At 43.6% G+C, this 288,358-nt stretch overlaps 2 protein-coding genes across 11 annotated transcripts; one reads left to right on the top strand and one right to left on the bottom strand.

The window, feature by feature from the left end:
- Positions 1-48,792: 48,792 nt before the first annotated feature.
- Positions 48,793-136,048, bottom strand: BLVRA (biliverdin reductase A). 6 transcript variants are annotated; one of them, XM_029589554.1, is made up of 9 exons: positions 136,032-136,048; positions 123,029-123,120; positions 112,213-112,391; positions 99,918-100,045; positions 85,399-85,518; positions 84,065-84,162; positions 64,850-64,957; positions 54,426-54,597; positions 48,793-50,737 (listed from the first exon to the last, which is right to left on the bottom strand). In XM_029589554.1, exons 4-9 carry the CDS (start codon positions 100,034-100,036, stop codon positions 50,482-50,484), a joined length of 873 nt encoding a protein of 290 aa, XP_029445414.1. In that variant the 5' UTR covers positions 100,037-100,045; positions 112,213-112,391; positions 123,029-123,120; positions 136,032-136,048; the 3' UTR covers positions 48,793-50,481. The 6 variants fall into 6 exon arrangements, with proteins under 6 accessions (XP_029445414.1, XP_029445412.1, XP_029445415.1 ...); XM_029589552.1 differs by lacking the exon at positions 136,032-136,048 and adding an exon at positions 124,170-124,341 and having other exon boundaries at positions 123,029-123,159; XM_029589555.1 differs by lacking the exon at positions 136,032-136,048 and adding an exon at positions 124,170-124,341.
- Positions 130,394-287,693, top strand: LOC115084556 (cytochrome c oxidase assembly factor 1 homolog). Of its 5 annotated transcripts, XM_029589558.1 has the most exons (8): positions 130,394-130,715; positions 153,011-153,061; positions 153,204-153,822; positions 266,322-266,378; positions 268,502-268,606; positions 275,043-275,194; positions 277,905-277,981; positions 287,457-287,693. In XM_029589558.1, the coding sequence occupies exons 5-8, from the start codon at positions 268,513-268,515 to the stop codon at positions 287,551-287,553; spliced, it is 420 nt and encodes a 139-aa protein (XP_029445418.1). In that variant the 5' UTR covers positions 130,394-130,715; positions 153,011-153,061; positions 153,204-153,822; positions 266,322-266,378; positions 268,502-268,512; the 3' UTR covers positions 287,554-287,693. The 5 variants fall into 5 exon arrangements, with proteins under 5 accessions (XP_029445418.1, XP_029445420.1, XP_029445417.1 ...); XM_029589560.1 differs by lacking the exon at positions 153,204-153,822; XM_029589557.1 differs by lacking the exons at positions 153,011-153,061; positions 153,204-153,822 and having other exon boundaries at positions 130,395-130,715.
- The last annotated feature ends 665 nt before the right edge of the window (positions 287,694-288,358 follow it).

Raw genomic sequence — 288,358 nt, 5'->3', positions numbered from 1 at the left:
TGGCTCCAGGAGCTAGGGGTTCCTCCTGACACACTATCTTCATACAGGAAGGTCTGTAGATGTGACAGAACAGTAACTGGTTTTGGCAGGTGACTTTACAAGGGAGCAGGAGAAAAGGGGAGAGTTGACTTGGAATTCCAAACAGGTGATAGCGACTAGAGCTGGGAGATAAAGGTAGGAGGTAATCAGATTAACCATATCCAGGCAGGCCCTGACAAATTTAACCAGCTGTGACTGCAAGGAAGGGGGCACTGGAGGGTGCAACTTCATGAAAATACAACTCTCCAATTGAGAGGTGGGGTGAAAAACATGAGGGAGTTAAAAAAAACCAAAAAACCAAAACCAAAACTCCTGATGGTAGCAGTTCAATAATAAAGTATACAAATGGACTAATCTGTGACTCTGATAGTGAGAACCATGCAGTTGGTTGTGTTTGGGTGCAGCATATCACATATGGGGTACACAGATTCCAGGGTAGAACTGCCATCGGCTGCCACTAATCAAAATGGCGCCGATGGTCCTTTGCCCTTACCATGTGACAGGGTATCCGTACCATTGCCCGGCCCCTGTCACATGGTAGGAGCACTGGATGGCTCCTACCATGTGACAGGGTAAGGGCAAAGGGCCTTGGTGCCATTTTGATTAGTGGCAGCCAATGGCCCAAGAGCGGGAGATCGCTCCCGGGACCCCCACTGGACCACCAGGTACTTTTAAAACATTTTGGGGGGGGGGTCAGGAGGGTGGGAGAAGCTAAAGGATGTGTTTTAAAGGGTCGGGGTGGGTTTAGGGGTTGTTTTTGTGTGCCATTTTCCCCGCCCTCCCCCAAAACGATAAGAGAACCCCACGAACAATTTTGTGGGGTTTTCCTTTCGGTTTCGGGGAGCCCCCGATTTCTGACGAGTTTGAAAATATCGTACGATATTTTCAATCATCAGAAGCACGATTCACATCCCTAATATATATCACCCACTAAAAAATGAGCATATCCATGGGATTTTCATATCCTAGAAAAGCATCTAGATCTAGATATATATAGCGATCTGGATATCTATATCAGATTCTTCTCCCTACTATAACCCCACCTTTTTTGGGAAAAGCTTTTCTAGGATATGAAAATCCCATGAATATGCTAATTTTTTAGTGGGTGAATGGAAGAAGGTAGGAGGAAGGAGAAGAGCTTTGAAGAGTCTTGGTCTCATCCGTGGGGGTCCAGAGGTTTGAAGGGTTGCTATTGTATTTGAGAATATTTTTGGAGGAAGATTGATCAGTCCAGAGGAAAGGGTTTTCCGCCAGTATCCCAAAAGGCTGTATCAAAGAATCTTTTTGCCCAGGCTACCGTTAACAGCTTAGGTGAGAAAAAGTTGTGGTTTAAGAAGAGAATCAAGAAACCTGAGGACACTTCTGAATACTAGTATTACATCTGGACCTTTTTTTTTTTTTAAACTTTATATTTATTAGATTTTTCTAAATAATACAAAGAAACATCTTTGCACAGAAAACTTATGAGAATCAATAAATATAAAAGAACATAAAGTAACATCACAAAAAGAAACTAAATCTTTAATATAGACCACAAAGAAAAGGGGGAGAAGATAATAAAAGGAGATAAGGAAATAAAACAGAAACAGCAATTTAGCATGAGTTAATCCTGCTGCTATTTACGAATCAGATCTATATTTGCTCCAACTGGTTCGCTGAGGGACCAAAAGGCTGCCTAGAGTCTAGAAAGGTACATAATTGTTCTGGGGAAAAAAAAATAAAGCAATCTTAATACATTTTCATGGATACCTTAGAAGGAAGGAGCCCCACTTCCTGGCGAAGTGCCAGAAAGCCTTTCCTTCATTCTTGGGTACTCCTTGATAAGTCAGGAAAAACTCTATCTGACCATGAAAAGAAACATTCATAGTTTTAAAGTAAAATTGCATTATGGAACTTAGATCTTGTTCATAAATAAAGGAAACCATTAAAGTTGCCCTTTCAATGACTTCTGGAGTAGAATTTTCTAATATAGCAGACAGATTACCAAATTCTATGGAAGACTGAGAGACCCCCCTTTCTGCCTATTAACTGCACGGAAAGGCAGAAAGAATAATTTATTAAATGCTGGGACCTTATCTAATGGAACATGCAAAACATCAAGCAAGTATTTCCTCAATGTTACACAAGGTTGTTCTCCCTCTAGTCGAGGAAAATTTAAAAACCTCAAATTTAAATGTCTCACATTATTTTCAATGATTATTTTCATCTTCTTGATAAAGTCTGTTGTCTCATAGCTGCATTTACTGATCTTAGGTGTCAACATCTTCTTTATGAAAATTTGTTACAATTTCAGCAGCTATGCAGCCTCACTGTACCCTGACAAGGACACCTCCCTACCAGTAGAGGTCTCGGGTGAGCCTCGCTCTGAACTGTTCTCACTATCTCTCCCCTATTTATTTATTTATTTATTTTCTGGTTTTTCTAGACCGATGTTGGTATGAACCTTCACACCGGTTTACAATGTTTCTTTACAATAAATTCAACATAACATACAATAATTCATAAAAACACAGAAAACAATCATAAAATCCTAACTCTAACTTAAAACTACATACACATCAAAATTCTAATTAAGAACTAAACTTTATGCATAATTAATAAAATAACATCTTAAAAATTTAAAATAAAGTAAAATGTTAAATATAATTAATAAGATAACATGATAAATTTCTAGCTGGCTTCCACTTGAAATGCTTGTGCAAATAGCCAGGTTTTCAATGCTTTCTTAAACTCTTTCATATTACTCTGGAGTCTTAATTCAGTAGGTAATGCATTCCAAAGACCTGGGCCTGCCAATGAGACAGCCCTTTCCCTGACGGAAGTAAGTCTGGCCGTTGAGATAGATTAAGCCTCAGCCTGTCTTGCAGCCTCTGCCTCATCAGGGGATCTCAACAAGCATACTCTCCAGACTGGCCAAGCTCTTCCCTCCTGCCTGCACTACATCCAGACTCCAGCCCTACATTACTGTGTCTGTCCCTTGCCTCAATGCTTCTGCATCAAGGCTCTATTGGCTCCTTGACCTAGCCACTCTTGCCTTGTCTTTGGGTCTTCTGACCTCAGCCTTTCCTTGTCTTGCATTGTGGCCTTTGGGTCTTCTGACCTCAGCTTTTCCTTGCTTTGCCTTGTGGCCATCTGGCCTTCAACTCTGAGCCCTGCCTTGTGACCTTAGGACCTCTGGCTCTTTCCTTGGTTTGCAGCCTATCTTGGCCTACTCCTGACCTCTGGCCTATCCAGGTCTTGCTTACCTCTGTGGACTCTCTAGGCCTCTCCCTGTCTTACCTCTCGAGGACATCCCGTATTGTTGCCTTTGGGTTTCATGTGCCATGTTCTGTGTTGTTTTTTTTCCTTGCTTTGTCTTGTCCTGTCTTAGCCTGTTCCAGTCCAGCCTGAGTTCCAGCCTTGCCTGCACACCATCCCTGAGTTCCAGTCTTATCTCCACGTGTCCCAGTCTACACCCTGGTTCCAGCATTGCCTGACAGTCCAATCCTTGCTCCAGCCTTACTGGACTGCACTAGCTTTACTTCAGCCTTGTCATGCTGTCCCGCGCCACTCTGGAGCTGGTGTCCCCTTTGCTCCATTTGAACCGGAGCCACAACAACATTGATCTCTTGCAAATGATGTTGATACTGTCTAAAAATCTCCCATTATAAAAATCTCCATTCTAGAGGAATTATAGTCATCTTTAGTAGAGCAAAAATCAAAGGAAGTGGCAAGATTAGCCATCAAGTCCCAGATGACAACAAGTGTTACAACTGCCAGTTTAGTTGGCAGAACAAAAGAGCCGAGCAGCGACCAGTTCCGTCGAAACAAAAGAGGCCACCGATGGCACAAAGGCAAGTAGCTCAAAAATACTCACTAAACAAGGATCCCACTGCAAGACACAGCTGAAAAAGCTGAACCAAGGTGCTCTCCTGTAGATGATGTCAGCATTTCAAAGCCTTCTCCCACAAGGACTCCTCCCTCTGACACAGACACCCCAACAATGACATCATCATCCAGCACTGAAGTCCCTGCGGCTGGGGAGCTCAAAGAACTGGCGGTAACCATCCTGGGGGCTGGGGTGACGCCTGCACCCCAGGTGAATAGGACACTCTGCCACCAGGATCTCCAACGAGGACCTCCACAGCCCCAGACACAGCAGGAACCGCTGCCCGGGTAGGATCGAGGACTCAGAGGGGAAAACTTTCATCTTCCTTTTCTTTTTCGGAGGCATCTAACACAGGCAACAGGCACAATTAGCAGAAACCTAGGAGGGCAACAGAGTTCACAGCGTTCTCATGCTGCCATCTTCTGGAGTTTTTCTTTTGACTTGTTGGAACCCTGTGTGAGATTTTTGGACTTGGGGATATTTCTTCAGTTTTGACTGGCTTATGCTGGAGCTTCTCTCTAGTTATCTTACCCTGTGAGGGGAGGATATTTTTGCTATGGATGAAGGTGCAAAAGAAGGGAGAGTGTGAAGATTTAAAATAGAAAAGGAAATCATTGCTTCCATTGTACTAATATTTTTTATGTTAATTCTGATCTTTGTGGGTTATTTTGAACATCACGTTGGACTCTGCTTGGGTTTTTTCTTTCTTTTGCTAATGCACTGGTTGAATGGATAGACACGGGTGTGATTTTTTTTTTTAACCCATTATGCTGATTTTGGCTTCCTTGCTGTTACAGTGGACACTCTTGCACATGGTGGTGATCATGGAGCTGGAGTGTGAGCATTTGACTGCAGTAGTACTTGGCTGTGCCAGGGGCACAGGAGAATAACTTCCTCCCCATCTGGACTTGGACCCCGGATCCATATCACCCTTGGTTGCTGCTAATCATCCCAATAGGGGATTAGCTACATCAGGTTGATGAATTGCATTAGAATAGGTGGGAGGCCCATATGAAAAGACTGGGGCAACAAGTGAGACTGCTACAGTTGCATTTTTATTCTTTTATTTAGATGATTATTAGTTGCCTGGTGCCAGGCTCTAGGTGGCATGCAATGATTTCACATTCATAATAAACATAAAAATGAGAAAACAAAACAAACTGTTAAAAATAAATAAAAGTTTCAGCATGGAAATCCTCAAAGCAGAGACAGATGCAATGCAGACTCAGAGAAATCCATCATCATTGTAAAAATGCTTGCTGATAGAGGTATATCTTAAGCAAGAATTTAAACACCTTAGTACATAATGTAAGGGGGAGACTCTCAGGAGCAGAATTCCAAAAGACTAGTGTAGCAACAGAGAATGCACACTGGTGGTTTCTGCCAGGCGCACCATAGGGACAGAGAAAATATCTAAAAGGCCTCTCTGAAATGAGCGCATGGCGGGTGGAGGATTATATATCCACAGCATAGAATTGGCTCAGGGTAGAGTCTAAGATGGTAACTTTCAAGCGGGTACGTGGGAGCACATATACATGTATGCATTGGCCTGCACCCAGATATGCAGCCATTTTATAACGCATGCACATGAATGCCTATGTTATAAAATCGCCCCGATGTGCGTTATCTGTGCACCCAATTTTGCAAATGGACATGCACAGCCGTGTAAAGTCAGGTTTGATCAGCGTTTGTGGGAGACTTTCATAACAGGTGTGAGTCCATGCCATGAGCAGTTTCACTAGTGTGTCCACCAGTTTGCCCAGTGTACAGCTAGGCCCTCCAACCCCCCCCCTCCCCCGGTTCATTAACCTGCATCCCCCTCCAGTTGACCCAGACCCTTCAAACTCTTGAGAGATGCCTACAGTTTTATTTAGACTTGCACCTCCTCATTACAGAAGTAAGGTTTCGTGGCCCTAGGCTTGGGCTCATGCCCAGGCACATACCTACTTATGCGCACATCTCTTGGCCCTGCCCCAGAACACCCACACCATACCCCTTTTTTGTCCGATGTGAGATATTGGTGCATTGGCATTTGCGCGCATATGTGGGTGTCTTTTAAAATTGGGTGGACATGTGCATGTACTACATGTGTGCATACCTCTTGATTTTTGGCATGCGTGTGCCTTTTAAAATTCACCTTTTAACTTAAAATCTTATGTACCAATAGTGCCATTTTGTACTTAACCTGCCAAACAACTGGAAACCAATGCAAATCTGTGAGGACCAGAGTAATATTATCCCAAATAGCATGTCCAGAAATTAATCGGGCGTCAGCATTTTGTAACATCTGCTATGCTTACAGGGGACATAATGGTGAACTAATGTACACAGAGCTGCAATAGTCGAGCATTGCAGGATAAATTCCTGAACATAGATCGAAACTCAGCAGAACCCAACAGGGGCATAAGAGCATGTAACGTGCATAGCTTAAAAAATATAGTTGTCATTATGGATTTATTATGATGTTGAAAGGACAAATTTGCAACCACAATGACTTTGACTCTTCACATGAGATGCTACCACTAATGTGGTGTTAATAGCTATTGTCAAGGGAAATGAGTTAGAGGCTGTACAGGTCAGATAGCAGTAGCACTTGCAAGATTTAAGACCAGATGGTTATGTGCAAGCCACTGTTTTTTATTGCAGAGATACAGAATGATGCAGAATCAAGTCTTGCCCCAGGATGTTTTATTATGAATAAAGAACTGGATATCATCTGCATCAATTTGCATTATGCACATAATGTAGATGGCAGCCTGCAAAGAGAGGCCATATGTATGTATATATATATATATATATATTAAGAGGGGTGAAAGAGCCAATCCCTGAGGTATTTCTGAGGAGATGTGGTGCAACTGAGAACAATCATTGACAATTCTGACCTGTTTGAACCTCCCACTTGATAACTGTTCTGGAGATTCCACATTCTCTCAAGTGATAAATGAAGACCTGATGGTTGAGTGTATCGAACACTGCAGTGATGTTCAGTAGTATCAAAACATATTGATGCACACCATCAAGCCACCTTATAGATGGTATTTAAGCTTGAGAGGAGAAGAGTCTTCATACTCGGTGACTTGCTGAAACCAAACTGGAATTGGTCTAACACCTCATTGGACTCCACAAAACCATTCAACTGTTGTAATGTGAGAGTTTCCAACACTTCTTCTATAAACAAAGATGAGATTGGGTGATAACGGGCCAAGTCCAAAGGATTTAAACCCATTTTTTCAAAAGTGACCTAAAAGATGCATGCTTGAAAGAATCAGGCAGATGTCTCTCTTGGAAGGACAAATTTATCAACTTAACAACAAAGAGGTCCATATTGAGCTGTTATGTGGCTCCTCTAGTTAACCAGATAAAATTATCCAGCTAACTTATTCCACATATTCAGCAGTGTGGACGCTGAATATATCTGGCTATCTTTAAAGTTTATCCTGCTAACTTTAGGACAGGTGAGTAGGCCAACCAGAGTTAGCCTACTCACCTGCCCTAACACAGCTCCTCCCCATTATGCCTATTCTCCTCCCATCTCTTAGCCAGATAAATATTTATTTGGCTAAGTGGCGGCCACTCACTGTGGCCAAATATTTAAACTGTGCTACTTAGCTGGATAAATTGGAACTTATCCGACTAAGTGGTGCTTAATATTGTCCTCAAAGGGTACAATAGTATTTCTTACAGCCTTCCGAGGTGGAACACTACAGATATTCATAAAGCAAAATGAAGAATTTATAGAGATGATAGATTTAGCAGCCTCTGTATGGCTGACTTCTTCAAAGGTGGACCATTTCCGTAGAACAGAATCTGGTAACGAGTCTACCCATGGGGCTGCCCAAGAAAAAGATGCAGAATCTTAGCAACCTTGTTACAGAAATAATCCAAAAACTCATTACTGCTAGGACTTCCATCAGAGGTATTATGACCCCTCAGGGAGTTATGAGGTGCCTTAGTGAGATTTTATGTTATTTTAAAAAGCATATGGAGATTATGATCTGCATTCTGCAGTTGACTGTCAATGACTGATTTTTCTTGGCTGCATCAATTAAATCTCTGTAAGCTGCTAGTTTAGCCTTATAACTTATTAAGGATTCAGAGTTTCAAGACTGATGTCAAACATGTTCTAGTTTTCATAGGGCACCCCTGGAGAAGCCCAATACTTATATGCAGGATGGTGGTTTCCTAGGCTTCAGAGGAGCAACTTCATCCATAACATTTGAGACTGTCATGCTCCAAACATTTATGGCATCATCAACATTAGATGGTTGAATTCCCTCTAAAGCACTACTCAATGAGGCATCTAGTAACTCTATATCAATGTAGCCTCTGTAAAGTCATGGTAACGGGGTCATCAACTGTGACTTCAACCACAGCACCCATGAAGTTAAAAGATATTAAAGCGTGATCACAAATTTAATGTGCATATCAAGAGAGCCAAGAGAGAGAAAAGAAGAGTTCACAAATACGTCTAGGGTGTGGCCTAGTTTGTGTGTTGGACTATTTACAATTTGTTCCCAGTTGGGATCAACAATCTCAAGAATCTCTTCACAAGCATTAGATAAAGGATGTACCTCAACAGGCAAATTAAAGTCTCCTATAATTATTGTGTTTAAATCAGCCTTTGATCAAAGCAATTGTTCAAACATAGGAAAAAGGTTTGTTTGAAGTATACTAGAAGGACAATAAATTAAGTAAATGCTAAAGCTTTTAGAATAAAGTGTTAACTTTTCATAGGGGAAATTCTCCCCCAGATTTCTGCAGAACTGATAACTAGGGATCACATGGATGACAAGGGGGAGACGACAGGAAAAAAGAGCAGGAAGGGAGTTGAAAATAAAGATTTTGTCATTAACAAGGCAATAAATGGCAATATAATACTATCACAGTTATATCCAATAATACTGAGCACAAATTTTATATGCAAATGCAGGAAGCATGACAAAATATTGGAGAATATGATGGGGTAGAAGATAGCCATAGTTACAGACTTATTGAAGCAGTGTAATCCAGCAGGAGAAAGGTTGGGATGGAGGCTCTATGGTGGCTAGGTAACAGATTGCCTAAGAACCAACGCACCTAAAATCATGGAAGCCTGAAAACTCTAGCTGAGAGAGGAAGCCGAAGATTGCTGAGGCAATACTGTTTTTGAGAGCATGAAACTCTAGTAACATCCGACCTCCTGTGTAAGCTTTCAGATTTACTTGCTTATCTACTAGGGATGTGAATCATTTTTCAACGATTAAAATTATCGTCCGATAATGTTAATATCGTCTTAAATCGTTATAGAACACGATACAATAGAAATTCTAACGATTTATCGTTAAAAATCGTTAAATCGTGTTAGTGCGCACTAAATCGAGTTAGTGCGCACTAACTCCCCGTTAGTGCGCACTAACTCGATTTAGTGTGCACTAACTGAAAATGATACAAATAAACACTTTCCAGGTCACTGAAGGTCAGTTAGGAATGAATATGTGTTCCTATTGGCTGGCTGCCCTCTTATCTATTGATGTTACCAAGGTTACCACTGAGGTGATGGTTGGGGGGATGGGAAATGGAACTGGAAACTAACGAACACCAACAGAAAATGAAACAAAGTGTTCACACTTCCCAGGTCAGTAAAGGTCACTTAGGAATGAATATGTATGTATGTATTCCTATTGGCTGGCTGTGCTCTTATCTATTGATGTTACCAAGGCTAACACTGAGGTAATGGTTGGGGGGATGTGAAATGGAAACAGTTGGAAGCTTGACAAAAAAAGTAATGTAATGATCAGCACTCACGTGACTAGAACTTGTTTGTTTATTATTTTTGTTAGCAGGCACCTGAAATGCTAGTGCATGTTGAATTTGCCAATCACTGTGCATTTTAGAAAGGTGGTCCTGGCTGGAACTGTACACAGTTCAAATATATGTAATTGATTGTTGGTAAGTGTATTTTTTAAGTAGCCACACTGGCACAAGTATGTTTACTTTTCCTCCTACTTAACTCACTAGCTCAGCTTTGTAAGAAGGGCTTCTCTGCTTGTGTGTTGTTTTTGTTTGGTGTGAGGAGAGCAGAAACATCAGATCTTTATTCAATCTACTACAGTCATCTCTTACAGTGCCCTATCCCTATTAATACCAGGAGTGTTGTGATCTTCCTGCACACAGTGCCCTAACCCTGATACCAGTCTGAGACAGCTCCCTCCCTGCATTACTAGTGAGAGGCTGGCTTCACAGACAGGGGGGAGCTGCCTGACCCTCACTCCTGACTTCCCCCATGTCCCAGCTGGTGAATGGTGTGTGGGTGAGGGGGGGGGGGGAGGAGGATGGTGAAGTCTGAGACAGCTCCCTCCCTGCATTACTAGTGAGAGGCTGGCTTCACAGACAGGGGGGAGCTGCCTGACCCTCACTCCTGACTTCCCCCATGTCCCAGCTAGTGAATGGTGTGTGGGTGAGGGGGGGGGGAGGATGGTGAAGTCTGAGACAGCTCCCTCCCTGCATTACTAGTGAGAGGCTGGCTTCACAGACAGGGGGGAGCTGCCTGACCCTCACTCAAGCAGAGAAGCCCTTCTTACAAAGCTGAGCTAGTGAGTTAAGTAGGAGGAAAAGTAAACATACTTGTGCCAGTGTGGCTACTTAAAAAATACACTTACCAACAATCAATTACATATATTTGAACTGTGTACAGTTCCAGCCAGGACCACCTTTCTAAAATGCACAGTGATTGGCAAATTCAACATGCACTAGCATTTCAGGTGCCTGCTAACAAAAATAATAAACAAAGAAGTTCTAGTCACGTGAGTGCTGATCATCACATGTCAAGCTTCCAACTGTTTCCATTTCACATCCCCCCAACCATTACCTCAGTGGTAACCTTGGTAACATCAATAGATAAGAGCACAGCCAGCCAATAGGAATACATATTCATTCCTAAGTGACCTTTACTGACCTGGGAAGTGTGAACACTTTGTTTCATTTTCTGTTGGTGTTCATGAGTTTCCAGTTCCATTTCCCATCCCCCCAACCATCACCTCAGTGGTAACCTTGGTAACATCAATAGATAAGAGGGCTGCCAGCCAATAGGAACACATATTCATTCCTAACTGACCTTCAGTGACCTGGAAAGTGTCTATTTGTATCATTTTGAGTTAGTGCGCACTAATCGGAAAAAACGATTTTTAACGATTTTTCAACGAAATAATCGTGCCAAACACGATTTTCTTCTCCTGCCACACGATTTCTATCGTTAAGACGATATGGAAAACGATTCACATCTCTATTATCTACTGCTAAATAAGCTTATTCTGCTGCCAATAAGCTTTTTCTGCTGAGAAGAAGCTGTTTGTATTCAATTTATGTTTTTTCCTGTTGCCAAGCTGTTCTGGACATTCCCAGAGACTGTATGGTTTCTTGCCTTTAAAATAAAAGTTTATGAACTGTGCTCTGTGGCAGAGTCTGACTCTTCTGCACGCATCTCCAGTCTCATTCACTTTCAGAAAGTTAAAAGTGACTGTAGCCAGGAATGGATCTGGAATTAATGAAATCTCTGAGGCTTGGTGGAAAGTCTCATAACTGGATAATAAATAAGGCAAATTACATCTTAATCAGAAAAGACTGAATAATTTTTTTTTTTTTTTATGCAAAAGTTTTAATCCTTTTTCTTTTTTGGCAATGGCCGTTACATCATTGTGTGCCCAATGGGGCTGGGTGGTAGGATATTAATCCCCATAGTGTACAGGTTCTCAATCTCAGCTAAAAGGCCAAGAAGGACTCTAACTTGGCTCACAGCTCTGACCCTGCACTTGACTCTTATCCATTAAGAGGATGAGAGAGATATTTCAATGTATTCAGTCTGAAGAGTGATACTCTAGTTTATTCAGTCTAAAATGAAAGATTGAATGCATAAGAAAAGGGGAGTAGGACTGCATTTATACCAGGTCTGGGATTCTATTAGCAGAAGATGTTAGCAAAAAGAATGAGACACAAATAGTTTGGTATGTTCCATTTATTTATGTATTATTTGGATTTCTTACCTGCCTTCATAAATACTAAACTCACCCAAAGTGGGGTACAACCTAATAGAATAACAGCAGACAATGAGATGTCATTAGCAGCGTGACAATATAAAGGTACACCTCGGGACTAAAGTTTAAATAAATCAACAGTAATAGCTGAGCTCTGACAGAAGCACAGCAGAGCACTAACAAGGTGTTGTTTATTTTTTAGTTATTTCTCAAAACAATAGGTTGTGGCAGCATGCTTCAAGGCACTTGAGATGATTTTATTTATTTAATATACAAACATTTGATCTCAATCAAGATATCACACCGGTTTACATTCAGGTACTGTAGGTATTTTCTATCCCCAGAGGGCTTACAATCTAAGTTTTTGTACCTGAGGCAATGGAGGGTAAAGCGACTTACCCAAGGTCACAAGGAAGGTCTCGAACGCTGGTCTCCTGGTTCATAGTCCACTGCTCTAACCACTAGGCTATTCCTCCTGCGGACAGATTCCCGCAGTCAGTTCAGCAGCTTTCCAGAGATGAGGGAATTAGGGTTGGGCATTAAAGGCCTGATAGACAAGCTTCCTGAAATGGGATTAGGTGTGTGGATGGAGCTCTTTGGGAGGAAGTTCCACAGGGCAGGTGCTGCTTCCATGAAGGTATCAGTTCTTTTGTGGGTATCACACCCTTTGCGGTAGGGCATTGTCACAGGCGATAAGGCCACATTGCAGCTTGATGAATGACCTGGTAAGACAAGTGACTGTCAAGTTCCTTTTACTGATGGATTTGCTATGAAGGATCCAAGTGAGGATTTCAGTGGTCTGGAGGACTTGTGGTCTGGGGATGTGCATTTGTTTGAAACAAAATAGGAAATTTTGTTGATATTTCCTATCTTGTTAATTTTGTTTTCAAAATGGAACAAAATAAAAACCAATGAAATTTTGTTTTCCCTTTTCTTTTGTTTTGGAAAAATTGCCACAATAAAAAAAAGAAAAACTATGTTGCTGGTACAGTCATCTCAGGGCCTCCCTGAGTTCTCCCTGGGCTTCTCCAAGGATCCCTGGACCCCTCAAAATGAGGGGTCTAGAGATCTAATCTCTGTAACCAGAACAAAATTAGATCGGTGTTAGGAAATACTTTAATTGAAGGGCATTGGTTTTTACCTTTAATTAAAGTATTTCCTGACACCGATCTAATTTTGTTCTGGTTGCCTTGCTGCTACATTGGATTGGCTTCTGTGTTGTTTTCTAGGACCACCCCTCAAAATATCTTCCAGAGAGGGGAAGTGATATTAAATCTGCAATAGACTAAGTCATCAGAAAGCTTAATGATGTTTCTGAAATGTATTCTCAATGAGGAATATTCCTGATGCAGCCAAGGCAATGAAATGTGTGACATGTTGGATCACTATTTCATTCCTGTACTAAGCAAACACAGTACATGCTTAGAGGACGTCTGTATCATGAGTTAAGTTGCTTTTTTCATCTTAGTTTTCCGTTTAATCACAAGTGAATTTGGAAACACTTTTTGCAATTGTTAAAATTAATTAAAGAAATCAATTTAAGGAGGTTTTTCAGACTAATGATTATAATTTCAACATCATTAGTGTGTTTACACACACACTGGGTTATATAAAGTATTTCCCCTCATTTTTACCTTTGTTGGGATTATCTATAAATCTATTACAAGGTATTTTTATGAGTATTTGTCATTGGGATTAATATACCTTGTTGCCTCATTTATATTTTTGGTTTGTTTCCTAAAATTATATAAGACATTACAAATTATGATACCAATATGATTTCAGTATTAGGACAAAGTTGTTGACAGCTGAAAGAAAATAACATATAGAGATAATCCTCTCTCATCCCAGGGGTGGTTTTATATCTAGTCCTTCAAACGTGGGAGTGGAATGTGGAGAACGCAGAGGTCATATAGCATGTGGTAAAAACAGTAATCACAACACCAGGTCATTTCAGATAAGGAGAGAAGCAGAAAAAGCAAGAGCAAATTCAAGATATAAAAGGGGCAACCTTTATGGTAAGAAAAACAGGTTCCAGATGCATGGGGCAGAGAGTAAAAGAACAGAAGCCAGAAAATGAGGTGGGGATGGGGGAGTAACAGTGGCCATATGCTGGAGAAGAGGGGGGGTAATAGGATCCAGATCGTGCTGGATTCTGATGAAAGGGGAGGAACTGGGACCAGATACTGGGGTAGGGGAGAGAAACAGGTGCCAGGTGAGAAGAACAGGAGCCAGATGGGGGCAGGAGAAGGGGGAAAATACCAGATGCTGGGGGAGGAGAAACAGGAGCCAGATGCTGGTGAAGGTAGAGGGGAGATGGGGGAAGAGCAGAGATAGAGGGCAGGGTTGCTAGGGGTGCGGCAGAGTTGCCAACTTCCAACAAATATAGAAACAGACTGTCGGCAATTCTCTGTCAAACCCCCTTGAAACCCTGCCCCCTCTTCCCCAGCATTTCAAATAAAGAAGGGATGCCTGCTGCCTCCTAAGCAAACTCTCTGAGATTCCTCTTGGAAACTGGAAATCTTTAATATGGTCCTTCTCATCAAAGGTTTGGGGATTAGGTGGGTATTTGGGAATGGAGTAAAGCAAGAACTCAGAGATTAGGCGGGAAAACAGAAGAGCATGGACTCAGATTGGATCAGGATTGAAAGGGAGAGGTGGGGGTTACAAGGAAGCATGGGTGGGGACTCAGGAATTGAGTGGGGGAGAGCTGGGATTCAGTGATTGGTAGGAGAGTAGGGAATAAGATTGAACAGAGACTTAGTGATTGGGTGGGGGGTGCAAGAGTGAATGTGTAAGTTGGGCTGGGGTATGAGAGGATGCAGAAGATTGGGGAGGGGTTAAGAGGCAGTAAAATACTGTGGAGATGTGAGAAAAGGTAGATATGGGGGTATTGGGCAGGAGGTGAAAGGAGGAATGGGAGGCTGAGTAGGTGGTAAGACATAGAAGAAAGGGGCTGGAAGCCAGGAGAGAGATGAGTGACAGGGAAGGAGATGAGGCTGGTGAGGCACAAGAGATAGAGGAATATAGTTGAGGGTGGAGGAGGGTTGAGTACAGAGGGTTGAAACTAGGGAGTGGGTGAATGACAGAGAGGAAATAGGAAGCTGGAAAGGAGTGAGAAACAGAGGAGGAATGGGAGTCAGAGTGGATAACTAGTAGGTAGGTGTAAGGTGGAAAACAGGGAGACAAGACTGGAAGGTGGGAGTCGGAGAAGAAGTGAAAACTAGCTATGAGTCGCTAGAGAGCCAGGGAAGAGAGACATTGAGAAAACAGATGAAAGGGAAAGATCAATATCAGACAGATGTAAGGAAAAAGACAGGAGAAAAGAAATGGGAGGGAGATACTGGAAAATGACTTAGGAGGAGACCAACAAATAAAAAGTAGAAAAAAAGACTGGGACTAAACCAATTCTAAAAATAAAATATCTAGTATTTTTAGTTTTAGTGATTGAAATATGTCAGCTCTGGGAATGTGCATTTCTTATATCTTTGTATTTTGCTTAGCATAGGAGGAAATGCAAGTGTTGTGCTGCATGCAGAGTCTGGCTTTTTGGAGTTTTCATTTCATTTTTTGTCTGTATGTTTCTGTTTCTAATTAATGTTCTCTTATTAGGTGAGGGTCAGACTGTGTTCTGTGTGTGTGAAAGACGTGTAAGGGACGCCAGATCCTTACACATTGTGAACAGGTTAAAAAATTATTATGAAATAAAAGTTACCTGGGAGTTGCAGAAGCAGGGCTGAGAAGAGCCAGCATGCTGCTCTTTTCCCTGGTACCAGCAGTTAAAGAGGAGAGAGAGGCTGCTCCTGCCCCGTTCACTAGCAATCCAGCAATGATGATGTCATAGCCTGGACTCTTAAAGGAGCCAAGTTATATCAGCACTGCAGGGGCAGGCACAAAAGTAAAATAAAAGAAATCAAAGTAAAACAAAGCTAAGAGAGTAAAATGAAGGCAAGGGGGAAGGGACAACCTGCAGAGGGCACTTTCCAAGCTCCTGCAGTAGTGACAAGCTACCACAGCCCCTCTGTGACAAGCTACAACCCCCCATCCTTGGGAGAGATAGAGGCACATTGGAGCATATAGTATAGCAGGGAGAGCAGCAAGGGATGCTGGGATAGCCTCTGCTGCTTGGCTGTATAATTGAAGGTCCTAGAGAGAAAAATGAATCCCAGTAAGCAAGTCCAGGTAGCTCCTGGGAAAAATAGTTTAAATGTTTGAACCAGATTGTTGGGATGACTAGTGCTAGCCCCATCACTAGTACAAGGCTGGTTTGTGTTAGAGGTGTTTGTGATAGAGGTGTTTAAAATCATGAGAGGTCTAGAATGGGTAGATGCGAATCGGTTATTTACTCTTTCAGATAATAGAAGGACTAGGGGGCACTCCATGAAGTTAGCATGTGGCACATTTAAAACTAATCAGAGAAAGTTCTTTTTCACTCAACGCACAATTAAACTCTGGAATTTGTTGCCAGAGGATGTTGTTAGTGCAGTTAGTATAGCTGTGTTTAAAAGGATTGGATAAGTTCTTGGAGGAGAAGTCCATTACCTGCTATTAATTAAATTAACTTAAAAAATAGACACTGCTATTACTAGCAACAATAATATGGAATAGACTTAGTTTTTGGGTACTTGCCAGGTTCTTATGGCCTGGATTGGCCACTGTTGGAAACAGGATGCTGGGCTTGATGGACCCTTGGTCTGACCCAGTATGGCATGTTCTTATGTGTTTGTGTGGTCAGGGAAAACCCCTGTGCTGGGACTTCAGTCTAAGCAAGAATCCAGCTCAGGATTTCACTGTGACTTTCTTGCTGAGATTCAGGCTTGGCAGTTCGCCAAGTAATTAGAAATTCTACAAGGTGTTTTCCAAGTGAGAAAATCCAGTAAAGAGACCAGTGGAAGGATACCCTATTTCCTGCAGTGCTTCAGTTTAATTAAGACAACTGAAAGTTATTGCAACTATCTTTCCTGCTGGCTAATGTAAGCAGGGGAAAAAAGGAAAGTTTTTGTAATGGTAAATATTAACCCCAAGGACCTCTGGCTACTATTTTATCTGTAACTATCACCCCAGGTGATAGTTACAGATAAAATAGTGAGAAAAAAGGTGAGAAAAAATAGTGAGAAAAAAGGTGAGAAAAAAGACTGGCTACTTGTGCTTTGGTCAGAAAAAGAAGGTAACATCTAAGAAGCAAGGCATCAGCTGGAACAGGCTGGAGAAAGAAAGCCACAGTTGAAAATGAAAGTAATAGAATGAAAGAAACAGCATCAAAAAGTGAAAGAAAGCAAAGAAGTAAAAACAGCTGCAACAGGATAGAGGCAAAAGCATTGCTCCTGCCATTCTACAGGACCTGATCCGGTGCCCCAAAGAAGATACTACAAACAATATGTATATTTGGTTTATTGCTTTTGCTGACTACAGTGGATAAAAATCAAGAGTTAGTTAATGATAATTACCCAGCTGAAGATGTGAGTGTTTTTTTCAAATTCAGCTTAAGACAGGACTGTATAATCTTTATTGTTGAAGAGTTTGAAAGAGAACATTTCTTTGATACCACCTGATCTGTTGAGAGATCCACGTTTATTTGTGAGAATCCTTTACAGACAGAACTCAGTATTGTTGATTCTCCAGCGCAATTTAAGAATTTATCTCTGAGACTGTGTGAAATTGAGTCAGTGTTAAAGTCTGTAGTAACTTGAAACCTCCATAGTCTATTAAACTTCACCCACGACAACAGTAGCATTTGCTAATCCTTAACAAAGGAAATCCAAGTTAACTGGAGAGCCAGCAAAGCTACCTTTGTTTCACAGTGATTGTGCAAGGGAAGGAAACTGCTGCAGACGCACACTTCGTGAAGTCAGTGCAACTACTGTAAAAGACACTAACCATCTTTTATTCTCTCCATACACAAAGAATAGGAAAAAAATTGCTTATCCTTTTATTTTTCCCTTTAGCTAGAAATACAGTACCTACAAGTCTTCAGGATCACACTGAGTTAACACTGTTTTAAAGTATATCTTTGGAAGATTTTCATGGAGAGTGTAGTGAGGCCCTTCCCATTTTGGTAAGATATTGAAGAAATCTAAAAATCACTGATCCAGCAGTTACATCAATTTGCAGGACCTGGAGAGAGCTAAAATACAGGATCAAGGTACAAAAACCAGCTATAAAGAAACCTAGCTACAGGCTTTGAGCTAAGTATACTTGTACCACAGCCTGCAGTCTAGCAAGACCAACTTACAGGGAAGATACGGGCTCAAAGAGTATACACCTACACAGACAAAGAAAGAGACAGCTACAAGACAACACTGAATAGACAAGGTTTAACAAAGAAAAAAACCCCCAAATAACAACAGTCTTAAAGCAACAGTCTTAAAGTAAAAGATACCTACCATTTTGCTATTGCCTGGCTGCAGGAACAGGGACACCTTCAAAAGGACAGGGAATACAAAGCATTACATTCTTGAAGTTACTGTTCATATTGAGGTAGATTTTTAAAAATTATGCGCGTGCGTCCACGTGTGCGCACACAGGGACGCAATTTTATAACATGCACGCACTAGCGCGCGTGTGTTATAAAATCCTGGACAGCACATGCAAGGGGGGGGGGTAGAAATTGGCTAATTCGTGTGGCGACGAGATCAGGGCTCCCCCAGTTCCTCCTAGTCTGCTCCAATTAAGGAGTGGACTGGGAGGGAACTTCCCTACCCTAACCTCCCTTCCCCTTCCCCTCTCCTAGGTACCCCCAATCCCTATCCTATGTACCCCCAATTCTTTAAAATTACCTTTTGCTCCTCCAAAGGAGCAGTAGCAGGTTGCATGAGCCACCGGCACAGTGGCAAATTGCCGCTGAACTGGCGCCTCCAGTGCCTCCCCTTTGCCGAGGCCTCGCTCTTGTGCACATAACAGGGGTTATGCACGCAGCTGGACCTCTTTTAAAATGCGCACGGCGCATGCAAGGCCTGGCCACGCACGTATCCTCTGTTTTTTACGTGGGCGGGCCATTTAAAATTGGGCCAATTTTAGGTAATACTTAACACCTTAAAGTACTAATAGAATACTTAGCTGACAGTTTTATTCTTGAACAGTCATTCTTGATTGAAGGACAGTGAACATATTGTCATCTCAAGAATAGTTGCATATTTAGTGTATATTAAAAAAAACCTTGTACATAAATTTTCAGTATTGTTATCAACATTGTTTATGGTTCTTTGCATTTTATTGCTGTTCTTGCTAATAAATCTTGTTTAGTATACAGCAGAAGAAATCCAGTCATTCAGTACTCTTTTCCCTTTCCCTTTTTTACTCCTGCTTTCCCTCCCTATCTGTGGGAGATGATATTGGGTGGGGTCCAGTATCCTCACTTGCAACACCCAGTTGGAGAGAGAGGGCTTCTGCGAGTGTCCCCTGCCAGCTCCATCGTAAGTCTCTGCCTCGTATTCCCTTGGCCCACATACAGACTCCATAGCAGAGGAGGCTTCCCCTGGCAGGGCAGCTTATATAATGGTGATGTTATGTTTAAAGTATTTATTGGGTGTTGCGGTCTCCACCGCTTCCCTCCACCTACGGCTCAAACCTGCCTACCTCCGCCTTAGGAATCGCCGCATTCCGCCCGCTCTGGACCCCGGGGGCTTCTCTCACTCCACGTGGCGGCCGCCATTACGTGCCTGCTTCTCGTCAGTCGCGCACGTGAGGACGCCCGTCTTGAGCGCTCAACTCCCGGAAGCCTGGCCCTGCCCATGCTGCTGACGTCACGCCCAAGCCCCGATATAACCGGTGCTCAAACTCTCTCTCATCGCCTTGCAACGAGGTTCACAACTCCATAGTTGTTCTTAGTTGCGTTCCTGGTGATCTCCTCGTTTCCTGCTTTTGACTCCGGTCTGCTTCCGACTCCGCTTCAGCCTGCTGCCTGCCTCTGACTCCGGTTTGCCTCTGACTCCGCTTCAGCCTGCTGCCTGCCTTTGACTCCGGTTTGCCTCTGACTCCGCTTCAGCCTGCTGCCTGCCTTTGACTCCGGTTTGCCTCTGACTCAGCTTCAGCCTGCTGCCTGCCTCTGTCTCCGGTTTGCTTCTTACTCCACTTCTGCCTGCTGCCTGCCTCCGACTCCGGTTTGCCTCAGTCTCCGCTTCAGTCTGCAGCCAGCCTCTGACCCCGGCCTGCTTCCGCTTCAGCCTACAGCCTGCTTCAGCCTCTGGTTTGCTACCGACCCCGCTTCAGCCTACAGCCTGCTTCAGCCTCCGGTTTGCTACCGACTCCGCTTCAGTCTACAGCCTGCTTCAGCCTCCAGTTTGCTACAGACTCCGCTGCCGCCCGCTGCCCGGTCTTCAGCCGGCCCTCGGCCCTGTACAGCCGGTCCCCTGCTTCCCGGGTACCTTGGACTTCCATTCCCCCCTGCTTGCTCTGGTCCCGGTCTAGCCTTTCTCAGTCCCTGGACTTTCTGCCTGTATTTCCAAGTCCCGAGGTCCCAGGGCCCTACGGGCTCCTCCCGGGGGGCTCCTGGTTCCCGGGTGAACACCTCCTGCCTGTGGCTCCGCCTCCCGGCCTACCCTATCACTCTAGGTAGGCCGGCCCAAGGGTCCACTATCTCGCCAGCAGTGTCCGACTGCAACATTGGGTGTGTAAAGTCTATTTACAAATGGGAGGAGTTTTTTTGGAATCTATAAGAAAGGAGCTATAGAAAGAGTAATAGCAGAATTATTGAAGTAAAGTTTGAAGAGACAACATGGATGCAGGTCTGCTTCTTAGAGATGCTCTCCAACTTTTCCCTTTTTCCAGTGGGAAGGCCACTTGTTTTTCCACACAAACATACTGGGCCTATTCTTGTGTTTTTCTAATACTTTTGTAGATGGGAAAGTTTCCCCTTTTTTCTCAAAAAGGGAAGAAAGCTCAACCCTCCACAAATCTTTCTGATGAATAATGACCTCTTGTTGCATATTAGAAATCCACAGCTATGTCTGTAATCTATTTTTGTGAAGAAGAAATTAATGACTGCAACCTTTGAAAGGTGCCCTTCTCAGGAAGAAGAGATGCCCCACTTATTCATGCAAGAGGGAGCCTGTAATAATAACAGAAGAGTCCGCTTTGATTCGTAGAAAGTCTTAGAGGCAAGGAAGACCAAAGGGACTTTTAAAATGTTCACTGCTGATTTGTATTGCGTATTTTAAGAGACTGTAATTCTGGAAGAGGACTTGTTTCCTGGCTTTGCCCAGCCTAGACAGTGGGAGGGATTTTATTTTAAACCTCCCTTTGATTTATCCCCACCATTTTTTGTGGGAAGCAGCTGGGGGACTATAAAAATCTCCCAGAGCATGGGATTTGGGTCTTTGCTATCCCCCAGATGACTAACCAGGAGGAAAGATGTTTTCTCTGCTGTAAATGGAGTTGACCTAAAAAGCAGATATTTTAGAGGTTTGAGGGTTTTAATACTTTTGGATTTTGAGTGGAACCAGTTCCCACAGAAGAAGTTTTCCCCTGGAATCTGGAAGGTCCGACTTTGATTCTTTTTGCTTTTGCTAAGGGAATGAAGCAAGGGGTGAAGAGAGAGTTGGGATTTTTGGACATGCCAGCAGGGGTTGCGGGATCTGTTTTTGATTCTGAAGGACTAGTTTGTGGACCGAGGGGATTTTTCCACTTTCTTCTAGCAGTTTGGTTGCTGGAATTGCGATGGAGATATCCTACCCTTTGAGGGCAAGGATTGTTGGATATGGATGCTGGTGCAGGGAACAGCAGAGCTGCAAGGCAGAGAGGCATGGAAAAGGAGACCGTGGCTTTACTTACATTGATTTTTCTCATGTTGTTTTTGATTTTCACAATTCTTGCTTGGATTTAGATTTTCAAACTAAAGTATATTTTTTGTTGAATACCACTTTGGCATTAGAGATTCATTTTTCTGTTTGGATAATTAACAGTGAATGGAGAGTGTATTTGTACTTTCTTTTACTTTTCCATGGTCTCTCTTTTGGCCCCTCCTGAAGATCCCCTGGCACAGCAAAGAAGAGCAAAAGTTGGTGACTGGATTGAGGAATCCAGGACATGTCCCCGCTAAGGGACCAGGAAGTTAAGCTCCACCTCCCCCCCCTCTTGACAGATGAACCCCAGCATTATAGCTCCCTGAATGCAGCACACTGCACAAACAGGGGGGGGTCCTGCCACATATTATTTCCTCTCACTTTACATTTTGTTTCAGTAAACCTTTTTTTATAACCTCCCCCCAACCCCCCTTCTGACAATCCACTGGACAGGGGGTACCATTTGATACTGGGCTGAGTCCTGACTTACCACTCGCTATCTGTTAGGGTTTGCCAGTGGGGGTGAAGGATTTACTTTCAGGGCCCAAGACACTATCTTAGCTTTCTTATTCCAATAAAGAGCCTCCATACAGTTTTGGAGATCCACAAGTTCTGAAATGGGTCCAACGAAAACAACTTGGCATATGGCACAGTTTCTCCAAGTAGTACTTACAAAAGTCAGTTTTAAAATAAAATGGGGTTGCAGATCCTTATCTGCCACTCTCCTGTGTGTCCCTCTTTTTCCTTCTTGATTTTGGGTTCTCTTTAGAGTGGTGGTGGTAGGTTTCGTCTCCCTGTTGTACTGTAGTTCCAATGCTTAAACATTGCTGCTCCTGTTGTTGACAAAGTACCAGATGGGTTGCTTTCTCCTCTCCTCTCTGGCTATGTGGCACCTTGATACTTGGGTATCACTGGACTAGTTGACAGTCTACCTCTTTACCTTTTCCTGATCACACCTCCAACACTGCAAATATCATGGACAGCCAAGTGTACCACCACAGAGTACACACATTCTCTGTGGTCACACGCAGCCCCCTCTGTGAGCTCAGAAACAGTAGGATTTCTTCTCCAAATTCCAACTCCCTAAAAACTTCTCTGGGTTTCTATATTCAACCCTGAACTTTACCTCTTAAGCTGCTCCTATGGAGAGGTCCCAAGATGGTTCACTCCACTCATTACCCTCACAATCTCAACATGTCCTCTTGTGGGAGATCCTACTGTTTAAAATCTCAAAGATTGGTTGTCAAATAATAAACTTCTTTTAAATATATCTAAAACAGAAATTCTATATTTGGGAAGATACCCTGATAGGATGGTACTGAAATCTTTGATTTTGGATGGGGTTCAAATTCCAATAGTGGCCCGAGGCAAAGAATCTCAGTTTCATTATGGATTCCACCTTATCACCAAAGCCTCAAATTTCAAGAGTTGTGAAAGGTGTTTTTTTAAACTTCATATGCTTCGTAGATTACAGCCATTCTTAAGCGAGTCAATAGAGAAAAGAATAGAATTCAAAGTTCTCTCAATACTTCACAAAGCAATCTATAAAGCCGACTACACTGCCTTTGATGACATTATACATATACATTGCTCTCAACGCACAACAAGAACAACTAGTAAACTTCAACTTGTGATTCCCTCACTTCCACATGCCAAACTATCCTCCACCAGAAACAGAGCCTTCTCCATCATTGGCCCAAAGTTATGGAATTCGTTACCTCATTTCCTTACCGCTCAAGAAAACATAAATTCCTTCAAAAAAGACCTAAAAGCCTGGCTACTCAGCCAAACTCTTAAGGACAGCACTCAACGATCTTAAATTATAATCCCATAGCCTGCTAACATTCAATCTCCCCCTTTGGACAATCTCTCCTGCTTCAAGCTACAGATGCCTCCTTTTATGATTTGAACTCAGATATTTCTGTTTACCTATTCAGTGTACCTACCCTGTGTATATCTTGTTCTGTTCATACTACTATTATATGCCATTTCTCATTCTATTGTTAAATTTAAATTTTAAAATCTTTTAATGTAACAAGTTGTTATAAATGTAAACCGGAGTGAAGGCAACTCTGCTATACCTCGGTATATAAAAAAATGCTAAATAAAAAAAATAAAAAAATAAGATCTAAGAACTGTTACCCATTCTCTTTCCCTTTCTTCTTTTGACTATTGTAATGCCTTATACTTGGGTCTTCCCCAAAAATCCCTTAAGGCATTGCAGTATGTTCAAAAGAATGCTGCTAGGATAATTACTGGGATGCTAATGCGTGAGCATATCTCACCTATTCTGAAGAGTTTACGTTGGCCCCCTGTTAAATGGAGGATTTCTTTTAAGATACTGATGCTAGTTTTTAAAGGTTTGAAATGTACTGTTCCCCTGAGTTTAAATGTGGCTCTGTAATTATACTGTCTATCTTCTAGCCAAATGGTTTTGAATGTTCCTTCTCCTAGGTTCGTTCATCTTGATGAATCTCTGGAGAGACATTTTAATGTCCAAGGATAAGGTATTTTATTTTTTAAAATGTCTTGTCTGTCTTTTATTATTTATGTTTTTATGAATGTTTTTCTTGTAAACTATTTAGTAATTTTGATTTGCGTTACTATTTATTTATTTAAAAATTTATGTATGGTAGTCTGTACACTTTACTGACTGGAACAACAATTCTGTGTGCAGAATGATGTAAAATTGATCTGTTGGGCATGGAAGCAAGTTTACTGAATTTCTCTATATCTGAAGAACCCTTGGGATTGCTCTGAGTCTTCCAGGATTTGCAGTGCTCGAAGGTGTGTCTTTTCCTGAAAGAAGAGCATATTAAGTCATTACAGAAATGATGTATTTTATTACTGTTTAGTTTATATAGAGATCTATATCAGTCTGGCTTCTTCTGTATTTTTTCCTAATAGGAGGTATACTGGTTTTATAGGGACTGGTGTAATATTTCCAGTGCTATCTTTCCATTGTAAGGCTTGTTGCTGTTTGAGTCCAGGAATTTGGTGATGTTATAGTATGGCAGGTTTGCTACTATAGGTTCTTAGTGATTTGTTTTGCAGTGATTTGTGTCACAGGAAGTTTGAGTTACTCTTACCAAGGTGGCAGCAGAATTTGAATATATATATATTTTTTTGTATGGAGAGTTGTTGTAAGGGAAAACATCCTTGCTCATCTCAGCACCCAAACTTTGGGTGAATTTTGGTAGATGTATAATGTATGTGAAAGAGTTGGAGGTATACAGTTTATAACTGAAAATAAATAACTATTGAGGTTCTCTCCCATCCAGTGTAGACTAGATTGCACTCTCGTAAAGAGGAATTGGTTGCATGGTGCTATTGAATAATTTAATGGTAGTTTTACTGAATAGTTGAAATTGGCCAGGAGTTTCTGTATTGCATATTCAGAGCCCTGCTGGGCCTCTCCTAAGAAGTTTATTCCATCAGCATAGGTCCAGGGAAGCGCACCACGTGGTTCTCAGCTCCCCCATGTGGGTTGCTGCAGTGGTTTCTGCCTTCTTCTGTTAAAGGCCGAGCCCCCTGTAGTGGTTGTACATTTTTAGTTAAGTTGTCGAGGAGGCAGGAGTGTTTTGTTTGAGTTCCTGTTTCTTTTCCCCTTTTTTCTTTAAATTTGGGAAAGTACCTTAAAGCCTATTTTTTTTTTTGGGACCTGGGTTTAGAAAAGAGTAGAGAAGTGTTCCTTTTCCCTTTTGGTAAGGAAGATTAATTCCTAATTTGGGGTTCTTTTTTAGGAAGTTCCAATTCACCCCTTCCTCCCATTTGTCTGAATGTTTGGAGTACTGGTCCCCCCCCCCTTCTGAGGAATTCGGCTCCATTGCTGAGGAAACCTGGGACACTCATCCAATGTTCCCGAGGAAGAAGGGAGAAGAAGTCTGGCACCCATCTGGTCTACATCTGTTTAAAATATCATCACAGGTATTCTGGTGAGGAGCTGGGGGGGGGGGGGGAGGGGGGGGAGCCATCCAGTTACCAAGAGGAAAGAAAGATTGGAATTGCAACAAAAAGTATAAGCAAGGCATCTTGGGCCCAATATTGAAAAATGGCATTGTAAGTAACTTTGCTATACACTTTGCATGAATAATGCCCATGATAAGGAAAAGGGGCATGGCTAGGGTAATTTTTGAGCATTTTATTGCACCCAGACAGGCATTTACTTATTTTTGGGCTGCTCCTGGAGACAGAGATTCTTTATAAGGCTCGCATATATTGAGGGCTAGTAACTCGAGGTGAGGTTTTGGTGGTGGTCTAGGGTTTTGGGGCCAGTCTTACATGCACAGGCAGACGTACGAACAGCACAGTATACATCAGTGAACATTTGACGTGATTTGGAGTGAGGAAAGGTACACAAAGATGAGATTTCTACAATGTTCTCTCGCCCATTCCAAATCACGTCAAATAATCTTCACTGATGTGTACTGTGCTGTTTGCATGTCTGCCTGTGCATGTAAGACTGGCCCCAAAACCCTAGACCAGCACCAAAACCTCACCTCATGTTACTAGCTGGCTCTCCTATAGTGATACAAATAGTTGACTTACGGTATATGAGAGCCTTATAAAGTCAGTCTCTCTCTCTCCCCCCCCCCCCCTGATAGCATGTATAACACATGCGATGTGCTATTGCACACAGCACAGCATTACTACATTTCATTTTCTTTTAATCAGCCCACCTGAATAAAATTTGTATACGCAGCACGCGCTGCCATGAATAACACGTGATATAGCTTTTTAACGGGCATTAGGGCCCTAATGAGATTTGATGAATGACCCTGTTAGCCGGATGCCACTGAATATCCTCAGACAAGCTGCTACTTAGCCGTATACGTTATACCCAGCTAAGTTAAACCAGCTCATTGGCAGGTATAACTTACCCACATAACTTATCTGGCTAAGGCTAAATATTGCTACTTAGCTGGATAAGTTATCTGGTTAAGTAGTGCCGCCCACTATCACACCGGATAATCCCTACTTGTCCGGCTATCGAGTACTGACACGCTTTCAATATCAGGCCCTTTAATTATGATATGACAAATTTCGGAACTGAAGTGTGTCATCTGGCCCACCAAGTATCACATCTGAATTTAGGAGGAAGCTTCAAAACTGCCTCTGAAATTGCAGCGGGATTTGGATGGGAAAAATACTCTATAACTTCTTTGGAGTCACACATTTATCTATATATAGTAACTTTGTTTTAAGGAATGTGTGAAGATTGGACTTGTAACACCATTTTATATTTCATTTTTAGTAAACAATAGTTATGTTGGAACCTTATTATGGCTTCCAGCATGACTTTTGCTAAACTATTCAGACTTTGAAATAACACCCAAGGGAAGTCTTGCCTAACAAATCTGCTTCATTTTTTTGAAGGGGTTAATAAACATGTGGATAAAGATGAACCGGTAGTCTGCAGTAACAAATTTGATTAAGATAACAATGGACTCTAATTCTCGATTTAAGAATATTGAAGTGTCTATGTCTAAATCTGAAGTTTGGATTCAAAAAACTGAGAAGCGACTTGAAAATTTAGAAACATGGCAACAAAATTTCACCAGAGCAGAGATAATCTATGATAAGAAACTAGAAGCTTTGGAAAATTCATTTAAGTATCTAAATCTTAGAATTATACATTTTCCAAAATTAGATTTGATCTCCCCATATGATATGCTTAAAGAGTACTTACTGGAAATTTTAAAAATTCCCCAATCAGCTTTGCCTACTATTTCGAAGATCTATTATGTTAATCCGAGAGGAACTCCTGAATTAGTAAATAATGATGGACAAAACTCATTGAATTTAACAGGGGTAATTGAATCAACAATAGATACTGTGATTACAAATAGATAAGTATTACATGTATCTTTTTCTTTTGCCATGGATAGAGATCTTGTTTTTAGATCCTATATGAGAAATAGGATGGTTTCCTTCCATGGCGGTAGAATATGGATGTATCCTGACCTTTCACAAGACAGTCACAAGATAGGAGGAAAACATTTTTAGGGTTAAGACCAGAGGTAGAAGCAAAGGGAGGGAAAATGATTTTAAAATTTCCTTGTAGATGCAAAGTCGTATTCTTGCAAAATAAATTTATATTCTTTGAAGTGTCACAGTTAAGGGTTTTCTTAGATTCATACCCCCAAGAGAGTGAGGCTGTAGAGATAGAGGCTAAATAGAGAGTGCCTGTCTGTAAACTCACTTTTCAATTGTACATATGGTAGAATATAATCTCCCATAATTGTCCTCAAATATTGCTCTGTTTCATATTACTTCATGAGGTTATTTACTTCTTAAATTTAATTCAAGAAATGAATGCTAGATAAAATATTATTGCCAAGATATAATACTGTTATCTTTTATACAATCTGTATTCATTTTCAAGATTGTTTGTCTAAATTGGAAATGCATAAATAAAAAAATAAAAACATAAAAAAGATGAACCGGTAGATGTAGTGTATTTGGATTTTCAGAAGGCGTTTGACAAAGTCCCTCATGAGAGGCTTCTACGAAAACTAAAAAGTCATGGGATAAGAGGCGATGTCCTTTCGTGGATTACAAACTGGTTAAAAGACAGGAAACAGAGAGTAGGATTAAATGCTCTGTTTTCTCAGTGGAAAAGGGTAAACAGTGGAGTACCTCAGGGTTCTGTACTTGGACCGGTGCTTTTCAATATATATATATAAATGATCTGGAAAGGAATACGACGAGTGAGGTTATCAAATTTGCGGATAATACAAAATTATTCAGAGTAGTTAAATCACAAGCGGATTGTGATACATTACAGGAGGACCTTGCAAGACTGGAAGATTGGGCATCCAAATGGCAGATGAAATTTAATGTGGACAAGTGCAAGGTGTTGCATATAGGGAAAAATAACCCTTGCTGTAGTTACACGATGTTAGGTTCCATATTAGGAGCTACCACCCAGGAAAAAGATCTGGGCATCATAGTGGATAATACTTTAAAATTGTCGGTTCATGTGCTGCGGCAGTGAAAAAGGCAAACAGAATGTTAGGAATTATTAGGAAGGAATGGTTAATAAAACGGAAAATGTCATAATGCCTCTATATCGCTCCATGGTGAGACCGCACCTTGAATACTGTGTACAATTCTGGTCGCCGCATCTCAAAAAAGATATAATTGCAATGGAGAAGGTACAGAGAAGGGCAACCAAAATGATAAAGGGGATGGAACAGCTCCCCTATGAGGAAAGGCTGAAGAGGTTAGGGCTGTTCAGCTTAGAGAAGAGACGGCTGAGGGGGGATATGATAGAGGTCTTTAAGATCATGAGAGGTCTTGAACGAGTAGATGTGACTCGATTATTTACATTTTCGAATAATAGAAGGACTGGGGGGCATTCCATGATGTTAGGAAGTAGCACATTAAAGACTAATCGGAGAAAATTCTTTTTCACTCAACGCACAATAAAGCTCTGGAATTTGTTGCCAGAGGATGTGGTAAGTGCAGTTAGTGTAGCTGGGTTCAAAAAATGTTTGGATAAGTTCTTGGAAGAGAAGTCCATTACTTAGGGAATAGCCACTGCTATTAATTGCATCAATAGCATGGGATCTTCTTAGTGTTTGGGTAATTGCCAGGTTCTTGTGGCCTGGTTTGGCCTCTGTTGGAAACAGGATGCTGGGCTTGATGGACCCTTGGTCTGACCCAGCATGGCAATTTCTTATGTTCTTATGTTCTTTGAAGAGTATTCTCCTCCTCCCCCTTCAGGGAATCTGGAGGAATTTGGAGCTTATGAGAAGATAATGGGATCTGAAGACAGATTAAGCCCCAGTAAATGTGCACCCTTATGCTCCTCGTTTAGGGTCCTAGCCTGGGGGTTACACAGACACTTGGGATTTTTGTTCTAGTTTCTTTTATGGCCAATATAAAGGTAGGGAGACATGCTGTCACGGATAGGCATGATGTGTGGAAATATCACTTGCCTGCCATCTTGTTGCTCATACCATGCTTGCCCCCTTGCGGCTCCCCCAAATACTTCTGTGTAAAGATGTCACTGGTCAGCAGGCCTGAAGGGTAGCACAATTGGCCCCTTCTCTCTCTTGTCTTCTGAACTCCAGGCCAGCTAGGGGAGACAGAGAGAGAGGCCCACTGAACTGCTGCTTCTGCCATGCCTCCTGTGGCTGATTGGCTCACAGGAACCAATCAGCTGTGGGAGACAGGAGAAAGCCTCCTGCTCCACAGCCGGGACAGCTCAAGGCAATCTACTGCCTGAGACGAAGGATGAGAGGGCACTCCCCCTTCCCCCCCCATAAGCTCCTTCTCTCTGCACTCACATAAAAGCACCCGCGCAATGCTCTTTCCCCCCCCAAGCACCCTCACAATGCTCTTTCCCCCTCCCCAAGCACCCTCTCACATGCTCTCTCACCCTCTGCTAGGCTCACAATCTCTCTCTCTCTCACACACACACGCACACGCGCACAAGCAAACTGCCTCTCAAGCACACACACACATAAGCAAGCTGCCTCTCACCCAAGCACACACACAAGCAAACTGCCTCACATATGCGTGCACACACACAAGCAAGCTGCCTCTCACCCAAGCACACACACACACAAGCAAGCTGCCTCTTAACCAAGCACACACACACACATACACACACAAGCAAGCTGCCTCACACACATGCGTGCACACACACAAGCAAGCTGCCTCTCACCCAAGCACACACACACACAAGCAAGCTGCCTCTTAACCAAGCACACACACACACAAGCAAGCTGCCTCACACACATGCGTGCACACACACAAGAAAGCTGCCTCTCACCCAAGCACACACACACAAGCAAGCTGCCTCTCACACATGCGTGCACACACACAAGCAAGCTGCCTCTCACCCAAACACACACACACAAGCAAGCTGCCTCACACACATGGGCACACACACAAGCTGCCTCTCACCCAAGCACACATACACTAGCAAGCTGCCTCTCTCTCACATGGGGCCTCTCTCCGTTCTTCAGCTACTGCCGGCCTGAGCTCTGGTGTCGGTCCCAGCCTCTCTCTGTTCTTCTTCAGCCGCCACTGGCCTGAGCTGAGGCAGCCAGGGCAGGGGCAAGCTGGGTGAGGCGGACGCCACAGCAGCATTCTGAGAGGGACATTTTTTGCCGCCTCAAAATTCTGCTGCCTTAAGCGGCCGCCTCACCCTGCCTCATTATAGAACCGCCCCTGTTCCATAGGATTTATTCTCTCTCCTGGTGTATGAGTCTGCAGCAAGGTAAAAGCAAGTAGGAAGAGAAGTGCGAATGTGGGTGAGGAGACAGAGAGCTGATAGCACTGGGCAGTGATGAAGGGGGGGGGGGGGGAAGGGGGCAATGGGCATGTGTGGGTTTGTGTTCAAAATAAAAACCTGCACCAAGGCCCAAGTGATCATTGCTCTACCACTGCTTGTTGTCCATATGTTTTTACAGTGTTATAATCTATCTGAAGTGCTGTGTATTTTTCAGCAGGATATGCAGTGCCCTCTGGTGGAGAAAAGCGAGATCATGTAATCACTTAAAAGTAATCAAGTTTATTACAAGGAAAATGAAGACGTTACCTTGACGATTGGTGTCAGTGCTCACATGTTTCAAACTTGTGCTAATTCAACCCATTTTTGTGTCTTACTTTTTAAAGTCTTTATCTTCTAATCTCTCTCTCTTTTTTTTTTTTTAACGCTACCTGTATGACCCTCTTAGGTCATGCTGTCTTTGTCTAATCCCATTTCAAACAATGATCTGTGAAAAATCGTCAAAACCCCAAAGGAATACCATAATGAATCACAAATTCTGCTTCAAATTTTCTGATAGGCCAAAACTATAAATTACCACGGTGGGGAGCTGAATATTAATTACTACTTTTCAAATAAAAAAAAAGAGAAAACAATCTGTATGAAGCCATTATCACCGATTTTACAAATATCCATCAATTTTTCCATATGCATACATACTTGATCCCTTTCATAGCTATCCTTAATTGGAAATCCCACCTATAATAATCAACGCTAGCAGCCATCACTCTGACCCACTTGTCCGTCGACTCTATCTCCTTGTACCTTAAATGTACCTTATATCACAATCATTCATTCACTTGAATAAGATGGACTACACAAACTGATGTTGGTAGAATAAAGCCGCAGCTTTTATTTAACACATCATGTCTAAAACTTCCCTGGGTACCCGGGCCAGTAAGCTGTGTCCATCGCTGCCCGCCGTAGGGACCAAGAAAGGCAGCATTACTCCATGGCCCCCCTGCCTTGTCCCTCCAGCAAGGGGGCCCCGACCATCGGCGCCTTCCACACCGCATTTGTGCTTCCCCCAGTGCTAATTGGCTACCCAGCCGTCCTGTGATGCCACCGGCACCACTTGCCATATGCCCAACCGGCCTGGGTCACCGCCAAGGCATGAGGTAGGGAGGACCCTTGCCTCGTGTCCCCCCCAACTAAATAATAAGCTGCAGCCCTTGTTGTCTATGTCTGTCATGCTATGTCTCCATGGCATCCTGTATCACATTATTAAAAATGTCATAACCCACATCAGACAGGTGTACTCTGTCCTGTCTGAAAAGGCCTGGACACGGAACATCGGCCCACTGATGTCTTATCTGTTGGCCACCTCTCTCTTGTGTCCATAGCCCGATCTGACGATTCACTTTCTTTCTGCCCCGAGTCCATAACTTAGAATCCTTCCACTTGATACGTGGGATGTCTGACCAGAATATTGCGGTTTTCGGGTATAAGTCGGCTATCCTGGCCAGGTTGCTTTTTGCTTTTTCCCCCCAGATGTATTACTATTACCTCTGGAGCAGCCCTCGAATCCCTCAGGTGACGTAGTAGGAGCAATAACTGTTCCCATAAGAACATAAGAAAATGCCATACTGGGTCAGACCAAGGGTCCATCAAGCCCAGCATCCTGTTTCCAACAGTGGCCAATCCAGGCCATAAGAACCTGGCAAGTACCCAAAAACTAAGTCTATTCCATGTTACCATTGCTAATGTCAGTGGCTATTCTCTAAGTGAACTTAATAGCAGGTAATGGACTTCTCCTCCAAGAACTTATCCAATCCTTTTTTAAACACAGCTATACTAACTGAACTAACCACATCCTCTGGCAACAAATTCCAGAGTTTAATTGTGCGTTGAGCAAAAAAGAACTTTCTCCGATTAGTTTTCTCTGCTCTGCAAGCCAGGATCCAGGGCTTGGATTGAGCTGTTTCCTGCACCCAGCCCTCCATTGGACCCTCTCCTCCTCCTCCTCCACCTCGTGGCTGTTGACCCCTCCCCCAGCTGGAAGACTGCCCTGCTTCTAACGAATGTGCTTTTAAATCTCCGTACAGGTACTTGCCTTTCTTTTCTCTGCTCTGCAAGCCAGGATCCAGGGCTTGGATTGAGCTGTTTCCTGCACCCAGCCCTCCATTGGACCCTCTCCTCCTCCTCCTCCACCTCGTGGCTGTTGACCCCTCCCCCAGCTGGAAGACTGCCCTGCTTCTAACGAATGTGCTTTTAAATCTCCGTACAGGTACTTGCCTTTCTTTTCTCTGCTCTGCAAGCCAGGATCCAGGGCTTGGATTGAGCTGTTTCCTGCACCCAGCCCTCCATTGGACCCTCTCCTCCTCCTCCTCCACCTCGTGGCTGTTGACCCCTCCCCCAGCTGGAAGACTGCCCTGCTTCTAACGAATGTGCTTTTAAATCTCCGTACAGGTACTTGCCTTTCTTTTCTCTGCTCTGCAAGCCAGGATCCAGGGCTTGGATTGAGCTGTTTCCTGCACCCAGCCCTCCATTGGACCCTCTCCTCCTCCTCCTCCACCTCGTGGCTGTTGACCCCTCCCCCAGCTGGAAGACTGCCCTGCTTCTAACGAATGTGCTTTTAAATCTCCGTACAGGTACTTGCCTTTCTTTTCTCTGCTCTGCAAGCCAGGATCCAGGGCTTGGATTGAGCTGTTTCCTGCACCCAGCCCTCCATTGGACCCTCTCCTCCTCCTCCTCCTCCACCTCGTGGCTGTTGACCCCTCCCCCAGCTGGAAGACTGCCCTGCTTCTAACGACTCCGCTTTTAAATCTCTGTGCTGGATGCTAAGACCCATATTGATGACATCACTTTTGAGCGACACAAAAAAGAGTCATCTATAAAAATCTAACCTGGTCAAGCGTCACGCGCCGAAGGAGCGCGACAAAGGGGCCTGCCCCTTTGAGCGCCCCTTCGAGCAGCCCCTGAGAGCCCCTGAATCCTCGTCCACTAACTGAAGCCGGCTGAACACCTGCTAAAATCCACCAAGATTTCCAAACATATCAGAACCAGGTCCGTCTACACATTCAAGGTCAGCCATCTAACGCTCAAACGCTCTCCCTCCCAAACAACAATTCAGGACGACATATACAGAGGCAAACAGCAGTACCGGTGAAACACACGGACAACTCTGCAGGACTCCAGCAGCCTCTGAACAACGCTAAACAAAGACAATCAAACCTCACAAACGACTACACACTCCAACAACCACCCAGGAACCCAGCACTCACCCAGCAGCCACGCCAGGACTCCAGCATCCACTCAACAACTCCACTCAAACAAACACAGCATCTTCTATAACAACACCCACAATTAAAATGGACCTAGCCTCTAAAATGCATCCAACATTTGCAATCCCAATCACACCTCACTATTTCTCACAGAAAAGAAATCCAACTAGACAAGCAAACCTTCGCAACCTTAAAACACTCACACCAATCCTAATAGCTCCGATAACCCAACTACTAGGCCTCTCCCTATTCACCCTATCGCTATTCAATGCGCAATCTATAACCAAAAAATCACTAATCCTCAACGACTACCTCACTGACGATAAACCAGATATTTGCGCAATAACTGAAACATGGTTGAAACCCTCAGATACTGCAATATTAAACCAACTACCGACGCTAACCTACGACATCTTCTCCCTGCCTAGACTGAAAAAGAGGGGAGGAGGAATCCTACTTGCAACTAAAAAAGACCTCAAATTCTCACAACATCCGATCCACTCCGATACCAAACTTGAAATTGGATTCTTCACATCACACCAACTTCAAATACTTCTCATCTATGCCCCCCCAGGACTCTTAGAAGCCGACGTCTCACCCATCATCAAAATAACCACAACCTTCCTAAACCTGGACGCCCCAGCAATAATACTAGGAGATTTCAATCTCCACATGGATAACTCAGCTCTCTCAACTAGCTGCCAAACTCTCCTAGCATTCTCAGCGATGGGCTTTACCCAAATAGTCAATAACCCGACACATAAAGCAGGACATACGTTGGACCTGATCTTTATCAACAAAGGCATAAAATCGTCTTCCCCACCAAAAAATACGAAGATACCCTGGTCGGATCACTCCCTGATTTCTACCTCATTCGCATTGGAAAAATCTACTGCTCCTCATCCACCTACTCCCTCCTTTAATTACAGGAAACCTTGTCACCCCGCCGACCTCACCAATCAGCTGACCAAACACCTTCCCGCTATTGTTCTCACCGATCCCAATACGGCCTTACGATCATGGAACTCCATCACAGAATCCATAGCCAATAAGCTCTGCCCTCTAACAACAAAAAAATCCCACCCAGACGCCTCCAAAAAACAACCATGGTTCACCGACGATCTTAGAAGGCTAAAACAAAAATTAAGACAAATGGAATCCAACTGGCGGAAAAGTCCTACTGCTAGCACACTCTCAGCCTACAAACGCTCGCTACAACAATACAAGGCCAGCACCTCCAAATCAAAAAGAGACTTTTTTGCCTCCAAAATCCACAACTTAGTCTTTGATGCGAAAGCTCTATTCTCCTATGTTTCCTCCCTAACCCAAGTACCCTCACCAGAATGCCCTAGTAACCAAGCTCAAGCTAAAGCAGATGAACTCGCCATCTTCTTTCAAAACAAAATCACAAATCTTCTTACTCAACTTCCCTCCAATATCATCCCTCTAACTCCAGCCCTAATGCCTCACATCAAAAACATTCATCTTGAAATGTTTGAACCCACTTCGTCTTCCGAAATCCAAACCATCCTTAAAAGAATGAAACCATCTTCGCACCCAGCGGACCATATTCCCTCAAAACTTCTCCTCTCAATACCAGACACCATATCCAAAACATTAGCAGACATCATCAACTGCTCGCTATCCCAAGGTTCCTTCCCAGAAGACCTCAAACAAGCCTCACTCAAACCTCTTTTAAAAAAACCCAACCTGGACCTAAAAGACCCCAACAACTACCGTCCAATAGCTAATCTCCCTATCATAGCTAAGATTATGGAAAGGCTTGTGAACGCCCAACTATCGGACTTCATCGAAGACAACAAAATTCTATCCGCCTCACAGCATGGATTCCGCAAAAATAGGGGCACAGAATCCCTACTTACCTCCCTAACAGACCTACTCATCTTAGGTACAGACAAAGGTCAATCCTTTCTATTGATCCTTTTGGACCTCTCAGCAGCTTTCGATACCGTAAATCACGCTATCCTCATCAAACTGCTAGCTGCGATAGGAATCTCTGGTTTAGCGCTCTCCTGGTTCAAATCGTTCCTAACCAACAGAGGCTACAAGGTAAAAATCCAGAATAAAGAATCATCACGCCACGACTCGACCATCGGAGTCCCACAAGGTTCCTCTTTATCCCCTACACTCTTTAATATTTACCTCCTACCACTATGTCAACTCCTCATCAACCTCAAGTTAATACACTTTCTCTATGCAGATGACATCCAGATCCTGATCCCCATCAAAGAATCATACTCAAAAACCCTTGAATACTGGGAATCCTGTCACCTAGAAATCAAAAACCTCCTCAACAGCCTCAATCTGGTACTAAACTCCGCCAAAACTGAAGTATTACTCATAACTCCTGATAACAATCTCACAACCTCTCTGCCAAACAACCTACAAACCACTCATGTAAGAGATCTAGGTGTGCTAATCGACAATAAACTAAACTTCAAAGCCCACATCAATAAAACCACCAAAGACTGTTTCTATAAACTGCAAGTTTTAAAAAGGATAAGACCACTCTTCCATGCCAAAGACTTCAGAACCATCCTCCAAGCCCTCATTTTCTCAAAATTGGACTACTGCTGCTCCACTTTACTTGGCCTCCCCTCCTCATACACAAAACCGCTCCAAATGGTCCAAAACGCAGCAGCCCGTCTACTGACAAACACTAAGAAAAGAGACCATATCTCCCCAGTGCTACAAGACCTCCACTGGTTACCAATTCATTTCAGAGTCATTTATAAATCCATCACCTTGATATACAAAATCATTCACCAACATACCACAATCGATCTACAAATTCCTCCCCGCTTCCACAAATCCACAAGACCGACCAGGGAAGCCTACAGAGGATGCCTCATTGTTCCACCCACGAAAACCACTAATCACAGCACCTTAAGAGACCGAGCCCTTTCCACCGCAGGCCCACAGTTATGGAACTCCATCCCTCCAGAACTCAGAAACGAACCATGTCTCCTAACCTTTAGGAAAAGACTCAAGACATGGCTTTTCCGGCAAGCCTTCTCGAACTCTACCTAAGATGCACCATAAACAAACTCTCTACTCAGAGACTGTACATATGAGACACCATATTTATATTGAACTTTTGTATATAATTATTCTCCTCTATCTCTTTCTATTTCTTACATTCCCAGTTCATTAGCCCTTGTTAATTGTAACTGCTTCTCTTCATCACGTTATTTATGTTTTTTGGTTGTATTATCCGCACCCCTGTTTTCTGTAAACCGACATGATGTGAACGAGTTCATGAATGCCGGTATAAAAAAAACCTTAAATAAATAAATAAATAAATAAATAAATGTGCCCCATGCTAACTTCATGGAGTGCCCCCTAGTCTTTCTACTATCCGAAAGAGTAAATAACCGATTCACATCTACCCGTTCTAGACCTCTCATGATTTTAAACACCTCTATCATATCCCCCCTCAGTCGTCTCTTCTCCAAGCTGGAAAGTCCTAACCTCTTTAGTCTTTCCTCATAGGGGAGTTGTTCCATTCCCCTTATCATTTTGGTAGCCCTTCCCCTTCCCATCGCATGCCCGGCTTTCCTATCCATGATATGGTCCATCCTTGTGATGCCAGTCCTAGGTGTTGTCCATATGGTCGTTCCTTTGCTCTCTTAGCGGCCCAACGTACATGAGTGACCAATGTTCCAAGCTGAGCACTGCACCCCTTGCTGATCTGTAAGATACAGTAAAGACTTTTGGTTATCTGTGGTCACTTTGTCCAGACGGATATATGTATTAACCTCATTGGAATGCCACCGTCCAATTCTCTTTATTGTGGATGTTTGAAGCCCGGCTTGCACTGTACTTGTTGCTACCCCAATTCTGAAGGAATGCATGGTGAATTTTTTTGTGTCCAAATTCATTTTATTAATTGATGCTTTCAATACTGCTGCAAATTGATATCTGGTTAACGGTGCACCATCCGCATGTATTAGTAAGTGTACTCCCCTATCTGGCCGCCGGTCCAAATACTTCCTTGCATTATTTATTGGACAAGTATTGCACCCTGCCACCCATTTCAACAGCGTGGCTCCTCTTCCGTCTTGATCCATTTTTGACTTATGTATTGTGATAGTTAATGTCTCTGGCGTTCATCTCACATTCTTCCAAAGTAATCCGCTCTGTCTGGAGTCCTCTTTGTTGGTGGCTGTCAATTCGCTCACCTGCAATGCTCCAAAGAATGCTAGAGAGAAGGCCAGACGAAATCCGATGAACAGATTGATGATCAGATTGTGCAGAGGGACCTCAACATGTCATGTGTAATGGGATGTCCTATGTCACTTGTAGGACCGACTTTTCTTGCCCATTCTGTCATCATTTTCTTCAAATTGAAGGATTTAGTAGGGTCACCCCACCCCCTCACCTTAAAGAAGAATGACAGTCCAGCCAAGTGTTTTATTACGGCATTCCTTGATACACAGTTTTCTTTTGATGTGGTGACATATTTGATCAATTCGTCGCTAACTGAGCTTTGTCTCCATTCATTCTCTGAGGAAGTTAGTCACATAATCGTAGCCTCGGCAGTATGACCTCCATGTAGATGGTGCGACAGATATGCGTACTAGCTCCAAGATGGTTTCGGACCAATTTTCCATAAGCTTGCTGGCATTGCTGTCCCTGCTTCCTCCGCTGCTGGTACCTACTTATGAAACAAATGCCATTTAGCATGAGAAAGCATCCGCCACGCCATTGCATATCCCCGGCACATGCCTAGCTCGCAGCGTTGTGTTTTGCAATGACGCTAACACTATCTCCCTGAGAAGATTGACAATTTTTGGGCACTTGGCCAATTGTGAGTTCAATACCTGTACCACCACTTTGTTGTCACACCAGAAAATTACCTGCTTATTCCTGAGCCTGTTGCTCCATAATACCAGCGTAACCAATATAGGGAAGAGCTCCAAAAAGGTTATGTTCTTTGTGAGCCCATTTGCAATCCATTCCGCTGGCCATGGTTCTGCACACCATGCTTCTTGGCAAATGGCCCTGAAACTCCAACCTCCTGATGCATCTGTGTGAATGTTCAGATCCTGGTTGGAAAGCGGTGCCCCTTGTATCACAGATACGCCATTGAAGTCATCAAGGAACTCCTTCCATATCTTTAAATCCGCTCATATCTCCTTTGAGACCCTTAGGAAATGGTGAGGTCATCTTATCCCTGCTGTTTCCGCTGCAAGTCTTCACATGAATGCCCTTCCCATGGGAATGACCCTACATGCAAAGTTCAATGTTCCAAAAATGGATTGTGCCACCCGCAGGGTTATTTTCTTTGCTGATGCCGTTTGTTGTATCATTTTGCGGAGTTTTTCCATTTTTTTCTTCTGGAAGTTTGTCTAACATTCTGTTGGAATACAACTCAATGCCCAGGAATGATATTATTGTCAGACCTTTGCTTTTTTCGTGTGCCAAAGGTTCTCCAAATTCCCTCGCAATCTTCTGGAATTCTGTTAGCAAGTTGTAGCATGTGCTTGAGACTCTTGGACCCACGAATAGGAAGTTGTCCAAGTAATGTGTAATGTTGTCCGAAGCTGTCTTTGCTGTAACCCAATGTATGAATGAGCTGAATAGCTCGAAGTAAGCACAAGAAACTGAACATCCCATTGGCATACATTTATCAAAGAAAAATTTGTTTTTGAATGCTAACCCCAGTAACAGAAAACTCTGTAGCACCGGGAGAAGCCTGAAAGCCGATTTCTATATCCGCCTTTGCCATCAACGCCCCTGCGTGGCATGTTCTGAGCAGCTCTATTGCCGAATCGAAGGATGCGTATTGCACCGTGCATTCTTCTTGCGGCAATTGATTATTTACTGACTCTCCCGGGGGGTATGACAAATTTTGAATGAGGCGGTATTTTCCTTTTTTGGGAATGACTGCCAATGGAGAAAGATACATGTTCTTAAACGGTTGTTTTTGGAAAGGACCAGCCATTTGGCCGAGTGCCAATTTGGTCCCCAATTTCTATTGCACGATGTCCGCATGCCGTGTTGCTGATTGTGCATTAAATCACAAAAGGTATCGCCACAAAAATATCTCTATTTCAAGGTTTTTCACCATCCATAAATCTTGTAAAGTGTGTATATGTTAATAAAACAACGGGATCGCATCAGCAAGCCTCTTGACGATGTGCTCGGTGCAACCAAGCCGTCCGGTCTTATCTATCACTTGCGACCCGTTGCTGGAAATTGTTTGTATAGTATTTGCCTTTGAGACTTGGTTCCCGTAGAATCTATATTTTACATGGATGACTCCTGATGAAGCAGCCACACAGCTGCGAAACATGGCCGCTGTCGGGTCATATTTACTGATTCTATACACAAGAAGGATAAGGGCTATGTGAGCGAATAATATTACATTCATAGACAAATATTTTTGTTGAGATCGTCGGAAGGCAAATACGATACAAACAATTTCCAGCAATGGGTCGCAAGTGATAGATAAGACAAACACAAAGAGCAGCACTGCTCTTTGTGTTTGTGGGCTGATTGTGCATTGCCATTCTTTGTACTCTTTATCCGGCCTTGAACTGGGATAATGAATCCTTTGCGAAAACCTTGTGTTAACTTCCATGCTTTGTGTCGGCTTGGGTATAATTCCAGCCATGGTTTCATTTTTTCTAGGTTGATGGGTGAGAATGCTTTCTTCAAGTACCCCATTTGCTTGGCCTTATTTGGTTTTATAGGGCATCTTGTCAGTGGATGAGGAGCTGCACATGCTGAACACGTGCTTAAATTTGCAGTCTTGAATGTGCATGTTGCTCTGTTATATCGCCAATATGTGTTATCCTGAGACTGGGCCTGCCTTGCTGAAAACCTACTGGGTGATGACCTTCTCATGATTCTTGGGCGTATTCCTTGCTCCGTTGTTTTTCGTGTCATGTGTTGTATCCATAGGCTGACATATTGGGTTCCCCATGCCATGAACCTGTTTTCCTCCATTTTATCCCGGAATTTTTCATCATAATTGAGCCAGGCCCAACTTTCATGTTCTTGGTATGCTTGCAAAATGTTGACTGCATAGCTCAACATGGGTCCGTATTGTGATGGGTCTCGATGTACCACTACACTTGTCAAGAGTAGGTAAGCCTTTATCCAATTAACAATGTTCTTTGGAATTCTTGGCTCTTTTTCCGATGCTGCCGGCCAGTCCTTTGATTTTTTTCTGATCATCCGATCTGCATCGCCCATGTAGGATGCTAATTATGTCTATATATTTTCTTTTTCGGATTTTCTTTCGCATTTGTTTGGGCACTCCCTCCCATAGTTCAGATAGTGTGGTGAGCGCGGGTGGACCCCTGGTCTCCTTGTCCGCTGTCCTGGTTGCTGCTTGCATTTCACTGCCGCTGTCTGAGTCAGAAGATGATGTGGAAGAGGTGCTATCCGAGCTGGAACTTGACCTGCACTTGTGCTTCGCCTTGCGTCTTCTTTCCACTGACCCCGAGCTGGTTTCTGCACCTGTCAAAGGCATCTTCTGCCCACTCCCCCCGACCTTATCCCACACTCACCAGCATTGCTGTCTCCCATCTGTTGTGGTTGTTCAACTTGGCTAGTGTTTATTCTTTCTTCTGTGTTTTGTTTCTCTTGCCATCCTCCTTTGTTGTTCTGGGCCTCCGTGCCAGCCGCTCCTTCCCCGGCTGATGATGTTGCACTAGTATGAGTTTCAACCACACCTCTTTCCTCACCTCCTTCTCATGGTCTTGTTCCATTTTCGTTGTTATATACTGGTGCTTGCTGAGCCTGCCCTCCTTCTTGATTGGTGTATGGCCCTTGTGGCTGTGCTGGCCAGGTCCACCAAGGCGGCTGGAAAAAGGATTGGCTACCCATTCCTCCATACGGCCCACACTCCCTTGGTCTCTCTTGTTGGTTCCATGCTGGGAATGGGCCTTGCACACTGGGAACCCATGGAGGTCTTGAGTACCAATTAGCGCTGTCTGGGTTCTGCCAAGCGGGGTACATTTGGTTACTTGCATCCAGCTGGCTTGTGGCTGTGGGCCTCCAAGAGGGCTCTGGTGTGAAGTGTATTGTGCCCTTGCCCTCTCGAAGGTGTGCTGCTGCGGCCCTGACATCGTGGCCTCTTCTGTCTCAGTGTTCCTGCTGACTGCTGTCGTCGCCTCACATGCTTGCGTATCCACGTTGTGTTGCTGTCCTTCGCGGCTCTTTCTTCCACTGCTCTTCGCTCTTGTCCTTTTTCGGCCCTGGACACTCTACTGTCCCGCTGTCGGCATGACTTCGTTGTTCTATACGGCCCCTGGGAAATCCTTGATCGTGGTTGTCGACTAGTCCTCTTTGTGACTGTTGCTGAGCTGTTGCTATCGGGGCCCGTTGACATATTGCTTATTTTTAAGATAGCCTGCGAACAAGATGGAAATTAATACAACAACAAAAAAATTATTTTATTTTTTTTTTGTATTTGCCTGGCTGAATGCTTATACTGAATGTAAAAGTCTCCCGCTTTACCATTTTGATCTACTCAGGCTTAGTACCTGTGACTTATAGGTTGCGCCCTCTTATCCCTGAGCCCTGGTGGGTCCTCACCAGGGCCCTTTTATTAACTTCGACCCAAGGCACCGATGACCTGGGGGGCTATGAACCTACTGCCTAATCGTTACTAACCCAGCTCTCAATCCTTGGGCCAGCGAGACTATCCCTCCTTTTTTTTTTTTTTTTAATATATCCTCTTCTATGGTCATACTTCCTCCTCCTGGGTGCCTGCTGCCCTCGCTAACAGGTTATTCCCAGCATTTTTTTAAAATTACTAAGTGGTAATTGAACCCTGCCTTCCCTGGTGAGTAGCCCCGCTGCTTGGACCCTGGTCTGCTGCTTTTTATGCCGGTTAGGACCCTGGGCCGAGGCCTGGGAGATTAGAAGGGGGGCAGTCTGCCTAATGGAGGTAGAGGCTCATCCCAGCTGTAGTCGGATCTGCCGCCCAGTCCCACCCACTCCTCCCCCGCCATGGCTGGAGGGATCCAGAGTGGCTAAGCTGGGAGCAAGGTAGGGGTATGGGGGCACGCCTGCCATACAGACCAAGTTAAAGGGGGATTAAAATTAAAAACACTTTAAAAAAATTTTTTTTAATTAGTACTTGCGATTGTTTTGTCCTGTAGTTTTGTTCTGTTCCCAGCAGTGGGTACATGTTGGCATCTGTATATACATTGCAGTTTAACTGTGTCTAGTGCAGTCCTTACTTTGTAACCCATGATAAAAGCCTGTGAACCTTGCCTTTAAGGGGAACCTTGCCCTTAAGAGAAGTTCCCTCCCCCTTTGCCTTCTCAGTCTGGGAAGAGCTTGTATGCCCTCTCACTCTAACTTGAGTCTTCTTAAGTGCCTTATTGCCTCAAGGGACTGCCCTTCATGCTCCCCCCTGTGTCACATGGATCCTAGGCTTGCTACCATTGGATCTCGCCCTCTAGCCCCAGCTTGTGGGAACAGTTCCTGTAATCACTCTCCAAGACTGTTAGTCAGTCTCAACCATGCTGCTTCAAAGCTAGAAGTGCCTGCAACCTCTGTAATACAATTAGCTTTTTTACATTTCTTTTTACCACTTTAATTCTAAAGATTAATCAGCTTCAGAACCCTTTGTCTTCTCACCCTGAATCCCAAGAAACTCCATCTCCCTTCTCCTGCCTATCTCCAGCTACAAAGATCTCTGCCTGGGACATATACTTTGGAATGCGACAATTGTAAGTAATGGAAAATTATCTGTACAATAAATAATTTCAAACTTAAAGATCTTTTCCTGAAGACTGATTGGGAAGAAAAGTTAGCTGTGTGGAAGAGGGAAACCCAGGTGTTTCTTACTGAGCCAGCACAAGTTTTTATAGCCGAGAGACTTCTGCTTCCACTGCCGCGTGATAGTCTCTGCAGGGGCTCCCCTGGGAGAGGTTTCTCCCGGTGCGCCCGCTGCCAGTATCTTCAGCCGCGTGCAGCTTTCTGCGTACTCTCTGCTCCACTTGGTGCTCGCTGCAGGTCTCCCCGAGTCCGTGCTTGTTGCAGGTCTCCTGGCCACGGGAGACTGACCACGTGGTGGCCGCCGGTCTCCGTGTGCTGGCGGCCGATCTACTCGAGCCACGTGGAGCTGACCGGGTGCTGGATGGTGCAGGCGGGTAGGGGCCACGGAAACGGCACAGGAGTGCTGCCTGGACCCTCACAGCCTGATCTCCCATTCCTTCTCTCCGATCGCAGCCTGATCTCACCATTCCTTCTCTCCGATCGGGCCACGTGGGGTTGATTGACTGGGATATTCATCGCGATCCTTCCTTTTCTTTGGGAGGGATCCAAAAGGGATTGCCTCCCGACTGTCACAGCCTTTTAAAGGGCCTGAGACGTCACTTGGACGCGCCGGGCAGGGCTATGATGCAATCACATCCCTTTTCCCCATTCGCAGGGAGAAGGGGAAAGGAGGGAGCGCACGCCGGCGCTCCCCCTCCACCACTGTCGTTTCTCACCCCCTCTTCCCCATCCATCGAGGGGAGGGGGCCGTCGCTGAGGTTGAGAGTGGGCTCTGGCGATTATGTCAGGCCCATCTATGAATTGATATGATGAGACTAAAAAAGGAAATATAAAGGTAAATAATTGGATAGACAGTTTTCTAATTCCTTTTGAAACCTTCAGACTAATAGAGAGAGATTTTTCTTTCTAATTCACTTTCAGCTGAAATAGTTTAAGAATTTGGAGTAACTATTTTGATTATTTGTTTCTTCCCATGAGTCTTGCCTTTCATTTCAAAAAAGGGAACATTATTTCCTAATGGAATGCCCTTGCATAATGCTACAATTTGTTTCCCAATACGCTCTCATTTTCTGAATGAAGCAGTTTGTGTACAGTCACCATTAGTTTAAAGTGTGGAACTGATGGTTCCCTGGGCAGCAGCTGTGTCGGAAAGACGTCTAGACGCTCTAGCAGGGGCACCAAGAGAGACGACATGGGCTCTGGCATCAGCATGTGGATTGGTGCCGGCAGCTCTATACCCTGCAGGGCTTGGACCTGCTGAACCCTGCGGTCCAACTCCTCCTTAAAGTCCACTGTAGTTAGGCTGGAAGAAGGAGGAGGAGGCATCACCAGAGCCTCCTCAGAGTCCGGCACCACAATCTGTGGGGAATGCCTTGGACTCCTGGGTCTGATAGAGAACGGTGCCTCTTCCCCATGGGGTCACTTTGGTGGCAGTACGGTGGTCGCCGATGCACCAGTCCCAGAGCCATGTGCCAACGGTGATTGATGACCAGTGTTTGCAGGACTTCCCTTGATGTTAGGCCCGGTCTTTCCCTGGAGCCGAGGAAGGTGAAGATCCTGACATCCTCGAGTGTGACAACACCGGATACAGCCTATCTCTGGCTCCTTTCTCATGAGAGGGACCCGCCAGAGGGGTAGAGAGGGACGGCATATCTAACTGTTCCCCCTGGTCTCTAGGTGTCAACGCCCCCAATGCCAGAGTAGATGGATCAGACTTTCTGGCAAAAAGCTTTACCATCTTATCCAGCCGGACATGACAGCCTTTACTGGTCATCTGGTCACACAGACAGCATCCTCGGACGTCATGTGACACCTCCAGGTAGAAGATACAGACCTCATGCGGATCAGTAATCGACATAGTCCGCGGGCACTGGGGAATCGGTGAAAACCAGACGATGCCATAAAAAATAGCCAGCGAGCAGTTGATGGCTGTTAGCCACTGAGAGGTGGCTCGTCAGAATTGCACAAAGGGAAAATTTTCAAGCACCGACCGAAGAAGAGGGACCCGGCACCGGGAACATCGCAAAACGACCTGGAAAAAATGGTTTGGAAAAATAAACTCAGAGCAGAGCTCCACTACCACGAGGCAACTACTTCACGGAAAAAAGAGATTGAAGAGGGATCCCCCGCATGGACAATGGCATGCTGAGCATGCTCAGTGTGCCAGTCAAAGTTCTAGAAACTTTGACAAAAGTTTTCCGTTCCGGGCTCCATCTGATGTTGTCACCCATCTGTGAGGACTAACATCCTGCTTGTCCTAGGAGAATGCATTTTTTTGCACCACTCTTATCATGCATAGTTTAGCAACGTGTTTGTGGCTATGAGCTGCTTTGCATAAAAGTGCATCATTGTAGTGCATTAGCATGGGTGTAGGTGCTTAAATGTGCAAAAGATAAAGGGCATGCAGTAAAAAAAAAACTGTTTCGCGAGAAAGCTATAATGTGTGCCACAAGTAAAAATAGTGCATGTACTAAGCACTGTTTAGTACATTGTCCCCATGGTTTCACAATTATTCATATTCAGATATTTCCAGAATTGTTTTAATATATGATAAATTGGGAACATCTCTCTTTTTTTATGACCTGCACTCAGATGGTCACTTAAGAGAAACAAGTTCAAGGATTCCATATATAATAACTTCACAGTAAAAGAGGAGTTATATGTAGGGTGAGTACTGTTAATTGGCAAGCATTCCTTTAGATTATTCTACTGTTAACAGTAGACAGTTTTCTTTAAAAGCTGGCAGACATAATCAGCTCAATTTACCCAAATTCAGGACTTAGAAAAAGTTCTGGTAGAGAGATATTTATCAGATTTGTTGAATAAAAATAAATGGATCATGCCAAACCTATGGCTGAGGCTGCAGCTCTGTGTGCTGCAGGCAGGGGACCCAGGTTTGCATCTCCCATCCCTTAGGGGCAGATGGGAGCTGGGCACGATGCAGATGTGACACACTCGGGGCCAGGAGGAGGGAAGGCAGTGGCTACCTCTACCAGCTTGGGTCTCTGTGGTACGCTAGCTGGCTGGAAGGAGAGAGAAGGATTTGGGAGAGAAAAGACAACAAGATAAATAATAAGAGGGCTTGCATGGTGTAGAAATGTAGCATAAATCCTCTTTATATGACATTTTTGGCTGGTTCCTGTGCTAAATAGTGCAGTATGTTATTGACCTGATTTTAATATGAATAATCCTTATTCTTTTGTGCAATATGATTCTTCCCTTAATGATGATGTTAATGTCTGGAATAGGGGCCAGAGCTCCTTGGAGCTCTTCTGGAACAGCGGTCTAGAAACTTAATAAATTATATTAAATAAAGTTGAGTTAGGAATACACTGAGTTAGAACACACTGATGTAAACTATAGGGCAAGACAAAGCCAAAAATACTTGCTTATATTCGAAGCCTACACATTCTCTACAGATAAAATTGTAAACCATTTTCAGCTGTGCCACTTCACAGGCATCAGTAGAAAAACAGACATGCTCACAGCTCAAATACACATCCCTTTAAAAACAGCAGTAACTATATTAAGGTCTGAGTGTTCCAGGAGGTAAATATATGTCGTGTTATGTACTTGAGTGACTCCATTCTGAGAAGCAGATCCATGGGAGAAGCATTAATGGTCCCACCTCAAGCAAGGCACAAATTTCTTTCTTTTAAGTCATGGTGAATATTTTTACTATTTTCAGCTCAAATTTCTTGATATTAGGAGAAATCTGAATCTCTGCCATTATTCTCTCTCTCTAGGTCAAAAAATAGTTTGGATGAAGCAAGCCCATATTCATATGTGGACCCTAAACACCAAGAGGGATAACTTTCATACCGGTGCATGGGTGTACATGTACACGCGTACGCGGCATCGCACAAATGGACATGGCTATTTTATATCATAGGCGCGTTTATACGCACATGTTATAAAACTGGCTGCACGCGAAAACAAGTGCGCACAATTTTATATGGACGAGTGTGTGCGCACAAATGCCAGCTGTACCTCGCAAGTGGGGGGGATTTTAAAAACAACGCGCGCCAACTCAGTAGACCTTTTTCCTAGTTTACAGATCAGACTTCCTAAACCCCTCCCCCCCGTTATTTAGACTTCCTTTTACTCTTTTACCCTGACCCTTAAAACCCCGTTGACACGCGTACTATTTTTTTTTTATACTTACACATCATCCACATCTGAAGTAAAGTTAAGTGGTAGGGGACACCGGCGCGCTCTTGTGCACATTTCAAGGTAACTTCCCATGATGCTCATGCCCTGCCCATGCTCCACCAGTCTACACCCATGCCACACCCCTTTTAAAACCTTTTTGATTTGTGCACGTACCAGAAGATACACGCATGCTTCTTAAAATCCGCACAGCACATGCCTGCCCAAGATACTCATGTATCGCCCAGATTTGGCGAATGTAGGGCTTTTAAAATTCACCTGCAAGTTTTCCTTGTTCTGAGACCAAGGCCATTATTGTGGTATAATCTTCATCTCAGTGCTTGATGACCATTTATAAAGCTTCAGGTTTTCTTGCATTATGCTTTTATCGAACCATAACCCTGTTCTATTGGTATGAGCTATGCAACATCGGTTTCATAATTCTGTGGATCAGAAGAGGGCTATGGATTGGCCACAGTGGTTCCTTCATCTGCACTACAACAATAAGGAAAAGAAAACTGAGACAGAACCTGAACCTAAAGGCCAGGTACTGTTGCCATCTTCTTACAAATACTGCATGCAAGATTTCATTTAGAAATATGGAGCTGTGTAACATACATGGTTATGTGAGATTTCCAAAAGATGCATAAATTAATCCCAGAAAACGGTATTTATTTATTTTGTTTATTTAAAATTACTTTTAGCTTGGCAATCACAGCACTAGCCATTCTAGACAGGTTACAGAATGCATACATTCTATTCATAAAAAACAACAAACTTAAAACACATAAATTAAACAAACAGCAATGTAATAAAATTGTAATCAAGTGCTTGAGTATAAAGGTAATGCTTTAGTCCCATGTGATAGAAAATTTTATATATCATCTGATGGGTTACACATAACTGGTCAACAGTGTAGAAAAGTGAAGTTGGGGAACTATAAATCCAGGTTGAAATCCTGCCATCACGTATCCTGAGAATTTAAGCAAATCCTATAATCACTCTGTCTGGTTTCTTAAAGTACTCTCCCACTTGCTCTCCTGTGTTTTGCACATAAACAATTGCCTCCTATTTTCAGATCACACTACAGTCTGAATCCACATTTGCAAAGCATTTTAAGACACAAGACTTTATGAAGAATTCTCCTTTTCTGTGCCTCTATGTAAAACCCTAAATAAATTAGGCCTATAGTTTAGATGAAAGGCACCATAATAAAACCAACACAATTTTTGTTCTATATGACTACATTACAAAAATAGGGTGTTACTATTTTCTGTACTAATGCAACACAGGGAAACACATCAAAAAGAAGAAATTTCCCATAACCACCAGATCAAGACTTCATTTGTAAAGCACTATATATATTATTAGCTCTATACAAAGTACACAGAAGACCTTTCAGTGTACAGATGACTAGGAGTGTCGAATGAGTTATACAGTACTTCTCTGTTATTGGAGATGACTGTATTCTTCAGCAACAGATTCAATTCTCTCCCATTCCAAAATAGTTCATCAGATGCCCTTAAAAGTACAGGCAAATGCTCTTGAGAGTGCTTGAAGATACTGTGTGTTTCATCTTCTCTAATTCAGTCTGCGATGTATCTCATTAAAAGTAGCATTACATTTTACACACGTAGCTGTGGAGTATTTCTGCCTTACCCCAAACTGGAAGACATCTTGATCCACTTTTCAGAGTGATAGAAAGAAAGTAGGTTACAATATATTTTCTTAAGCTAACATTGTTTAAATCTCCAGTCTCAAGCTTTCAAGAGATCCTTTTTCTCTAGACATAAAGTGCAAGCATGTAATAGGCTGGATACCAAATCTCACATACCTCTTCAATTCAATTTATCACATACCCTGAGACTTGTCTAGGAATATGGGGAACTATGTCTTAAAAAAATAAAATTATAGTACACCGAGGAAAATCAGGTCACTACACCAGCTTGGAGAGGCATGGCTCTAATGCAAGGCAAGCAGTCACAAAACATGGCTGAAGAGGGTCACGCATGAACCTAGTGGACATCTGACATGAAATGTGAGCATTAGACTATTTGACAGTAGATGTATAATCAGCAAATACATTATTCTCCTGGCTGCAGAATGCTCAAGAATGTTTAGTACTGCATATACACTATCTATACTGTATATACATGCAAATGTAGATTAAGTACTAGTAGCAGACAAACGTAAAACACATAACAGGTAGCAACATTAAAAACAGGTTCTCCAGTTTATGCTGCTTGACAAAACAGATTAACAGCAGCAGCAAAACAAACTTTTAGTTTAAGTCACTAGAAAGAACAAAGCAACTGACAACTATATTATCCCTCAGAGGACATACCATTTCCTCACGACAGGTCACTCAGTGTCCACACAGTTGTTTTATTTCCTCTGCAAGTTCCAGGCATCGCAAAATGCGCTTCTTCTCCGCCGCCAGCTCCTCTTGGGAAACCTGTCCCAGTAGCTTCCTGGCAAAGAGGTTCTGATCCTGCATGAACGGGCCCACGCTTGCTCTTGGAGCACTGGGCAGACTGTCCAGAGTGCCTGATCTGAAATGGAAGTTGATCCGCTTTGTACGTTTCATCGCTGGAGCTCTCTCTTCAATCCAAATCAGAGGGCTAAGAAAATATGGAGAGAAAGGAATGGAAAGCTCATTTGTATAAGTAAAAGGCACATTTTTTATTTGTTGGTGCATCGGTACCCTTATGTTTGAAAATTAGTTGGATTTGTGTGGGCTGAAAGGTAGGCGTGTAGAGTGCCAGTTAGATGCCAGCGGAGACTCGTGTAAAACAGCTAAATGGATGATGATAAAAAAAATTCAATTGTCTTACATAACATTTTAGAAAGTATTGTTTTTGAATAAAATGGACACATCTGGTAGCCCTGCTCTTGGAAAGATCACCGACATGTGACAGAGTAGCTCTGCATCCATGTCTGTTTAGCACTTGGTCTCACTATGAAGACCCCTGTCCTGTGGGGCAGGGATTGAGATCACCTCTGAGTTACTAACAAATCTCTTTTGAAGGTGCAGCTCAACTGTTTGGCCCAAACTGGTATAATTTTACTACTATTTGGTTTCCATAAATTATTTTACCTAAATGTATATGGAGGTACAATAAAAAATAGCAAACCTCATTAGATTTGATGGAAGACTATAATTTTGTGACGAGAAAATGTGCTGGCAGGGGTGGGTTGCTAGAAAGTGGATTGGTAAATCACAAAAGGGGATTGCTTGTTTCTGGTTTGTGATAGAATCCTATATGAAAACTATGTAGTCCCTTGGAATTTTGGCTTCCCAGATGCTCATCCCAATCTCTCTTGCCATTTTAAAATAGCAGTCAGCGGGGAAGGTTGAGATGAACAGTAATTTGGATGGAGTGGGAGCACAAAGAGCTAACAATAGGTAGAAAGTGGAGTCAGAAAAGGGGCACGTGAGAAAACTGTTGGAGAAACACCAAGACCAGCTTCTTCATAATCATTTTGTCAGATTTTATTTTTTTTTGGCTTTTTCAAAAACATGAAAGGGGGGCTCCAATTTTTTATTTTTTATTTCTTTCATATGGGGATGTATATAGGCAAATTTTCAAACGGAAACTGCATGTGTTGTCCTTGTTTGAAAATTAGCTTCTGAAGGTGGGGTGGCAATAATTTGAGTTGCTTCAAAAGTCAGAATGTCAGGCATAGATAGAAAGTCTTTGAAAACTGAGAGGCAGTTCTACTATAGATAATGGAGTCGATTTTAAGACCTGTGCGCGGTTCCTTGGGCCTGGACATGGCCGCACCGATTTTATAGCATGCGTGTGTCACGGCGTGCATGTTATAAAATACTATATCCGCATGCACATGCGTGCAGCAGGTGGGGATTTTAAAAAGCAATGCATAGCAACATGAATAGGGCTTCCCCAGTTCCCTATACTCCTATCTAACCTTCCTACCTTTTTCCCTCTCCTCTCCTCTCCTCTCCTCTCCTCCCCAACCACTACCTATTTAGAATTTTTTTTATTTTGTTCTTTACTTCTTCTTTGGGGCAGCAGTAGACTCTGTGCGCCAGCTGGCTGCCGGCGTGCACTTCCCCGGGACAGCAGATAGGGGCAGGCCGGGATAGTGCCATTTTCTTTGAGCCCGGCACTTTGGCACGTAACTAGGGTTACGCGCGTAGCCAAGCCCTTTGTAAAATGCGCGGGGTGCGCACAGGGCCCGGCCATGTGCGTAACCCTCGTTTTTTACGCACGTGGGCCTTTTAAAATCGGGCTGATACTTTTGATATATAATCCTGCCAACGTTTCCCATCCCTCTTTAACTGAAACTTCTGAACTAAGTACTGACTGCATGTTACAATTTAATCACGTTCCATGTCTGGATGATTTTAATGTCCACGCTAACAATCCCATAAGACCAGCTGACATTACATTTTTAAAAACAATGCATGACTTTGGTATTTGACCAAAAAGTATTAATTGAGATGCGCAAAGCTCATCATATACTAAATTGTTACAGTTTTTGTATTTTTTTACTGAGATTTTTTTTTATTATTGTAAACTGTTTTGCTTTGCTTTAAAAGGCAATACAATAAGAGTAAACTAAAGTATGTGCATGAAGCGTAGCTGTGTACTTTTGCATCTGCTATTCCTGTAGGCAGTGCGGGAACACAATAGTGCAGATGCATTTGAAAATGCTGTGTACTTGCACTGTTTTCCTCCTCCAATCTCAACATGCTGATGAGAGCATACACTGTGGAAAACCTACATTTACTTTCAGCTGCTCTGAGGAGCGTAACTTTCAGTCAATCTATTTTATCTGGATAAATTGCTATTTATCTCTCTAAATGGGTTTGAAAATTGCCCTCTATATCTATTTTATTTATCTTAAAGGACCTGACTTAGTTTAGTTGTTTTTGCTTGTCGAAGAGGGCCTAACTCTTGAAAGCATATATTTCCCCAAATTCTTGTGGAATGCTCAATGCAAATCAAAACAAATCACTACCCAAAAATTAGCAGGAAAAACAGAACTCAACACTAAATTATAAATTCTGCTATAACATAGAGCTTATATCCAAACATCAAAGGATGTATATAGCGATCATCATATAGCGCCACTGGCTGCTTGCGGCTTATAAGCGAAGCCCTTGGAGCGCTAGGGCTTTCTAATCATCGATCGCATATACAAAGGATAATTCTGTGTGGAAAGTGGAGAAAAGCCCTTTAAAAATGCATTGCGGCTTTAAACTTAAAATATGGCTTGTGACTTGGAATGGAGCACTTACTGAATTGCATGAGTGCGGTCGGTCTGAGAGCGGGTTAAGATAACTGTACGTGCTGAAACATAAGCCATTAAGTAAGTCTAAAGGAGTATGGGAAGTGTTCACCAGCACACCTGATATTGTACTTACATGCTCGGTGCTGTGAGCTACCTGCTAGAGTAGCTCCCCGTGCCACATCAAACATAATAAAATGAATCACAAATCATTAGGGCTGGGATTTTCAGATCACGAATCATGAACTTGGGATTGATCCTTCCCTAATGAAGTGCACTTCAATGGAAACTAAAAAGGCCCCCTTGTGATGGGAGCTGTAGTGCTGTGTGCAGCAGGGACTGGCAGCAGGTTTGGATCTGGGCTGGCAGGGAAGGAGAGCAATGGCTGGTATCAGGAGTGGTATTACTGAGTGGCTCGGTGTCATAGGAGAATTCCCCTTCAGCCATCCCCTGTTGAAAGCTTCTAAGCAGCAGTGTACATGAGCCATGCATAAACAATAGAGATGGTTAAAAAATAAATGCACAGCATTTTTTGACTATTTATAAATCCTAAAACAGTCAGCAGTTCTTAAAATATTAAAAATTAACACCTCAGGGAAGTCGATACAGTTCTCTCTCTTAAGTACCTTTAAAATGTATGCATATCTATTAACTCAACACACCTTTTTTTTTTTTTTTACAATACAAAACTGTAGGCTACAGTAGGGCACAGAGCTGCCAAGTTTGAAGATCCAGTGCTTAAATCATCAAGGATGCTACCTAGAGGCACAGGCCATAAGCATATTGGATGACCAAAAATAATATTCTGCTTTTCCTTCCCAGTAGTATGTGCTTCACTTTCCCACATCGCTTTCCTCAATCATTCAATGGATTGTGCTATGCTGCACCAATAGTTAACATATATGCAGTACTTTTGTTTGAGTCCTTATAAATGCACAAATAAAGACAAAACCAAGGAAACAAATGCTGATTATTCTTTTAAACAACTTATTAAAAGGACAAAGTACTATTTTTGGTGTTCTTCCACTTCTGGGCCTCAGTTACATTACTAACCTCTTGCTTTTGGTTTCAAAATGTACAGTCATTTTGGAATAATTCTTCTCTTTCTGCTCCTCTCTGGTGGCAGAGGTGACGTTGAGGTCCCCGAAAAGGTCAACCAACCAGGTTAGGCGTGCAATTCCAGAGAAAGAGGGGAACCCAAAACGTTGCTCATCCAGAGAGCCTCCTGCAGGAAGAAAAACATCTTGAAGCAGGAAGTGGGGGGGGAAAAAGCCTCCATTTTCCAGAGCTAGGCACTGAGACGATGGTGTGTAAAACCATTTTGCATACTAAGAGCACTTCAGCATTAATTGATCTGGTATATGTTAGCTTTAAAAACAATGTCATTTTGCCTTAAAAGTCAGATATTTTCAAGAGAAGGAAATTTAATTTTTGTAACCAATGCAAAAAATCTAAGGGTACAGCAAAAAGCAATGTATCTCAGCACAACACGTTCCATTGCAGAATACCGTATCTTCCATCCCCGTAACATAGACAATATTCTATGTTTTCTGGCAGAGGCCAGCAATGGCAGTCACTAGCTCTTTCAGTCACAGTTGCCTTGGGAACTTTACCCTGCAAGTTAACCCTGCCAGAGTTCTTCTATGCCCATACTATCTTCTGATGCATAAGGATTCTCGTCGACAGTTGCTGAGGGTTTTTGTTTTTTTTTTTAATGCTTTTTATGTTTTCCTGTCATCTGTCCATGACACTGACTTCACAGATGGAGAGCAGCAACAGGCAAGCCAACAAAGCAAAAACAGCAGCATTAGTAGAATAGAGCCCTCAGCTAGAGCAGTGAGGTTCCCTAGGCCCTGCCAGCTGAAGAAAAGAAGGAGCCAACAGCAAAGCGGAGGACTGGCAGGGTTCCTGAGGAAAGAAAGAGCAGTCTATGCGGCCTGGAAAATCATCAGAGGATGAATTAGGGTCATTCACACCCTCGCCCCCACACATACCTATCTCCAACCCCATACTACTTCACCCCTACCCACACGCTCCTCCTACATCCCCTCTACCACTCGTGCACACCCCACTCTCCCATGCACATCCAACCCACCTCACTCCATTCAACCAGCCCTGCCCCACCCTCCACCATCCCTCACACCCCCATCATCTCCTCCTCTTTATCCACCTTTCCCTTTGAGTTGCCAACTGTTCTCTTTTTTTTTTTTTTTTTTTTCCGGACTGCTATTTTTGGAGTTCTATACAGACAAAAGAAGGGAAAGCTAAAATGTTTGGAAATGTCCTGATTTTTAGCTCTCCAGCTGCCACTTAGCATCTGATCCCTCTTTGCAATTATACAATACAGTGCGTGCTTTGGTAATTACTCTATAATCACTATGGGTTGGATGCATTTATTTTATGTTACTTAGATAAACTTCAGTCCATGTTTTAATCAGAGATCTAAATTTTTTTTTACAAAACAGTAGATTAGCCCATGGGCTGGTAAAAACAAATCTTTAGGGCACAAAGAAGTTCTAGAACTAGTAGTCATGATATGAGGCTCCAAAGGGATAGAGTCAGGAGTAAGAGAAAATATTTCTTCACAGGAAGGATAGCAGATAAATGCATCAGTCTCCCTGTGGAAGTGGTAGAGGCATAAATAATAATTCAAGAATGCCTGGAACAAGCACAGAAGATCCATCAATTGTGAAAAAGCTGTTCAGGGAATGCTAGGAGAGCAGTCCCATTTAAGGGGATTGTGTGTCCTGGGCCTCGGCACGACCCCAGAAGACTCCAGAGCAGCACCGAGGTAGGCGAGGCATGTCCAAGCATGGGTGAAGACTAAAGGTCTGACCCTCTACCGAACCTGCATACTTCTGGAAGGCCAACAACGCAATGTTGGATATTGAACAATCCTCCGACTGTTCCCAGCCCTTTCGGACCTGCCGCTAGGTATCGGCAAGAAGCAGCAGGTTGGACTGAGGATGAGGGCAGACGGAGGCCTTGTGACATAGAAGACTCTAGACGAGACGAAGAGCTTGGAAGACTCTGGATGAGATGAGGAGCTTGGAAGGTTCAAACATTGGCACTGACTCTCAGGGCGCCCTACACAGCCCAATGACACGGGCAGACCCAATGGGCTGGTCATGGACCACCCTGTCCCACTGCGTGCCCTACACAACATGGAGAGGCTGGTCACGGACCACATGGAGAGCGGGACAAGTGCAGGAAGGGAATCCAGCCAAGACAAAACTCCAATGACGAGAACAGGAACCAACGAGACGGATTTACCCCAACAAGGTGTCATCTGGAGAACCAAAGGAGCTGGAGGGTCAAGAGGGCTTGGAACAAGCGAAAGAGGAACGGAACCTCGGAACATCAGGAAATGGAAAATCAGGAAGTGGAACATCAGGGAGCCTGGACTAGGAACCTCGGAACATGAAGACATAGAACATCAGGAAGCCACGAAGACTCAGGAAGCAACGAAGACTCAGGACATGGAGCTCCAACGAAGAACAAGGAATGAAGACCTGACGGAGCGCTGGAAGACGGGACTTCCAGGAGCAGGAAACTCCAATGCAAGGTCAAGCAGGATTGATGGAGAAGCCCTATTATAGGGCTACCAAGGAGACACCCAGGATGATGTCATCAGGTGGGGCCCAGGGCATATCCGGCCGTGGGCCCTTTAAATGTAGTAAAGAAGCAGCACCACGGACAGCGGCGGCCTGCCGCACAGGAAGGAAACAAGGAGCAGGCCTCTGCGCAGGCCCCGACGGGAGGAGGCGGCTTCCCTGCCGCATGAAGAGGATCCAGGGCGGCTCCATGCCGCGAGGGGACCGGCAGGGGCAGCACTAGGCCACAGTACAGGGCCTCAGTGATGGCAGCTCCCTGCTGCTAAAGACAGCCGACTCACGGCTTCCCCTGCTATAAACAAAGCCGGGAGCGGCCTCCTGGCCACCTAGGGAGTTGAAGGTGTGGCGGTTCGGGCTGCGGAAGCACGGCAGCGGCAGCAGCCTGAAGAAGGTGAGAGGCCTGCTCGCGGGGAGTAGCTCCACGGGCAGGAATCATAACAAAAGCAAAGGGAAAGCCAAAGATGAACTGGGGCTATGGCTCTGTAGTAGGAATTTATTGGGGTACACTAAATGGCTTTATATCTATTCTATGAGGATAACTTTCAAATAACTATACATGGCGGTGGCAACACATATACATAGAAACATAGAAATGTCGGCAGAAGAAGACCAAATGGCCCATCAAGTCTGCCCAGCAAGCTACGCACTTTATCCATTTTTTTCCCCTTTTTCTCTCTCCCACCTGTTACTATTGGCTGCCAGTACCCTCCAGCCCTAATTCCCCACCACTCCACCACCAATTTAGAGAGCAGCTCCGTATCTGCATCCAAGTGACATCCAGCTCAATTAGGGGTAGCAACCGCTGTAACAAGCAGGCCACCCCCTTGCCCCATACTCTTACCCACCCCTGTTTTTATTTTTTTTTGTTTGTTTTTTATTTATTTTATTTATTTGTTTATTTTTTTTTGGAGATAGCAGCCCTCCATCCTTCCGCTCCGTGAAGGTGGAACACTAACTACTGGCCACTGGCATCCCGCTCTGTGAATCCCTCTGTGGCTACTGCCACTCCGTGCAGTGTTTTGCTGCCTCCACTTTATTCACGCCCTCTAGACTTGATGGATCCACAGTGTTTATCCCACGCCCCTTTGAAGTCGTTCACAGTTTTAGACTTCACCACTTCCTCCGGAAGGGCATTCCAGGCATCCACCACCCTTTCCGTGAAGAAATACTTCCTGACATTGGTTCTTAGTCTTCCTCCCTGGAGCCTCAGCTCGTGACCTCTGGTTCTGCTGATTTTTTTCTGACAGAAAAGGTTTGTCGTTGTCTTTGGATCATTAAAGTTTTTTCAAGTATCTGAAAGTCTGAATCATATCACCCCTGCTCCTCCTTTCCTCCAGGGAGTACATATTTAGATTCTTCAATCTCTCCTCGTACGTCATCCGATGAAGACCCTCCACCTTCCTGGTCGCCCTTCTCTGTACCGCTTCCATCTTGTCCTTGTCTCTTTGTAGATACGGTCTCCAGAACTGAACACAGTACTCCAGGTGAGGCCTCACCAAGGACCTGTACAAGGGGATAATCACTTCCCTTTTCTTACTCGATATTCCTCTCTCTATGCATCCCAGCATTCTTCTGGCTTTTGCTATCGCCTTGTCACATTGTTTCGCAGACTTCATATCATTAGACACTATCACCCCAAGGTCTCTCTCCTGCTCCGTGCACATCAGCCTTTCCCCCCCCCCATCGAATACAGTTCATTCGGATTTCCACTTCCCATATGCATGACTTTGCACTTCTTGGCATTGAATCTCAGCTGCCATATCTTCGACCACTCTTCCAGTTTCCTTAAATCCCGTCTCATTCTCTCCACTCCTTCCGGCGTGTCCACTCTGTTGCAGATCTTTGTGTCATCCGCAAAAAGACAAACCTTACCTTCTATCCCGTCTGCAATGTCGCTCACAAAGATATTGAACAGGACTGGTCCCAACACCGATCCTTGCGGTACACCACTTATAACCGCTCTCTCTTCAGAGAAAGTTCCATTTACCAACACGCATTGTCTTCTGTCCGTCAACCAGTTTTCAATCCAGGTCACCACCTCGGCACTCACTCCTAAGCTTTTCGTTTTATTCACCAGTCTCCTGTGCGGAACCGTATCAAAAGCTTTGCTGAAATCCAAGTAGATGACATCGAGCGCTCTTCCTCGATCCAATTCCTTGGTTACCCAGTCAAAAAAGTCAATCAGATTTGTCTGACAGGATCTTCCTCTGGTGAATCCATGCTGCCTCTGGTCCAACAATTCTCCGGACTGTAGATAGTTCACTATTCTCTCTTTCAACAGTGACTCCATTACTTTTCCCACCACCAAAGTGAGGCTAACCGGTCTGTAGTTACCAGCCTCCTCTCTGTTCCTACTCTTGTGAAGCGGGACCACCACCACTCTTCTCCAATCACTCGGCACCACTCCCGTTTCTAGGGATCTATTGAACAGGTCGCACAGCGGACCCGCCAGCACATCTCTGAGTTATATGTGCGTATGTGGCCATGCACAATTTTAACCAGTATGTGTGTGTCATCAATTTTAAATGGTAGAGGTGTCCAGGAAAATGGTAGAGGTGTCCAGGAAAAAAAATGGCAGAGGTGTCCAGGAAAAAAAATGTATTTTCATTTTTCGGTTCGTTTTCCGGAGACTTTTCCCACAAATTTTGGTTCGTGGAATGTTTGAGTCATTTCAATCATGTGAAAAAAAAATGAATCAAACATAAAAAAATACTAATCTCAAAATGGACAAAAAAAACAATAACTGGGCGGCTCAAGGCAATCTGCTGCCTGAGGCGAAGGATGATGAAATGGCTCCCCCGCCCACCCATGGCCTGGTGCAGGTGAAATCACCAAGGGCCGGGGCAGGGGGAAGGCAATGGAGGGTGAAGTGACTTGCCCAAGGTCACAAGGAATGGCAATAGGATTTGAACCCTGGCTTCCCTTGTTTGCAGCCCACTGCACTAACCTCTCAGTTTTTGGGCCTGTTATTTTTTTGTTCTCAGTCTTCAGTCTGCAGTAGGGGAGCCAGAGAAATGGAGAAAGGCTGCCCCCACCCCCTGGGTCTAGAAATAGGACTTCTCCATTCCCTATTGCCTGCCTCCCACCCTTCTCCAGGATCTGCCCCCTGGGGGTTGTGAGAGGTTGGTGAATGGTGGGAATCTGGTGTATGGCACACTCTCACTTAGGGCTGATATAAAGGTATTAGATGCCCTAGACAAACCTTACAGCCTCCCCTCCTCAACATAATTAAAACGTATGCATTCTTTTCCATTTTAAAATGTATTAACTTCCCTAACCTAAAAAGGCAGATTGCATATGGAAAATAGACATCCAAAGTACAATCTTCTGAAGTAAAAATATCACTTACAACAAAAATATATTATATAGGCATACACTGCAAAAATATATTATATAGGCCTACACTGCAAAAAAAACCACACTTTCAATAACAATAGTTTAATAGACTTAATAAACTACTTTTCTCATATTAATCAAGGCAGTTTATTGGATCCCATATGGTATCAGGCCTATGGTAAAGTGCACTGGGTGTGGACTTGGCCCACAGAAAGCCAGGAATAAACTGAACTACAATCACAATAAGTAAGCCTTCCATATCATAGAAAAACCTAAGAAACCTAAGAAAAGCCATATTGCAAATATTACATCAGACCCTAAATACCAACACACCTCTTATTAGCTCCTCGTCTCGTCTGCTTCTTGCCATGTCTTCGTCGCCTGAGGTCCTCGTCCAGGACTCCTGATGTCTTGTTGTCTGATGTTCCAGGTTCCTTTGTGTCCTTCTCCAGTGCTTTTGAACCTTCTGTTCTGCCGGCCGTGGATCTCCGGGTGACGCTTCTCCGTCTTGGGAGATGCCGGCAGTGAACTTGTGTCCTGTGCTCCTGAGCCGTCCTGTTCTGCCAGCCTTTGTGGTGCTCCGGATGACACTGGCTCCGTCGTCAAAGTTCCACCTCGGTTGGATTCCTCCCTGCACTCGTTCCGCTCTCCTCGTGGTCCGTGACCAGCCTCCTTGGGCTGTGTATGGCGCATAGTGGGACAGGGTGGTCGTGACCAGCCTATTGGTTCTGCCCGTGAAGGTGGGCTGAGTAGGGTGCCATGAGAGACAGTGTCAATGTCTACCTTCCCAGCTTCTCGTCTCGTCTGGACTTTGTCAAGTTCCTCGTCTCGTCTCTGATGCCGTTGCATCAGCCTTGGTGTCATGTCTTCATATCAGTCTTGGTGTCATGTCTTCGCATCAGCCTTGGTGTCATGTCTTCGCATTAGTCTTAGTCTCCTGTCTTTGTGTCAAGGCCTCTGTCTGCCCTCATCCTCAGGCTGGCCTGCTGCTCCATGCCGATTCTAAGCGGCAGGTCCGAAAGGGCTTGGAACGGTCGGGGGACTGTTCACCTTCCAACAACATCTTGTTGGCCTTGGGAGCTTGTAGGCCTGGCAGAGGGTAAGACCGTGTCTCTGCCATGCTGGGACATGTCGCCAACCCTCGGTTTGGTCCTGGGTCCGTCTGGGGTCGGACCGAGGCCCAAGGGCACACGAAACCCGTAACAACATGCAGCAATTTTCAAAAGTCATTTACCCGCTTAAAGTGCATTTACACATGTATAATCTATGGACAATTCAATGGCATATATTGTGGCAATTTTCAAAAGCCCATTTACAGGTGTAAAGTGAACTCCCAGTATTAAGCGTGTAAATCCTTTTCAAAATTACCCACAAAATGTATAAATGACTTTTCCCCAAAGCTTCAAAAAAGGGTTAGATTTGCTATATCACAGAATCAGCAGTAAAGCAATCAAATGCATACAGAATACACCCCCCCTGAAAAAAAAATGTCGTACTTTGGTACCCCAGTATTAGAAAACACCCATACAAACAATGATTGTTAGAATTTCTTGTTAGTGCTGGCATTACACTTGTATGAGGAAAAAGTGATTACACTATAAAAACTAAGTTGACTGTGGTTCTTATTTATTTATTTTAAAATATTTGTTACACATTCTTCCATAGTTCAGGGCAGAGTATCATAAAAACATTCACAAAAGTCATAGACAAAATACAAAAGTCACATAAATATAAATGAATCTTACTAAGCTGTGAGCGTTATGTAGGACAAGTTGATTGGATTAGCTGCTTGCCATTGGAAACAAGTGCATTTCTAGGGCCTTCTGGAAGAACCTTGGGTTTGAGATCGTCCTTATCTCTATTGGGAAGCAGTTTCATAAGATAGTGCCGGCCGTAGAGAAAGCACATTCCCTTTTCTCGTCCAAATGCGCAAGTTTTGCAACAGAATAGTCCAGTAATGCTTGACTTGAGGATCTCAATGCCCTGGACAGGGTATACAATTTTAATGTGGCTGTGTTCCATGATGAAGAGATAGTAATGAGTAGATTGTGGATTGTCATGGCAAGTTTATATTGAGCTCTACAGATGTTAAGTAACCAATGAAATGATTGTAAAACTGGGGTGATATGGTCACATAAAGGTGCATCTGTCAAGAGATGTGCAGCAGAGTTCTGTATTATTCGAAAGGGGCGAGTGGCATAAGCAGGAAGACCAGTGAAAAGAGAATTGCAATAGTCTAATCCTGAAAATAGAAGAGATTGAAATTCAGGAGGGCCCAATAAAGGTTTCAGATGCCACAGTAATCGAAGTTTGAAGAATGAAGATTGTGTCAAAGCTTTGATGTGAGCATGCATGGATAGAGAAGGATCTATAGATTATGAATGGAGTTTGAGATATTAATATCCTATACAAACTATTTTGTCAGAATATTGTTAGAGGAAAAATGTTCAAGGATAACATTTAATGCAAGTTTATTGTGTTTTAGTCAATCTTGAATGGATAACAAACAGACTGAAATGAATTGTTCAGTTAGGGCCCATGTGGATTGCTTAAGGAAAAAGAATTGAATGTCATCGACATACAATTTATAGTGTACCCCAAGGCTAGAAAGAAGACAACGTAGAAGGGTCAGATAGATGCTAAAGAGAGTTGCTGACAGAAACAAGCCTTAGGGTACACCTGAGGAGAAGGTGGTCCAGCAGGAAACATCAGAACCTATTCTGACGTGCTGAGAGTGATTTTGTCAAGGAAGCCGTGAACCAAGAGGAAAACAACACCAGTGGTACCCAATGAAGCAAGACGAGAAAGAAGAATAGCGTGATCAGCAATGTCAAAAGCAGAAGTGATATCTAGAAGAATAAGAACAAATTAAAATCCCTTGTCAAATCCCTGGGGGACAGTGTTGAAGCTGGAAAGGAGGAGCATTCAGTATTATGATTTTTCAAAATCCAGATTATTGATCAAGAATTGAGTGTGAGTCAAGGAATGTCATGAGTTGCTGTATCACGATGGTTTCTAGTATTTTAGGTAGGTAAGAGAGGGATGAGTTGGGATGGTAGCTTGAAAGAGCTGTTGGGTTGGCTGAAGGTTTTTTTCAAATTTGGCAGACTGATGCTTTCTTCAGGGATGCTGGAAATGTACCAGAAAAAGAGTAGAACTGACAAATCTGGTGATGAACCTGGCTGTGTCAGTTTTCAATAACTTCATAAGGGCAGCTGAACAAGAGTTTAATGGACTGGTAGAGGAATTTAAATTATTGATTGTGTGAATAACTTCAGATTCCAATATAGTATCAAAACAGTCGCATCTCACTCCATCTGACAGAAAGCTAATGACTGATTGGTCAGAGACATTTTGAAAAGTCATTCTAAGAAAAGCAATTTTATCCATAAAGTAAGTTGCAAATGTGTCTGCTAAGTTCATGGCAGGTAAGGGAATTGAGGAAGGACTAATGATTTGTTTAATTGAATTAAAAAGCTCTGTGGGGTTTACAGAATGATATAGATAATTTTGAATAGATTTAGGCTTTTTTGATAGCAGTAATCGAAGATTGGTAATTCACTAACAGAGAGCAGTAAATAGAATGATTTAATTCTGTGGGAGAGTGGTGCCACTTTATTGCGGCCCTTCTCACTGACCTTTATTTTTTGCTGTAGGCCTTTAGTAAACCAAGGGATTGTTTTAGATCTCCTTTGGGTAAAGAGTTTCTTGGGTGCCAATTTGTCTAAAGCCTATTTTAAAGAAGTGTCCCATAGCATTAATAGTTCTTTGGAGGAGTCATTACAAAAATGTGTCTAATAAGAGATAAGCTTACGACGGAGGTCTTCAGGTTCTACGAAACCACGTTCAGAGTCAAGGGAAGGGATCTTTGAACTTTCAGAGTTACGGTTTAGTGAGGAAGGAGATCAGGAGATGGTCTGTCCAGGGGGCTTCTTTTGCAAAGACATTTGTGCTTGGAATTGAGAATATAGCAGGATTTATGAAAACCAAATCAAAGAATGCCCAGCTTTGTGAGTAGAAACAGAGATAATTTGTTGAAACCCACATGCTGACAATGCATCAAGAAAAGTGATGGGAGCATGGGAGAGAATGGGAGCATTAATGTGAAGGTTAAAATGACCTAGAATAATAGTTCTAGCGAGATCAGTGTTTACATTTTTGGACAGTTGTACTTTAATACTGTTATGAGTTGCATAAGAGCACATATAACAAAGGAAACAAAGGACCTATGAAAATCTAAGTGGAGGCTCATGTGATTAGATATTGGGGCTTTTGTTTTGATGGTTCTACAAACTTATATTAAAGTGTAAAGATTTTCACTACAGGATCTATTTGTGTGATCATATAATTTTCCTGGGTATGATAAAAGCATTGGAGCTAACTATTTAATATACTTAAAATATGTAGCATAGACAAGATTTTAGTACTTAAAAGCACTGAAGTTCAATATGAAAAGAAAGTGCATGATTTTTTTTCAGTAGACCAGGTAAAGTTTTAAGCAAGCAATCAGTTTCCTTGGCAACTGACCTTGGAAATGCAATGTTCCTTCCACAAATTCCTTCCCGTCCACTTCTTTTCTCAGTTGCTTGTATTCTTCAGTCAAAAGTTCAATGTGCTCCTCATGCAGGATTTTACCTATTGTTTAAAACAGGTGGATCACAAGTTATTTTTAGTTCTTGGTAGGAACCCAAATGAACAAATGATAACTTCACTGAGTGTTGTGGAGGTGGGGGGTAGGGAGTCTGAGACAAGACGTTTTAGTAGAAGCACATGTTAGACACTTACTTTATGAGGTTTCTGGACTCAATACAAGGCATGTAACGTACTGGAGGAAAATATGAATGGGGCTTGGGATGGAGAAGAATGGTATGCATCCTCCACCCACCTCGCTATGCAAAATTGAATTTTATTTAATAAAATGTATATACTACATAATTAGCAAATGCTATAAAAACATTTTACAAAATAAAACATACATAAAAATAACATTAATAGCAAACCAGCAATAAGACAATCAAAACTAAATAAGAACAAAGACATTAAGTCTAATAAAAAAAACAAAGGCTGTGATCAAAATTAAAACACAACACCCACATTATTCTAGCCCATCAAACTCTTATGATGACCCACCAGGAACAATTATGTCTTAAGTGACTTACAGAACTTCATGAAATTTAGCTCAGATCTTATAGCCACTGGTAGACTGTTCTGTAACTACGAGCTACAATTGGAAAATCCGATTACAGCATCACTTAAGGTGAAACTTCTAATCAGAAAACTATTAATAACGAATACCCCTGGGAGGATATCAATGTACAACCAGGAGTATACCTTACTATTTTCTCACACAAATATCTAGGTTCATTACTTCTCATAGCTAGAACAGACATCAGAAGTAATTTAAACTTGTCTTTCTTTACAATGGTTAACCAATGCAGAGACTGCAGCAGTGAAGTTGCCCCCAAAACCAAACACGCAGCAGTGTTTTGCTATAGATATAACCTCTGAGTGCGCTTTTTCGATAAATCAACAGACAGAACATTGCAATAATCTAATACTAGCAATCATCAGGATATAAACAGCTGTTTTTAATGCAGACTGGTCCATAAAAGGTGGCGTTGATGAATGATCCTAAGCTGAAGATAACCTCGTCTTGCAATAGCTCCCACATGTAGTTCCATAGAAAATGCAGGATCCAAAAACACCCCCAAACTTTTTACTTTAGAGGAGATTGTACTAATATGGCCTTCAATTTGATAAAAAAAATCACCAAACAAGAATTTTAAAAAGTCAACAGCCTTATTTCTATCTTAGATGAGAATCAGAAACTGAATATCATCAGCATAAATATGGCTGTTGGCTGATGACATCCAGTATATGGAACATTTTCCCCAATGGGCACATAAAAATATTAAAAAACAAAGGAGAGTCCTTGGAGCCCTGAGAGATCCCATAGCTCTACATCCATGGAGTAGAGTAGAAATTTCTAAATTTTAATCATCTGAGACTGCTCATCCAGAAAAGAAATAATCCAATTCAATGCATTAGCCCTAATTCCCAAATCCTGACATCTTTCAATCTGCAATCGATGATCAACCAAGTCAAAAGCATTTGAAAGACCAATCAGAACCAGAAAAACAGAATCAGCCCTATCCATTAAATCTGCAAGGGGCCGATGCAATACAGTGCGCTCAGCTGAGCGCACTGTATACCCCGCACTCGGATTAAATAGGCGCTAATCCACCCCCTAATGCAATAGGGGGATTAGCACCTATTTAACGTGCGTCCGATGCGGAGTGAATGAGTTAGCGCTCATCACATGCAAATGCATGTGAACGAGGCTATTACTCACTCACTCCGCATTCAAAAAAAAAGTGTGCGTCTCAGACGCACATTTAGCTCTCAGATATTAACACCTGCCTGGAGCAGGCGTTAATAGCTGAGCTCATGTAAAAGAAGTAAGAAAAGCAGAAAAACCCCAGCTTTTCTGTACTTTTTAAGTTTAAGGAAAAAAAAAACCCTTGGCAGACCGCCGAGTGATGGAAACCGATGCCGAGTTTACCGACCCTAGCGCCTCCTTGCTAGCGTGACCTTCTAATTTGCTTATAGCATGGCGCCCCCCTGCGGGCGCATTGAGTGCATTAAGAAAGTGGGCACTGACTTTTCAGCACCTGCTTTCCGCGCTGTTTTTTGTATTGGCCTGTAAGGGAGGCCATTACTAACTCAGGGGCCGATGCTATAATAATCGCGGAAAGTGGGCGCTGACTTTTCTGCACCTGCTTTCTTAATGCGCGCATTTCACCTGCAATGGGGGGCGCCATGCTATAAACAAATTAGGGGGTCGCGCTAGGATAGCGCCTCCTTGCTATCCCAACCCTGCGGTTACCGGTGGTCTGCCAGTTATGAAAACCGATGTCGAGCATATCGGCATCGGTCTTCAATGTGGCCGGATGAGGGTTTTTTTTTTTACTTTTAAAGAAGTACAGAAAAGCATTTTTTTCTGCTTTTCTGTACTGTTTTTCAATGCACTCAGCTATTAATGCCTGCTCCAGGCAAGTGCTAATAGTTGAGCGATAAATGTGTGTCTGAGACGCACATTTATTTTTTTGCATTGGAGTGAATGAGTAATAGCCTCATTCATATGCATTTGCATGTAATGAGCTCTATCTCATTCACTACGCGTCGACAAGCGTTAAAGAGGCGCTAATCCCTCTATTGCATTAGGGGTGGATTAGCGCCTATTTAACCCGCGTCCGACTGCGGGTTATACAGTGCGCTTGGCTGAGCGCACTGTATTGTATCGGCCCCAGTATTTTGACCAGCTTGAAAACCTGATTAAATATTATCAAACCTTCCTTTTGATTACAAAAACAAAAAAAGTTGATCAAGTTCTTCCTTTTCAACTTTAACAAGGAAAGGTAGGTTTGAAATTGGTCTGTATAGCTTTTATACTTGGTCACATCTAAAAAACATTTTTTAAAATTGCCTTTACAGCGGATCTCTTAAGACAGTTTGGCAAAACAACCATCTAAAAAGGGAAATATTAATAATCATAAATACCCATTCCAAACCTTCATCTGATGAAGATTTGATAAGTTTAGGGGCATATGAATTAAATGGCCTACTCACAGACAGCTTTCCTAACAATATATTTAAATAAAGTCAGATACCTGTGAAAAATGTTCAAACTCTGAAGTGAGAGAAGTAGAATGTGTTTCCCCCAACGTCAGAGCTATATCAGACTGAATATTTTCAGACTTCTCAACTTAAGTATCATGGCAGGGGGAATGAAGAAAATATGTTTTATATTCAGACATTTACCAACAAGGACTGAATTACATAGTCTGGGTAAAACAAATAAGCATGGGTGTAGCTTGCTTGTTACGGCGGTTACTACCCCAAATCAAGCCTGATACTTCACTTAGAATATATATCCAGCACAGCTCACTGCTTCAATGGCAGGGGGAATAAAGAAAATAGGATTTATATTCAAACAACCAACAAGGACTGAATTGCACAGGCTGGGTAAACAAGCGTGGGAGTAGCTTGCTTATTACGGCGGTTACTACCCTAAACCAATTAGCTGGATACTTCACTTAGATGCAGCTCCAGCACTGCTATCTACGATGGCGGGGGTGGAAGGGAAATAGAACCAAAAAAATTATTTAAAGGGACAAGAGTAACAGAAAAGTATGAAATAAAAAAGTGTAAAACCTTGCTGGGCAGACTGGATGGACCGTTTGGTGGTCTTCTGCCATCATTTCTATGTTTCTCTGTTTCATGTTTCCTTTTGAAGACAAAATGGAAGTCTGAGAAGTGTTCTCTAACTTCTCTTGTAGCATAAATATTTTTCCTTAAACTGAGCAAAAGTTGAATAGTCTGTCATTAATCCATTAAAATCCCCTCCTTTGGACTGACCCAATAACAGTCAAACCACCTTAACGAACCATTTGTTGTGTCCAGAGTGTATATTGGTGAAACAATTCCCTAACATTCTCTGCTTGAACTGTCTGAATGTAGCAATCTGAAATTTAAATAGTTTTATTTGTCTCATTATGATGTCTTTTGATTTTTTATGCATGTCATTTTGTTGCCTGCCCTGAACTTTGGAGTATGTGGGCTACAAAAAAATGTAAATAAATAAATTTATAGTCAGACTAAAACTCTTTTCTTGGCCATGATCAGTTTCCTATACATATTAGCCAATTTTCTCCATCTATTTCGATCAAGTAATAAGTAATTGTTTTCCGCTCTCAAAGCCCTGCGATGCCCCACCTTTCACATGAGTTTCAGTAGTGACAGGAAGCTCATCTGGATGGAGGGAGTGGGGCACTGCAGGGCCTTGACAGCACATGAGACTGTAGGTTCCTCGCTACCTTTGCTTTTTAAAATGTTGCTGTTACAACAGGAGCTGGACTGAAGGAGTGCCGCGGCTCAGGGATAAGGGAGAGGACTGTTGTGGTGGGGGACTGGCATTCATGACCCATCCGCCTGGTGCTTATGGGTGTCAAATATATAAAGCCAGCCTTGATTTAAAGGATTGAACTTTAGGACACCAAAAAAGAAAAGAGAAGTGTAATATGAAAGTCACAATAATGATATAATAATAAAATAACAAGAAGAATTGGATAAAAATGAATATCAAGTAGAAATCAATAAAATAAAGTAAATGGGTACACAGGATTGGCTAGAGTGGAAGAGATCGGACGTGGCCATGTTTTGGCATTCATGCCTGCATCAGATGTATAAACTTTTATTCAAATTTAATTTCCTTACTAATCTGTGAATCGCAATTTACTTTCAAATGAATTATGGAAATTCATAGGAAACAAAGGAAAGGCCATTATCGAGGACCGTAAAGATGATAAATTAACTACTGCTGATGAATCTTGAGCACATGGAACTGCGCATGGAATTAAATGTGAATATATTTTCATCAAAGAGCTTCTAATCTTCAAGATATAGCCATTGTTAAACCGAGATCTAAGTGGAATCCCCGGTGTCCTATTAACTCCCATATCCGTACATTTTCCAGCTTGTATTAAAGATATATAGGGACATGGAGGGTAAAAGACATGTTGGTTATCACAATTTGTTGAAACAACAAAGACAATCATTAACAACTCTTTCGAGTAATTAATAAGCTGATAATAAAACCCGCTGATAAAGGGGGAGCCATGGTTCTGCATGATTGGGTTAAGTATAAACAGGCAATGATGGAACACTTGACCAATGAAGGCTATTACAGCCCATTACTTGTAAGTGGCGGCAGCATCGGGGGAGACGTTTGCAGCCCGATGCCCGTCGGTCCCGCCCGTCGGCGAGGCCCTCTGTGGTGGATGTTGGGCTGGAAGCCGTCCCTGATCCCTCCTTGTGGTGTCGGGTGGCTTCCCCTGCGGGCCGAGAATCCAAGATGGCCGCCGCCACTTAGGCGAAAGGCCGCGCCTCCTTTCTGAATTTAAAGGGACCTCGTCCCTTTAAGGCCTGCACTTGTTTCTAATGAGCCAGAGCAGAGGAAGTATATAAGGAGACTTCCTCTGCTCATTCCTTGACTTGGCAACGTCCTTCGTCATTCAAGTCTGCTTGCTTCGGTGAGTCTTCTTGTGCTTTGGATCCTTGCTTCTTGGTTCCTGTCTCGTCTTAGTGATTCCTGGTTCCTGACTTCGGATTGGCAAGCGGTGATTCCTGGTGTGTGACTTCGGACTGGCAAGCGGTGATTCCTGGTGTGTGACCTCGGACTGGTAAGCGACGATCCTCTGGTACTTGACCTCGGACATCTTCTGGACCTAAGTCCCAGTGGCCCGGACTTCTTCTGGACCTAAGTCCCAGCGGCCCGGGTCCCTACGGGCTCCTCCCGGGGGGACTGCGGGCTTCCAGTGGCGAAGACACAGTTCCTATCCTTGACGTCACGACTCTTCGCCTGCCTCCACAGTCACCTCAGTCTCCAGTGCCAAGGGTCAGCCAGTCGCATCTTCTGTTCCACCTCGCCACCCATCGGGAGAACCTACGGATCCACCTCCTAAGGTATACCATCCTCCCATCGGTCCATGGGTTCAGAAGCCGGAGCATAACAGAAAATATAGAGTAGTGATGACAACTGGGAGTTGGAAAGAGGTAGAGAAAGAGATCAAGAGAAGGGATGTGGAAGGCCGATTGGTGGGGAAAAGATCAATTGAGGAAGGTGAAAGACATAGGTAGGGAAAAAGATATGGAGGCCAGGGAGGGAGGTGTGGGCATGTGTGTGTATAGTCAGACTATTGCTGACTACTGCCATGACGAGATTCACAACATTAGTCTGAGTTCTTATCCAGGTCACCTCTACCTACCTCTCTCCCATTTCTTTCCTCTACACTTCCTCTGGCTTCTGAAGTCACAGTGGAGAAAACTGCCCATCTTCTCTCCTTCTCCAAACTCACTACTTGTTCCTCTGACCCCATTTCTACACAGTAACTCAGTTTTATCTCAACTGCAGCCATCCCTTCCATCTGTCATATCCTCAATCTATCCCTTTCCACCGCTACTGTTCCTGCTGCCTTCAAACATGCTGTGATCACACCACTCCTCAAAAAACCCTCATTGGGTTCTACCTATCCTGTTAATTATCATCCCATCTTCCTCCTCCCTTTTGCTTCCAAACTTTTTTGAATGTGCTTTTCACCACCACTGTCTTGACTTTCTTTCATCTCAACCCATTCTTGATCCATTCCAGACTGGTTTCTGGCCTGCACAATCCACAGAACACACCCCTTTTAATGGCTAAAATTAAAGGCCTTTTCTCAGGAGTTACCCTCCTTGAACGATCTCCAATTCCAATTATAACTTGATGAATTGCATTTCTTATAATAAATCAAAACGATGTACATAATATTGATAAAAAATTACACAATAAAATACAAACAGTATAAAATAGCTATAAAAGCAGATTTTAAAAAACAAATCATACACAAAATAAAACTGTTAAAATGAACTAGAAAATATGAAAGAACAGACTAAATAAAATTTTAAAAAACCCAAAATACTTCATGATAGACTAAGAAAAACCAATGAAATGGATTTGATATATAAACAAGTTCAATAAAATGACAGTAACTGTAAAAATAGTCATTAGAACATTGAAAGAAGTCAGAGAAGGCCCTGACAAAAAGCTTTTAGGGACTTCCAAAGGCTAAGTGCCAACCAAGAAAAGCAAATCTTCCGAATAAAGTGTACCCTAATTTGTCTAGGGCAGGGATGGGTGAACTCTAGTCCTTGAATGGCCACAAATAGGCCAGGTTTTCAGGATATCTACAAATGATATATATGGAGAAAGATTTGCATGCACTGCCTCCATTATATGCAAATCTCTCTCAAGCATATTCAATGTGGATATCCTGAAAACCTGGCCTGTTTGTGGCACTTGAAGCCTGGAGTTCGCCATACCTGGTCTAGGGGATGGGAGAATCAGTTCATGCTGTGAAGATCGAAGTGAATGTGATGGACACTGAGGTACTATTAAACGAGCTAAACAGGGAGGGCTTCCAGATCGAAAGGCCTTAAAAGTCAAATCCCTTCTTTGGAACTGTACACAGAAAGAAAGAAATAGGAAGCCAATAAAGGTTATACAAAAGAGGGGGGTAACATCATCAAAATTTTCTTTTATTGAAGATTATGTTGGCGGCTGTGTTCGGAACAGTTTGTAATTGCCTGATCTAATAAGAGGTTAGTCTATAAAATAGACATTGTTGATGACAACTACTCTTTGTCTTCACGGATTTTGGGACTCGTCCTGTCTTGGCTCTCTTCTTACCTCTCCCATTGCACTTTTCAAGGTGAATTTTAAAAGCCCAGCATTCACATAAATTAGGGTATGCATGCACAAGTCGGGCTTATGTGAGCTAACCAAATTTTAAAAGTCGCCCAGGATGCACGCATATCTCCTGCGGCATGCACTTGATTTCAAAAAGGGAAGTGGTCTGGGTGCTGTTTCAGGGCGTGGCCAACAGATGTTGCATAAATATTTACGCACCCTTGCACATACCTAGGTCTACTACCATGCAAGCAGGGCTGGTGTAAGGGGATTGGGCGCCCCTAGGCACCTTCAGCCTTGTGCCGCCGCTTTCCCCCCCCCCCCTTGTCATGCTGCCCCCAGCCCCCGCCCCTGGTCGCAGCTCCGACTCCAGGGGCAGGGAACACACGCCTCCTCTCCCCCACCCAAAAAAAACCCCTTCACAAAACACCTGGTCCAGCGGGGAGCCCAGGAGCGATCTGCCGCTCCCGGGTCATCAGCTGCCACTAATTAAAATGGCGCCTGTGGCCTTCAACCCCTACCATGTGACAGGAGCTACCGGTGCCATTGGTTGGCCCCTGTCACATGGTCACCGACGCCATTTTGGTTAATGGCAGCCGAGGCCCCGGGAGCAGCAGATTGCTCCCGGGGCCTTCGCTGGACCACCAGGGGGGCATCGGGAGGGTGGCACGACAGAGGGGGGGGAGGCAGGGTGAAGCAGGGTCTGGGCAGAATTTTGAAGGGGCACTTTTTGCCCTTTCAAAATTCTGCCACCTGAAGTGGCCGCAAGCAGCGGCGGCACCCCCTAAATCTCGGCGCCCTAGGCACAGGCCTAGCTCGCCTAGTGGTTCTGCCGGCCCTGTGTGCAAGTTTACTTCTGCTAGGGAGTTTATAAAAATTTTAAAACCAGCCATCTCTGCCAGGTTTTAAGGGTCTGGGTAACTGGGGAGAGTGCAGGCTATCAAACCAGGGGGGACTTGGAGGATCTAGCTCTTAACTGGTTGAACTGGTAGATGAACTGTTGAAACTGCCAATGGCATGGACATGCACCCGTCATAATATACCCTGACTTATGCGGCAGAATTGGGATTTGTGCGCCTAGGAGCACACCCACTTAAAATTGGGTGCCCATATGTATGCAGCCAGGCTATTTTATAATGTGCGCACATATCTGGGCATGCACCAACACACATGCGCCAAAGTGTGTCTGCACACCGGTTTGAAAGTTACCATCCCTGTGTTTCCTCTGATGGATCCTCCTCTACTGCCATCAACTGGGTTCTGTCCCAGGCCCTCTTCTTTTCTCTCTGAATACTAATTTCCTTGGTGCACTGACTTCCTCACTCATGGCTTTCAATACCATCTTTATGCTGATGAATACCAGATTTACTTGTCTACATCAGAAATTTCATCAGGAATCTGGCCCCAGATCTATGTCTGCTTGACTGACATTGCTGCCGGGATGTCCCACTGCCACCTTAAACTCAGCATAGCCCAGAGCTCCTTACCTTTTCCCCCAAGCCCACTTTTCCTCCTTTCCTATGTCTGTGGATAACACGGCAAACCTCCTAGTCCCCTCAGACCATAACTTTGGAGTCATCTTTGATTCTTCTCTCACCTTCTCTAAACATATCCAAAACCCTGCTAAAATGTGCCATTTCTATCTCTATAACATCACCAAAATTCCTTCCTTCCTTTCTGAACACGCTACCAGAACTCTTATCCATTCTCTTATCACCTCTCACTTAGACTACTGCAACCTGCTCTGCTCAAGTCTCCCAGTGAGCCATTTCTCTCAACTATAATCTATCCGCAATTCAACTGCATGACTTATCTTTCGTCAAAGTTGCTACACCCATATAACCCTTTTTTCAAGTCACTACATTGGCTTCCTATCTATTCCTACATACAGTTCAAGCTCCACTTACTCATCTGCAAGAGCCTTCACTCAGCAGCTCCTTGCTTATCTCTCTTTACACTCCTCTTCATGCACTCTGCTCATCAAGCAAATCACTCTCTACGCCCTTTTCCTCTACCGTGGATTCCTGCCTCCGTGCTTTCAGCCTGACTGCACCATAGGCTGGGAATAGTCTTCCTGAGCTGGTGCGTCATACTCCATCCCATCTAAAAACAGGAGGCTGCTTTTAAATCGTAACCCCTTATCGTCCTGCTTAAAGCCTCATTAATTTTTAACCACTGTCTTAATAAATAAAATTCTCCAAGTCTCTTTTGCCCTGAATGTTTGTCTTAGACTGCAAGCTCTACTGAGCAGGGAATTGTCTCTTATATGTTTTTTGTACAGCACTGTGTAAGTCAAATGTTAAGTAGTAGTAGTGGGGAGGGGGATTAGGAGAAGCCAGAGAGAGGGACATGGAGGGCTGGAGTGGTTTAGCTGATCATTTACTTTTGGAGGAAGAGCTAAGGTTTATTAGAGAAGAGAGGACCTTGTGGAGATTTGTGTGGATCTGCAGGGTAATTATACTGTGAAGGGAGGAGGATGGGAGTGAAGAAAAATATTCAGCTGACATTACACCACAGCATGTTAACACAATTTTATTTCATACACAGCTACACTGAAAAGATACCTCAGCCAGGTTGTACTTATGGCTCTGAATGAATCCGACACTTCTCTGCCTTCTTTGAGGTCAGAAAACACATTGACTACATGAGAGGGGAAGAGGAGGTGGTGATGGTGTTGATGATCAAGTCATGAACTGAAAGATAGATTGCTACAACTGCTGCTAATAATATGGCCACTGCATTACTACAGTAACTATTAATTCTGTCACAGCATGATATGTACCTCCCCCCACCCAGGCAGAAACTACAGGCAAGGGAGAGGGATTTTGCATACTTTCATTCAGCCCCAGCACTCTCTGTGCCAGCCGAAAGAGAGAGAAGGTGCTGCTAAACTGATAATTGCATTGCACTTGAGGAAAAAAGAGTTTTATGATCTCGTCTTAAGATTTTTAAAAACAGAAGAGAAGGAACTACAAAAGGAGATCCTGGCACAACCGGTGGTGAAGAAGATAGTGAGGAATTTCTACATGTAGAGGCAGGGAAGTAAGCTGATGCCGCAGCAGTCAGTCCAAGTGACTGGGCCGCAGGCAGAGGCAGGGCAGCTGCAGACTGATATTAAGGGCAGCTAGATGTGGAAGACCTACCAATTAGGAAGCTTTTGTGTTCTTCCCCTGGTCAAATAAGAACCCGATAATTAACCACAAAAAAAAGCAAATATAAATATTTTAATGTGTTATTATAGGACCATCATGCCCCTGGGACCCAGGCACTTAAATAAACAGTGAGGATCAGAGCTGTTGTAATCATTGGTCCAATACTTTTAAGTTTGGCACATTGAAGCAGGTCCAGTGCTAGCTTTTTGCTGCAGTGTTGTACCCGCCATCCCAATTCATTCAGTCTCTGTCCCGGGCCTGTTAATAAAAAAGAAAAAAAAGCCCAAATCCTTCCAGCAATCTATATTTTCAAAAGTGACATCCACGTCTTCCCGATGGAACCCATGGACAAGGGAAAGGTCCTTGGTACACTAGGCAAAGTTTACAACCTTACTCCCACACACACGCTCACGTCCCCACTCTCTACAGACACACACAATTAAATTATGCATTTATAACAGATTTTACATTAAAAAGAACATTCAAAAGTACAGTCTTCTGAGGCAAAAATATCACTTACAACATGCATGTTATATTTACATGCACTGCTGTGGTGCCAACCAGGAAACTCTGCAAAAAGACATTTGGAACTCCTACGGAATTAGACTTTGTTTTGTGTGTTGGGTGTGGGCATGGTCCTCAGAAAGCCATGAATAAACAGAAATACCATTATAATATAATAAACCTCCCATACCAAAACAACCCTAACTGCCAAACAGTAACAACCTTATCTATGAAAAGGGAACACTGCACATATTACACCAGGCCCTAGAACACCAATAAAACTCTTATTAGGAAACCAGGCTGTTATAGATCCCTACACAGAAATTACATGCCAGCAAATACCTCATCTCGGTCACATATGCAAAACACAGACAGATCCTGACCAAATACAGAATAAAGAAACCAGAAAGTATAATAGAAATGTGCTGAGAAGAACAAGCCAGCCAGTTCTATATGCAAAGCAACAATGGAAAAACAGAAACAGTGCCATTCTTCATAAAACATTAAACAATACAATCAAGAAATACAGAACATCAATCATAATAGTAAAATATTCATAAAAAAATATTTCAAACCAGTTAATGAATAGAATATCCAAAATTTACCAAACACCAATAAAATATTTCAAACATCTGAATAATAAAAATCCAATAATTAATATTTCCAAAAAAACCCAATAAAATATTTAAAATTGCAGAAACATCAAATTACACCCAATAATTAAAACTAATAAGGGTTAAAAAAAATCTCCTGCTTGCCATACTTGAGATGTTTTAATTTCCAGACACCCTGATAATGTTGTGGATTGGGGGAGGTAGGGCCATACAAAATGTATCTTCTCTCTCTCTCACACACACACATCTATATATATATATATATATATATATATATATATATATATATATATATATATACATACACACACACACACACTAATACATTCATTCTCTCACACAGTCCCTCTCACATACACAGGCTCTCTCTCTTTCACAGACACATTATATGTCTATATGTGATGCATAGGCTCCCACAGGCACACACACATGTACACAGGCTCTCTCACAGACCCACACAATTACATATAGGCAAGGTTCACACACAGACACACATGCATAAGGCTTTCACACAAACACACACAAGGATTTCACACAGCCACACACACACACATGCGCACAGGCTCTCACACAAACATATACACACACACAAGTTTTCACACAGCCACACACACACACTCTCACATAGCTACAGATGCATACACACATGGCCTCTTCTTCTCTTTGAGCTGTAGTGGAATGAGCTCCACCATGGTCCGCTGGCCTCCTGTTATCTTCAGACCGTGGTGGATGAATTCTTCTGCAGCCCACCAGCCTTCCTGAATTGGGAGGTAAGGAAGAGCGGAAGCTGTGCACGCCTATGGGAAAAGTGCACGGTCGCACATGCACATTAGAGGGAACACCGGGCCTCCTCTTATTTTCGGCCGCTAGAGTTGAATTCTGCCAACAGCCTGTGGCCTGTCATCTTCTCCTTCAACTGCCAGTGGTTTGGGCTCCACCAGTGGAACCGCAGCCTCTCCTGCTGCCGCTGCCCCTTCCCCCCTTTAAAGTATTGGACCAATGATTACAACAGCTCTGATCCTCATACAGTTTATTTAAGTGCCTGGGTCTAGGGACATGTTGGTCCCATAATAACATATATTAAAATATTTAAGTTTGGTTTAGTTGTTGATAATTATTCTTTGGTTCCAGACATTAAAATCTTGGGTTATTTGTATCAATGCAAATAAGAACGGAGCCATTTCAGGCTAGGGAAGACTTTGATTTTAACTTTTCAGAAGAAATAAGCCTTCTTGGTGCCCTTCCCTGGTTCAGCATTAATCTGTTATTTAATTAATGTTAGAAAAAACTGGAAAAACAAGGTAGATCTGGCTGACTCGCAAGGAAGGAACAGCTATTTATGTTTCAGAGAACTCATGGTTTTCTGTTCTATTATTTTTTGTTAAATTTGGAAAACAAAGTTGGTGCACAAAAAGAGAAAGACAAGAAATAAGTGAAAGGGAGAGGTAAAGAGAAGGTACAGAGAAGGGCGACCAAAATGATAAAGGGGATGGAACAGCTCCCCTATGAGGAAAGGCTTAAGAGGTTAGGGCTGTTCAGCTTGGAGAAGAGACAGCTGAGAGGGGATATGATAGAGGTGTTTTAAAATCATGAGAGGTCTAGAACGAGTAGATGTGAATCGGTTATTTATACTTTCGGATAATAGAAGGACTAGGGGGCATTCCATGAAGTTAGCATGTGGCACATTTAAAACTAATCAGAGAAAGGCTATCTGCCTGATCAAAAAATATGGAACCTTGATGGAGCAGATGAGAGTGGTGACTGAACCGTATCGGACTGTCCACGGCCAAGTTGATGAGATCCGCAAATCACGGACGATGTGGCCACTCTATTCTGCGCAAAACCTTGCCCACCAGAGGCCACGAAAAAAACACGTAAAGTAGAACTCCCTGAGGACAAGGAATCACTAGAGTGTCGACTCCCTCAGCTCCGTAGTCTCGTCTGCGGCTGAAAAATCGTAGGACTTTTGCATTGTGGTGAGATGCCATGAGATCTACATGTGGACAACTCTACTTCTCGTGAATGACAGTTCCCATTTGCCTGGATCTAGAAGACTGTAACTTAGAAAATTTGCTTGGACATTCTCGTTGCCCGCAATATGAGAGGCCGCTATCTGGGTCAAGTGTGCCTCTGCCCAAGTCATTAACTCCTGAGCCTCTTGAGCTACCATCTGGCTCTTGGTACCGCCTTTCGATTGATATAAGCCCCCCAACCAGACAGACTGGCATCAGTAGTAATAATGGTCCAATCCGGTACCTCTAGAGTGACCCCCCAAAGAATGTAAGACGTTTGGAGCCACCAAGAGAGGCTCTCCCTTGTAGGAACATCCAGTGATACCGGCTGATGAAAAAGCTCCGACAGCAGATTCCATTGTGCCAACAGAGTTTTCTGTAATGGTCTCAATGCGCAAACATCCAGGGAACCAACTCGAGGGTGGAAGCCATGGATCCCAGAACCTGCAAAAAAACCCAAGCTCTGAACACCCGCAACGCCAATCAATGGTGGATCTGAGACTGCAATTTGTTCGCTCTCTCGTCTGCCAAGAACACCTTGCCCACTCTCATGTCAAACTGGGCTCCCAGATACCTGAGATACTGAATCGGATTGAGATGGCTCTTGGCAAAATTCACCACCCAGCCCAGCAACTAAAGGAGTTAAATGACCTTCCTGACCACTGAGTGACAACTGGCCTCCGACTTTGCCCTGATGATCCAATTGTCAAGATAAGGATGTACCAGAACTCCCTTGCGCCACAAGGCCACCACCACTACTACCATGATCTTGGTGAAGGTCCGTGGCACCATGGCTAGGCTGAAAGGAAGGGCCTGAAACTGGAAATGCTGACCGAGAACCATGAACCTCAGATAACGCTGGTGATCCCAACAAATGGGGATATGAAGATATGCCTCCATTAAATCTCAGGAAGCTAGGAATTCCCAACTGTGAACTGCCGTAATCACCAACCTTAGGGTTTCCATGCGAAATCTTAGAACTTTCAGTGCTGAATTTATTCTTTTTAGGTCCAGAATAGGCCGAAAAGTGCCCTTCTTTTTGGGAACCACGAAATAAACAGAGTACCGCTCGGTGCCCCATTCTTCCCGGGGAACCTGAACCATGGCTCCTAAACCCGCTACCTGTCCAAGGTCTCCCAAACTGTGCGTCGCTTTGTCAACGAACCACAAGGGAAGACCAAAAAGAGATCATGGAAGGGACAAGCAAATTCTAAAGGGTAACCATCTTTTATGATCGAGAGAACCCATTGATCTTGAGTGAGACTGGTCCAGTCCTCGAAGAAAAGCACTAGACGCCCCTCTAAGAAGGGAACAAAGGAGTGGGCCGGCCTCACCTCATTAGGAGGATTTTGCCCCCAGAGCCCCACCTCTGGAGGGGGCTCTAAAGGGCCTCTGAGCTCCCCGAAAAATCTGCTCCCAGGACTGACCACGACCCGCAAACTGCCTCTGCCTTCTGCCTTCATGGAAATGGGCCCAAGACTGAAAGGAATGTCTGGACTTTGGCCTATCTTCTGGCAACTTGTAGACCTTGTTGTCCCCTGTTTTACCAACTGCTCAAGGTCCTCTCCAAACAAAAGACGGCCCTTTAACGGCAGGGAACTCAACTGAGATTTGGACGAAATATCCACTGACCAGTGCCGCAACCACAATAATCTCCTGGCCGACACCGCAGAAGCCATAAGCCGTGAAGAGGCCCGCACTAAGTCATAGAATGCGTCAGCTACATAGGCCACTGAAGCCTCCAAGCACTCCGCAAGACCAGTTTGGTCCCCTTGCAGCTGTTGCATCCGAGGCAAGCATGTCCGCTGCATGAAGCTGGAGCAAATAGCCGCCCAAAGGCTCAAAACAGAAACTTCAAAGATCCGCTTGAGGTGAATCTCCAGCTTATGGGCTTGGACATCTTTTAAAGCCGCGGCCCCCGCCACCGGAATAGTTGCCTTCGTGGTGACAGCCGATACCACAGCGTCCACCTTCGGCATAGCGAAGAGCTCTAACGTCTGCTCAGGTAAGGAATAGAGCTTTGACATAGCTCGGCCCACCTGTAATCCCGCGCCCGGAGAGCTCCACTCCTGGTCCACCATCCTCTGCATGGACTTATGGTAAGGAAAGGCCAAGGGAGGACCACGAGTCCCATCCCGAACCAGGCCTACCCCATCTAGGCCTGAATCCGACTAACGGAGCTTCAAACCGAGCTTCTCGAGGACCAGCAGAATTAAGGGGGGCCAATTCCTCCCAACGAAACAAACGAAGAATCTTGGGATCGTCCCCGGTCACAGGCATATCAGCCACATCAACCCCCGGATCTGTATCAGCAGCATCTGGGTCCACTCCACGTTGTTCACCCCACGATTAGGGGCCAGAACCCCATCCAGGGAAGCCTTGTATCCCAGGAGTCTCCGAGGGCCCCCCGTAACCCCCGTCTGACTGTGGTGGCCCCATAAAACCTGCACCCCAGGGACCAAAGTACCTCGCGACTGAACAGAGCCAGACCCAGCCACCTGAATGGCTGGGGAGGGAGGAGGAGGGGCCATTTCCCCCAGCTGAAGGTCTTACTCTTCCTGCTGTGTCAAAAAAGCAAAGTGGAGCAGTAAAATAAATTCCAGGGAGAAACCGCAGGGAGCAGATCCCGTAGGCCCAACGCCCCCCGACCGAGCTAAATCCACTGGCAGCGAGTCATCCAGGCTCACCTACCCCCCTACAGGGTCCGGGTGCACTGGGGAAAGCCTTGGTAGGGAGTCCTCCAGTCTCCCCGAAAGCGCTGCCAAGTCTGCTGGGAAACCTAAAATGGCCGCCGTTCCTGCTCTGGCCGAGTCTGAAGGCCTGACGTGGGAAACTCCCACCTGACAGCAACTATATGGACGGCGGAAGGAGGCCCGACATGCCGGTGTTTCGCGGGGGGAGGGAAGGAGAAGGCCCCTCACCACCTGAAACACATGCCGAGCAGAAAGAGAGAAAGACGGCTGAGGTGGGCAGGAACCACATGCCTGGCTACAAATCACAGCACGCGGTTAACCATGGAGCCCAGCGAGACTGTCCCCCGAAAACGCCACCCGCAGAACACAGGAGAGACTTACCGCCCCACTGCAGCTGCTTCCTGCTGAAACTGTTTTTTTTTAATTTTACAAAAATAACAGGGCCTCTGCTCTCCTAAGGCCAAGGGAAGCTGTACAGCTTCAGTTCAACCTGAAAGCTAGGAGAGAGAGCCCTAAAAACAAAAAGCAGCTGCCCCGAGTTGAAAAACCACCTAGACAGCCTCGTGAAGGGAGGGATCTGGACCACCAGATTTGCACCTCACGGATAGGAGCCGGAGCGAGCATACAAAAAGGTCACCGACCTCCTGCTTGTCCACCTCAACCAAACAGGGAAGGATTACCCCAGGGAACCCGACCCCTGGGAAAAATGCTCCTGAGAAAAAGAAACGGAAAAAGAAAAAGAAAAAACACAGAAAAATCAACAGAAACTGCAGGTGAATGCACCAGCTACCATCTGCTGGAGACAGAGAAATACTGAGGAACTGCAGGTGGCACCAGTGCTTATCAAGCAGTGTCAGTTAAACTTTCTCTGTCTCCATCTGCTGGCACGGATGCATAAACCCAGGAGTCTGGAATGATTCAGGTTTTTACCCTTCCTGCCATTTTGTGTCAACAGGATTGCAATGTCTCTCTAAAGAGTGTTGTGTTCATGCCTGTTCTTGCCCTTGCTCCACCCTCTCTACCTTAGTGGCGACTCCCTTCGGTCTGACGGACAGATGCTACCGTGGTTTCTCCTCACCATCCCCCGGCTGGCCTGACACTGTGGATCCGCCATGTTCCTGATGACGTAAGGGCACGCACTCCAGAGTTTGTATCAGCAAGGGCGCGAACCTTGGGGGTGTCCCCCCGTAGTGACATCATCCGCTTCCAACTTAAAAGGTCTTTGTTTGCTACTACGAATCAAGTTAGCAAGGGAATGGGAATGAGAAGGAGAACATCTCTCTCTGCTGCTCTGCCTACACAACTTACCTAGGGGTTCCCGCTCCTCGGGGGCCCCGCTCTCTCTTCTTGATTTCAGCTTGCTAAGACGGGATCCGGTACTCGCTCCTCGAGGGCCTACGTCCCTGAATGCTCAGAAGACTCCTTACTGCCTGGAAGCGATTGCAGACGTGAACACTGTGAGTTCTATTACAGATAGGAACCGGTACTCGCTCCATGAAGGCCCATGTTCCTAAAACCCTTCACAGACTCTCTTCTATCTCAGAAGCTATCGCCTACCTATATCCTGTGAATTACTATTACAGATTGCAGATAGGAACCGGACCTCGCTCCATGAGGGCCTTGTTCCTAAAACCCTCCAAAGACTTTCTTCTATTCCAGAAGCCATCTCATACACAGATATTGTGAGTTCTTATTCCAGACTGCATATAAGAACCAGTATTCGCCTACGGCTCCTGTTCCTGAATATACTGAAGACTCTCTGTTGCATAGAAGCCATTACAGATATCTACAATTGTGAGTGTATCATCTACCACTGGTTATGTATCCTGCATACCCTGTCTACTCACTACCTATAGTCTCTCTCTACAGCTATGCAATTCAGAGATTGCAATTCCAGTATCTGAAGGACTTCAGCCCTGCCTTGCACAACAACTCACTACTACCACCTCTGGTGGTTCTACTTCCTGTCTAATAAAGAACTATATGTGTTTGTCTCCATACTCCAGCCTAGCCGGTGGTCCCTCTCGGGATATCCTCCTGGGGGTGCTGTCATCTGCCATCAGCCCAAGGATTCACCAATTTACATTAAGTGTTCGTTCCTTACACTATTAGAGCGGTATCATAACAGATTGCCACTCTGTGGGGAGCCAACCCACAACAGATTACTAACTCCAGCTATGGAGTACATCGGACTGCTGGCTACTCTCCTCGGAGGAGCAGATTCCATTACAGACTGCTACTCCTCCTCTCTGGAGGAACAGAACTACATCAGGTTGCTAACCCCTCTAGGGGAGCAGATCCACAACAGTTTGCTAACTCCTTAGCAGATATACAACAGTTTGCTAACTCTGTACAGAGATTCATAACAGATTGCCAACTCCTCCCCTCGGGAGGAGCTAATCAATATCAGATTGCTAGTTCCACCCCCCTGGGGGAGCAGATCCATAACAAAGAGGGAGATAGATGTAAGACTCTTCTTACCTTTTTGCTCAGCCAGTGCCCAGAGTTCATGTGCCGCAGCAGCTGACAGTGCCATTGGGTATTCCACAAGCACGTGCTTCCCAGCCTCCAGGAACTTCCTTTGAGAACCAGCACAAAGACAAGAAGTTCAATTGACAAAAAGTGAAGACACTTCTGGAGGAGAAACATGCATCTGGAGTGCAAAAATCCATTAGCTACTTATGAATTAGGAGGACAAAACTGGCAACTGTTAAACAGGAAACAGACCTAGGAGTAATCCTCTCAGATGACCTGAAGGCTACCAGTCAATATAATAAAGCAAGAGGGAACACTAACTGTATGCTGTGGTGCGTAAGTAGAGGTATCATTAGCTCTGGTATAGGTCATTGACTGATATGTTCAGTGTCAATTCTGGATGTCACCTGGATGAAAACAGCTCAGAGCCTGCAATTCATTCTTATCTGCTGTCATCTACTATATTACTATGAAAAATACCCAAAGCAGCTCTAGGTCCTAAATATCTTCATATCTGCTACTAACAGAAAGGCAGGAACTTCAAAATTTAAGAAACTTCATTTCTAAAAACAAATAATCAGCCAAAGTAGGAATAGAGATTCCACAACAATCTTAAAAAAAAAGATATGCTTTATACAATCAATATGCTTCAGAAACAGTTGCACACAGCCATCTCCAGACTGGGAAGTCTAGTTACCCATCTTGATGCCTGATCTGCACAACAGCTTCCAAAGAGAGAAGGAAAAAGGAAGAGTGTTGATGCTGTCATTACTATTTTCACTACCTAGCTGCAGGGTGAACTAAGGCTGAAGGATGTAAAGTGGCTTTTGCGGGGTCACACGAAAAATCAGCGGGAAAACAGGATTTGAACTCAGAAGAAGCTCAGGAGCTCTCCAAACTTACAGTTTTCTACTGCTAGCACCAGTCCAATACCTCTTCCCTGCAAAATGAATGCATCACCAGCAAAAGGCTGGACTTTGGCTCGCTAGTCCTCTCTCTGCCTCCTGTTGCATGACTGCAGAATAAAGCTTTAAAATACTGTCCCCTTCCTGAAGCCAAGTCATTTTCATTCTATTGCTGCGCATCAAGCACAACCCACTTTCAATTATGCTAGCTTGATGCTAAATAGCACAGCAATGAGCTGTTCAATGCATTTTTTTTTTTTTTTACAAAAACAATGCTAATATTTTTTGCCTCTGATTTTCAGGTATATACTTCATCCCTAAGTAAATTAGGAAAGAGAGCCATAAGAATAAAATTATTTGTAGATTGCAGGCACCCATGCTAGTAAAGGAATTCCAAAAGGAAAAAGAGGAGAATGAAGAGAAAAGGAGATTTACCGGATGCTCTCCTCATGGTTCCTGTTATCAGTGGTGATAAAGGCAGCATGGACCTCCGGGCTCTCCAGAGCATCCTCAAGAGGAATCTGGTTAACCTGGTTAATGTTGCCGAGCTCTCTCCTAAGTTATGCAGAAGACCAAAAAAATCAGTAGGTGAAATGCACTTGCAATTTTAAAGAATTCATGGAGAATTACGCCACTCTACCCTCTTTGAACTGGAAGCCACCAATGTTTGATCGTAAAGAGGTCATTTTATAGCAGACGTTCGCTAAGATCTTTTCTAAAGAGGGGGCCATTCTATGATGATTTTTTCTTCTCCAAACATAATTTCACTAATTTCCACCCTGACTAAAAATCAGTTGTGAAAAAATATGCCCCAGTTTTCGGCATACTAAAACTGTCCCATCAAAGCTCCCTCTGTGCTTGAGGAGCATCAACATTATCATTTTTTTCCCCAGTAGACGATGGTCAGAAAGAAATTGGAAATTGGAAAATAAAATTGCTAGGCATGCTTCTGAGCTGGCCTGTCACTTGCTAGGGAAAGAAAAGTGAAACACTGGAAAAATCATCATTAGCAATTTTGTAAATTATTTCTTTTTGATAAAGGAAAGAAAATGCAAAAACGAAACAGTGTCATGATTTTGGTATAATTTACTCGCCCATTTAACAATGATTTTCAATTATCAGTACCGAGACATTTCTTAACCAGCAGCATGCTACACATTATTCAAGCCTGGAAAACCAGAGATCAGTTGAAATATTGCAATTGTTAAAGCCTCTCAATATTGGGGATGTTCTCACAGGCAGGATTTATCAGATCTCCATTGTAAACTGCATTAAGTAATGCTGAAATTGGGAGAAAAAAATGGCAATCACTGATACAATTACAGACTTTGTCATTTCCCCCAGTTGCCATGGCCTTTGTTACCAAGATCTCCTCATGCTACCTGACAAAACCTCCCCATAGGAAAATCCCCAGATTAAGAGCGAGGTTTATGATTGCAAACGGAGAGCATGATTTTTTTTTTTTTTTGGTACATCTGAATGCAAAATAACAGGTGTCATTTTCATAACTTTAAACAGAGCTTGAAAATCATGGCTTAAGAACAAAAGAAAGTCAATTAAAAGGATAATCTTCAAAGCCATCTAGCCAAAAAAGGCCCCCTTCAGCCCAGCTAAAAGTAGGCACAGGCTTCCACAGCACACGTACTTTTAGCTGGATTAAAAAGAAGTGTTGCCAGGGCAGCGTTAGCTATTTTACCCTCTCTCGGCTGCCTGTACAATCTGCAGGTGCAATTATAAGCAGGCAGCTCTGTCGCCACATACTTTCCACTCACTAGTTTTGAAAGGGAAACAACATCCACCGTTCTCCTTGACTGCGGTGCATGTGGGAATTTAAAAAAAAAAAAAAAAAAAAGTGCCCAAGGACACTGCAAATTATGCAGGTTCTTGAAAAATGCTTCACAAAAGAAATAAAAGAAACCTGGTGACATCATGTTGTTTACAGTCCCAGGCTCTATCAGCACGTGAAAAAATACAGAGAGGAGAGAATCAAGGACAATTATGGTTAAATCCAACTTCATTCTGAACGAAGGGAGGACAACTATCAGAAGGATCTAGCCGACTAACTGGGTCATTTATCAACTCGCGTTATGGCGTTTTTGCATGCGAAAAACGCCTTAACGCATGCGATAAGCACCATAACGCATGGCGCAATGCAAATTTGAGATTTTCTTTTCGCAAATTCTGTTTTGGGCATTTTTAGGTTGGGGAAGGGCCTGTGTGAGAGAGAGAGAGAGAGAGATAAAAAGGCTATTACCATAAAACATGCCCCTTTTCCTATCGCATGTCTTATTTACTACATTTTGATAAATCTAGGCCTAACTAAGGCACTACGATCTAGATCAGTGAGGCCACAAATTGTTCTTTTGCTGAGTGGGTAAATATTGCCGCCAAGTTTCAACAGGCATCTATATTTTCCCACAGAGGAAAGAAGAGTTGCTTACCTGTAACAGGTGTTCTCTGAGGACAGCAGGTTTTCAATCCTGGAGCCCGGCACAGAACTTTGACCTCAAAGATTCTAGAGCTTTCAGCATGCCCTACCGAGCATGTGCAGCTGTAACCCCCTCCCTGTCTCTCAGGTAAAGTCCCTCAGTCCATGTTACAGCAAATACATGGCAAAATCAACTCCCAGGGGAGGTGGGCGGGTTTCGTGAGGGCTGACATCCTGCTGTCCTTGGAGAACATCCCTTAGAGGTAAGCAACTCTCCTTTCTCTGAGGACAAGCTGGATGGAAGCCCTCACACATGGTTGATTCCCAAGTTAGAGGCTGCTGAAAACAGGAAAAAAAAAAAACCTTTACTGAGGAAGCACCACAATTTCCCCCCTTTTTCGGTGAAGCAGCCGACCCATAAAGGCTCTAGGAGGGAAAAGAGTTTTTCACCTCAAACAGACTGGCAAACAGACAGAGAGAAAGAAACCCCAATACGCAGCAAGGCATCTGAAGGCAAGGGCATAATGTGAGCACAGGGCGAGAAGCCCGCTGAGCAGCACAAAAACCAACACAGTCAGAGCTTCCAAACAGTGAAATTTGACTAGCACCAGTAGGCCTAAGACCCAGAGAGTACAAGCAAAGGCCCAGATTTCCAAGATCAAGAGTAAAAAGTACCTGGATCAAGAACACAACGTTTTATTTTTTTGTGTGTCACAAGACAACTGAAAATCAGCTGGGGCTGGAGAGCCCAGCAGAAAGAAAACTGTGGTTTTTATCAACCGAGTAACTAGACGGATTGGGCACACAGAGCGACATCCAAAGCTCGTCCAAAAGAAACAGTGGGCATGGAATCCATATGTCTGCCCAGAGAAGTAGCAGCAAAATGTATCCAGGTCTGCAGCAGACCCCACCCGCTGAGCTACTACAAGTACAAGATCTGACTGCCAAGGTCAAATGGGATAAATCCCACTTCCCCAAGTGCCAAGGCATGAAGGGATACTCCTGCCCCGGGAGCCCCACGCCAAGCTGCTGAGCAGGGCAGTGAGCCACTGCTGAAACTCAGCTGACTGATGAACTTCCCTACCAGGGGAAGCCAGGCGAAAGGGAAGCACCTCGGCCTGTGAACTGGCCAAAGCAGGGAAAGGATTGCAAACCCTCTGTGAAGGTATATGCGACGACCACTCCCATGTGCTCCCTGGCTTCCTCCTGGACTGTAGGACTGAAAGTCAAATGAGGTGAACAACACAAGGAGGCAAACCCCTGTGCTGTAGAAAATACAGATGGGAGACTTCCCAACTATACAAACCTCCTGCCAGTCCCAGCAGGGAGTTGCCGCTAAGGCAGTAACAGTCCCCAGGGCCCATCTTCCCTCAGTAAAGAAACCGAGAGAGTCCTAGATTTCAGCAGGATGAGGTCGTAAACCTCTCTGCTGAGAGCAAAACCGTGAATGCTGCAAAAGGCATCCCCTATTGACAAGGACTTCTTCACTGATCTGGGAACCCTGAGGGTACCAGAGAAGAAACAGTCTGATTCGCAGAGCAGACTACCCACCAACCAAGCCTAGGTAAGAACATAAGAATTGCCATACGGGGTCAGACCAAAGGTCCATCAAGCCCAGCATCCTGTTTCCAACAGTGGCCAATCCAAGTCACAAGTACCTGGCATGTATCGAAACATTAAATAGATCTCAAGCTACTATTCCTTACTGATTAATAGTAGTTTATGGATTTTTCCTCTAAGAACTTATCCAAACCTTTTTTAAACCCAGTTACACTAACTGCTGTAACCACATCCTCTGTCAATGAATTCCAGAGCTGAGTGAAAAAGAATTTACTTTGTTTTAAATGAGCTACCTGCTAACTTCATGGAGTGCCCCCTGGTCCTTCCAATTTACATTAACTTGTTGAAGTCCTTTCATGATTTTGTAGACCTTTACCATATCCCCCTCAGTTGTCTCTTTTCCAAACTGTACAGTCCTAATCTCTTTAGCCTTTCCTCATGGGAAGCCATTCCATGCTCCTTATCATTTAGGTATCAAACCTATAGCTCAAGATAACTCATTATTCCACCTGATAATATCATGGCACAACAACGGAAATGTCAGCATGGACAGGGACTGCCATGACTGCCAACAAATACTTCTACCAACAAGGGTCACCTCAGAAAGATGAGAAAAGAACCCGTGACTGTAATATGGGTGGGGAGCCGCTTTTGCATGATCCTCCTCCCCCAACCCAATTCACTCTAGATAGGGCGAGCTGTTGAAAGGTAAACATACCAGTGAAGAAATAGAGCGAGAAGAAACCTCCCCTCAAAAGGTAGAGTGCCATCCAGCTCGACACCAATGAGTCAGAGTGGCCTGAAATGAAACTATGCACATTGCACTCAGCAGGTATCCAGACACTCTGCCCACATGAGAAAATCCTCATCTGCTACTGGGGAGCAGATTTCCAGGAGAGGGAATCCCTTACCATATGAGGATTCCAAATCTGGGTAGCTCGACGTCCACCACAAGGTACCCCTGCTGCACAATAATGTAATGGGGAAAGTGAGAACTCCTGATGAGTGGTTTTTGTATCCCATGTGAAAACAGAGGGCAGCTGCCACTCAGAAGCTAAGCCAACCCAAAGGATGGGATGTGAAAAACAGCTGATTCTCTGAGCAGAAAACAAGTCACCGAGAAGGAACCTACTGAAGGTTCCTCTCGAAAGTCAAAAGTCAGACCTCTCACTACTGAGATGGGGCGACAGCATACTATTCAACCAGATTAGTTTGAATATAGAAACTCTTCCATTCTCTGGATGAGAGTGGGGCACAACTGTTGACCTATAAGGACCTCATGGCGACAGGAATACTTGCTAGTGACCACCAAGGCAGACACTAGGTCTAACATGGCAACCAGACACAGAAAAATTCATGTGAATCAAGGGCTGTAGCATTGCCCTGGTCAGCGCCACACACCAGAGAGAGAGAATGTGTCCAGGAAGTTCCTCCTAACGGGGGTCCAGAGCATGAGCTTATGAGGGAAGAAGCCTGTTCTCTGGTGGGAGATCTAAGATGGCCGCCGCATGAAACGGTTGGCGAAGTTGGTCTCTCCTCTCTACATTTCTTTGAAATACATTTCCTACAATGCCACATTCTAAGAGAAAGGCCAAACTCAGATAAATTACCACCTCATCATCACCGGTATCTGTGGATGGCCAGACGAGGATTGAAACTTTCTTCGCTACCGCGGTAGCAAGAGAAACGCCGGTGGAGGAGGCCGCCGCAAGTTCTGGCATAGGGCGGATGCCAACCTTGCTGGCCGACGAAATCACGCTAAGTCCCGGCAGACCGATGACCCCCCGATCTCCGGTTCCACCTGATGCCGTAACTGCAGGGGTAAGTCCTCAAGGACTATATTTTTCTTCTGAGAATGAGGCTCATATAAATAATTCTAAAATGAGTGACTTACCCAAGAGCAGTGAAGAGGAGGAGAGGAAGGCTATTGAGGAGGTGGTGAGAGGGAACACGGCAGGAGGGGAGAAGCTGGCTCAGAAACCATTCCTGGAAATGTTTGTACCGATGGAGAAGCCTAAGACTATAACTATAGAGTCACTGTGGCCTGCTATAAAAGGACTTGAAAGTGCTATATTTAATTTGGCTAAAATAACACTAGAATCAAATAATAGATTCTTAAATATTGAGAAAGAAGTGAATAGCCAAACAATTAAGATTCAGCAGATGGAGTCACGTATGGAGAAAATGGAGACTGTTCAAGCAGAAATATTAAGAGTGGAAGATCTTAATTTGAAAAGAATTGAAAACATTGAAATTCAAACTAAATATTTGAACCTGCACATATTACATTTTCCTTTCATAAGAGAAATATCTGCATACGAAATGTTAAAAACTTACATGATAAAAATTTTGAAAATACCTATGGAAGGACTTCCAGTAATTTCTAGAGTTTATTATGTGTCTGAAAAAGGAGAAAAAGATAAAGCTAACCTGGAACAAGAGGAAGATAAACAACTGAATTTGACTCAAATTCTGGAGTTATCTTTGGAATCAGAAGTTCAGAAAAGGATGACATTATTTTTATCCTGTACCTTCATCGTAGACCGAGAAATGATTATGAAAAGATTTATGCGAAATCGATCAGAATTATATTATGGGAAAAAAGTATGGATCTACCCAGATATATCTCGCATAACTCAAGAAAGACAAAGGAAGTTCTTATCTTTAAGACCTGAAGTAGTGGCAAGAGGGGGGCTAGTTTTAGTCTTAGGTATCCTTCTAAATGTATTATTAGACATCTGAATGCAAAATACATTTTTCTTGAACCTATTCATTTGCAAAAGTTTCTGGAACCAGCTAACCCTCAGAGTCCTGTAGTGTAATCATTGCAGTGTAAGGGTTTTTGCTACATTCATGTGACAAACCAGTTTGGAATTAATGTATAAAAATTTTTTCTTCGACAGCTTATAAAAGATCTCCCCAAGGATTTCTTAGAATAGTAGATAGGAATTTATAACATATAATTTTTATTTAATGGAAATTTATTTGTCTTTGTTAATATTTTCTGATCTACGCACTGTAAAATGTTTACTATTTTGTAAATATTGAAAAAGTTGAATAAACAGTAAATTGCATGAGGGAAGACGCCTGTAAGGGTCCCATCCCCTTCTAAAAGGGGGAGGTACCCTGATATCAATCCCAAAATGGATTGAATAGGATTGTATTCTTGGCCAAAACCTCCGAGCGCACTGGCGACTACAGCGCACTGGTATGGGATGTCTGCTGGCACCAGAAAAACACACACACAAACCAGCGGGCACCTAGTAAAAGTGGTGCCCCTTCGTTGAATATGCATCCTGCAACAACAGTGCTGTGTACCTGTGCTGTGGTACTCTCTCAAGCCGACAGCAAAGCGCATGAATGGAAAGACACAGCACAGCCATGGGTCTAGCAGTCCATGCCCTTGCCTGGACAGGCACTAAAACAGCTGCAGCGAACTGTGTGTGAGATGTCACCATTGGTGTCCAACAGCACCCCCGGGTGCCAGACACATGAAGGCTCTAAAAAGCACCCCTGATTTCACCTGCTGATGGCTCCTGATAGTGATCAAAAGCCACTGGCATGACGCTTCTTCTTCCCGAGCACCCCACTGCACATCACTTCCTGTTCCGGGCCAGGGGGGCAGGTGCGGGAAGAAGAAAAGCCCAGCCGCAGTTGCCAGCCTCAGCTAACACTGCTGCCATTCCCATCCAGGCTTGAACGTGCGGATAGCCCGGGCGGCAACGGCAGCAGTGGAGGATTGTCCCTCTCGCTCGGTGAGGGAAGAGGAGGGAAGAGCAGCGGGAAACCAGTAGTACGCGACACACCGATTGAGAAATGCTGCTTTAGAGGGAGGGGGGTGGCCATTTGGTGTGGGAAGGCCCGAGGTCTGTTAAGCTACGTGAGCCCTGAAGCTGTTTGTTTTTAGATGCAGTTTTGCTGCGGCTTGAGAATGAAAGGAGCTTGCCGCAGAGGAAAGCTGTGGGAGCTGGGAGGCAGCCATTCAGCCCGCGGTGAGGCAGCGGCAGGAAGTGTGCTGGCTGCCTCCCGCCGGCAAAAACGCAAGCGGGGCAGGCGCGAATGGAGGCTGCGGGGCCTTGGTGATAATGGGGCACGGGAGAAGTGCGGCGAATAGGCCCATGAAACCGGGGCTGGTGCCGCGGGGAAAATACAAAAGCAGCACTTAAGCGGATGGCTGCTGTTGGTCGCCGCGACCAACACCTATCACATGATTGGGGTGACCGGCCCACCGGGGCATGCTCGAAGCCCCAATAGGCCAATCCGCCCCTGTGTCAAGCCCCCGGGCTCTACCATCAAGCCTTGGGCCTAACCTCGCCAGGTATGCACCTTCCATCCGGGGTGGCCTTTGATTGCTGAGCCCTGACACTTTTGTCCTTCATACATTAATGCAATTAATGTATAACTGACCTAATGCATCAACAATGAAAAACACAAAGGGAATCACTAACTAATTTCCCCAAAATCTCCCTTCTTACCACCTCAACTTATAAAAAATACTGTGTAAATATATATTCAATTTCCTAATACATACAGTCTGCAATGTATTTAACAAATGTATACAATTTTTATTATATTGCACTTTTTCCCTCATGTATAACACATCTTACTTTGTACATGCAAAACATATTTATATCTAAATTGATATCAAACATCCTTACAACATATCTGTACAGCAAGGATAGATATACAATATGATTCACTTGTACACCTTACATATAACAAACATGAACATCACTAATCATCAAAGTACATGCTCCAGTTTTTACAATGTGTCATCATCCGATGAAGACCCTCCACCTTCCTGGTCGCCCTTCTCTGTACCGCTTCCATCTTGTCCTTGTCTCTTTGTAGATACGGTCTCCAGAACTGAACACAGTACTCCAGGTGAGGCTTCACCAAGGACCTGTACAAGGGGATAATCACTTCCCTTTTCTTACTCGATATTCCTCTCTCTATGCAGCCCAGCATTCTTCTGGCTTTTGCTATCGCCTTGTCGCATTGTTTTGCAGACTTCATATCATTAGACACTATCACCCCAAGGTCTCTCTCCTGCTCCGTGCACATCAGCCCTTTTCCCCCCATCGAATACAGTTCATTCGGATTTCCACTCCCCATATGCATGACTCTGCACTTTTTGGCATTGAATCTCAGCTGCCATATCTTCGACCACTCTTCCAGCTTCCTTAAATCCCGTCTCATTCTCTCCACTCCTTCCGGCGTGTCCACTCTGTTGCAGATCTTAGTGTCATCCGCAAAAAGACAAACCTTACCTTCTATCCCGTCCGCAATGTCGCTCACAAATATATTGAACAGGACCGGTCCCAACACCGATCCTTGTGGTACACCACTTAAAACCTCCCTCTCTTCAGAGAGAGCTCCATTTACCATCACACATTGTCTTCTGTCCGTCAACCAGTTTGCAATCCAGGTCACCACCTCGGCACTCACTCCTAAGCTTCTCATTTTATTCACCAGTCTCCTGTGCGGGACTGTATCAAAAGCCTTGCTGAAATCCAAGTAGAGGACATCGAGCGCTCTTCCTTGATCCAATTCCTTGGTTACCCAGTCAAAAAAGTCAATCAGATTTGTCTGACAGGATCTTCCAATGGTGAATCCATGCTGGCTCTGGTCCATCAATTCTCCGGACTGTAGATAGTTCACTATTCTCTCTTTCAACAGTGACTCCATTACTTTTCCCACCACCGAAGTGAGGCTAACCGGTCTGTAGTTACCAGCCTCCTCTCTGTTTCCACTCTTGTGAAGCGGAACCACCACCGCTCTTCTCCAATCACTCGGCACCACTCCAGTTTCTAGGGATCAATTGAACAGGTCACACAGCGGACCCGCCAGCACATATCTGAGCTCCCTCAGTATCCTGGGATGAACCTCATCAGGTCCCATGGCTTTGTCTACTTTCAGTTTCCCCAGCTCATCCCATACATTTTCTTCTGTAAATGGAGTTACATCTACTCCACTCCCCTCCAGTATCTTGTTAACTAGGGACGGTCCTTCTCCAGGGTCCTCCTTAGTGAACACAGAACAGAAGTATTCGTTTAATATTTCTGCCATTTCTTCGTCTCTCTCCACACATTGATCCTTTCCACCTTTCAATTTCACTATACTACTTTGAACTTTTCTCTTTTCACTGATGTATCTGAAAAATGTTTTGTCACCTCTCTTTACTTCCTTGGCAATCCTCTCTTCTGCTTGACTTTTTGCTGTCTTGATTAATTTCTTCGTCTCCCTCAGTTCTACCAGATATTCTTCTTTGTGCTCCTCTCTTTGGGACCTTTTGCATAAGCTGAGGTGGTAAGAAGGGAGATTTTTGGGAAATTAGTTAGTGATTCCCTTTGTGTTGTTCATTGTTAATACTGGAGGATCCGATATATTCTCTCATTGTTGTTTGCCTAATGCATCAACAGCCATGACTGACCTCACTAATCCAGTCACGCACACATTAAAAATGTGAACAAACAGTCTGTAATAGCCTGTTACAGAGAGCTTATTGCCATTAGTGCTTATTATTATTATTATTATAAGAGCTCAGCCTGCAAACAGCCTTGCAGGGATTGCAAAATCATATGGAAGGCTCAGGCGTAAAACCAATTCATGGTAAGGCTGTGTGTTATACTGTGAATAGCAAAGTCATATTCAAATAAATTACTAAACTTGCAATACTATCCTATCCATTCATCACAAGCAGACGATCCATCTGACCCAAAGCATAGGGAGGGTCATTTTTGAAGCTGGTTCTGCAGGCAATACATTACTTTATCCACAGAATTTGGCTTCTAGAAAATTGTCCGCCCTATATGTGGGTACACTTGCGCACATACATAACATATAGCGCATGTTATAAAATCGGGGATCGGCACGCACAAGGGGGTGCACACTAGTGCATCTTGCGCGCGCCAACGCCCGCAGCCTTCCCCCCTTCCCTCCCAGGCTGCTCCAATTTAAAAGCGGCCTGTCAGGGAACTTCCCCCTACTCTATACTTCCTACCCCTTCCCCTAACCTTCCCAACCCCTAGCCCTATTCTAATCCACCCCACCGACCTTTATCTTAACTCTTGCGCCGGCACATGATCCTCCGACACAGCGGCAAATGGCTGCTGTGCCGAAGGCCTCTGGCCCCACCCCACCCCCTCCCTTTTCTGAAGCCCCGGGACTTAGACGTGTCCCGGGGCTTTACGCGCATCGCCGGGCCTTTATAAAATAGGCCTGGCGCTCGCAGGGCTTTGAAAATCCGGCCCTTTATGGGGCCGAGGTAACAAAACAGGAGTAAGAATAATTATAGTGATAATCTTCAGTCACATTACCAAAAAAAACAATGCCCAAAACAAGTTACAACACTATACAATAACACTTCAAATTACGGTAACTAGGTATATTACACCCTATAAAATACAGTATCATATAAACATTACATTCCTCAAAACATATTTACGGCAACATATTAAACGAATGCTAAGACACTTTGGGTTGAATTTCCAAAACCATTTGCATGCATAAACCCGTGTTTTGTGCACACACAGTAAATGGCTGTAGTAACATAGCCCTGCACGCACGGAACCTGGTTAAGCACGGACGTTTGCACATACGTTAACCCACAAAAGTTACATCCTCTGAAGCAAAGGTGTAACTTTGTGCAAGTTAATCCATATGCATGCTGGGCCAATTCCCCATGCACTTTTCAAAAGCAAACTTATGTGCATAAGTGTGCTTTGTAAAGGTTGACTAAAGCCTGCACATAAAGGTTAAAAACAGACTTTACCCCTGCCTGCACATTACCCTCATCATAAACAAAAATTAAACTCAGAAAATCTCATTACGTAATAGTAATCCACCACAATTCCCATCTGCATCGCTAGCTGCTGCACCCCTGTCGATTATCTCCCAATGCTTGTGTAAACAGCCACATTTTAAGCAAAGGATAGAAAGCTCAATAATTGGCTTCATTGCACAATTGTTTTGGCATAGAATTCAATATTGATGGTATAGAATTCGATAAAGCCCTATGTCTGGTCCAGGTCAGCCTTGCCTGTTTTAAAACAGGAATTGATTTAAAGAAGCAGCCTCAGTAAACCTTAAAGAGCTACCAGGTACAGTAACTCACATTTCTGGAGCTAGTGTTAGTCTAGGGTGCTGTGCCAGCCCGGTCCAGGACCTGGGGCTCCTGAGTGAGATGGTCTACCCCGAAACTCAAAGACCTGAGTCTGGGATGCCCGCACCCAGGAACTCCAGGTCCAAGACCATGCTGGCACAGTCCCAGAGACTAATGCTAGCCCCAGAAATGTGAGTAATTTCTATCTGCATTTTCTTTAGTAAAGTCAAAGGTGTTCAGTCTGGAGGCAATCTGGGTGGTTACTGATGGACTGGGTAAGTCCCCTGTCTGTGCAGCTCTTACTATTATCAACTTTAGTTGTAAACTGTAACAGAAAAGGTCTTGGCCCGGGTGGTTTGGCTCACAAGTTGCACCATAAAGTTGGATGTTTTGGAGAATAAAATTGAGAAGGCTCAATGGAATGCGACCTTTCTGGTCAAGGACCATATGTTTCTGCACAATAAGTTGGAAAATTTAGAACATACACATAAATGTAGGAACCTACACCCTTCTTCAGGTAAGTTCAAAATGAACGGAGCAGTGGAAGAGGATTCAAACTTGTATCTTTGGCGTTCTTGCAACTTGTACTTGTGCTCCAGTCACTTAACTCCTGTCATATAAAAACACACTCTGCTGCAAGTATTCTTTAACTCATCAACTCTTCTTACCTTTCTACCTGAGCCTTCATGAAACAAAATCACACTCTTCCATCTCGCCAGCTTAACCTTCCATCTGATATGGTGACTATGATGTGGGGAGGACAATTCTCAAAGAGATTCAGCCAGGTAACTAAGAGGTTATCTGCAATGGCACTGCCAGCACTGATTTTTTTTTGGCTGGGCCCAAGGTTAAGATGGGTGGACACTAGGCATACAGGTCTGAGCTATGGTAGACTCTTACAGATAAATAATGCTTTAAAGGTGAATTTTAAAAGCCTGGTGCGTGCCTAAACCAGGAGGTACGCGAATATGTTGGGCTGCTGTACCGAGAGGATTTTAAAAGCAGCCCGTGTATGCGCGTATCTCCTGCTGCATGTGCACAAAGTTGCAAAAAGGGGCGGAGTGTGGCGTTCCTGGATTTCAACTTCAAATTTGCGCATAAATACTTATGCGCACAGGTGCGCGCTGGGATCCCTTGCCGCGTAACTTTACTTCTGCTATAGAGGATGTGTAAGTAATAAAATAAAGAAAAATAGATAGATTGACAGGGTTTTAAAGGTATTTATTTATTTTAAAACTTTTTAAATAAATGTAGGGGCTAACAGGAGAAAATGGGAGGCTATTAAACTAGGGGGGTTTGGAAGTCCTATCCCTTACCTGGGGGACTGGGAACGAACTGGAAAAACTGGTAATGGTGTTGGCGTGCGTCTCTATTAATATCCCCCACTTACGTAGTAGAAGCAGCATTGGCGCGCATAGGCGCACATCTACTTAAAACTGCTTGCACATGTGCGCATGTTCAAGCTATTTTATAACACGCACGCATATACGCGCATGTGATATAAAATGGCCACGTCCCTGGGTGCGAGCCGACGAACGCGCGCACGTTTGCAGGCGCGCCTCTTTCAAAGTTACCATCCCTAAATCCACCTGACATCGGATTTCTAAATAGTGGGCGACAGCTCTCATACACTTTGAGTGACACTTCCAGCACTTACCGATGCTAAAGCACATATATATAGGTACGGAAATATTGGACCTGATGAAGACAGAACAATTCTCAAAAGCTAGTCACAGAAGTATTAAGTTAAGTCCTCTTGCTTAGTCCAACTTGTTTGATAACTCTTAATTCTACATATCCAAGTGGACCAACACAGCAAGTAAGTATCCCATAACTTAATTTAAATATGGCCAGGCACTAGTCTTACTATAAGGACAAACATCTCAACACAAATCACAATATCCTGCTAGATGTTTGAAAATGCTTTGGGATGTTATGAAAATATATTTACAATTGTGTTTTATGTCATACAAATGCCTTATTAATCTATATTAATAAATCAGTTACAAAGCATTGAGGCCTTCTTTTCCTTTACTGTGGCTCTGTTGCTTAGTCTCCTGCCTCTGATGCTGACATTTGCCAGTTGAAGTCCTGGGGCTCCTGACAGTGTTGCTCCCCCCCCCCCCCCCTTTTTTTTTTTTTTTTTTTACAAAGGAGAAAGAGAAAATAAAACCTCCCCTGACAGCTACACCTTGTGGCTGGCAGCTGAGATGTATCTTTAGCAGTGTGCCCACAATAACTAAGTGGCAAGCTAGATTGGCCGGTTGATCTTTTCCTGCTGTCATTTGCCATCTTCACTAAAGAATTTAGGATTTTTTTTTGTTTTTTGTTGATTTCTATATAGGGATTGGCCCTTTAGCTGTCAATGAAGGGCCCATAGTGATAGCCTGAATTGTACAAACAAGCTGTCAGAGCTCCAGGCACTCACAACTGTGGATTTATATTTGTTGCATGATCAATAGTTAGGGTTAGATGTATGAGAGTATGATGGGTGAGTGTTTTTAAGATACTGGGCTGTATTACATTGTATATTTCTCAGATGTAATGCTGTATGAGTGTAAATGCAATGTAAAACTTACTGTAGTTATGTTTAATTATTATTTTATAAACAGTTGAATAAATATTTTGTAGATTTTGTTAACGTTATGTATATAGTCTCATATATCAGCTATAATGCTTCATAGCCCCTATCTTTAAAGATCTGAAATAGATTAGGGGTTTTTTTTCAATGCAGTTCATAGAAAATGCTCACAGAATGTTAACGAACAATTGAATGTTTCTTTCAGAACACAAAAGACATATCAGTAAAGAAATCTCTGTTATAAAGAAAAAAAAGAAACGCTCTCAATTGAAAAGCCTAACCTGGACACAAAGCCAATGAGTTTCAGAATCTCAGAAGGACTGGAAGGCAAAGGATTCAGCAAATCTCTGAGCCGCGCCGAGCCAGCGATTCCAATCCCAACGACCACCACCCCAAACATTTTCTGAACCTGTGACAAAGATTTCATAAATACATGCAGTGACTGGAAATGCAAATAACTGGCGGCACGCTTTCCCTTGTTGCGCTTCCATTCTGCACTGGAAAGCTCTTTTCCAGACCCCTGGGCCGAAGCGCCAGCCTCCCCTGACCCCTGCTCACAGGAGGAGATTTTATAATTTGGCAAGCCTCAGCCTGCTGCTGCGCACAGGGAGGGAGGGCCATGTTTCAATCAGCCCAGGCAGCGCCTGAGTTTGCTTCGAAAATACTCGAGTAAACGGCCGAGGGTGAGCATGGGTTACCTTGAACAGGGCTACACCTGCTCGTCAATGGGCACAATTTGAGATCTGTCATTTCCGTGCATACCTTTTTAAACTGAGAAGTGTTAGCATAAAAATCCCAGCTCTTCCTGAACTCCATGCTTTCTCCCCACCCTGGAACACTTCTTTGTGGTTCCCATAAAAGTATAAGCAAAACTGGGTCCCCTGCATACTTTTACATAAATTGAGCCCAGCCTCTCAGTACAGCCATCGATGCACATAAAAACTGGCTTTATGAACCTAAGTGACTTTGAAAATCACCTCTACAAGTGCGAGGAGGTTTTCAGGCTGACTGGGGGGGGGGGGAGGGCAAGGACAACAAATAGTTTACCCATAGGCCTCACACAACTGGGCCCCACAGTGGTCTTGAGCTTTTCTGTTGTTGTTGTTTCCCCCTCCGTCCTAATTATTATTATTATTTGTATAGTGCTACCAGATGTACAGAGCACTTTACATAGACATATAAGAGACTGCCCTTGCTCATTATAGCTCATAATCTAGTCAAGGCAGACAGAAAACAAGGATAAAAAAAACTAACCAGAGATTTTGAGTGAGTAGGGAGGTCATGATTTAAAAAAAAAAAAAAAAACTAAACTGGGTGGATAATAGATCTGAACAACTGAGGAGAGTATAGCTGCAAGGAATAAGGCTTCTTTACAAATTATATAAGAAAAAAGCCAGTGGGGTAGACAGAGGTGATTCTATATCATTAAGAAGTTTGAGTAATGCTATATTCCAAGACTCCAATTTGTTGTCTAGACTGATTAAAATTTAAAGCAAGCTTAATACTCTTCAAGAGTAGTTAACTTTCTCCACATAACACAGATTGCAAAGTTTGCTGCACTCCACATTGCCCCATGTTAATATTCATGAGCCACTTTGCATGTATCTGCATGTGATCAGCTCATGAGTATTTTATTAGCATTGCATTAGCTTTTATGTGCAATAAAATGAGCCTTGCCAATATCAAGTAATAGCATGGTTTTAGCACACATTTAACACTAATAATGCATTGCCGCATTATTATGGTTTAGTTAATTAGTCTCAAAGATCTTTTAGCATTTCAAGTGAACTAACACAGGATCCTTAATTGATATTTGCCAGTCAGATCATACCATACTTATTTGTATTATCCAGATAATGGTTGATACAGACACCTCTGATACTGGAACATACACAACTGCTGTAATTGAAATTTATACATAGAAACATAGAAATGACGGCAGAAGAAAACCAAACAACCCATCCAGTCTTCCCAGCAAGCTTTCACACTTATTTTTCTTATACTTATCTGTTACATTGACTGCTGAGTTCAGGGCCCTTATTGGTAACTTTTTGGTTCTAATTTCCTTCCACCCCTGCCACTGATGTAGAGAGCAGTGCTGGAGCTGCATCAAAGTGAAGTATCAAGCCTAATTGGTTAATGGTAGTAACCGCCGCAATAAGCAAGCTACTCCCAGGTTTATTTGTTTACCCAGCCTGTGCAATTTAGTCCTTGTTGGTAGTTGTCTGAATGTAAATCCCCTTATCTTCATTCCCCCCTGCTGTTGAAGCAGAGAGCTACGCTGGATATGCATTGAAAGTGAAGTATCAGGCTTATTTGGTTTGGGGTAGTAACCCCTGCATCAAGCAAACTACTCCCACGCTTATTTGTGAATGCAAATCCTTTTTCTCACATTTCCTCTTGCCGTTGAAGCATAGAGCAATGTTGGAGTCGCATTAACCATATGTATGTTTATTGAATAAGGGTATTAATCACCAGGTAGTAGCTGTCATTCCCGCAAGCCACCCCCATGCCTCTTCTCTTCATTCACATCCTCTAGACTTTATGGATCCACAGTGTTTATCCCACGCCCCTTTGAAATCCTTCACAGTTTTGGTCTTCAACACTTCCTCCGGAAGGGCGTCCCAGGCATCCACCACCCTTTCCGTGAAGAAATACTTCCTGACATTAGTTCTGAGTCTTCCTCCCTGGAGTTTTAAATCATGACCCCTGGTTCTGCTGATTTTTTTCCAACAGAAAAGGTTTGTCGTTGACTTTGGATCATTAAAACCTTGCAAGTATCTGAAAATCTGTATCATTTCACCCCTGCTCCTCCTTTTCTTCAGGGTATACATTTATTTATTTATTTAATGGGTTTTATATACCGTCATTCGGATTCGTCAAAATAACGCCATCATAACGGTTTACAAAATACAAGGTTACAGGGATAAGGGGGGTTAAACAGGATTTCCAAAGGTTCAAACTGTTATTAAACATAGGGGGCATCATATGCAAGGTTACTGTTCAGTTTTATGTTTCACTTCTTATTTATAAAACATAGTTGTGATGAATTTCATTTGTTCTTCAGGATGGATTGGAGGGCGATGTTGTGTTGTTCATTTAGATTCTTCAATCTCTTCATAAGTCATTCGATAAAGATCATCCATCTTTTTGGTCGCCCTTCTCTGGACGAGATTCGGAGATACGGTCTCCAGAACTGAGCACAGTACTCCAGGTGAGGCCTCACCAAGGACCTGTACAAGGGGATAATCACTTCCCTTTTCTTACTCGATATTCCTCTCTCTATGCAGCCCAGCATTCTTCTGGCTTTAGCTTTCGCCTTGTCACATTGTTTCGCTGACTTCAGATCGTTAGACACTATCACCCCAAGGTCTCACTCCTGCTCCGTGCACATCAGCCCTTCACCCCCCATTGAATACATTTCTTTCGGATTTCCACACCCCAAATGCATGACTCTGCACTTACTCAGCTGCCATATCTTCGACCAGTCTTCCAGCTTCCTTAAATCCCGTCTCATTCTCTCCACTCCTTCCGGCATGTCCACTCTGTTGCAGATCTTAGTATCATCCACAAAAAGACAACCTTACCTTCTATCATGTCCGCGATGTCGCTCACAAAGATATTGACAGGACCGGTCCCAACACCGACCCTTCCGGCACTCCACTCATCACCGCTCTCTCTTCTGAGTAAGATCCATTTACCATCACACATTGTCTTCTGTCCTTCAACCAGTTGCTATCCAGGCCACCACCTTGGCACTCACTCCCAAATTTCTCGTTTTATTCATAAGCCTCCTGTGTGGGACCATATCAAAAGCTTTGCTAAAATCCAGGTAGATGACATTGAGCGCTCTTCCTCGATCCAATTCCTTAGTCACCCAATCAAAAAAGTCTATCAGATTCGTCTGACAGGACCTTCCCTTGGTGAAACCATGCTGCCTCTGGTCCAGCAATTCTGCTGCTTGTAGATAGTTCACTATTCTTTCCTTCAGCAGCGAATCCAATACGTTTCCCACCACCGAGGTGAGGCTAACCGGCCTGTAGTTTCTAGCCTCCTCTCTGCTCCCACTCTTGTGAAGAGGGACCACTGCCGCTCTTCTCCAATCACTCAGCACTACTCCCGTTTCCAGGGATCTATTGAACAGGTCACACAGTGGAGCCGCCAGCACATCTCTGAGCTCACTCAGTATCCTGGGATGAACCTCATCAGGCCCCACGGCTTTGTCCACTTTCAGTTTTCCAAGCTCTTCCCATACATACTCTTCCATATTTTTTGCTAGAATTTGCTAGAAGAACTTCTCGTTTTGCCCCAAACTATGAAATTCTATTCCATAAGTCCATCTGACAGGATACTATCTTAAGAACATAAGAACATGCCATACTGGGTCAGACCAAGGGTCCATCAATCCCAGCATCCTGTTTCCAACAGTGGCCAATCCAGGCCATAAGAACCTGGCAAGTAGCCAAAAACTAAGTCTATTCCATGTTACTGTTGCTAGTAATAGCGGTGGTTACCTTTACACGTAAGATTAAAATGTGGCTGTTCCATCATGTTATCTTTTAATTACATTTATAATTCTTACTTTTAGATTTTTATCTCTTTATACTGTTTTATTGTTTTGTGGGTTAATTTTTTTTATATGGCGTAGATTTATATCTTTATAAGTTGTTAATGCTATTTCTTTTTAAATTAAGTTTACTGATAGCTAATCTTTTATGATGTTTGTAATTACCTTGTATCTTGCCTTGAACACTATGATGGAAAGGCAAGTAATGCATTGAAAAAAACCCAAAAACATTAAGCTATGGCACGCCTCTTTCTCCTAGGCTGTACTTTCCATTACTTTCGACATGTAACCCTGACTAGGGTCACCAAGCAGTGTGGTAGAAATTTCTGGAGGGTTCCAGGTTTCCAGGTTCATTAAGGAGTGTGCTTGGAGGGTTTTTGTTCTCTATGGGGCTGATGCAATACAGTGCGCTCAGCCGAGCACATTGTATATCACGCAGTTGGACGCGGGTTGAATAGGTGCTACCTAATCCCCTTAAGCAATAAGGGGATTAGTGCCTCCACAACGCGCGTCCAACACGGAGTGAAACTAATAGTGCTCATCACATAAGATGCACATTTTTGCGCTCAGAAAGCAACGCCTGCCTGGAGCAGGCATTAATTGCTGAGCGCTCCTAAAAGAAGTACAGAAAAGCAGAAAAAACTACTTTTCTGTACAGCCTCCTATTTAATATCATTGCGATATTAAGTAGGAGGAACACATTTAAAAAAAAAAAAGCGCCGGCAGTCGGGTGCAGGAAACGGACGCTCAGTTGACAAGCGTCTGTTTCCTGAACCCCTGGCTGTGCGCCGTTTAGGAAAACCAATGCCGATAAATTCAGCGTCGGTTTTACTAACCGGTGGACGGCCGACACTCGTGTGCTCTCGTTATCAAGGAGGCACTAGGGGCACGCATGCACCCCTAGCGCCTCCTTGATAACGCGACCCCTAATTTAAATATTGCATGGTGTCCCGAGGAGGTGAACCTGGGGGCACGTTAGGAAAGTGGGCGCTGCCTGTTCAGCACCCGCTTTCAGCGCACAATTATTGCATCGGCCCCTAAAAGTTTATCTAAAGGGCAGAGAGTTCTGGTACTGCAGAGCTCGTGCAGGTAACAGGGTTTGAACACTTTGCAAAGGTTCTACCTGTTTAGGAGGGGAAAGGGGGATTCAGGAGATGTTTGTAGAGGGATGAGGTAATGGTTTTTGAGATAAGGTATTACTAATGGGGGGTACATGCTCTCTAAGGGGGGGGGATGAGTATTTGATGGAAGGTTATTTAAGATGCTTTTCCAGGCTTCTTAGGGGAGAACTGAAGTTGGACTTGGGAGTGTAAAGGCTCTTGAGACAGAAGGGATTGTTACTGTTTTGGGAAGCAGTTATAAAGATTCCTACAGCCATCTGGGAGGAGGACCCTGAAGTCAAAGAGGTCCTGCCCTTGCTGGGGAAGCTAATGATAAACAAAAAGCCCAGTCAGGCAAACTCGAAGCAATCTCAAATATTTATGAAACACGAATTGCTAGAACTTCAAAAATAAATAAATAAAGACAAGCTTTAAATTGTGATTAAGGGTCATCGGGTGCTATCTTCTGTAGAATTTTCATGCAAATCATCTTTTGTAGTTTATTGTATTATTTGTCCATGTAGCTTCAAGTATGTAGGCATGACACAACGAACGGTGGAAGTCAGGATGACGGAACATAAAAGTCGTCTCAAAGCACACGCAGAGAAGAAGCACCCTTGGTAGATCATTTTTTACAAAAAGATTGTGATTTCAAAGATAGCAGATGAACTCGACTGGAAAAAGTGTCAGCACATTGGAGAGGGGGGAACAGTGCTCTAAGACTGGCCCAACAGGAACAAAAGTGGATTTATAATTTAGGTACAGTGGCCCCACGGGGTTTAAACAAGGAAATAGAATGGACTGTCTTTTCGTAATCCTTACGTAGGCTCCAATTATCAGGACATCTACGTATAGCTACGTGCTGTCATGTGAAAAGTTTAAAAAGCTCACGCCTAAGTCAGCGTCTTTAGCCTGATGTTCGGATATTCACAGGAAATGCTGGTATCGTGAGTAAACTCATTTTTCAATATCTTGGTGTCCATTGTATGTAAGAGACATTTTGATCTGTTTCTTTATCTTTGCAGAAAAAATTTATAGATGTGAAGCCATGTATGGGACCAAGTTTTGATTACTGAAAATCTTGAAAGTATGTGGTGTATAAAAGACGCCCCTGAAGCAGCTCTAGCGAAACATGATATCGTGTCGGGCTTGGTGAGATTAGAGCTTAATGAGATTTTATTAAAGAAAAAAAGGGGAAAATATACAAAAATAATTCTTTTTACATTTTGGGCTTGGTGAAATGACATTTTCTAACAAAATGCAAGTTTGAAAATCGGTCTCTATTGTTTAAAAAAATCCTTGAAAAAAAGGACCGATGATTATATAAGACCCCAGAGGTTGGTCAATTGAAATTATATCATGACAGCCAAACGGGTGGTATGAAGGTCCCAATCACAATTTAAAGCTTGCTGGGGAAGCTGCAGGAAAGAAGTTGACCCATGCTGCCCATGTGGGATTCTGTGTAACTTCTTCCTCAAAGAAAGTTATCTTGAAGATTTCTCCTGTGAAGAATTGTTTCCTCTTTGAACTTTCAATAAATACTCTCATTTGGAACCAAGATCTGGTGTGGACCTTGAACTTCTTTGTGGTATAGTAAGCCTTCCCTTGGGCCGCCCCCCAGAGATTGATCTGGTCCCCGCTGGCGATCCCTGGAGGACCCTGGCTGTTACCAGAGCTGCAGCAGTGCAAACAACCCCTTCTACAGCCTCCGAAGGTACCCCCAAGGAAAAGGGGGTTCCATATAACTACTTCATTTTAAAGCACCTTATTTGCAAAGTTCTCCCCAGAAAGAACCAGCTTCAAAGTATAAAACACACTCTCCTTCCAGCCTTTCCCTTACTGTGTTGGAGACAGGATGCCAGACTTGATGGACCTTGTTCTGACCCAGCATAGCATGTCTTATGTTTTTATGTGTCGCAGAACCACTCAACCTTAATAGATGCTTTTTGTACTGGGATGAATTTGTGATTTCAAGTACAGTGTGTGCTCATCAGCCCATCACAGCTATAACATTCACTACAGCTTTCTTTCCAGCAAGTGGAATGATACGTCAGGGCTAACATGTTTCAATTTGCCCCTTGGTAATTTTTACCATGGAGTTATTCATTAAATACTTCTTCTAAAAACAACTATCCTACTTTAAAGTAAGTAGATTTTTTTGAAAGAATATAAAATATTATCTTTCATGACACAAGACTTCAGAAGCAAAAAGACATACCTGCTATGAAAAAATAAGACAAGAAGCAAAAATGAAGCTTATGCACGCCTTAGTCTGAATACATCATTCTGCAAAGATAAAACTTGAACTGCATCTGAAGGCAGCAGATACCGAGGGAGTGTAGAGACTATCAGCTGAACACCAAAATAAGAGTCACCGAAAGCTGCTCTAAGGAGCACCAAGATGTCAAAAAGGACATCGCCTAAATAATAAAAAAAAAGCAATTCACAAAGCTAGAGAACAGGCCTTGTTTACTTTTCACACTGAATCAAATTGGAAATTGGTTTAGATCTAATTTTAAACTTTCTAATGAACTAATGTGGGAAACACTAGTTTGAAACAGGTTCCCAATGTACTGTGATAAATGCTGAAATCTGTAGGATGTTTCTGATCTGCTCTAAATCCTTCTCCTCTTTCCCCTGCAAGAAGGCAGAAAGAAACAGGTTTCTTCGTACAATCAATCATTTAGTAGATGGACAGCTGCTTGGCTCAAAGACCAAGAACACTGTAATATAACAGCTATTCTTAAAGCTCAGGAAAACCAATGCATGCAAGATCCTTTTCTACAATATTTTTATATTTAAATCTTCTGTTTTCTCGTCCCTAGTCATGACAACTTTATTCTTTACTGGAAATGATGATGTGCATTTCTGCGTGCATGTCCTTCTATACTGGTCTGTCAACCTGAAGCCAGAAATGCTGCTCCTTCATAAGCCTGGCAATAAAGAGTTTTCCATCAAGTGATACAACAGTTGTCCTCATACGTGGATCTCTGGCTCATAAAGGGATAGCAATTTTGAAAAGTCACAAGTAAAAGCATGGCTTGATACTCTCAATCTGAGCCACAATCTCCTTTACTTTATCCCCAAACAGATTGTCTTGCATGCAAGGGATATCCACAAGACGATCTTTCACATCTTTATGTAGGTCACTAGCTCTCAACTACACCAGTTTTTGTGCCGCCTTGGCTACCACGCTTCATATACAGAATGGATCAGATGATTCTCACATTCTTCTGCATCCTCCACCACCCAATGAATGTCCATCTGCTCTGAGTCTGACAGCACCATTGAGGGCTTCAATTTTTTGATGCATTCATGCAGGTATTGTATCATATATAACCGGTGTGCCGTGATCCAGGCATTCAATATGGAACTTTAGAAGACCTTTTTGCCAAAGATATCCAAGAGCTTTGGGTCTTTTCCCCGGAGGCATATTAAAGAGATCCAGTGTTCATTTGGCCCACTTTAAAGCTGATTCCACTACCACAGAGTGATGTGGAAGATGAACTACTCCAAAACAAGGGACAGACCGCATCTTTTAAGTCGAGTTTCCAGGCCACAGGAAGACAAGAGATGGAAGACTGCCACATCCTTACTTGCAGACATTAAAGCAATTTGTGCACTGGAATCATTGTCAAGTCAGTTAGTGGCTGTAGAAATTATAGAAGCCCAAAGACATCCATTCTTGTATCCACTTCTTTGTGGACACTGATGTTAAGTTTTTTTGCTAGCTTGTCCAGAAACGTAAGAGTAGAAGTGATCACTCGGTGTGGCAAGTCAGGTAAGGAGTCCAATAGAATCCACTTAGAGTCCTCCTCTGCCCCTGGCCATGGGGAAACACTTAGCTAGGGCCCTGATGATGCTGATGGCAATCCAAGCAGAGACCTCGGTTGCCTTGGAGGGGACAAACCAGGCAAGAAGCCTGACTTGACTGACAGCCCTTCTTCACCCTCCAACTCATGAAGGGATTCCCCAAGAGAAGGAGATGAATCTAATCCTTGTTGTTTATGGCTGGCATCTATGGCCAGTAACTCCTTTGGTGAGGTGCATCAAACTATGCAGAGCTTCACTATGTGGAAAAATGTCCTCTCTCTTGGATAGGAGAGGTTCCAGGCCCCCTTCTCCTGTTCTCAGGTGTTCATGAGGTAAAGAAATTCTTCACCAACTCTGTTAGCTAGTGAGTTGTCCTCTGGGCTGGGGTTGGAAGAGAGATATCCTTTTCAGAAACTCAAATAGGCTCATCTTCGCTTAGACGTAACTTTGCCGAAGTGCCTGGCTCCAGAAACAAAGTGGCTGCTGGCTCCAAGGTGCTCAGCACCAGTTGCACTGGTCCCATTCTACTCCACTCCATGGTCAGCTCTGGGTGTTCTGTGCTGGCCCAGCCCCTATTAATGTGTTGGCCTTCCGCATTGACAAACTCTGATCTAAAGCCATTTCCATTGGTGCTGAAGCTCTTTGTGTCAACAGGGTCAGATTCAGTGCCTCCACTAGTTCCACATTTCTATATGCAGAATATGCCACTGGCACCTAGGGGTGCACTGCAATGACACCACAGATGGAGCCCCAGTGGGGTTGAGGTCCAGGAAGAACAAGTAGCTCAGTGCCATAGGTATGTTGCACGCCTTAAAAGAAGATGACATTAGTGTATTAGTGTAGGGAGTTAGGGGCCACTTTGACATTCAACATGAGACATACGAACAGAACAGTGGTCTCTTGTGAAGATTTGATGACCTTCGGAGAGAGGAAACTCACCCAAAGATGAGATTTGTGCAATGTTCTCTCCACCTATCTTGATGAACATCAAGCTAGGTGGAGAGATGGACATCAAGCTAGGTGAACATCAAGCTAGGTGGAGAGATGGACATCAAGCTAGGTGGTGAGAACATTGCACAAATCTCATCTTTGGGTGTTTCCTCTCTCCGAAGTTCATCAAATCTTCACAAGAGACCACTGTTCTGTTCGACGTCTCACGTTGAATGTCAAAGTGGCCCCTAACTCCCTACATTAATACCTAAACCTCACCTCGAGTTACTAGGTGGGCCTCTCATAGGGATATTATTAATACCTATCTAGGGAGAGGGCATTATGGCTAGGCTCGCTCGCGCTCTCTCTCTCTCTCTCTCTCTCTCTCTCTCGTCTGAGCTCCCTGGGGCCATTAAAAATTGTCCCCCAGTGGTTGTATGCAGGAAATACAACAGGTCTGGCATGTATCGCAAAGTGTGAAAATGTTATCGCAATTTGCGCTAACTTAGCTCTTTGCATAGGTATTAGTGCAAATTGCGATAAACTGTCTATTAGCATAAAACACACCCCTTTTGCTATCGCATGCGATACTTATCGCATTTTGATAAATCCAGGCCTTAGACAGATAACTATTATGTTATCTGTCTAAATGGCATTTGAATATGGACCTCAAAGTGTTCTCCTGGTTTACAGCCTAAGATATTAAATACAGCAGAATGCTATAATAGCAGTTCTAATTGCAGATTATATAAATGTGAATGCTTAAAATGCTTTATTACTTGAGTTTTCAAACTTTTTTTTTCCTGCTGGATGAAAAGAGTGTATATCCCGAAAGCTAGTTAAGAAATATATTATGTTAGTCCAATAAAAGATATCACCTTATATTTTTTGTTGACCTTTATTTATATGCATTCAAGTGGTACCACACTACTTTATCCAAATTATTATAAAAGCTGTAATCTGACAATAAGGCTGTATCCCCTTGTAACCCCCTTGTTCTCCTTGGATACACTGAGGACAAGGGGGAGCTGAGGTGCCATCAAACACCCCATGCTCCTGGGTTCATTCCTGACAGAAGGGGGGGGGGGGGAAGAGAATCTTTTAAAACCTTAAATTTAAATCTTAAAATCTTTAAGTACTTCCCAGTGCATTAACACAGCCACATAACAAGAGTGTTGTTCCACAAATAAAATTTTGCTGGCGCACTTGGTAAATCTGGATGATTCTGCAAACTGTGTACTTTCTTCTAAATGAAATCCATACAGAAGAAAATAAAATAACTGAATACAGTAAAATTTTATAGTCACACCCTATGCAACCTAGTGTTTTTTTTCCCTTCTCTGTGGGTGTGGGCTAGCCAAGCAACTACCTTAGGCTGGAGGCAGGAAACACACTGTCAGCAGTGCATTGTTAATCTATTTATTTATTTAAAAGAATTTATATCCTGCACCCATCAAGGTTTGGGGCGGGTTACAATAAAACATGTACTGACACAACCTACGATCTCCATTGTATGACAGGTACATCACTGAGTCAACAGAAGAAGCAGGTGAGCGCTACAGCTCCTTTCTTCCTGCCGGTGGGAGGATTGGATTGTGTTGGGGGCGGAGGGTCTCCGGGCTTTCGAAGGGCCACATAAGACATCTGAAATCACAAAGAGGGCCAAGGGGAGGATGGGTCCAATCTTGGAGTTTGACAAGTGGGTGGTGGAGGCAAGGGGCACATTTGCTCCTTCAATGATTTGAAATGTTGGGGAAGGCAAGGGCCAGGGCTCCTAGGGATGTGGCAGATAGTCAGATTTCTCAGAATTTGGCAACCCTGTCCCACCCTTGGGAACCCTACTCCCTGGGGGAGCGGAGGTACAGGCAGATAGATAAGTGGATGGCAAATGAGGTATATGTGGAGCACTCCTATGCCCCTTCTCCTCCCCCCATCTTTCTTCCCTTTTACTCACCTCCATGCAGACGTTGCACTGGCTGGAAATTGTTTTAGCTGCAGGGTTTCTCTGCTGTGTCTAGTACTTACAGATTCACACCCCCACCCCTACACACACATCACCGGCATGAGAACACAGAAGCACACCCCCACTGTTTATCTTTTTCTTTCTTGGCTCTGGCCTCCTCTATCATGCAGCTGCTTCAGTGACACCACAATATGAATACTCACTTCTCGGTTTGCTGTGGCTGCTGATATTGCCGCTCAAGCTCTTCCACCAAGCTCTGACAGTCAGGGGAGATGACTGGAACCGCTCCAGCTGTTGCTTGCTGCCTTTGCCTTGACGCAGGGTCCTTCTGTTCTTTGCTGGCGGGACCTGGGAAGCTCTGTTAGCCTTTACTGTCTTTGCACTGCCAAATGAGAAAAAAAAGAGAAAAAAAACCCTTCTTATCCAGCCACATCCAGCAAAGGAGAAAAAAAAAAAGATATGGTGAGCAAGCAAAATGAGATCTTTGGGCTGTAGTTTGAGGTCAACTGCACTAGGATGTAGGGGAGTTATCATATAAGAGGCAGCCAGTGGAAGTGAGTTATCATGAGGAAGACTGGAAATTGTGACATCTCATGCTGGGGTGGGGGTCAATCACAGAAGAGGAAGCCATAGCAGTGCATTACTGCCCAGAGGCTATCAACACCACAGAGATGAAGGGTGCATAAAAGGCAAGCATGCTCTGTGCAGCTGCATAGGTCACATACCCCAAAGCCCAGCTCTGATGATGTCATTTTATGGAATAACAATCTCTGAATTCAAGGTTAGCTTCCAGGAATATTAGTCAGTGTTGCGGCTTCTAAGTATTAAAATCTGACCACAAGTTCCTAAGATGCAACTCCTCTTCTGACCTGTTTTCTTTGTTTATTTGTCCTTAGTAGAGCATAATACTCCATTTACCCTCTAGAATTTCCTGGACCCCTCCATTTACTGAGGTTTAAATGAACATGTTATTGTTTTTTCTTTCTCTGAATGATCATGGGTTGATATGGTCAAGGATATATTGATGAACGTATTGCTCATAATATGGATTTGTTCTGTTTTGAAGGATTGTTGAAATTCAAAATGGTTATATGCAAAATTTTAAACCATGGAAACAGGGAGATAAACTATGTTTTTATCCAGCAGAATAGCCAGCACTCGTTCTTCATCTTCTTCTAAACATATGTAATGCAAGTATTACTTTTTTGTGGTAAAAAATAAATACATTTTACAAATGAGTTCAACTAACTGGATCCCATGACTTAGGATATAAAAATTAACCTTTGGAAAGAAAATTACTCAAAGACAATGCTTTTTCATGGCTAACTTATTAACTTCAGAGGCAGTCTCATATTTAGCTAACTCACAGTACTTATTTTCCAAACACAGCAAGTTGAACTGTACACTTCCAGCAAAATTTGTATTGATCCTCCAGCAAGCTGTTATTGTTTGTAAGGATTTTGGGTGGACCCCTGGACTCTGTGGCAGGTGACCATGCCCACAGGGGAAGGTCCCGTGAGGGGCCACAGGTCAGGCTCAGCTTTAGGACACACACACATAGTTAGATCTTTTATTAGACAGTAATGGTGAGCCACCAGAGGTGGCGGTAGTGAGCTGGAATATAGCCCGGCTGGGCTTGTAGTCCCTCAGGCTCTGGAACAGTGATCCCACAATGGCTATGCTGTAATGGAGAGAAACTGATATCGTGAGTAGCAGCAGAGAATGCAGAGTTCAGGATTAGAACCTCGTTGGTAATGTACTCATGCAGCGGTTTCTCAGTATGGAGCACAGGAGCTGAAGTAAGGGCAGGCCCTCGAGGAGCGAGTACCTGGTTCCAGGGAACAGCTCTGAGAGAGATAGATGGTAACTCACAGATGGTATAGGCAGCGGTGTCTTCCAGGCAGAAGTGGTCCAGGTAGCAAGTACAGGAACATGGGCCCTCGAGGAGCGAGTACCGATTCCAGACAGCAACCTGAACGAGAAGAGAGCGAGAGGCCCCTGAGGAGCGGGTACCCCAAATAGAGTAGTCCGGTAGTGGAGGCAGAGTAGCTAGGCACGGAGAGCGAATCCCATCCGTTAGGAAATCTTTGCTAACTCGTAGGCTAGCAATCGCGTAGGCTATTTGTATCCTGGATGCATGACATCATCACAGGGGGACGCCCCTGAGGTTCGCGCCACTGAAGGTAATTGAAGCAGGGCCGCGCGGCGCGTGTGCCCTTAGGCAGTTGAACAGCATGGCGGGAGGCAGCGCCCAAGCCGGTCCAGGGACGCCGGAGAGGATGGCAGGAAGACACCGCGGCAGCCAAACGTCTGTCAACTGCAGGAGGAGTCGCCAAAGAGGTAAGGAGGGTGGAGTGGAGACATCGGGCAGCGACGGTCGCAACACAAGCTCAAAGAGGCCGATGCAATATCCGGCATTGAACTCAGCACGCCACTAAACATGTGGTTGGACGTGCTAGACATTCACCCAATGCAATATCGGGATTAGCGCATCCAAAATGAGCATCTATACTAGCGCGTAGCTAATAGTGCTCATCACATGCAAATGCCATGTTGATGAGGTTATTAGCTAGAACCCCCGACCTAAAAAAAAAAAAAATGAGTGTGACATGCAACGCTCAAAAATTAACATCAGCCCAGAGCTGGAGTAAAGTTTTAAGGCACCTAAAGCCATGCCCAGAAGACCAAAAAATAGTTTTTTTGTGGTTCCTCCTACTTAATATTGTTGCGATACTAAATTGCTGTACAGGGGTTAGGAAAACGGACGCTCACTAATTAAGCATCCATTTTCCTTACTTTGCACAACCACTTCTCCTAGGCGCTTGATGGCATGTACGTGCAAATTATCCATTGCGAGTCCCTTTTAGCGCGCCAGCTCATTAGAATGTTAGATTGAGCGCGCATTCAAAAACGTACGTCCAAGTTGGACGCATGTTGCATCAGACCTAAAGAGTTCGGTTTTTGCTGGAGGCAGGATTCCTTGCTGAGTGGGAGGGGCTAGCATTGTGACATCAGTAGGGCGTAAGCAGCCTTGAACAGCAGCAAGAGTTACAAGGAGCAGTATTTGTACTACTCTACAGTTATGCAGATTATAAACAGGTAGATTATGATTTCAGATATACTGTCCGAATATAAATGCTCTCATTTTGGTTTCGACACACACCAAGAGAAGAACTATATTTATGTAATTTCAACACTTATTATATAATTATATATGTTCCACCTATCTAGACATTTAAAAGCTATCTAACACACTCACACCCGTACATCCACCACTCATATCATATAAAATCCAATGAACATGTTTTAAATCTATATACCTCATACAATAATGTTATATTGCTCTATTAAGCTTGTTGCACTGTTAAATTATTTAACAAGATGTTCTTTTACTATTAATAAATTCAAATACTTTTATATAGATTCACGTCCAACAAAGAACTTTGTTTCACCCTATTGAAAAAGGGCTTCTTCAGGGACAAATTGCAGCACTTCGATAAATTCTTCAAAGAGCAGATCTCAACAGCCCACTCGAAAAACTTCATTCAATACGTTATGATATCTGCAGCCTTCTTCCAATATCAAATTACTCCACATAACTTCCAAAGTGGTTCAGCATTCTTCAAACATCAAATTGCTGCTTCAAACATCAAATTGCTGCACATAATTTCTATAATGTAAACATTATAAAAAATTACTATTTCATCAGATACATACCATCTTATACCATTTCAGCAAACCCAAGTATTGGGTTTGCTGAAATCACCACAAGTACCTGAGAATCTTTTGCCAACAAAAATATTGAGCGTTTTAAGAGCACAAGGCTCCAGGGTAGTTTTTAACACATTTCCAAACGATTAGCTGTCTCGAGGTTTCTCTTTAATAAATTTTTTCAAACCATTGGTCCGGCATCTGAAAAGCATAATAATAACCATACAAATAGCAGGAAACAAACGAACGTGGCACAAAGAAAAAATGTGCTACACCAAGTATCCCATTAGCACTTACGTTCACCCGGAACCAACGTACTCCTCAGATTCCAAAACTATTTATTCAACATCTAAAAAGCAAACATATATGAACCGTAAGAAAACAGTATATCCCTTACAAAGTTAGACCAAGCTGTCATCCACCCGTTAACACTCACGTTCATCCGGAATTGACGTTCTCCTCAAAATTCAAAAGACACGATGACGTGCCTTCAATCAACAACAATATATATAAGCCGGTCAATGAGCGCGGATACACACCTGAGATTTCACTTTTCTAGACGAACCAATTATTCATTCACCAAAAGCCTGAATGAACTTCGCTGTTCACATAAGTGCATTCCATTCAATCGGGCTATTAAGCCCTTTAGGCGCAGAGGTAGACCAATTAAAAATAAATCGCTGTTCTACTTTACATAATGATGCTGACAAATCTCCTCCATTTCTAAGATATAATTTCTTTATAACAAAAAATTTAATATCTTCCCAAAGAGTGATTGAATTCAGTCCATTGGTCGACCAATGGAGCATGTTCCTTTAATGCTTTCACCCTACTACGGTGTTCGATGATACAAGATTTAATAGATCTACTTGTCTGGCCAATATAGAATAATTCACATGGGCACTTTATTACATATATTACTCCACTGCTGTTGCAGGTAAACAGTTCGGGTAATTTATATATTCGGTTGGAATTCGGTTGTTGAAACTCAGTGCATTGTAAGACATGCGGGCATACCGAACATGAACCACATGGTATCTGTCCCCGATTCTGATTATAATCTATATGGGTATTACCCTTCAATTTTTCCCATAAAGATTGACGTCTCTTAATTGCAAAAATGTGACATTGATGAAAAATATCCATGGAGGATAATATGTACCAATGCTTTAAAACAATTTTTTTTGCATCAGTAGCTTTAGTAGAATGAGGAATAGTACATATCATTCTGGAAGGAGAATTCTGTAACAGTAAATTATCTCGGTTAGCATATAATGCTCGCTTGTAAGTGTTATGGTCCCGGTCGCGAGTGTCACGACCCGGCCCTTACCTCCATGGTCCCGTTCCGTATTGGGGAGTAAATGGCCTGTTCCACATCGTTCCTGCGGGAGGGATGCCGCCGAGAAGTCCCTCTGGGACGCCTCCTTCCTAGGCGCACGCACGCGCGCGCAAGAGCCGCGCTTATGAAGGCCTTTTCCTGCCACCGAAGACTCCGTCTCATGTGTGACGTCAGACGCGGCGGCCTTACATAGGCCGCCGCGGATCCCAGAACTTTGCCTTGCAACAGGGTTCCTTGCGGTTCTCAGTTGCTCTGAGCCCCGGAGTGTGCTTGCCCAAGCAACTCCGTTCCTGCCTGAGACTCGCTGCACTCTGGCTCTCGAGTCTTGCCTCTGTTCCTGCTTGCTTCCAGTAACCTGTCTTGCTTCAGTTCCAGTCCGGTTCCAGTAACCTGTCTTGCTTCAGTTCCAGTCCGGTTCCAGTACCTGTCTTGCTTCAGCTCCAGTCCGGTTCCAGTAACCTATCTTGCTTCAGTTCCAGTCCAGTTCCAGTATCCGCCCTGTGTTGGATCCAGACTCCGATCGCCTAAGTCCCAGCGGCTGGGCTCCTATGGGCTCCTCCTGGGGGAGTACCAGCTTCCAGGGTGAACCTCCTAAGTCCCAGCGGCTGGGCTCCTACAGGCTCCTCCCAGGGGAGTACTGGCTTCCAGGGTGAAGCTCGTCGTCCACCTCCTGCCTGGTATCCGCCTCCCGGCCTGTCCCTAGAAGAGACTATAGTCCATCTTCCTCCAGTCTCCCACAGGCCGGCCCAAGGGTCCACTAAAACACCTTTCTCACAACAGATTGCAAGGCCATGGACTCGGCTGAGGTACCAGGACCCCAGGATCTTCCTGGGTTGGCTCTGCAGCTACACCAACAACAGCAAGACCTGGATGTCCTTGCCGGCTCCGTTGGGCAACTTGCTGCCCGAATGGATGCCAGGGATACTCGGTCCTTGCCTGCTGTAGGCCCGATACCCGAGGATGCAGCTTTACCAGTGACTCAGCTTCCGGCACCCTCTCGCTACGCTGGAGATTCCAGGACCTGCCGAGGGTTCCTGAACCAGTGTTTTATACGGTTCTCCCTCTTGCCCCGGCAGTTTCCCACGGACTCTGTTAAGGTGGTATTTATACTCTCCCTGCTTGATGGGAAGGCTTTGATATGGGCCTCCCCCCTTTGGGAGCATAACGATTCCTCATTGGAGGATTTACAGCAGTTTGTCTCCAACTTCCGCCAAGCTTTTGACAAGCCGGCCCGCCAGGCCACTGCCATGTCTGATCTGCTACAGCTTCGCCAAGGGTCTCGCCCCCTGGTGGACTATGCTATGGAATTTAGGACTCTTGCCCAGGATGTGGGTTGGCAGGACGGTAGCCTTAAGGCTATCTTCTTGGAGGGGTTGTCTGGGCGCATTAAGGATGAGATCGCCGCCCGTGACCTCCCAGAGGATCTCAATGCCCTCATTGACATGGCTGCTTGGATCGACCGCCGCCTGCAACAGAGAGTGCGAGAGTCTCATTCCACGAAGAACAGTCCACCTCTTGGTTCTTCACGTCCACCACCCTCTTCAAAGCCCTCCCATTCTGATGTCCCTGCCTCTGAACCTATGCAGTTGGGGCGTGCTCCCCTCTCCATTGAGGAGAGACAACGTCGTCGTTCGTTGGGCCTGTGCCTGTATTGCGTGCAGAAAGGCCATTTTTTGGCACGCTGCCAGGAGTGTGCGGGAAACTCCAGAACCTAGGAGGTCGAGAGGAGCTCCTCCTAGGTTGTGCCACCACTCCTCAGTGCACCTTGCCCATTACCTTGGAATTCCCTGGAGGGTCCTTGGAAACCCTCGCATTCCTGGATTCCGGAGCTGGGGGTAACTTTATCCAGGAAGACTTGGTCTCCCAACTGCGGATTCTTACGCAGAGACGTGAAGTTCCGCTTCAGATTATCTCCATCCAGGGGACGCTCCTGCCAGGTCGAATTTTGTTGTCCACGGCTCCCATCACTGTCCGCACTGGGGCAATCCATATGGAGGAGATAGCCTTTCTGGTTTTGAAGAAGGCTGTCCACCCCGTGGTGTTAGGACTGCCGTGGCTCCAGAAGCACTCGCCTACGATTCGTTGGGACACTCTGCAGATTACCAGATGGAGTCCCTACTGCCTCTCGCACTGTATGAAGGTGCCTAAACCTCCAGCACTCCTGCTTCCGCACTCCGCACTGGGTCCTCCAGCGCCGTACAAGGACTACACGGATGTCTTTTCGAAGACAAAGGCGGAGATCCTCCCGCAGCACGGCCCGTATGACTGCGCTATTGACTTGCTACCTGGAACCATGCCTCCTCGGGGTAGAGTGTACCCCTTGTCATTGCCCGAAACCCGGGCAATGTCTAATTATATAACAGATAACCTGGCCAAGGTCTTCATCTGCCCGTCAAAGTCGCCCGCCGGGGCGGGATTCTTCTTTGTTAGTAAGAAAGACGGCTCCTTGAGGCCGTGTATCGACTACCGAGGACTCGATGCTATTACTAAGCGGGACCGCTACCCACTCCCGTTAATTCCAGAACTTCTTGATAGACTTCAAGGCGCAAGAGTCTTTATAAAACTGGACTTGCGCGGGGCCTACAAAACCTTGTGTGACTCCTCTGGGGTGAGTTATTTATTATGGTGTCTCTTCCTGCTTTTTTATGTGGGTAAAACTAAACAGAAAGTAAGAATCTGTGTCATTAAACATCTAAGTTGTATTTGATGCCGACGCGATGAAGCTTCCCTGGTTTTTTATTGGCAGAATTATTGTCATGAACTCAATAGTTCGAGATTTTCTGTTCTAGATGTTCCTAAAGTGAACACTGGAGGGGGTAATCATGATTTAACATTGTTGAAACAAGAAGGATAGTTCTATTGCTTGGATACTCTTACTCCTAAAGATCTTTATAATGAGCTTGAGTGGCACTTATTGTCGTGAAACCTAGTGTTTTTCCCCCCTGTGTTTGTTTTGCTATATAGCTTTGAATCTAAGATTGCGTGACTGAATGATCCAATCAGTGAAGCCATATACATGAAGGTGGGGTTTTGTAGCCATTTTGTGAGCTGATGGAACTGTGAGACAGAATGTCTACTAGAATGCTATTATGTAATTGTTTTATGAAATATATCACCAAAAAGTAACAGATAAAATTTATTAAAAAAACACCTTAGATTCCCAATATGACTTATGATCAAAAGGATGGGCATCAGCAAGCCGGACATGAGACTAGGAAACATGTTTTCATCTGTCTTCTTGATCATGTATCAGAGAAAGTCTGCTCAATATCCACAGTTCATCTCCTGTTACTCTTTTTGATAATTTTACATGTAATTAAAAATTATAATCTCTAAAACACATAGGAGCAGATTTTCAAAGGGGTATGCGCGTAGGTTACGCGCATACCCCCCGAAAACCTACCCCAAACCCCCCCTGCTCGCGCCGAGCCTATCTTGCATAGGCTGCTGGCACGTGTAAAGCCCCGGGACGCGCGTAAGTCCTGGGACTTTCCTGGGGAGGGGCGTGTCGGGGGCGTGTCATGGCCAGCGCGTCATTGGGGGCGTGTTGGGGGTGTGTCGTGGTTGGTGCGTCATTCGGGGGCATGGCCGAGGCCTCCGAAACAGCTCCCGGGCCAGGGAATCGCGTGCCGGCCACCTCTGGCAGGCGTAACTTTTAAAACAAAGGTAGGGAGGGGTTTAGATAGGGCTGGGGGGGTGGGTTAGGTAGGGGAAGGGAGGGGAAGGTGCGGGGGGTGGAAGGAAAGTTCCCTCCGAGGCCGCTCCGATTTCGGAGCGGTCTCGGAGGAACGGAGGCAGGCTGCGCGGCTCGGCGTTTGCAGGCTGCCGATTTTGGGCAGCCTTGCGCGCATTGACCCCGGATGTTAACAGATACGCGTGGCTACGTGCATATCTATTGAAATCCGGCGTACTTTTGTTTGCGCCTGGTGCGCGAACAAAAGTACGCATGCGTGCTTTTTTATTAAATCTACCCCATAGTTTTTGAACGCCAGTAATTGCAGTATAACCTAACATCAGCTGGCTTTTCGTTAACCACTAACTGCTTCAGGAGTAAATACCAAACTTGAGCAGTGTTGAATTTCGGATGCTAACATCTCATCCTGTCATTCCAAACAGAGACTACTTATAAACATCCCTTTTTCTTGTATGGCGTAAAATAAAGTCATCATGGTGCATAATGCCAAGCTTCATTAGTACTGACAGCTGCCAAATAAAAAATATATAAACAAACCACAACAACGTATAATTATTTATTTATTTATACAGTTTTTCTGTACCGCTGCACAGAAAATAATTCTGTCTCCACGGTTTACAAATACCTAGTACACAACAAATACTTTTATTAAAAAATTGACAGATCAGATTCAGAACTAAGACCTTTAGAAACTATTGTTTCCAAGTGGTGCATCCAAAATTATTCTCTTTGTAGAAGGCATGTGTGAGATTGCCACCACACCAATCCAACAATGATTTCTCAATTACTCCAAAGCAGAGGTCATCAAATGTGTGCTGGAACTGTAAACAATGAACCTCCATCGGCGCTACCATTCGTTAGTTCTTAAGGCAGCTGTGGTGCTCAATCATTCTCACCCCAATCTTCCAGGATTTTTTGTCTACATAAGCTTTATCATAAGCGCAAAGAATGATGTACAGGATGTATGGTGCAATGATTAGCTTTCAAAAACTATGTGTTTTAGAGGTTATAGTTTTTAATTGCATATAAATTTATTTTTAAAAAAGGGTAATAGGGCATGAACTGTGTATATTGAGCAAAGACTTTGGATAAACATTTTCTGGTCTCTTGTATCCAGTTTGCTGATACCCATCCTTTTGATCATAAGTCATATTGGGAATCTAAGGTGTTTTTTTTTAATTTTGTCTGGGGCTCTTGTTGGTGATATGTTTTGCTTTGAGCTGCCAAGTTGCATTTCTATATCGTATGATTGTTTTATGGAAAACATGGTGCATGATGCACAACCTTTTGGTTACAACTTTGTTGTTTGCCTTACTGCTCACAAGGAACCTCTGATGCAGGTTTAAGCGATACTGTCCGTGTCAAACGCTCCTGGGAATTTGGAACGTCTCTCCACTTTTCAGTGACAGCATATTTGTCCTCTGTTTAAGATATTCTATTAAATTGATTTACTTTACATGTCAGTTGTTTAAATAATTACATGGAAGACTTTTATGTATACACAAAAAAAATGTATGAAAAAGTAACATTTTTAAAATGTATCTGGTAAAAGATTGGTCCATTGCCCTTTAAAGTCATTACGACGGCTTTCTAGTGAAGTATGCAGGATAGCCATCTTTAGGCTATGCTATTGGGCACAAGAATTCTGATAATAGTTTTCTGTTTAACTGTTGATGTTTCTCTATTTGCTTCCACTTTTGTTGGTTTAGTTTCGTATTTTTTTGTGGGTGGCTTAGTTGCTCCTCATATTATTATTAGTTTATACATGCTTAATAACAAAATACAACTGATATTTATAAACCAATAATGACAGTGCATGATTAGATGCCATTACCAAAAGTGAAAAACCCTACATGGCATTCCAGTTCAGCATGAGCCTTTTTGACTTTATATCATGAATACAGTGGTAGAAACAAGAATTAATTCCAGACACAATGGCTGACTTTGGAGATGAGAAGGAAGGTGTGTAGAGCTACCACAGGTGTGAAAATTATCTAAAACAGACATCCATTTCCTCAGGAAAGAAAACTCTTGTTTTCAGGTAACAATTATCTCTTGTCCTTTATCAGTACTGTCACAAACTGCTGATGGCCTATTAAACATTACAGAGATTGTTGTACCTCCGTGATACCTATGATTTAGTAACACTGTGCCTTTAAATTCTCAGTCCTACAGCTGGCTGCAGGAGGTCGGAGGTCTGGAAGCAGATTACAGAGATGGAGATACTTTTGTGCAAGATAAAGTTATAAAGGGCATTGCATTATAGAATACTCACTCATAAATCGTATTGTGGCTTTGTATTATTACTCCCTCCTGCCTTCTTGAATGGAATACGCTCTTGTTTATAACATCGCTGACAACAGGATTCTGGGACAGGGAGGCATACAAAAGGGGAAAGGTGTTTGCCTAGGATCAAATGCACATTAGCAAAAGGAGAAAAAGTGAAAACAAATCACAGACACAAAACTCCTATTGTCATCTACAAAAAAAACAAGATGGAGACAACAGATGAATTTAAATCCCTAAAGAAAACGGTTGAACAGAAAACAGGTTTTCAATTTAAGCATTGTTTATGTGTATTCAGCATGAATACTGACATTTTAATATTGAACATTGGAGGGAAAAGTCTTCGTGATTTGGCTCCGTAGCATGAAATCTGGGGTATGTATGATTTTTATAGCTCATTTTATGACAGGAAAACATGCCGTTATGAGTTTGTTTGCCCATTTATTTCTGGCATGTGACATCACAGGTGGGGGTCTAGCAAGGCAAGAGGATAAACCCATAACATAATTGCGGCCCCTGCAGAGCCAGAGGTGAGGGGAACGCTATGTGTGGCCAAGTCCTGCTCTCCCACTGCCCCTTCCAACCTGTCTTACCACAGTAGAAACAAACCCCGACTTGGGCCTCCCCCTCCTCCTATCCTCCCTACATCCTGGCAGGCAGGAGAAGCTATGCTTAATATCACATCAGCTTCCTCTTTTGCATGGGTCTATGAGGATCTGTGTTTTAATACATAGGCCCCCAAGCATCCTAATTGTCAGGACCCCTAATGTTTCTGTGCCAACTGGAGTTTAAATTTCATGAGCAAAATGTTAAATGCTCTGTGGCATGTGAAGAGTGTGTAACATGTATTTCTGTGTCTATGGGAAAAGACGTTGATGAATCAGGCGCTAAATATCTACACCAATGCTGCAGACCAGCAGTGTAGTAGAATAATATAGAGCCCAGTGCAAAACCTGCAGCTGACTAGAATTCATTCATCCTACATGATAGCACAGGCAGCGTGTCAAGGAGACTGAGATGCCACGAGACACAAGGAAAGCCTGTCATAACGATGTAAATACACATGACAAGAAAAATGCTATGTGATACATTCATAGAGGCAACGAAATAATTTAATGAGCACAACTCACCTCTTTCTTCTTGTTCACACTGGCTCTGCCTGCAAGCTTCTTATATAACAAGCAGCCTGCCTGACAGAAGGTTCAATGGATGGATTAGAATGGCCACACCTCCACTTCTTGTATGTCAACTTGGCAGCCATCTTGTGCTTGGCAAAACACAGAAAGCTGATTTCTGCCAGAGGCAGCTCAACTCATATCAGAAAAAGCAGCTCAGACTACAAACTGGAGAACATTTAGGAAACTAAGTCAGCCCTGTTTTTTTAACCTTTCTTCTCTAACCAATTCTACTGAAAAAAAACAACAGACATCTCAGAAAGCTTAGAGAAGCAGGGATTTAAAAAATACCTGACTTGCGATACAGAAAACTTCGCGGGAGAGCGGGCGAGCGTCTGCTCTTCCGGCGCGTGCCCAGGCCACTCTCCTGGGTGCGCGAGCCAGTAAAGAAAATTATGCAAACGAAGGTCCGCAGTAAAAGGAGGTGCTAGGGACATTAGCGCATCCCTAGCGCCTCATTTTTGACAGAAGAGGCGGCTGTCAGCGGGTTTGACAGCCGACGCTAAATTTTACCGGCATCGGTTCTCAAACCCGCTGACAGCTACGGGTTCGAAAAACAGACGCCGGCAAAATTAAGCGTCTGTCTTCCGACCCGTGGGCAGATTTTTTAATTTTTTTTAATTTTTACTTTTTTTTTTACTTTTGGGGCCTCCGACTTAATATCGCTATGATATTAAGTTGGAGGGTGTAGAGAAAAGCAGTTTTTAACTGCTTTTCTGTACACTTTCCCGATGCCGGCCGAAATTATCGCCAGCCTTTGGGCAGGTGTTAATTTCTGAAAGTAAAATGTGCGGCTTGGCTGCACATTTTACTTTCTGTATCGCGCAGGAATAACTAATAGGGCTATCAACAAGCATTTGCATGTTGCGGGCGCTATTAGTTTCGGGGGGTTGGCCGTGCGTTTTCGATGTGCTATTACCCCTTACTGTATAAGGGGTAAAAATAGCGCATCAAAAACGTGCGGCCAAATGCAGGCTAACAGTGTACTATGAAAGCTAATGCTAGTGTAAAGGAGAAGCTTAAGATATTGCGTTTGCTCTGACTAGCAATGGCAAATTAAATTGCAAAGGGAAGAACCCCATTTCACTCTCTGTTTGAAGTAAAAAATATTAGATAAAGGCAACTGGTGACTTGTGAATTACATGGCAGAACCTTGTTGGTCAGACAGAGAGAAGCCATGCAAATGCTTTCCTTTGAAGCCTACAGAAGTTCTTCTTGCCCATACAAATGTTAAATTACCCTCTGGTTTCACTACAAGTGTGTGTGTGTGTGTGTGTGGGGAGGGGGGCTGATACGCCCGGAAGCCAGTGGTGTTATCCCTTGAACTGCAGTGACACCAAATGGACCTGGCTACAATTGCTGGGATTAATTGGATATTTTGGCAGAAGGAAAACTTTGAGTTGAATGGATCTATGGCAGTTCTTGGAATCAGAACTTGGATGTAATCCTGGCCCAGAGCCAATGAGGAGCAGGGAAACAATTGCTAATGAACTTTTTTAATTAAGTATAATAGAAAGGTTGTCTTTTGTGTATAGTCAGACAGGCAGAGCAAGGAAAGGACAGAAGGACATAGCAATGAGGTGAGATTCCTCCCCCAGCCACATGGCCGCTACCACAACGGAAAGGGCAGTTGCAGACAGAGGGAAGCTATAGTCTGTAAAATAGTAATTATATAGCAGTGCAGAGAAAGCAGTGATTTTTTTAATTTTGTAGTGAGGGAAAAAGAGTGTGAGTTCCAAGAATTTTCTGACCTTTTGTTTCATTTATAGCTAGAAGAACAGTATTTAGAATAGTATCTGCATACATTCAGTATCAGGCTGACTTAGTTGCAGGGAAATTCAGAAGATTTGTCACGATCTTATACAGAGAGGGAATATATATATTATATATATATATATATATATATATATATATATATATATATATATATATATTTATTTATTTATTTATTTATTTATTTATTTATTTTTATTTTTTTTTGTGAGAACCAGGACTTCCAATCTCCTGAAGCAAGTGGACACTGCAGTTGAACTAAGCTCAGGATTTCAAGAATCTGCATCGGCTTTATCAAGCACAAAGTGGAGCAGCTTGCCTAAAGAAATGGCAAACAGAACTCACGTGAGAGTTAATTGAGAATTTATGTTATTATTCTGGCCAAAATTTAGGTCAAATATTTTGCGCGTTAACTGAACTGAGATACAGAGAGGGGCTAGTGATTTTTCTTTTATATCTTGCAAACTGATTTTCCCCATTTTTCCATGTTAAAAAAATCTTCTTTCTTTTTTATTATAATGCCATTTGTCTGTGTTTGCTATAGAGAATAAGAATCCTAATGCACTGGGAACTGTGCATGCATTGATTTTATATGCAAAATTTGCTGTGGTTACATAAGGTGGGTTTTATATTATCACTTATTGTTCTATTCTCTGCTCCAGCCTCTCCTCCCCATCCCTGGGAGACCCTTTAGTTGTGTGCAGGGCCGGAGGAATTACTAGGCGAGCTAGGCCTGTGCCTAGGGCGCTGCGATTTAGGGGGCGCCACGGCAGGCGGCAGAATTTTGAAAGGGCAAAAACTGCCCTTTCAAAATTCTGCCAGCCCCTGCCTCACCATGCCACCCTCCCAAGGCCCCCCCTTGTGGTCCAGCGGAGAGCCCGGGAGCGATCTGTCACTCCCGGGGCCTCGGCTGCCACTAAGCAAAATGGCGCCGGTGGCCTTTAGCCCCTACCATATGACAGGGGCCAACCAATGGCACCGGTTGCCCCTGTCACATGGTAGGGGCTAAAGGCCACCGGCACCATTTTGGTTAGTGGCAGCCGAGGCCCCGGGAGCAGCAGATCGCTACTGGGCCCCCACCTAGACCACCAGGTATTTTGTACGTTTTCTTTTGGGGGGGGGGGGGGGTGGGAGGGTGAGGGCTGTGACCGGGGGGCGGAGCTGGGGGCAGCACGACAGGGGGACGGCACAAGGCTGAAGATGCCTAGGGCGCCCAATCCCCTTGCACCGGCCCTGGTTGTGTGGGTGCATTACTTGTGTTTGTCCCTAAACACACATCTGAGAGGTGGAGTTATTTTTGTGGCCCCTCCCACAATAGGGGAGAGGTTTACACTAGTCATGGACTTTTTTACTTCTTCTCTTGATGCATTTTGCCGCTTAAGGTGCCAGTCTCAAATGAGATGAGCAGGATTACAATCCTAATGAATTGGGATAATTGTAACAGAGTTGTTTTAAATTAACTACTTGAAGTCAGGAGTCAGAAGCCAGGGGTACCCTCTGCTGTGTATGCCCTGGTGATACTGTCATGAGAGGGATAGGAGCAGGACTGTATAGGGCTGTGATGGTTCTGGGAGAGAGTCTCAATGTTTATTTGTGTAACCCTTTTCTTGAAAGTGGCAATTTCTTCAAGCACACAAAAGTACTTTATACTGGAACTGCATTTTACTAATGCTTATCCCCTCCTGTTTGTGCTAACCCCAGGGGTGAATCCTTTCTGTGAGGGGAAGCCATGTGTCTGTTTTTCTGATAAGGTGCGGCTGACTTGGGACAGATGAGATGGACACAGGACTGAGTATTCAAAGAATATTTTACTGATTTGGTTCAAAAAGTTAAATAAATGTCCATTCATCAAAACTGCAGTTATAAAGGACTTCCAGTTATGACCTGAGTGTTGCGGAGCGCGCTCATTGGGACCGAGCTTATGGCCTTCGGGTACTGTTACAAAGCACACCCTCAGGCCTGGTCAGGAGCTCGGAAGCACGATCCATCTGGAGAGGAATGTGAGCCCTTAAACCATGGCCCTACTCAGGGAGGAGCCCCAAGACACACCGCGGGAGGTGAGCTGGTACCAGCACGGATGGAGCAGGAACAAGGCTGGAGTGAAGGCAAGGCGTGGGCACTGAGATGCAGCAGCAAGCTGTTAGCCCGGGCTCCTGCTCACCCTCTCTCCCAAGGAGACTGCACTGTCAAAACTGGTAAGCAGGAGGGGAGGCTATATCATCCAGGGCTCCCTCCCCATGGAGATTAGTTCCTTGGGATGTGGGGATGATGAGTTCTCCCCCCCAGCGGAACGGTAAGGTCCTGGATCCTTCCACTGTCCGAATTCATCGATGCTGATTGATTGATGAAACGACATGGAACTCCAGCCCGTGTAGAACTCGGGCGAGTCCCCAGGCTCAGTGGCCTACACGGATTATCGATGGTCTGCATAAGTCAGCCCTGTCAGCACCGGGGAAAGGGAAAAAAGCAGATAGAGCAAGGCGAGGACACAGATACAAAACAGCAGAAGCAGTTTTTCTTCTTTTTTTTTAACGATAGTAACAGACTCTGCCAGGCTGCACAGAGGAAAGCTCACCATGCGGCCGGCTGACAGTTGTTGGAAAGAGGAAAATGAGAAGAAATAAAACTACCTTAAGAAAAAGGAAAGAAACAACTGCAGCTCTAGAAAAAAATCACTTACAAGAACTGTGAGAAGAGAGCAAAACTGAATACCATGAGCACATGGCTTTCTCGACCACACGCACTGTGGAAAAAATGAGAGGGAGGGACTCTGACTAGGGGGGAGGGTGATAACTACAGCTGCACATGCTCAGTAGGGCATGTTTGAGAGTTCTAGAAACTTTGACATCAAAGTTCCGTGCTGGGCTCCATCTGATGATGTCACCCAATTGGGAGGACTACCATCCTGCTTGGGCTTGGAGAACAAACTACCATAGAACATATAAAACAGCAATATATAACACAAATAATTTTCTAGACTTTCAAAGTCATGCTACATAAAAAAAAATATATCAGTTATTTTAAAGTATTCTTTATTCTTCTGCATAACAAAAATAGTACCTGTTTAAAATTAAAACTCACAAAGCAGAAATATGACCTATACTGCTTCTATTGTTTTCCTGTTGTTATAGCTCACCAGTGTATCTTAGTGATGAAAACCACATTTCATACACATTTCAGTTTTTTAGTGCACTTCATTTTTTTTTCCAGCTTCCTTAAACTTTATATTCTTTTAGGAGATTGGAGGGAGGTGAAGTAGAAGGGAAATGTCATTCGATAAGCCTCAATGCTACATCACCATTACCTGCAGACAAGATCCCCCATCTGTCAAGACAGGATCACCTGGGGTCATGTGAATAATTTTCAAATGATTTTACCCAGGTGAAAACTGCTTCCCCCCTGGCTGAACAAAAGTACCTGCACTGTTTCACAGTACAGTTGTTCATTTTACCTAGGCTGCAATTGGTGGAGCTGGTAGACAATACACCAGGATTTCACTTTGAAATCCTGGCACATGGTTTAGCACTCTGGCTTATTCATGAATATGGAAGTACTGCAGCATGCACCAGTCCCAATTTTTCAAAGAGAAAATCCCTGGAGAGTTTTTCTTTGAAGCTTTGATTGCAGGTATAAAGTACCCACAGGTCTACAAGCCACACAATGGTTTAAAAAAACTGCCTACTGCATGACTTCATGGGCAAAAGTTTTAAATCCTAGAAAACTTAAATTTGATTTTGTATTCATTATGTAACCATTCCTCTGAATATATTCTGTGCCTAGGAAGAGGGGGTCACACTATAAATAATAAAAATTAAGAATCTTTGCTCCCACTGTACACCCAAGATTTGGGATGCAGATTTGTTTTACCTAAGGCAAGAAAACAATATACTCCAAAACCTTTTTATTCAATCCTTCCCCAGCCTCACAGTCCCTCCCAACTGACTTTTGAAGCCTCACAAACCACATAACCTTAAGTCTAGAAAGCAATATTTTAACCTTTCAGTCAACCAAAAAACAAGGTCAGCTCAAGGCAATCTAAGTGAGGGTAAAGGCAATCTAAGTGAGGGTAGGGATGAGATGGCATTTCTACTTCCCTCCCTAGGCACAGCACGGCACAGGTCAAACCTAGTTTCAGATGCAGCAGAGCCAAAGTGGCTGAAAAAAAACAAAACTAAGGTATACACTTCTTTTATTTTTTTGACCCAATCAAATCAGCAACTAGTAAAATAAAATACAAGTCACAAATATTTACTGCTGATGATACATAAAGAAAAGCACATAGGTTTTGTTTCCTGAGTAATTTGTATTTTATTTCAAATCGCATGGTTGTATGTTTGCCACCTGACGTAAGCCAACCCGGAGAGGCTACTCCAGTTCAGATTTTGTGCACCCGGCATCCAGGGATTCCTAATTCCAATTTCTCTAGGAAAAGCAGCGCAAGTGCCTGAATGCAAAGGGAGCAAAACCAGGACTGGATCAGCCTCTCAGGCCTGTCCCATGTCGGGCAGCAACCTTGGCTCAAAGTCGCTGGCACAAGCGCCGGTTTCTACTAGGAGCCAGCATTCGGGGCGGCCCGGAGTCGCAAGCACGAGCGCTCAGCAGTAATCCGGGCTGAGGGCCTCACAGCAGGAAGTGATTCTTCTACGGCTGCTACAGCTGGGCAGTACTGGCAGAAACCTGCAGGTCGGGAAAAAGAGGGCAGCAGGGAAACCTTGCACACGGCAGCCGGTAAGTTCTGAGCTTCCGTTCCTCCCGCCTGCAGAACTGAAAAGCTTTAATACGATGTGATGTGTGAACCTGGGGGCCCTGAGAGCCTCGGCTGTCCTGCGCGCTGCCTGTTACAAACAATCCCGGTTCTCTGCACGTGGGAAAATAGCTACTAAACTACTTAAAAAAAAATAATCTGAAAGACAAAAGCAAAGAAGTACCCCCAGCAGGCATTGCAAGATTCTTACCTATAATTTCATAGTTTGCTTCATCCAAGAATTTTGAGAATTGCATATGAGTTGCTAGTTAAGTAACAATCATGTGTTTACATTAATTGCCTCTGTTTTATATCTCGGTGACTGCACTATCCACTAGTACTATTATCATTTCCAGCAGCTACTGTCTTTATTTTCACTCATGTTTGACAGACTGAAATAAGTGTTCCGTTTCAGCTGAAAAAATATTTTCTTTCGCTTTCCGTTTTGTGCTAACCAGCAAAGCAACTTTCATAAATTAGATTTAGTCACGTTATCGCTAAAAGCTGTGACAGGTTCCTATATTTTATATTGCCAGAGTTAAAGCACCTTTTCCCATGAAATCTAGTGTTGCAGTAAAAGGGATATAGGCAAACTCCATGCCTACCAAGTCTTCTGTACTTGTGGGACTTGCCAGCATGGGGTAGCTCCCATCCGCATGATGTTAGAGCTGGTGCAAAATATTTGGTGCCCTAGACAAACCTTTGGCCATTTCACCTGCCCCATCCCCCCCAACTTAACTTTGGTGATATTGGCTCGGGTACAACACCACTCTGGCCCTCATGCTGGCAAGAGTTTGCCACCCTCAAAATCTTGGCACTCTAGGCAACAGCCTAGTTTTCCTAATTGAAGCACTGGCCCTTCATGAGTGAGACATGGGCAATTGATGCAGTGGTCATTGGCTGCTACATGCTGCCTTCATTCCTGTTCTGCGGTAGTAGTGGCAGTTGGGGCTGTGGAGTCTAGTGCTGACCAGTAAGTAATCTTAGCATCCCTAGGCACTTTTGTTGCTGCAGTACACCTCCACCGTGAATGTGCTCCCATAAAGGAAAATAATGAAAGCCATTTCCGGGGGTAAAATTCTGTTTTACCTGCTAAAATGGGCTATTTCATTAATGCCAACACTTTATGCCTGCAAAAATATGTTTGTACATCACCATTTCATATACTTTTAATCATGCATTTCTATAGGCATTGCAGGGATGAGGTTACCAGGCTGGAACCAAACTGCTGGCGCTAACCTTTAAAAAGGTGATAGAGCAACTTTTAAACTAGAACAAGGAGAAAGTCAACAGTCGCTCAGCAGCACATGGTTTGGAGGGAGGTATCTTTGAAGGATACTAATGAAACCGGAGAGTTAGGGCATCCCAAAAGAGAGGTTCCAATAAAAGCAAAATTCCATGTGCCTATAAGTAAAGCACCACCTGAGTTAAAAGATTCCAAATTATCCCTGTCAACTGAAAATCAGGTTGTTAATACAAACAAAAAACACACTTTGAAATGTCTGTATGCCAATGCAGAAGTTTAAGAAGTAAGATGGGAGAGTTAGTGTATAGTACTGAATGAAGAGGTAGACACAACTGGCATCTCAGAGACCTGAGAAGGATAACCAATGGGATATTGCTATACCAGGGTACAAATTTTACTGTAATGATAGGGAATGGGGTGGCAATTTATATTCGGGATGGCATAGAGTCCAATAGGATAAAGATCCTGCAAGAGGCTAAATAAATGCACAATAGAATCTTTATGGGTAGAAATCCCATGTGTGTTGGGGAACAGTATAGCAATAGGAGTATACTACCATCCACCTAGTAGATAAGAAGGACGATGAAATGCTATGAGAAATCGGGGAAGCTAACCAAATTGGCAATACAGAATTAATGGGAGATTTCAATTACCTCAGTATTGATTGGGTAAATGTAACAACAGGACGTGCTAGAGAGATAAAATTCCTGAATGGAATAAATGACTGCTTCATGGAGCAATTGTTCATGAACCAATGAGAACGAGACCTATTTTAGATCTAATTCTTAGTGGAGCATAGGATTTAGTGAGAGAGGTAATGGTGGTGGGTCCTCTTGGCAGTAGTGATCATAACCAGCGGTGGATTCATGATGTAGGACCGGCCTGGGTATTCGCCGCCCAAGACACATCACGTGGTCTGCCGAGCGCGGCTCTGTCATGGCCACGCACGGCAGACCATGTGACTGGAGCGATCGGCCCACCAGGGGATGCCCGATCCCCCGATAGGCCAATCCGCCCTTGATCATAACATGATCAAATTGAACTGATGCCTGGAAGGGGGAAAATAAGCTCTAGAAATAAACTTTCAAAAGGGAGACTTATAAAATGAAAATAATTAGAAAAAAACTGAAAGGTGCAGTTACCAAGGTTAAGAGTATACAACAGGTGTGGACATTGTTTAAAAATACCATCTTAGAAGCGCAGTCCATATGATTTCCATGCATTAAGAAAGGTGGAAGGAAGGCCAAATAATTGCTGGCTTAGTTAAAAGGTGAGGTGAAAGAGGGTATTTTAGCCAAAAGAACTTCCTTCAAAAATTGGAAGGATCCATCTGAAGAAAATAGGAAAAAGCATAAGCATTGGCAAGTTAAATGTAAAACATTGATAAGACAGACTGAGTGAGAATTTGAAAAGAATTGTTAAATTCTGCGGCTCGCCTCACTTACCCCCAACACTGGCGGCAGCGTTTCACAGCAGGAACATTGCCAGCTGCTCAACATGGCACAAGACACCAACAGCCGCCACTTCCATCGACTAGCCTTACGCATGTGTGCGCAGCGTGCTTAGACTCTTAAAGGGGCCACCATGGGAACGTTGCTGCGGTGCCCTCTGATGACATCTGTATTGCCTCACTACTTACGGAGTCCTCAGACTCCCCATCCCTGCCTCAGCGACGGGTCTCCTGCCTTGCAGTGATCATTGCCTAACGTTTCTGGGTCCTGTGTTCCAATTCTTCGTCTTGCCTTGCCTTCCAGCTTTGCCTCGTCCCACTTTTGTCTTCCATCCGTGCCTTGTCCAGCCTTCTCTTTTCCTGTCTTCCTTGCCCAGCTTTGCCCTGTCCTACCCATCTTGTCCAGTGTCTTCTGTGTGTCTCCATCCTCTATTGGCCTGACTCTCCAATCTTGACCTCTTGTTCAGACATGACCACAATTCCCTGCCACCTGGGCCTGACCACTTGCCTGAACCAGATCGTTTCTATTAGCTGCCTGTCCTGACCTTGGCCTCTTCCTGATGTCGTTAGTCTGCTGCCTGCCTGATCCCGGTGTGCCTCTGGACTGTAGTTATCTTCTCCGCCCTAGGGGCCTGCCTAAGTCCTGCTGGCCGCCAGAACCCAAGGGCTCAACCTGTGGGGGAGGCATCTGATAAAGGTGAAGCTCCAGGCTGTCCTACTGCAAGGTGTGTTCACCAGCTGCTGGTGTAGGCCTCGCAAGTGTGTCCTCAAGGCTACTTCCACTACACCACAGCATGAAGGGCTCACATGCTGGCAACCCTTCACAGAAGTTGACCGTAGAAGCAAAAACTCAAAATAAAAACATTTTAAAATATCTGAAGCAGGAAGCCTGCGAGGAAGTCGAAGTTAGATGTACTGTTAGATTATTGAGGGGGTTAAAGGGGCATTTAGGGAAGATAAGACCATCGCAGAAAGACTAATAAACATGTAGACAAAGGTGAGTCAGTAAAATGCCATTAGTAGTTTCGGTTCTAGTTAATGTTTGGGCACTTGCCAGGTACTTGTATCCTGGATTGGCCACTGTTGAAAATAGGATGCTTGGCTTGATGGACCTTGGTCTGACCCAACATCTATGTGCATGAGTTTTCCTTAAAAAAAAAAAAAAGGTACCTGCACCAAAAAGCTGTAAATTTGTGCAGGTACTTTCTGAGGGGGGAGCAATAATTTTGTTTTGGTTGGATTATTGCAGCAAACCCTACAGGTAAAAAGTACCCACTGGAGTTACCAAACCATAGGTAATTTGATTATCTAACCCAGGGTGGTCAGCTCCCATCCTTGAATGCCACAAACATGTCTGGTTTTCAGGAGATCCACAAGGAATTTGCATGACATAGATTTGCATACAGTGGAGGCAGTTAATGGAAATATACTTCATGCTTGTTCACTGTGGGTAATCTGAAAACCAGACCTGTTTGTGGCACCCAAGGACTGGAGTAATCTACCCCATAACACTCCCTCCCCAGGCAGAGATCAGATTCCATTCTCCCCCACCTCAGATTCCAATGTCCTTCCCCCAGTGGTGTATGGTGAAATTCACAGTAAGAACATAAGAACATGCCATACTGGGTCAGACCAAGGGTCCATCAAGCCCAGCTTCCTGTTTCCAACAGTGGCCAATCCAGGCCATAAGAACCTGGTAAGTACCCAAAAACTAAGTCTATTCCATGTTACCATTGCTAGTAATAGCAGTGGCTATTTTCTAAGTCAACTTAATTAATAGCAGGTAATGGACTTCTCCAAGAACTTATCCAATCCTTTTTTAAACACAGCTACACTAACTGCTCTTAACCACATCCTCTGGCAACAAATTCCAGAGTTTAATTGTGCGTTGAGTAAAAAAGAACTTTCTCCGATTAGTTTTAAATGTGCTACATTCTAACTTCATGGAGTAACCCCTAGTCTTTCTATTATCTGAAAGAGTAAATAACCGATTCACATCTACCCATTCTAGACCTCTCATGATTTTAAACACCTCTATCATATCCCCCCTCAGCCACCTCTTCTCCAAGCTGAACAGCCCTAACCTCTTTAGTCTTTCCTCATAGGGGAGCTGTTCCATTCCCCTTGTCATTTTGGTAGCCCTTCTCTGTATCTTCTCCAGTAGGTGGGTCGGTAAATGCAACCCATGGTACAATCACCCTCCCTTCCCTCCCACTCCACTATCCCTCCACTGGCATAATTACCTTTCCTTTCTTTGCCTCGCCCCCGACCCCTAGGGCAATCATCTCTCCCCCTTCCCCACTGCTGTAATAATGAATTTTTCTTCTTCATCTCCCCTGCCCACTAGTCATCCATTCGCATCCCTTTCCCCCAACCCTGGTGCAATTGTTAATTTTCTTCTCCGTAACCTCCATCCCCCTCAGCCGATTTATCTGTTCTTCTCTTTCCATTCCCTGGTGCAATTATCCATTTTCTTACCTCCCTGTGCCCAGCACATTCATCAGTTTTCTGCTCCTCCCCCACCCCCGTGCAGTCTTCTGGCCTCTTCTCTGTACTGTGATCTCTTCAAGTCACCAGGAGTTTGCCAGAATGAGTGCTTCTTACCTGCTACAGCTTCCTCCTCTGCCAGCTTCCTCGTTAAAAGTCAGCACCGTGCAGGGTCCTGTGGTCTCACACAGTTGGGATTTCAGAAGGAAGCTTATAAAGGAGGAGGCAGCAGCAGATAAGAAGCGCTGGTCACCGACTCCTCCTGCTGGTAGGAGGATATAGCACAGCGGGTGCTGGGAGGACAGAAGCAAAGATGTTGCTTCGTGCAACAGCCGCTTTCTCCCGTCCCTCCTCATCTTGCTGGCAATGGCTTCTCTGTCCCAGGCCTGGATTTAGGCAGAGGCAACCTAGGCAGTTGCCTTTTGGTGCCAAATTTTCATACGCAGCACTTCTGCCCTTCATGCTGGCACCGGCCCTGCAGAAACTTGAGCAAATAAGTTTGGTGCCCTGCCCCTCATGCAGGTTTCCATGGTAACAGGAAACCCGTCTGAGAGGAGCTGGGGGGAGAGCTTGCAGGCCCTGTGCTGAATTTCTTTGCTCAAATTACTGCAGTCAGCATGGGGGGTCAGCATCAGCAACTCCAAGGGGGAGATGCCAGGAGAGGGGACAGTCTGGACAGTGGTTATTTGGTGGGGGGGGGGGGGGGGGGGCGCCTCCCATTGCCTATGGGTGTCCACTGGCTGGCCCTGCTGGAGGCCACACATTCTCTCTTCATTTGTTAGCACACCTGCACTTCAGCTATGGTGTTGGAGTGCATTGCTAAGGATTAAGCCTCTTAGGGATTAATTGATTTCCTTAGAAGGCCTACTGCATGCCACTGCCCTCCCTCCAGCCGTCCAGATTAATTTCCCCTGACCTCAAATATGATCCAGTAACCTACTCCCCCCCCCCACCCCCCCCAGATTTCATTTCTGCCTGCTCGCCCGCTCCCACAGACCTCTCAAATCCCTTAACTTCCTCACATGCAGACCTCCGATTCCATTTCTCTCATCCCACATCCATTCCCAAGATTCTTGTGCCCCAGCAGCAGGAGAGAAGTCGGGCATCGACTCTTCATTCCCACAGGCTGCGTGGAGCAGCAGCAGCAGCATTTGCTTTTTCAGACCCCCGGCCTTGGGTGGCACGGACAGGAGGCTAGTGAGTTCCTCAGCCCCGTGGGTTGTATCTGAGCTGCAGTGGCAGTCGGCTACTCTTCAGCCCTATGGGCCATCGTGGGGGGGGGGGGGGGGTAAAGGGGGGGACAGGAGGGAGAGTGGGGGAGGATAGGGCCTGCCAGAGCCTGATTTACTAAAGCTTTTCTCCCATTCTGTGTCTATAGAAAAAATGCTTAGTAAATGAGCCCTAAAGTTTGCATCTGAGGCAACGGAGGGTGAAGTGACTTCAGGTAGGATAAAGACAAAGGTATGCAAATAGGAAAAGAAATGGGGACATTGTACCTGCTGCAGAAGATAACCAGCAGGTTACCCCAATTTTCTCTTAAGGATAGCAGCTGCCACTCCGTACAGTTATTTGATTCAGAAATTCTCATTTTTTCATAACATATCACACATGGTAAATACCTGCATCCTTTTATCGCATATAGTAAACTATGATTTCTTCATGACAGTTATGATGGAGAGCTCAACTGGAAGAAACTGGTATACTTTTAGGTTATGATACTTCTTTGTTGTGAGTCCTTTAAAACAGGGGATCTCAACCCAGTCCTCAGGACACACTCAGCCAATCTGGTTTTCAGTATATCCACAATAAATGCGGATGAGAGAGATTTGCACACCGCGGAGGCAGTGCATGCAAATCTGTCTCATGCATATTCATGGGGTACCTCTGAAACCTGACTGACTGGGCATGTCCTGAGGATTGGGTTGAGAAGTCCTGCTTGAAAAGGTATCACAGCCTCCGAAGATTCCCTTACAATAATGGGAGAGTTGAATGTCTTCTAAGAAAATGTATTCCGGCGTTTAAGAAATGTGCCATTTTATGTCAACCTACATTTATGATTGTTTGTATTTATTTTTTTATCTCTAGGGTTGATATTATTTGTCTCTTTAAGTGCTTGCTCACAGGTCTTGAGGGGAATAAAAGTCCCATGTTATGGATATGTGTGTGTAAAGGGGTTTTCAAGTGTTTTTCTTCTCCTGAAGGAGAGAGACAGAGGAGGTTGGGGTGTCATAGTGCGATTGAAAAATGTCCCTCTCACCAAATGCTCTCCTTTGGCAGCTTTGGATACACTGGTGCCTTTCAGAGCAGGTTAGCCAGGAGTGCAGCAATTAGTGAACCTGGCCTTAAAATTTACAGACTTTTGGTGGAAAAATACTTTTGGTGGAAAAATACTTTGGGGGAAAAAAAAGGCATCCTTTGTAGAGTGGTTTATAAAGTGTTCTCTTAGCGGTGTTAAAATGTGGTTTCACAGATGATCACTTGGATTAAAAGTGAAGCATACTGTACAAATACTTGATGTGACGGATCTCTACACATATTTGTTGTAGGGCTGTATTTTTGCTTTTCACCTGCAGAGGGAGACATTTTCCATGATATTAATGTAATTCTGCCTGGTGTTTACTTCAGTAGCTGAGGATTTAATGTGTACAGTGTAAATGGCTCAGGCTGCAAATAAGGCTCATATACTCTGATGTCAATTCACCCTAGAGTTTTGGCCTTCAGTTGGCGAACAGCAGCCTAATTCCATGTGTTTCTCAAATTTCTACTGCTCTAAAAGGGGATATTTAGTTGCTGTTTCTGGTGTTGAATATCTGAAGCAAATCGTGCATACCCTGTTGGAAGAAGTTAGGCTGCCTGATAAATTGAATAAGTCAAATCAGTGGCTACACCAATTTTGAAGATGGCATCTTTAGATGGGCTAGTGTGTTCTAACTATAATGGATTCTACATCTTTTTTGGCAAAGATGGTAGAAAAAGTTGTTAACTGGGCAAATTACAGCTTATTTGGAGGAAAACAATATTCTGGACTCTTGTTGAAGAGGTTTTTGTAAAACACCATACTGAGACCATTTTAGTAATACCCTCTCTCCAAAGGGTGGCTACTAAAGTGGTCAGTGGTCTTCATTCTAAACTTAAGCATATGGGGGATAGACTTAAAGATGTAAACATGTATAACGATAGAGGAAAGGCAAGATGGAGAGATATGATAAAGACATTTATCATATCCCTAATTCTAGTGACATTGCAATCAGCTTCTTTACGGGCACAAGTTTCAGGGAAAAGGGCAAACCATTCCCAAGAACCTCTGTCATGCTTCCTGTTACTGGCATGCTTAAAGACCACTTGTCCTCTCATCTCTCCACATGAATTTTGTTCTTCCACTTCCCTTGACGTTACTCAAGTGCCATTAACAGTATGAATTTGGTTCCATATTAGCTATTTGGTAGCACTGTCATTGGTACTAGAGTACTCTCTATAGACCTATGGATAATGTAAGATCACTTCTGCCACCAAGATCTCCTCTAGGACAAAAAATGGGTTTGTGTGCTTCCTCTTGCTGGGTTGGTTTCCAGCAGCCTTTGAAGCCTCATTGTCCCTCTGGTCTCTAAAACCTGAGGGCTGTGGTCCTGGCTATTATAATGGGCCATTCTTCAGAGGTCGAGGTCCTCGCAGCCTGCTCAGTCTCCCTGGAAGTGGGGTCTTAAGTTTATAGCTTCTTTTCCTGTTGCCTTGTCCACAGTGCAGCAGAAGGAGTGGGGTGTATGGAAGTTTCTTTTATATACAGTCAGCATGGATATATGTGCTGAAATATGTTAATTATATTTCATGAAAGGCAAGTGTTTTGGTATCAAACTCAACATTGAGTTTCACTAAAACCCAAGCGATTTGGAGAAGTTTTATGGACTATATTTCACCTCATGTTCCATTATCGACTGCTTAAAGTGGGTTCCTGGGAGATCCTGCTGGACAATAAATGCAAGGACGTGGGTTCCTAGGAATTCCTGCTGAATAATAAGTGCAGGGACTGGATTCCTGGGCGCTCTTGCTGTATAATATGCAGGGAATGGGTTCCCGGGCGCTCCTGCTGAATAATATGCAGGGACTGGGTTCCTGGGAACTCGTGGTGTATAATAAGTGCAGGGACCTGGTCTCCATGAGCTCCTGCTGTAAAATAATTGCAGGGATTGGGTTCCTGGGAGCTCCTGCCATATAATAAGTTCAGGGATTGGGTTCCTGGGAGCTTCTGCCATATAATAATTTCAGGGATTGGGTTCCTGGGAGCTTGTGGTGTATAATAAGTTCAGGGACCTGGTCCTCATGAGCACTACTATTTTCAAAAAGAGATTATTGTAATGCGCTTCTTTTAGGTCTCCCAGCATCCACCACAAGACCCCTCCAGTTGTTACAAAATTCAGCAGCCAGAATCCTCACAAACACTAAATTTTCCGAGCACATAACCCCAGTTTTAAAAAATTTACACTGGCTCCCTATTACTTACCGTTCTCAATATAAAACATTATCTTTAATCCATAAAACGTTATACAATGAAAAAATGGAATGGCACACCGCATTACTTCACTTCCATACACCACACAGAAACACAAGATCTGCCAGCAATGGATCTTTACCCATCCCTTCTCCAAAATCAGTCCACCTCAGCTCCGTTAGGCAAAGAGCTTTGTCTATCGCTGGTCCACAACTCTGGAATTTTTTGCCTCAAGAACTTAGAACATAATCTAATACCTAAATATTTTAAAAAGGTATCAAAACTTGGCTTTTCCAACAAACCTTCACCTAGCATCATATCAATTTTACCTTTTTTAATTCATTTTTATATTTTACCTGATTATTAATATTTTATGAATTTTTATGCACTTTCTTTTAGTGTGTAATATTTAATTTCATTCTTAATTCATGAGTTTTATAGTGCAAGATGATATATGAGCTGTTTGTTATTACAGATTTGTACTTTATGATTTTATCATGTTTTATTGTTTTATAATGTTTTTTTCGATTCCTGTTTTGCTTTTCTATTGAATGTTTTATTTGTCATGTAAACCGATGTAATATATTTTTCAACGTCGGTATATAAAAATAAATAAATAATAATTCTCTCAGTTGCCTCATAATTTTTACAATCTACCTTAAGAGGTGCTTAATTAGTCATAGCTTGTGTGATGGAAACCTACTAATATTAAATGTTTCTATAGCACTACAAGAAGTCCACGGTGCTGCACAGACACACATAAGAGACTGTTGCTGCTCATGGAGTTTACAAATGGGTCAACACACAGGACAATTAAAAGGTTTCAGGATATTAATTGTTATAGAAGCTGGTTAAAAACAAGACTATGATTTAAGGAGGAACACTTTTAGGATTTAAAGGCAGCCTCAGAAATGTGGGATTTTAGATGCGGTTAGAAAATAGCCAGAGAGGGTGTATGGTGCAACAATGTAGGAAAGCTGTTCCAGGCATTTGGTACAGTAAAGTGGAAAGTATGAAGCTGGGAATTGGCGATGGAAGAAGATGGCATAGAGAAAAGCAATGTGTCTAATGAATGGAGTTCAGGAAGAGGCATGTATGAATGTAAGAATGTCGGTATATAAAATTTATAATTTTATATATATATATATATATATATATAATATAATATAATAAAAATTATAAATAAATAAATAAATAAATGTAGGGAGGATGAAAGAGGAGAGGTAATGAGCTGCAGAATGAAAGTACTTGTAGGTTATTACAAGAACCTTGAACTATATGCAGAAGTGGATGGTGATCCAATGTGATTTAAGAAGAGGAGCTTTTATGGATATAATGACATTGATGGAAAATACTTTCAGCTGAATTATGAATAGGCTGTGGTGAGAGATGGTTCAGTGGGAGACTTCTGCGGAACAGGTTCCAATAGTCAAAAGCGGAAGGTGATGAGATGCTGGATAAGGGTTTGATATGGTGGTCGAAAAGGCAGGAATGTATTTTGATGATGATGGCATGTTTTAGCAGTGTTTTGAATGTGTGCAGAAAATGAGAGGGAGGATGCGAAGATAACCAAGGTTGTGAGCTTTGGCGGCCAAGAGAAGGACAGTGTTATCTGTAGAAATGCAAAAATAAAGGGTAGGGGAATTGTTTTGGGGAGAGTACGAAGTTCAGTCTTGGCCATATTTAGTTTCAGTTGTTACTGATACATCCAGGCAGCAAACTCAAACAAGCAAGCTGAAATTTGGACCTGATTTCTTGGTGAAATTTCTGGTACAGAAGAGGTAGATGTGGGAGTCATCGGCATATAGATGTTACTGAAAGCCATAGGAGATGAGATCACCAAGGAAATGAGTGTAGAGATGAGGGCCCAGAACAGAGCCATCAGGCATACTGACTGATAGGATAGCAGTGGAGGAGGATCCACTAGAGTAGACTCTAAAGGGACAATTTGTACCTTCAAATCATGCACCTACATTGGCCATGGTATAAATTACTTACAGACATTTGCACCTGCTTTTTCTGCAGGTAACATTTCTTAGAAAAATAACACGAATAGATTATATTTTCAAATTTATGTTCTGTAAAGGTTGGCATGAGTCCTTGGTGCTACAGCGTAGTTGATGCAGCCTCATAGTCAAACCTATGAGATTTATGCCAGCAGCTGGCAAATGCGCCCTGTAGCAGGACAAACGTGAGCTTCACTTATATAAGCCACCTCCCCTGCAGGTTGAACCCTTGGGTTCTGGCAGCTGGCAGGTCTTAGGCACGTCCCTAGGGCAGAGACAAGAGCAAGAGTCCTAAAAGCACACCAGGGTAAGGTCAGGCAGTGGGCAGATGGAGTCAGAGACAGGCCAAGGTGGGGGCAGGCTGTAAACAGACAAGATCAGGTCCAGGCACAAGGTCAAGATCTGGATAGTCAAGCCAAGGGAGGAAGAATACTGAAGATACTGGAAGAGATGAACAAGATAATGCTGGGCAAGGCAGTTTGGACAAAAGAAGCAAGAGAAGATGAGGGGAGCAAAACAAGGCAATGACGAGGCTGGAAAAGGCAAAGCTAGAGAACATAAGGCACGGCAGGAGAAGGCAAGCTGAAGACACAGGAATTCTGGAACGCTGGCAACATGCACTACAAAGCAGGAGACCTATTGCTGAGGTGAGGAACTGCTGCAGGGCCTTGGCTTAAATAGTCCAAGTGACTGACATCATCCGGAGGCATCACTCAGGGCTTCCCGCCACTGCGCGCACGCCTGTGGGAAGGCTGAATCGTGGTGGAATGGAGGTGTAGGATGCTGGGTCCAGCGGCATTCCTGCTGCGCTGAGGCTGGGCTGCGTTTGGGTCAACCGGAAAGATAAGGCAGCATGGGAGGCTGACTCCAGTGGCTTCCAGCTGTGTTGAAACTGAAACTGACAGGTGTCAGGGGTGAGTGCCGCAGCTTGCGAGGCCTACTCATGGGCTGTAGATCTCAACACATGCATTATTTTCTGATCCTTCCCACAGCACGCTGTCAGGAACACCTCCCTTCAATTCAACTGGAAGTTTGCACATTATAAAATCTGGTACTTACTTTTAACTGGATTAAGGGAGGATGATTTTCAGCCAGCCATTTTCCTTTTAAAAAAGTGATGGGAGAAGCAAGAAGAGTACTAGGATAGAACAGTCTCTCAAATCCAAGTGAGTGCAGAATGTCAAGGAATACAGTAGATGGTGATTAATGGTGCTGAAAGCAGAAATAAGTCAAGGAGATTATCAAGTATAGGGCCTTGGCCATGAGGTGGTCACTGGAAGCTTTGGTAAGTGCTGTCTCTTTGGAACAGAGAGGGCAAAACCCATCTTAAAGTGGATAAAGAATAGCTGGAAGGAGGTGAGCATGAATTTAAAATGTTTGAAGTTGGCATAGGAATGGGATTTTAGCCAGAGGCAATCTGTACAATAGCTTCAGAAATGCAGAAAACAAACTCTGGCAAGAGAGCTAAAGTTGGAGATTAGTATGTTTTATAGTGCAGGGGAGGAATGGGGCAAGAGTATCCAAGGCAGAGGAGAGTATGGTGTTATAGGAAAAAACTGTCTTGTTAACAGACTGTCAAGGTTGTGGAAGAGAAAGGAGATGAAATATTAGTTGAGAGGAGACAAGAGTCAATAGCCTGGAGAGTCAGTATTGTGTTGATGGTGACTGGACAAGACTAAGGAGAAGGGTGGTTAAGTGTAAAAGATGTCAGATGATGGTTAGAAAGGGGGAGAACAGGATCCAAGATGGCAACAACTGAGAAGGATCTGTGAGGACTACTGATTTCTTAGATAATTTTACCTTGGTTTCATCTCTTAATGGGTAGGAAGCATAAGGCTAAAATGGGAATGGTTCCAGGTGCGATATCTGCTGCTGGGGAAGCTTCTTTGGACTCGTGGATACTTTCCTTCAATTGCTGAGATAGGGCAAATGAGACCGACAGAAGAGGAGGAGGCACATTAGTGTCTCCGGCTGGAGCCAGTGTCATTCTTAGCCCTGAGGTGAGCGAGATACCTCTGCTGTCTGAGGGGTTTTTATGTTTGAGAGAGCAAGGAATGATGCTCCAGCCGACGAGTTGTTGCCAATGAGGCTGGTAGTTCATCTCCGGCTTAGGAACTAAATGGATTGCTTAATGAGTTGGGTCCTAGGGGATTCTAAACCTGGGGTGCAACACTGGAGCAACCTGGAAGAGGCTGCAGCCATTGAGAGGGTTAGTCGAAGCTCTCTCTCTCAGGCTTGAGATCCCAGCGCTAGTTCTGCTGCCGGCACCAGGGAAGCCCCAAACCCCTCTTCCAGCAAAGTCAGTAACCTTGGTAGACTTGGCATTTTCTTTATCAAGAATGGAGGGGATTTTGGAAGGATGTGTTAGCCAGCTTTGTACTCACCTCAAGTGGCTGCTAAGTTTCAAGAACAAACGAGTGAGCTGAATCTACCCACATTTCAGATAAGTGTATTGACCTCCAAATTATTCTTCATTGTTGAGGGACCACTACTACTTTAATTAAAGAAAATAAATTTCTCACAGGCAGAGTGGAGGCTTTGGAGAGTTTTTTGAAGTATAAAAATCTCAGGGGTCATTTATTGTGCCACCATATTTTACCGCCAGAGTGGCAAAATATCATAAGGGTGTTCCCACGATAAGTGGCCCCTTCCCAGGAAAATATCATGGCTGCTTCCCTGTAATATTTTTATCACGGAAAAATTCAGCAAAAAAAATATTATGAGAAGCCCATGAAAAATGCGCAATGATGTGAACTGGGGATGCTTTTTTTTTTTTTTTGAAAGGAGGAGGACGGGGCATCGCCATGTGACCCTTGGAGCAATATTTAAACTTTTTTTTAATATGATCCACCTTGATAGGCGGTGAGGGGATGGGTAGTGATCTGCCCAGAACCCCCCCCCCCTTTTAAATATCATCACAGGAGCATCAGGATATGCATTAGCAACTCTGTTTGTATTGGTCTACCAGACTATGCTTTAAAGGCTCTGCAGGCTGTCCATAATACTGCCGTTCGATTGATATCAGGAAGAGGCATTCGTGATCATATTTCCCCAAATTTGGCTGATCGTCACTGGTCGCCTGTGGCATTCCAGGTGAAATATCAAATGGCGACTTTGGGCAAATGCTATGTTGCGATTGTACAGTCTCTCCTCTGCTTTACGCTCTTATCACGGAGGTCTTATCGACATTCCAACTATGCATGTGGCACGTCTGGTTGAAACCTGAAAGAGAGCATTCTTGGTGGCTCTTCCTATCTTTTGGAATTCCTTGCTGGTAGATTTGCGCCTTACAGCTTACACAAAAACATTCAAGACCATGTTAAAGACTTTTCTTTATCGTCAGGCTTTCTTAGATTGACAGTGCTTGATACATTATCATCTTTCAGGTGGTTTAATCAGTGCATTGACCTGTTGTTGTTGTTGTTTTTAAGGTATTTTTCATTCTTTTAGCCTATTTTTAATTGTTTTGCGAATCCTGTTTTTTGCCGTTTTGATGTATTTATTATTTATTTATTTTATTGAACAGGTTTTATTGACCGTCGTTTAGTTGCCACTTTCACAACGGTTTACAAACCTTAAGAAAATAAATACATCATTTTTATAATAACATTAAAAGGCATAAAACAAAAAAACAGTCTTAGCACAGGTTATTAACAATAAAAGTAACAGATAAAAGATAAAACAAATAAGAGGTAAAAGCACTGCAGTTATTTTCATGCATCTATACTGTAGGTCTTTTTAAATAACCATGACTGCATGTGCTGTAAGTCGCATAGAGCTTGTCCCCAGGCGACAAATAAATAAATAAGAATAGCGGTCCTGCCCGAAACTGCTAACCTCCAAGGATCGCCTTAGCCGCTCCAATCAAAAGAGAGCTTCAACTAATAATAAATGACCACAATGGCTGGGCAGTGTTCCTTCAGATCCAGAGACCTCAGCTGTTGTACACTTCCTCCTAAACACCACCATTGTATTTGTACTTTTACCTGTGCGTGTCTTGGCATCCCTTTCTTTTGTTAACATTTCTGTTCCTGAGATTGACGTGCCATGTGTGTTGCAAGACTTTGGTACTGATGTACTTTATCGGCTGCAAAATGCTGGGGTTTGCCTTCGTGAGTCCTATGCTGCAAAATCAACTGTTTCAGACACCGTGAAAATGAGAGATGCTAGGAACAAAGGGTGAGCAGCCATATTGGTTTCATGCCCTTATCTTGTAGTGACATTGCACCCTGCTCATGCTCACCCTGGTTTCCTTGTCTTTTTTTTTTTGTATAGAGGAATGGCATCAGAGTGACTTTGCATGTTGGCAAAGGGAAAATGAAATTCATGCATTTTGTAATGAGGCTAATAATTCATCCTGCAGCTGAGAACAAGCCTGGTCCCAGATGCCTCATTATATACTCATCATTACCGTGCAACCTTTGCTCAAGCTTTGAATCCCATTTTTTCCCCCATTTGCTGATCTTTCCAAATACCTATACACCACAGCCTCCTTTCTGACCTCAAATTGAATGAATCAACCCAATCTGTATGTTCTAAGCTGAGCTGTACTTCCTCTTGATTAAAGAAAAATAACTCAGAATTAACCTCGGGGGGAGGGGTATTTTATTAAAGAGTAAGCAGCACATTCTCACTTCCCAGGAAAGTATAAAACATGTCAGCCCTTGGAACGATTATGACCAGGAAAGGTTGTTTCAGCCTGTCACATTTTAGCATTACTTCTATAGCTTCTGAAACACAATGCACGTTTGGAATTGTTATTGACATTACTGTTCTAGAGCATATGATTGTTGTTATCTATATTTTGTACTGATTTTGTGTGCTGTTACATAACACAATCTGAATGGATTTCCAGGGCTCTAGGAGTGGTTCACTATGGGGGAGTGTATTAAACTCCATGCAAACCTGATGTGTTTGCTGGTTTGCTTTTGTTGCGCCTCTTTCTTATTTGCTTTCGCTTTGCCCTCCCTTTCCCACCTCCCCTCACCACTGCCTGTTAAATTAGAAATATGGAACTGCAGGCTCAGCCCAGTTGCAAGTGCTGTGCACTCTCACTCAGAAGGTTCTCGACTTCATTTCCGAATCAATTCTTTTATATCTCCGGTCAGCCAGGACTGGGGATGCTGTAGAGGTAGCCTTCACTGCCCCGGGAAAGGGAAGCAAGTCAAGATCATCAATAAGGGTGACACCTGATGGCTGGATTTGGGACCACTGCTGCAAAGACCATGCTAAGAGCAGTGGGAGGATAAGGGTCTTTTAAAAATAGGGGGAAATCCCCTGGTGGTTGTGAACGAAGGCTGATGGCACCAGAATCCCAGCACTGGTTCCAGCTGAGCTTGACAAGAGAGGAGAAAATACAGGGCCTAAATAAATACATATGAAACTGCAGTAAATAGAGGACTATATTTTAAAACATATGCAAAAATAATGCATAAGAAATGAGAAGCAGAGCAATTGCATCAGAGTGAGTCACAGGATAGCAACTCTAAACCAGCTGTATTCTTGATTATAAACTTGCTACAGATTTTAAAGAATCCGAACTTGGTTGTAGTAAAGATTGGGGGGCTAACGATGGGGCCCCTTGTTGGATCATGACTGTTTGACAAGTGCTCAACCTATTCATTCATTTTTGCTTATTGTTCAGCTGTGCAAAAAGAGAGAGTATTTGAAGGTTCCAGGGATTCAGACGCACATTCAGTCACCTCTGTAGGGAAGTGTCTTAACTAAACTAGAACTAGGAATGTGTGAACAATTTGAAGTCTAGGATTTCTGTCTGTTCTCCTTTGACTGTAATTTTTTTTTATTTTACACAGATCTACTGGGGAAGTCCACCAGAGATTCCCCGGAGAATCTGGAGGAACTCCGGAGTAGGTCTGTGTACTGCGAACAGTTTGCCCTTTGAGAGAAAGCGCAGGCAGGACGATGCGATAAAGATGCGCCCAGCCCAGCACACGGTTTTACTCACGGTTGGCCATGCGTTTTGGGCACGTAATAATAGTATCTGATGCAGCAAGGAGATTAGCACATCTAAAAGATGAAGGCACTATGTTTCTTTTTAGTTTAGTTTTTAACTTGTTGTAATTATATTTTATTATGTTTTTTATGATGTATTGTTTTTTTTTCTTTTATGCCATTTTAGATTAGTTTCGATATTTCATGTAGTTGTTAATGGTTATTTTATGAATGTTTTTATATTTGTTTTATTTGTTATACTCTGTACATTTGATGTAAACCGGTGTGAAGCTACCACGAATATCGGTATGCAAAAATAAATAAATAAATAAATAAATAAATAAATAAAAGACGCACCCTAACAAACGCACACCGGATAGCGCCCATCTCATTTTCCGCCCATTGCAGGAAAGTGCGCCCAAAGGCTGGGCACCCAACACACATCTTTTTACGCCAGAAAATGAATTCCAGCTCTTCAGGCGGAGTTAAATTTACTCACAGTCAAGCTCATGAGAAACAAATAAATCCCTGTGGTCCTTTGTGTTGCAATAAATATGCCACTTGTAGGGTAGGGTTGTTTAGAGAGATTAGTATAAGATTTAGTTATTTGGGGTTAGAACAAAAAATGTATACAGGGAGCAGTGGAGCGGAATATGAGGATTAGCTAGAGAACACCTTAAAAAATTGTGTGTGATTCCTTTCCTTTTGGTAAACAAGACACATTGCAGGTTTCCGCAATTTCATGTTAACGATGCACTTTTGTTAGGAACTTACAATTTAGATGTCCGTGCGCCTGATGCAAAAAACTTTTGAGCACCAAGAAATGCACATTTCTCCTTAGTGCGACCTTTTTGTGTACCGCTCCACTTTCTTTCTCATTTAAATATTGCATTGGGTGCACAGGGGATGTGGATGCACGCGCATTAGTAAAATGGGCGTTCAATATGAGCGCCTGTTTTTGTTGTGGGTGTCTTATTGCATCGGCCTGCGAGCATGAAATGCTGTCGGGGTACGTAGCCTGTTTTGCTCTGGCTTATCAAATAGGTGCTGGCTATTTTAAAAGAATTAACAAACTGTATTTTTATAACTGCTCTTCCATGACTGTGGTGTACCTTGAAGCTGTTTTGGTTTTGACGAATCTACAAACCTGATTAGACCTGCACAGTTGTAGGGGGACTAGGGCGGGAGGTCTTTGCTTTGTATCACCTCGTGAGATTAGAAGAGGGTTGGACTTGATGGACTGCTGGTCTTCTTCCAGCCTAATCCAGATTAGGTAACGGTAATTTGTTTTGTGAGACTTGCGTGGGTACTTATGTGGGGATAGTGGTATTAATGGAAATCCATGACTGTGTGAAGGCCATGGCTGGAACTGGTTTCCTTCCTGTGGTTACTGGCTGTGCTGTAGCTATATGAGCAGCTGCTATACCAAGCATAAATTCAAGTGGCGTCCAGGCACGTTCCTCCCTGCTCTAGGAAGAACTCTTATGGTTATTACTGCAAAGAAGATCGGATGTCGATGTTTCTTAACCGGTGAGGCTTAATTTATCATGACTCCTCAACAAGGTTTTACTGGGCTGCTAAAATGTCTAAGCTGACAGAGGCCTCTCTGACTATCAAGCGTGAATAAGGCCTGCACATCTGACAAGGCAGTTGAGGGGAGAAATGGTGTAGTCATTTGACATATTACGGTTAGTCATGGAAATGAGATGTTTGTTACGCTTGCGAATCACCCGTTAGAATTCATTAATTATGCTATCAGAAATTTTCTATAGCCTGAAGCAAACTTGCACTGAGTGAGCTTCAAAGCCAGGATACAGGAAGTGGTAAAGCCGTGACTCATAGTTGGTGCACGTCCTCCGTGACTCATAAACTCTGAAAACGAAAAGAGAGCAAGGAATAATACAAACCCAATTTATTTTCTTCTGTTTTAATGAATGGTACGCTGAAAATGCAAAGCGATGTAATCTCTTTTCCCTGCAAATAAAAAAAAAAGTGTCATAAAACTTTGAAGGCAATTTTCCAAGGCACTTACCTCAGGTAAACTGACCTGACCTGCGTGCTCTGTTTTGCCCCGCTCAGCTGCCCGCACAAATAACGTGTGCCAGGTACGTGGAATCTATAAGCTTGCATGCCTTGCGGCTGCACATTTTTCAAAGTGAATAAGGCAAGTTGTTTCCTTTTTGAAAACCCATGTAAAGTGCACTATGTTAGCAGCACTCGTGTACTTTGCAGCTCCATGGGCTATTGGAAAATTGCCTGCACTCAATCTGGCTAAAAGTGTGCATGGAGGTTCATAACACACATACTTTAAGCTGAGCTTAGTGTACATACTTTTAGTTGAATGGAATGGAGCCTTTTCCAGGAGTAGACTGTAGCTGGATTGGAAAATAACGCACATCCAGTGGCAGGATTGATTTTTTTCACAGGGCCTGAGGTTAACATAGTTGGGCACTGGGTGGAAAGGGGGATGAACTTTCTCTTTCTCTCTCACAGACACACATGTAGACAAACCTTCAATCTTGCACCCTCTCCCTTACATACCTGCTGGTCAGCAGCAGCTCTGGCACAGCAACCCTTTGCTCGCCCCACTCGGCATCCACCTCTCTCTCTCTCTCTCTGGCAAGTCCTTAGTCCTCCACTCTTTTCCCACTTTTCCTCAATGCCTAGCTTCCCTTTTCTCTAGTCTCCTGTCCAGCTTCTCTCCTCTCTTCTTCTTCCTCTCAGCATCCTCCTTTCTCCCTTTATTATTAAACTTGATATACCTCACATCTAAGTGTTTTACAATAACCCCCCCCCAAAAAAAACCCAAACATCATCACAGTAAGATAACAAACAATCGCTCAACAACTTCAACAATAGTAAACTGTCATACACATAAGCAGAAGATAAATCACAACCACATAGAGCCAGAGGTAACCCAAATTATAACTAAAAAAAAAAAAAAGGGGGGGGGGGGAACCACAGAATCCAATCATAAATCAGTATAGTCAGCAGTGCAGAACAATCTTAAATCAATAGAATCAGTAGTGCAGATCCAATATAAATTTGGATTAAAGGTGTCAGCTGTCGGCGTGTGCAGCAAAGCTGAACTGCCCGGTCAGTTTGATCATTCACCTCATCCAGTGAAACTATTTGTGCAATTTTTTTTTTTTTTTTTTTTTAGGATTATTTAGTTTGAAGCATATAAAAAATTCAAACAATCCTGATGTTCAAACTCTTGAAAATGCCCGACACGGCCAATGTTTCGCTTAACCAAGCTTCATCAAAGGTAGAAACATATACATTCAGAAAATCATCAGGCTGTCATCTATAATGTGCAGAAACCAGAAGTCATAAACAATGTTCAAATAATAGTCCCTACTTTCTTCTTAGTACAATTATTAGAAATTGCTTTAACAAAAAATGTTTTTGCTTTTGGCAAACAATTTTACCATCAGATTTGTGGCACTGCCATGGGTGCCACCATGGCCCCTGATCTAGCTAATCTATATATTGGTACCTTTTTGAAGATCGTTTTTTGAAGGACCATCCTTTTTAGACCACGGATCATGGGGTGGAAGCGATAGATGATATTTTTGTTTTGTGGAGGGGTACGGTGGCATCTTTTGATGAATTTTTGATCTGGCTCAATTCTTTAAATTGTCTTCTTCGATTTACTGCTAATATGCAACAATATACCATACTGTTTCTGGATGTCATGGTTCATAAGATGAATTTTGGCTTTTCCACTACTTTGTCAGTTCCAACACCCTCTTACATTTTGCCAGTGCATATCCACGCCCTTTAAAAGAAAGCCTGCCGGTTAGTCAAGTTTTACGACTTCAGCATGCAGCACATGGGAAGAGTGATGGAATTTTGGACAGAGGATATCCAAAAGCTAGCATGTGGAAGGCTTTTTTTTAAAAGCTAAATATAGCCATCGTGAACGGTTATTTTTGCCATACTCTATAGAAGTACATCTTGTGTCTTACCTTTCTCTCCTCAGGACCATGAAGTATGGGCTTCTATTTTATGTCACTGACATATTTTACAGACTCATGATGCTTTTAGAGACTAACCACTCATCACAAACATTTCAGGGCAATAATTTGCGAGACCTGCTGGTCCATTCGGATTTTCCAACATGCATGTGCCCTGAGTTTGGCTTTATCAACGGTTCCCACAGTCCATGTGGTGATTGTTTAGTCTGTCACATATCCATGCACATGTCAGTGTTTGTTGTACGTGCTACAAATCACACTATCAAACTTAATCATGTCACTCCTATACATCATCAGTAGTAATCTATTTAATTGAATGTCCTTGAAAGAAGGTTTATGTAGGGAAGGCCATGCAGATGATTAAGACTAGGAAATTGAGCATTGTTCTGCTCTCACATATTGTCGTGTTATTGCCCCGCTGGTTGCCCATTGTGATGAACAGCATCACCTGTTTAATGATTTACGTCTTTGTGTGATTGACCAACTGTCTGCTCAGTGGCCTGGTGGTGATGTGAATCTCAGACTTAAGACCGGAACAGCGATGGATTTATAAATTGAAATCTGTCATTCCCACAGATCTTAATTTTGAAAGTGATTTAAGTGATTTTTTTCAAGATGATCATACGCCTCGTACGTCATTGTTGGTGCGTCACTAATTACCTTGTTTTTCAGGTGAATACTCGTCATTCGCACAGTTTACGTTGTTATCAACGCTATAAGGAGGTCTGTGTTCTCTCGGTTTTGTGCTTTTGAATTGCTGAGACCCATTCGTCCTGATATATGGTAGATTTGGGCTTGCAGATAAGTACATTCTTTTACTATTATTTGAGCATTGTTTATGACTTATGGTTTCTGCGCATTATAGATAACAGGCTGATGATTTTCCGAATGAATGTTTCTACCTCTGATGAAGCTTGGTTAAACAAAACACCGGCCATGTCTGCTGTTTTTCAAGAGTCTGAACACCAGGACTGTTTAAATTTTTTATATGCTTCACACTAAATAATCCTAAAAAAAAATTGCTCAATTTTTTTTAATTGCACTGGATGAGGTGAATGATTGAACTGACCAGGCAGTTCAGCTTTGCTGCACACGACGACAGGCTTGCTGACATCTTTAATACAAATTTATATTTAATCTGCACTACTGATTCTATTGATTTAAGATTGTTCTGCACTGCTGACCACACTGATTTATAACTGTATTTTGCTTTTCCCCCCTTTTTCATTTTGTTTTGATACAAATACACACTACATAATTAAATAATTCTAAAATGAACTCAGTTGACCCTACTAAGTTCTTTCTACAAGAGATCATTAGCCACACCAGATCATAAGAAATTAATCTATGAAAATCATGATCACATTACACTTATTGTTAAATGTGTAAGGAAAAAAAACAGTTTTGAGTTTTTTCTTTCAGGTATCATGTTCACTGCAGATATCAAAAGACAAGGAATTCCACAAGATTGGGGCTTGGAAATTGTGAGGATAACTTTAAAACAGCTGTGCGTATGCCCGTATATGCATGTATAGGGGCGCATGAAAATCTACTCCTGTAGTTTATAACCTGTGGGGTAGATTTTATAAATTTACGTGCGCGTGTACTTTTGTTCGTGCACCAGGCGCGAACAAAAGTACGCTGGATTTTATAAGATACGTGCATAGCCGCGCATATCTTATAAAATCCGGGGTCGGTGCGCGCAAGGGGGTGCACATTTGTGCAACCTGTGCACGCTGAGCCCGGCGCGCGCTGTCTGTTCCCTCCGAGGCCGCTCCGAAATCGGAGCGGCCTCGGAGGGAACTTTCCTTCCACCTCCCCTCACCTTCCCCTACCTAACCGACCCCCCCCAGCCCTATCTAACCCCCCTACCTTTGTTGGCAGATTTACGCCTGCCAAAAGCAGGCGTAAATCTACGCACGCCAGCGGGCTGCTGGCGCGCCATCACGTGACCCAGCGGCTGGTCCGGAGGCCTCGACCACGCTCCCAGGCCTGCGTCACGCCCCCGACATGCCTCCTGCCCCACCCCGAAATTTGTGCCGCCCGCCCGACACGCCCCTTTGCAAAGCCCAGGGACTTACGCGTGTCCCGGGGCTTGCGCGCGCCGCCAAGCCTATGCAAAATAGGCTCGGCGCGCGCAGGGGGGGTTTGGGATAGGTTTTCGGGGGGGGGGTACGCGCGGATACGCGCGTACCCCTTTGAAAATCTACCCCTGTGAGTTTATAGTATCTGCAGGATATAAAATACGCGCAAATGTACCCAGCAACCTGCGCAGCTATGTGTAAAAACAAAAAAACCCTCACAAATACATATTGCACTTTTCTGGATAATTTCCGACTTAGCCAGATAAGTTTTAAAAGCACTGTTTATTCGGCTAAGTGAGATAGCCAGATTTGTCTTAAATAGTGCTACTTTTCTGGATAAGTAACTCTATTGAGACTTATCCATCTATTTGATTTAGCTGGATAAGTAGCACTTTTCAGGCTTATCTGGGTAAGTCGCAGCAAAGCTTTTACTTAACTGGATAAGTCCAGAACTTATCTGGATAAATGTCATGCAACTACTATATTCACATAGTTTTACTTCTAACTTTAAAAATATACATGTGGAGATATTTTCTGTGCAATTTACACACATTTACCCCTTGTAAATTGGATTTTATGCATGTAAGTCAGGAGATTTTTCTAACATGTTCATGGCAATGAAATTATGAGTGTTACCAATTAGTCTACCAGTTCACCCATCCTGGCTCTTCAGCCTCAACTCCCAGACACCCCCCCTCCAGTCTAGTCAGTATTTTACTTTTAAGACATTTAAAATCACTTTCTCTAGATAAAGAGCAGGTGTAAATATAAGCGAGTAAGCTGCCAAATCTATATGTGCAAATTTCTTATAAGTTAACAACTTACATGCATAAATGTTGGCCGCGCCTAGTAACATTCCTGCACCATCCCTTTTTTACAAACACAGATTTACTTGTGCACCTTTACTTACGCGTGTGTGTTGTAGGTTTCTAAAAATACATATATGTGTGAGTATATGCTATTTATATTCATATATGCTGATTTTATGTGCACAACTTTTGAAAATTCAAATTTAAAAGTGATAGAGTGTGTCTATTCCAATCTTAAAACGGACACTATGGGCCGGATTTTAAAAGGGTTACACGCATAAGTTATGCACGTAACCCTTTTAAAACCCCCCTGCGCGCCGAGCCTATTTTGCATAGGCTCGGCGGCGCGCGCAAGTCCTGGGACGCGCGTAAGTCCCGGGGCTTCACTAGGGGGTTGTGTTGGGGGGCGTGTCGGGGAAGACGTGTCATTCGGGGCGTTCTGGGGGGCGTGGTGCCGGCCCGGGGGCATTTCGGGGGTGTGGCCGAGGCCTCCGAAACGGGTCCCGGGCTGGGGAATCGCGCGCCAGCTACACCTGCTTGTGGCAGGAGTAAATTTTAAAACACAGGTGGGGGAGGGGTTTAGATAGGGCCGGGGGGGTGGGTTAGGTAGGGGAAGGAAGGGCAAGGTGCGGGGGAGTGGAAGGAAAGTTCCCTCCGAGGCCGCTCCGATTTCGGAGCGGCCTCGGAGGGAACGGGCAGCACGCGCAGGGCTTGGCGCGCGCAAGGTGCACAAATGTGCACCCCTTGCACGCGCCGACCCCGGATTTTATAAGATACGCGCGGCATGGATCCTTTTAGAGAGAAAAGACACCTAAAACAAAATAGGAGATACAAACTCTCAACATAAATGTCCCTGAACTAATAAAGATAATAGACATGATCCCCTAGGCTTTAATTTGCAAACCATACTTACCAGAAAGTTTTAGTCTTGTTCCTATAGCAGCTGCATACAAAACTCCAGTCTAGGTATTGTGCTCATAATATCCCTAGTGAAGACTGCAAGATCTGGATTGAAAGGTCAGAGAGAAGATCAAACCAATCATGGCCAGATGATAATCAACCCACTCCGCCACACAGCAAGACAGTCAGGTGTTAATGTTCTCTACAATGATAAAGCTTAAGCTTCAAAATGCTCTCCTTGATTGCTTAAAATTCCTCACCCATTTCACACTGGATATCATTAACACTTGAGCCAAGCTGTGTGATGATGATCGGGTGGAGAATTGCCATTCTTAAGCCTATTTCTAATTAACTCATGTAGGTATTATGAACCTTCTTTTAACATGCCAAAATCAAAGAACGTACACATGTATGGCATGAATCTTAATTGCAATGTGCACAAATCAACGAGCATGCATATATCGGCCATCAAGTGTAATTGCTATACAAACAAATTAGCTGGCGTACACATCTCACTTTCTATCTTAATTAGCAGTGTGCACATGTGCCGCATCAATTTTAATGACCCGCGACTCCTATGCACACAGATCAGACCCACCTGTGCGCGTTATGTTCACGGGTAGGGGCACAAATTACGCTGCCTACAAAAGTATCTATTGCCCCATTCACTGTCCTACTTGCACCATGACTCAGGTATATGGAGCAATGATTAGGAAGCCTAATGTCCTACCAGCTGAGGTGGACATGCTTGTTGAGCATGTCATGCAGTACCAGAATCTGCTGTACGATCCCCAGTCCAAAGGGATGGGTGCCTACAGCAAGGAACAGATCTGGAAGCGGATCAGGCATCCACCACAACCGTAGCATTGAGGAGCTGATGCACAAGTGGTGGGACCTGAGGAGACATGTCAAGTAGCAGCAGGCCAGGAGGATTGCAGGGGGAGAAGGCAGCCAAATCAGCTTCACACCCTCTGAACAGCTGGTGCTCAGCACCTTATCTGAAGCAGCTGTGGGTGGAGTTGGGCAGCTAGACACCATGCAATTTCTATGGCAGGAAGGTGAGCATTGTTTTTTGCATTCTAAAAATAGGCTATGTGTACAGATATCCATCAGGCACTTCTTTATAAACGAGACAGTACAGCCTTATTAAACATAATGGCATAGTAAATTTGCTCATGTATGCAATGCAAAACATTATTGGTTACATCTCTGCCTATCTGTATGTATACAGTACAGAGCAATGGAGAATAGAATGTAGAATTGTATGTCATCAGTATACAAGAAGAAAATGATTCCTAAATCCACCAGTAATTTACACAGTAGAAGCATATAATTATTGAATAGTGTTGCTGAAAGGGCTGAGCCTTGAGGGGGACACCTGTATCAATATGGAAGGTATCAGATATGTGATTGTCCAATTTGACTTGGATTGTTCTGTTAGATAGAAAGGAGGAGAACCATCTGTGAACACTACTGTCAATTCCAATGTTGCTCAGTTAATGGCATAGCAGTGTATGGTCCACGTGTCAAAGGCGTCTGCTAAATTGATTAGCACAAGAAAATAGGATTCATCAGCATCAAACCTTCGTAGAAGAGAGTCCATAAAGGAGAGGAGTAAAGTCTCAGTTGAATGGTGTTTCCTAAATCCAAATTGAGTTGGGAAAATAATATCTTGATCTCCCAAATGATTCACAAGTTGAGATAGCACAACCTTTTCCAGTACTTTAGATATAAAAGACAAGTTGGATATGGACCTATAGTTGTCCCAGTCATTGATTCTGCCGGTTTTGTTTTTCAGGATTGGCTTTATCACAGCTTGCTTTATCCCAGGTGTATAATTCCTTCTGAGAGAGAGCGATTAAGGTTATTATTGTGGGAATGATTATGCTGTGCACTTGTTTCAAGGAACTGGCTGAAATTGGAACACGTGGGTGAACAGAAGGGTTAATTTTAGCAGTGATTTGACTGATTTCAAGATTAGTTGCTCTGTCGAACATAGACCACTTAACCAGCCATGTGGATCTTCATTTTTGTGGAAGAAACAGATAGATAGGGAACGGAGTTTTCAATCTATTGATTTTTGTCTAAGGATGTGGTGTATTCATTGCAGGTGACCTTTGAGAAGTTATAGTTTCTCGGGATGGAGGATGATGGCTCCTGAATTAAATATTTAACAACATCAGAGAGTAATTTAGAATTGAAAATTACCCCGTGAATCTGTTTAGCATAGTATTCTTTTTTTGCTTTATTTGTTAGCGCATGGCATTTTGTTAGAGGGGATTTGTATTTCCCTAAGGATTCAGGGGATGGGCATTTCTGCCATTTTTTTTTCTAATTTTGTAAGGTTCTATTTAGTGCGTCCTAGATCATCATTGTACCAGAGTTTCTTAGGTTTAGAGTTATTCTTTTCTTTGTTAATAGTTTTTGTCTGGACAGGACTGAGTTCTTCAACTATTTCTTTGACAATCTTATACCAGGAATCAAATACTGCAGAGGCATTGGCTTTATTTATTTCAGGGAGTTTATTTTTATTGATTCTGGAAGTACTTCCGTTTCTATCTTTTTCCTGAAGGTAAATGTATGTTTATCCTTCTATACTTTTATGAATTTGGTTGAGGAAGTGTTGCGATGTGGACCCTTGAACCGAAGGGGGTTGACGCTACCAGGAGAGGGGGATTCCCTCCGCGGGTCCCCGCTGTTGACAGGCGGCGTAGACTGGTGCAGAGACCCAACTGGATCTTCACCACTACCAACCCTCGTTCCCCACAGGTTGAACCCTTGGGTACCGGGGCCAGCTGGACTTAGGCACGGGTCTCTGGGCGACAAATCCAGGAGGACGACAGGTGAAAGCAGAATCAGATGGGCCAAGGTCAGGGGCAAGCAGCAAACAGACGGAATCCAGAAGAACCGTCCAAGGAACAGGGAAAGCGGGTCTGGGAGCCGGGCAGAAGAAGGCGGGGGCAAAGGCTGGAACAGGAGAAGCAGGAACACTGAAAAGCAACTAGCAGGCTCAAGTAGCATGACCTGTTGCTGAGGCAAGGTTTGGGCAGCAGGGGCTGCCTTAAGTAGGGCCTGCTGCTGATGTGAGCATCCCGCCGTGGCCCTTTTTAAGTCCTGTGGCAAGCCGTGCACGCCTAGAGATGGGCAGAGCAGGCAGCGAGGCGGGGGCAATCCTGCTCCCTTGCCGTGCGGGGAAGAAGTGATGGAGGTGGCTCCGGGATGCCGCAAGGAGCATAGGGCTGGCTCGGGGGGGGGCGGTAAGTGTGGCTGGCTGCGTGGTCCCGCGGCCGGCCATCACAACAGGAAGGTTATTTCCGCCTTTATAACTTGGTGATCAGACCAGGATAACATGGTGTGAGAAGTATTGATTTAACACTTACTAGTACTGGCAAAAGTTAGGTCTAGAATATGCCTCGCTTTATGAGTGGCTTTGGAAAGAACTTGGGACCATCCCATGGCTTCCATTGTTTCTATGAACATTTCACATGCTAAGGTTCTCGGTGTTTTATCTACATGTAGGTTAAAGTCTCCTGCAATTAAGGATTTGGGAAAATCTTGGCAAATAATTCAATTAGTGGTGAGCAATCATTTTGTAATATACCTGGTGGTCAACATCAGTCTTAAATTTATTTGTGGAGATTTTAGAATTGCTACCTCATGGAGAGGGTTAATCTCTACTTTGTAGGGAACTATCTTAAGCTCTTTTTTACAAATTATTATAAACCCCCTCCTTTTTGTTTAGGTCTTGTCAGTGGGTGAGTAGTGGGCGGGCTTTAGGTGGGCCAGCCGACATGGTGCTCCTCGGGAGGGGAGCATTGTCAGCGCATCCTCTGTGCTGCCAGTTCCGGTGTGTGGGGCAGGTCGGATAGGCCAGGTAGGCCGTGTGTCCCCACTGCCACAGAGATCTTGTCGATGGGCGGGCTGTGGAAGAGCCAGCCGATGCGGCACCTACCTCTCCCTCTTCATTCTGGGATGTAAGCATCAATAGCACGTCCTCTGCCCTGCTGGTTCCGGTTCCCGCTGAAGCAGTGTCTGAAAGTGATCACGTCTTCTAGTAGAGGGAGATATTTTATCAATGATAAAAAAAAACAAAACGCAGATCCTAAGGTGCATGATGTACTCAAGCCAATGTTCAACAAGAGGAGCATTTTCATGTGAATGACGTAAGCAGGATTAGTGTTCATAGATCCCGATGTAGTTTTCTGAAATGCGGTCCGTGTTGGGGGACCGCCAATGTGTTCTTTAATGTTGAATTGACTATTGTTGGAACTATAATAAACTCTTTGTGTGAACAGCCTAAACTGTTAGCCATTAAAACTTGTTCCCTTACCTTTGATTTTCACTAACACTGGCAACCAATATAGTTTCTGAAGAATTGGCATGACATGGTGGGGGGTGTTTTTTGGGTTTTTTTTATTTGTTTTTTTATTTGTTTATTGAAGTTTTCGAATATACAAAGAATAAACTTTGTACAGCAACATTTAGAGAGAAAAAAATAAGGAAAAAAGAAAAAAAGTAAATTAATACAAATCTGTTCTCTCTATGTAATAATCAACAATCATGGGGGTGGAGAATCAGAAACCAAAGAGGAGAAAGAAAAAGAAATAAATATGGTAACTGGTAGCATGAATTCAATCTCCTAATATAACATAATAATATAAGAAGATTATGGGTTAGGAGTAGGATTGGCCCTTCTAGTTAGCAAAAATTCTTTTAATTGATCAGGATCAAAGAAAATAAAAGTGTTAACACCTAATTTAGCTACACATTTAGATGGATATCTTAACAGAAAAGAAGCACCTATGTCTAAAACTTGAGAATGCATAGAAAGAAATGTTTCGTCGATCCTCAGTCACCTTGGCTAGGTTAGGAAAAATTCTGACCAAGCCTCCTAAAAAGAAAACATTAAAATTCTGAAAATAAGACTTCATAACTAAAGAAACATCCTGCGGGTGGGAAAGAGAGATAAGCAATATAGATCTATCAGTCACCTCAATATTGGAATTCTCCAAATAAGTTAAATTCAATAAATTATTACTAGATTGAGACAAAACTTCCTGATTAATAGAAGACTTAAAAGGTAGAAAAACAAGTTTATCTATTGAGGGACATCAAAAAAATAATGCCGAACCATTAAATGGGGCAATTCACCTATTATTCTGGGAAAATTCAATAACTTCAGATTCATATGCTTAGCTTGGTTTTCCAAATGTTCCGTTCTTCTGGAGAGGGCAAAACCTCACGAATTATAACAGCATTAGTACTTTTGATACTTTCCACGTCACTCTCCAGGGAATGCAAATTCACAGAATGTTCCTGCAGGATATTCGGTGATCTGAAGCAACCTTATCAAGCTTAGAAGAAACTTCCTCCACCCGCTGGGAATGAGTAGAGAAAGTTTGGGATAATCCCACTATCAAATCCCACAAAGAGTCCAGGGTAACCACCGCGGGTTTAGAAATTAAGGGGGGAACCTTAATCTCATCGACTGATGTAGTTTCAGCCTCTGTAGAGATGGAATCAAAGCTGAAATCCCAGATTCGCCTTTCATGGGAGGTGAGCACAACGATGGTATGAGGCTCGACCCCGCTCCGGGTGAGAAACCGACTGCACCTTCCTCACAAGGCACAGAAGTGAGGTCATCAACTTGCACCGCTGCTGAGTCGGGACCCGCCTGGGAGAAAAAGTCCAATGGGGAGCATTCTTCGGCAAGGCGAATCTGGGATTTCAGCTTTGGATTCCATCTCTACAGAGGCAGAAACTACATCAGTCGATGAGATTAAGGTTCCCCCCTTAATTTCTAAACCTGCGGTGGTTACCCTGGACTCTTTGTGGGATTTGATAGTAGGATTATCCCAAACTTTCTCTACTCATTCCCAGCGGGTGGAGGAAGTTTCTTCTAAGCTTGATAAGGTTGCTTCAGATCACCAGAAAATCCTGCAGGAACATTCTGTGAATTTGTGTATTTTATGTTAAATGTACACCGTTGTGATGGTCTTTTCAGACTGATGTAACGGTATAGAAACCTAAATAAACTATGACATGGTTGTATTTTCTAAGGCCATAGATTTATTTTTTTATAGATAAGTTTAGTTGTAGTGTTATGTAAGATTTGTAACTGTTTTAACTGAATGAAAAGCAGATCCTGATAGACAATGTTACAATAGTGGGTTTGTGATAGAATCAATGCATGTATTGGAACATGTAGACCATGACTCTCCATAAAGGGCTGAAGATGTTGTATGTACCTTAAAGAAGAAAGTGAAGTCTCATCCAGGGAAGACATTTGTTGGTGCATGTTTTAATCCCAAAGTGCAGAGTACTTCTTTCAAAGGAATTTCTGTACTTTGTATGCAAGGGGCTGTTGTTAAAGTGTTGTTTGATTTAGAAATCCATAAAGATTCTGATTTTCCAAGATTTACTTTGTTTGAGTGTATAGCCATTGCACTATTCTGTCTGTCACACCGGGAGGGTAGTCAGCCCTTGTGCCACTGTGCTTCCTATCTTGTGCAAGGACAAAATAGGTCTTAACAGGCAGCGGCTGATGTATCACAGGAGTGGGTCTTCTGCCTAGCAAACTACCTCCCCCTCACCCCGGGTTGAGCTCTCAGGTTCTGGTGGCCGGCAGGACTTTCCTATTGTGATCCAAAGGTGGTAACAGAGGCTAGACTTCTGGCTGAGCTGAGCGAGGTCAAAGTCTAGTCTGAGGTCGATATGAGAAAAGCAGGTACAAGCACCAGGGCAGTCAAAAGCAACAGAGAGTGGAACAGGGAACCACAGGACAAGAAGCAGGAATATTGAGGGCGCACAAAAACACGCTGGGCAACTAGCACTGCTAAATAAAGCAGGACCTGTTGCGAGCCTCCCTTTATACTAGGCAGCATGTGATATCATCTGAGCATATCACAGGAAGTCCTGCCAGCAGGACCTATAAAAGGGCTGAAGAGCTGCAGGAAGCTGAGCCATGTTCTTTGGTGTAGCAGGATGTTGGAGGCGCTTCAGACCAGAGGTGAGGGGGCGTTACACTGTCTAAGCGGAGATTAAAAGCTTGAATCTCTTTGGATGCTATGACTTGAATGTTATCGGCAAAGACAACCAACTCTACCCACGATCTTGAACAAGAGTGGCAAGTGGTTACCAAATACAAATTAAAAAAGAAGCGGAGCAAGAATTGACCCTTACGGGACTTCACAGAACAATGGCTTTGGCTCTGATTTATTCAGCCCTCCAACTAACTTGGAAAGTCCAGTCACTCAACCCTTTCTTATAGTAGAGTCTTTGAACAAGAAGTTCATGGTTGATGGTGGTGTATTCTGCTCAGCATATCAGCATCACTCCAATCTCTTCTCCCCCCCCTTTTTTTTTTATTGTCCAGCATCCTCTCTCCCCCCCCCCCCCCCGCTACATGCCCAGAATCCTCTCCCACTTTCTCCCCCACCACACCCTCACCTGCCCTGCATCCTCTCCACAAATCCCCCTTCCACCCAGCTTTCTGTCTCTAGCCCCTGCATCTACACAGCATTCCTTCCCTTTTGTCTTGTGGTACCACAGCAAAACCTTCAGAAAAAGCTTAAAAACCTGGCTATTCAAGCAAGCCTATCAAATAGAGAAGTGAAATAGTGAAGCCGGCGAAGTGAGAGGTACGAACAAATAATGTGTGTAGCTGTATATTTTATTTTACTTTATCTTCTAGTTCATCACTATAAGATAAAGTGACACTTTTTAAAGTGAGCATTGTTTTAAAACTGAAAACTCCTGGACAGTATTGTATCACAAACCAATTATATTGTTTAGAAAACTATGTACCGAACCATTATGGCACCTGTGGAAATGTAATATATTTCAGCATCCTTATTTTATGTGCCCCATTTTAAACCGTTGTGACGGACCCTTCTTAACGACGGTATAGAAAAGATTTAAATAAATAAATACCATGCCTTAAAAGTGGGTGGGTAGCACCTGAAGGTATCCAAGGGTTTTGCTGCCTCTTTCCCACCAAACTTGTGATGCCCTAAACAACTGCCTAGTTTGTTTAATGGAAGAACTAGCCTCGGCCCAATTCCAACACTTTCTTTTCCCCCACTCACCCCCTCCCCCACTTCTGAGGCTGCTCTCCTCTCTGGCCCATGTGGCCTGATATTCAGCTACCACAGCCAGCTCCCCTTTTCTCTGGGCTGCTGCCTCTTTCTCCTTCCGGCTGAAATGGGCAATGACAGCATCTTCTTCCAGCTGCGTGGACCATTGACTTTACCTCCATCTGGCCAGAGTCCAAAGTGGATGGGCCCTGATGCTCATAAATCGCACATTATTTTCCATAGAAATGTTACCAGCATAGTAACTATACTCATATTCTGAAGAACCTGTAGAAAGTGAAAGGAAATGTGTGAGAATTTTAAGTTACTGATCACTTGTAAAATACAATATCGGTGTCTATCAATTGTTTAGATAAAGAGGTTAAAAAAAAAAAAAAAAAAAAGAGCAGATGTAAAAGCCTGGGGATACTTTGTATCCGAGGCAATTTTCGGAGGGAAAGTACACACATACAAGATCCAGTTTTGCGCCTGGATGGACAGTTTGAAAATTGGCATTATGTGTCTAGGATAGCTGAAATCTGTTTGTCTTTGCCGGATTCAGCTGAGAACCAATAAACTAGTAAATTATAGCACAGGATAGCAGCACTGTTACCTCTAAGCTGTCCATACACGCACACAGTTTGTGAACCCTGCGCACTCAGCAAAACATAGCGTGCACATAAAATGATTATAATAGCATATATATCTGTACTATATAGTAGTTATGCTTAACTGTAAAAAAAAAAAATTATGAAATCAAATTTATTTGTTGCTTTTTCTATTTATTTAAAATAAATGAAATGCTTAAATAACAACGTAGAATTATTTTCATTAAAACAATACTCTCTCAAGTACACTGCATTCACAGTGCACGAATTTGAACATGGTGTATAAAAAGTTGCACAAAATACATTTTTCGCACACATTGCCTGTCAAAAATTAGAGAGAAGATTGATGTGTAGTAGTCCTTTGGCTACAGAGACCTCGGTTGTTGTTCACATTCCTGCAGGGCAGTAGATGGGTTATCAAAAAGAAGGGTCTTTAAAGCAGTAGTGTGTCCCTTTGCTGCAAAAGAGAGGTGGTTGAATGTGAAATGAAGAAAATGAAAGCATTTCTCCAAGTTTGTTTGTTATTTTTTTTTAAATAAAATTAGGATGATAGAAGTTAAAAATGGATCTTCAGTGAAGTAACTAGGTTCAGAGATGTGTATCTCGTGAGAAGCCATGTCACCTACAGGATGCTGCTTCAAAAGCTGGGCTGCTTGAAAAAGCAGCTTGTTACAGTTTCCCAGGCAGCGTTCCGTCAGACCTGATCAGGCGTACCACGGAGAAGTCACCACTGCCTGACGCTCAGATCCAGGCCAGCGGCTGGACTCCGCTTTCAGCACCTTGCAGCAATAAGAGACACCCGAGGAGGCTCTTAAACATGCAGGAGCTGCTTTCTGAGAACGTGTGTGTGCCTCATCTTCCTAGCTATAGCAGTAGCCCTGGAGTGTGGCAATTCATGAGCAGCATGCAGGGCATGGATAGCTGGGCCTTGCTTAGTGTGGCACACAGCACCTCCACAACTTCCCCATCCCGGGCTTCCTCCTTTCAGTCTTCCTATCCTCTATCTTATCCCCAGGCTGAGTAAAACAGGGGAAGGGCAGGCACTGAGCACTGGATGTGACTCACTCCGAGTGTTGGAAGCAGCCCCGGCAGCCCCATGTGACAGCCAAGGTAACTGGCCAAGACACACTTCTCCTGTACTTGTACATAGAGGGAGTTGGTTCACTATGATGGGTTCATATGTGTCTCCACCCCCTGCTTTCCCTTTGTTTTATAATTTGGAAGAGAGATTGGTGGAGCATGCAGTTCAGCAGATTTTCTTTTGTCTCTGAGTCCTCCTAACTGCCACATTGCCTGCTCCTTTGAGGTCAGCGTGCCACACACTATATTTTTGTTAGTGTAGATGTGTCTTGGGTATGAAAAGGTTGGTAAACGCTGTACTAAGTATCACAGAAAGGGGTTAAATTAGCAAAACTTTGAAACCTAAGTAGTAGCGTCTACTGTAAGTGCAGATTGGATGTATCCAAATGGAAAGCAACATATCTCCCAGGTAAACTAATGTGAGATCTGCTTGGGTACTATACTAACCAGTCATACAAGGTTTTGGTTTTTTTTTTACCTGACTTGCCAAAAAATATATTGAAGGACTTTCATTTTCATTTTTTATTATTTTTTATCTTCCTGGGAATTTATCAGAGTTTACTATAACAAGTGCTAAAACAGGAGAAAATCAATAGAAAAACATGACTCTGTAAAGGGTATTGGGTATGTGAGTCCTTAGTGCTGTGGTGTAGTTGGCACAGCCTTGAGGGCAAACCCCTAAGGCCTACACTGGCAGCTGGCAAATGTGCCCTGTAGCGGGACAGTCTGGAGCTTCACCTTTACCAGCCACCGCCTCCGCAGGTTCAGCCCTTGGATTCTGGCAGCTGGCAGGACTTAGGCAGTTCCCTAGGGTGGAGGTGGTGACTAGAGTCCAGAGGCACACTAGGCTCAGTGCAAATAGCAGGTTAACGGACTCAGAGACAGGCTGAAGTTGGTGCAGGCAGCTAGCAAGAATGGTCAGGTCCAAGCAAGAGGTCAGGTCTGGAGAATCGGGCCAAGGGTAGATGAAGACACACTGAAGAGACTGGGCAGGACACGAAAGGAACGCAAAGCTAGACGAGGTAAGGAACGCAGGAACAGGAACGTTGGCAACACACACTTCTAAGCAGGAGACCCATTGCTGAGGCAGTGAATGCCAGTGCAGGCTGAGCTTAAATAGGGCAAGCCCATAGACAATTTAAGGCCTTTCCTGCTGTTGGCCCTTTAAATCAAGCTGAAGGGCGCGCACGCATATAATCATGTGCAGCGAGGAGCAGGATGATGGCGCACTGGCAGTGTCAATGCCATGCTGGAATTTGGGGCCTGCAGAGCACAGCGGTGTTTCCTGCCTTGTCAAGAGGGTGACACCAGCATTGGGGTGAGTGATACCAGTCGTGGGTGGCTCCCATGGCTGACAAACGTAACACTCATTGTTGTTCCAGGAAAATACTGGAGTTTATTTTGGTGGACAAAAGCCAGGATAGTAAAAACAATATTAAACAGTTTCTCTCACGCACCCACTCAGCAGCGTTTCTTCCACATCCCTCTCTTCCCACCTTCCCCCACTCTGCCAAGAACCTCTCTCCCCCCACTGCAACAGCAATCATGCCTACCGGTGGTGGCTCCAGGTTCCTCCTTCCTCGTGCTTGGGCACCATGCTTGCTGTAGCTCCCATGCTCTTCAGCACTGCACTTCTGCTTTTGTGTGGAGGAGGGATTCTGCCAGGAAGTGCTTATGTGGGAGGAGCCTGCTTCAAATGCTGGACAGCAGATAGGATTTGAAACTCTCCATCAGCAGCACTGGAGAGTGAGTGCCTTTGCTGGTGGGGATTGGGGGGGTGGGGACAAGACTTGGCCTGCACTGGCTTCCAGCAGTAGCGGGAGAGCTTGAAATGTTGCATCTGCAGCTCTGGAGCTGCTCTGTAATTAGCCTTAAATAAATTAGCCTTTGAAAAGATCTGGGAATTTATCGGCAAAAATTGGTTTAAACTGAAATCGAAAGACACTGGGGGTCATAGAAACATGTACATAGAAATATAGAAATGATGGCAGAAAGGTGCCAAACGTTCCACCCAGTCTATCCAGCAAGATTGTGGTAGCATCAACGGTATCAGGCTTATTGTTTAAGGGTAGTAACAGCCGCATCAGCAAGTTACCCCTAATCATATTTGTTTTCCCAGATCTTAAAATGTAGTGTTCTTGTTGGTTGCTGTCTGAATCTGATTCCCCTTTTTTTTTTTTTTTCCCCTACCATTAAAGCAGAGAACAATACTGGAGCAGAGAGCAATATTGGAGTTGTATCAACAGTATGAAGGCTTATTGTTTAAGGGCAGTAACCGCCACATTAGCAAGTTACCCCCGTGCACTTTTTTCTTCATTTCCATCCTTTGGTCTTTAGGGATCCACAGTGTTTATCCCATGCCCCTTTGCAATCTTTCACCGTTTTTGTCTTCACCACCTCCTCTGGAAGGACATTCCAGGCATCCACCACCCTCTCTGTGAAAAAATATTTCCTGATGTTGGTTCTGAGTCTTCCTCCCTGGAGTTTCATTTCATGACCCCTAGTCCAACTAATTTCTTTCATACGGAGAAGGTTTGTTGATTGTGCATCATTAAAACCTTTCAGGTATCTGAAGGTCTGTATCATATCTCCCCTGCACTTCCTCTCCTCCAGGGTATACATATTTAGGTCCTTCAACCTCTCCTTGTAAGTCATTTGATGGAGGCCCCCCACCATTTTTGTTGCCTTCTCTGGACCACCTCCATCCTATCTCTCTCTCTTGAGATATGGTCTCCAGAACTGAACACAATACTCCAGGTGAGGCCTCACCAAGGACTTGTACAAGGGCATTATCACCTCCTTCTTTTGTTTTTTTTTACTGGTTATTCTCCCTATGCAGTCCAACATTCTTCTGGATTTAGCTATCACCTTGTCATACTGCTTCACCGTTTTCAGATCACTAGACACTATCACCCCAAGGTCCCTTCCTTGCTCCGTGCACAGCATGCCTTCAACCCCCATTACATATCCTTACCACACCCCAGATGCACGACTCTGCACTTCTTGGCATCAAATCTCAGCTGCCATGTCTTCAACCATCATTCAAGTTTCCTTAAATCACGTCTCATTCTCTCTACTCCTTCCAGCGTGTCCACTCTGTTGCAGATCATCTGCAAATAGACAAACTTTACCTTCTATCCCTTCTGCAATGTCGCTCACAAAGAAATTGAACAGGACCGGTTCCAACACCGATCCCTGTGGCACTCAGCTTAATACCATTTTCTCTTCGGCGTAGGTTCCATTTACCATCACACACTGCCTTCTATCTGTCAACCAGTTTGTAATCCACGCCAACATTTTGGCGCTCACTCCCAAGCTTCTCATTTTATTCATAAGCCTCCTGTGCAGGACTGTATCAAAAGCTTTGCTGAAATCCAAGTAGATCACATCGAGCACTCTTCCTCGATCCAATTCTTTAGTCACTCATTCAAAAAAAAATGTATCAGATGTGTCTGACAGGACCTTCCTCTGGTGAATCCTTGTTGCCTCGGGTCAAGCAATCCATTGGATTGTAGATAGTTCACTATCCTTTCCTTCAACAGAGTCTCCATTATTTTTCCCACCACTGAGATGAGGCAAACCATATTCAAAAGCCCTTTAGATGGGTAATCTAACAGTTATCGAACTAAAAGGCATGCCAGGCTATATTCAGCATTTTGAGGGTATTCCGGGGAGGAGCTGAGATATCTGAATATCCGGTAAATCCAGCTAGGCTGGATAACTCGCTATTTACCCGGATATCTTCAGAGATTCTTAACGAAACACAGGATTTGGTGACAGGGTAATGGTGGTGGGGCCACTTGGCAAAAGTGAACATAACATGATCAAATTTGAACTAATGTCTGGAAGGGGACAATATGTAAATTTACAGCTCTAACACTAAATTTTCAAAAGATGATAAAATAAGGAAAATGATTAGAAAAAAACAAAGTTGCAACTGCAAAGGTTAAAAGTGTACCACAGCCATGGACATTGTTTAAGAATACAGTCTTAGAAGCACAGTCCAGATGTATTCCATGCATTAAGAAAGGTAGAATGAAGGCAAAATGATTACCGGCATGGTTAACAGGTGAGGTGAAAGAGGCTATTTTAGACAAAAAAAATCCTTCAAAAATTGGAAAAAGCATAAGCATTGTCAGGTTAAGTGTAAAACATTACTAAGGTAGGCTAAGAGAAAATTTGAAATTGTTCGCCAGAGGCAAAAACTCATATTAAAAACTTTTAAAAATCGGGAGAACCAAGATGGCTGTTGCAAGGTGAACACGGAAACAGCCTAGCTCCGTGGAACCTTTGGAAAAGCCCTTTCTCTTTTTTTTTTTCTGAGAAAATTCCTCTAATTTAAAATGCCTCATACCAAGAGAAAGGCAAGGATCTGGGAAAATTCTGCCTTTACTTCGAATATTTCTTCAAGGCAACCGCGGATCGAGGAGGCTTTCTAGGTCATGTACCAGAGACTGGAAGAAGGAGCCGCGAGTGATCCCTGTGGAGAGCAGACACAGTATCCTCTGGCCGAAGAAACATCTCAGTCCCGGAGCGCCAGCTGTCCCCATTCTCCCATACAAATCTGCAGAAGAAATGGGAAGTGAACAACTATTGATAATGCCGCTGGAACAACTTAATCTAAGGACTTCTAGTACCCCGAGAAATGATGGTGACCTACCGTCTGCTTCAGTGAGCTCGTTTTTCTTGGCCTCCAAGGGTAAGAAAGAGGAGATACGGCGTGTGGAGAGAGGGGAAAAAGAACCTTTGAAGTTAGGAGGTAAGGAAACTGAAATACAGGTGATTGTAAATGTTCCATTGGAAAAGCCAGACACAATATGCTTGGACGCAATATGGAAGGTTCTGACTGATATGAATAGAGATATGAGTAGAGCTATAAATGAGTTGACTACTGCTGTAAAAAAAAAAAACATGGACAAAGTCCGGAGTATGTAAAATAAGATACAAGTGGTTGAAACTGCAGTGACAATGGTTGAGACTGAAATTAAAGAGGTCAAAGAAGTGCAGTGCAATTTAATAAAATCTGAAAATATTGTTCTGAGAAAAATGGAGGTTATTGAAAATGAGATAAGGAGAACCAATTTAAGGTTCCTGAATTTCCCAAAGACCAGGTGGATGACACCTAAAGATCTTCTTAGAAGTTATTTAATTAATATTTTAGGATTGCCAGAAACATCTATCTCGGCAACTTCCAAGGTATTTTATTTACCAGCTAAAGAAGGAGAAAAGCATGAACAAGTTCAAGATCAAGTATCCGCTGATAACCTAACGGTCATACTAGAAAAATCTTTCAAAACTAAGATAGAGACGAGGGCAACGATGTTAGTGACTTTTATGTCATTATCGGACAGAGACACTATACTGCGTCTGTCTTTTCGTCATCAGAGTCAATTGTTCTAAAGGTACAGATTAGAGTTTCCCAGACATTACTAAGAAAATGCAAGAGAAAAGGAAATTGTTTCTGATGATGAAGAGTGAAGTGACATCAAGAGGAGCAGAATTCTTTTTAAGATTTCCTTGTAGATGTTTACTAATATATCAAAATGATAGATATATATTTTCAGAGCCTGAGCAATTACGACTGTATTTGGATTCACACTCCTAATATAACTCTAAAGGGGTTGGCTAGATTTAAATTTTGGTACATGACACCTTGCGGTAACTAAATAATTTTGACTGAATTTACCTGTATCTGCTTAAATAATTGTGTTCTCCCCTTAATTCTTATAATATTAGTACAGAGAAAACTTCATGCATGCAATTTTGATTAGATTAGTTTTATTTTCTGTTTTTTTCTGACACATTGTTGACAATGTAAATTGGTTAAAATTTAATTAAAAAAATTTTTTTTTAAAAATATATCCAAAGCAAGAAACCTGTGAGGGAATCAGTTGGACTGTTAGATGACCAAGGGGTTGAAGAGGCTGTTGGAGAAGGTAAGGCCGTAGCAGAAAGACTAAATGAATTCTTTGCTTCTGTGTTTACTAATGAGGAAGTTGGAGAGATACCAGTTCCGGAGATGGTTTTCAAGGGTGATGAGTCAGATGAACTGAACCAAATCACTGTGAACCTGGAAGATGTAGTAGGCCAGATTGACAAACTAACGAATAGCAAATCACCTGCACCGGATGGTATGCACCCCAGGGATCTGAAGGAACTAAAAAATGAAATTTCAGATCTATTAGTTAAAATTTGTAACCTATCATTAAAATCATCCATTGTACCTGAAGACTGGAGGGTGGCCAATGAACTCCAATATTTAAAAAGGGCTTCAGGGACGATCCGGAAAACTATAGACCAGTGAGCCTGACTTCAGTGCCAGGAAAAATAGTGGAAACTAAAGATCAAAATCACAGAGCATATAGAAAGACATGGTTTAATGGATCACAGCATGGATTTACCCAAGGGAAATCTTGCCTCACAAATCTGTTTCTTTTTTTTGAAGGGTTTAATAAACATGGATAAAGGTGATAGATGTAGTGTATTTGGATTTTCAGAAGGTGTTTGACAAAGTCCCTCATGAGAGGCTTCTAAGAAAACTAAAAAGTCATGGGATAGGATGCGATGTCCTTTCGTGGATTACAAACTGGTTAAAAGACAGGAAACAGTAGGATTAAATGGTCAATTTTCTCGGTGGAAAAGGGTAAACAGTGGAGTGTCTCAGGGATCTGATTTTGGACTGGTGTGTGTTTCAATATATTTATAAATGATCTGGAAAGAAATACGACGAGTGAGATAATCAAATTTGCAGATGACACAAAATTGTTCAGAGTAGTTAAATCACAAGCAGATTGTGATAAATTGCAGGAAGACCTTGTGAGACTGGAAAATTGGGCATCCAAATGGCAGATGAAATTTAATGTGGATAAGTGCAAGGTGATGCATATAGGGAAAAATAACCCATGCTATAATTAACCAATGTTGGGTTCCATATTAGGTGCTACAACCCAAGAAAGAGATCTAGGCGTCATAGTGGATAACACATTGAAATTGTCAGTTCAGTGTGCTGCGGCAGTCAAAAAAGCAAACAGAATGTTGGGAATTATTAGAAAGGGAATGGTGAATAAAACGGAAAATGTCATAATGCCTCTATATCGCTCCATGGTGAGATCGCACCTTGAATACTGTGTACAATTTTGGTCGCCGCATCTCAAAAAAGATATAATTGCGATGGAGAAGGTACAGAGAAGGGCAACCAAAATGATAAAGGGGATGGAACAGCTGCCATATGAGGAAAGGCTGAAGAGGTTAGGGCTGTTCAGCTTGCAGAAGAGACGGCTGAGGGGGGATATGATAGAGGTCTTTAAGATCATGAGAGGTCTTGAATGAGTAAATGTGAATCGGTTATTTACACTTTTGAATAATAGAAGGACTAGGGGGCATTCCATGAATTTAGCAAGTAGCGCACAGGAGTGTTCTGTGCGCGTGCTGGAGAGCGGGCGCTCGCCTGCTCTCCCGCGTTTTTTACTGTATCGGCCCGTTAGTGTAGCTGGGTTCAAAAAAGGTTTGGATAAGTTCTTGGAGGAGAAGTCCATTAACGGCTATTAATCAAGTTTACTTAGGGAATAAAAACTGCTATTAATTGCATCAGTAGCATGGGATCTTCTTAGTGTTTGCGTAATTGCCAGGTTCTTGTGGCCTGGTTTGGCCTCTGTTGGAAACAGGATGCTGGGCTTGATGGACCCTTGGTCTGACCCAGCATGGCAATTTCTTATGTTCTTATGTTCTTAGTACAACAAGGTGACTACCATAACATAACAGTACAATCATAGCCCCTGAAGCAGCTCAGAATAGAGCGAAACTCGGCCTGAGTCAGGCAATTTATATCAATAAAGTTTACTTGGTGTTTACCGATCTTCTTCGTCTGGTCGCTACTTGCAACATTGGATCAGTTTCCGGTTTGTATCTTTGGACCTTCATATACTCCTGCCAGACCAGTCCAGAACCCACCCAAGGAAGCCACAGCATCGAGGCTCATATTCTATTAAGCTTAGAAATCTAACAGCAAGTACATTGTTGCCCACTCTGAGGGCAGCTTAATTGTGTACTTGCTGCAGCAATTCTTATACCTAGGTTAATAACATGTAGTGAACTTTTGAGGTGGTTTCGGGTTTTGGTCGTAATGGAGATTTGGAAACCAAAACAATCGATTTGCTTTCAGTTTTCTTAGCCTTGACATCAGATACCGAAGAGCTGGAGGCAACATCAGACCTTTATAGGGAGCATGAAGTGAGCTTTGAGCTTTTTTCCTCTGTCTGCTGGTTGGCAGATATAACCCCCACGTTTCTGGACTAGGCTGGCAAAACTAAAGGAAAGGAAATTAACCAGTAACAGGTAAGTTTAATTTCACCATCTTCAGCATGAAACCTGAACTGTAGAGCAGCATAAAATGTGTTTGTTTTTTTTTTGTAGGATTCTCAAAGAGTGCCTGAAAGTCCAGACTCTGTACAGTTCTTTATTGCTTTTAATTAGCACTGGAAATAAAATAAATATAGCCTGCATTTAACTATCTTCACTTGGAAAGTGCAGCTTTTGTTATGGCTTCAGCTTTTTCACTTTTGAATTCTTCAAAACAAAATATTCCCAGAGGATGTCAATAAAGGGTCACAAAAGTCTTCTGACCAGTTCAGAGCGAAACTTCCTCCTTTTGTCTTTTGCCAAGGGGAAGTACCCGTGTTACATTGCACAAGACTTCCCTAGGTAAACAGAAGAAGTTCTTTTTTTCTCACAGCTCGCTCTGGACAGTCTCATCTATGGCAGAAACATGAAGAGGTGGTTTCCTTTCTCATGAGGCTCTGGAAGCAGGAGGTTTGGCCTAGTGATTAAAAGTTGTCAAGGTATTGATAGTTTACCACATTTTTCAGATCAACCCAAAGGAGCTTATCCAGTTTTGGTTTTGCCCCATGGGATTACCTCTCTATGCATACAGTTTGACTTGGAGAAACCTGAACTACACCTGTATGCATACAATATGGCAAAATTGCAGTGAATCTGTTCCTTGGGGTTGACGTGAGTGAGATGGAACAATTTGTCTGTGATTTTTTTTTCCCCGACAGTTTCTGTTTGCTCCTTTTGGACTTTCATCTCAGACAGAACCAGCCTCTGTTAGGTTTATGATGCCATCAGTCTTCATTTGCAGCTACCCAGGTATATTTCTTTCTCTCCCCCCCCCCCACACCCCCAGTTTATATCCCCTCTCAACTCAGACTGGTTAACTGCAGCAACAGTCCTTGACCAGGCACCAGGTTTCCATCTGAAATCCTGCAATCGTGGGCCCTAAATCTGGCCACTAGACTGTGAAAGCTGCCTCCACAGCATCCCCAACCCCCACCCATCCAGGGGCTGGAAGACCTCCGTCAGGAAATCAATCCATCAAGTTGGCCCTGAACGTGATCTTAAAGTTGCCTTTACCCCATAGATTCTCCTTGTGACCGTGGGAAGTCCCCTAATCTCACTATTTACAGTTTCCCCAACCATAAACTATAATTGTTATCCAGCTGCTAGGCCGCCCATTCCAGAAGTGGGTACATGTATGTTTTAGAGGTAGTAATGGATTTTGGCCATCCCTAGACAGTGTGAATAAATAGTATCAGTCAGATGCATAGGATTTTAGATGAGGAAAAATCTGTTTGTTTTTTTCCAGCACTTCAAAGCACATTATATTCAGGTACTATGGGTATTTCCCTGTCCCCAGCGGGCTCACAATCTAAGTTTTAATGACGAGAGAGCTTTTGAGGCAGAGTCCACTTCGCCAGATGCATAGGAGTGGGAATTTTATGCACGGAGAGGATTTGTACCTTTACAGTGAATAACTAGCTGAGGCTGAGTGTACAAGTGCTGACTGATCTAATAAGGTGGGTGTCACCTTATAGACTAATCAATTTATTTAGGCATGAGCTTTCAAGGACACAGTCCTCTTCATCAGATGCATAGGAATGGGGATTTTATGCACCGAGAGGAATAACACTTTTACAGTGAGTAACGCTCCTCATCTGATGAAGTGGACTCTGTCCTTGAAAGCTCATGCCTCCATAAATTGGTTAGTCTATAAGGTGCCATACACCTCTTGCCATTTTTGCTGCACCAGACTAACAGGGCTGTCCCTCTGAAAATCTAAAATTTATACCTGAAGCAATGGAGGGTAAAGTGAGTTGCCCAAGGTCAAAAGGAACAGCAGGATTAGCAGGATTTGAACCCTGGCTTACCTGGTTTGCAGCCCACTGCTCTAACCACTAGGCTACTCCTCTACTCTGTGGAGAATGCATACAAGTTAGATCCCAAAATGGCCACTGTAGACTCTAATTATGTATGTCTTTAGTCACAAATTGATTGAACAGAGTGTGAAAAATCCCAGGTCTAGTTGCATGAAGGTAGATTCTTGTGGTGTGAAGGCTGAGCATTTGTCCAGTTGCACTATAAAATAACAGTCATCTAATTGCTGGCAAGATCACTGGAACCAGGGAGAGGAAGACAGTCAGGAACAGCAGATAGTGCTTGCCCTGCTAGTACATAATGGGCACCTTTGCAGAGATTTTCAGCTGTGATCAGACAGAAGAGATTGGGCATCCTTATTCTGCCCACGCACCATCGCTGCAGTGTTGCACAGTTACTGGAAAAGTGAGAGTATGAGAAAACTTAGCAAGCTTTGTTGGGCAGTCCAGTAGAATCAGAGATTTTTTTGAACACGCCTCTTTCTCCCCTTTTCTTCCCCCCCAAGCAAAGTCTCCAAAATACAGTGTTTCTTCCCCCTAGCAAAGACTCCTAAATACTGTTATTAGTTCCCCTCCTCCACCCTTAGCTTATTCTTCCCTGTCCCTCCCTCCCCCCCCCCCCCCACACACACTTCTATCCCTTTCACTGACATCAATGGTCTGGTACCTACCAGCCCACCTGTACATATCTTTTTTATTGTTAATTTATATTTCGAATGTTCCTATAAAATCTCTCTTTATCCTTTCTACTGCTGTCCTCTCTCCTCCTTCATTACTGCTCCCCCCTTCCCTTCCCTGTTTATTGTATTTCATTCTCTTGTTAATTTGTTACAATGTAAACCGGCATGATGTTCCGACGAATGTCCGTATATAAAAATCAACAAATAAATAAAAATAAATAAAATAAATTTTAGCATGGATTTTTCAAGTAGCAAAATGGTATCCTAGGTTCCAGAATCAATGTCTACGACAGAGCCACATGCCAGTCTAACGTTCCAGACAAACAGTCTGCTCCATTTGAGTTCTAAGAGCTTCTCAGTATGGTGCCCATGCTCGTAATACCCATTTCAAAGGTGGGGATTGGTTTTAGATTTCTTCGGTACCCAACTAAGAGAAATCTTTACACTACTACTACAAAAATATGAATCCATCTTGTCCTATCCATCTTTGGCTACATGTGGCTCTTTCTATATCCCCTTTCTCCCAACCCTGGCAGAAGAGGAGCTCCGATGCAGCTCTTCTGTAAAACACAAGCTGCCTGCAGCCTAGGGCTGTTGAACTTCCATGAGCTTACCACAGTTCAATGAGGCACCAGAGGGCTTCATCCTGCAGTAATAGGAGGTGCAACTGCTTGAGAGGCTCATCGTAGCGGTAAAACTGATCAGCTGAGGCCAGGGTGAGAGTTGAGAGGACTGTGGAATTTTAAGAAAGGGGTGTGGCTTGAGGAACTTCAGATGTTACTAGGGGGGGAGCGGGGTGAGAGGCTGTGGCAGTGGATGGGTTAGACGAGTACTGGAGATGTGGATGGGAAATTTCTGGGAATGGGGCTGTAAGGGCTAGTGATGTGTGTGCATGGCTGGTGGGAGAAGAGTACTTGGGACTGTAGGGGAAGGGGGAAGATGGCAGGGTGGGCTGCATGAAAAAGAAAATAGAAAAAAAGAAAATAGAAAATAGAAGAGATTTGTTGTGAGAGGAATTTTATTCCCCCATGTATATAGTTCAGATGTAACTTCCTTTCTATTGCCACTTGTTGTAATGTAAACCGATGTGATGTGAAAATGAATATCTGTATATAAAAACTATTAAATAAATACATTTATTTTTTTCATGTCAGTCAGCAGTTAGTGTTAATGTGTCTGTTAGGGTTTGCGTGTGCACATTATGAAGTGAATTTTCAATAGCATATGCTGTATGCGCATAAAATGCCATTTTACACGTGCATATAGGCCTTCTGAAAGTTATCCTGGGAGGTGTACTCGTAAACGTATGCACAGAAGTAATTTCACATGGGAGCTTGAAAGAGGCATTCCTGGAGCTGGAGTTGGGGGCAGGGAAACAATTTACTTGTGTACTTTCTAAAACTGAAAGAATGCAAATAAATGTGCACGGGAAAATTGAGATCTGCTCCCAGGCAGGCAGAAATGTATGTGGGCGTTCTGGGCAAGGGTTCGTGCCTACCCGCTAATTTTCAAAGTGCACTTAATGGGCTCAGGTCCACTTTGAAAATTATAGCTGGAAATTATACATGGACTTGAGCCCTAAGCGCTATGTTAAAACTGAGTGGCTGTCTATGCGTTCATGTGTGGAGGAGGTAGATTAATATTCAAGTGTGTGACGTGGCTCTCAAAATATTTTGATGAAAGAAAAACGCATAAAAAAAAAAAAAAATCCCGGCTTGTCTTTGAAAGGTAGCAGACCCTTGACCTAGACTTTTATACAGATTGAAAGTTCAGTATTACATTATTCTGCAGCCCATGGGCTTTCATAAGCTGCTGCTCACTGTTTTTTTATTTCTAAATGCCACCTATATTGCTTACATGTGTTGCAATTTCCTTGGAACCTTGTTCAACACAGCAGCAGCAGTGGCACAGAGGACTGTAAAACAGATGGTGTGGTGCACTCAGAATTAAAATAAAGTATCACTCACGAGAAAGAGAAAAGCCTTTCACAGCTCCTTCGTTTAAAGCATCTGCGGTCTTTGCGGGGGCCATTTTTCATTAAACTGCACAGTACCAATGTATCAGCCAGTTTTTAGAGAAAGCATAGTTTTTGTGTACTTTTGCTCCTACCATATGTCTGACTGGGGTTCAGAGGGGAAGACTACCTGCATATAACCATGTGCATTTATTTGTGGTCGCCCCCAACTTGTGTCTTATGTAAGCAGAAAGCTGAGTTTTGAAATGATGATCGTTTTCTCTCCCAACATAGATGTGCTCTGGTCCTACTAGTTCTCCTGACATGCTGTTCGCAGGCAGAGAAGTGAGGAGTGCATTGTTTCTTTTGGTTTGCTCATCAGAAAGTTGTTCAAGTTTCTCGGTCGTGAACATGTAAGAAGAACCTTTATAAAGAGGAATTATTTAATGAAACTCACAAGCAGTCTCCCTGTTAATCCCACTCGATTATGCAGAAATAAGAGTCAACAAACAAGTGGTAGGTCATATCTCTTCACAAATGTATAAAGTTACTACATTTGAAAGCTATCACCTACCAAATGTTTGTTGGCCCTTATTTCAACATTTTACTCACAGTATAAATACATTGGTGTTACAGTTGGCAGCTCACAGGACATCTCTGCGAACCACCTTACTCAACCCCAATGCCGCTTGAGGTCTTCTGTGGCTGGGACGCAATTACGAACTGCTAGGGCCACTCCTCACAGCCCCCATGCCAGCCGACAAATTCTCCTCCCGGTTCCTCCTAGGCGTGTGCGTGCCCAACGTCCTTGTTCTTAAAGAGGCCACGCTAAGAAAGTTTCAGCAGTCTCTCCCTACTTAATGCTGGCCTGAACCTTTTACCGATGCCTCAGCAAGTCTCCTGATGTGCCTGAAGCCTCCATGCATGTTGCTTTCATTCTGTATTCCTATCTTGTTCCTGCGTTCTTGTTTTGTTCCTGACTTCCTGTGTCCTTGTGCTCCAGCCTTATTCCTGCCTCCATGTCTTGCTTTTGTGTTACCATCTGCCTTGCCTCACCTTATCCTCATCCTGCCTCTCCCCTACCTCCATGTCCTGCTGTATCCTTGTCGTGGTCTATGTCCTTGTCTTGTCCTTCCCTTGCCTTGCTTCTCTGGATTTTTACCTCTGCCTGGACATTGACCATCCTTGATTTCCGCCTGGACCTGACCTTCTGCTTTGGACTCAACCTTGCATTGTCTGCTCCCTGCCCCAACCCCTGCCTTGTCTTCTCAGATCTGGTGTATGCTGCCTGCCTTGACCTCTGGCTTGTCTTCTTATGTCTGCTGTCTGCTGAACTTTCATTTTCCAGATTGCCCTAGGGATCCACCTAAGTCCTGCCTGCTGCTAGAACCTGAGGGGCAGATTTTAAATACTTGCGCGAGCGCGTACCTTTGTTCGCACGATTTTATAAGATACGCGCGTATCTTATAAAATCCGGGGTCGGCGCACGCAAGGGGGTGCACATTTGTGCAACCTGCGTGCGCCGAGCCCAGCGCGCACTGCCTGTTCCCTCCGAGGCCGCTCCGATTTCTTTCCAGATCATTTATAAATGTATTCAAAAGTACGGGTTCCAATACAAGATCCCTGAGGCACTCCACTGCCCACTCCCGTATAAAACTCAATCATCCTCTGATTGGTTGTACGCCAATGCTTTTCATATTTAGTCATATTTTGTCTCAAGATGATAACTTCCCAGTGTACCACAGCATGCTTTTTATATCTCCTACTTCTACACTGGTTGGATATCCTTGCTTTACTCAAATTTCTGGTGATGTCTTCCATACTGGAGGGTTACACTTACTTGAGTCTCGTGTTCCTCCACAAATGCCTCATGCATCCATGCAAGGGAGCTAGCGTCTTCCTGTCCATGCTGACTCCAGTTAATCTTTCAAGCCAGGTTCCTGGTTCCTGCTATTATTGCTCATTTAGGGGTAGATTTTAAAAGAAGCGCGCGTGGCTAACATGTGCGCATGCTACCCAGCGCACGCACGTGGCCTACATGTGTGCGTGCTACCCGGCGCACGCACATGTACGCCCAATTTTATAACATGCGTGCGCATGTTATAAAATCGGGGGTCAGTACGCGCAAGCGGATGCACAATTATGCACCTTGCGTGCGCTGAGCCACGCTGCCTTTCCCCGTTCCCTTCCCACTAACCTAAGCTTCCCAACCCTTCCCCTAACCTTCCCCCACCTAGCCCTACTCTAACCCCCCCAAAAATTATCTTACCTTTTGCACCTGCCAGCAGCTTGCCGGCATGCGATCCTCCGACACAGTGGCAATGGCTGCTCTGTCGGAGGCCTCTGGCCACGCCCTGCCCCTCCCCGGACCGCCCCTTTAGTAAATCCCCGGGACTTACACGCATCCTGGGGCTTTACGTGCGCCGCCAGGCCTTTTTAAAATAGGCCCGCCTCGCGTAACCCTTTGAAAATCTGGCCCTTAGTTTTTTATTGGAGCAATAATAGCAGGAACCAGGGACCTGGAACCTGCCTTGAAAGATTAACTGGAGTCAGCATGGACCAGGAAGACGCTAACTAGCTCCCTTGCATGAATGCATCTCATTATATTTATTAATTACTCTCTAGAAGGAAGGGTATGTTCCCTAACTGTTGAAGCGTGTGATTATAAATCCAGTACTAAAGCTTCAATGGTCTCATTACATACTCTTTCTAATTACCGTCCTATCTCAAATCTTTGTTTTTTAAAAGAACTAAGAAGCTCTTCACTGCTGACTCCTAGATTTTCTAGGCACTCCCAGTTATGCTTTAGAACAGGAGTTCCCAACCTTTTCAGATGTAGGGAACCCTTTTCAACATCCAAAGCATTTTTTAAGGACCTCCATCCTGTCCCTACCAATTTCACTCCGCTCTACCCAGCTTCTCCCCTCTAGTCTTTCTCTCTTCCCCAGCTGCTCTCCTACCAGTATATCTCTTTCTCCAGCCAATTCACCTCACACCAGACTCTCTCTCTCTCCAAACTCCTTCCAACAGTCCATCTCCATCAGCATCCCCTCAAAAGTCTCTTCACAACTAGACTTTCCTCCCTGTCTTTCCTCAGCCCCTCTCCACAAGTCTCTCCCTCCCCACTGCTACCCCACCAGTCTCTCTCTCTCTCAACCCAGCATATCCTCACTAGTCTTACTCTTTACCCAGCTCCCACTTTACCAGCCCTCCCTCTCTCTCTAGCCTCTCCCCTCCAGTCTCTTAACGCCTCACCCCTAGTGAAGGTTATCAGATTTTTGATGGGCAAATCTGGACACCTGGAGATTCATCAAATCTGTGGTGGAGGAGACAGGAATTTCTACGACTAAGTCATGGGGGTGGGGAGGAAGAGGTCCTTCTGAATTGTAAAGGATCAGCTCATCCAGCCTCTGGTGACAATATCACTTCCAGGTGCACAGTCCAGGGCACACATACTGCGGCATCCATGGTTTGCGGGATAAACTTGCAGACCGTAATACTTTTGGATTAGGTCACAAGTTTTTTATATTGGTTAATATTCTCTTTCAAAGTACAAAATCATTTTCCAGCCTTTGATGTATCTGGTATCATTTTCCAGCCTTTGATGTATCTGCTCTGCTTCTCCCTCTTCATTCATCCTCTGTTTCAGTTGTCTCTTCCTATTTTTTCTTTTCTCTTTTGCATCTCTGTTCTCCTGCCTTTTTTTTTTTTCAGTTTCAATTGTCTTCTTTGTCACTTCAGTGAACGCTTCAATTCTTTCCCTCTCTCCTTCCGATGTTTTTCTTTTTCCTTGTTCTATCACTCTAAGCTTTCTTCCTCCTGTTTAACCTCTTCTTCTTGGGCTCCTCATCTCCTTTCATCCTGGGTGGAGCCAGGAGGGCAGCAGTAGGGCAACCCAGAGGGAGGGATATGGACGGCAGCAACATCGGGGAGGGGAAGAAGGGAGGAAGACAGCATCAAAGAGAGAGGGGCGACATAAGGTAAGAGAAAGGAAGGGAGGAAAGGGGGAACATAATATAGAAGAGAGGGAAGGGAGAGACTGGCAACATCAGGCATGAGGGAGGGAGGGGACAGCATCAGGGGGATAGAGAGGAAAGGGCAGTATCGGAAGAGAGATGCAGCATGGGCTGGGAATTTGGTGGTGTCAGGCCTCAAGCGGCAACATGCAGCCTCCCGTATCCCATACTCATTCCCTCCCTAGCCCCTCCCACCTATCATTCTTAAGAACATAAGAAATTGCCATGCTGGGTCAGACCAAGGGTCCATCAAGCCCAGCATCCTGTTTCCAGCAGAGGCCAAACCAGGCCACAAGAACCTGGCAATTACCCAAACACCTAGAACCCCTCTCACTACACCTTGTATCTCATTCCTTCATCAGCCCTTCCTCTTATCTCCTAACCCCATCTCACATCCCCACTCAAATCCTCCACCCATTTCCTGGGTCCTCAGTCCCACTTCCACCCCTGAACCTCTGCTGCCCCATGTCCCTACTCAATCCCTAGTCCATCTCTCCTCCAACCCAATCACTGTGTCCTTACTCTCACTTCTTATGACCAATTCACAATTCTCCACTCCCTCTCATCACTGTCCTCCCGCCCCCCCCCCCCCCTCCTTTGGGTCCTCACTCTCTCTTACTCTCCATCTCACCTTCTTGAGTTTCCAAATCCATGGCACTTTCCTACCCCAAGACTCTCCACTCTCTCCTGCCTACCACCTCTCTTCTTGAGCTCCCAACCTCTCCTTCCCAATTGAAAGGATGTTGCTCCTCCTCCTGCCTGCATTCTAAGCCCTCCCCCCTCCTTTTTCAGCTCTGGTAGGGTGGTGGTCAGATATTTCTAACCTTCTCCTCCTGCCACTTAATTCTCTGCATCCTGCATGAGTCACACAAATGATTTGAACCACTCAGGAGAGAAAGAAGCTGGCTGCCAGAGAAATGGTTGCACCACTGCCCTCACTCTTTTGGTGCCTGGTGGGTGGGGGGATAGAGAGAAGCACTCATTCTCCCCTTTTTTCCTGGGGCTGCAGCTTGTCAAGGGAGAAGTGGGAGGGCAAGGGGGCAGGAGAGTGCAAAAGCAGGCTCTCTTTCATGGTCGGGTACAAATGCATCAGCATCTCAAGCCTCCACCATTCCTGACAGTAGGACAAGCAGGTACACTGTTGGTTGCGCTGTCCTGCCAGCCAGGTGTTGGAGGGTCAGGAGTAGAGAGCAGTACCGCCATTCACCTCTTTCACTAAAGCTGTGGCTTGGTTGGGTTGTGGAAGCACAAAAGCAGTGTCTTTTTTTTTGGCCTGGCCCAGCACACAAACAATCTCAATCCTCCCCCTTTCCTACCTCTATTCAGGCAGCAGAGCAGTGCATAATAGTGCGTCAATTTCCTGTGCCATGCGGGGGTCAATATCGTGAGCACAGGAAGCTGATGCACTATTAAGCACTGCTTCTGCTGCCGGCACGGAGGGGGAGGACTGAGGGGACAGGATAGGCAGTTCCAGGCACCTCTTAAAGAGCTCGGTGGGGATCAGGCAGTCAGTGGCTGTTCAAGCAGCAGTATTAGAGCAGAGCCTGATCTTTTCTCCACGGCTGCACTTCCAGTGGACCCTCTGTGATGGTCTCATGGACCCCAGGTTGGGAACCACTGTCTTAAGAGCCAACTAGTAGAGATTTCACCTTAGGCATATCATTTTAAACAGGGTTTACCCTATGTCACTTTTAAAAACTTTGCTTTCTTTACTTTAGTTATTCTGTATTTTCCACTGAAAAGTGGTGGTTGGGGGAGGGTTGCTGAGCAAGAGAGTGTTGCGCAAAGGATAAATGTTAAACATCAGTTTCTGTCTTTCCATATGTTTTGAGAGAAATCAAACTTTTTCCTTGAGAAAATCTTTCACCAGTAGGCGTCAGTATGACACTGGTAGCCAGCGCAGAGAGATCAGCAAGGGTGTAATGTGGTCAAATTTTCTAGTTCCTAACAAAAGTCTTGCGGGCCGATACAGTAAAGTCCGCGGGACTCGGCGCACGCACCGGCCCTTCGCCGGTGCGCGCGATTCTCTATTTAAATTAGGTGACGCGGAGATCCGGGTAAAAGGAGGCGCTAGGGACACTAGCGCGTCCCTAGCACCTCCTTTTTGACAGGAGCGGCGGCTGTCAGCGGGTTTGACAGCCGACGCTCAATTTTGCCGGCATCGGTTCTTGAGCCCGCTGACAGCCACGGGCTCGGAAACCGGACTTCAGCAAAATTGAGCGTCTGGTTTTCGGCCCAACAGCTGCGGGCTGAATTCAAATTTTTTTTTTTGTTTACTTTTTTTACTTTTCGGGACCTCCGACTTAATATCGCTATGATATTAAGTCGGAGGGTGCACAGAAAAGCAGTTTTTACTGCTTTTCTGTGCACTTTCCTGGCGCCGGAAGAAATTAGCGCCGACCTTTGGGTCGGCACTAATTTCTGAAAGTAAAATGTGCGGCTTGGCTGCACATTTTACTTTCTGTATCCCGCGCGCATACCTAATAGGGCCATCAACATGCATTTGCATGTTGAGGGCGCCATTAGGTGCCGCGGGTTGGACGCGCGTTTTCCTCCCCTTACTGAATAAGGGGTAAGGGAAAAAGCGCGTTCAAGAGCAGGCTAACAGTGCGCTCCATCGGAGCGCACTGTACTGTATCGGCCTGTTGGTGAGGCATTTTGTAATAATTGTAACTGTTTTAATAGACATGTTGGAAGTTGCGGGAGCACTAAGGAGCGGTCCTGATTCCGGAGAGGTTGGTGTGCCCTTGGTCCACGGCAAGACTGCAGAGGAGCTCCGAGGAAGAGACGAAGAAACTTGGAGACATGATCGGGTAAGATACTAGGCGAGTGGAGACGGCTAAGGCAAGGCTGAGGCTTCAGGATGAAGAGAGGCTCCGGGCGGCTCAAGACAGGTCCAGCCAGAAGAGGCTTCAGTGACCTGGCATGACCGGTGCCCTGGCAGGTCCACTGACAGCAGGGTCCGCTGGATGGGCTAAGGTTGATCCCCGGAACCTGAAACATCCGCACAAGGACAGGCTAAAGGAAGTAGGTAGATGAGGACTCTTAGTGAGTGGAAAGACAACTGCAAAGTTAAAACTCAGGACGAGATGGAATCCGGATGACACACATAGCAGGTTCCGGCCGGAGTGGAGGCTTCAGTCACCCAGTGATGCCGGCCCCCTGGCAGGTCCACTGACAGTGCAATACGCCGGGGGGAGGCTAGGGCAAAGCCGGAACCAAGGACATTCAAGGACAAGGCTTCCAAAGAGAGGAGCCAGAAGGAATGGATGCCTGGAGGCGGAACATCTGATGACAAAGGCATCAGGATCATCTGAAGACAACATCTGAAGGCAGGATCATCTGAACATCTAGAGACGAGGACATCAGGATCATCTGAAGGCGAAGACATCAGGGACATCTAAAGACGAAGACACGGGATCCGATGAGAGACCAGGAACCATAGATGTAGACGACGAGGGAATTCCCATGAAGAACGGAGGACCTTAAAGAAGCTGGACTCGGCGATAAGTCCAGGAGCGGACTGGCTCCTTGTGAAGGTGCTGGAGAACTGGCAAAGGGCCCTTATATAGGGCAGAAGTGGAGATGCCCGGATGACATCATCAATGAGGGCCGCGGTGCCTTTCCTGCCGCGGGCCCTTTAAGAAGCAGAGAGAGGCACGGCCGTGCGCCTAGGAGGCAGGACCAAGGACAGCAGCATCCATGCCGTGAAGAAGAAGCAGAAGCGGCACTAGGCAGTGAGACAGGCGGCAGCGGTGGCGGTGGCCTCCAGCCGCAGAAGGAACTATGACAGCGGCCACCAGGCTGCAAAGAGGTCCCGGCAACAGTGGCAGCATGCTGCAGAGGAATATCGGTGGTGGCTCCCTGCTGCCACACAGAGGGAGAAAGCATCAGTGGCCTCCGGGCCACAGAGGTGGAACAGCGGTGGCTCCGACCGCCACAGAGCACAGGCAGCGGCCTCCAGGCCACGGAGATGGCGTCGGGGCAGGCTGGCAGAGAAGATAAGAGGCTGCTAGCAGCTAGGCCCACGAGCAGCATCACAACATTGGAAGGACAAGTAATAATGAGTTGCAATAGTCTAGGTTTGAGAAAATGAGGGTTTGCAAGACAGTACGAAAGTCCTCGAATGTTAATAAAGTTTTCAATCTTTGTAATATTTGCAACTTGGCATAACCTGAAGTAACTAATTTATTGATGTGCTTTTTTCATCACAAGGTTCTTGTCAAGCTGGATACCTAGATCCCGTACTTGATTTGATGGAGTCATTTGGAAATTGCCCAGGTCTAGAGCTGGTGGTTTTACTATCGAAGTGTTTTTGCTTAAACAAATGATTTCAGTCTTTTTGGTTTTAATGTTAAAGTTGTGTTAGTTCCTGTTGTATTGTTTTCATATATGTTGAAAGTGTTGATACTGTATTTTCAAATGATATGGAGAATGGAATGTAAAATTATATGTCATCAGAATAAAAGAAGAAGGTAATTCCTAATCTCACCAGTAATTTACACAGTGGGATCTTGTAGATATTGAACAGTGTTGCTGAGAGGGCTGAGCCTTGAGGGACACCTGCATCAATATGGAAATTATCAGAGATATGGTTGCTCAGTTTGATTTGGAATGTTCTATTAGTTAGAAAGGAGGAGAACCATCTGAGAACACAACCATCGATCCCAATGTTGCTCAGCTGTTGGCACAGCAGGGTATGGTCCACAGTGTCAAAGGCAGCTGTTAGGTAGATTTAGCACTAGAAAATAAGAATCATCAGCATCAAACCCTCATAAAACAAAGTCTGTTAGTGAAAGGAATAATGTTTCAGTTGAAAATTTTTTCTAAACCCAAACTGATTTGGGAAGAGAATATCTTGGTCTTCTAGATGATTTACAAGTTGGGATAACACTGCTTTTTCAAGTCCTTTTGAGAAAAATGACAGGTTGGATATTGGACAATAGTTGTCCCAGTCATCGATTCTACCAATTTTAGTTTTTGGAATTGGTTTTATTACTGCTTGTTTTAACCCATGCAGAATGATTCCTTTTGATAGCGAGTGATTAATTAAGAATGATGTAATTGTTGGAGTGATAACGCCATGTACTTGTTTCAAGGAACTGGCAGGAATTGGGTCACGTAGGTGAATGGCAGGATTCATTTTAGCAATGATTTGATTTATTTCGAGATTACTCACTCTGTCGAACTTGGACCACTTAACCTGGTTGTGTGGATCTTCTGGTGCTTTTGTAGGAGAGCTGATTGGGAACTGAGTTTTCAACTTATTGATTTTGTTTAAAAATGATGTGGCATATTCATTGCAGGCTGCCTTTGAGAAGTTATAGTTTCTTGAGATAGAAGATGACGGGTCCTTAATTAAGTTTTTTACAACATCAAAGAGCAATTTAGAATTATATATTACCCTGTGAATCTGTTTAGCATAGTAATCTTTTTTTGTTTTATTGGTTAATGTGCGGTATTCTGTTAGGAGAGATTTATATTTTCCTAGGGATTCAGATGACTGGCGTTTATGCAATTGTTTCTCTAATTTTCTAAGGTTCTATTTAGTGCGTCTTAGAGCAACATTTAACCAGGGCTTCCTATTTTTTTGCGGTATTCCTTTCTTTGTTAATAGTTTTTGTCTGGACAGGATTGAGGTTTTCAGCTATTTCATTGATGATCTTATCCCAAGAGTCAAATGTGGAGGAGGCATTGGCTTGATTTAGTTCATGTAGCTTAATTACTATTGTTTCTGCAAATATCTCCGTGTCTCTCTTTTTCCTGAAGCTAAAGGTTTGATTATTTTCTATACTTCTGTGAGTTGGGTTGAGGAAGGTTATTTCTGCCTTTATTAATTGGTGATCAGACCAGGGCAACATTGTGTGAGAAATGTTGATTATGCAGTTATTGGTATTGGCAAAAATTAAGTCTAGAATATGTCCTGCTTTATGAGTAGCTTTAGAAATGAATGGGACCATCCCAAAGCTTCCATTGTCTCTAAAAAAGTTTCACAGGCTGCGGTTCTCAGTATTTTATCTACATGGAGGTTAAAGTCTCCTAATATTATGGAAGAATCTAGAGATGGGCAATCCTTAGTGAATAATTCAATCGGTGGTGAGCAATCTTTTTGTAGTATCCCTGGAGGACAATAGACCAGTCCTATGTTTAGCTGAGGCGATTTTAGAATTGCCACCTCATAGGCAGGTTTAATCTCAACTTTTAAGGTACTAGCTTAAGTTCTTTTTTACTAATTATTAATAAGCCCCCACCTTTTTGTTTAGGTCTAGGAAAATGAAATATATCATAGTTAGGATTTGAAATTTGATTTAAGAATACATTAACTTTGTCATTCAACCAGGTTTCAGCTATTAAAAAATAGTGGAATGTAAATCCTCTAGCAGGTCATTAATTAGGGGGACTTTTTTTTTTTTTTTTTTTACAGAGACTGAACATTTAATAGGAGCAGAGGGAACATTAAGCAGGAAGATATAGCTGCATGATTGTTACTTATAGGGAAGACTAGATTTGTGTTCCTTCTTTCTTCATTCTTGGGACACTCCTTAGATCTCCATAAAGACCCATTCTAACATAAGTTCGAGGAAGTACGTCTGATCCATGATAGTATTAATGACGACCCGGATGCAATGAGTAATCACTTTGGGGTTGCACTTTGGGTCCGCACGAAGGGTGCGTGCTTCACGGCGCAAGCACCTTTGGCGTTGACGCCGATCCCAAACAAGCCTCGGAGTTGTCGGTGGGTGGGTGGTGGGTAGACTGTAGGCGGAGTCAGCCCTCACGGCACCGGCATCTCATTGTTAGGGCTGGAGGGGGGAACTCATCTAGCACCTTGTTGGTGCCACCACCGTTCTGTCACTCCTGGCCGGTAGACAAGGCCAACAGTCAGCTGCTCAGCCAGGTGAGGACACTTTGGCATTGCTGCTGCTCTGAAACAAACCCACTTTTCCTTGGTATGTTACTTTATTATCACATCTGTCAATTTTTCTTCTCTAAAAACTTTCAAACTATGTACAGTGGCAGATATGCACATAGATCTATGATAAAATTTTATAATCTGTGCATATTATAAAATACACATCGTTACTTGGAAAATACGTGTGTATGTCTGCTTCTGCGCAAATACATGCAATGAGTGTTTCAATGCATTGAACACGTTGTACTTTTTCCTACCAATTTTAAAAATATTTATGGGTATATTTTATGTGCAAAAACAAAATAAGACTTACTCGCGTAAAGTCTGCGAAACACGCACACGGAATTGAAATTAACCAGTTTACCAGTTACTCCACCAGTTCGCCCAGACCCTTGTCAAATAATCAAGCCCTCCTAGTTCTTCAACCTGAACTCCTGCCAGGTCACCCGGACCTCCCACTACACACTAAACAAGTCAGATATATCAATTACGCCAGATAATTAGCAGGTGTAAAATTATGAAAATACCAAATGCACATATGTAAGCGTTAGCCTCACCCAAGAATGTGCGTGAAATGTACACTACACACATACGTTTGACTCATAATATACCAACTGCACAAGTACAGGCTTCTTATGTGCATATATGGTTTTTTTTTATGTCATAACTCTTTGACAATTCACCCCTATGTTTGTCCACTTTATTTCTAAACTGATGTGGTATTGTACTCATAATTATTTCTGCTGGCAAAACGTTCCATAATTTTATCACTCTGAGGAATAAACCCCCCCTCCCTTTACAGTGGTGAAGTCTCTTATACTTCAATCTGAGAGGATGCACCCTTGTTTTGTCTGTAATCGCTTTGGTTAAAAGATCACCTGGAAGATCTCTGTAGGGTCCTTTGATATATATATTTGTATAGAGTAATTAGATCTCCTCTGAAGCATCTTTTTTTTCTAATGTAAAATACATCATTTTGAACAATCGTTCAGTATATTTTATCCCTTGTATGTCGCAGGTGCCTATTTTTGTGCCTCAAATGCATTACCCTCCATTTGTCCAGATTAAGTTATTAATATTTCAGAAACATACCTAGAGTCAGCTCTGGTGCAAATAGCCTATGCCTTGGTGCCATATTTCTAGTACATAGATGAAAGAATTTAAAGGAAGTAGGAGAGGAGGAGCACAGTTATTGTTGCTGTTATTTTTCTATAGTTGTCTAAGAATCACTGGCAGAAGGGATCAGAGATTGACTTAGAATGGTTCTCCAGAATTGTTGCGTTCTGTTCTAAATCTGAAATCTCGCCTCCTTTTTGTATCCGTGTCAGAAATTTGTGACAAAATAACATGCAACAGAATTGATGATCATAAACCACTAAAGAAATGCAAAGAAAACAACTCTTGGGGTTTTTTTTCCATTTTTTTTTATTTTTTGTGAACGTTTTTGTTACAATTTCGCAAAATGTGTTTAATTACAGAAAAATAGTGCTGCAAGTTAAGCATCAGAAAATGAGTATTTCTAGAAGACACTCTGGACAGCCTCCCACTATAAACGCTGCTGGTAATTTTGTTACCTAACAAACGAGTTTCATTCCTCAGCAGCAGATGGCTGTTCTGGAGAAGGGAGCTGTCCTTTTCGACTTTCTGCTGTCTGCTTCCTTTGATTTGGGTTTGGGTTACATCACGCAGAGTCTGCTGCCTGCCTGACCCTTCAGGGCACGCATGAAAGTTTCCTTGTCACGCACCCATAGGGCTCAGCCCAGCACTGGCCTGCAAGCCTGTGCTTCCCTGAGATTAGGTTGTTTATCCTCTCTGCTCACCCCTGCAGGGGGCTCTTTGTTGTGCAAATACTTTGTGCCTTGCTCCTGCTTAGGGTTTTGAAGGGCACATTCAGGAAAGCCTCTCCAGGCAGATTAGAAGCACAGCCAGCCTTTAAAAGAAATGCCAGACTGTGCACTGGGAACAGTAAGGTGAGCAGGCCCCCACCTTTGCACTCCCCAAAGGAGTCACGGCCCTTTCCTCTTTCTAGCCATCAGTTTGCACGAGAAGCCGACTGCAACAGTTTTCCTAGAGGAAATAAACCACTCCTTTACTTTTATATAATCTTTCCAAGAAGTTGAAAACAATATTAATATTCTAATTAAGCTGAGTCTGTCTCATAAGTTCAAAAATAGGCACTGGGTAAAATGGCTCAGCAGTATGTTGCTCCATTCGGGTGTGAACAGGATTCATCTCTGTGGTCCATCCTGTTCTGTGGTTAGGCAAATGAGCCAAATTGGATAAGCTCATGCACATTTAAAGGATGGATTCTAACAATATTAATGCTAGTTCTGTGGGGCCCCACCTGGCCTCTTCACATTTTGGCATCGTACTGTATCTGTATTGTGTTTGGAACAGCAGAGGTGTTTGTAGGATGAGTGGATGGATTTTTGTCTTACCACACAAATGTGTGGGTCTGTGGTTCTCTGGATATCTTTTTTTTTTTTAATAAGGATCGTTTGGGCTCTCATTTTGTAGCGCGTGGATGTCAAAGTCAAAAATCTGAGTGCTATTCACCATTCTCAGTAGAAATAAGCCAACTAATTATGATCAGTGATTGCAGTCCTAAACTCCACCTCTGAGGCTTAAATTAGACATTTTTATGCCCAGGGCTCTGGCTTGCTTACTCATATGCTCTTCTCCCCCATCCCCTCCCCCGCCCCATCCTGGCCTTCACATTCTCTTTTCTCCCTCCTGTCACCACTGCTCAACTACAGAATCCTACACAAATCACTCACCTTAATACACAAATCCATCCACAATCACCTTCAGCTCGACCTCGAAATCCCCTTCAAACTCCATACCTCCAACAGACCGATTAGAGAAGTCTACAAAGGAACTCTGCAAGCCCCTCCAACCAAAGCCACGCGCCTCACCTCGACCAAAGACCGAGCTTTCTCGACAGCAGGCCCAGCTATTTGGAACAACCTCCCCTCAGACCTCAGGCTGGAACCCTGCCTCCTAACATTTAGGAAAAAACGTAAGACTTGGCTTTTCCGCCAAGCCTTCTCAGATTCCACTGATACACCCTAGATGGTCTAACACTCTTCATGAGAGATGGAACTTTGTACCTCCTCTAAGTACATAATAAGCACCAGCCCTTATTCCTCAATTGTATTATGTTCTTAGTTAACTGCCCTCTTAGGCCTCTCTTTCCAGCTGCTTAAGCTTCCAAGTTTACTCTCCTTGTTGAATGTAACTTTGCTTCTTCTGTTTATATGATTGTTTTTGTTACAGTTTACCCTGTTCGATGTAAACCGATCTGATATGGTTATTTAACCATGAAGGTCGGTATAGAAAAGTGTTAAATAAATAAATAAATCCTCATGCACCCCCTTCCTTCCTGCCTCTGCCACCTCTCCTCTGGTAGCTCTTGCAGTGGGGGAAGCAGTTGTGGCGTGGCTTGGTCCCAGTGGCGGCAGCAGTCTGTCAGTGAGCATTGGGGGCCTGCGGGCCAACATGCGCTTCCAAGTCGCACATGGCTTCTTGATTAGAAATGAGAGCCGTTTATAACGGGGAAGGTGGGGTCAATAGAGCACTGGTTCTCAATCTTTTTTTCTATCAGGACACACCTGAGAGATGATGCCCACATGCATGACACACTGTGAACACACAACCATCATGGGACTTAATATAAGCACATGTTCTGAGTGCACAGCAGAACTAAGACATTTCCCTGCACAACTCACCATACAAAAAAGATATTCTGATTCTGGTGTCATTTTAATAACAGCATCACAAACGCCCTCTAATACCAGGTGCATTGTAAAATAACACAAACAAATCCCACTCTGTGTACATGTCTGTCAAACCTGCTATACCTCAGCAGCACCAACTCCAAGAAATGAAGCAGCAAATGCCCTGCCCATGAAAAGGCAGCAGTTCACCACCAGTGCAATATAATATTGAGAAAATACAACAAATAAGGCTGATACAAACCTCTAGTGAAGTACCCCATCTCAGTCACAGCACACAGAGCACAGACAGACCTGCCTTCACCAAATACAGAGTCAAAGACCACAAATTGCAAAAGTGCAAACAAAACCTGGAATGGAAACTCCAAGACCACCTTCTGCATGCAGAGCAAAACTGGAGACTAGAAACAGAAATGTATTTCCTCCTACACTAAGCAAATTTCAAAGAGAGAAGAAATGCATATTTTCAAAACTGATATAGTATGAAACTTGTACCCAGTCACTCCCCTCCATGCCCCCATCACCCCTTACTTCTCCTAACTAAATCATCCCTTCTCATGCTCATATCCCTGTCCAACATTCCTGACACCCCCACATCCTCTTCCCCATGCTCCCTGTCTCCCCTGTTTAACTCTTTCTGCCCTTCCCTTTCCTATTCCCTACCCAGAATACCTCTGACCATCTCTTTCCTACCCGTACCTGCTCAGCATCCCCCACTCCCCATGCCCCATCCCAGCCACGCCACACCTCCATCTGTCCATGTCCATCTCTCTTCCTTGCCAAGCAGCCCCCAAATCCCTCCCTCCTCTGCCTCTCCCTACCCAGCAACACCAACCTCCCATCCCCACACCGACTGCCTATCTCCCCATGCCTTCCTGCCCAGTACATTTTCCCCCTCCTTCTGCCTCCCAGCCAGCAGAAAAGACTTTTCCAAACCAGACTCTCCCTCCTGCTTTATCAACAGCAGAATGAGGGCAGGAAGCATTGAGGAGAGGAAGATGAGGAGGCAGCAGCAGCGGATCTACAGAGCACGCACCTTTCTCACTCGTGCTCCTGCTTTCACATCCAAGCCCGATGGGATGAAGAGCGCATCAGCAGCCTCACTGCCAGGCCGGGCAGAGGAAGATACAATTGGTGTCCTGCCAGGCCCATAGGAACAGGAATTGGTGATATCTCGCTCTGATCTGGTTGAAGGAGGAAAGAACAACTTCCCACATGCCAGGAAGAGGAGAAATCAGTGGAGAAAACCCCAACAGTAACACACACATACAAAAAGGATGTTACAGTCAAGGAAAGCAAACCAGCCATGCCTTTATAAGCAAAAGGGCATGAAAAATTGCTGGCATGAAAGGCCAGCCTGTGCCTCAATGAAAAAAAGTCACTTATTCCCATCTACACAATCTTTTTTTTTTTTTGCATTCTTCACTCATAGCTGTTCTCCGCAGGATAGTATTCACAGGACACTAAACAAATATCTTTCTCTCCCACATACCATGTAGTTCTCAATGCCTGTGTTGCTATCATGGCCTGAGAATCAAACAATTTCCCCACAGGCTAACATCGTGAGGGTACTGGCCACTGGAACCTCGCTCTTTCATGCAGAAGATCTCCATCACTGCATCGCCTATCCTGCATTCCTGGCAGACATGCTAAAATAGAAGGGATTCTTCATAAAGACATCCCACTCCTGAAAACATCCTCCTCTTCTAGCGTAACTAGCCTACATATTGGCTGGTATAGTGTCTTCTAGACCAGTGGTTCTGAACCTTTTTCCCATTGTGACACACCTGATGGGCAACGCTCACGAGTGACACACTGCTCATTACATTCCACAGCAGAAATTTAAAAAAAAAGACCCCATATTACTTTTATTGTTAAGAATGTCACAAGGGAAAGATAAGAGTACTCTTTCTGAATAGAAATTATAAAAAAACAGTAAATCTCCCATACCAGAACAGCACCAACTTCCAGCACTCAAACAGTAACCACCTTACCTAAGAAAAGGCAACACTGAAAATATTACATCAGGCCTTAAAACTCCAACTTATATTAGGAAACTGGAACAAGCCAGGCTGCTATAGAGCCCTACACAGAAATTACATGCCTGCAGAATACCTCACCTAACAAAGAATAAAGAGACCATATAGCATAAACAGAAACATGCAGACAAAAACTGAAATAGAAATCACAACAAGGCAGAGACTCTGTATGCAGTGCAATAAAGGAAAATGAGAAACATCACGAGTCCTCATAAAACAAATCAAGAAATATAAAATCAATAGCAATAAAACCATAATAATAAAAAGAACAGATTATTTCAAAACAGGTGATGAATGAAATACCCAATAATTAAACACTTATATAATAAATTTATAGCCACCAATAAAATATTTCAAAATAGCAGACACAAACACCCAATAATTAAAAATAATACGGTTTAAAAAAATGCTCTTCTCTCCATACCTGGGAACATTGGATTTACAGGCTGAGATTATTGTGAATTAGCAAGAGGAGAGGGGGGATTTACTAGTATCTTTCTCCTCTCTCTCTCTCACTTACATAGGCTCTCAATCACACACATATATACATGCTCTCTTTCACACCCAGAATCTGAATTGCACACACACACACACATGCTCTCTTTCACACAAACAGGCTCTCAATCACACATTTACACACATGCACTCTTTCTCTCATACACACAGGCTGTCAGTGATACACTTACATATATACTGTCTCTCATAGACACATACAGACCACACAGGGTCTCAAATATACATGCTTGCTCATTCTTTCTCTTACTCTCCTCCCACCGAAGAGCAACTAGCAGCAGCAGCCTCCTCTTCTTAATCCTCACAGCCTCGAAAAAGGAGCCCCATCAGCCATGAGGGGCTGACGTTGCTCCGGGCCGCACTGCTTCTCCTTTGGGCTGGTGCTGCACGCACCTGTACCTTAGCATGGTCTCTCCTTCCCATGCGCACAGCCACAGCACACCACTTCCTCTTCCATGCCGTGAGGACTGGAAGACGACAGCATGCTGCTAGTGCCACTGACGCTAGCTCTCTTGCCGCATTCCACCTGGGCTATCAGCATTTCAAGCCCGGGGAGAGAAAGAGTTTGCAATCTCGCTGGGGCAGGGGGAGCAGCTGGGCCAGCGGAGGATCGGGAAGAGTGGTGACACACCTGCGTGTGCTTGGTGGCACACTGGAGTGTTGCAAGACACCGGTTGAGAACAAATGATCTAGACTAGAATGCCCTACACATCTGCTGCTTTCACCGCATGTCAGTACTCATGGAGGTTACCATGCCTTCTACCAACAAATGGTCATGCCTTCTAGAGTCCAAAGAGTGACTGTGCCACTCTCTCCTTCTTACCTCTCTTTAAACCTTGCTGCACACATGCATACTTTTACCCACATAAAAAGATAGGCAGGGGTTAGTAGGCGGGAAGGAATGTTCGTGCAGTGATTGCATTTTGGAATCACCATGCGTACATTCAGGCAGGTGCTTTGTACCTGTTTCAATGCAGGTGCAAAATGCACCAGTACAAATGTACCTGTGGCATGTGTGCCACCTGCATTTTAAAAAGGAGAACTCTGTGAGGAATTTCCCTTTGCAGGTTGGGCTTGCAGACATTCTCCTGCTCAAAGCTTAAATAAAGGTTTGCGATAGAGATGCCAAGAAGGTGAATAAAAGTTGCATATCTGAATGGGTTAATAACTCTTTGGTTTTGAGAGCAGAGGAAGCCTGATAATGATGAGTGTAGGCAGGCTCCACCTCCTCCTCATTCCAAATATCCAAATGCGCCTCCTATGGATTATTTGATATTGATTAAGTTATAGTTTTCATTTTATCAGCTATGTACCATTCTATAATTGTTTGGATTGTAAAGCTTGTTGCTAATTTAATGTTCATTGTAAACCGAGGTGATGTTTTCCAACGTGCCGCGGTATATAAAAAACCCTTAAATAAATAAATTAAATAAATAAATACCTATATTCAGGTGCTGGCAAGTCAATTTTGGAGTGCTTTGAAAACACACTACATACTGACTAGTGGATTTTCAGGCAAACATGATCTTCAGCTGCTATTTGCCTCATGGAGTCCAAAATCACTGGGTACAGAGGGTGGGGAGATTGGCCCCTTTGAATTTTAATTCAAGTCATCTTTCCCATCATTTAATGCTCACTTAGTTGCTTGATTCTGGTTTTAGCAGTATGCAAAACTCTTGTCAGTTTCATAAGAGGGTTTCAGTAGGGCTATTTGGAAACAAAACTGTACATGTCCGTCTTAGCGCACTGGCTCTCTCTTTCTGTGCCTATGAGGAAATCCTTTTATGAATCATTCTTGAAGTCTTTAACCCAGCAGAGCATACATTTTGAGTGCACAAAAGATCATTTGTTATAAAGTTATTGCTGGGAGCTCTGACCTTGGAATGCAACCTCTGATAATCCTTTTGATGTGTTGCCTTTCCTGAAACAGCACTGGCTTTGACTGTTCACATTAACAATGGCAAATACTGTATGAGTAGTGTGCAAGGGGCATTGTGAAAGAGAGGGAAGCCAGAGGTGGGGCTGGAGAAAGCATTTGAGCAGACCTGTTGGCGGAGGCGATATCACGCTTTACTTACTGAAGCCTGATAGCTTAGAACAGGTACACAGTGTTACATCAGGAGGAACGGTTGCCAAATACTAAGCGTAAGCAAAAGAACATTTGAGGTCTTTTATTTGTTCTTGGGCAGGATTAAGCAATAGGTTTTCAATAACATCTTTTTTTTTTTTTCCATTCTGCATTTTCCTCTTGCTCCTTTGGGCTTCTGGCTTAATGGGAGCTGGCCCGGGCACCATGAGCATTCATTCACATTTTCCCATTTTAACGTCCATCTATCCCAGCCATTGCAGGGACCAGGGGCCGGAGGCTATGATTCCCTCAGAAACTCTGGGTCTGGTCACTAAGCATCACCGTTGTGCGATGACGGAGATTCCGTCCCCCACTCCAGCTGCTGAGAAGTCTCTCTTTCTTTGCATATTGTTAAATATTCTGTACAATTCTTCTAAGTTATTCCTTGTGATGCTGGACTGAGTGTGGGAGAATTTCAGATCCCTCTGATTATGGTGGTGCTAGTAAAAGTAGACTGTAATAGCATTGCTGTGATTATATTCTGACTTCTAATCACTCAGTGTTTTGGCAAAATCTGGCCATATTTTCTGTAAATAGGAATATAGGGTATCAGGTCTCATCCCTTATTGTGTGCCGAGTTTCAGAAAAACTGGTTCTTTAATTATTTTAGATAGATGAGGACAAAAAACCCATTGAAAATAATTTTAAGCTGAATATTTTTCAGACATTTTTTTGTCCTTCACTATCTCAAAAGCAGCTTCAAATTTTAACACCAGATTTAATGTGCTGTTGGAGCTTTAGCTACATTTTAAAGTTTTGGTTGGTTTATAGTGAATTGAAAGTTAAAAATCGAGGTTCTGCAGGTTAGCACCCGCAAAACTAAATAATAATAATAGTAATCATAAACTTTGAATGTCAAGTTGTTATTGATGTGAGGTGCAGCATGCCAGTATGTTCAGACATTGATGGTTATTGATATTTATATCACAGTATTGCTGTGCAGACCAATATACGTAGGGTGACCATAAAGTTCCATGTCAAGATGCACAGGATGAGCCAGTCCTAGTTTTACCTTATCCTCCTTGACAGGGAGTTTTATGTTGACCCAATATATGCAGGTTGTCAGCATTAATATGGATGTGTGTAATGATACAATATTTCTGTGACTATCAGCAGTAATTCTTAGGCTTGATCCTTACAATGGTATTATATTGGCATTGATATTAAGAGCTGTGCTAATGCTGACTAGATATGTATCACAGAAGACGTATGTGTTATGAAGGTAGCCTTTGAAATCCTGGCCTGGAGGAGTTGAAAGGGCAAACGGAAGCACATCAGCTTTTCCAGACAAGGCACTAAGGGTTACTTCATGCCCTAGCCTGCATGATATCTGGTGCTGATGTTAATAACTATGCAGTAGTGTTATAAAGACAGATACTAGTTCTTAGTTCTAATCATCATTGGCTTCTGGTATTACTAGAAATATTAGTATAAGTGATATAAAAAAAAGTGGGTCTTACTATTGTTACTGTTACTGAAGAATTGAACAAAACTGGATTTTCTACACAATACAATTTTTGAGATTCTTATCTAAATGTTCTTGTTGGGACTATATAGGCTTTAAGGATACATCCTCCTCACTTTGTTTTTTTTATATATTTTAATGAGTTGGGGTTGTGATTTTGTCCACCATTTTATTTTGGACATTATAGTAATACAGCATCACCATATAGGCATGCTCATTTTTATGATAATATTCATAGTGATATATTATTGCCTTGAACAACATTATGGACAGTAGTGTTGGTCCATATAGATGATATCTATGGAGACAGATGCTAATTCCTAGTGTACATTTCTACAGCAATGTTGTAACACTATGAACACTAATATGGGGATTAATGCTGATCCATGAGGAAAGTTATAGGGATACAGTATCACCATGGATTGATCTCGAAGGGGTGGGTGTGTTAGGAAGATGCTTATTAATAGGTTTAATGCCAAGAACATAAGTCAAGCCAGTGGTCCATCAAACCCAGCATTCGGTCTCTGTTAGTGGACAAAATGGGTCACATGCACATACCTCACAGATTCTAATGAGATCAATTCCTTGTTGCTTACTGTCAGAATTAAGAAGGCTTAATTCGAGCTTCACCTAGTGTGATTGCTTAAGCCTTTTTTGAATGCTTCATAATTAAAGACAGTAGTAATTCTCTGGTTATGCTGCCAGTAGACTATTGCAACTACCTATTTTTTTTTTTAGGTTTTCCTATGAAGAAGCTGCATAGTCTACAAATTATTCAGAACACTGCTGTCCAAGTAGTCTATGGTTGTAATATTACGGTTAATGTTTCCCATATATTGTACAATTTTCACTGGTATTGAGATCAAGGTTTAATGTTCTTTACCTTATGTTTAAGGTATAAAATGGGTTACCAGTTAGTCAGGAGAGTTGAGTTCTTTCTTCCCACCAGCAGAGGGTTTCACCTAACCTCCTGGCACTCTGGTTAGTCCTCCCAGCTCTGTGGCCCACACGTCCTGCTGGTGGCCATCTTCTAGTCTAGACAAAGTTATATTCCAGGGTAACAGTATTTCACCAACACTTGGAGCTATATTTGGTCCTACATTTAATCCTAGACTTGATCCTACATTTCATATTCCTGTCCACCCGTAGATTGCTTCATGTATCCTGTGCCCCTGTTTGGTCCTAGTATACTCTGTATCCTTTGCTTTCCTTCTGTGAACTCTTCATGTCTCAAGGTTTGGACTCTTCCTTGCTTGTTAACTTTTGCCTAGGTAGTCCTGGTTTTGGGAAACTGACTTACAGTTAATGATTTCATATTTACATGATGGGTTTGTTAGGGAGGTTGAGAATCAATATATTTTAATTGTATGCTGTATATTTAAAAAAAAAAAAAAATTCCAGCAGTTTCTTCCTGCTCCTTTGTACTTCCACTTCAGTTGGAAGATGGGATTTGCCACCCTGAGCCTTCGTTTGCAACTAGCTGGGGATTTCACCCCTCTTTTGTATTTCTCCTCCCATGTTGTGTTTAGTTCAGTCATTGCAGTGATTGTCCTGGGTTGAGAACCATGCAACAGAGTTTCTTCCGGAAACCTTCAATCATGAGACCTGAATCCAGTCACTAAATGTCGCCCTTTAGCAATGGCAAATTAAGAAAGTGGAGAAAATACAGCTACCAAACTCACTATAAAGATCAGCCAGAAGGTGTGTAGCAAAATGCTTAAGGCTGCCCTTAAACTCTCCAAACATGCTTCTTTATTTAAATATCACTTTAATGTAAATCACATAAACCAGTGATAGTGCGTCCCCCGACACACTCCGTGTTTCGTGTAAAGCTTCGTCGGAGGAACAGAGCAATCACTTTATTTATTTATTTATTTATTTATTTACATCTTTTTACTATACCGAAGTTCAAGATGAAGATTCTTATCACACCGGTTTACATCAAACCAAACCTTGGAAAAGTTACACATAACAAGTTTGCATCGAACCAAATCTGGGAGAAAATTACATATAAGATTATACATAAAATGTATAAAATAAAATAACATATAACATATCTCAAAAGTGAACAAAAAACAAATTTTAAATGATAGCACTAAAATCACAGCATAGGCGAAAGAATCAAAGGAAATGTACCAGTGTTAGCAGTTCAAATGTCCTTACAGCAAATGACTGAACCTCAAGAAGAAAGGCAGCTTTGAAATAAAAAATTCAAAAAGCCTGTCAAAAAAATAAATAAATTAATACACAATAGAGAAGAGCCAAGTCAATTACTAAGGCACATGATGTAAAGAGCCAATCAGAGAATAAAGTCCCCAAAAATCATTAAAGAGAGAGAATTATGAATGAAAACCACATGACCAAAAAGAACCAATAAAGAGGGATTAAAAATAATAGTAGGGGGCCAAAAAAGGAGGGGGAAAGAGTTTAAAAAAAAGGAAACTAAAGCATTAATTCAGAAAAATTGATTTAAAAAATTCCAAAGAAATTTAAAACAAATACAGACCATTCATTGTCCCAGTTCAGCTCATCAGGGACCAAGGACTGCATCTCATAGATCCATTGTTGCTCCTGTTTGCTCTCCTCTAGGGTTTACATATAGAGCCACTTCTGGCTAATCATTATCTCATATTTTGGTGCAGACTATGCAGTGTTTTGGGTAGCCTTTCTCTGGCCACATCGCTAAGAGAACTGCATAGACTCACTTAAGAGGCAGCCTCTGAAGAGCAGTACAATACTGCTATGTTTAAGGATTTGGAATACAAGGGTGCTTTTTGTATCCAAATTTATTGAGAGATTGTTGTTGCCAAATCTACTGTGAAAAAAACAACTTCAGGATTGACCAAAGATGTAAGTGTGCCTTTATTAGTCAACACCGTTGGCTGGTTTTGATTTCCTCCTGCCAGGTTGTTTAGCTCTTACTAACCAGCAGAGAAATTCTCAAAGCTTTCAGTATATGGTCATGGAAACTAATACTCATATCACATTTATGGAGCAAATTTTCAGTATTGCACCAAATTGCAAAGTTATGTGCATCATTTAAAAAAAAAAAAAATGCAAAGACAACCCGATTTTTTAAATAAACGATATGCACAGAAATTGACTTTGAATGTTAGGTTTTTATGTAGCTAAATATATGCCAGCAACTTTTTACCTTTTGCAAAACAGGCTGCAAAGGTTTGTGCATAACTTTTGAAAGTCCATCTTGCATGTGAAACATACCCTGGAACTCATCTCTTATTGGTGCAGCTACTGCTTCTATTATTTAACATTTCTTTAGCACTAGTTAACATATGCAGCACCGTACAAAAACGTATAAGAAACATTCCTTTCTCAGTAGAGCTTACAATCTAATCAAGACAAAAAAACAGAGCAAAATTTCATTTACTAAAACAATGGTTAAAAATTAACGAGGCTGTAAGTGGGACAATCAGGAATTAAGATTTAAAACCAGCCTCAAAAAGTTTGATTTTTAGTCAAATTAATAATAAGGCCAGAGAGGGAGTATGATGCACCAGTTCACAAAGTCTATTCCAGGCATATGGTGCAGCCAAGTGGAAAGCACAGAGTTGGGAATTGGTGGTAGAGGAGAAATGAATAGATGATAGTGACTTGCCTGATGTGCAGAGTTACTGAGGAGGGGTGTAGAGAGAGAGAGAGAAGAGGTAATGAAGATCTACAGAGTGAAGACTATTTTAGGTAAGTAAGAGGAGCTTAACTGTATGCGGGAATGGATTTGGAGCCAATATCATGACTTGAGAAGAGGGGTTATAGTGACCTTGGCGAAAGATAAGTCACACAGCTGAATTTAGGATAGATTGTAATGGAGAGAGATGGTTCACTGGGAGCCCTGTGAGAAGCAGGTTGCAATAGTCTAAGCAGGAGGTGAAAGAGTGGATATGGGTTCTGGTAGTGCATTCACAAAGGAAGAGACAGATTTTGGTGACTTTATAGAGAAAGGAATGGCACATTTTAGCAGAGTAAAGAAGGAGGGAGAGGAGTTGAAGATGACTCCAAGGTAATGGGCTGAGGGGGCTGAGAGCATTACAGTGGTATTCACAGAAATAGAGAAAGGAGGAACAGGAGAAGTGGACTTGGGGGGAAAGAAAAAGAGCTCTGTCTTGGCCATGTTAAGTTTAAGGTGGTGGAACATTCAGGCAGCAGTGTCAGACAACCAGGCTAAAATCTGGAACCGGATTTCGTGATGAAATTTCTGGTTTAGAAAGGCAAGTCTGGGAATCATCAGCATAAAGGTAGTATTGAAAGCCAGAGCACCAAGGGAGTTAGTATAGAGAGAGAAGGGAAGAGGGCCTAGGACAGAACCCTAAGACATACCAGTTGATAGTGGGTTAGCATTGAAGAGGATTCGCCAGAAGAAACACTAAAGTATGATGGGAGAGGTAAGAAGAGAACCAAGACAAGATAGAGTTCTGAAATCCAAGTGAGAACCAAAGTATCAAGGAGTAGGTGGCAGTCATCAGTATCAAAAGCAGCAGATAGATCAAAGAAGATAAGGACTGAGTAAAAGCCTTTGGTTTTAGCCATAAATAGGTCATTGGAGACTTTGGCAAGGGCTGGTTCAATTGAATGTAGAGGGCAGAAACCAGACTGGAGTGGATCAAGAATGGCTTGAGAAGATAGTGGAGGTTAATAGCACATTTAAGTAATTTGGAAACATAAGGGAGGAGGGAGATGGGATGATAATTGGTAGGAGAGGTAGCATCTAGTGAGAGTTTTTCAAAGAGTGGTTTTTAATCATAGCATGTTTGAAGACAGCAGAAAGAGTAGCAGTGGAAAGTGATAGACTGAGGATGTGACAGAGGGAAATGATGACTACAGTGCAGATAGAGCTGAAGAACTAGGTGGGAGTGGGATCAAAGGAACAAACAGTGGGGCAGATTTTCAAAGCCTACGCGCGTAAATCCACCTGGATTTACGCGCGCTGAGCCTAATTTGCATAGGCCTGGTGATGCGCGCAAGCCCCGGAATGCGTGTAAGTCCCAGGGCTTGAAAAAATGGGCAGGGTGGTCCGGGGGCGTGGGCGTGGCCATAGGCCTCTCCACTGCTACTGGGCCTGGGGATCACGTGCCGGCACTTGGCCGGCGCGCACAACCTACGCCTGCCCAGAGGCAGGCGTAAATAAAAAAAAAATAAAGGTGGGGAGGGATTTAGGTAGGGCTGGTGGGGGGGGGGGGGGGGTTAGATAGGGGAAGGTGGGGGGGCAGAGGGAACGAGGGAACGAGGAAAGCCATCGGGGCTCCCCTAGGGCTCAGAGTGCACAAGTGTGCACCCCCTTGCATGCGCCGACCCCCGGATTTATAACATGCGCGCAGCTGCGCGCGCGTGTTATAAAATCAGGTGTAGATTTGTGCGCACTGGGTTGCGTGCACAAATCTATGCTTGCATGTAGGTACGAAAATTTGGCCCAGTGAGTTTGGAGGAGGAGAGAAGATGGGCAGTTTCCTCCACTGTGACTTCAGAAAAGGGCATAGTGGACATGTAGGGGAAAGAAGTGAGGGAGAGGAATGTAGACGTAATCTGGTTGGGTTCTTATTTTGTGAATCTTTTCAAGGAAGTGGTCAGCCATAGTCTGGCAGAGAGTGAAGAGTGGGAGGGAGGCGAAGGAAGTTTGAGGAAGGAACTGAGTGTGGCAAAGAGACGGCAAGAGTTGGATGCAAGAGAGTTTGTCAGATGGACATAGTAGTCTTGCTTGGAAAGTGCAAATAGCAAACTAGAAGGAGGTCAGCATGAATTTGAATTGTATGAAGTCTGCATGGGCACAGGATTTGAGCCAGAGATGTTCTGTAGAGTGGGCACAAGAAAGTAGGAAGTGAATTCTAGAGGTGAGCTAAGACTGGGATTTGGTATGCCTTACAGGATGGGTAAGGGGAGAGGCAAGACTATATAAAACAAAGGAGAGTATAGTGTTGTAAGAAGAAACTGATTTGTTAAATGACTCAATGTAGTGGACGAAAGGAGAGATGAAACAGTAGTAGAGAGGATACAAATGTCAACAGCTTGGAGATTCCTAAAGGTGTTGGTAGTGACAAGGCAGTGTGTGAGAATGCTTTAGTGTGAAAGTTATATGATGGTCTGAGACAGGAAGAAATAAGGTGGAGAAATCTGAGAGACAGAGTTGGAAGAAAGAACTAGGTCAAGGGAATGCCCTTGCTTGTGAATAGGGGCAGTAGATCAGACTTGGAGATCAAGTGAAAAGGTTAAGGAAGATTTTTGAGGCATATTTATTAATTACAGGATCATCAAAATAGAGGTTAAAGTCACCAAGAATAAGAGAAAGGGATGATGGGTCAAGGAAGAAGGAAAACCAGGAATCAAAGTTGGTGAGAATGGCAGAGGGGAATTTATCAGGGGGTCGATAGATGACAACTACCTGGAGACATAGTGGGGTAAATAGGCAGATGGAGTGGACCTCAATGGAAGAAAAAGAGTGGGATTGAGCTGGAATAAGGGGATTAAACCTACAAGAGGGGGAGAGCTGCAGTCTAACACCACATACTCGTGCAAAGTGTATGGACGAAAAGGAAACCTCCAAGACCGAGAGTAACAACTGAAGCAGAGTCCTCAGGGTAAAACCAGGTCTCAGTCAAGGCAAGGAGATGAAGAGTAGGAGAGATAAAGAGGTCATGAATATAGGCAAGCTTCTTGGAAACAGAGTGGGCATTTCATTGGGAGTATGAGAAGAGAAGAGGGAGGGAGAAGGGGAATAATGTTAAACCTGGAAAGGTAATGATTTGATATGCTGAAATGAGATGAAAGCTGCTTTGGAGAGCCAAGCCTGGGATAGATATCCCTGGCTAAGAGTAGGAGGAGCAGGAGAATATGTAGAAGAGAGGTAAAGGTGCGATGACAGTGACAAGACTGAGATGCTGTCATGGAGCATGAAGATGGCTGGATGAGAGGAAGAAAACTTTGAGGTTTAGGAGCAATGGACAGTGCAGATGACAGGGTGGCAGGTGAAATAAAGAATGTAGGGCAAGGGGAAAGTGGACTTGGTGTTAGTGGTTTGCAGCAGAGAATAAGACTGGGCAGGATTAGCATCAGGAAGAGAAAATGTATTATTATTGTTATTTATTTATTTGTGTATAGTCAATCTTGGAGTCATTGAAAATAGAGAGACCTGCAAGCTGCTGAAGGAGCATGGTGTTAGGAACAGCTCACACCCGAGGTGAGCTGTGGTAACTTCCAGAGTAGACCACCAAGAAAGCTGGGAGAAGTATGCAGATAGGCTGCAACCTCCCCAGTTTCAACCAAATGTATGCATGTAATTTGAGTGACTGAAAATCCATTTACATAAACACAATCGACTTATGTGCATACATCCCTATTCAAGTCCTAGCAAAGCTTTTGAAAATTTCCCCTAATATGGTTAAAAGAGCTAGGACTCCATCCTAATAACCAATAAAGTGTCTTACTGGGTAAGTTGTTTCAGATCAATTTAGGAAATAGAATAAACTGATATTTAGAAACACAAAAGCTTTCTGCATTAAGACTTTTGATATGTATAGCCTGCTGTCTCTTTGCTTCTCTGGGAATTGGTTTTTACCTCTGGTTACTAATTTCACTTTGCATGAATAGTCAAAAGAGACAAGGACAAAAAGCTGTGCTGTAATTGTCTTTTGATCTAAGGCATGGGGCATTGACCTTATGACCTATTGCTAATACTTTGTCTTTGCTGAATTTCAGATTGTAGATATCATCAAAAATCCTTCAGTGTCTCACAGGACAAGCTGCAGAAACACATAACTTCAATAATAATCCTTCAAAGGCTATATATAATCTGATGTTTGTATAAGGGGCAATTTTCATATTACCCACATAGCTTCAAAGTCTGCAGGAACTTTTTACCCACAATCTTTTAACCAGTTTATTTATTTTAACATATTTCTATTCTGCCTATATTGACTATGTTATGCTAGGCAGATTACAAAGCAAACATAAAACAATAGATAACATAAAGCAGATCACAAATCAACAGACATTAAAATTACTAAAAAAAAACAAAAACCCCCAAAAACTGCACTTGCTGAAATCTTCTTAAAACTGTTCTATTTAAAGTGCCTTCCCAAACAGTTTATAGGCAGACAGATATTCCACAAACCTTATCTGTTAAACTCTTCCAAAGCATAGCATCCCCAATAGAGATCGTTGCCTTGTATCTTGAAAATGTATGGCTTTTGCTGATGGTATCTCAAGATATTTTCTATCAGCTGAACATAACGTTTTTTTTAGAAACATAGGCCTTAAAAAGATCAGATAAAAACAATGAAGCATTTCCTTGAACTGATTTCAACACTAAAGTTAAAATCTTAAATTTAACCCTCTGCTCCACATAGTGGAGGGGCGTGTCGGGGGCGGGCCAGAAATGACGCGGCGTTGCGGGGGCAGGCCGTGAGTGACGCGGCGTTTAGGGGGCGTGGCCGCGGGCGTGGTTTCGGCCCGGGGGCGTTCCGGGGGCATGGCCGCGGCCTCCGGACCAGCCCCCGGGACCGGAACACGAAGCGGAACACGAAGCGGAAGATGGCCGCGGCCTCCGGACCAGCCCCCGGGACCGGAACACGAAGCGGAACACGAAGCGGGGCAGCCGCAAACAAAAGTACTCAATCGCGCTAATTTATAAAATCCGGCCCAATGCGTGGTGTGGTAATTCTAAAATGATCATAAGCACGCAACCAGTGGAGCCGGTGGAGGCAAGGAGTTACATGCTCTCGAAGTGGGACTTTTAATACCATTCTAGCTGCTGAATTTTATAGGAGCTGCAATGCTCACATCCTTGTTTTTGGGATCCCCAAGTAGACGGAGCATCGTAGTGCAAGGTAGTTAGAACTAAAGCTTGGACTATTAAATGAAAGTTAAACTGCTCTATTAAGGGTCCGAGATGTCTAAATTATTTCAGTTTATCCCTAAATTCATCAAAATGCTATAATTTCGCATGGTTAACGCCTGCGATAAGAAAAAGAAGCATGCTTATGATCATTTTAGAATTACCGCACCACGCATTGGGCCGGATTTTATAAATTAGCGCGATCGCGTACTCTTGTTCGCGCACCAGGCGCGAACAAGAGTACGCGGGATTTTAATAGATACATGCGTAGCCATGCGTATCCATTAAAATCCGGGGTCGGCACGCGCAAGGCTGCCCAAAATCGGCAGCCTGTGTGCGCCGAGCCGCGCAGCCTGCCTCCTATGCAAAATAGGCTCGGTGCGCACAGGGGGGGGGGTTTGGGGTAGGTTTTTGAGGGGTATGCGCGTATCCCTTTGAAAATCTACCCAATTATGTTAACGCTTCGCATAGGTAGTATCGCGGGGTGTGTTAAAGTTTTTGCACCCCACGATACTTGTATTACCCAGACAGGCTATTTCTGAGAGAGATTCTTTATAAGGCTTTCACAGTATTCAACTATTTATATCACTATAGGAGGGCCAGCTAATAACTCTGGGTGAGGTTTTGGTGGTGGGTTAGAGTTTTAGGGCCAGTTTGACATGCAGAGTGAGACTTATGAGTAGCACAGTAGACCTTAGTAAAGATTTTATTTCATTTGGAGTGAGGAACTAGGGCCAGAGGAACATTGTAGAAATCTCAACTTTGTGAGCCTTTCGACACTCCAAATGATATAAAATCTTCACTGAAGTCTACTGTGCTGTTCATACGTCTCATTCTGCATGTCGAACTGGCCCCAAAACCCTAAACCACCACCAAAACCTCACCTTGAGTTATTAGCTGGCTCTCCTATAATGATATAAATAGTTGAATACTGCAAAGGCCTCCCCACAGGCTGGCTCTCTCTCTCTCTCCACTCCCTCTCTCTCTCTCTCTCTCACTCCACTCCCTCTCCCAGCCCAGAAATGAGGAAAAAAGGTGTAGTTATTTCTGGCGTTAAAAATGTGCGATAGCATGTGTTATGATATCGCATGGTGCGATATTGCCCCTCATATTCATTAATCCAACAGAAACCCCTCCTCGATCCCACCCCTTTAAATAAATTTGCATTCGCGCCATGCGATAACATAACTATTTCATGCATTATGGCGTTAACACGTTATCGTGTGCGTTAATGCCATAACGCATTTTGTTGAATGACCCAATAAAATAGCCAGAGGATAGAACAGAGTTTAACTGCATTTTACAAGTCAGCAGAAGGTCAAAATAGAACCCCAGGTTCCGAACCTGGTCTTGAAATTCAGTATTGACCCCCGTTAATCAAAATACTAGGGAGTTCCTCCGGCTGAGATTTTCTCTAAAAGTTTTCAAAAGAAAAGTATCTGTGTACTTTCACATTAAAAATCACCCAAGGAAAAAGTTCCTGCAAAGATTTGCACCTCTATTTCTACAAATTCTTTCTGACCAAAAAATATGCACAGGGTATACATTCACATGCGCACCCCTATACATGTGTATAGGGGCACGTGTGCTCATGTGCAAGTATTTTATATCATGTGTGCAAATACACTTGGCACAATGTAAAATACATGTAAATCGATCCTACAAATTCACGCATATGTAAAAGATATGTGGGAATGCATTTCCAACATAGCTGGATAAGTTCTAATTTATCTGGCTAAGTGGTGGCAAAGCCACCAATTAGCTGAATAAGTCTCAAAATTCACTACATAGCTGGCTAAGTAGCACCTTTAAAGACTTCTCCAGCTGACGCCAAGATTTATCAAAATGCTATAAATATAGCGAAAATAGCGTCTGCGATAAAAAAAGGGGTGTGGTTAGGCTAATTACCCTGCTCCCACATCGCATAGGCAAATTCCGTAAGGTGTGACAAATGTATCGCACCTGCGCTATTTCTCATTTAGGGGTAAATTTTAAAACCCGTGGGGTAGATTTTATAAATTTACGCGCGCGCGTACTTTTGTTCGTGCACCAGTTGTGAACAAAAGTACGCTGGATTTTATAAGATACGCGCGTATCTTATAAAATCCGGGGTCGGCGCGCGCAAGGGGGTGCACATTTGTGCAACCGGCTCGCGCTGCCTGTTCCCTCCGAGTCCGCTCCAAAATCGGAGCGGCCTCGGAGGGAACTTTCCGTCCGCCTCCCCTCAACTTCCCCTCCCTTCCCCTACCTACCCCCCCCCCCCGGCCCTATCTAACCCCCCCCCCCCACCTTTGTTGGCAGATTTACGCCTGCCGAAAGCAGGTGTAAATCTGCGCGCGTCAGCGGGCTGCTGGCGCGTCATCACCCGATCCGGGGGCTGGTCCGGAGGCCTCGACCACGCCCCCGGCCCGGCGCCATGCCCCCGGTCCCGCTCCGAACTGCCCCTTGACCCCTGGACACGCCCCCTCCCGCCCCTTTTACGAAGCCCCGGGACTTAGGCGCGTCCCGGGGCTATGTGCGCGCTGGCGGCCTATGCAAAATAGGCATGCAGGGCTTTTAAAATCCGGCCCCGTGAGCTCGGTTCCCGGCATGTGCACATGGACATGGCAATTTTATAACATGGGCAAGTCAGCGCATGCATGTTATAAAATGATACCCGTGCATACATGCGCACTCAATTTTTATATCAGCGTGAGCATGTGTGGGTGGGTGGCATTTCGCGTGTGCAGGGGGGGAGGATTTTTTAAAAAATACGAATGCAATTAGGCCTACACCATTTTTCTCCTAGTCCGCTTCAATTAAGGTGCATACTGGGTGGGAATTTTCCTATCCCCATTCCTACTCTGCCTCTCATTTCCCCTCTCCTCCCCGACCCCTAAAACCCCTTTTCCTACCCTTTTTTAAAATTTTGGAACTTATTTCTTCTGAATAGATGAAGTAAGTTCCGCGCGCTAGCTGGCTGCCGGCGCACGCTTCCCTGGGACAGAGCCTAATGGCCGCTCTCCCGGTTGGCCCCTGCCCATACCCTGGCCTGCCCCTTTCAAGGAGCCCAACCCTTCCGCGTGTACTAGGGCCATTTTTAAAATGAGCTTGGTGCGCGCATGGCCAGTCCATGCGCATATCCCCTACTTTTTACACGTGACGGGCTTTTAACATTTGGGCTTTAGTGCACTGATTAATAAACTGCGCAGGGGTGGTACGGCGAAAATATTTTTAGCACAGAGAGAGAGAGAGAGCTCCTCCTGTATAGAGTCCGTCTGACACTCTCTATATATGTACCACTGTACAGGGGCGGGGTTTGGGGGGTGGTGACACAGAAACATTCTGATGTACTCATAGTAATACTGATATCACTAAACATTTGTAGTCATTATAATGGATGAAAAGTATAGCAAGAGGAATTGATTTGTACAATGCAGCTGGAATACTCTGTGGAATTTGCATACGCATTTGCGTTGTGTTATTTATGGCGTGCATAAGGGCTTTAACGCACGCGTTAAGGTCCTGTCGCGAAAAGATAAATGACCCTGTGAGGTAGCTGGATAAGTCTAAAACAGCTACATAGCTGCATAACTAAGATAGCGAGTATGTAGCATATTAAAACTTCTCTGGGTATCTTTCCTAGCCAGTTAAGTAGTGCTTTCAAAACTTATTCAGGTAAGTGGCAGCAAAGCCGTGATTTATCCGGATAAATCAAAATTTATCTAGATAAGCGGTACAGATATGCTGTACATTTGTGTTTGTGCTCCTCAGTTTAAGCATTTATGCGTGGATATTGCACATGCTTCTTTTCCTTAGCACTTGTCGGCATTTATGCATGTAAGTCCTCAAATTTTGTAACATAAGCACATGAAGGAAATTATCAGTTTTATCAATTTTTCCACCAGTTTGCCTGATCTATCCCTTAGGTCGGTGGTTCCAAACCCTGTCCTGGGTTCCCCCCTCCCCAGCCAGTCGGGTTTTCAGGATATCCACAATGAATATGCATGAGAGAAAATGTGCATGTTATGGAGGCAGTGCATGCACATTTTCTCTCATGCATACTCATTGTGGATATCCTGAAAACCCGACTGGCTGGGGGGGGGGGTTTCCCAGGACAGGGTTGGGAACCACTGCCCTTAGGTCATCGAGATCCTCCTGGTTCTTCAGCCTCAACTCCCCCCAGTTTACCCAGAACCCCTCACCCAGTCAGTATTTGGCACTAAAAACTGTTATTCTTCCTTCTACCAGATAATTAGCAAGTATACATATATACAGGTAACAGACATACACGCTTTGCTTTGGCAGGTTCTAAAATAGCAACTTATCTGCGATAATGTTTGCCCCAGCCATTCCCTTTTTTTTTTTTTTAAATGCACAAGTTTACTCGCGTACCCTTACTTACACGTACATGTTTGAGGTTTATAAAATAGCACATATATGCAGATATATGCTATTTGCACACACACGTGCTGATTTTTATTTATTTATTTAAAAGTTTTTATATACCGCACAATGGGGTAGGGGTCTATCCATCTAGGCGGTTTACAAAGTAAAAACATACATAATATTGTTACAATACATCATTAAAATATAAGTACATTACATTACTGAGTTGTGCTAGCAAGATTATAGTTCGTAAAGCATAAATCTTATTATAGATTATAGGCACATGTGAAGAGGTGAGTTTTTAATAGTTTTTTAAATTCTCTGCTATTTGCTGTTAAACGGATATTGTCTGGGAAGGAGTTCCATAACGTTGGTCCGGCTACTGAAAAAGTGCGTTTACGTATAAGTGCTAAACTGACAGATCTTATAGATGGTATTTCCAAAGTGCATTTGTCTAGCGAGCGGAGTTGTCGGGCCTGTATATTCTTAGTAGTGAGCATAACCAAATGGAGTTGGAATTGTATAGCAGATTATGTATTATAGACAGAATTTTATATGTCGTGCGATGCGATATCGGAAGCCAGTGTAAGTGTTGTAAAGTAGGTGTAATATGGTCTCGACGAGAAATATTACATAACATTTGGGCAGTTGCGTTTTGTACAAGTTGAAGTGGTTGTAACGTAGATTAGGTAGTCCAAAATATAAAGAGTTACAGTAGTCTAAGATGGAAAGGATCAAAGCTTGAGTAACTAAAGGGAAGTCATTTGGAAGTAATAGCGGCTTGAGGTTTTTTAACATATGTATTTTGAAAAAATATTTTTTGACTATTTCGGATATGTTATCAGTCATTGATAGTTTAGAGTTGATAATTACGCCTAGATTCTTTGCATGAGATTTTATTGTAATAGATTGATTCTCGAAGGTGAAGGTTTGAGGTGGCTGATGAATTGAATCTGGTACAGTTGAAAGATAGATTAGTTCTGTTTTGTTTGTGTTTAGTTTTAACCTGTTGTGAGATAGCCATAGTTTTATTGTCAATAGATATAAATGTAATAAAGAAAAGGTTATGGACCAAGAATCAGTAAAAGGAACTATGAACTGAATGTCATCGGCATATATTTTAAGTCTAGACCAGCTAAAAGACGGCATAGAGGCAGTAGGTAAAGATTGAAAAGAAGAGCAGAAAGGGCAGAACCTTGAGGTACACCTGTTTTAGTAGTGTACCAGTCAGAATGAAATTTACCCATTGTGATTCTTTGTGGTCGGTTTGAAATGAAAGACGAAAACCATTGTAAAACTAAACCTTTGATGCGCAACCTTTGAAAATTCCCCTGACCTAACTCTGTGCTGGGAATGCCTCTGTCACAGTGGACAGAGACTGGATTTAGGAGTTTTCCACCCCTAGGCACTGTTGCTGCTTTTTTTTCCTTTCTTCCTCCCACCCCCACAGCGGGTCAGGTCAGACACTGAGCAGGAGGTGTAAGGCGCAGTCCCACAGTTTGCTGCAGCAGCTCAGGCACAGGTTCTGTGGCAAGAACTGGGAAAATCTGAAGCACGTTGGCAAGCATTTCTTATCTTTCATATTATAAAACTTAAGTCATTTTCAAACTTTGCTTGTGTCTGTACAATTTCTTTTTTATTGGGTAAGGAAAAGGCATCTTAAGAATCAGTAGGGGGATGAGATCTCAGGGATGAGCAGAAGAGAAGGAGAGGGTGAGAAGGCCAGGGATGGGGAGAGGAAAGGACGACTAGCGATGGGGGTGAGGGGAAAAAGTGAAAGGACCCGGGGATAGGAGGGAGGAGAACGAGAAGGAAAGAGGACTGGGAATGGGGGAGGAGAGAGGGAAAGGACTGGGGATGGGGGGAGGATGAGAGATAGGAAAGGCAGAGGAACAGAGTAAAATCAGGAATCTGGGATGGGAGAAGTAGAGGGACAGGGAGGGAGGGTCTGGAATTGAGAAAAGGGGAAAGGGAGTAGGAAATGTGGGGAGTGCGTTCCAGGATCTGGAAAGAAGGGAGGATCCAGGATCTGGGGGATTGAATCTGAGATCAAGGAAGAGAGAACCTGAATTGCAGTGGGTGATGGAGGGGGGAGGAGAGGCGGGAGGTATCCCTACTGTGCTCTGGTCCTGCTCCCCCTTACAACCCCTCTCTATCCTTTCAATTTGGCACACACACGCCAGCATCAATCCCTTCTCTCTCTCTCTCTCTCTCACACACACACACACAAACACTTTCCCCTTTCTAATCCACTGTCATCCCTCAGCCTCTCTTTTCACCCACAATAATCCCCATTCAGCCCCTTGTAATCTTACCAAAATGATCCCCCTTTGCTCGCTGTGCTGCAGGATCACTCTCTTCCCGTTTTGTTCCCTGCCTGCTGCCTGGGAAGAGAGGAGCTGGAACAGGAAGCAGAGGGCTACTCTCTGGCTGAGAGAAATTCAGCGCAGCTGGAGGGCAGTAAATCTTCAGCTGCCCTGCTGCCTCCCCCCCCCCCCCCCCCCCCCACACACACACACAGGCCTAGTGTGCCTATTGACAAACCCAAGCCTGCTTGTGGAACTACGCAAAGAGACACTTTTCTTTTTACGGCACACAAGATGTTTGCCACAGTAGGAGTTTCCCCATTTCCTTCTGCCGTTAACCTTTTTACCACAAAGACTACATAACGCTAGACTTCAGCTCCTGAGAAAAAAGACTGAACAAAAGAAAAGAGTTTCATAATAGTAACTGTGCCACATTTCTTTTTATTATTTTTAGCCAAGCCCAACAGAAACTTGCACGCTTATCAGCATTTAGGAATGCCATCAGAAAAGACCAGCTTGCCTGCCAGAAAAATGAACTCTTGGGGAAAAAAAAAAAAAAGGCAGCTGAATGAATTTTATGAGTAACACCCTTTTATGAGTAACACTCTAATACCAGCTCATAGCATCTAGGGAGTTTTATGGTATACTAAATATATCTTAATCATGGAATACACCTTTAAACTTCCCACTTCCACCTTGCAAGGCCTAGCTTGTGGTGCCATGTGTAGTATATGATGGCAGGGGAAGGAAAGTGTTGCTTAAATTTCTGCATTAAAGAGTAGTTTTGATAGCGTCTTCTGCATGGCAGTTGCACTTCACATGCACTGTTTTTTTGTTGGGTTTTTTTTCTTTTAACTCCCCTGCTTCATTGCTGTTAGGAGCAATTTTTGCGGGTTTGGACCCCTAAGCCAAGGTGGAGTTGGCGCAACCTGCAGGAAGGAGCAATGCAGGTCCCTGCCATTGGCAGGCGGAGCTGCTGAAGCCGAAGCCCAACTGGAGCTTCAAGAACACCAGTCCACGTTCCCCTTAGGTCGAACCCTTGGTGCCGGAGCCGGTTGGACTTAGGTTGATAAGGCCGTCCAAGGATTCTGGGAGTTCACGAGCGGCCAACTCGTCCTTGAGAGGACGAGCCTTCCATGAAGATGCAGAGAAGGTTGTCGTCTCCCCAGTTTAATTCCGTGGCCATAGTCCAATATTCAATTGTGTAATCTATTAGTGTATGGATTCCCTGGCATAAGTGAAGGAGATCAGAACTTAATGTTGCTAGCCGGCCTGGTTTGTCGAAGACTAACTTAAAGGCCCTGATAAATTGCTGAGGGTCAAGCAGAAGGAGGTCAGCTTGCTTCCATAACGAAGAGGCCCAGGCCAAGGCCTACCCATCCAACAGAGAGAGCACGAAGGTATTCATATCAGTGTCATTAGAAAACAGTGCCGGCTGGAGGGAGAAGTGCATGAAACATTGGATCACGAACCCTCAGCATTGCTTCAGGTCTCCAGAGTACCGGGATGGAGCTGGTATTTGCAGCATGAGTCAAGCAGTTTGTGATGATCTTTTGGAACGATGGTATATAAAATGCCTAAATAAATAAATAAAATGTGGCTGCCGCAGGAGTTGAAGGAGCAGCCAACGCGGCCATTGTATCCAAATGGGCCTGAGCCACTGCATAGATGCTGCTAGGAGTTCTAGGAACTGCTGCTGTTGCTGAAGTTTTGTGCTAGGTCTGGAATGGCCTGAAGGCCCAAGGCATACGCCGGGTCCATGGCCTCGGCAATCTGCTGCAGGCATGGAACCCTAAGCCAAGGTGGAGTTGGCACAACCTGCAGGGAGGAGCCCTGCAAGTCCCCACCATCAGCTGGCTGAGCTGGCTGAAGCAGAGACCCAACCGGAGCTTCATCAATACCAGCCCATGTTCCTCTTAGGTTGAGCCCTTGGGTACTGGGGCCGACTGGACTTAGGCGTGGGTCTCTGTGGAAGTGAAGATCCATTATGTAGGAGACATTGCAGGCCAGTATGATATAGGAAAGCAGAGGCGGTGGCGGGCAGACAGGGTCAGGTTCGGGCTGAGGTCAAGAGCATGCAGAGGTTAAGCAGTGTCAAGGTCCAGTCCTAGGTCAAGCTAGAAGTCTGATCCGAGGTCAAAGCCAGAAGTCCAGTCCTAAAAGACAAGGAACAGAGAGGAGGTCAAGAAGAACAAGGGACTGCAGGAGCAGGACAAAACGCTGAAGACAGACGAGGAGGAGACTGACCGCGAAGACATGAGCTCAACACAAACCAGACTGCCAAATGGGAACAGGAACAGGACACAGGAACTCAGGAACACACAGCAGGAAGCAGGAATCCGCAGAGGGGAAGCACTACAATGGAGTCGACCTATTGCCAAGGCATAGGCTGCAGAGAGAGGCTGCCTTATATACCGAAGGGGTCTGATTTCATCAAAGGGCGCAGTTTGGGATTTCCTGCTGTGGGCCCTTTAAATGCCAGCAAGTCGGGCACGTGCTGCCTAAGGAATCCCTCCGGTGGTGGCGTCTGCCTAGCTGCGCTGCATCGGATGGCAGCCATCCTTGCTGGGGAAGCCGGCTGTGGCATTGGGGAACTGTGAACCAGGGTCCGAGCTGGAGGTAGGATCATCAGCCTGCGGGCCCATCTTGCAGACCGCTGAGCGCAACATCATTGATTTCTATTAACTCAGATAATAGGGACTTTTTTTAATGAACTGATACTCTGTGTGTACTATGCAGTATTTTTCGTGATAAGCAGCAGTACTCATCCACTGTTAAGTTAAAATTGTTACTGTTAATTATTTAGAAATTATATGTTAGTTCCCGTCAAGTCTGAAAGCAGTCGTGATAGCAAGAGAATCACCAATTACTTCATGCGCATTCAATATTAAGCAGCCTAGTATGGTTATATCAAAATGAAATCACACATAATGCATGACCCTGTTAGTTCCCATATTATTTGTTAAGCAGTAATGAAGTTAACCGTTGACTTTTAACTGGTTAACTTTGTCCATAGAACTGGCTGAAGTTGCGGCTGATTGTACGGTTAAATCTAACCACACAAAACTTAGGTGGTTAGGAGGAACCACAGAAAAACAGTATTTTTGGCTCTTTTGTGGCAACTTGGAGTGTGTGAAGACTTAACACCAGCTCTGCAGCTGGCATTAAGTTTTGCATCTTAAAACATGCGTGTGGGGCACACGGTGATTTTTGCATTCGGGCGAGGGTGGGGGCAATAGTCAATAGCCTCATCTACATCGAATTTGCATGTGATGAGTGCTATTAGCTACACGCTGGTTTGGATGTGTGTTTTAGATGCGCTAATCCCATTATTGCATTGGGAGTTATTCTAGTGCATCCAACCGTGCCCTAGGCTGAACTCACTGTATTGCTCACTTAAGAAGGCAAATTTAGCTAGAAAGTGCTGAATATTGTGCTAATTGACTAAATTTGAAAATCCCGCTCCAGGCACCCTGTGACCAGACCCCCTGCTTTGTTCAGCTAAATCTGTGTACTCAATAATTTTGTGTGGACAAAATGTATTCAGATTGGAAGAGGAGAGGAATTTTTAACCAGTTAGTTTTATATGGCTGAAAGTCGACTTAACTACATACATCTTTTGAATATCAAACTCTTGGTGACTCTGATCCAAATAGGATCACTTCCAGGGATTATGAAATTGTAAGCGAGCTGTGTTAAGAATTTTCAAAGTAATGTCTTAGCTGGAAAGTTTTAACCAGTGGGTGCTTTTCAGGGCAGGCTGTAGGGCAAATCATGCCTTAAACAAAAATGGTTGATGGTTCCTCCTCCCCTCCCAACTGTCAGGCCGATACAGTAAAGCGTGGCCGCGGTTACCCTGTTTCTAACATGTTTTGGACACATAAGGCGAACCCGCGATTCAGTATCCGGTTTTAGGCGTCCTTACCGCTTGCCGAAATGGACGTGTATCCGTCTCCACCCGCCGCATGTATATGATATGTTAATGATCGATTTAGCTATTCCCTCCGATACAGTAACCTGTGCCCAGATTATCGCCTTTTTAACCAGCTTATTTGCTGCATCTTTAACCTGTATATTTACCGCCTACCCTGACCCTGGCGTTAGTGTGGTGTTCAGTCAGCTTCCCGCTGCCTTGAGCGCCCGGCTGAAGCCCAGCAGCAGTTCTCTGAATCCGTTCTGTCTCGCTGCAGTTTATGCCACCGCTCATTGGTTCCGGCCGAAGAGTCATCACTAACTAATGGTTGAGTTGCCCGCAGCAAAGAAAAAAAAAACACCACATGCCAGCAACAAAGATTACTGCTAGAACTTAGCCGCCCAGTCCCAAACCAACCCGATCCACAGAAAAAAATGCTTCTCGCACAAGGGGGAAAAAAGTAACCCAACCTGGCACCACCGCGCTTAACTTCAGAGTACTTCGGTTCCGTAGGGTTTAGTTTCTGTACGGAAGAACGGACACCGTTTCCAGGGGCTCCTCTGGCCTTCTCGTGGGTCTGGGCTCCTTGTCGCCGCTGACTTGCAGTGGGCACAAGCTCCTGTATCAGGCCCTACCCCTATACACCCTACGCCATGACCTTGGACGTCCAGCCGGGCGCTCAGGTCGCAGCGTGCGTTCATGGACCTTCCCGCTGCCTTAAGCGCCCGGCTGGACATCCAAGCCGCGACCTCGGACGTCCGGCTTGGACGTCCAGCCGGGCGCTCAAGGCAGCGGAGTCTGTAGGAAAGAACCATCCACTTACCTGGTGGAATGACATTTCAAATGACAGGTACCAGCGCACCCTGCATACTGTATAGGCGCTGTATACAGTAAGATGGATTGCACACGCCTACCGCTTCATTGACGCACTTTGGACGCCACTTGGATTTGCATTTAATTTGAATACTGAATCGAGCGGTATGCGAACCAAAATATGCGCGTGGCAAACGAGGGTGCGCCCGGCACTGCCGCACTCTTTCTTACGCGTTCTTACTGTATCAGCCCGTGTGTAAGTGTGAGTGTGTGAAAGAGATAGAATGAGAGCCTGTGTATGACACATAGGCTATCAAACACCCAAGGCTCTCACTGTTACATACACATACACACACTTACATGTGTTCATTCTCTTACATACTCTCTCTCACACACACACACAGCCTGTCATACATGTTCATTTTCTCACACACACACACATCCATGCTCTTACCACACTCCTTCCCTCATACTCATATCTATGCTACTACACACACAGGCTCATGCTGAGGCTCTCACTTTCACACCCACACAGTCTCAGGGCCTCCCCCTCTCCATGGGCCACAGTGAGATGGAGCCCTACGAGCCTCTCTTTGGGCTGCAGCGAGATGGGGTCCGCTGTGGCCCTGCTGGGCCTTTGTTTGGGCTGCTGTGGCCCCTGGTCTCCACGGAGCCTCTCATCCATCGCTGTGACCTGGGTGATATTGGCAATACTCAGCTTGCCCCACCCCCAAGACCAGTTCTGTTGCTTTTCAAATATGTCCCAGTACAGAGAGGATGTGGATTTCTTATAAGAATAACAGTAGAACAATAAGGCTGGAAATAATATTCATTCTTCAGATGTAATATAATTATCTATCTCAAACACAATCATCCTGTAAAATGAACTAATTTTCCATTAAAAACCTTATCTGTTCATATATTTTCAGCCCAAATGTGAAGTAATGACAACCCTATTGCTAAATCCTACTCTGCTACATAACTGCATGTCCTGCAGTGGACAGTTATGGAAGGCTGCTGGATTGTAAATATTAACAATTGTCATTCACATTTTGCTAGCTTCCCTTCCCCCCCACCCTGCTGAAATTCATCACCCACCTCCCTGCTATATGCCAGATACTGCAACAGCCATATGGAGTTGGGGTCATTTGAACCGGCTCTCATTAGTATGGTGGATGGTACTAGGTATGCGTGCCTCGTGGGCTATTAATGCCGCTTCCATGGCATTTGCAACTCCAGCTGGTTTGGGGGAGCAGGGACTGGGTTGAATATAGACTCCTGCTTGTGCATATGGTAATTCCTAGTGACTGCAACTCACCCGATAGGGACGTGATGAAAATAGAAGCTTAGTAATGAAATGAAGTGGCAGACACTTGCAAAATAAAGAGTTCCTGATGTAAAGGAAGTTCAGGTTTGGGGAGTCTGAATTGTTTGTCTCAGTTTTCACAACAATCACACATGGCTTAATGAGTAATGTGGGAAAGGTACTAAGGGCACGGCAGTGCTAAATCCTTTCATGCCAACACGCAGGGCACCCACATGGGAGAATTAATGCTGAATCTTCCTGTAGCTATTTTAAGAGTCTGGATTGTCGTCTTGCAAAAATGACCCACCCAGTCTGGAACAAGGAGATGCTTGTGGTTCATTTTAAGCAATTCTGCTAAGAGATGCATGGAATAGGAGGGGCTGTGACCGGTCGGGATCATTCAGCAGCTATAAGCCAGTTGCTTACTGTACATAAACCAGCTTGGTAACATATTCTAGAGTGTTGTTTAACTACGGCCCTTGTGGCAAAATCTAAGGAGCATTTAGATCCACAAAAAAAATATGCTTTTCTGGATCAGGGAAAGGTGAATTTGGGGGATGACAAAAACAAACAAACCTGATTTCTGACAGGTATAGGAAAGTAAAAATGGGAGGAGGCAGGCGAGATTTATTTTCTTGAAGCAAGAAGCCTGAATTGGTGGAAGGTCATTCTTCTTCACTGTCTGTCTTATTTCTCCAGGTTAACAAGACTTGTATGTTATATCGGAACACCAGTTGCACCTAGGAAGGCTGAGAATTTCTGGACAGATATAAGCTCAGAGCTTCTTTACCCCATCCATCAGTTACGCATGAAATCTCCACATTAAAGCCCATAGCAATTGTCATTAATACCACTTCTCTGTCCTTCTTCATGGCAGACACTCCTCTTCCCCTCTCCCTGCCCTAGCTTACTCCCTCAAATTCCATGAGGTCTATGTTTAGAGGCTGCGGTTGTGCAGCAGTCCTACTATAGGGCATCTGCATATGTTTTTCCATGAGTTCTTTAAGAAATTGTTTTTTCTTTTAAGTGCCATTGGGAACACAGAATTTTTTTAAAGAGTTTTTGTTTTTTTTTATTTTTGTGCTAATTAGGCTTAGAATTCTGAAGATACAACTTAAAAAAAAATTTGTGAGATTGTTCCATGGAAACAGAGTTTTAAAAACCGAACAAACCCAAATGCTTGAGCAGTTGGTTGAATTCCACATTTCTCTCTGCCACTGTTGCACTCATTTTTTTTTTAATTATCTGTCTATTAATTTTCAAATTAACAAAATCAAGAGAACCTTGAAGGCAAGAAAAACACAGCAGGACAATATACAGAATACGTTTAACAAAATTTAACAAAGGCAAATATTCAAATATAGAACTTGCCATTATTTAATCCACAACTGGGGGAGGAATAAAAGGAGAGAGAAAAGGAAACGCCCAGAGACATCACTTCATCTACATTGGACTAACTCCATTACATTAGTACTATGGTAGATCCCTATTCCTCAAAAATCCTTCCAGCTGAGTTGGATCAAAAGAAAATATTCAGTACCTTAACATCTTTCAATTTTACAACTCATTTGCACGGAAATTTCAATAAGAAACTAGCATCAAGGGCAGTCACTCTTTGATGCTTTGAAAGAAATATTTTCCTTCTTTGCTGTGTGTCCTTGACAACGTTTGGGAAAAAACCAGCAGTCTTTTGATCCGAGAAGCACATATCTTTTTAAACAGAAAAACAAATCTCATTGTCCATTGCTTAATCCAATTCTTGTAAGCAAAAGAGTAAACTCTGTCTACAACTTCTGACTGCAGCTACTCTAGAAAACCTGAAAAATCCATCGTGTCAAAAGGTCGACTTAACTTTCACCAGATTTTCAGAAGCCAGCTTTCCTTGATCGAGTAAATATACTTTTGATATTGAAGGCATAGTTTCCTTAGAGATTTTCAAATATTCTACATGCAATTTCAAGATTTCCATAGGAGAAGTTAAAGAATAATAGGGAAAATTTTAAGAAATCTGAAATTCAGCCTTTGGGTGCACAATTCTCCTTAATTTCCAACTCCTGGTGTCACAGTTTATTATGTTTAATGAAAGCCATATTACATTCATATAAATTTAGAACACTTATTTTCAATTTCAACAACTTTCCTCCTTAATTAAGGATGCATGTTGACTCCCCTGTACGGTTAAAGCACCTAAAGGGGCCAATACAATAAATGAGCGTGGAAAACTGGCGCTCAGCGAGGGGCCGCGCTGCCAAGGAGGCGCTAGGGACAAATGTGCGCCCCTAGCGCTTCCTCGGCAGCGGGTGCCCAAGAGAGGTGGCTGTCAGCGGGTTAGGAAAACGGACGCTCATTAATTGAGCATCTGTTTCTCTAACCTGACCACCGGCACTTTAAAAATAACTTTTTTTTAAAAAACCTTTTGGTTCCTTCAATTTAATATTTCTGAGCATAAAAATGTGCAGGTCGGGTGCACATTTTTTTTTTTTTTTTTTTTTAGAACTGGGGAGAATAACTAATAGCTTCATCAACATGCATTTGCTATGTGATGAGTGCTATTAGTTTCGCCAGGGGTTGGACACGCGTTTTGGATGCTCGTCCAAAACCCGTGTCCAACCAGGGGTTAAGCAGTGCGCGTGGCCCCAAAGTAACTAATGCTGAGTCTATTTTAGTAGAAACATCCCTCTTCAAGTTATTGATATCTTTACATAGTACTTCCAGAGTAATTACTGCAGCTTTTTCTAGCAAAAGTTGTCTCACTGCTTCGGATCTAGGAGACACTAATAGAGAAGGCGATAGGGGACCCACCAAAACCAGGGGGGCCCCAAGTCACCTAAAGAGGGAGTAGGAGAATTAGTGAGCAAACCCCCACTCATAGACAATATATTCACCTACGGAAGAGAAGGATCCTCAGGAGTTAGGGAAACAGATGTTACTTCTAGAATGGAGCAAGTAGCTCCAAGCTGAGCATCATTTGTCTCTGAAAGTTGGTACACTCATTTTGTTAGGCATGTAATTTCTAATACTGAAGAGGTAGATACACTAAAATATCCTGCATACAGCAAAAGCTAAGGACTAAATGGCCAAGATAACTGCAGAGCTTGCTTAATTGCTTAAGAATTGTCTTTCTTCCCTTTTGAAAACTGAGTCCATTGTTTGTTTGCTTTTTTCTCTCAGCTTGTTCTGCATATTGAAGATGAAACCATTCCTGTGACAGGGTAAAGAGGGGAACCATTCTCAAACAAAAGGCTGCTCATTAAAAGCATATAATTCATGTGTTCCTCACACATGAGGCTGCCAGATGCTTGAATTTATTGGTTCCTTTTATGTTGCAGTTTACTAATCCAATCTAGTTCTGTGATGTGCTGCAACAGTCAGGGATTATGCAGGGTTACCACTGTATCTAAAGCTGCAGAAGTGGTTGATTATAAGGAAAGTCATCTTGTCAGCATTATTATTTCATTTGTTACTCTGCTGAAATTCAAAAAAGGCGACCAGAATTTATATTCATTTGTATTTGTAGATATAGATATACATGAAAAAAGGGAGTGGAATTGGGTGGATATTGAATATTAAAGAGACCACTACCTAAAAAAGAATTTTTGGGAGTATTTTTTGAGGTTTATAAATATTAAATATGTGCCTACATGTAAACCGTTGCGATGGTATTTAACTTAGCAACGGTATAGAAAAGTTTTTAAATAAATTATGATTACAGTACCATCAATTAAAATGGCAGTACTTTGATTCTGCTCATAATGCACCTGTAATTTTTTTAAATTTTTTGATAAACATAAATGAATATAATTCTAGTTGCCTTTTTTGTATTACTATTGATGTGCATTACCTGTTTACCTTCACTTGCTGTATATGTTACCATTGGTTATCTTTCTACCATTTTTCCCATAAATAATATCAACATATGAAAGCACCTTAGAGAAAGATGGGGGTGGTGGTGGCTTTTTTTTTTCTCTTTTCTCTTGTCAGTCTTTGCTACTCTTTCCTCCTTAGATGTCATGCCAAGGTGGTTCAGGGGACTCTTGTTGGTCCGAGGGCTGGAAGAATGGCTCCTTCATGATTCACACTCGTGCTATTCATTGACCAGCAGGGGCTGCCACAGTAGTGACAACGGTCTTCCCTCTCTCTCTGTGCCAGAGCATACCACCTCTGTGGCATGACCAGGCATAACTGACCCCAGTGGATGGGGGACTCTATAGAGTTTTGATAAGAGAAAGAGGACACTGTTGTCATTGCTTATTTAAATGCACTGGAGTAAAGGACTTTTCAGTAGGGAGAAGCTGGAACAATGGTAACATTATTGGTGCAAAAATAAGTCTAGGTCTAAAGAGGGAGACTCAGCACCCCTCTTGCACCTGAGACCAAGGTAAAATAAATAAATAGTAGCCAGCCAGTAAGAATCCAAGTTGATGTTAGGCAATCTACTGAAACTTTCAAGATCTTAAATGGAAGGATCCAGTAGAGGAGAAATTGTAATAATGATTGACTGGCCACAAATGGGCCCCACTGCAGTCAATAGAATTTCTTCCACAGGGACTGAAATTGGCGACTTGGCTGTAATCTGATTCTCTCTACCAGTTTATAACTGATCATGGTAACCAAGACTTGCATCGTTTCTCCATGGAGCTGTTTCTCCATGGAGCTGTAGGGTAGATGGCTACAATTGATTAAAAGATTTAGCTGATAATCTGATGATACAAATTTATTAGTTTTAAGGGGGCAGTTGCTTATACTTTTTTGAGGTAATCAGTTTTATTGTTGCAACATAAGTTTACAAGATTTAATATGGTACAAATATTTAATATGGTACAAATATTTGTTTTAAGTTTTTAACATTTTACAGAGCAAAGCACTGTTATGAAAAATAAACAGAAATTATGCATTATCTCCAAGTCAGCTTGCACTTGTCAATTACACAATTGCCAAGCTAATTAATCCAGCTGAAAGATAATAAAGCCAGTTTTATCAAACCCATAACCAGTGGCAGGTCACACTCCTGCAGAAAGCCAGGACCTGTCTCAATAGGATATGGGCAAATCCTCATGCAGGTGGATGACATATCCAAGATCTCACAGATGTCTCTGTGAGATATGCCAGCAGGAATAGGGTAAAGAAGTTCCTAGCTTTAGCTCTTTCAGGGGATAAGTTGGCAGGACTTCTGCTTCCAAGTTACAGAGCAAGCTGTGCTGAGCACAGAACTCAAGCTTGCAGGTTCACAGGTCTATATGTTCTATAGCAATTCACAGGTCACAATGATCTATAGCAGTCAAAACTCTGGAAGCAAAGTTCACAGTATCTAAACCCTGAGGCATAAAATCCCTTAGCAGAAGTTCTTCATGAACATTCACAGTCTGTATAGTTCAGAGTCCTTGTCTCTGGTTGGAACTTCATTCTCAGGATCATTATTGTCACTGCTGTGGTTAGTCCTGCCATTGAGCACTGCATACGTTTGGAGGCTTCATTCTGAAAGGCAGTGTTTGTGGGGGGAAACCACTCCCATACCCCTGGATAATCATGCAACAGCAGGCTTCCTTCCAAGGGGGGGGGGGTGTCTCCCAGAGGCCAGTGATTAGCTAGTGGGCCTCCACCCACTTCTTCCCTACCCCTGTCCAATATGAAAATATAATTTTCACAGGGTACCAAGAAGACAGGAAAGAGACAGAGGAGCAGGAGAGAATGACAGAGAGAAGGTAATAACAAAGGAGACCTGCCCACCTTTTATACAAGGTGGAGGAGTAGCTGAGTGGTTAGAGCAGGAGGCAGAGAACCAGAGAAATCAGTGTTCAAATCAGTTTTGGTATGGAAGTTGAAAAGTTGAAGTCCTGCTGTGGAATACAATATGTTTAAGATTAAGTTTTCTTCTATTCCTTGTCATGTGGCATTTAGTCCTTAACTCATTAAGGCACTAGTACTTACATACATGTGGTAGAGAACACTTCTGTCTCGTAATTGGATTAGCGTTGGGCTGCTGTTTACCATAGGGGATCCATTGATGTTCAAACATTATACAACTGGGTCTGTCATGCAGACTTCAGCAGAAGCCAGAAGGATGCAGTATGGCACCATTTACATAAGAGGCCATTTGGCAAGGAGTCGGAGAATTGTTCCTAGCTTACTTTTGCCAATTGTTTAATGTTCAAAAGCAACATACAATTATGTAGGATTTACCAGCTAGAATAAAAGCAGAAAATCTGATTAAGGGCATCTGTGAAGCAGACTAGTAGCCAGAGGAATCTCAGACAAACTAAACAATCAGATGGTGGGTGAAGAGGCAGACAGAATTAATCCTTAGCAATTATTTAAAAGGAATGGGTTATTTTTCCTCTGTTTCTGTTTACAGAAAAATTAAATCCATCAAAATGACTGTCACTAGTCATTAGGAAGTTGTCAACAGATGCAATTTACCTGTTCACTGCTACCCATAAACATCTTTTGTTATCCAACATAATTAACCTCCTCCTCTCACTCACCCCAGGGCCTAGCCTTTTTTTAATCTCTGCTGGTTTTGTCTAAGAATTACTAAGGCATAGAGGTGTTCCTGCATACTTTCAAAATAGGGCTGTGCCAGTAGTGCTCTATAAAAGCCAACTGTGGCTAATGTTGCTATTGTGACTGCTTATGAATATTTATGAAGCTGGCAAGCAAACTTTTTATCTTCATCAAATTTTCTGAGCTTCACTAGCAGCTGCTGAAAATTGAAGCCATATCATTGGTTAGAACCTGAGGATCATTTGCTAATTTATAAGCTCTGACTGGAAATAATTTGTTGGATGTTCCCTTAGAAAGGGGCAATTTTTAGTATGTTGGCTAGGTGCAAGGTACACGAGTATTTTTATACCTATGTGAATTTTCAGTGAATTTTTAAAGAGAACCGGCTGGGCAGTTTCCATGTTAGAATTTGCTTAATACTTATGCAGGTACAAAAGTGCCTGTGTGTTTCACAACTGTTATTTGTGCTGGTAGAGGAAAAAGGGGGTGGGCAAAACTATGTGTGTACATTTTAAAATTCAGTTTTGCACGTGTAGTTTGTTTATTTATTTATTTATTTAAAGGTTTTTATCTACCGACATTCGTAAGAACATCATGCCGGTTTACATCAAACATATTTAACTAAAGAGAAGAAGTTACATAGAACTAGGGTAGGGAAACAGGGGAGTTAAATATATATAACAGAAAAATTGTAAGACAGCAGTAAAAGAGAACGAGATTTCAATATATGTGTATAACGGAGGTAACAATATTTACAGTATTTACAGTTTATGCCCTGTCATGAACGCATCCTTTTAATCTGGCTAAAGGTATATGCACTGTGAAAGTGTGTGCGTCGTCATGCAGCCACTACCCAGGGTGCAAGCTTTGCACTGAGGGTTCTAGCCTGCTAACTTGTTGGATATCCAGCTAGATCCCTTTGAAAATGACTTATTACTTTCAATGAACATTGCTCACTTCCCTCCAATCGAAAGGCTGGTTATTTCCTGACTGTCCATAGAACGTCCTTGGATTGTGTCCTTGCTCCCAATACAGCATAACCACCGGAAGATCCTGCATAGCCTTTCCTAGTTCATATAGGCCGATGCAATATTCAGGCGTTCAGGTCAGCGCACCGCTAAACGCCTGGATGGACATGCGTTTTGGACGTGCTAGGCTTACGCCCGATGCAATACTGGGATCAGCGCGTCCAAAACATGCATACAAACCAGCGCTTCGTTAATAGCACTCATCGCCTGTAAATTCCATGTAGATGAGGCTATCAGCTATTACCCCACAAGGCCAAAAATTGCCATGCGACCAAGGCGCCCATTTTAACACAGCAAATTGTCCAGCGTTTTCCCTGCTTACAGATCCCATGGACTCATGATCTTGGTTCTAAAAAAGAATTTCTCTTCCAGTCAGCAGGTAAGTAGGTCACAGTCTTTTACAGAACTAGTTATTTATTTATGTATTTATTTTATTTTATTTTATTTTGAAACTTTTAATATACCGACATTCATAGGACATATCACGCCGGTTTACAAAAAACTGAAGCAGGCAGAAAATACAAAAAACAGGGAGGGGATAGGGGGAGCAGGTAAGAAAGGGAGAGAGAGGGGCAGGGCAAGAACAGCGAGAAAGGATAGGGCAGGTAGCGAGAGAGTAGCAAAACAATAATTTAGTTAAGAGAGTTCAAACTGATTTAGCCTTACTCTTCTGAGAATACTACTTCAGCCCTTCTCTACCTCTAAACCCAGAGGCAGCTCTTCGTTCCTCAATCTCTCAAATCCCAGTAACAGTTCTGCATTTCTACTAGACGTCCTCCTATCTTACATACACACAGACTAAGGGGTACAGAGACCTGTACCATTACCACCCCTCATTTAGGGCGTGGTTTCCAACATGCGTAACCCTGACTCAGGTAATTCGGTACAAGTCCAGGGCTCACACTCAATAGTGGGACTAAGCTGCTGTCTAAAATATTCAATCTCCTTATGGCTCATGCAGTGGATTCTCTGTAGGGGGAGGTTACTCTCCAGGAGTGGGGGTGTTCTGCGCGTCTGGCTCCATGTGCCTAAGACCCAGAAGAACTCATGAATGGTGTACCAGCCTAATGTCTTCACTAAAGCACTTGTTCAATATGGATAAACTGATATACATAATGGGGTAGATTTTCAGAGGTGCGCGCGCTACTCGGCGCGCACACATGTATGCCCGATTTTATAACATGCGTGCGCATGTTATAAAATCGGGGGGTCGGCATGCGCAAGGGGGTGCACAATTGTGCGCCGAGCCACATTGCCTTCCCCCGTTCCTTTCCAGGCCGCTCCGAAATCGGAGTGGCCTCGGAGGGAACTTCCCTACCTCCCCTGCCCTTTCCCCCCTTACCTTTTTCTTCTTCCTTTTTTTGTTTTAAAACTTAGTTCAGCCCTGGGGCTGAAGTAAGCTGCACGCGCAGCCCGACTGCTGGCGCGCAATCCCCGGCACGGCAGCAAATGGCCCCTGTGCCGGGAGCCTCTGACCCGCCCCTTTTTGCAAGCTCCGGGACTTACACGCATCCCGAGGCTTTATGTGCGTCGCCGAGCCTTTTGAAAATCTGGCCCAATATGCTTAATCTTTGGAAAATCCACAGTCCAGAAATAAATTCCATAAACTTTAATCGTGTAGTCCCTCTCCTCTGTACTGGAGTCCCAGCTGTTTCCCTGTTGAAACCAGGAACTCCCTAAACCATGTTTCTAAAAACTCCCTCCCATTTAGGGGTAGATTTTCAGAGGTAGGCGCGGGCGTACATGTGCGCGCGCTACCCGGCATGCACACATGTATGCCCGATTTTATAACATGCGCGCGCATGTTATAAAATCGGGGGTCGGCACACGCAAGGGGATGCACGATTGTGCGCCGAGCCACGCTGCCTTCCCCCATTCCCTCCCACCCCACCTTCCCTTCCCCTACCTCCCCCGCCCTTTCCCCCCTACCTTTTTCTTTTTTTTTCCCTTCTGTTTTAAAACTTACTTCAGCCCTGGGGCTGGCTGAAGTAAGTTGCGCACGCCGGCCAACTGCCGGCGTACGATCCCCGGCACAGCGGCAAATGGCCGCTGTGTCAGAGGCCTCTGACCCCGCCCACGCCCCGGACCACCCTTTAGTAAAGCCCCAGGACTTAGACGTGTCCCGGGGCTTTACGTGCATCGCCAGGCCTTTTGAAAACTGGAGCTTTGAAAATCCGGCCCTTAGTGTTCCAGGGGTACCTGAATCTTATGATTGCTTTGAACTTATCCTTGCTAATGCATCCACTCCTCTCCATTGTTTCTTTGCTGTATCTGATAGGTACCTCCTTTACTCTTCTCTGCTTACTGGATAGGTATCTTTTACGGATGAACACTCGGAGGGTGCTGTATCGTACTGGAGAGGTATCCTCTCCTCTACAAGCAGTTCTTCCATAAAGGCACTGTTTCTCTTTCTCTGGGGGGGGAATGCAGCGTGGAAAAAGTCCATTCAAATGAAGTCACAGAATGATGAATCTTCTCCTTCTCAGAAAAATAAATCAATTAAAAAGTCTGTCAAACCTCTAAAAATTCTGATCCCACTGATTTGGGCCTAAGGTTTCTCCAGAAAACCAGACAGCTGAAAAGAACACTTCTTTCCCTTAGACTTTCCACATAAAAATCCACAACTCCTCTGGGGTCTCTGTCCAATATAGAAATAGGAAGCAGCCGTTGCAGCAGGCTCGCCTTGGGATGCTGAGGCATAGATGCTGTGTTTTTCTCCTTTTTTAAATTGTGTAGCCCTTCTATGGGGGCCACACCTTCATAGGAATCCCAGTGGGACCCTACATGCATATTTTAGAAAGACCCAAAGGGTGCATTTGTTATGTGACTGGGGGTTTAGAGGACCATCCTCGGGCAATGTTGATGGTACTTCTCCAAAATCTTGAGGTATCCCCCCTTCTGTACATTGTCCATGTTGCTATTCCATACAATAGGATGAGGATCACAACTGGTAGATAAATCATGAGCTTGTTTTCAGATATGATGTCACTGTCATATTGCATATTGCATCAGCAGGGATGTGTATTTTTCATTTCATTGTCAAGATGGAATGAAAGAAAAACATGAAATTTTGTTTGTTTTTGTTTCATTTTGAATATTCACTGCCAACATTAAAAAAAAAAAATTAACAGTGCCAGCCCTTACCTCACTGCGGTCCTCAGGTCTTCTGGGAGTAGGAGTGATCCCCAATTGTTTCTGCCTTGCTGCTCTTCTGGATTTCCAAAAATGGCCACCGGTGACCTGAGATTGGCACTATACAACAAAACAAGGATCGCTCCTGCCCTTAGAAGACTCGAGGACTATGATGGGGTAAGGACTAGGTTGGAGGGATGTTGTGGGAGTTCTGGGGGCTAGGAGGGCCTTTGGTTAAGTAGTGTTTTTGAGAAGGGGGAGGGGTATTTTCCTTTAGTTTTGTTTTGAATAAATAAAGCAGTTTAAAAAAGGAATGAAATAAAAGAAAAATGAAAAGCATAACTAAACAAACAATGTTCATGTGTACTTCTCTACTGTTATTCAGCAAGGCTCTTTGGCTTATCCACAACACAGTTCAGCTCTAGTATACCTAACCTGGCCTGAACTATTGCTTTTGGGAAACCTACTGCACAATCTAGAAGCTCTGATAGGAACATAAGAAATGCCATGCTGGGTCAGACCAAGGTCCATTAAGCTCACCATCCTCTCTCTGACAGTGGCCACTCTGAGTCACAAGTACCCAGTAGGACCCCAAAAAGTAGATCTATTTCTTGATCCTCAGATGATGTCAGCATACAGACCAAGCAGTCTCCTTCCGCGATTAGAGGTAATGGCTTATCTGCTAAAACATCCTGAAACGTCACAGGAGTATAGTTTGGTTGCATCTACAAACCAAAAGGTGTCTTGGAAGTAATAAAGGAATAGCTTCTCATATCAAAGGCCACTGTACAGAACGAACCATGGGAATAAAGAGGCACAGGCTAGCCTGAATTACAGGCCTTTCCTGTTTTAAGAACTGGCTGATTTGTGAGATGAAGAAACTATCAGGAGCCATCACTGGATCGTCTCACATTCAGACTCTGACAAAATTCTCGCCTGGAACCAGTTGTACAAGACTTCATGCAGCAAATAACTTTCTAGGAATCAGGGTACATCTCAGGGTATCTTGTGAAAAGAATGTATGTATTGTGTAGAATGCTTTAACATCTACATTCTTAATGAGGCTTAGGGAAGTCCAGTTTTATAACCGTGCACTTAGGGCTGACATCTATGCGGACTTCAGCCTGAATTTCCAAAGCGAAATTACATGTGTAAGTCTGCTTTGAATATTAGCATTGCGTGGGATAGGCACACACATGTATACCCACTAGGGCGCAGGTGTAAATGTTCATGCAAACACTTAAGTGCCTATTTTTGAAAATTGGAAGGGCATGGGTAAATGATTTCCTCACCCCAGCTCCACCCCCAAGAATGCTTCTTTACAGTACACAGAAAAGTGCACATGAATTTGCTTGTGCACATACTTTTGCGCATATAGGGGTAGATTTTAAAAGAAGCGCGATCAGCCTACTTTTGCTTGCGCATCAGACTCAAGCAAAAGTACGCTGGATTTTAGTAGATACGCGCGGAGCCGCGCGTATCCACTAAAATCCCTGGATCGGCGCGCGCAAGGCTATTGATTTTGTATAGCCGGCGCGCGCCGAGCCGCGCTGCCTAACCCGTTCCCTCCAAGGCCGCTCCGAAATCGGAGCGGCCTCGGAGGGAACTTTCCTTTGCCCTCCCCTCACCTTCCCCTCCCTTCCCCTACCTAACCCACCCGCCCGGCCCTGTCTAAACCCCCCCCCTTACCTTTGTCGGGGGATTTACGCCTCCCGGAGGGAGACGTAAATCCCCGCGCGCCAGCGGGCCTCCTGCGCGCCGGGCCGCGACCTGGGGGCGGGTACGGAGGGCGCGGCCATGCCCCCGGACCGCCCCGGGCCGTAGCCACGCCCCCGTACCCGCCCCCAAAACGCTCCCGACACGCCCCCGAAACGCCGCGACGACCGGGCCCGCCCCCCGACACGCCCCCGACACGCCCCCCCTCCGAAAACCCCGGGACGTACGCGAGTCCCGGGGTCTGCGCGCGCCGGTAGGCCTATGTAAAATAGGCTTACCGGCGCGCAGGGCCCTGCTCGCGTAAATCCGGGCGGATTTACGCGAGCAGGGCTCTTAAAATCCGCCCCATAGGGGGCAATTTTCTAAATGATTTACACACTTAAAACTGGGTTTTACACATGTAAATGAACTGTATGCATTTAAGTGGACTTTTGAAAATTGCTACGATATATACCATTGAATTGTCACTAGGTTTTATACGTGTAAGTGCACTTTAAGCATATAAATGGCCTTTGAAAGTTGCTATGAGAGTATGTTACATTTGCACATGTAACTCCTTTGAAAATTACCCCCATAATTCCCAGGATTATTTTTCATTTCTGCATGTAAATGCTTTTGAAAATTACCTCCTAAAAAAGCACGTTTCCAGAAGAAAACAGAAAACACATTATGCTAATGCACACAGAACTAGATATGATTCTGCCAAAATCAGAGGTATGTGTGCAAAATAGAACATTCTGTGTTAGAAAACAGGTAGGATGGGCAGGTCTTCTGCTTTATACAAGGCAGACCCAATTTTAAAGAAATTAGCCGATGTCCTCTTTAAGTATGCACAGATTCTGAAAAGGGGGATGTAGATGGTATGGCACATTATTCCCCAACTCCTTTCCCCCTCTCTCTCATTTTCCATTCTGCTCTTTTTCACCATCTCTTCTGGCCCTTGCAGATTTCTCTCCATCTTCCCCCCCCCCCTTTTATTTTTGTTTTGCTGGGTCCTCTCTTCCTGCGCTGCCCCCATTTCTCTCTATCCACCCCCATTTTTTCTCCCATCTCGTCAATCTCAGATACCTTTCCTTCTCCCATCTCTCTTAAAATTTGTCTCCATCTCCTCTCATAAGTTTCTTTCTGTCTTCAATTCAGGTTCCTCATCATCTCCTTGTTTGTCCTCTGCCAGTGTCCGCTTCTTCTCCCCATGCCCTTGGATTCTTTTCTAGCTCTCCTCTCCTTTCCCTTCAGTTCTTTTCCATTTCTCCTCTAACCTATCTTTTCAGATTCCTCTCTGCCTTCCTCTTTTTTACTTTGGGTTTCTCTCAGTTTCTGGGGCAAAGCACTGGGGGCAGAATAGTGGCAGGCCAGAAATGTGTGATTCCTGTTCCTTCAGCTGCTCTTCTCCCATGATGCAATGCTTTCTTTGCAATCAGGAAGGGTAGGATGAAGAGGAAAAGTGCTCCTGCTTATTGTGTCCCCACACTGCCTTCCTGCTGTCTGACTGCCACGGAGGATAGTAGATGGAAGAAGATCGGCGGTTTAAATGTGGCAATTGTTGATACAGCTTTTCTTACAGGACAAGCAGGATGGTTGTCCTCACATATGGGTGATATCATCAGGATGGAGTCCAATCACGGAAAACTTCTGTCAAAGTTTCCAGAACTTTGACTGGCCCCTAATAGGCATGCCCAGCATGGCACTAAGCCTGCAGCCAGCAAGGGTCCCCCTTCAGTCTTCTTTTTTCCGCGCAGCAGTAGACTCGCGGTAAAGGAGCTCTGAAGAGATTCCTGACAGGAATTTTCCTCACGGAATTACTAAAAGTTAATTTGCCCCACAGGGGTCCCTCCTCTAACTTTTTTCAGACCGCGGTACAATTACCGTCAAGTTTGGCCCTACTGTACGACAAATCCTATTTAGTCCCATCTCAAACCTTGTCGTTCATTGGGGCAGACTAGAACACCTTGCAGGCAAAGGCTTTCCTGCCTCGACAGCATGCACAAACTCTCGTGTCTCTTGCTCACCAGCTGCAGTCTCAGCACTCTGCGACCGCACGCCAATTTCTCATCCTTCTGGGACACATGGCGTCCTCAGTCCATGTCACACCAATGGCCCGCTTGGCCTTGAGAGTCTTGAAGTGGACTCTAAGGTCTCAATGGACTCAAAGCACTCAGCCCCTGTCGACCTTTGTCCACATCACCGACTCACTCCGTCTGTCTCTCGCCTGGTGGAACAATCAGAACAATTTTCTCCAGGGTTTGCCCTTCCAGACTCTAGACACTGAAGTCACGCTCATCACCGACGCTTCCAACCTCGGCTGGGGAGCCCATGAGGCCAATCTGGAAACACAAGGATCTTGGTCTCCAAAGAAAGCCAAACACCAAATAAATTTTCTGGAACTTCGAGCAATCAGATATGCTCTCAGAGCTTTTCAGGATCGTCTCTCAACTCAAGTCATCCTGATTCAGACGGACAACCAGGTGGCCATGTGGTACATCAACAAACAGGGAGGCACAGGCTCCTTCCTTCTGTGTCAAGAAGCTGCACAGATTTGGGCGGAAGCTCTCTCCCATTCGATGTAGCTCAGGGCCACCTACTTGCCGGGAGTGGACAATGTGTTGGCAGACAAGCTGAGTCGCATCTTTCAACCGCACGAGTGGTCTCTCAATCCCTCAGTGGCGAACTCCATCTTCCAACAATGGGGAGCTCCTCGGATAGACCTCTTTGCGTCTCCTCAAAACCGCAAACTAGAGAACTACTGCTCTGTCATTCGCAGCAAACACTCTCAACCCAGAGACGCATTCTCCCTCTCATGGGCAACCGGTCTGCTCTACGCATTCCCTCCACTTCTTCTCTCGAAGACTCTCGTGAAGTTACGTCAGGACAAGGGAACCATGATCCTGATAGCACCTCACTGGCCATGCCAAGTGTGGTTTCCAATACTTCAGGATCTCTCCATCTGCAGGCATATTCCCTTGGGAAAGGACCCGCTTCTGATCACTCAAAACGACGGGTGCCTACGCCATCCCAATCTTCAAGCCTTGTCCCTGACAGCATGGATGTTGAAAGGTCAATCCTTCAGCCACTTAACCTTTCTGAACCAGTTTCCCGTGTCTTGATTGCTTCACGGAAGTCTTCCACGAGAAAAGCTTACTCTTACAAATGGAAAAGTTTCATGTCATGGTGCTCTTCTCAGTCCCTTGACCCCTTTTCCTGTCCAATCTCGAAGTTTCTGGACTATCTCTGGCATCTCTCAGAGTCAGGTCTTAAGACTTCCTCCATCAGAATGCATGTCAGTGCGGTAGCCGCCTTCCATAAAGGTGTCGGGGAGGTCCCCATATCAGTACAACCCCTGGTAACACGTTTTTTGAAGGGCTTGCTCCACATCAAGCCTCCACTACGTCCTCCGGCCCCTTCTTGGGACCTTAATCTGGTTTTGGGTTGGCTCATGAAACCACCATTCAAGCCTCTTCACTCTTGTGACCTTTGATATCTCACATGGAAGGTGATTTTCCTTTTGGCTGTCACTTCAGCTCGCAGAGTTAGTGAATTGCAGGCCCTAGTTACCTATCCGCCTTATACTAAACTTCTGCAGGACCGGGCGGTACTTCACACTCATCCTAAATTCTTACCTAAGTTAGTTTCGGATTTTCATCTCAATCAGTCCATCATACTACCTACCTTTTTTCCCAGGCCCCATGCCAATCCAGGAGAGCAAGCTCTGCATACCCTTGACTGTAAACAGGCTTTAGCATTCTACCTAGACCGTACAGCTGCCCACAGGGAAAGCACTCATTTGTTTATCTCTTTCCACCCTAACAAATTGGGGAAGCCTATGGGTAAGCAGACTCTCTCCTCCTGGTTGGCGGACTGCATATCCTTCTGCTATCAGCAAGAGGGTATTCCATTTCAAGACCGTGTTAAAACACACTCTGTGAGGGCCATGGCGACCTCAGTAGCACACCTACGATCGGTGTCGCTTCCTGACATTTGCAGGAGTGCCACCTGGAGTTCTCTCCACACCTTTGCAGCCCACTATTGCTTGGACAAAGCCGGAAGACAAGATTCCATCTTCGGCCAGTCTGTCCTTCGTAACCTATTTACAATGTAACATACCAACACCCTTACACCTGCCCGGTGGGGTTCAGGATGCCCTCTACCAAATTCCACCCCAGTTGTTGTGCCTGTTGCATGCCTTTGGGTACATTTGGTGCATGTCCGGACATCCTCAGCTCGGTACTCACCCATATGTGAGGACTACCATCCTGCTTGTCCTGTGAGAAAGCAAATGTTGCTTACCTGTAACAGATGTTCTCACGGGACAGCTGAATGTTAGTCCTCAAGAAACCCGCCCACCGCCCCGCGGTGTTGGGTTTGTAACGTTTTATTATTTTATTTTTCGGCACTGCCTGTAGCTTTTAAATAAGACTGAAGGAAGGACCCCTGCTGGCTGCAGGGTTAGTGCCATGCTGGGCATGCCCAGTAGGGGCCAGTCAAAGTTCTGGAAACTTTGACAGAAGTTTTCCGTGATTGGGCTCCATCCTGATGATGTCACCCATATGTGAGGACTAACATTCTGCTGTCCTGTGAGAACACCTGTTACAGGTAAGCAACATTTGCTTTATGAAAGTAATTACCTGTATTCTAACAATGCATTTGTGGCCACTCTAAAAATAGGCAAGAGTTATGAGGATCTCAGCAGTTTCATGCAACAGTGGTTGCTGCAGCCAGTGAGATGTTTTCAGCTGCACCATAAATGATCGGCCTCCTTTTATTTTCTCCATTATTCCTCTTTGGATGTGTGTCCCTCCCACGACGATGAAATAGATTGGGGGAAGAGAATGACACTGAGCGTGTCCCAATTGCTGATGTTGCCGCCGTGGAAAGGCATGAAACCAAATGCAGCTGATCAGATTGTAGAAAACAAATCATCTTTTTTTTTTTTCTTCAACTTAATTTTATTCTGCAGACTCAGATAATGTAAGTCACAGGAAAAGGGCTAGATGCAGTACATTTCTGCTTCTCTTACTCATGCACTTCACTTCTCTCACTGGAAAAAAAAAAAAAAAAAAGAGCCTGGAAGCCACCACACACTCATGAACCTTCTTTCTGAGGACTTTGGCAACAAATTTGGAAAACAGGTTTCAGAAAACCTGCATAAATCTGCTGCTTCTGTCTCATCCCTGCGCCTTTCAGAGGCCCACAGTTATCCTGCAGACACCCTCTCAGGTATCTCACTGCTTGGTCTCTCCTACCTACTGCCATGTCTTAGTGAAGCCTTTCAGAAAGGCAGGGGAAGAGAGAAATTCTAAAGTATGAAGAAAAGAGAAGCTGGAGGATGGGGGCGATGAGAGAGACCTGAGAGGAAAGGGAGGGAGAACAGACATATGTCCAATAGACTTGAATGGAGCTGTAAGGTGGCCACCAGCAGCTGAGAAGATGTTATCCTGCCCAAGGCAGAAGTAAATATATGCAGAGACGGCCGCATGATGTGCCAAGTGCCTAGACGGGAGTTTGGCAGAACAGATCCCAAATTCCAGGGGGCCTATAGGAAATGTCTGTGGAGGCCACTCGCACCACATGGCACAGGAACAGGAAAATACTGCCAAATGTTGTTTTTCTAATCATGTAAAAAAAAAAAAAAAAGACAGTTTAAACCCTGAATATCTACCACTACTGGGTCACTGATGTGCTTCCCAAATTTGGTAGCATCAAGCCCACTGTGTTTTCATAAAGGCTGCACCTGAAAACTGAGGTGACTGACAGGCCTGTGCTCTGGTTCCCTGCAGCAGTGAGGGGCAAGCGTTAATTAACAGGAAATCCTAGGGACACTGTGGGAGCACTTTCACTGTCATAAGCAAGCATGTTGGAGTCTGCAGTAAGGGACGACATAAAAGAAAAACAAACAAACTGCCCAAACCAGTTATGTGGTGGCAGCAGTCACCCTTGGCTTAAAACATTAACAATCAATCAAACCCTGTCGAAGATGGAGCGCAAGACAGGTTCTTCCAACTGAAAAGCTTCACCATTCTATCTCAACCACGGAAAAGCAGAAGTGAAAGTGCTTCCCTGACTGTTTTAACAAAGTTACCTTGGCTAGGTAATCTGAAATGGGATTACATATGAGTAAACCTGTACATTATAAAATAGCCATTTACCCCTGGAGAGGCTCATTTTCAAGTGGCCTGCATAAGCTAAACTGTGCGTGGGTACATTCTTTGCCCTGCAGACTAGCCTGAATTTCCAAAGCGGGTTTATGCAGGGCTCCTGGACGTGCTGACATCCACGCGCAGAGTTACTCCTGCTCCCCGGCGGAGGTAAACTGTGTGTGAGCCGTGTCCCCTCCCCAGTTCTATCCCCGGAGCACCTCTTTCCTAGTGTGCATAAACGTATGCCGAAAATAGGCTTTCCCCACACCCCCCCAACCCAGGTACTTTTTAAAAGGCCATTTACACACAGAAAAAACAGGGATTATGCACATAAATCATCTTAAAAATAATCCCCCAAAATATCAAGAAGCTAGCTATGAGGCCTACAGACTGATATAATTTAGACTAACATTTACAAATGGATATTTTGCTACTGGATGATTCCTTATCTGGTTCTTGAACACACACACACGCTCAGTAGCATGGGATCTTCTTAGTGTTTGGGTAATTGCCAGGTTCTTGTGGCCTGGTTTGGCCTCTGTTGGAAACAGGATGCTGGGCTTGATGGACCCTTGGACTGACCCAGCATGGCAATTTCTTATGTTCTTATCCTCCATCCCTATCCTCAGCCCTCCCTTCTGCCCCTTTTTCCCATCAATGTTTTTTGCAGAGGCCAATTGCGGTTCGCCGAAGACCTTTCTTAAGAAACATATGTTTATTTTTATTTGCTAGTGATGGCTGCTGGCACAGGATTTCAGTCCTTTTTCATTTTCCTACTGTCTTGCCAAAACTCTGAGAGGTTCTAGTTACAGCTGCCCTCGATCTGACTGCAGGGAGAGTCAGTCTTTTGTGAGACAAACCAGGAGAAAGAAGAAGGGAGGCATTGGGGCCTGCTGGCTGATTTTGCATAGGGTGCCAAATGGAGATGCGCAGTTTTCTGAAGTGTTCGTAGCATGTTTGTTGCCGAGTGAAAATTGACAGTAAATTTACTCTAATTAGCTCACGGATTTCCTTTGGCAGTACAGCCTGGCATAGAGTCAGCTTTATGCTTTATTCGTCTAACAAACTTATTCAGAGTCAAAAAAAAAAAGTCTCCTACCCAGAAGCAAAATCTAGAAAAGACATTGTTTGTATTCTCTTTACAGACCAGAGGATGTCTTTTGAAGGGAGGTGGCAGATTAGTATGTAAACTTCTTCTGCTTTACTTTACATTCTTTAACTTTTTTTTTTTTCGATATTGCTGTTCTTGTTTAATGAACACTGCATACAAACTGTTTTCCAAATTTGTGCAGTCCTGGCACCATCTCATAATCATGTTTCCCCTGCATTACAGGCAACTCCGAGACTACGACCCAAAAGTAGAGGCTCCTGTGGTCCGGGAGGTGGAGTCTGGCTAGAAGTTTTAATAAATGTAAGCTCAGAGCTCCTGGGCAGAAGGTTAAGACAATTTCCACTCCCATAATGACATCAAGTGTGCGACAAACAGTCCTAGACGTAATTAACGGGAGCTGCATCTTGCTCTCTGGCTGCAGAAGATTATATTGCAGTATTTGGCCTTTAAGAGGGTAATTTTTCAAAGGTATTTCCAGGGGTAAAGCAGTGCTTTACCTGCAGAAATGGCATTTTACAAAATGTCCTGCTTGATATGCAGGTAAGTATATGTGTCTTAAGTTTACCTGCAGTGAATGGAGGATTTCCCGGAATGGGTTGTACTGGCTTAACGCGCACTTTTCCATTTTGAAAAGCATGCGTGTAACATGTCTCATGTGCACATAACAGCAGGTGTAATCGTGTGCGGATAGATTTGGTGGGCTAATTTTCAAGGTGAACTTAGCATGCGTTAGCCCACTTTGAAAATCTTCTGTAACTTCCACGTGTGTTTGCTGCCTCACTTAGGAAAGCTGTGTGAAAATGAATCTCGAAAGGGAGACACAGGAGAAGATCTTGATCCCCGAGAGAAGCCTGGCTGGGAAGGAGAATAAACAGAAAAAAAAAAAAAAAAAATTTGTGTTTCTTTCTCTCTGAAGTTCTTCCTACTCGGCAGTTGGTTTCCCATTGACGGAATACCCATATCCGACTATATAATTATGTGCAGCAATATATATTTGTATGCGCATACTGTTATTAAATGAGGCTATGATGATAGCCTGGAACCTTTAGGACTGATGTCATTTCTATGAATTTTGACCTTTGGATTCCCGGGAAAGAGAGTTTTACATTTTTATTTTTGTTCTTTATGAATTGCTTATAATACATTGTGATTCTTCGTAAAAGCACAAATAAACTGCAAGATTGCAATTCTGCCTTGGAGTTTGGGTGACTGAGAGAATGGTGTTTTTTTTGTTTTGGTTTAAGTTACAGGAACCCCCATCAGGGGAATTATTTCCTTCTTGCTCTGTACGTCATTGTCTCCTTTTTGGAAAATAATCTGCCTTTGTCAATGATTTGAGCTAAAAGAGTTATTTTTTTGTAAACTTTTTTTTTTCTCTAATTTGCTAATTTACGAGGGATTAAGAGCGTATTTATTTGCATTATGGGGTAGATTTACAAAAACGGCGCGTTCGTGTACGTTTGTTGGCGCTCCAGGCGCAAACAAAAGTACGCAGGATTTTAGTAGATACGCGCGTAGCCGCTAAAATCCGGGATTGGCGCGCGCAAGGCTATCGATTCCGTATAGCCGGCGCGCGCCGAGCCGCGCAGCCTACCTCCGTTCCCTCCGAGGCCGCTCCGAAATCGGAGCGGCCTCGGAGGGAACTTTCTTTCGCCCTCCCCTCACCTTCCCCTCCCTTCCCCTACCTAACCCACCCGCCCGGCCCTGTCTAAACCCCCCCCTTACCTTTGTCGGGGGATTTACGCCTCCCGGAGGGAGACGTAAATCCCCGCGCGCCAGCGGGCCGCTAGCGCGCCGGGACGCGACCTGGGGGCGGGTCCGGAGGGCACGGCCACGCCCCCGGACCGCCCCGGGCCGTAACCACGCCCCGGGCCCGCCCCCGAAACGCTACGTCCCGCCCCGAAAACGCCACGCGGATCGGGCCCGCCCCCTCGACACGCCCCCGACACGCCCCCCTCGGAAAACCCCGGGACTTACGCGAGTCCTGGGGTCTGCGCGCGCCGGTAGGCCTATTGAACATGGGCGCACCGGCGCGCAGGGCCCTGCTCGCGTAAATCCGGGCGGATTTACGCGAGCAGGGCTCTTAAAATCCGCCCTATGGCTTTACAAGTCTTAGGGTTTCAACCCTTCTCCCATACAGCTCCACCCACCCATCTACAGCCCTTCATGTATTTTTTATATGGAGATTTGTTTTAAAGAATGGAAGCCTGGTACTTGCAGCTTTCCTCAGTTAATTACACCTAATAACCTGCTTGGTTCTGCTTCATCCCAATTATGCCCTTCATAGTTTTAACTAAAGTATAAGAGGACCAACCAACAGTTTATAACATTTTTAAATAATTTAAATTAAGCCTGGACTTAAGTAACCACAAAAACTGAATCCCAAAGATGTATGTTCATAGAAACTATGGCTGTATAATTAACTAACTCACCAAAATTACATCTTCTTCTTTCAAGATATAGAAACTGACAGTGGTTTATCAAATAGCAACTAGTGTTGAGTGAGTGCTAATCATCACATGATCTGTTTGCATGTAGCATTGTTTTAAGTGTCGGCAATAGTGTCACAGTTCATCAAATCCATGTAATTTCCCCAAACTGAAAAACATAACAAAGAAAAAGCAATTGCTTTAAAAATGAAAGCAGGTACTTTCCTCCATAAAGGTCTGATAATATGTTGTTGAAACATCTGTCTCTGACACCAGCCATGTTCCAGCTTGTCAGCTGTTTCCTGGGGGAATTCTTCAATCTTATTCAAAGTCAAACGCTGTACAACCCATATTTCAACTAAAAATATGACAACACTTAAAAAAAGAAAAGAAGACAAAGGGTGAATTTGCTAAGACACAGTGGACAACTGGAAAAAAAAATTGCTAGCGTTCAAAAGATTAAAAAAAATGTAATATTTCTCTGATCTGTATTATGTGAATTTATCTTATCAACTGTATAACCTATTCATCCTTGCTGTAAACTCAGCAGCATTTTGTTTGTCTGTGTGTCTTGACTATATTTTAAGCACCACAGAGTAGGGACTGTCTCATGTGTATTCCTGTAGTGTTGCAGACATCTAATGGTTCTACATACATACAGCAAATGACCAATTGCAGCAGCAGCAGCAGTAGTAGAATTATTGATTCCTTTTGTCTTTTTCCTTTTGCGCTAGCAATTCATAATCAAAAGAAAGTTCAAAGTTTTGTAATTATGAAGTCCTTATTCGTTTGGCATTTTGATAGGAGTCATAATTAAGTACTTGGTAGCTGGGTAAGGACTTACAGTGATGTCAAGATGGCTAAGCAGCACGGGATCTGTAGTTAAGGATGAATCGCTATCATAGGAAATGCAATTTAAGATATGGCATGGCGAAGCAGACCAAAGTCCATCGAGCCCAGCATCCTGTCTCAGACAGGGACCAGTCCAAGTCTAAAGAGTAGATCCATTCCTTCTCCCACCCACCATCTCTTTAAGCTGCCCCCAATCCCCCTTCTATTTTTTCCTCCAGGTTGCAGTAAAGTCCAAGGTTGTACCAAGCAGACTTCCAGAGCTTTGAAGAGGATAGAGCTAAAAATCCTGTACACAAATAAAGTCCTTAAAAGTCCAAAATCAGGCTGCGGGCCTGCGTGGGCAAACTTTGCCTATAACTATTCTAAGTTTCAAAAAAGGATCTCTTACGCAAAAAAAAGTAGATCCACTTGCTAGATTTTCCATCTACATGAAACTGTGTAATGAATTTCACCATTGCCAAAAGGAAGGCATACAGAGTCTCTCCGTGCCAGCCAATTTAAATAAAAAAATAAAACCTTTCAATTTTTTTTTAACCCAATAAAAAGACTTTCCTGATCAATATTCCTCCCCCACCTTATTTCCAAGATGTAAAAGAGGGATATCATAAAACAACACTGCTTCAACTTTACAGCTAACAGAACAACCCAGAACAGCACTAAGAAAGCTGGTGATCTTATGCCAAAAACGATTTAGCAGACCACAGAACCAAAATACACTGAACCAGGAGATAAATGGCATTTTCCACAAAGGTGACTGTGCATAGATTAGGAAAACGGATACTCGTAAGAACATAAGAAGTTGCCATACTGGGTCAGACCTAGGGTCCATGAGGCTCAGCATCCTGTTTCCAACAGTGGCCAATCCAGGCTACAAGTACCCAAACACTAAGTAGATCCGTTTTCCTAACTCACCTTGAAAGTCACCTCTCATGGGCGTCCAATGCCGAGGAGGCGCTAGGGATGCACAGATTCCCCTAGCGCCTCCTTCTTACCGCGGCAGCCCATTTAAATATTAAATCAGGTGCCCGGGAGAAGTGGATCAGCGCGCATTAAGAGAGCGGGCGCTCAATCATATACACCTCTTTAAAGCGCGCCGACATTGCATCGGCCTGTTTGTATGCTCTCACAGGAGTAATGTAGGCTGTAACCAGGAATTTAAAAAACATCTCTTTCAAGCCTATGTTTCCTGAAAGGCCTTTGATCCTCTTAAAGCAGCTCTCAACAAACTAATGGCAGTGCAGGATTTGGGTAAATCCCTTTGCCGAGAAGTTGCTAAGCCAGCACATGGATTTTCCCTATCCAACCCCTAGATTCATCATTCTGCTACATTTAGAGCAGAATGATGTTTCGCGAAAAAAAAAGTGGGCAGCCAGCCGCATTGCGGAAGTGCGGTTTCACCCACCACAGTGTGGCTGCACTGCACTCTATCGCCCCCATAGCGCCACAGGAAAAGGTGTCGTTATTTCGCATGGTGCTGCCGGCGATAATGTGAAAAAACATTATCGCTCACAGTGCTGCCAGGAGATAACTCCGCCCACACTCCTCCCCTTCCCCTAATTTTAATAAAGTTCTACTGCACATGATACTGGCACACAACACAATAAAGAATGACCCTATAAGTTTCAACAAGCTTTATGTAATTGAAAAACGGAGGCCTTCTTTACTTCTTAGAATTAAAAAAAATGTTCAATTTCACTGTTAAATCAGCACTGAGATTTTTGTTTAAAAAATGAATGTAGGATGGCAACTTTCAAACTGGCATGCAAGTGCACATTTGTGCACGTGTGTCAGCTCAGGACAAGATCCCAAACAGTAAATAGATCCTATGCTGCTATTTCATAGTAATAAGTAGTGGCTATTTCTTAAGTCTACTTGGCTTATAACAGTTTATTGATTTCTCCTCCAGGAATTTGTACAAACTTTTTTTAAACCTAGCTATGCCAACTTCCATAATCACTTCTTACAGTAATGAATTCCAGAGTTTAATTGTGCATTGTGTGAAAAAGAATTTTCTCTGATTTGTTTTAATGTGCTACTTACTAACTTCATGGAGTGTCACCTAGTTTTTGTATTTTTTGAAAGAGTAAATAACTGATTTACATTTACATTTACCTATTCTATTCCACACATGATTTTATAGACCTCTATCATATCCCCCCCCCCCCCCCTCAGCTGTCTCTTCTCCAAGCTGAACAGACTCAACCTCTTTAGCCTTTCCTCATAGGGGAGCCCAGTCTTCTAGTCTTGCAAGATCCTCCTGCAATTTTTCGCAATTTGCTTGTGATTTAACAACTCAAAATAATTTTGTATCTTCTGCAAATTTCATCACTTCACTTACTCCCTTTTCCAGATCATTTATAAATATATTACAAAGCATTAGTCCCAGTACAGATCCCTGAGGCACTCCATTATTTACCTCCTTCAGTAAGGAAATACCTTAGGTTTTTCTTGAGGTTGGCAGAGGGATTTATCCAAGTCTGGAGTATGCACCAGATTAAAACCCCCACCTATAAACAATTTTTTGGGATCATAATATAGCAGCTTCTGCAAAAGTATTGTTAGAAAGGAATGATCATAGGTATTAGGCGCATAAAGGTTACAAATTATAATGGGTTGACCCAACAACTCAGCACCAAGTTTCGAAAAACACTCACCTGGGTCTATTATTACCTGCTTAGCTGTTAAAGAGAGCTTTATGGGCCAGGATGGCAACACCGGCTTTCTCAGTATCTGCTAAAGCAAGCTAGACATTACCAACTCACCGACATTTCAATTTATTATGCCCAATTTCATTTAGTTGTGTTTCCTGGAGAAACACAATATCTGCTCTCTTTCTGTTTAAAGAGGCTAAGATTTTTTTGCCTTTTAACTATAGAGTTCACTCCCCCAACATTCCATGAAACTATATTAATCATTTTTTATTTATCACACAATAGATATCCAACATCAGTGGTTTGCTTCACGATAAAATAAAAGTGAGAGCCTCCCGGCTAAGGCAGGCTCCCATTCTCTATAATGCCCCTGAGAACATATCAAAAAAGAAACATCCTGGACTTACCTGCTTAGTATGAAGAACAGTTCTATAGTATATACGCCCCAAACCTTTCCCCGCTACCCTTAAAGAATGGAGAATAAGCCACATACAACGCCTAGAGAAGCTATTCACCCCCAATCCCCTAAACAATATTCAAATATTATCCCAAGACTCTTTTCCAGAACTTCCCATGTGTTCATAGCAATCCAAGTCATAGAATGTACTATCTGAAAGAGTAAATAACTGTCCCCTCTCAAGTTTTTATAAACCTCTATCATCAAATGTTCTCTCAGTTTCCTCTTTTTTAATCTTTCTTTGAAAGGGAGCCATTCTGTCCTGTTCATCATTTTTGTTGCCCTTCTCTGCACCTTTTCTAGTTCCACTCTATCTTCCCCATCCCCGCAGTGCTCACCCTTCCTGGCAGTTTGCTTGGATCCAGTGCCCTCCTCCCTCTCCGCCCAAATCCCAATTACTCGGATCTGAGAGCAGATGGGCACAGCCAGGGGAGGGAGAGAGGATATTGAAGAGGGGCCGGACAGTGTGAGGCTTGATCCTCTTACTTCCATCATCAAGTGGCCCCTCCCTCTCCCAAAAAACAGAAGGCTTTAGCGATTTACAAACCATTTACAAATTACTTTAAATAAGAGTCATTAAATGGGTCCTGGACCATGAGCAGCTTTAGGACTTTTTGTTCTCTTTCCTAAAAAACAGAGAACCTTCCTTCCATCCATCCATCCGAAGGTACCAAATATCTTTGTAACTTATAAATATTTCAAGATGGCCTTACATTCCATCAGACCAGTTGATTTTCTGTGCTCTCTGAATCAGCAGGACAACTACTTGCATGACTGAATCATGAAATCACCTAAAAATATTTGAGACTTACCATTCAGGAAGATAATTTTTATGCTTCCCATGGGAATAACTTCAGCTTTCAATGTCATTACCATTATTGTCTTCATCACCTCTTCCTGGAGGATATTCCATGCATCTACCACCCTTTCTGTGAAGAAATATTTCCTGATATTGATCCTGAATCTGTTCTTTTGGGGTTTCATATCATGATCCCTGGTTCTGCAGCTACCTTTACATCAAAAAAGGTTTGATTCTTGTGCATCATATATATATGTAATGGCCCTTTGGGCTCATTACTAGAGATGTGAATCGGAACCGGAATCGGTTCGGATTCCGGTTCAGATTCACATCGTGTTTTTTTTTCCGTCCGGCCCGATCGCGGTTTTGTTTATCGGCTGCGCCCAAGCCAATAAACAAAAAACCCACCCCGACCCTTTAAAACTAATCCCTTAGCTTCCCCCACCCTCCCGACCCCCCCCCCCAAAACATTTTACAGGTACCTGGTGGTCCAGTGGGGGTCCCGGGAGCGATCTCCCATTCCCGGGCCATCGGCTGCCACTAATCAAAATGGCGCCGATGGCCCTTTGCCCTTACCATGTGACAGGGTATCCGTGCCATTGGCCGGCCCCTGTCACATGGAGGGAGCACTGGATGGGTCCGAAGCCCGATTCACATCCCTACTCATTACCATTAAAGCCCTTAGTTAACTCTTTTAGCTAAGGTTAGAGACAGCGGCAGATTCCTGAGGAAGACCGGCCTGGGGATTCACCGCCCAGGCCGGGCCAGGATGCATCACGTGACTGGAGCGACCGGCCCACCGGGGGATGCCCGATCCCCCGATAGGCCAATCCGCCCCTGGTTAGAGAGTTCTGGAAGTGTGGGCAGGTGCCGTTCAGTACAGTCACGCCCTTTGAGGGAGCTGGGATGGCCAACCCCCTTTGTGGGTTTTAAAAGCAGCTCTCTACTGAGAAACTGCAGGCAGTGCTTTGAGTTGGAGTTAGGTGGCAGTTAGGCGTGTTTAGCTAAGTTGAAGTATGGGCCTACTTGGAGGATCCAGGCCAAAACCCTGTCTGGGGATCCTGAGCAAGGTTGGGAGGCTGCACTTCCAGTCCACTCACTGGCTAGTTGGGCTCCCCTCCGAGTTGTTTAACTGGGTTTTTGTGCCTTTTTCATGATAGGAAACCTTGAGAGATCCCTGGATGTTGCTTGGGTTCAGAGCATGGGGAACCTTGTCCCTGGGGGGGGGGGGGGCCCAGGGTGAGGAAGACCTGACTCTCTGCAACCTCTTCAGGGACCAGAGGTATGGTGGTAACTTGATTCAAGGACCTTCTGGTGTTTGTACTCGGTTCAAGAGAGAAGATTTATTTATTTATTTTTTTTGGAAGAACCAGGAGACAGGTTTCTGCTGCCCCTTCCTGCCTGAAGAGGAACCCTGAGAGCTACAGGTTCCTGAGAGGATCCCTCCCATCCAGGATCCCAGGAAACAGCTAGAGCGGAGCCCTGCTGACAGGGAGTAATTTCATCTGAAACCTTGTGTGGACACCCAACAGGCGACTGCAGCCCCTGGGGAGAGAGGGTTTTGACTCTCTATGCAGAGACTGCATTTTTGCCATTCTTGCCAGATTGGAGGGGCTTTATCCCATCAAAGGATACCCTACTCACCTGGGAGTTCTCGCTGCCTCCACTCACTGGAAAGCGAGTCTCTCTCAGTCCTAGTGCTAGAGACCCCTGCATAGATTGAGAGAAAAGGACTGTAATCTGAGAATTGCTGTGGTGCTAAGGACTTAAATTGTGCCATTATTTCACCTGATTTACCCATCAGTAAAGGATTTATTTTTGGACACTAAACCAGAGTCTCCCGTGTATTACTGGCACTGACAGCACACACGCACGGTAGCGAAAAGGACACTATACCTCTCCCAAAGAAAAGAGTACAAAGCACCCCTGTCACTATGGGCCCTGAAAGATACTTTCTTTTCCCCCATTAACAAAGGCCTCAGGCCCTGTGTAAAAGAGGTAGCCTGAGTGAACCAGCCCCCAGAAACTACCAGCAGCTCACGAGGAGAAAGACCCGTGGAAGAGGCAATCCAGATTGGATGCTGGGAGCGAGTTAAATAGAGCCCTGGCCCTGACGTCATCTCCCCGGGCCGCAGCACTCCCTTGCCACTGGCCCCTTAAGAGGCGGGGAGGTGCGCGTGTGTGTGCCTAGGGGGCCTGCCAACTCACGGGTCGGCCAGTATCCACGCCGGGGCCATGGAGAACGGCGACGGGTATCACCCGTAGCGAGGATGGAGCCGGCGGAGGGCTCTGTTGTGCTGGTAAGCGGGGTCGGCCGCATGGCCGGCCCATGCAGCAAAATCTCAGAGCCAGCTATGGCGCTCCGTGAAATGTTAGTCAAAGTGAATTAGCGTTTTCTTGAGCTCTATCGTATGATGCTCTTCTTTCACTGCATTTAAATTCTATGGCAGTTGGAATTCATTTGGATGTTTATTTGTTGAAATACAGATCATATTATTCTAATCAATCACCACCAGTTCACACTCTTTCAAAAAAAAAAAAAAAGGAAGAAAAGAAGAAAGAGAAAAAGAAAGAAAACAGTGCACATATTGATTAATAACCCTTACAGTCTACTTCCTTATTTAGTCCTGAAGCACAAACAGTATGTAAAGTGTATATCCATTTCTGTACACGGTGTAAAAGTATATTATCCAAATCACCTTCGTGTATACTCAACCGGCGAATGTCTAACATGGCAAATGCAAGATCTTCGAAAACACGACTTGCTGCTATACAATGCTCTACAAGAGGAGCACCGAAATTCCTCTGATTTATACAGCTGCGATGCTCCATCATTCTGACCTTTAACATTCTTCAGGTTTTTCCTACATACATCAAATTACAGGAGCATCAAGACCAGATATACCTCTGCTGTTGAAGGTTTACTGCTTAAGTTGATGGTGAGTTAAAGCAGCAAAAGATACGCTATCCCCTTGAAACATCCTTTTTTCTTTGTTTTTCTTATTCCTTCCTTTTATTTTGATAAGAATTGGAAGTTGTCCTGCCGTGTTAAATAGAAGCATTCCTTATTTGTCATTGTTAGTGGATCACATTTGATTTTCAAGACATTTTCTTTAGTTATTCAGATGAGTAATTTTTATAGTTGATTTGATGTTTGAAGTCACTGCATAGCTCAATGGCCAGATCAACATTGATGTAATATTAAGAAGTTCCCCTGGTGAAACACGAGCTCTGTTGGGACTATGTAACATATCTTCTTCACATTTATTCTGGCTGTGGATCTGCTGTATCATTGCAGGCTCTCTGATTATTAATTTTGGTCTAAGTAAGACATCCAAGTTCAGTGGCCTTTTAGATTATTATTTTTGATTTTGATTAAAGAGGTGGCTAAAATTCAAAATATTTTCTAAGTGTTTTTTTTCAACAGTTCAAGGTGATGATTACTTTTTTAATATGACTGACTATAACATCTTGAGACAGAAGTGTTTTAATGACCCTTATTGTTGTTTTTCACTCTTTTTATAATATATTGATTTAGATAATTTATATATTGGTTAATCCTGTATTTGGTTTGTGTTTTCACTGCGGGTTTTCTGGTGTTAATTGTGGCTGTTTTTTACCATATAATTTTTCTATACATGGAGTCATGCCTGCCAGCAGTTTTTCACACCCTGCAGCTTGCCAGAGCATTGTCAGTTTCTTTTCTCACTGTAATAAGGGTTTTTTTAAAATGTGTTGAAATGCTGATGTTTTCCCCATTGAATTCTATGGAGTCAGAGTGAATGTTTCAGAGAGTCTGCTGCCTGGGAATTAAAGTGTGGCAAGGGTTTTCAGCTTCTTGCTCTGAGATCATGCTGACTGTTGCGCATCCCAGCCGCATCCGCTCCACGGCCGGCCCTGCTCAACTTGCTCTCCCGTCCACGAGCGCCGGGCTCTCCTCCCCCGCAGCCACAGCCAGTTTGCAGCGTCCCCGGCTCCCCCGCTCTCTGTCTCCGATGTAGGCCTCTCAGCGGAGCTCCCGTCGGGGTTCCGCGTCCTCGGCGTCTTTGGCCCCGCCCCTAGGCGTGCGCCTGGCCAACCTGCAGCCCTTTAAAGGGCCAAGTGCGGGAAAACCCCAGGAGGCGCACACTGATGACATCACAGAACCACCGTATATAAGGCAGGGCTCAGACCCATGATCCCTGCCTTGGCAATCGGGTCGTACAGTCCGGTGTTGTCTAGTCCCTGTTCCTGCGTCTCCTGCTCCTTCATTTTTCCATTCCTGGTAGTACCCTTCGGACTGATCTCACGGTACTGACCTTTGCTTGCTCCTGACCTCGCCTGACTGCTGCCCGGATCCTGACCTCTGCCTGTTCACTGACCACGTCTGATTGCTGCCTGGAACCTGACCTCTGCCTGTACACTGACTTCGTTTGACCGCTGCCGGAACCTGACCTCTGCCTGACTTGACTACTCCTGGATTGACTAAAAGTACTGACCCCTGCTTCGGCTGACCATTCTGGACTGATACTCTGGCCTTGATCCTCGCTATCCACTTGGACACTCTCTTCTGGTCTCCTGCGACCTTTGGACTTCCTAGCCTGAATATCGACCACGCACCCTTGTTCATGATGAGCACTCCCCTGCGCTTCCTCTCAAGGAGACCCTGCGAGGCCCACTTAAGACCAGGCGGCCCGGGAAAGCAAGGGCTCAACCTGAGGGAACCCCGGGTTGCTGTTGGTGAAGCTCCAGGTAGCCTCTGTCTCCTCCTGTGCTCCGCCTCCTGGTGGCAGGCGCTCTCTGGGTCCGACCGGAGGGCCGTACCAATCCTGCACCAGGCCAAGGGTCCTCTCCCAGCACAACACTGACATCATGGCCCATGCATTCTCAGTGCGGTTTTCCTGTTCTATTTCAGATGCTACCGATGCCAGGCAAGTGACTTTGCATATTGAAAAAGGAGTAATGAGGATCATGAATAGGGAAAGGAAGCAGTATTGTATTCCATGGCTCACAGTGAAGTGGGTACAGTTTCCTTTATTATATACTGATTTGCATGCATTTAGAGACTAATTCAGTCATCCAAACAAGGCGTATTTTGGAAGCGATTTGGAAAAATTGTTTGCTTACCAATGGGCCAGTTTCTGAGTGCCAGACTGAAGACCGATTGACCCAGTTAGCTGAACTAGTCAGTATTATTCCTAAAACATTACCCTAGGCTTATTTTTAAGAAGGATATTCATGTTTTAAAAGTACCTTTTAATTATATGGATTATTTCGAAGGAATGTTAATCCAGATTTATTCTTGCACTTTTTGATTGATTTATATGCCCCCAGGTCACACGGTTTCAGATGTTGCTGCTATATCTACAGTTATTGCTTCGGTACAACTACAGTATCAAATGTTAATTGTATTGCGTGATTTTAATATGTATTTTGATGATATTAAATCTGCTAATATTAGAAAATGTATAGTTTTGATGGACATTTTGGGATTATATCAGTTAGTTAATAGTGCTACTCAATATTCTGGTCATATTTCAGATTTAATTTTAGTAGAGGGCCAGACTGTTGTAGGTAATTATTTCTCAGAAATAAGAAATATGAAGTAAAATTTTAAGACCTGCGTGCAGGCGCACCTGTGCATTCATGTGTTGATGCGCGCACGTGGATGCAGCAATTTTATAAGAGCATGCATGTTATAAAATCGGCTGTACGCACTTACATGTGCGCACAATTTTATATTGACGTGTGCATCTGCGTGCATATGGCGACTCAAGCGTGTAAGTGGGTGGAATTTTAGTAGCTATGTGAGCCGACGCAATTACCTGTTTCCCCCAGTTCATTTCCAGTTCGCTCCAGTAAAGGAGAGGACTTCCTAAACCCCCTAGCTAACTTGCCTCCCTTTTACCCTATTAGCCCCGAGCCTTAAAACTAGACTAGTTTTTTTTTGTTACACGACTTACACGCCGTCCATAGCAGAAGTAAAGTTACATGGTAGGGGTCCACGGTGCATGCTTGTGCACATAAACACTTATGCGCAGACTTCATGGTGCAATTATAGCCAGCCCATGCCCCGCCCAGACCATGCCCCTTTTGGTGAGAAAAAAACTTTATGCATGTTCCGGGAGATACATGTGTACCCGTACGGGTTTTAAAATCTGTACAGCGCCAGGCCAAGTCATATGTATATCGCCCAGCTTTAGTGCATGTAGGGATTTTAAAATTGACCAGTAAGTTTGTTCCATGTTCTGATTACAGTTTTTGATATTTGAATTAAAGCATGAAGTAGCTGGAATAAATTTTAAATTTTGTACTAGAATATAAGAGAGTTTTGAGATAGTAACCTTTAAAAAGTGTTGAGAGGAACTGAATCAAAAGGTCATGTTTGATTCTTCTGAGCAAACAGTTGAATGGTGGAATCAGTCTCTTAAAAATCTTTATGAAAAAGTAGCACCATAAAAAAACTATTCGGAGAAAGCCATGCAGACATGTGGCTCCTTGGTTTAATATGAATTTAAGTGTCCTTAGGAGACAATTGAAAAAAGCAGAGAGAAAGTGGCGAAAATTGAAGCCTGATATTGTAAGGATCTTTATAAAATGGTTTGTCAACATATATAAAATTATCACTGAATGTATATACTAATTCCCTACCAATTTATATCCAAAAATCACAAAAGGGAATTTGTTTTATATTGTGGAGTAGTAGCCAAATGGTTGCGCAATGGGTCCTGAGCCAGGGTTCAATTCCCACTCAGGGATTGCTAAAGGCAAATTACCTCTCCCTCTGGCAAAAAGAAAAAAAGTGTGTGTGTGTCTGTGTCTGTGTCTGTCTGTCTCTTGGGTAGTGAGATGTTTGAATCCAGCTTACGGAAATAGATACTAGTCAAGGTTGGTGGCTGGGGCTCAGCTGTCTGCAGAGCTGCATTCTGTGCTCCAAGAACTGGGAGTCTGACCCTGGCTTGAAGGAATAAGGAGGGAGACAAAAAAACGTTGGTACTAGGCAAACTTTGTAGAACTAGAGGTCATGAAAGGAAACTCCAGGGAGGACGACTCAGAACCAATGTCAGGAAATATTTCATCTCGGAAAGGGTGTTGAATGCCTGGCAAGCCCTACCGGAGGAGGTGGTGAAGATGGAAGCAGTGAAGGAATTCAAAGGGGCATGGGATAAACATTGTGGATCCCTAAAGGCTAGAGGATACATTTAAAGAAAAGAGTGCATGGGGGTAACTGGGGGTTACTTGCTGGTGTGGCAGTTGCTACCCTTAAAAAATACAGTACCAAGGCTTAATGTAACTCCATCATTGCTCTCTGCTTCAACGGCAGTGGTAAAAGGGGAAATGGATTTGGATAGCAACCAACAAGGGCCCCAACGTAAATGGTTTGGGGAACAAATAAACATGGGGGTAACTTGCTGATGCGGCTTTTACTACCCTTTAATCACTAAACCTGATACTTTTCATGCGGCTCCATCATTGCTCTCTGCTTCTATGGCAGGGGTTAGGGAAAAATGGATTAGGACAGCATCCGAGGGCCCTGACTTTTACGGTCTGGGAAACTGATAAGAATGAGGGTAACCTGCACAGTGCAGCGGATGCTGACATCGGCTTGCTGGGAAGAGTGGGTGGATCATTTGGTCCCTTTTCTGCCGTCACTTCTATGTTTTATAATCATTTATTATCTCTAAATACCCAATTTCAAACCCATGTACATCAATCTCACAAGACATCAAATGCATAAATAAACCCATGGTTACAGTTCTGGTTGATTTTTAAAGGCTTGTATGCGGCAAAACCAGGAGATCTACATATGACTTGAACCCTCTCAGTATACGCATAAAAAAAAGTTTTCTGAAAAAGGGGTGGGGTGTGGACATGGTCTGGGCGGGACATGGGTGCACCATGAAATGAATGCGTAAGTACTTACATGCACAAGCATGTGTTGGGATCCCCTACCGCGGAACTTTACTTCCGCTATGGACAACTTTAAGTCGTGTAACATAAAAAACTAGGCTAATCAGCGGAGTTTCAGGCTCGGGACTAATAGGGTAAAAGGGATGCAAGTTAGCTAGAGAGTTTAGGAAGTCCTTTCCTTTACTCGGGCGAACTGGAAGCAAACTGGAAAAAAGGCCTTTTGCATCACCGCACGTACCCACTAAAATTCCCCCCATGTACGCACTTGAGATGGCATTGGCATACATCAATATAAAATCATGGGCACATGTATGCCCGGATAGCCGATTTTATAACATGAGCGCATATACTCGCATAAGGGCTAATTTTAAAAGCCCTACGCATGGCAAATCCTGGAGATACGCACATGGCTTTTCAGAGGTCTGCAGCCACGTGCATATCTCCCGGTATGCATTGAGAAGGATTTGTAAAAAAGGGACGGGCATAGGCGGGCCGGGTTAGCGCCATCACCGCAAAACCATGCACCATGATCGGACAACCAAGTAACCTGCTGCTGCTACGGACTGCGGGTAGGTTTTAAAACAAAAAAATCTAGGGTAGTCAGTGGGGTTTTAGGGGTCGAGGTTGGTAGGGTAAAAGAGAGGCAGGTTAGGTAGGAAGTTTAGGAAATTCGCTACTTTACATGGGCGAACTGGGAGGGAACTAGAATTAGGCCTATCACATCACTGCATGTACCTACTAAAATTCCACCCCCTTTACTTGATCGAGACGGGATTTGCATGCACATGTGTGTGTCAATGTAAAATCATGTGCACGTGGGTACCCAATTTTATAAAATGCGTGCGTTTACGAGCGCATGTTATAAAATCAGTGCATCCATGTGCGCGTGCTGTGTGCATGTGTGTGGGTCTTAAAATTTATGTTGCGATTCTGCCCTTCTGGCAGACTCTCCACCTTCTTTTTCCTGCTCCAGCAGCCCGGAGGCTGCCGACATCTTGCCAGCGCGGCGCCATGCTGGTGCAGCCCCTGCAGCCCAGCTGTGATACCGTAAGCCCCCAGCGGCAGGGAGCCATGCCGAGGCTCCCTGCAGCAGTAGGAGCTGACATTGTGCCGGTGCGGCAGGAGCCGCACCAGGAATCTCCCTTGCAGCATGGCTCCGCACTACTGTGCCTTGAGCGGCCCAGAGGCCACCGAAGATCATCATATGCAGCTGGAGCCGCGCCTCCCTCTTCCTGCGGCCAGGAGGCCGCCAGCAATGTTCCTATGTGGCCTAGAAGCCACCAACCTTACCTGGGACCTCCATGGGTGGAAGGCCTGCATCCCTGGTCTTTCCTGCATCCTGAGGCCGCCTCTGGTTCTTCTTCAGCAGGAGGAGGCCGCCTGTGTCTTTGGGGCCTGTCCTGAGGCCTAATTCCAGCTTTTGCTTCAGCTCCTGCTCTCTGCATTGCAGCAAGGCCGCTGTCCAGGGTCCTGCATCTCTCCTGCTTCCTCCTAGGGGGCGAGGCCGGCTTTCTCTTCAGCATTTAAAGCTACAGCGAGGGAGTGGTGCTTCACTGATGTCATCATTGGATCCGCCTCTTCTCCAGTATAAAAGGCTTCAGTCTTCATTCCAGCTTTGCCTTCGCAAGGAGCAAGTTCCTCCCTGGAACTGTTCTCCAAGGAGCTGGTCTTCTTGGACTTCCTGCATTCTCCGCTCCTCTGGGCATTCCTGTGTTCTTCATTGGATCCTTCGTCATCTTGTTTCCGGTCTCTTCCTTGGACATTCCTTATCTTGTCATCTATTCCAGCCCTGATGTCTTTCCATCCTGATGTTCGTCCTAGCCTTGATGTCTTCCACACCTGATGTTCTTTGGCCTATTCTTTGTCTGATATCCGTCCAAGGCTTCATCGGTTCCCTCCCAGCATGGTCCGCGACCAGCCCGGCTGGATTGGTAGGGTGCACTGCGGCCCAGTGGTCCATGACCACCCCGGCTGGGGTGTGAAGGGCGCTGGTAGGTCTTCTCCATCATCGGAGCCAAGGATCTTCATATGTGTTTGTATAGTTCTTCGATGCTCTGGACTCCGGCTATGCCTAGCCCCCGGCGGGCAGTGCTCCAGTGGATAGCCTGCGGGTCTTTATGGCCACTGTAGCCTACTCCCCGGCCTTGGTTGTTAGTGCTATATCCAGAGTCTTTGCCATCCTGAGTTTTATTGATGATTTTAGTCGCCTTGCCTTGCCAGAGTTCATGTCTTGCCTTGCCAGAGTTCATGTCTTCATCCATGTTTGACCTTTGTCAACGTCTGAGTCCTTGTCTCGTCCTTCAACGTCTGAGTCCTCGTCTTATCCTTCAATGTCTGAATCCTGTCATCATCAGCATTCGTTCCAAGTCCTCCGTCATCTCTGCCTCATGCCTGGCCTGAAGCAGGTCCGAAAGGGCTGGGAACGGTCGGAGGACCGTTCAGAGACCACCATTGCGTTGGTGGCCTCCCTGAGGCATGCAGGTCCAGTGGAGGTCCCTGGTTTCCCGGTATCCAGACTTGGACCATCTTGCCGCAAGGGCACACAGTTTACATCCTGCGCTGGAGAGCCCCCTAGCGCTCCACTCCATCGAAACGCAACAATTTACCTCATTGTATTTACAATCATTCAACTATACAATACCATACGTAATATATTCACACATCACATATATTATAAAAACTATTAATTTTTCAATAGATACATACAACTTATACATTTTTACAATAGTTATACACAAAAATGTTTTCAATGAATTCCCCACAAAAAATTTTCCAAATCCTGACATTAGGATCCCATATGTTTCACCAAAATATGGCTTCCTCAGGGGAAATCTTCTGTTGTTAGATAAACACTGCAGAACATGTTCTTCTCTCAATATACTAAAAAATTCAGTAAATATTTAAAATCTTGACCAAAATTTAATGGTTCCTCTTCATAAATTTTCACCACATATACCACAAAAATGCAGAATTTCAATCAATTAGGCTTGAGTTAATAGCAACTGTAACAAAACTGCAACATACATATATTATTCACAACCTATCATAACAATAACTATCGTCTATCTTTACCAATATTATTTACCCATTACTACCAAGTAAACACAGTTACTCTAATGCTGTCGGTCTTCCTTGATACTGTGATAAACTGCATATCGCTGTTTTCCTTTTCCTGGTTTAATGCTATTACTCATTTGTCTGTGTCACTTTACACATATGTTTTAAAAATCAAAATACAAATCTAAACTATTGTAAATTTCTCACTAAAATATCCAAACAAATCTACTCATCAGTATTTACTGCTGCTATGACATTGCTGCCATAATAATGGTATCATCCCAACTTAATTCTTTAATGGCTATCTGTTCTGCCTTTGTTATATTATATTTCAAAGGGAAATGTTGCAATTCCATATCTTTAATATTTTTCATCACTAATTGTTCAAAAACTGAAAGAAAAGGATCCCCTTTGCACAAAATTTGGCAATTTTTAATCTACGAAAAAATATAAACAAGGAAATGAGTCAAGAATGATTCATAATGTCTACTAGGGATGAATAACAATCCTTTGTTTAATACATTAGATTCTTCAGTTGACAATACACAGGATGATAAATTAAATACTGAATTTGTTTGAGGCACAACTAATTGACATACTGATAGTCTCTAATGTGAAGCATATTTAACTGATACGGTTGACCTGATCTGTGTGGACCTCTTGTCTGGGACCTTAAAAAAGGTGTAGTTTCACCTAATTAACTATTAGCTGATGTGATTGGTTGTGCAAAGGATACAGATTTTTTTTATTTTTAATGCTGTTCCCCTCTATTTCTTCTTCAGATGACTCACTTGAGGATGAAAAGAAAGTCTTCCCTTTTTTAATTTTTTATTTGCATTCATCCACGAGAATACATATCCTTTCTTATAGTCCAACTGATCTCTCTGAAATTGTTTACTTTTTAGATGTTTAATATCTAATTAAAATGTCTCTAATTGTGGCTGAAATGAATCCAATTGTTTATCAAAATCCTCTTTTATATCCCCCCCTCAGCTGTCTCTTCTCCAAGCTAAACAACCTTAACCTCTTTAGCCTTTCTTCATAGGAGAGCTATTCCATCCCCTTTATCATTTTGGTCACCTTTCTCTGTACCTTCTCTATCGCAACTACATCTTTTTTGAGATATGGTGACCAGAATTGTACACAATATTCAAGGTGTGGTCTCACCATGGAGCGATACAGAGACATTATGACATATCCATGCCCTTCCTAATAATTCCTAACATTCTGTTTGCTTATTTGACTGCTGCAGCACACTGAGCTGACAATTTAAATATATTATCCACTATGATGCGTAGATCTTTTTCCTGGGTGGTTGCTCCTAATATGGAACCTAACATCGTGTAACTACTGCATAGGTTATTTTTCCCTATATGCAATAACTTTTTTTTTTTTGCTTCGGGAGGAGGGGACAGGACTGGGGCTGCACCGAAGACCGGACGGGGCCTTGAGCGCCGAAATCGCACGGGCATTCATTCACTGCCGGCGGGGGCCGTGCATTCATCCAGGCAGAGGGAGCCGGAGACCACTTTCGCCGCCAGCTCCCTCTGCCTGGATGAATGCAAGCCCACCCGGCCGCCTTGAGCGCTGAAATCGGGAGGAGAGGAGAAGGGAGAAGGGACTATCGTAGCAGGCCCGAGCCTTGCTATTTTTTGGGTTTGTTTTTTTTTTTTGCTTCGGGAGGAGGAGACAGGACTGGGGCTGCACCGGAGACCGGATGGGGCCAGGGCAGGTGAGCGGGGGCTGGGGGAAAGTTTGCCGAGCATCGGGGAATATAACTGTCCACTTCCTGGTACCTGTCATTTCAAATGTCATTTGAAATGACATTTGAAATGACAGATACCAGCGCGGCCGTGAAGCGTTAGGCCCGCGAACCCAGGATACTGTATAGGCGCTCTATACAGTAAAATGGGTTGCGCGGGCCTAACGCTTGCCTAAGGCTTCGCAGCCGCGGCATGCATTTGCATGCAATTTGAAGAGAGTATCGAGCGGTAGGTGAAGAGAACTGTGCGTGCGGGGAACGAGGGTGCGCCTGACACTGCCGCACTGTTTCTACCGCGGCCTTAGAGTATCGATCTGCAAGTAAACACAGTTACTCTAATGCTGTTGGTCTTCCTTACTACTGCAATAAACCGCATCTTGCTATTTTCCTTTTACCGGCTTCATTTTTATTACACATTTGTCTGTGTTATTTTACACATATGTTCTACAAATCAAAATACAAATATAAGTATTGTAAGTCTCTTTCAGTATAATTTGCAAAACTCTTCAAGAAACTATCCAAACAAATAAATCTACTCATCAGTATTTACTGCTCCTATGACATTCCTGCCATAAGAATGCTGCGACTGCGCACTCCGCTTATACTTTTAAATCTTTGTCGAACCAATCACCGCTCTCATTTACAATGTCTGCTTGAGCCAATCACCATAATGTATACCATAATATATTCATAGAAATGCTATCCATTCTATTTCTCTGTTTAATCCTTTTGGTATCATAGTATCCCACTCAAAAATTATTTGTTATTCCCTCTGAATAAGAATACGTGATATATCACCTTCATGAAAATGTACAACTCGATTAACCACAAAAAACTGCCTCAATCTAATATTCTAGTAATGAATCTTGGACTTTTTTGGTACATATACATGAGAAATGATCTTTTATATGAATACCAATCGATCTCTTTGTTTGTCCAATATAAATTTTAATGTGTGAATGCGATATGTATGGTATTGTATGGATGTATGATTGGACATATATATATATATTTTTTTATTTTAATCATCTTTATTAGTTTTACTTATAACAGTAGCAAGCTATGGGGGTCATGCATGAAAGCACGTTATGGCGTTTTCGCATGTGCTAACGCATTATTGCACATGAAAAATACTGTACCGCACAGTGCAAATGCAAATTTTTGGCGTGGGGGATTGGGGAGGAGTAATGGGCAGAAATTAGTAAAATTAGGTTTCATATCGCACTGTGCAATAGCATAACGCATTATAAAATCCGCGCCCGCATGGACGTTTGCACACCTTTTAAAATCTACCTCTATTTGTCATTAAAAACTGATTGATAGGTTAAGAAATATTGATTCTGAAGGGATGGTTTTTACAATGGTTTGAATCTTAGTTACAGAATAGAAAACAGCGTTTTGTCGATTATGGTAATATTTCTTTTTGGTTTTTGAATACCGTAGAGATACCTCAAGATTTGGTGCTATCTGCTACGCTTTTTAATATCTTTGTTCAACCTATAGGGAACATCATGATCTCAATAAGTTTAATTTATAGAATGTATGCAGATGATATTCAATTCTTTATTCTTAGATTATAACTTTTAAACAGCCGCGTGGGTGCACATTTATTTATTTAGACATTTTTTATATCATCGTTGTGAATACAAATCGCAACGGTTTACGAAAGTAACATTCATATTATAAATCAAGAGAACAGGGATTAATATAAATCTACTGAGATGTTCTAATACATTTATTGAAGCAAGTATTACTTTATAAATCTGAGATTCCCAGACAATAGGTTATTAGAGATAGTTACCATTTCCATAGGGTTTCTTGAATGGATTCCACTTTAAAAAAACAAACCCTCATATTATCAGTATCTAGAATATATAACTAGGAGCACTACAATCAAGGATTGTTTATAATTGCTACAGATAGCATAAGTAACTTGCTAAAAATGAAGGTAACTATGAATTGATTCTGCAAACACTTGCATATCTTGTTCTAGGTTTAAACTCTCATGCCAACGCATTCTGCAATGTATATTTCCTCTATCAAGCAGTGTTTGCTTTGGATTTAGCTCATGCCTGTTCAGTGGTAGCTTAAGATGAGTTACATATTATACCTGAATGTATTTCCCTGTCCCAGAGGCTTACAGTTTAACCCCTGATTCATTGCAGGAGGGGTTCCCACTATCGCAGAGGGGTGTCACCGCTTTAGGTTACGCACATGTGCTGGCTCGCGCCAAAGGACGCAACCATTTCATAACATATGCACGTATGTGCACACATGATATAAAATAGGCTGAGGGGCAGATTTTAAAAGCCCTACGCACGCCGAGCCTATTTTGCATAGGCCCGGTGATGCACACAAGCCCCAGGATGCGCGTATGTCCCGGGGCTTGAAAAAAGGGGCGGGGTGTGAGCGGCCTGGGGCGGGGCCAGAGGCCTCCATAGGGCAAATCTATATAAATAAAAATGTTGTTGTTCGCTTGTTCAAAATCTTAAATATCCGAAAGTTCTTCACCGATTGCTGTGAAATTTTGACACAACGTTGCATTCGAATACGCGCGTATTTTTATATACCTATATTATATAGATGTCACACCTGTGACAGGTAAAAACATGCTTTTTTGGAAAAACAGCGCCATCTGTTGGACGTAAAAGCAACACACGCTATCTACAATATAAATGGGCTCTCACCGACGGCCCGCAAATGCGTGGTAGAGAGCAGCTCTACCGCGCATGTGCGGACCATAGAGCTCTGCGCTATGTGCTGGGTGTCACAGAGGGGAGGAGTAAAGGGCAGACGAGTCACCGCTCCGAGAAATGGCTCAGCCCGTTCCTCTGCCACTGGGGAAGGGGGGAGGGAGTAGGGACTGCCGGACAGTTACACACAGGAGGAGAAAAGGGTGGAAGAGTTGCCAAGCCAGTCTGTCCACTGCCGGGGAAGGGGGGGAGGGAGTTGGGACTGCCAGAGCAGAGCAAATGCAGTAGAAAGCGGCTGTGAAGAGAACACAAGCAGCTGCAGCCTGCAGCAGCCAAAGCGCAAAGAGCTGAACAGAGAACAGCTTGCCCTCCTCCCCCGCCCCCTGAGTCCCACAGATAAGGAGAAGCCAAGTAAATATCCTGCAACTGCCGGGGGGGGGGGGGGGAAGGCAGTGCTGGCAACCCACCTGTGGGTCTCAGCCACCACGGGAAGAGTTTACATGGGCATCGCTCCACCCCCACTCCCAGCAAAGCTCCGTAACCACAGTGAAAGCCAGAGCCCTGCTCCCTCCTCCCTCTCAAGCCCCCAATCGGATTTCTTAAAGCCACAGGTCTCTCGGAAATAGAAACGTGCGCTTTCTCTTTTCTTTCTTTTCCATTTAACCAGACTGAGCCACAGCAACGCGTGGCCAGGTACAGCTAGTATTAAATATTAATATTAGCTCTTTATAATAGATTAGGGATTGTACTGGAAGCCAGTGCAGTGATACTAGTGAGGGTGTAATGTGATCAGATTTCCTTGTACCTAATTGAAGACTTGCTGCAGCATTTTGTAATAGCTGTACTGGTTTAATTGATTTGTAGGAAGCCTAGTAATAAGGAATTACAATAGTCTGTGTTTGAGAAAATTAGAGTTTGTAGAACAGTACAGAAGTCTTCAATGGTTAGTAATGGCTTCAGCCGATGTAGCATGCACAGCTTGGCGTAGCCTGTTTTGATTAATTTATTTATGTGCTTTTTCATTGTGAAAATTACCCAGGTTTGGTTTATCTATATAAGAATTTCTTCCTAACCAGATAATTTCAGGTGTTTTTGTGTTTACTGTTAGTTTAAGATGAGATAGTACTTGCTGTATTGCTTTTGTATATGTTTGGAGTGACGATGCTGTATTTTCATATGATTTGGTGAGTGGGATGTAGAACTGTATGTCATCAGTGTATAAAAAGAAGGTGATACCTAAGTCCGCTAGTAATTTACATAGAGGGAGCATATAGATATTGAATAGTGTTGCTGACAGTGCTGAGCCTTGAGGGACACCCTTATCAATATGGAAGGTAGTAGGGCTCTTCCTGAGGTTCCATTAACTCTTAATATTGGTAATTCTCTGTTATGTCCTTGTAATGAAACTTGCAATTTGGGAGTTATTTTTTAATTCAAGTTCCTTTTTAAGGCCCAAGTTTAAAAGGGTGCAAAGGCCGCATTTTAAAAATTATTCTTGGTTCTGCCTCTAAGTCTAAGGAATATTCTTCCTATTCAAGAATTTAGATTATTGTAACTCATTATATGCAGGGTTATCAAAATATTGAAATCCAGTATTACAGTTCAGCCAAAACACAGCTGTGTGTGTAGTGTTTGGTTTGCAGTAAGATATGCCATACTGGTCAGACCAAGGGTCCACCAAGCCCAGTATCCTGTTTCCAACAGTGGCCAATCCAAGTCACAAGTACCTGGCAAGTACCCAAACATTAAATAGATCCCAAGCTACTATTGCTTATTAATTACCGTCATAGCAGTTTATGGATTTATCCTCTAGGAACTTATCCAAACCTTTTTTAAACCCAGTTTCACTAACTGCTGTAACCACATTCTCTGGCAATGAATTCTAGAGCTTAACTATGCGGTGGATGGAAAAGATTTTTCTTCAATTTGTTTTAAATGAGCTACTTGCTAACTTCATGGTGTGCCCCCTAGTCCTTCTATTATCTGAGAGAGTAAATAACCGATTTACATTAACTTGTTCAAGTCCTTTCATGGTTTTGTAGACTTCTATCACATCCCTCCTCGGTCTTCTCCTCTCCAAACTGAGCAACCCTAACTTCTTTAGCCTTTCCTCACAGGGCAGCTGTTCCAATCTCCTTATCATTTTGGTTGCCCTTCCCTGCACTTTCTCCAGTGCAGCTATATCCTTTTTGAGATGCGGTGTAAGATGTGTTAAGCCATATAAGACATCTCCATTGATTCAAGCTATTAGCTTGGTTTCATGAAGTGATTCCTTCAGAGTCTCATTGTTAGGCAGTTAAATTCTCATGGTATACCTCTTCTCATGCCTTATGTTCATATCTCAGCAATTGCTCTCTATTACATCTATTAGTACATATCATTTACAAGTGACCAAGGCAAACGTTTTTTCAGATATAGGTCCAAACTTACGGGACATTTTGATTATGGAGGTTTGTAGTAAACAGGATTATTTGAAATTTTGCAGGAAAGTAAAGGCAGTTTTATTTGGTGAACCATTTCATGATTAAAGATTTTAAGGTGAATTTTCAAAGGAGTTACACATATAAATGCAGCACATTTTCATAGCAGTTTTTAAAAGCCATTTACCCATATTGATGCAGGTAAATGCCATGGACAATCCAATGGCAGATATTGTAGCAATTTTCAAAAACCCACTTATATAGGTAAAGTGCATTTACACATATATAACCCAGTTTTAAGCATTAATGATTTTGAAAATCAGGCCCTTAATGTAGTATTGTGAGTTTGTTTATTGAATGTAAAATGCATTGATAAATTGATTGTATGTTATGTTTTAAATGCGTTATGTATGAGAATTGTAATCTGCAGTGAATATTTTAAGAAACTGTAGACTGTAAGACAATAAAATAAATAAATACATTTCCCTCAGGCAAATATTGACCATAGAGGGAGGATAAAAATATTTAAATGTTATTTTGTTAAATAGAAAATGTAGATATTTTAGTAGCAACTAATATTTTTTTTGTTCTTTTTAGGTTCTATTTCTTCTGACATATCACCAGCTACCCTCAGGCAGGAAAACTGACTGAAAGGTATGGTACCGTGCCATATTTTCCAGCTGCACATTCCCTATATGGTGTGTTTGTTGCCGCAAGATTTTTTGGCACTTTTTTCCTGTTTGTCAGCAAATTGCTCATTTTCCCAGGCTTGAAACACTCCCAGAGAAGGCCAAATATGCCTGCATAATAGATTTAGTTCAGAAGTATGTCTGAAGACAAAATTAATCCTATTTTCTTGCCATCTTGCAGCAAGTTCAGCATCTACTTTATTTGTTGTACTCCACCCTCCTGAGCAATAATTTTGCCAGTTTCATCACACCCTGACTAATGCTCCCAATCTCTAGTTCCTGAGCCGTGCAAGCAAAGATATGCAGCGCCTGGCAGCTCCTGTTTGTTCTATGACCTTGTTATTTGCTACCGATAACTTAGAGAAATATGGCCTGGTCTTCAGAAGGTTTATTCTTTGTGGTCTGGGACAAATGTCTTTATTTCCCTCGGCTAGACTGTACTCTGCTATAACCGGGTAGAATTACAACAGCAATATCATTCCAAAATGCAGTGATTATTAAGCACATCGGCATCCGGTTTGAATGAAGAGTGCTTTGCCAATGCAAGTTGTTATTATTAGCCCTGAATAATCATCCTAATTGTTGTTTTCGTAGCACAGTGGACCCCGCAATTTTCACATAACTGGCCGCTTGTTAGGAGCAGTTTTTCTTTCTCTCACTTGAATGACCTCACATCTTATGAATGGTAAATGTTCAGCCACATGTAGAGTGTGAGTGAGTGCAGCACGCTGCGTTTCCGACATGAATGGCCGATGAGATGGCTGGGGAAGAGTTGATGGAGCACAATGGATGAGAGAACTGCCAGAAAAACCTTGTAGGGATGCGAGGAGGAGCAGAAGGCAAAGTAGGGATAATTAAATAATTATAAACATTGGGGAAGGGAGGCAGTGTGTGCTTGACTCTATGACATTATACACACCCAAAAGGAAAGGCCCTTTGGCTTGTTACATACTATATAAACTCCCCAAAGTGCGAGTAATTTCACTGTCAGTATCTACAGCTCGAAGGGCCAGATGTACCCAACTTTTTCCCATAGAGCAAAAACCAGACATGCCTTTTAGTTGGCCCTAGGTATTTAATTAGTGTAAATGCATGAAATGCTTTTTCTTGCTCTTTTAGAAGGCAGTTTTCAAAGGCATTTCACTTGGGTAAAATTGCCCTTGGAAGAAACTGGAAGTGTAAGCAGCTTGCATAGTGCACATCCTTGTAGTTGCAATTAACATAGGCCTTCCCATGGACGTGGGTAAACAAGGAGAGGATGCTGGCATGTGCATATTTGATTTTTCAACTAAATGCATGCCTCTTGCCCCACCACCGATGGGTTCAGAGCGCGAGGATGCTGCTAACCCACGTCCTTTGCAGTTGCACGTTTTCAAAAGGAAGCAACAAGTGCAGGTTCTCTCCAGAAATTTGCAGAACTTGCCCACTTTCAAAGCATCCGTGTAGTTTGGAATCACACAGGCCTGTTTGGAAATCACCCCTTGGTATTTCGAGCAACGAGTGGAGCAGCAATTTACATGGTCCAGAGAGTGCATGGTACAAGGGATCAGCCAGAAACCAGTTGCATAAGTTCCGTTTTTGAAGCCATGCCTGAGGGCAGTGGTCCTTCTTCATGACCAACATTGATTATAATCAAACGGAAGTCTTATCACCCCAAATCATCCCTGTTGCAGTATTTCCTCAGACAGTCACATTATGCTGTAACAGATCCTCTTACTAACAGATCCCTAGGCTGTTTGTTAAGAGCAGGGAACCCTGTGCCATACAGGCCGCCAGCTTTCTAGAGAGGCTTTGTTGATGTAGGCAGGCCAATTTATAGTTTCACTCCTCTGGTGATGGACATTTGTTTGTTTGGTTAGTGGTTTATTCATTTATTTGATGGTTGCCTTATCCATTCCCTATAAAACATTTTTCAGTGGTGGTTACATATATGGTATATAAATGAATATATATATATATATATATATATATATATATATATATATATATATATATATATAATTATCATGTTCTGGTATTGACAGGTGATGGTTACATTTTAACACATTGCTCTATCTTTTCTTTATTGTTTTTTTTTTTTTCTTTCAGAAAATAGCAAGATGCCAGCATCCCTAAAAGGCTTGCAGCAAATGGCTGTGTATCTGGGAGTGGTGTGTGGAGGAGGATGCGCTCTTATGTATTATTACATGCAAAGTAAGGGGTTAGTCATAACTATTGTGAGCCACCTTATTTCCTTCCGCCCCCGGACACAGTTAAGCTGTTTGCATCTTACCTTTATTTCCCGGAGCAATGTATTATCAAAACAACAAAGCAGGGCAGCAGATTCCCTGCTCTTGTCCCTGTTTGATAAGCAATAGATTACATGTCCTCCTTATGCATTTAATATCATTCCTCCATGGTGTAATGTAATCTTTGGGTGTCCTAAAAGGAAATAGTACCAGTATTGTTATGTAGGAGGCTTTTCATCCCTCTGCCTCTGATTTTGGTTCTTAATTCTCTCGAATCGCAGTGGCTTTTTTGTTTTAGTCTGTTGCCTTAAATGTTTTGAGGCTCATGACACAATCTGCTTGACTTTGAGGGGAAAAGGACCGTGTGATTTTAAATTTATGGCACGAGACATAGTGAAACTTGAAGAATTCATAATTTAAAAAGCACCGTGATCAATTTGATCAAGGGGCTTAGCCACTAAAAGTCGTGCAAAATCTTTTTTTAGCAGGTGCATTGTTAAAAATGTAATGCACATGCTAAAATGTCACTTAATGGGCTGTGCCCTAAATTGTAGCATAAATACACAAAAATATTACCACATAGAAAGTATGCTGTATTAATTAGTGGGCATATTAACCCAAAAACGTATACATCTCAGTTCTTTACCCACCTGAGTGCTAAATAGCATATAGAAGCTATACAAAGGGAGGATTATTTTAAAAGACCTGTGGGCATGCCCTTATATGCATGTACATGGCCACATGCAGATCAAAATAAGTATAAATCTACCCTGCAACATTCTCACACATGTAAAAGATACGTGCAAATAGATATTCAAGTTAGCCGGACAAGTTCTGACTTAACATGCTAAGTGGTGGGTTTGCTGCTACTTAGCCAGATAAGTCTTAAAAGCACACTTATCCGGCTATCTTTCTCAGCCAGATAAATCTAAGACTTATTTAGCTATTTTACTTAGCCGGATGAGTAACGCTTTTAAGACGTATCAGGTTAAGCAGCAGCTTTGCCACTACTTAAACCAGATAAGTCTGAATTTATCTGGCTAAGTGGCACACAACTGCTCTGTTGTGTATTTTTACTTCTTACTCTAAAAATATTTGCGGGGAGATTTTACATGCGTAAATGACATGCATTTACCCCCCATAATGCAGCTTTTGCACATGTAAGTCAGCAGATTTTCGAAACATGTTTTACCAGTTCGTCTGCCAGTTTGCCCAGTCCATCGAGACCCTCCTTGCTCTTCGCCCAGACTCCTCCAGCTTACCCACCCAGTCGCTATTTCATATTATACTCTCATGTACATCAGATAAAGAGCAGGTGTAAATATATGCCAAATCTACATGCATACACTTCTTATAAAATAGCATCTCACACGCCTAAATGTTGACCCCCCCCACTCCAGAATAGCCCCTTCATTTACCGTACATGCGTAAATTTACTCGCAAACTCTTATATGTTTGAGATTTATAAACCTGCATGTACGTGTATATGCTAATTTTTCTGTACGCAACTTTTTGAGACTAAACCTTTTAGTGCGTATGTGCTAAACTGAGCATGCTCAGCTTGTTTTTCCTCACTGCTCCTCCTCCTTACTTAAAAAGAGCATACAAGGAAGACCTGCACAGAGGGCTGGTTGTCATTTGTGAGTGGAGTTGCGGGAGAGCCACTGGACCCAGGAGAGGAAATGGAAGGAGAACAGAGAGGTCGAAGAAAAGAGAAAAAAGATATGACTCGTTTTGTATCTGGAACATTTTTTGTGTAAGACCTTTGTATTGTTTGTCCACTGTTTCAGGTCTGAGTGAGGGAGAGAGTGCATCTTTCTGTCCTTCTGTCTTCTATGTAAGTCTGGGCTTTGAAAAGCAGACTAAGCGAAGGTGGTTGGAAGGAGCCAAGCAACTGTGGAAGGAATTGGAGAGGCGAACCTATGGGTGGTCTAGATGGGAGGAAAGGAAGAGGAATGGAAGTGTCAAGAGAAGGCTAGAGGCTACAGGGAGAGCTGGAGAAGGAGGGAGGAGTGTTGGAGCAAGAGCACAACCAGAGGAGTCATGCCACAGGGGTGCAAAAGATATCCCATGTAACCCAGGTCAGACCCAATGCACACCGGGTGGAAGAACGTATGGCAGCACAGTAAGGGGAGGAAGGAAAGCATGCACTTCCCTTGTCTGTCCAGGAGAGAAAGCACATAGAAGAGGAGGAGGAGCAGCAGGCTGCACCACAAACTACAGCAGCAGTGTTAAGTCCATGCCAATGAATGGGGCATTTCACTCAGGAGGACCACATTCTGGAACTGGTCCTGAAGAACTGCAGTGCACTTTTTGGTAGAAGTTCCAAAGGAAATTCCTAGCAGCAAAGCAGCACATTCAGAAACAAAAGGCAAGTTGTCAGCAACCTCTGCGTTGCCCTCAGGACAATAGTCCAAATGAAACATTGCTATTAGGACAAGGCCTTTTGAGAAAAGGCAACCAAGATCTGTGGCCATCAGAAGAAAACAGGAGGTGGATTTGCCTGTCCCACACGCTTTACACCTCTGAAGCAACTCCTCATTGAAAGGTTTCATTGTTGACCACCCACAGATCATGGCTATAGGGTTGACAATACATTAGGGCAAGTTGGTGAGTTACCAATATTACAAGAACACAAACTAGTAACACACAATAAGAGTCTAGTAATATTCCTTTGCAGGGTTGTCCTACAGGACCCAACTTGTCTATGGAGGCTGGAGGAGGTTATAGGCCAAGTAAGTGAAGAAGCTTTGGGCTAGCCTGGGGGCCTAGCAGATACAGAACCTTCTAGGAGGGGTTGGAAGATCTCTGGATCTTTTGAAAAGGTAAGGGACTTGATTGGCTTGGATCAATTGAGCCAGTTCCATCCCAATGATGCTTGCAAAGCATCTGACAACACTATGTGCTGGACATCCTCTCTCTGACTACCGTGTAGTGCTGGGGCAGCAATGGCATAATGCCACAATCCATGAAGGCTTCAAAGGTATAGAGAAAAAGTTACATATTCAAACCCAAAGAATTTCAAGAAGCGGTGAGCAGAAAAAAGCCAGAGATGCCAAACAGGTGTTCATGCTGAAGTCTCCAAACACCAGCAAGTACCTGTATCCAGCTTCCAGCTATGATGTTCACCAGGAGGAAAGTCCTACCAGCCCCCAGAACCCAAGGGCTCAACCTGCAAGGGAGGGAGGTTGGTTAGGCAGAAGATCAGCTCCAGTCCAGCCCTGAGGTCCTATACTGCTTCTGCAGGGGTGCTCCCTGAGTCCAGCCTGCCAGACCATGACACATAATTTGAGGCCTTTGTAGTCACAGCCTTCCCTTTATCAAATGCATTACCAGCTAAAAATTATTATTTAGTATTTCAAAGGTTGATAAAAAAAAAACCATTCTTTTTAAACAAGTATTTGATGATGTATAGCTGATTTTATTTCAGGTAATATTGTGATAGAGGCGTGTTTTTAATTTGTATCATTGTTTTATTGTATGTGTGCTGTTTATTTTATGTGGTTTTAAAGTTTGAGTGTATTACTGTGATTTGCATTGAAATATGAAAGTGGATTTTTCAGAACATAAAACTGATAAACAAATAATACATACACCAGCTAATAGATTCCAGGGGATTGACAATACTGTGCACCCTGTCCCACCAAAGCAGCTCTAACCCCTCCACAGCATCCACTCCATCTGTGCCACACAGGAGCGTCTGTGTCAGAGGCCCTCAGATCAGAGGTGGAATGTTTGCTGAAACACATCCAAGCTTTGCTGGTAGGAGACTGCCTCATTACCAGCCCTTCTAGTCCCTTCTCACCTGCTGCAGCCCTGTCACCACTGCAATACCTGTCTTGCAGATTATGAGAATCATGCGAGACCATGCAAAAGAAATAACACATGCAGTGAAACGTTTGTGCAGTCATGGCTATGGCAAAGGACCTGGGTTGTCCCTTTATTTCCACTTGTGACTGCATTTGTGCCTTTACACATTTACAAGTGTACAACAATGTTAGAGAAAAAAAAATGTTGTCATCTATAAACGTTTTGCTTGGAAATGTATTGGCGCTGTGTAAATAAATGCAGAAATACTTTTAAAAAAACCCTTTTTATTTTACAAAAAGCATCCAGAATAGTTTTGCAATCTGTATCAGCAATTTGCAGACCAAAACAAAGAAAGATAATAGGACAAAGGATCACTGTCTCGGTTGCTCTCTGTCTCTCCTCTGGCCTCTACTAATGATCATCTCATACTTTTACATGTTGCAGTAGCCACATCTCCTCCATCCCCATGCAACCTATTAGCTAAGCTCTTTCAATAGCACGTGGGCCAGAAGGTGAAAACCTGGTTCTAGGCAGGTGTTAAAAATTAGGCTTCAGTGAGCACACACTCAGTAGCATGTGCCTGCTAAAGCCTAATTCGTATATAATGTTACCTTCATTTGCATTCACATACGCTCTAATTTGATGTGCACAAAACATTAGTTTTATGCACATAAATCACTTCTGAGAGGGCCCCCTGTTCTCCCCTGAGTTAAAATGTGCGTTCAGCCTGTGCTGAACGTACATTTTAACTTGGGTTTGTGCTTGCATTTCCCCAGCAGCACACTGTTTCAGTTCCCAATGCATTAGCATTGGGTTGCCAGCTGGCTCCAGATTTTCAGGACAGGCTGATCCAGTCCTGAATTTAACCCACTGCATGCAGGGACTTGTAGTCTTGCTTTTCTTAGGGACTGCAATAGTGAAATCAGAACTACAAATCTCTGCTTGCATTGGAATAAAACCAGGGCTGAATCAACCTGTCTTGGAAATCCTAATTAGCATGTCATTAGCTTACTGCATCAGGAGTTTATCATTTTCTTTTTTAACCTGCACATTAAGAAACTATGCCCTGAGTTTCTGTGCACAGTTTTAACTCATACCTTATTTCATTGGGCCCACAGTGTTTAGTTTTGTTGTCAGAGCAAAGACCTTTGCAGAGAGCAATTCCTGAGAAGATATAGTAAAGGTTTATAAAATCTCGAGTGGTGTGGAACAAGTTAATAGGCAATGGCTATTAACCATGTCAGGTAGCACTAGGACTAGGAGATATTCCATGAAATAAACTGTTAACAGATTTAAAACAAAGTATTTTTTTTTCCGTCAACACACAATTAAACTGTGGACTCTGTTGCTGGAGGATGTTCTCAAGACTGACAGTGTAGATGGGTTTAAACTAGATTTGGGAAAGTTTCTGGAGGACAAATCCATTAACAATTATTAGATAGACTTTGGTATCTCCACCTTCTGGGAGTGAGCAACAGGGAATGGACTTCCCCATTAGGATCTGCCGTATACCTCCAAATGATCAGAGACAGGATGTTGGCCTTGATGGACTATGTTCTTAAACTCTTAAGACACTCCCAGGCTGAAGACTTGTCCTTCCCATGCATTTATTTATTTATTTATTTATTTATAGGCTTTTATATACCGAAGTATTGGTGGTGGCCTTCACTCCGGTTTACATTTTAACAACAACAAAATACATTAAAATTTAGTAGGGCAACTTCAACAGGATCATAATTATAGCGAAGAGATAAGGTAAATTCGGAGGAGCAACTTAAAACAACATGGATTATAATAAAAGAAAACTTGGGAAAGAGTACATGGATTGGAATAAATAAAAACTTGGATAAAGCCTTATTACTGAGTAAAATACTGATACTGTAGCATGTCAGAAAGGATGTTAGAATCGATTGGTGGGGTAGGGGTTGTGGGATATTCTAGCAGTGGGATTAAGTGATGGGTATAGAAGCATGGGTATAGATGCATGTCCTTGCGTCTCAAAGCCATGAGCTCTCCCTGCTACTAGGACACAGGGATGGGAACTTAGCTACAATGGGGAGTCAGGTGGGGGAAGGGGGGGGGGGAGATTGGTTACAGTTTGCTGCAGGATTGCCTGCAACTGTTTTACTTTTCAGGTTTCCTTTATGTCACCAAAAGTAAACTGTTCTTTTTGTTTTCACCCTCATGCTTTCCTGTCTTGTAAGTGATATTTTTACCTCAGAAGACTGTACTTTAAACGATCTTGTTCATGTAAAATCTGTTATAAATGCATAATTTTTAATTGGGAGTGGGGAGGGTGTGATGGGGGGGGGGGAGATGGGGAATGGCAGCAGGATGTATGTTTCACCTAGAATACCTAATACCCCTTGCACCGACCCTGCCCTTCAGTTACAGTGGCCTGGAAATCTCCTTCATCTCACCATCGTAGTCACGTCTATACATTCTTAGTAGTGAAGGGGGGAGCCTATTTGGCGCCAAGTGCAGTTTCATCCCACATCTTTTCTTCCTCAGAGATTATAACCCTACATTTGAGGAGATACTGTTTGTTCAGTCACAACTGTAAGAGTAAATAATGGCTAATTCTGTTTTAGAAGCTTTTGCCAGGTCAGGATATTATCGGTCAGCCCTAGAGCAGCTCAGTAACCAACCCTCAGCCCTGGAAGCACTTGGAGCCCCTCCGCTGAAAGTTCATAACATCAGACTGACAGATCGCAGCAACCACGTTGACAAGTCAACAGCTCAGGTAGCATGTCGGCGCATTCTTTTCCACGTTTACTGCTAGCACCAAATGTGCGTCAGCGGGGAAAAACTTTGTCGTACTTGTTTTCCTTTAAGAGGCACGCGGCATTGGTGACAGAAGACATGCAAGTTAAAGTGAAAGAACTGTCTTGTGTTGTTTGTGTGTCAGAGTTGTTGTAGCATCCATCACAGACAAAACCAAACACGTGTGTGCGCTGGCAGTGAGGGTGTGTGTGACTGCAGTGTAGTGACCTGAGCTAACATTTACATGCGAGGCTGAATATATAAGATACCGAGCTCTCAGAAAGGATTTTCTTCCATTCTTTGCCAGTGGGGAAAATTCTTTCTTACTGAATCAGGCTCATTGTCTCGTCCTATTCCTTAGCTTTGCCTGGTGCTAATATTATGAACATGCCTCGAAGAATTTCGCTAAGATAGCTAATGGATTATACATTCCAGCTTTTGAAAGGTGAGCATGAGGAGTAGAAGGGCAATTGGTGATTCAGAGCAGTGAAACATATAATAATGGGTCAATATCTTGTTGAAGTGAACGGACTGAAAATGAACACCTGTGGTAGAGTTACTCTTCTGTTTCAGACCTAATTCATAAGCCAAGCAAAGGCATTTAAAATGCAATAACTTCAGTACTAATTAACTTTCCCTGCTCTGCCTGAAAATTGTTTTATATTTTTAGTGCTGATACGCCTGATTTTTTTTTTCTTGTAAAAGTTGTGTAGATTTCCAAAACATAAAAATCTTGACTGCTTATTGGGAAACAGGAATAAAGTAAACCCCATATTTATTTGAGCATTTGCACAGTATCTTAAACCAGGGGTCTTTATGGCACAAGACTTAGAGTTACAAGCCCTTATCCTAAACAGCTTACAAACTAAGGCCTAGAGCCATTAGGCCACTATGGTTTTTCATGGGAGGGGTCCCACTATCACAGGGGGGGGGGTGTCACCGTGAAAGTAGAGCCCCTCCCCTGAAAAATAATTGCGGCTATCTTGCACGATGTTTTGTCTTGTGGACCAAACATTGCGGGACAAAACCTGGCGAACAGCCCTTTAACACAATGGTGGTCCCAATCTTAAGGGAACACCATGCCCTTAAAGAACCGCTGGTCCCCCCCAAAAAGGTGGCACCAAAATGGAGAAGTTGAGTGGGAGTCAGGGCTGACCCCCCAGCTCAACCTAGGCCTGCCACTCAAAAGTTTAAAAACAGAAAAATGTAACCGCTCGGTGATGGCTACAGCTCCCCCCCCCCCCCCCCCCCGAAGGCTAAAAATAAAAATTAGGGCCTGGGCCTTGGCCCCCTCTCCCCCCCCAAAGGTGAAAACCATAAATAGGGTCCCAGCCCTCCTTATTCCCCAAATCCCAAATTAAGCAGTAGCCCTCCCCTCGTTCCCCACCCTACCCCTAAATTCCAACATTAAATAGGATCCAGGCCTAGGTCCCGCTCACACCCCCATAAAAAGAGGGTCCAGACCTCCACACCCTGTTCCTCATCTCTCACTCCAGCACCCCCAGAATCTTTAAAAATAGTAGAAGTTCACACTTCAGGACCGAGGCACACCTTGCACCTGGCCCAGTCGGTGCCATTTTCCAAGCCACAAGGCTGGGGCAAGGTCAGGTCGGTGCCATTTTAGAAAATGATACCGACCACGCCAGATGTAAGGGTGCACCCCAGCCCCAACGAGGGACCGTCTACTATTTTTGAAAGGGTCTGGAGGTGTGGGAGGGGAGGTCAGAGGGTGGGGGCTTGTACCCTCTTTTATGGGTGGTCACCTTTTTAGGGGGATGGGGCCTGGATTCTATTTAATGTTGGAATTTGGGGGGGGGAGGGGTGGCCGGGACCATATTTGTGGTTTTCACCTTTGGGGGGTGGAAGTGGCCAGGGCTCTAATTTTTACTATTAACCTTTGAGAGAGGGGGGGGGGGGAAGCTGGGCCTAATGGCGATTGGCTATGTTTTTCTATTTCTAAACTTTTGGAGAGTCGGGGCCACTTTGAGTGGCGGCCCTGGGTTGAGCTGGAGGTCAGTCCTGACCACTTTTCAACCTTCCCATGTGGCCATGAGATTTTAAAAAAAATTTCTGACTTTTTAAATGTGAGGTGGGAGCCTCAGGACCCAGATTAGGGTCCTGGCCTTCCCACCTCACATTTAATGCTTTTCTAATAGGTGGTATTATTTTATCATGGCTGACCACCTTCTTGGTTGGCCCTGACAAAATATTTAGATAGGATTGACTATACATTATCTTCTTTGCATGTATTTGCATTATTCTTGCATATAAATAAGTCATTGTAATAGGGAAGGGGAGAAGGGAGGGAGATGCAAAATATCACAAATATCACGCGATTTCGCCTCGATAGTGCTCTATCTACAGAACGTAGGAGCATAAGCTTATGCGGTTTCTTATTTTCCAGGAAAGTCGTGGTCAAAACTTCATGCATGAAACTTCAGTGCGAGCAGACAAGAAAGTGGATCTTGCTTGAAATAATTAATTTATAGCAGAGAAAACTTATTTATGCATAGGGAGTAAATTATAATTTATAGTGGTATGGAAAACTGGCTTGTAGGTGGAGCCTGCTTTTAGTGCAACAGATCGGACTGCCTGATAAAGCAGTCATGTGAAGGGAATCATGCTGAACTTCTCAAGAATAGGAAGCACATAACATGTATTCTTCAGGGGTTCTGATTTTTGTGTTTTAGATCAGGATACCAGTGTCTGGAACCAAGTCCGCTGGATATCTGTACACCACCTCAGTCAAGGACATCTCCCTGAATAGGTTTGTATAGAGATGATGTTCTACATTCTGCAGCCATCATTGGCGATTGCCTGTCCTACAGACTAGCTGGGATGAATCTGAAATGTTATGCTGGCTCCTGTTTTCCTGTATTCAAATAATTTGCCCTTCTGTTCTAGAACAAGTGCAAATGCAATTTAAAATGGCTCTGCTTTCTGACTGTACAAGCAATGGTTTCAAGTGTATAAAACAACACAACAAGAAGTCTTATTTTAAGCAAACGCAATATTGAGGATCTGAAAATAAATGTTGCACTTATGCACTTAGCCCATTGGCACAAGTCAAATATTGTGATGTATTTTGTATGTTTAAACCCACTGACCCCCAGTTTCAACAATGTGTAGGATAATGGAGTATGAAGCAGCATCCTTTACCTGAATTTTTTCTTAATTTTCACCCTTTTTTTTCTGAATTTGGGATTTAAAATGAGGTTTTTGCAACTGCATCCTTAGACAACACAGTTACATGTTATTTAAAATAACAGTTGCATTCCGTGAGGGTCTCCTTGCTGCAGAATAAGAGACAGTTGTTATAATGTAAAATCCCCAAAGTATGTCAGAAATCTGTTGCTAAAATACAATATCTGTGTAGTGTGATAAATAAAATTGTCATACGTTATAAGTTCTTAATATATAGTAAGAAATAACATTCATGATAAAAACTAACTAGGTAGAGTGAATCTACCCTGGGACAGCTAGTGTCACGATCCTGGCTGCTAGGCAGCCTCCCAGCCAGCAGAGGTCCTCACGGAGCCATCCTCTTTCCTGCACTAGTCACTTTCTTGATGCTTCCATGGTGCAGCAAGGCCAGGCCGGTTTAGCCCTGCCTCTCCCAGAACTCTGTCCCTCTTCATTGAGTCATTTTGGCTCTTCGCATTAGTCCACTTGCCTTGTTTTACTTTTGCGTGGCCCTGTGGCCTTCTTGCTGCACTTGTCCTGTGGCCTCCCCGGCCTTCCTGCCTTGTTCGGTGGCCACCACAGCCTTTCTTCCTTGTTCTACAGCCTCCTTAGTCTCCCTACCTTGCTCTGCAGCCTCCTTGGCCTCGTCTTGTGGTGTCCTTTTTGCCCAACCCTGTGGCCTTCAGGCCCATTGGCCTTGCTCTGCCTTGCTTTGCAACTAGGGTTGACAACTGCCTGGATTTCTTCCGGACTGTATGGAGTTCTGCTGTCAAGTCCAGAAGCCAAAAAGAGGGCTGAAATGTCCAGAAATAGTCTGGATTTTAGTCTTCCGAGATTCATTAATTTTGTTATCTGCTGTGGTGGGTTTTCCCCTGTTGATGGGAGAAGTGGTGAAGGCGCTGGCTGGTCTTCCCCAGCTGCAGAGGGAGCTTCATGTCAGGAGTGGTGGGGGAATGGGTAGCAGGGTAGTTCATTCCCATGCTGTTTCTGCTTTCTGTGCCCCGGGTTTCTTTTTGCTGCTGTAGGCAGGCTCTGGCTGGTGGTGCATTCGGCTGACCATCAGCCAAAGGAAAAGGAGAGGCCACTCAGCGCCACTGGAGTGAAGCAAAAAAAAAAAAAGGAGGGCTACTGCTGACAAGGCTGTGGGACCAAAGAAAAGAAGACGCCCAGCAGGGCCGTTGGCAGACCCCAACCCGCCAGCAGCCCAAAAAAAAGAAAAGAGGCTTGCTGTCGGCCAGAAGAAAGAGGCTCCACAGAGCCATCGGCGAACCCCCATTTCACCAATGACCCAAAGAAGAGGACAGGCCTGAAGCCCCATCAGGTTGCAGCAAAGAAGAGGCCCCCATCCTGCAGGCACCCTAAGAAGAAAAGAGGCCTGGCGCCAGCAGGGCTGTAGGACAGAAGAAAGACAAAGGTCCCACAGAGCCATCGGTGGACCCAATCCTGCCAGCAACCCAAAGAAGAGAAGTGGCCTGGACTGAGTTTGTGGATGCGAGAGAGAATGCGTGCGTGCGTGTGTGTGTGTGTGTGTGTGTGTGAGCCAGAAAGAGAGTGAGCGTGTTGTGTGTGAGAAAGAGAATGACTGCATGGAGGATGGGTGGGTAGATGTGAGAAAGCTAGTGACTACATGGGTGGCTGGATATGTGTGAGAAAATGAGTGTCTGTATGGGTGGGTGGGTGTAAGAAAGAGAGTGAGTGTGTGTGTGTGTGTGTTTGTGTGTGTGAACATAAGAGGGTGGGTGGCTGGGTGTGAGTGACCATGTGCTTAAATGTCAGAGTAGACAGGTTGTGCACTCATGCCTCCCTCCACTAATCTACGGCAATCTCAGGGTGAGTGGAAATCAAAAGATACTAGATATAGAGAGTGGGGGATTTTTAAAAGCCGTATTAGTTTTAATATTGGGTATTTGATGTATCTGCTGGTTTGAAATATTTTATTAGTGTTTGGTTAATTTTAAAAAAAATGTTATATAAGTTCTTAATTATTGGATGTTATTCTATTTATCAGCTATTTTGAAATATTTATATGGCTTTATAATTCTGATTGATGTTTTATATTTATTTTATTGTCTGATGTTTTATGAGGAATAGTGATATTTGTTTTTTCTGTGTTTAGTCAGCTTACATAGTTTGGCTTTTGGTTTCAGTTCAGTTTTTGTCTACATGTTTCTATTTATGCTTTATGGTCTCTTTATTCCAGAGCTTTCCAAACTGTGTGTCGTGACACGTTAGTGTGTCGCCTGCAGTGTGCAGGTGTGTCGCGCACCGCGCTGTCAACTCCAACGTGAGTTTGGGCTTTTTTTTCTACAGATTCACTTTTTTTTTTCAGTTCATGGGTTGCTTATTATTGGGCGATTTTTGCTGTCAATTGCGTTTTTTGGGGGTTGGTGGGTGGGACTTGAGCCCAGCTGTCCCTGTCATTGGCTGCTGCTGCCAATGAGGCCTGGCCACGAGGAGTACTGACTGCAAGCAACAGTGTCTGGTGATCATGGAAGGTGTTATTCAGCACGACAGGCTTGAACCCTGAAGGGAGTGAAGCACTTAACTGGCTACAATCAAAAAGAAGAGGTACATGAGTGTGGGGTCAGATATGAGTATGTGGGGGACAGACATGTGGTTGGGGGGGAGAGAGATGAGTGTGTGTGTGACAGACATGTGCTGGGGGGGAGAGGAGTGTGTGGGGGACAGACGTGCTTGGGCTTATTTTTTTGGAAAATAGCACTTGGAATATTATATATTTTTGATATAAATGAAAGGTTTTCATGAGATAGGTTGTGTCGTGAAACATTTTATTTATGTATATATTTAAGGAAACATGCATAAATTGTCGAAATACGTTTCGTTTAACCTTTAACTTCTGATTTGCTAGTAGACTGAATTACCATGTCGTGAAATTATGTTTGTCTAAAAAGTGTGTCACCAACATGAAAAGTTTGGAAAGCTCTGCTTTATACTATATTTGATGAGGGTCTATCTGTGTTCTGCTAGCGTATTGATTCTGTGTAGAGATCTATAGCATCCTGGTTTGTTCTGTTTTCCTGATAGGAGATATAGTGGTGTTTTAAGGACTGTTGTCATATGTGCAGTATTGCCTTTTCATAGATAGGTTTGAATTTGAGTGCTGGCAGTTAATGCTGTTTTGCTCTGGGAGGTTTATTACATTGTAATTGAAATTGTTTACTTATGGCTTTCTGAGGGCCAAGCCCACACCCAATGCATGTTACAATAGGCTTAATACCATATGGTTTCCAAGTGTATTTTATTTATTTATGTATGTATCTTTGCTGGGTTTTCTGGTTGGCATCACAGCTGTTTATATGTAAATACAATATACAGTACATTGTTTTAAGTGATATTTTTACCTCAGAAGAGTGTACTTTGAATGTCCTTTTTCATGTAAAATCTGTTATAAATGATGATGAATATGGATTCTCCAAAGGAGATGGAGGGGTTTTGGGTTGGTTTTTTTTGGTAATTGTTTTTGTTTTTTTTGGAAAAACTTCAAAACACAAGATATTGTCATTTTAGGCGCATTACTGAAAATTCTTCCCCAACATGTGAAGACAGTACCTCAAGCTTGAATAACTAAAAGACCTAAGAGAAAGCTCAGAGCCCAGGGCCTTGCTAGGGGATTATCACCAGACTATAAATGCCTTCTTTTTTTTTGCGCGTGTAAATCTTTTTTACTGGCATATAAAATAAAGCATTGAACATTACAACCAGCAATTTCAAGCCCAATCTTTTTCCTTAATACATGAAATACCTTCTTAATGGCTTTATCGCTGGCATAAAATGTCATATAGCACAGATAAAAAGATAAATTTTCTTCTTTCTGTAGAATGAGTTCTCATGGAAATGACTACATCAGTGGCTAGGAGAGCTCCAGCCAGTCAGAACACAGGACTCCTGTCTAGCTGTCACAAGTGTGGAATCAGCTGGTTGGGGGATTTCCCCAACCGGAGCAGGGCCTGATTCTAGGGCAAAGTCAGACAGGTTCTTCTGCCTGATCAGCCACCTCCCCCCTTGGGTTGAGCCCACAGGTTCTGGTGGCTGACAGGACTTAGGCTGGAACTGTAGATAAGCTGGGTCTAGAGGCAGGGCAGGTGCTAGAAACAAGGCACACAGGGGTAATGAGACAGGGAACCAGAGGCAAAGCTGGAACTGGTAGCACAAGTGAGTATTGAAGGCAGGCAGGGGCTGGAGACAGAACTGGAAAAGAAGGCAAGGCCTGGGACTGGAAACAGGAACCGGAGGCAAGGCTTTGGATTGGAGACAGGGACTGGAACCAGAGGCCCACAGGGAGTAGGGGCTACTGGGAGGCCTTAGCCTGGCATGTCCTTGTTTTGTCCAGGCTGAACAAAACAAGGACATGCCAGGACCAGGAGAACAGGGCATAGGATGTAAAACACAGGCAAACAGGAAATTAACACAAAGCAAGGTACATATAAAACAAGACAAGGGAGAAACAAACAAGGAGGTCTAAGCAGATCACAAATAGGGTTGTCAACTTTCCACTGTGAAAATTCCGAACACTTGGATGCACTAAGTAAAATTTTCGCTGATGGTGTCGTTACACTTCCACACATGAATATTACTGTGTAGGGCACCACTGGGACCTCTACTAAGGAGTGTGGCCTAGTATCTAGATTAGATTATGTAGTATAGCAAGGTTGGCCAACCTTTCACACATCAAGAGCCATAAAACCAGAATTCACAGAAATAGGGAGCAACTATTACTTTTACTGGGGAAGGTGGGGAGGGGAAATGTCCCCAAACCTGAAAGAAAAGGCCAAGCTTCTTTCTCCCCCCAACAGACCAAAAGACTCACAGATACACACATTCATCCCCTCAGACACAAAGACACAGACACCCATATACACACACACACCGTCTCAGACTCAGAGTCACATATACACACCCTCTCAGGACACCCCCACCTCTCAGGACACAAAAACTCATACACACTCACCTTCTCAGACATAAAGACACACAAACACACATCCTCTCAGACACAAAGACTCACATATACACACACACACACACACAATGACCACGCCTCTTGCACACGTTTTACCTTTGTAGCTGCTCCTTCCAGTTTTTTTCTAACTATTTTTCTAATTTTATCAAAGTTTCCCTTTTGAAAGTTTAGCACGAGAGCCATGGATTTGCTTACTGTCCCCGTTCCAGTCATTAATTCAAATTTGATCATATTATGATCACTATTGCCAAGTGGCCCCACCACCATTACCTCTCTCACCAAATCCTGTGCTCCACTGAGAATTAGATCTAAAATTGCTCCCTCTCTTGTCGGTTCCTGAACCAATTGCTCTATGAAAATGTCATTTATTCCATCCAGGAACTTTGTATGAAACATAGAAACATACAAATATAGAAATGACAGCAGAAGAAGACCAAATGGCCCATCCAGTCTGCCCAGCAAGCTTCCACAGTTTTCTTTTCTCTCATACTTATCTGTTACTCTTGGCCCTTAGTTCTAATAAATAATAAAACAGTTGTATCTTATCTGCACTGGAAACAGACTCTCTCCTGGCTGAATCTGTATGACTCCTACTGGTTCTCTAACTTAGCTACCCCCAGCCCATACTTATCTGTTACTCTTAGCCCTTAGTAACTTTTTGATTCTGTTTCCCTTCCACCCCCGCCATTAATGTAGAAAGCAGAGTTGGAACTGCATCCAAGTGAAATATCTAGCTTAATTAGTTAGGGGTAGTAACCGCCGCAATAAGCAAGCTACACCCATGTTATTTGTTTACCCAGACTATGTAATTCAGTCCTTGTTGGTTGTTGTCTGTATATAGATCCACTTCTCTTCAATCCCCCCTGCCGTTGAAGCAGAGAGCTACGCTGGATTTGCATTGAAAGTGAAGTTTCAGACTTTCTCCCTTGCCGTTGAAGTAGAGAGCTATGCTGGATATGCATAGAAAGTGAAGTATCAGGCTTGTTTTGGTTTGGGGTAGTAACCGCCATAACAAGCAAGCTACTTCCCACTTTTTTGTGAATGGAACTCCTTTTTTTCCACATTACCTCTTGCCGTTGAAGCTTAGAGAAATGTTGAAGTCTCATTAACTGTGTGTATGTTTATTGAATAAGGGTATTATCACCAGGTAGTAGCCGTCATTCCCGTGAGCCACCCACTCTTCATACACATCCTCCAGACATTATGGATCCACAGTGTTTATCCCATGCCCCTTTGAAGTCTTTCACAGTTCTGGTCTTCACCACTTCCTCCGGAAGTACATGTACTGATGATACATTTACCCAGTCAATACTGGGGTAATTGAAATCTCCCATTATTACCGCACTACCAATTTGGTTAGCTTCCCTAATTTCCCTTAGCATTTCACTGTCCGTCTCACCATCTTGACCAGGTGGACGGTAGTATACTCCTATCACTATAGTCTTCCCCGACACACAAGGGATTTCTACCCGTAAAGATTAAATTGTGCATTTAGTCTCATGCAGGATGTTTATCCTGTTGGATTCTATGCTATCCCGGACATAAAGCGCCACACCACCTCCCAGGTGATCCTCTCTGTCATTGTGATATAATTTGTACCCTGGTATAGCACTGTCTCATTGCTTATCCTCTTTCCACCATGTCTCTGAGATGGCTATTACGTCTATGTCATGCACTTTAATTCTCCCATCTTACTTCTTAGACTTCTGGCATTAGCATATAAACATTTCAAAGTGTGTTTTTTGTTTGTATTAACATTTTGCTTTTTAATTGACAGAAATAGATTGGAATCTTTTAGCTCAGGTGTGTTTTGAATTATAGGCACTGGAATTGTTTTTCTTATTATTGGAACCTCTCTGTTGGGATGCCTTAACTTTAATGCTTCATTAGTATCCTTTGAAGATACCTCCTTCCAAACCATGCACTGCTGAGCGACTATTGGCTTTCCCCTTAGAGCAGCTTTTAAACGAAATCAACCTCCTTTTTAAAGGTTAGCGCCAGCAATCTGGTTCCACCCTGGTTAAGGTGGAGTCCATCCCTTCAGAAAAGACTCCCCCTTCCTCAAAAGTTGACCGAGTTCCTTACAAAACCGAATCCTTCTTCCTTGCACCATCATCTCATCCACACATTGAGACGCTGGAGCTCTGCCTCCCTCTGGGAACCTGCGTGTGGAACAGGGAGCATTTCATAGAATGCTACCCTGGAGGTTCTGGATTTAAGCTTTCTACCTAAGAGCCTAAATTTGGCTTCCAGAACCTCCCTCCCACATTTTCCTATGTTGTTGGTACCCACATGTGCCACAAAAGCCAGCTCCTCCCCAGCGCTGTCTAAAATCCTATCTAGGTGACGCATGAGGTCCACCACCTTCGCACCAGGTAGGCATGTTACCAGGCGATCCTCACGCCCACCAGCCGCCCAGCTGTCTACATTCCTAATAATCGAATCATCAACTATGACGGCCGACCTAACCCTTCCCTTCTGGGCAGGAGCCCTGGGATACACTTCCTTGGTGTGAGGGGACAATGCACCATCTGGAGAGCAGATCCTTGCTACAGGATCCCTTCCTGCTGCACCAGGTTGGTGCTTTACGATCATGAGACTTTCTCTTCCTTCTTCCTGTTTTGCTTGGGGTGAAATGCCAAGTTCCCTGGCCACCTCCTGCCACCCCTGTTCCTTTATTTAAATGCCTGATAATGTATGATCTGAAATTTTCACTTAGCATCCTCTTTCCTGTCATTGACAAATGTAGGTCATCATTACCATATAATCTTTTATTGCTCCATACACAGCCCCAGCCTCCAATGTATCTAAATCCACCTTTTTACACCAGGTTTTGAACCAGGCATTGAAGTTATCTATATGACATGATCTTTCCTTTCTCTTTCCATAAACAGGTATTACTTCTGGAAAGACAATAGTCTTTTCCATGTGTCTAATCTTTTTCCCAAGATTTTGGAAATCTTTCTGTACTTTATGGGCATAATTTCTAGCAAGGTCATTGGGAAAATACAGAGTAAAGATAGACTAAATTAGACTTTTAAACTTAGCCCAAAGCAGGGACAGATAAGCGGTGCTGGAACCAGGTACATTGTGCTAGAATTATGTGTAACTGGACTTTTTAGCGATTGGCTTCATTACCATTTGCTGAGCGATTGATTATACCAAACCAGGAGAGTCTGGTGGGTAGAGTCCTGTGTCCCTCTTTTAGAAACACACACAGGCCCATGAAATTGGAAAACGGGCGGTCATGATTGAGTGCCCGCTCTCATAACGCCTGCCGCAGCGCCTAATGTAATATTTAAATGGACTGCCACAGTAAAAAGGAGGCACTAGGGGAAACTGTGTGCCCCCAGCGCCTCCTTGACAGTGGTTGCCCAGGAGAAGTGGCTATCGGTGTGGGTCAGAAAAATAGATGCTCAATTTTAAGAGTGTCTGTTTTCCTAACCTGTGCACAGCTACAGGTTAGGAAAATGGATGCTTGTTAATTGAGCATCCTTAATATCGCCACAATATTGAGGCAGAGGAACAAAAAAAAAAAAAAAAGGAACAGAAAAGCAGTATTTTCTGTTAACTTTAGGGGCATTAATTTTAGAGAGTAGCAATGTGTGCGTTGGGTGCACATTTTCTTTTTGCATTGGGGTAATAGTTAATAGCCTCATCAACATGAATTTACATGTGATGAGCGCTATTAGTTATGCGCTGGTTAGGACATGCTAATCCCCTTATTGCAAAAGGGGTTTTGGATGCGCGTCCAAAACGCGCATCCAAGTGCATGTTAAGCAGTGCGCTTGGCCAAGTGCATTTTATTGCATCGGCCTGACGGGGATTTAAAAAATAATAAACTTGCAAAATAATACCACACACCCCAGAAAGAGTAAGAACCAGCAGAAATAAAATTACTATTTAATGGAGAATTTTTTTTTGTAAAATACCATTTACAGTAAGCAAATTTGCTTTCTTTATATGGTATAACTTAAATTAGTTTAATCAGGGACTAGTAACAGCTGCACAGTCTTTCAGACTTGATATTACTGCAGTGTTTTATGGATTAATTAAAGCATAGTAATCTCTTTGTCTTCAGGTGGTTTCTCCAAGAGGTTGTGCTACAGCTAAGGGATGGACAGCGTATTCCAGTTTACCATTCAGATGTAGACAGTAGTGATCTGGAGCAGAGGTGACCCATACCAATTTGTGAACTTGCAGTATTTGAAAGGTGGACTTTATGAATAAATTTACAGTATTTGATCCTAAGTGATTAAAGATAAGCATGAGTGATCACCAACAGCAAATATGAAATAAACTTTTTTATGTTACCATTCATGAAATGTTGGAATGTTCATTTTTGACAAGTGTATTTTTTGCTTAAAAAAAAATCTATATTATGCAAATTAGATTGTTCAAATTCATATTTCAGCCTTCCTTCAAAGTAACCTCTCACTAAGGATTGTCTTATAACAAAATGTTGGTTGTAATAGCTGAAAAAAAGTACTAAAGGAAACCTACAAATCACAACCCCAAAATCAAAACAAAGAACTAATATTGTCACATGTATCTTACAAAAGCAAAGTTGAAAGAGGCCATGCCAAGCATTCAAATAAAAGAGTAATGTCCCTCACATCATGTTCAAAATAAGCGAGTGAGGATGATCAGCCATCTCCTTGTGCTGTTCCCTTATTTTTTATTGATCTGAATACTTGATGTGGTCTCTTTGAAGTTTTCAGATATGTAGGACATAGTATGACATATCCTTCTTTTCTTGCTATAGTAGCTAAAAATGCATGAACTTGGGGTATTCAGTTTACACTAGTCTGAGTAGACTTACTTGAGTACCCCACAAATGAAAATAGTTGTCTTTATTTATTTTAACTTGATCTCTCACTCCATCATTAAAGCCCATGGTGAGTTGCAATTCAATGTATACAATACATATTTTTTTATAGAACATAAAATATGAAAGCATTTCCTCAGATAAAAACCCTGCCA

This window comes from Rhinatrema bivittatum, chromosome 2, assembly GCF_901001135.1.
Source record: "Rhinatrema bivittatum chromosome 2, aRhiBiv1.1, whole genome shotgun sequence".
Taxonomy (NCBI): domain Eukaryota; kingdom Metazoa; phylum Chordata; class Amphibia; order Gymnophiona; family Rhinatrematidae; genus Rhinatrema; species Rhinatrema bivittatum.
This window is presented reverse-complemented; position numbering and strand designations above follow the sequence as displayed.

What these genes read in the sequence shown, in the direction of transcription:
- BLVRA (XM_029589551.1), bottom strand. An exon ending in GGCACTGGCTGAGCAAAAAG is followed by an intron (nt 64,958 to 84,064) that starts GTAAGAAGAGTC and finishes TTTAAACAATAG; the next exon opens with GTAAAATCCTGCATGAGGAG. An exon ending in AGGAACATTGCATTTCCAAG is followed by an intron (nt 54,598 to 64,849) that starts GTCAGTTGCCAA and finishes TTCTTCCTGCAG; the next exon opens with GAGGCTCTCTGGATGAGCAA.
- LOC115084556 (XM_029589560.1), top strand. Translation starts at nt 268,513, where the DNA reads ATGCCAGCATCCCTAAAAGGCTTGCAGCAAATGGCTGTGTATCTGGGA. An exon ending in TTGACAAGTCAACAGCTCAG is followed by an intron (nt 275,195 to 277,904) that starts GTAGCATGTCGG and finishes TTTGTGTTTTAG; the next exon opens with ATCAGGATACCAGTGTCTGG. An exon ending in AAGGACATCTCCCTGAATAG is followed by an intron (nt 277,982 to 287,456) that starts GTTTGTATAGAG and finishes CTTTGTCTTCAG; the next exon opens with GTGGTTTCTCCAAGAGGTTG.